At 46.0% G+C, this 288358-nt stretch overlaps 2 protein-coding genes across 3 annotated transcripts; one reads left to right on the forward strand and one right to left on the reverse strand.

The window, feature by feature from the left end:
• Positions 1-180759: 180759 nt before the first annotated feature.
• Positions 180760-181892, forward strand: LOC109744273 (uncharacterized). Its single transcript, XM_020303379.4, has one exon. The coding sequence runs from the start codon at positions 180913-180915 to the stop codon at positions 181600-181602; it is 690 nt and encodes a 229-aa protein (XP_020158968.1). The 5' UTR covers positions 180760-180912; the 3' UTR covers positions 181603-181892.
• Positions 181893-210482: 28590 nt separating this feature from the next.
• LOC109744264 (uncharacterized) lies at positions 210483-214572 on the reverse strand. 2 transcript variants are annotated; one of them, XM_073498627.1, is made up of 2 exons: positions 213495-214572; positions 210483-212149 (listed from the first exon to the last, which is right to left on the reverse strand). In XM_073498627.1, the coding sequence occupies exons 1-2, from the start codon at positions 214247-214249 to the stop codon at positions 211327-211329; spliced, it is 1578 nt and encodes a 525-aa protein (XP_073354728.1). In that variant the 5' UTR covers positions 214250-214572; the 3' UTR covers positions 210483-211326. The 2 variants fall into 2 exon arrangements, 1 of the variants encoding a protein (XP_073354728.1); XR_012183674.1 differs by having other exon boundaries at positions 212023-212149; positions 213430-214555.
• Between the last annotated feature and the right edge of the window lie 73786 nt (positions 214573-288358).

The following is a 288358-nucleotide window of genomic DNA, read 5'->3' on the forward strand; positions in this document are numbered from 1 at the left end:
GACGATGGTCATGACGAGGATGACGAATCCGACGAGCATGAATTCCAGAAGGCTACGGAGGCCATGTGCGTCAACGATGGCGCCTCGCTGCACACCTCTCACCGCCAGCTCAAGTAGTGGTGCGTGAGATCACAGCAGCGGAACCATCGGTCGGTGCTCAAAAGCCACTGAAGTGGTCCAACACGCCTATCATCTTTGACACCGAGGACCACCCTGATTGCACAACTGCGGTCGGGTGTTTGCCGTTGTTGGTTTCACTGACAATACGCAACCTCAAGGTGACAAAGATGCTAGTTGACGGCGGGGCTGGTCTGAACTTGATCTCGCCTGTTGTGATCAAAAGGCTGCAGATTCCTGATGGAGACCTCGAAGAGACGAGCACGTTTCAAGGGGTCAACCCGGGAAGGAGTCAGCCGAAGGGTAAGTCACGCTGCCCGTGACGTTTGGAGGCGAGCTGAACTATAGGACGGAGAGGATTGTTTTCGACGTAGCCGAGATCCCCTTGCCCTAAAACGGGATCCTCGACCGCCCAGCGTTAGCCAAGTTCATGGCAGCCTCACTCTACGCCTACAACACGCTGAAGATGCATGGGCCGATGACCATCATCACCGTCCCCTCCGACAAGAAGGATGCACTGATCTGCATTGACCAACTTTACCGGGAGGCAGTCGCAGCTACTGCCGCCAATGCACTTGCTCCTGCCGCTGAAGCCCCGGGAGGAAGAAGACCGGTAAGACCTCTCGCACCCACTCCAGCAAGCGCACCTCTTCGGAGTGTAGTGCTCCCGTCGAGGACATGCCAGAGAGCTCCACCGGCAAGAGCAAGAAATCCAGAGCCGCACCACCAGAGACCAAGAAGGTGTCCGTCAAGCAGGATGGCATGGGAGGGGCTTTCACCATAAGCTCCACCCTCGGTAGCAAATAGGAAGGCGCGCTCGTCACTTTCCTGCGGGCGAATGTTGATGTGTTTGCATGGCAAGCATCCGACATCCCCGGTGTTCCCATGGAGGTGATTGAGCACCATCTTGCTGTCTGTCCTCATGCGCGGCCCGTCAAGCAGAAGGTCAGGAAGCAGGCTCTAGAGCGGCAAGAGTTCATCACATAGGAAATCAGGAAGTTGGAAGTGGCAGGTTTGGTGAGAGGGGTACTCCATCCGACGTGGTTGGCCAATCCGGTGGTGGTGCGCAAGGCAAATGGGAAGTGGAGACTGTGTATTGATTACACAGATATCAATAAGGCTTGTCCAAAGGACCCTTTCCCGTTACCGCGCATCGACCAGATTGTTGACTCCACGGCCGGGTGTGACTTGTTATCGTTCCTCGACGCTTACTCGGGATACCACCAGATCTTCATGACGAAAGAAGATGAAGAGAAGACATCATTCATCACCCCATGTGGTATGTATTTTTTTTACGGATGCCTTTCGGGTTGAAGAGTGCTGGCTCAACGTTTGCAAGAGCAGTCCAAATTGGATTTGAGCCCCAGCTACATACAAATATGGAAGCTTATATGGATGACATAGTGGTCAATACCAAGGACAAGGCAACACTCATACAAGATTTAGAAGAGACATTTGTGAATCTGCGCAAGATCAACCTCAAGCTGAACCCTGAGAAGTGTGTCTTCGGCATTCCGTCTGGCAAACTTCTCGGGTTCTTTGTGTCACAACGCGGGATCGAGGCAAATCCAGACAAGATCAAGGCCATTGAGCAGATTGAGGCACCTAGGCGGATCAAGGTTGTGCGTCGGCTCACTGGCTGCGTTGCCGCCATGAGCAGATTCATCTCCAAGTCTGCTGAGCGTGCCCTCCCCTTTTTCAAAATCTTGAAGAAGGCGGGCCCAATGGAATGTACCCCAGAGGCCGAAGCGGCACTGCGGGATTTGAAGAAATACCTCTCCTCTACGCCGATACTGGTTGCGCCTAAACCACGAGAGCCATTGCTGCTGTATCTAGCGGCAACAAATCAAGTGGCCAGCGCCGCGCTAGTGGCACAGAGGGAGGTCGACGAAGAGGCAGTGGCAACGGCAGGACGGGCAGATGTGCATGAATTGTTCCTGTATGACATGCCGATGCATAGGAAGAGAGTTAGACTTCGTCATTGCTTCATATATGTTGCTTTGTGCTCACTACTAAATGCCAAATCATTGCTAATTCAAATTGGCTTTGATATACCTTGGGATCCGGGTGGATTCATTACTTGAGCACATTATGCCTAGCTTAATGGCTTTAAAGAAAGCGCTGCCAGGGAGACAACCCGGAAGTTTTAGAGAGTCATTTATTTCTTTTGAGTGCATTTATAGAGTTTAAAAACAGAAAAATAAAGAGGGGAACCCAAAAAATTTCAAAAAGGAAAGTGAAAATGAGAGAGACAGGCATTGTTGAAGTGAGGGAGCTCCTTGAACTTTCTTCATGCTCACGGAAACTTTGTGAATCTTGATTACAGAACCTTTTCAACAAAAATAATTATCCCCTTGTACAATTCCATTGTATTATAAAAATAATGTGCCAAGATTTGTCTTTAGGATGTTTACATTGCTTGTTGGTTTGTGCGGTGCAAAACAGAAACTTTGGCTGTAGTGCGCGATTTTACATTTTTTACTGGAACGTCAAACGGTTCTGAAACTTTTTCACTGTCTTTCTATACAAATTTTTTATTTTTCCTAATTTTTTTAGAATTTGTGGAGTACCAGAAGTATGGTCAATGTTCAGATTACTACAGACTGTCCTGTTTAAGACAGATTCTGTTTTTGATGCATTGTTTGCTTGTTTTGATGAAACTATTGATTTCTATCAGTGGATTAAGCCATGGAAAAAGTTATATTAAAGTAGCTACAATGCAAAAACAAAATACGAATTGGTTTGCAATAGTACTTAGAGTAGTGATTTGCTTTATTATACTAACGGATCTTACCAAACTTTCTATTGAGTTTTGTGTGGATGCAGTGATCAAGGATCGATTAGGTCTCGATATGAGGAGAAGGAGGAGAGGCAAGAGCTCAAGCTTGGGGATGCCCAAGGCACCCCAAGTAAATATTCAAGGAGACTCAAGCGTCTAAGCTTGGGGATGCCTGTCGGTGTCAAAAACGGCGGATCTTCTTGTCATCAGTCTGGCCCAAAGGATAACAGGCCGGACGCCCGAGGACCCCTTAGTCCAGGACTCCCTCAATGGCCCAGAAGGCATCCCATCTTTCTTCAACAAGTATCGATATGTTTTTTAGTTTCGTTTCGTTTACGTGATATGTGCAAATCTTGGAGCGTCTTTTTGCATTTAGTTTTCACTTTTCTTTTATGCACCATGCAGGTATGAGCTAGTCCATGGTTGATTTATATAATGCTCATTTCACTTCACTTATATCTTTTGAGTATGGTTTATAGAATGCTTCATGTGCATCACATATATCATTTGAAGTTTGGATTGCCTGTTTCCCTAAACATAGAAAACCGCTATTTGTAGAATGCTCTTTTGCTTCACTTATATCTGTTAGAGCGTGGGCATATCTTTTGTAGAAAGAATTAAACTCTCTTGCTTCACTTATATCTATTTAGAGAGATGACAGGAATTGGTCATTCACATGGTTAGTCATAAAATCCTACATAAAACTTATAGATCACTGAATATGATATGTTTGATTCCTTGCAATAGTTTTGTGATATAAACATGGTGATATTAGAGTCATGCTAGTGGGTAATTGTGGATTGTAGAAATACTTGTGTGGAAGTTTGTGATTCCCGTAGCATGCAATGGTGAACCGTTATGTAACGAAGTCAGAGCATGATTTATTTACTGATTATCTTTCTTATGAGTGGCGGTCGGGGACGAGCGATGGTCTTTTCCTACCAATCTATCCCCCTAGGAGCATGCGCGTAGTACTTTGGTTCGATGACTAATAGACTTTTGCAATAAGTATGTGAGTTCTTTATGACTAATGTTGAGTCCATGGATCATACGCACTCTCACCCTTCCATCATTGCTAGCCTCTTCGGTACCGTGCATTGCCCTTTCTCACCTCGAGAGTTGGTGCAAACTTCGTCGGTGCATCCAAACCCCGTGATATGATACGCTCTGTCACACATAAGCCTCCTTATACCTTCCTCAAAACAGCCACCATAACTACCTATCATGGCATTTCCATAGCCATTCCGAGATATATTGCCATGCAACTTCCATCATCATCATATACATGACTTGAGCATTTATTTTCATATTGCTTTGCATGATCGTAGGATAGCTAGGATGGTGTTTTCATGGCTTGTCCATTTTTTGATGTCATTGCTATGCTAGATCATTGCACATCCCGGTACACCGCCGGAGGCATTCATATAGAGTCATACTTTGTTCTAGATATCGAGTTGTAATAGTGAGTTGTATGTAAATAAAAGTGTGATGATCATCATTATTAGAACATTGTCCCATGTGAGGTTATCAAAATAAAAGTGGCCAAAGAAGCCCTAAAAAAGATAGGCCAAAGAAGCCTATATATATATAAAAAGAGAAGAAAAAAAGGGAGAGAAAAGAGAGAAGGGATAATGTTACTATCCTTTTTACCACACTTGTGCTTGAGAGTAGCACCATGTTCTTCATATAGAGAGTCTCTTGAGTTATCACTTTCATGGGAATTTTCATTATAGAACTTGGCTTGTATATTCCAATGATGGGCTTCCTCAAATGCCCTAGGTCTTCATGAGCAAGCAAGTTGGATGCACACCCACTTAGTTTCAGTTTGAGCTTTCATACACTTATAGCTCTAGTGCATCTGTTGCATGGCAATCCCTACTCCTCGCATTGACATCAATTGATGGGCATCTCCATAGCCCATTGATTAGTTGCGTCGATGTGAGACTTTCTTTCATTTTGTCTTCTCCACTCAACCTCCACCATCATATTCTATTCCACCTATAGTGTTATATCCATGGCTCACGCTCATGTATTGCGTGAAAGTTGAAAAAGTTTCAGAACATCAAAAGTATGAAACAATTGCTTGGCTTGTCATCGGGGTTGTGCATGATTTGAATATTTTGTGTGGTGAAGATGGAGCATAGCCAGACCATATGATTCTGTAGGGATAACTTTCTTTGGCCATGTTATTTTGAAAAAGACATGATTGCTTTATTAGTATGCTTGAAGTATTATTGTCTTAATGTCAAATGATAGACTATTGCTTTTAATCACTCATGTCTTAATATTCAAGCCATGATTAGATTACAAGATCAAGATTATGCTAGGTAGCATTCCACATCAAAAATTATCTTTTTTATCATTTACCTACTCGAGGCCGAGCAGGAATTAAGCTTGGGGATGCTGATACGTCTCTGTCGTATCTATAATTTTTGATGGTTCCATGCCAATATTCTACAACTTTTACATACTTTTGGCAACTTCCTATACTATTTTTGAGACAAACATATTGATCCAGTGCCCAGTGCCAGTTCCTGTTTGATGCATGCTTTTTGTTTCGCAGAAAATCCATATCAAACGGAGTCCAAATGGGATAAAAACTTACGGAGATTTTCTTGGAATATATGTGAATTTTGGGAAGTGGAATCAACACGAGACGATGCCCGAGGGGCCCACGAGGATGAGGGGCGTGCCCTAGGGGGTAGGGCGCGCCCTAGGCTCTCGTGGCCAATTCGTATGGCGGTTGGTGCCCTTCTTTCGCCGCAATAAAGCTAATATCCGGATAAAAATTGTGTCGAAATTTCAGCCCAATCGGAGTTACGGATCTCCGGGAATTTAATAAACGGTGAAAGGGCAGAACCAGGGAGCGCAGAAACAGAAGGAAACAGAGAGAGAGAGATCCAATCTCAGAGGGGCTCTCGCCCCTCTGCCGCCATGGACCAGAGGGGAAACCCTTCTCCCATCTAGGGGGAAGGTCAAGAAAGAAGAAGAAGGGGGGCTCTCTCCCCCTCTCTCTCGGTGGCGCCGGAACGCCACCGGGGCCATCATCGCGACAACGATCTACACCAACAACTTCACCACCGTCATCACCAACTCTTCCCCCCTCTATGCAGCGGTGTAACCCCTCTTTTACCCGCTGTAATCTCTACTTTAACATGGTGCTCAACACTATATATTATTTCCCAATGATGTATGGCTATCCTATGATGTTTGAGTAGATCCGTTTTGTCATATTGGTTAATTGATGATCGTGATTGGTATGAGTTGCATGTTTTATTATTGGTGCTGTCCTATGGTGCTCTCCGTGTCACGCAAGCGTGAGGATCCCCGCTGTAGGGTTTGCAATATGTTCATGATTTGCTTATGGTGGGTGGCATGAGTGACAGAAGCACAAACCCGAGTAAGTAGGTTGTTTGCGTATGGGAGTAAAGAGGACTTGATGCCTTATAATGCTATGGTTGGGTTTTACCTTAATGATCTTTAGTAGTTGCAGATGCTTTTCTAGAGTTCCAATCATAAGTGCATATAGTCCAAGAAGAGAAAGTATGTTAGCTTATGCCTCTCCCTCAAATAAAATTGCAATAAGGATTGCCGGTCTAGTTATTGATTGCCTAGGGACAAATAACTTTCTTGTTGACAAAAACTCTCTACTAAAACTAACTTAGTTGTGTCTTTATCTAAACAGCCCCTAGATTTTATTTACATGCTCTTTATTATCTTGCAAACCTATCCTATCACACCTACAAAGTACTTCTAGTTTTATACTTGTTCTAGGTAAAGCAAACGTTAAGCGTGCGTAGAGTTGTATCGGTGGTCGATAGAACTTGAGGGAATATTTGTTCTACCTTTAGCTTCTCGTTGGGTTCGACACTCTTACTTATCAAAAGAGGCTACAATTGATCCCCTATAGTTGTGGGTTATCAACAAACATATGTAGGTCATTCAAAATAAATTGTCAAGTCCTGGCTAGGAATTATTAGCACGAACACTAACCCTAGTCGGATTACTAGCAGAAATCATTTGCACAGATGAAACAACTAATCACTTATCACTTGTACCATTCCAACAATCAATACACTACACGGATCTAACGAAACTTACTCAGATTTCATGGATTGGGAGAACATAACCATAGGATTTCTATTCCAAAAAGGGGGAGGCAGGAGTAATCGGAGAAACCTTAGGATCTATTTGTCACATAAATGGGTATAAATGACTAACCAGTTGTCTGTCGTCATCGGAGTCGTCGCTGGAGTGGTCGTCGGAGTCGTCGCCCGAGTCGTCACCAAAGTCGGTGTAGAACTCCACCTCCGGCTGTGCAAGCTCGACGCCGTCGATGATGTCAGGGTGCCATGATAACTCGCAGGCGGTAAGGGCAACCTCCGTCTCCATCTCCACGCCGTGCTCTGGTGCTTCAGCAACCACGGCGTCGCCACTCCCTCCGATGGGACGCTTCGGCGGCATCCTCATACACTAACGGCTTTGAGGGCTGAGAGCAGCGTCAAGGATGCAAGCGGAGAGAGAGGATTGTGTGTGTGGCGAGGATGGGGGGTGCGGCCACTCGGGCGCACCATTAATATGGAGTAGTGGGAGAGAGGCGGGCGGCGGTCAAACCGCTGGCTCGCCGCCTGGTGAGCCTGCGCACCGGACTGCTGGCATGCCTACCGTCGTTTCACACAACTACTCATGTGCCTCCCGATGACACTGCGTAGCGAGCACGCCTCCGTCAATTAACACACCTGCAAGCAGGCCTCCCGGTCTGCCTGCGCGGCGGACTCGCATGCATCCCGTAAACTCACGCCTGCTCGCACGGCACACGGGTCGCGTGGCGTCACGTATATTATTTTTCTACTTGGATGATTAATGCTGCCGCTTTTTTGCTTAACCGAAGCGTCGCACGTATCCATGGTTGGTCTAATGCTCACGGTTCGAATAAATAATCCGTTTGGGATATTGGTTCCCAATTATTAATAATCTCCCGTTTGTAATTAGATAAAGATTACATCAAAACTGGTCTCAAATTTGACAAAAAAGTACAATGCCACTTTGAATTGGCGTCTATATGACAATACGATAAGTTTCATGAACTTCAAATAAGTTTTGGTTGTACTAGAATTTAAAAATCAAGATTCTCAATGTTTGAAATTTCTTGCACGGGGAGTAAACATGCACCGATTGAGACACATGTGTTTTTGCAATCCATTGAGGTGCACTGTCATGTGTGCATGTAGCTCAAATTTTATTTTTGCACATTATACCCGTAGAAAATCAATCTATTAATCTACTAAAACGTCTTAATGATCTCTGTTTTTTTTCAAAATTAAAACATCCCTCCTTTGGTAAAATATGTTCACTGATGTCTACTACGCAACCTTCTTCTTGTAGACGTTGTTGGGCCTCCAAGTGGAGAGGTTTGTAGGACAGTAGCAAATTTCCCTCAAGCGGATGACCTAAGGTTTATCAATCCGTGGGAGGCGTAGGATGAAAATGGTCTCTCTCAAGCAACCCTGCAACCAAATAACAAAGAGTCTCTTGTGTCCCCAACACACCCAATACAATGGTAAATTGTATAGGCACACTAGTTCGGCGAAGAGATGGTGATACAAGTGCAATATGGATGGTAGATATAGGTTTTTGTAATCCGAAAATATAAAAATAGCAAGGTAGCAAGTGGTAAAGGTGAGCGTAAACGGTATTGCAATGCTAGGAAACAAGGCCTAGGGTTCATACTTTCACTAGTGCAAGTTCTCTCAACAAGGATAACATAATTGGATCATATAACTATCCCTCAACATGCAACAAAGAGTCACTCCAAAGTCACTAATAGCGGAGAACAAACGAAGAGATTATTGTAGGGTATGAAACCACGTCAAAGTTATTCTTTCCGATCAATCCATTGGGCTATTCCTACAAGTGTCACAAACAGCCCTAGAGTTCGTAGTAAAATAACACCTTAAGACACACATCAACCAAAACCCTAATGTCACATAGATACTCAAATGTCACCTCAAGTATCCGTGGGTATGATTATACGATATGCATCACATAATCTTAGATTCATCTATTGAAACCAACACAAAGAACTTCAAAGAGTGCCCCAAAGTTTCTACCGGAGAGTCAAGACGAAAATGTGTGCCAACCCCTATGCATAGATTCCCAAGGTCACGGAACCCGCAAGTTGATCACCAAAACATACATCAAGTGGATCAATAGAATACCCCATTGTCACCACGGGTATCCCACGCAAGACATACATCAAGTGTTCTCAAATCCTTAAAGACTCAATCCGATAAGATAACTTCAAAGGGAAAACTCAATCCATTACAAGAGAATAGAGGGGGAGAAACATCATAAGATCCAACTATAATAGCAAAGCTCGCGGTACATGAAGATCATGCCAACTCAAGAACACGAGAGAGAGAGAGAGAGATCAAACACATAGCTACTGGTACATACCCTCAGCCCCGAGGGTGAACTACTCCCTCCTCGTCATGGAGAGCGCCGAGATGATGAAGATGGCCACCTGTGATGATTCCCCCACTCCGGCAAGGTGCCGGAAGATGGTCCCGATTGGTCTTTGGTGGCTACAGAGGCTTGCGGCGGCGGAACTCCCGATCTAGGTTATTTTCTGGAGGTTTGGGGATTTATAGGAGAGGTTGGCGTCGAGAACAAGTCAGGGGGCCCCACGGAGAGTCCACGAGGCACAGGGGCGCACCCCAGGGGGGTGGGCGCGCCCTCCACCCTCATGGGGTCCACGGGACTCCCCTCCGGTAACTCTTCATTCAAGTATTTTTTATATTTTCTAGAAAAAATCTCCGTTGATTTTCAGCGCATTCCAAGAACTTTTATTTCTGCACAAAAACAACACCATGGTAGTTCTGCTGAAAACTGTGTCAGTCCGGGTTAGTTCTAACTAAATCATACCAAAATCATGTAAAAATATTATAAATATGGCATGAATACATCAAAAATCATAGATACGTTGTAGACGTATCAGCATCCCCAAGCTTAATTCCTGCTCGTCCTCGAGTGGGTAAATGATAAAAACAGAATTTTTGATGTGGAATGGTACTTAACATGTTTATCAATGTAATCTTCTCTATTGTGGCAAGAATATTCAGATCCATAAGATTCAAAACAAAAGTTTAATATTGACATGAAAACAATAATACTTATAGCATACTAACAAAGCAATCATGTCTTCTCAAAATAACATGGCCAAAGCAAGCTATCCCTACAAAATCATATAGTGTGGCTATGCTCTATCTTTATCACACAAAATATTTAAATCATGCACAACCCCGATGACAAGCCAAGCGATTGTTTCATACTTTGGATGTTCTCAAACCTTTTCAATCTTCACACAATACATGAGTGTGAGCCATGGACATAGCACTATAGGTGGATAGAATGGTGGTTGTGGAGAAGGCAAAAAGAGGAAGAAGATAGTCTCACATCAACTAGGCGTATCAACGGGCTATGAAGTTGCCCATCAATAGATATCAATGTGAGTGAGTAGGGATTGCCATGCAACGAATGCACTAGAGCTATAAGTGCATGAAAGCTCAAAAAAACTAAGTGGGTGTGCATCCAACTCGCTTGCTCATGAAGACCTAGGGCATTTTGAGGAAGCCCGTCATTGGAATATACAAGCCAAGTTCTATAAAGAAAAATTCCCACTAGTATATGAAAGTGACAACATAGGAGACTCTCTATCATGAAGATCATGGTGTTACTTTGAAGCACAAGTGTGGTAAAAGGATAGTAGCATTGCCCCTTGTCTCTTTCTCTCATTTTTTATTTTTTATTTGGGCCTTTTCTCTCCTTTTTTTATGGCCTCTTTTTTTTCTCTTTTTCTTTCGTTCGGAGTCTCATCCCGACTTGTGGGGGAATCATAGTCTCCATCATACTTTCCTCACATGGGACAATGCTCTAATAATGATGACCATCACACTTTTATTTACTTACAACTCAAGAATTACAACTCGATACTTAGAACAAAATATGACTCTATGTGAATGCCACCGGCGGTATACCGGGATGTGCAATGACTCATGAGTGACATGTATGAAATAATTATGAACGGTGGCTTTGCCACAAATACGATGTCAACTACATGATCATGGAAAGCAATATGACAATGATGAAGCGTGTCATAACAAATGGAACGGTGGTAAGTTGCATGGCAATATATCTCGGAATGGCTATGGAAATGCCATAATAGGTAGGTATGGTGGCTGTTTTGAGGAAGGTATATGGTGGGTGTATGGTACCGGCAAAAGTTGCGCGGCACAAGAGAGGCTAGCAATGGTGGAAGGGTGAGAGTGCGTATAATCCATGGACTCAACATTAGTCATAAGGAACTCACATACTTATTGCAAAAATCTATTAGTTATCGAAACGAAGTACTACGCGCATGCTCCTAGGGGGATAGATTGGTAGGAAAAGACCATCGCTCGTCCCCGACCGCCACTCATAAGGAAGACAATCAAAAAATAAATCATGCTACGACTTCATCACATAACGGTTCACCATACGTGCATGCTACGGGAATCACAAACTTTAACACAAGTATCTCTCAAATTCACAACTACTCACTAGCATGACTCTAATATTGCCATCCTCATATCTCAAAACAATCACAAGGAATCAAATTTCACATAGTATTCAATGCACTTTATATGAAAGTTTTTATTATATCCCTCTTGGATGCCCATCATATTAGGACTAAATTCATAACCAAAGCAAATTACCATGCTGTTCTAAAGACTCTCAAAATAATATAAGTGAAGCATGAGAGTTCATCAATTTGTTCAAAATAGAACCACAGTCGTGCTCTAAAAGATATAAGTGAAGCACTAGAGCAAATGACAAACTACTCCAAAAGATATAAGTGAAGATCAATGAGCAGTTGAATAATTATGTAACTATGTGAAGACTCTAACATTTAAGAATTTCAGATCTTGGGATTTTATTCAAGCAGCAAGCAAATCCTAATAAAATAAAATGACGCTCCAAGCAAAACACATATCATGTGGTGAATAAAAATATAGCTCCAAGTAAAGTTACCGATGAACGAAGACGAAAGAGGGGATGCCATCCGGGGCATCCCCAAGCTTAGGCTCTTGGTTGTCCTTGAATATTACCTTGGGGTGCCTTGGGAATCCCCAAGCTTAGGATCTTGCCACTCCTTATTCCATAGTCCATCGAATCTTTTCCCAAAACTTGAAAACTTCACAACACAAAACTTAACAGAAAACTCGTAAGCTCCGTTAGTATAAGAAAATAAATCACCACTTAGGTACTGTTGTGAACTCATTCTAAATTCATATTGGTTTAATATCTACTGTATTCCAACTTCTCTATGGTTCACACCCTCCATACTACTCATGGATTCATCAAAATAAGCAAACAACACATAGAAAACAGAATCTGTCAAAAACAGAACAGTCTGTAGTAATCTGTAACTCTCGAATACTTTTGTAACTCCAAAAATTCTTAAATAAATTGGTGGACGTGAGGAATTGGTCTATTAATCTTATTCAAAAGGAATCAACTTAAAATCACTCTTCTGTAAAAAATGACAGCTAATCTTGTGAGCGCAAAGTTTCTGTTTTTTACAGCAAGATCGCATTAACTTTCACCCAAGTCTTCCCAAAGGTTCTACTTGGCACAAACACTAATTAAAACATAAACCACATCTAACCAGAGGCTAGATAGATTATTTATTACTAAACAGGAGCAAAAGGCAAAGAACAAAAATAAAATTGGGTTGCCTCCCAACAAGCGCTAACGGTTAACGCCCCTAGCTAGGCATGATGATTTCAATGATGCTCACATAAAAGATAAGAATTGAAACATAGCGGGAGCATCATGAAGAATATGACTAACACATTTAAGTCTAACCCACTTCCTATGCATAGGGATTTTGTGAGCAAACAACTTATGGGAACAAGAATAAACTAGCATAGGAAAGCAAAAGAAGCATAACTTCAAGATTTTCAACACATAGAGAGGAAACTTGATATTATTGCAATTCCTACAAGCATATATTCCTCCCTCATAATAATTTTCAGTAGCATCATGAATGAAGTCAACAGTATAACTATCACGTGAGGCATAATCCAATTGAAAGTTAAAATCAAGATGACAAGTTTCATGGTTACCATTATTCTTAATAGCATACAAGTCATCACAATAATCATTATATATAGCAACTTTGTTCTCATAATCAATTGGAACCTCTTCCGAAATAGTGGATTCATCACTAAATAAAGTCATGACCTCTCCAAATCCACTTTCATAATTATCACAATAATATTCAACATCCTCCAAAATAGTGGGATCATTACTTCCTAAAGTTGACACTCTTCCAAACCCACTTTCATCAATATAATCATCATAAATAGGAGGCATGCTATCATCATAATAAATTTGCTCATCAAAACGTGGGGGGACAAAAAATATCATCTTCGTCAAACATAGCATCCCCAAGCTTGTGGCTTTGCATACCATTAGCATCATGGATATTCAAGGAATTCATACTACCAACACTGCAATCATGCTCACCATTCAAATATTTAGTGCCAAACATTTTAATGCATTCTTCTTCTAACACTTGAGAACAATTTTCCTTTCCATCATTTTCACGAAAGATATTAAAAAGATGAAGCATATGAGGCACCCTCAATTCCATTTTTTTGTAGTTTTCTTTTATAGACTAAACTAGTGATAAAACAAGAAACAAAAAGATTCAATTGCAAGATCTAAAGATATACCTTCAAGCACTAACCTCCCCGGCAACGGCGTCAGAAAAGAGCTTAGTTGACGGGGTGTTAGTGCCGCTTACCTAGCCTGCCCGGCAATGGTGCCAGAAAAGAGCTTGATGTCTACTACGCAACCTTCTTCTTGTAGACGTTGTTTGGCCTCCAAGTACAGAGGTTTGTAGGACATTAGCAAGTTTCCCTCAAGTGGATGACCTAAGGTTTATCAATCCGTGGGAGGCGTAGGATGAAAATGGTCTCTCTCAAGCAACCCTGCAACCAAATAACAAAGAGTCTCTTGTGTCCCCAACACACCCAATACAATGGTAAATTGTATAGGCGCACTAGTTCGGCGAAGAGATGGTGATACAAGTGCAATATGGATGGTAGATGTACGTTTTTGTAATCCGAAAATATAAAAATAGCAAGGTAACAAGTGGTAAAAGTGAGCGTAAACGGTATTGCAATGCTAGGAAACAAGGCCTAGGGTTCATACTTTCACTAGTGCAAGTTCTCTCAACAAGGATAACATAATTGGATCATATAACTATCCCTCAACATGCAACAAAGAGTCACTCCAAAGTCACTAATAGCGGAGAACAAACGAAGAGATTATTGTAGGGTATGAAACCACGTCAAAGTTATTCTTTCCGATCAATCCATTGGGCTATTCCTACAAGTGTCACAAACAGCCCTAGAGTTCGTAGTAAAATAACACCTTAAGACACACATCAACCAAAACCCTAATGTCACATAGATACTCCAATGTCACCTCAAGTATCCGTGGGTATGATTATACGATATGCATCACATAATCTTAGATTCATCTATTGAAACCAACACAAAGAACTTCAAAGAGTGCCCCAAAGTTTATACCGGAGAGTCAAGACGAAAATGTGTGCCAACCCCTATGCATAGATTCCCAAGGTCACGGAACCCGCAAGTTGATCACCAAAACATACATCAAGTGGATCAATAGAATACCCCATTGTCACCACGGGTATCCCACGCAAGACATACATCAAGTGTTCTCAAATCCTTAAAGACTCAATCCGATAAGATAACTTCAAAGGGAAAACTCAATCCATTACAAGAGAATAGAGGGGGAGAAACATCATAAGATCCAACTATAATAGCAAAGCTCGCGGTACATGAAGATCGTGCCAACTCAAGAACACGAGAGAGAGAGAGAGAGATCAAACACATAGCTACTGGTACATACCCTCAGCCTCGAGGGTGAACTACTCCCTCCTCGTCATGGAGAGCATTGGGATGATAAAGATGGCCACCGATGATGATTCCCCCCTCCGGCAGGGTGCCGGAACAGGGTCCCGGTTGGTTTTTGGTGGCTACAGAGGCTTGCGGCGGCGTAACTCCCGATCTAGGTTATTTTCTGGAGGTTTGGGGATTTATAGGAGAGGTTAGCGTCGAGAACAAGTCAGGGGGCCACACGGAGAGTCCACGAGGCACAGGGGTGCGCCCTCCGCCCTCGTGGGGCCCACGGGACTCCCCTCCGGTAACTCTTCGTTCCAGTATTTTTTATATTTTCTAGAAAAAATCTCTGTTGATTTTCAGCGCATTGCGGGAAGTTTTATTTCTGCACAAAAACAACACCACGGTATTTCTGCTGAAAACAGCGTCAGTCCGGGTTAGTTCTAACCAAATCATACCAAAATCATGTAAAAATATTATAAACATGGCACGAATACATCAAAAATTATAGATACGTTGGAGATGTATCATTCACCGCGGGATAATTTAACATGCATCGTAGTTGCGGTGGATTCGTGGTGTGTGTGTGGGTGTGTGCGTCTGGGGGGTGGCGGGTGGCTCGCAGTACACTACGAGTTGTGAGCCACCATGTGGGTTGACCATTTTGTTAGGCAGGTGCCACATATGAGTCGTGAATTCGTTATTTAAAACATTACACAACCCTTTCATACATACATGTTTTGGCCACATGCATTCGATGGTTGTCCTACATGACACTCGATACTCACGTGTGATGCTTTCTGTGGGCCTGTGAGGTCGTCATCCATCACTTTGATGAACAGCCGGCAGTGAGGTTAATTTGACCAGCAAGGTAGAATCTTTTTTGTTTGTGTTATGGTGGTATATAGTACGCGTTAAAGAGGTGGGAGGGGACTAGCATATATGCTATACGTACGCGTCCGTGAACAAGTACACCTCACTCAGTGTCGGGACTTTTCGGTTTCCGAGGCACATGCCACATCATAGTTGTGAAATTGGCTATATAAACATCACACAACACCTCTTTAGTCCACATGCATGCAGGCGGTGGTTATCCTAGCTAGGACACTCACGTGTGACGCTTTCATTTGTGGGCCCACGAGGCCATCGTCGATGCATGCATCACTTTGACCTACATCGGTAGAGATTAATTAATTTCACCATCGAGGAGGATTCTTTTTGGGTTGTATTACGGTAGGAGCATATACTATGCCTCGAACAGGGGGAAGGGGACCATCATATGTAGTACGCTTCATGAACCTCGCTCTATGTGGGGGTTTACGGTTTTTGAGGCATGTGGCACATCAAAGTTGTGCATTTTGGGTATTCAACATATGTTTTGCCCACATGCAAAGCGGTGGTGGTTTTCCTCTCGCACCCACTTAAGTGGTTATCAGCGATATCAGTGCTTTCTATCTGTGGGCCCACTTGGTCCATCACTACCTTTTGCCTCACAACGAGAGAGGTTAATTTGACTTAGGAGGGGATTATTTTTTCTTGTAAAATGGTATATATATATAGGTCATGCTCTCGGATGACATGATATAGTTTGAGCACACAGACATGAATGTGTACGCATGAATCCCTCCCATCGAGTCAAAGTGGCTAGTACAACGACACGCCATGAACCGATCTCGCTCTGTGTGGGGACTGTACGATTTTCGATGCATGCGCCACAGTAATGTTGTGAAATGGTATTCAAACATGCATGCACGCATCACCTCCATACATATGCATCTGGTGGTTGTCTTCGAATGGTACACTCCCTCGCCTGGTTATCAGCGAAAAGCCTATATACTCGTGGGCCCGCATGGACATCCATGAACACCTTGACCGACAAAAAGATTGGTTACCATGGCAGATTCTTCCTTTGGTTCGTCTTAGGTTTGAGCGCATATACTATGCACGCATGCATGCATGAATCCCCGTCGTCGGCTTGAAGTGTGGTGTAACATACATATGCATCGTCAACCTAACCCTCACTTAGTGTGGGGATTTCTAGTTCGAAATCACGGTGCCACATCAAAGTTGTTCCATTGTGTATTCAAAAACACACCTCTCCATACATATGTTTGGGTCACACGCATGCAGTGGTTGTCTTCGGGGACTAGCTGCTTGTGTGCTTATTGGCGAGCTAGCCCATCTCCGGGGTCGCATGGACGGCCATCACTTTGACCAACAACAAGAGAGAGGTTGTACGACCAAGGTGGATTATTCTTGGTCCGCTTTACGATCCATCTTGGTGAGATGCCTCTCTAGCCTGCCGACTGAAAGTGTGTGTGGGGGGGAGGGGGCTGCTACTTCGAACCTTGCTAGGTGAACCTCCGTTGGGGGGCATGCATTCATAGCTTAGGATTCCCTTCATGCCCACACGAGGGGGGGCTGCTAGCTAGTTCGCACTTTGCTAGGTGAACCTCGGTTGGTGGGGGGAATGCATTCATAGCTCAGGATTCCCTTCGTGCCGACATGATGGGGGGCAAGCAATACCATGCGCTTTGCAAGATAGGTGCCACATCGAAGTTGCATTTGGTATTTGAACATCAAAGAACCCTTTTCATACATAAATTTGGTCCACATGCAAGCATGTTGGTGTTCTGACCGTCTCCCGCGTAATTTGTCGCCAAATTTATGAACATTAGACAAGTCGGATGATGCAACAGACACGGTTCACTCAAACTAACCGTGTGCCACGCTGGTACCCCTATCACGCACACATCCGCGCAGTACATTGGGCTCCACGAGGCTTCCCCTCTCAAAAATATCTACCTGCCTGCAGCTTTTTTCTGTTTGATAACACACAGTTATTGTGTTTCGACCGTGTGTGATGTTTCTTGTTCCCAATCCCGCCCGCATCCCTCTAAAATATCTGCCCGCCTCGAGGGTTTTTCTGTTTCATAACACACGGTTGTTATCTCTGGACCGTGTGCGATACACCATCATCAAATTTTCAATAGCCCCGGCACTTCACACCCGCGTCTGACTCCCGCGTAGTAAAAATTTTAGTACCCGCGTCATTTCCTCAAACACACGCCCGCCCCCTCCACACACACACACACCAAAACCTCCTCGGGCGCGCGCGCACACACACACCCTCCCTTGCTCGAAACCCTAGCAAGGTCCCCGCCGCCGCCGCAAGGCCTCCATTGTCAACATCTGCCGGTTTACCCGTGCAGCTTACCCACCGATCTCCATCCCCATCCCGATCCCCCACTCCAGAGCGTCGCAGCCTAATCCCGGCTACGTTGGAGACGTATTAGCATCCCCAAGTTTAATTCCTGCTCGTCCTCGAGTAGGTAAATGATAAAAACAGAATTTTTGATGTGGAATGCTGCCTAACATGTTCATCACATATTCTTTCTTTTATAGCATGGACAATTGGACTTTTATATGGTTCAAATCAATAGTCTAGTTTTGACATGAGGACTTTAATACTCAAGCATATCAACAAGCAACCATGTCTTTCAAAATTCAATGCTAAAGCAAGTTATCCCTAGACCATTATGCTCAATCATTGATCCATTCATGAAACACACTCGCATATTAGCTACACCCAATGCTCAAGTACGATCATAGTGCCCCTTAGTTGGTGCTTTATAAGAGAAGATGGAGACTCAAGTAAAAAAAAATTGCATAAAGTAAATAGAAAGGCCCTTCGCGGAGGGAGGTAGGGATTTGTAGAGGTGCCAGAGCTCGAAGCAAAAAAGATAGACATAAAACATTTCGGGTGGCATGCTTTTCCTGTCAACGAAAATGATCAAGTAGTTCCCAATACTTTCCATGCTAGATATATCATAGGCGGTTCCCAAACAGAAAATAAAGTTCATTCCTTTTTCCACCATACTTTCACTTTCCAAGGCTAACCGTATCCAGGGGTGCCTTCCATACCAACACTTTCCAAGGAATTTATTATTTGACAACATAAAGTAAATTCATTTTTCATTTTAGGACTAGGCATCCCTAATACCTTTGCCGTACTCTCGTGCAATGACAAGTGAATAAACATTCATCTTGAGAATAACATATCTAGCATGGAAATATATCAGCCACCCCCTACCATTTCATGAGCGGTACGAGCACACAAAAGAGAAGTTTATTTTGAAAATTAGAGATGGCACATACAAATTTGCTTTGAATGGCAAAATAATACCGCATATAGGTAGGTATAGTGGACTCATATGGCAAAACTGGTTTAAAGGATTTTGGATGCACAAGTAGTGATCATACTTAGTGCAAATGAAGGCTAGCAAAAGAATGAGAAGCATCCAGCCAGGAAACGAAAAATCTCATAAGCGAGCATTAAGCATAACTAACACCGAATAATGCACCACAAGCAGGATGTAATTTCATTGCATAACTATTGACTTTCATGCTTGCATAGGGAATCACAAACCTTAACACAAATACTCTTAATAAAGCATAATTACTCATCAATATGACTCACATAATATCAACATATCGCAAAACTATTACAAGGAATCAAGTTATTTTGTCCAATGATCTTTATGGAAGGTTTTATTATGTTCTCCTTGGATATCTATCACTTTGGGACTAGTTTCATATCTTGCTTTTAATAAGCTCAAACAAATCTAAATGAAGAACATGAGCATAAAAAATTTCTTCTCTCAAAATAATTTAAGTGAAGCAAGAGAGAATTTCTTAAAAAATTTACTAACTCTCAAATAAATCTAAGTGAAGCACGAGAGCATTTCTCCAAAAATACTAAAGCACACCATGCTCAAAAAGATATAAGTGAAGCACTAGAGCAATTCCATAGCTCAAAAAGATTTAAGTGAAGCATACAGAGCAATTCTAACAAGTCATGGCATAATTTTGGCTCTCTCAAATAGGTGTGTTCAACAAGGATTTATGACTAAAAATACAAAGCAAAACAAGCAAAGAATCATATCATACAAGACGCACCAAGCAAAACTCATAATATGTGACGAATAAAAATATAGTTTCAAGTAAAATACCGATGGTTGTTAGAACAAAGAGGGGATGCCACACGGGGGCATCCCCAAGCTTAGTTGCTTGATACTTATTGAATATTATCTTGGGGTGCCATGGGCATACCCAAGCTTAGCCTTTTGCTAATCCTTATTCCTTCATCCATCGTAATGTCACCCAAAACTTGAAAACTCCAATCACACAAAACTCAACAAAACCTTCGTGAGATCCGTTAGGATAAGAAAGCAAATCACTACTATAAGTACTGTTGCAAACCCATTCATATTTTATTTTTGCATTATATCTAATGTATTCCATCTTTTCTATGGCAAAAACCCTTCAAAGAAAACCATATAATCATCAAAACAAGCACACAACGCAAAGAAAACAGAATCTGTCAAAAACAGAATAGTCTGTAGCAATATGGAGATTTCGAATACTTCTGTAACTCCAAAATTCTAAAAAATTAGGACAAGGTAAGAAATTTTTATATTAATATTCTGCAAAAACAATCAGTATTTTATCGCGCTTCTATTAAAAATTAAAATTATTTTTCCAGGCGTAAAAGTTTCTGTTTTTCAGCAAGATCAAATCAACTATCACCCAACATGATCCCGAAGGGTTTACTTGGCATGAACACTAATTAAAACACAAAATACACAATCATAATAGTAGCATAATTGTGCATACACTCAAGAATAGAAAGAAAAAGATAAAAATAAATTTTATTCATTGGGTTGCCTCCCAACAAGCGTTATCGTTTTACGCCCCTAGCTAGGCATAAGATTTCAAGGATGCTGACACGAAAGATAAGAATTGAAACACAAAGAGAGCATCATGAAATATATGACAAACACATTTAAGTCTAATGTACTTGGAATAGGAATTTGATAAGCAAAGAAATTATCAAGACAAGAGACATCTAAGATATGTTAAGAAGAGGAATAAAACATTGACGATCTCAACATAACGAGAGGTAATTTAGTAACATGAAAATTTCTATAACCATATTTTCCTGTCTCATAATAATTACATGTAGGATCATTATCAAATTCAACAATATAACTATCACATAAAATATTCTCTTCATGATCCACATGCATGCAAAGTTGACACACTTCCGATATAGTGGGATTATCATCAAATAAAGTCATGACCACTCCAAGCCCACTTTTATAAAAAAAATTATAAGATTGAACACTCTCCAAATATGTGGGATTATTTTTAGCTAAATTTGACACTCTTCCAAACCCACTTTTAATATTATCGCAAGCATATTCATCATGAGATTTAAATAAATTTTCAAGATCATAAGAATCATTATCACCCCAATCATGATCATTGCAATAAGTAGCAGACTTAGCAATATTAGCATCCCCAAGCTTGGGACTTTGCACATTATTAACACAATTGACATTAATAGAATTTATAATAGCATCATTGCAATCATGCTTTTCATCTAAGGACCTATCATGAATCACTTTAGAAATTCCTTCTTTTAACACTTCATCACAATTTTCAGATTCATGAATCTCAAGCAAAACTTCATAAAGATAATCTAGTGAACTCAATTCACTAGCAATGGGTTCATCATAATTGGATCTCTTGAAAATATTAGCAAGTGGATGAGGATCCATATCAATTGATTTTTAGCAAGCGAAGATCCAAGCAAATAGAAGACACATGGCAACACAAGCAAACATGAGATCTGATGAGAAAACGATGAACGAAAAAGAGGGCGAATGAAAAAGAGGGCGAATAAAAACGGCAATTTTTTGTGAAGTGGGGGAGAGGAAAACGAGAGCCAAATGGTTGTAACATCCCAATTTTCAATTTGGATGTTATACATAGGTCATCATATGCATATCATATTTTCTTTGCATTTTGGTTGTGATCCTAGAAATCTTAAGCAACTCAAGGACCCAAGGAGAGAGTTGGAGATTTCAAAAAATTTCATATTTGAATTTTCTCAAATTTGAAAAAAGGATCAATTTGATTTTAATATTTTTCTCTCCAATTATTTCCAATAATAAAAATAAAAGAGAGAAGATAAAATGACTTCTTCAAAAGAGAGGAATATTGGAGAAGAAATTTTAAAATAAAATTATTATTTTATTTGTTTCAACCCTAAAACATTGCATGACTTCTCCAATTATTTTCCAATTATTTTTATATTAGTCAAGTAACACTTTGATCATATCCCTTTATTACCCAGTTTTTATGCATTAGTTTCAACCCTCAAACATTGCATGAGTAGGTTTGATAACATGTGGGCATTGGTAAGTAGTTCATGAGGTAGAACCTATTGTCTTATATCAAACCCTGGGTACTTACTACGTTATGCTTATATTGCCATGCTATGCTCGTAGACATGGTTTGGTTTGAGAGAATTCATGACAGATGTGAGTGATGATTGTTAACTAAGGTTTAACTTAAGGTGGCTACTTTAATACACATCTGGGTGGATTGGTTTGTGGGCACCTGGGGAATTCAGTGTTGTCCAAGGAGATCCCGAGGAATCCGTGTGATCATCCTATGGTTTGCCACCCAGGCTCAAAGGGATCATTATGTTATTCATGCTGGAAACTTCCGTGTGCGGCCACAAGCCATTATGGGCTCTGGCATAGTTGAGTATGTTGTGTGACCTCTTACAGTGGTAGACTAGCAGATGTAGGGGATGTAGGTGGTACTGTCTACCCGTCGTAACGAGCTAACGCTTCTGAAAGACTGTGTCTCGGTCATCCGTTTCTCAAACAACATGTAGTGCGAGAAATCCAGCGGAGGAGATCGAGTCTTGTGGGGAAAAGTGCGCAAACCTCTGCAGAGTGTTCAAACTAATCATGATTAGCCGTGTCCCCGGTTATGGACATCTTGAGTATCTGGTGCTTGAATTATTATGTTGATCTCATCACTTTACTTAATTAATTTGTTGGGTTATTGATTATTAGTTTGGGATTGAGATGGGGTTACCATTCTCAATGTTTTCAACAAACCTTGTAGTTAAATAAAATATATTCCTTTGTTGTAGGGAAAAACTAGCTTTATGCAAAAGATAACCATAGAGCCTCCACCAGCCCTATATGCATGTAATTATAGCTGTTCCTTGTTCATTGCTCTATAGTGTTATCTTGCCAGCATATTCCATGTGCTGACCTACACAGGCTGCGACGTATTATGTTGCAGAGTTTTCAGACGAAGAGTAAGGTGCGCTAGGTCGTTGTCGTGCACTCAGCTATGCCGTTGGAGTTGATGGACATATTTACCTTCGAAGCTTCCGCTGTTATCTTATTTAGATGACCTTCAGCCATATTATTGTAATAAGTTCTCTTTTGAGACATTCGCTGTAATAAGTGTGTGATTGAACTCTGTTATAAATCCACGAGCACTATGTGTGTCAGCATTACCGATCCAGGGATGACACTTATGCACGGTGATTTGACCGTCTGAGGTTGGATCGCTACAAGATGGTATCAGAGCACACGCTGACTGTAGGACACGACCACTAATATAAGCCATAGGACTTTCTCCTCTATCCATTTCTAACTCTTCTCCATTTCTACTCTATAGATGGCGGACCCAAGGAACAAGTGTGCTCAACCGGACGAAGACACACCTTTTGGACGACACTTGAAGGAAGCCACTAGGTACCTGAACATCGGAATACCAAGCTTCACCGGGACCTACACCGCCACTTTACCAGAAGAGGAGCGCTGGATGATTCGAGTTCATGTTCCAGGAAGGACGTTCACGCCAGTTACTGAGCCCATAGAGTTTTCCTTTGATGCACCAACCTGGAGTCTAGGAAAGAGCATGGCAGCCCACATCGCCATGGGACGCATCGGCGAGGTATACCACAAGGATCTTAAGGACACCATCTACCAGATATGTGGACGCCGAGATGAGCAATGGGAGATGATTTGCACCAGGAGGGATAAATCCATTGCAGCCTACATCCAGGAGTTAAACAAGCACATTCGTCGTCAGGAGAACTAGATGTGCGCCAGCATGATAGACATGAAGAAGGTGATGACCAGGAACAAAGAGCTAGAAGAGGAACTCAAGTCTACATGCGATGGATATGAAGAGGAAATTGCGATACTACTGGAGAAGAATGAAGACCTGAAGAAGAAGCTAGGAATATTCATGGGAGATCCCGCGCTAGAGGAGGACAACCACCCCGAAGACTACATCATCATCGATGACACCGACTCCGACCCCGATAGAGATGATGATTACGAAGACGAAGCTGGAGCAAATATCACGGAATCTTCCACCGATCAAAGTTTCTAGTTGACCACCAAATTATCAGTAGTATTCCCCCATGTATATAGTAATAGTCCGAGTATTTTGTGACGATAGATTAGATTGATTGTATGATCTTGTTTGGATTGAGTGGTGTGTAATGAATGTGTTTGTCTCATGTTCATATGGGTAGTGATTTTCTCCCTAGACCTCATTCTATTCTATTCTCACCCCTCTAAACCTATCAGATGCCTCCGAGACGTGACCACGGATTTTCTTCCCACCGGAGCTCACTCAGTTGATCCAACAGCAGAATGCCTTGATGCAGCTACTAGTCCAGAACCAAGGCAACAACAACAACAACAAGAACAACCCACCGCCACCACCTCCAGTTGACAACTTAGCCCGTTTTCTGAGGTTGAATCCGCCGGTGTTTTCCAGTAGCACCGAGCCGATTGTTGCTGATGACTGGCTCCGTAGGATTGGAAGGGAGCTGACCACCGCAGGTTGCACGGATGTGGAGAAGGTGCGCTTTGCTGCACATCAACTGGATGGACCCGCAGCCTCATGGTGGAAGAATTACACAGACACTTCCATGATGATACGTGTTTGTCACAGTAGGTCGCGTTTTTTGTCATGCATGTACATCCATGACAAATTTATGACAGAATCAAGATAGTCATACCTGTGCTATTGTAGAAGTGTTCCATGACATTACAAAAATTATCATCACGGAAGTGTCCACTTCCATGACGATAAATCGCGCGTCACAGAAGTGCTTTCGTCAAGGGTGACCGACACGTGGCATCCACCGTAGCGGAACGCCGTTAAGCTATCGGGTCGGGTTTTGGATCCGATAACTCGTTAACAGCCCTGACCAATGGGTATTTTCCACGTGTAAAATCATCATTAGCTGGAGGAAACACGTGTCGGCTCACCATTGGGACAGATTTCATCCGCTCATTGGACCGAAGGCGCCTATGATACGGCGACACGTGGCACGGCCCAACAGAGGCCCATTCCTGTGAAAAGGACGGCCCATTTGACTTGGTCAAAAGGTGGCGGGCCGGCCCATGGAAAGCCTGTTAACGGCATGTTCGCATATAGTCCATTTACAGCCCGCTAACCCACGGCCCGTTACGCCCTATCCGAATTAGGCCCAGTAGCGTCATCTGGGCCGTCCAATATGATTCAGCCCGTTTTAACTTCCGGCCCATGTGTGGCGCATCACTTCTTTCGGCCCATATGAGGACCTTTGTAACTCTTGGCCCATTAACGGCCCATGGTGAAATTGGCCCATAATGAACAGTGTATCACTTTATACCCATTAACGGCCCGTTATTCCATTGGGCCGTTTCCGGCCCAAGTTATCTTTCGGCCTTCTCAGGGCCCATTGATTCTTGGGCTCATTTGCAGCATTCGGTTACATACGGCCCGTTACTGTCATTTTCTGCTTGTGGGCCAAATTCAGCCCGTCGTTACAGTTGGCCCGTTTGTGGACCGTTAATATGTTGGGCCGTTTTCATGTAAAAAAAACCCGTTGGGCTGTTTTCATAGAGTTATCAAATATGGCCTATTAACGGCCCGTTATGGTCCACGAATAGTACGGCCCATGATTGGTGAAATGATGATACGCCCCGTAGAAGGCCCATGGATCCTACGGCCCGTATGAGGCCCATGTATAGTATGGCCCGTAGAAGGCCCATGGATCGTACGGCCCGTAGAAGGCCCATGGACCCTACGACCCGTAGAAGGCCCATGGACCGTGAGGCCCGTATAGAAGGCCGATGGATCCTACGGCCGGACGAAGGCCCATGGATCATACGGCCTACAGGAGGCCCATGGTTACAACAGTCCGTGTGTTGCCACGATTATTTTGGCCTAGTTACCAAAAATAGGCTATTGTGGCCACTAGAAAAAAACAGAAAAAGAACTGTAGTGACTACAAGCAAACAACTAAACAAGACAATAAGGAAATAAATAAACAAGCAATTAACGCTAGCCTATTACCGCTATTACACATATTACATCCACTGGGCATCAAAGTTCGCCACCAGTGCAAATATAGGGAACAAAGCAGCACATTACATACACTGGCCGTCAAAATTGGCCACCAGTGCAAATAAACGCGGCAGCAAAACAAGAGCATAACTGAAACAACTTCAGAAGAGCTCAAGAAACGTTATCCTGGGTATCAACCATGCTGGCAATAAGCTTAGCAAGCTGATTAGCTTTGTCCTGTTTGGCGCTAAAATCCTCCAACGCTTGCTGTTGCACCAGAAAGTATGCATCTGAATGCTCCAGGGACTTCCGCAGTCCTTCCGCTTCTTGTCGCAGCACAGCTGATCGATGTCTTTCAGCTTGTAGTTGAGACTCAAGAAACCGAGCTGATTCAGACAGTGAGTTTGAATAGCTTGTGCAAGCAGTAGTGGCCAGTAACTCGAACACTAAACCAAGACAGGACTTTGGGGTTGTCTCGCTGTCTTCAAGATAGTCTTCCTTAGCTGTTTTATCAGCTTTGTTGGAGACCAACAGGGATGTGTCACTATCCTGAACCTTATCTGCATTACTTCCTTTACCATTGCTTAATAAGGCACTCTTCCCCAATATTCCGTCAGCATTCTAAAAGAAGAAACAAGCAGACACATAACAAGTTTAGCATGTACTAGTATATGAAACTCATTTCGGTGAACCAGTTCATTAGTAAGGTGGACAGGATTAAACTACCAAGTCTTCTATTGCCAAGTACTAGTACATAATAAAAGCATCAAATAAACATATATCTATGTCCTATGGTCATTGCATTGTCTTGCGAAATCAAAATAGAGACACGGTTCAAATCATATCAGTTCAAGACAAAGCAGCAGTGAAAGAATACAAAGCGTGGGAAACTACACGGCACAACAAGATTTCAGATGGGTACCATGGGTCTACATGTACAACAACACTATTGGCTCTGTTGTGATGCTAGTAATGTGCATGATATGAAAGTCAACTGTATACACAATTGAAATTGAAATCAACAGAGCTATTGATAAGAGCAAACCTGTTAAAGAAACATGCGGAACATACCTGCTGTGCCATTGGAGTTTCGATTGGACCCTTCAATTTAAAAATAAGTTTGTATGAGTAAATACAGTGATACAAGAGCAAAGCAATCATAGTTAAAAAAAGTGCGCCTAAGCGAGCGCTTAAGCGCGCCTAGGCTCTAGGCGTTGGCAAAACGCATTGCGCATAACTATGCATAATCTGTGCATAACTGCGCATAAGCATGCGCTTTGGTCAGTAAAGCGCAAGGCGGTGGCAAAACGCACAATTAATCCCTAGCGCTTTTTTGAACTATGATAGCAATGGAATCTTAAATTAGAACAGTTGTTCTTCAGGTTTAGGCACTGGTTCTACATGAACAGAGTAAAGTAAGACGCAAGAATATAATACTAAAAAAATAGAAAATGAGCTCATAGACCTTACCACATTCTTGGTTCGGGACCAGTACAGAACAAGGCGTTCCCAGTCATCGTCCAGTAAATGTGTCTCAGGAGAACGTAAGGGAATTTGATGAGTTTCTTTGCCGGTGAAGTACGTTTTCTTCAGGTAATTCCGATACTGCCACCAAGCATTCTTGAAGATAGCAGAGGTATTAGCACAGGTTACCTCATCCTGAGTTTCCAAATCGGTCCTTCTCTATAGAGAAAAATGGGAAAATTTGATGTATTATAACCATCATGGAGGTAGGATGTATGGGACGACGCAAAGTAATTGCCATGAATAACATTACATACACATAACTCCTGGACAAACACCTGCAACTGGCATTTTCCTTCATCTTCAGTATAATATTTCCAAGATGGAAAGATACGCACATACGATTTAACAACATCAAATGCGATAGATGCTAAATTACGACTAGCTGGTTGTGCTTCCTCCACAGGAATAGGCGTACTAACTGGTGGAGTTGGGGTTCGCCGTGATAGTACTGGCCCTTTGGGCACTGGAGCTGCCTTACTAACTGCTCTTGTTTGGGAGCTCTGTGGTGGAGATGGTGCTGTGTCAACAGGAACTGGGTTACTATCGGCTGGGGTTGGGGTTAGATGGGTGAAGCTGGTTCTCTGTCCATCGCAGTAGGGGTACAATCTGCGAGAGTTTGGGTTATGTGTGGTAGGGCTGGTTCTTGTGCATGTACAACCGGGGTGCTATCTCCACCAAGAGGTAGCACTGTTTTATTTGAAGACCGCGTTTTTAGTCCGCTAGATACTGGCATCACCCGCTCCAATTCAAATGGCTGATAAATAGGAAACATAGTTGAATGTACAGACATTGTATGAGAGACAGATGCAATAGATAGTGTGGAAAAAAGAGGGCATGAAATAGTTGACATGTATATTGTTTAACTAAAACGGATAGCATGACATAATTTCACATATATGATGTCTATCTAAACTGGATAGCATAGCATAACATAATTCAAAGATATGATGAATAACTAAACAGGTCGCATGACATAATTCACCTACATGTTATCTAAGTAATCAGGATCGCATCATTTAATTCACATATGTGATTTATATGCTAAACAGAGGGCATTCGATATGATGTCTGAACTAAGAACATGGTGTTGAATATTGTGTATATGATGTCTAAACTATGCAATGCAAGACACCGTATGCATGATATGAGCAGTATAACCGTGCCAAGTTAGAGCATACACCTCAGTGGGGGAATAGGACTGGTCATCTGTCTCTGAATCCATCTCTGAGGAGCTATCGGGACCCAACAAGAGATCTGCTTTGACAGGTACACTGTCTGCTCTGAAGGCCTTGTTTTCACTCCAGATTTTTCCATCTCCCACCCAAATGGCTGATTCACAGGAAGAGTAGTTTAATGTACAAACATTGTCAACAAATGGATATGTAATGAAGAAAAGGATGGGCAAGATATCATTCAAATATATGATGCCTGGTTAAACAGGATGGCATTGCACATTTCACATACATTATGGCTGGCAAAAAGACATGAGACTGCATAATTCCCGTATATGATATAGAAACTAAACAGGTGGCATTACAGAACATGTCTAAACTAAGCAGATGACATATATGATATCAAAAGTAGGCACTGCAAGGCAACATATGCATGATATGACTAACATCATCATTCCAAGGTAGAGCAAACACCTTGGGGGGGGTGTAAATAGGAGTGGTCAGCGGCGTCTGAATCCGCCTCAGAACAGATATCTTCATCTGGATTACAATCTGGAGAGGGGTGGGGAGGGTTTGCCATTGAACCCACCATGGAGCGATGTCTGCATGATGTTGTATTGCCGCGCAAAACTCTTATCTTTTTCTCTACATGTTCAGCATGACTGTGTACAATATCTGACATGCATACGAAAAAATATGGTGAGATTATGTAAGGAGAGCATGCAGAAATTTAGAGTGATGGTAACAACCAGTGGATCGACGTTTTTTCCGTTGAACCAAAATAGCCCTAATGGATCAACGTGAATGTATAGTAATAAGTGATGCAACAAGTGTACAACCTCTTTGCCGTAGCCGTGTCGACCTCAGCATCATTGGGTTGGTCGCTGAAGCAGTTGAGGCAGAGGTGGCTGTCGGAGGTGTGCAGGGCGATCTGAGGAATCTGTAGACGGCGTCCAGGGCACTGCTCTGTTGTGATGGATCATTCTGTCGTTGGAGCAGCTCCGGTGAGCCGTAAGACGTCAAGGCTGAAGCAGCACAAGACAGACATCGTCACTCTCAAGTGGGATTCTAATAGCATCTCCAATAGATGATGTAAAATGGATGTAAAATTAACATCACAAAAAACCACCTAACTACAACAGATGAGGTAAAAACTGTTGACTCTAAACTTAACTGTCGAAACTGAAATTTACTGTGGAATCTGAATGCTACTGTCGAAATTGAACGCAATGGTAGCAGAGAGGCACTTGACATGTAGTTTAGGGAGGGCCTGCAGTTCATCTTCAACCTGCACCCCCCTGAGCCGCCAGCCACCACCGGCCGAACTGCCAGCCCCAGCGCCGCCTCGCCGCCCCGAAACAACTCGCCACCGCCGCCCCGGCCAGCCCTCTAGGCCCCCCGCCCCCACCCTGAACCCTAAGATAGATAGTGGGGTACCTCTCCGGCGAGCCCCCGTCCCCGCTGTGGGTGGTTCTTCCTTAACTCCGGCGAGCCCCCCAACCCCTGAAAATCGACTGACCCAAAAGTCGATTCAGTCGACTGAAGTGTGGCTTAATCGGAGCAGAGCAGCAGCACGAGCGAGGGGGAGAGCAGCAGCAGCAGCTGGGCGAGTGAGCGATCGAGCAAGAGCCAGAGCAGCAGCAGCAGCGCGAGCGAGCGAGCGAGAGCCGGAGCAGCAGCAGATCCGGCTGGTATGGACGCCGCCGCCGAAGGGGCCTCGCACTGGGGGAGAGCTATCGTGGAGATGTCGTCCGCAGCGCCGGCTTCAAGGTAGCCGCTCCATGGGGGTGCGGGATGGAGCACCGTCGGCGCCGGGAGGTCGAGTTAAGGAGAAGGTGCGATGCGATGAGTGTACAACCTCTTTGGTGGCACCGAGTAGGCCTCGGCTTCGTCCGAGGAGTTGGTGAGGATGCTGCGGTTTTGGTGGAGCAGGTTAAGGCGGCGCTGTGGGGATGGAGCAGCCGTGATAGACGAGGCGATCATCGGAGCAGCTCCTTGGAGGTGGAGGACGGGGCGGCTGAACCGGTGGGACGGCGAGATGGACGACGGATCCTCATCCGGGGAGGTGGACGAGGGACGTCGAGTTGTTGCGGTGGACGACGTCGTCAGGGAAAAGGCTCCGGCTGGGCAGTGGTGACGTGGCGGACGGAGGAGGGTGGGGTTTCGTGGCTGGAGCGGAGAGGTTATGGTGGCCTGGGATTTCGAATGGCGAAAAGGGGGGCGATGGGAGGGGGTGAAGCATGACTTAGGGACGCGCTTGTCCAAAATGTAGGGTGTGTTACAAAAGTACCCCCCACCGATTTGAACTAGCGGCCCTTTCGGCTCAGGGTTAGAAGGGGGATTTCGCGTGTCGGGATTTGGCAGCTGGAGGGAGTTTTCACGCGCGTTGTAATTTCGGGATAGCAAGGCGCGGGTTGTGAAGGCGCCAGTTTTGGGAGCACGATATCTGAATTTTTGGAATATAACAAGACGCGGGTTGAATTTTAGGACAAGCTTAACGTGTAGTAATATTGTACTTGTACGTACCAAATCAATTCGCACTTCCCTCAGCAAAAAAGAAAACGAAAAAAATAAAACTATTCACACCACACAAAGAGAGAGTCTTGCCCCGTTTTACTATACAAATGCTATTCAAAGCTACTCCCTCCTTCCATCTATATAGGGCCTAATGCGTTTTTCGATGCTAACTTTGACCAAATATTAGAGCAATGATATATGACATGCAACTTACACAAAGCACACCGTTAAATTCGTCTGTGAAAGGTTCTTTCAATGATATAATTTTCACATTGTGCATGTCATGTACTATTAATCTTGTCAATAGTCAAAGGCGGTCTTAAAAATCTCATTACACCCTATATAGATGGAAGGAGGGAGTATGAATCCATGTTATGTCCGATTAAATTTTTCGCTTGCTCTATAATGCATGTAACCTACTCATACCAACATTTTAGTGCATTCCAAATGTCTATACTACCGCTGCAATTCGAACTAAATTTGAATTCGTTTATCTATTTCAATAAGAATCTACAATCATGATTGTTGCCAACTTCAACCATCATAGTTTCCTTGCTATCCGCCAGATATAAATCGGACGGCCTATAATGCAGGATGGCAGGCACACCATCATCAACAACTCCGTTTTTTATAAGAGTAGAGATAAAATATATTAAATGTAGTATAACATGTTCATAACCACACCATGTGTATCACCGTTATATATATTCACACATGCGTCGGTTTGAAACACTATGATAAATTCTTCAAATATCCGAGTTCGCTTTTTATAATGAAGTATATATGATCTCTATTCGTCTTTTACACCCACACAACCCTCTTATCTTTGTAGCTAGCGCTAACTTTCTCTTGTGCATGCACACGCCCGCATCCCTCTCACCCTCCCTCAACATTCTCTAGATCCATCGCGCAAATTTGTCTTTTCACTTTAGGTCGTTCACCCACGGTGTGTGTAGGCCCCCCAGCTCCTTCTTTACGGCACACATCGATCGATATGCCTCTCTAGCCAGGTGTGCCTAGCACAAACACAAGCTTCCCCTCTTCTCTTGTCACCGTCCATGCCTCACTCCCACCACTCTTTTCATCGTTCTCGTACTCGCACACTCCTTCCCCCTCGATATAGTATGCCTCTCGTACCACCTCCTACATGCATCCCTCTCTCTCTATCCTTCTCCTCGTGCCTCATTTGCTTCTAACACACAGATGCATGTATACCGATCGATCTCCCAACATATACCTAGATCGACTTTAACTACCCCCCCATCGATCGACGTACCGCACAAGTTATGTCTCTCCTTTCTCTAACAAAGGGAGATTGATCTTCCTATGTAGTTACGTCTGCTTACCACAGCCACATCGTCCCCCCTCATCATTCGTGCATGCCTCCTGACCCGTCTCTCACACGCACGTGCACAGACAACAAGCAGCCATCTCCTCTCTTATTGATATTGCGGGCGTGCCCTCCGTTTGTCTAGCAAGCCTATCCCACCATTTGTTAGAAGCAACTCCACTACCACCCCCTCCAACACTCTAGCTCTGTCTCTCTCCCAACCTTATTCCTCTCCTGCACATATGCATGGATGCCGATCGATCTCCCTTATTACATGAGGCAGATCGATCTCCTTAATACATGAGGTAGGACTCTCTCCTCCTCCACACATATACCAGCCATTGTACCTCTATAGTTAATTGGGCCTCCCTCTTCCCCCACCACACACCGATAGTCGAGCGCTGCAGGTAGGTATCCATGCCACAGAGACAAACTGCACATGTCCCATCTCATGTTCCAGTAGGCCAGCCACTCTATATCTTTGATGTGGGCACACACAAATTCGATGGCACTCTTTATCGATCGCGCGCGCACACACACACACATCATCCCTCTCTTCGATTCTATGGACACCTCAAGCCGATGATACCTCCGCTCTCTTCTCGTGGATCACCCCCTCTATATATATATGTTATATCCAGGACTCAATTTCACACACATTGCATATGTTACATTTTTTGATTGACCCCCCCAAAAAAACTCTCAAGAACCCACACACTATATCTCTCTAGGTTTGTATCTCTCTCACACAACCCCACGTAGGTGGTGTACGTATACAAGAAGAGAATAGGTGCACCGTGCACGTACTCACGCTTCGTGCCCAGCCACACCCGCGCGGGTACACAGTGGAGCTCATTTCTTTACGAAATGGCAGCCCACGTGCTAATTTGAACGCCTGTAGCGGTTGTTTACCTAGGGAGGTCGTGTACCACGCGTGCACGAAACAAAGTTCGACTTGACGCGTTGCCGCGTTATTTTTAAATAAAGTTATAGTGCTCAATGGCACATACACAAAATATAAAACGATTTTTATGGAGAAAAAGGTAGTCCGCTCACTATATACAATGGAGCCTGCCTGCCTGGTTTGTCGCTCTTCAGAGTATCTCACACAAGGCTGCGGTGGCCTCTCTCTCTCACCGTTGGTCACTGATCCGGCCGCATCCCGTCCGCCGGGGGAAAGGGAGTGCGGTGGCCTCTCTCTCTCTCACTGTTGGTTACTGATCCGGACGCATCCCATCCGCCGAGGGAAAGGGAGTGCGGTGGCCTTTCTCTCTCTCACCGTTGGTCACTGATCCGGCCGCATCCCATCCGCCGGGGGAAAGGGAGGAAGTGCATCGTTTCTCCGTTTGACGGCGCCGAGGCAGCACGTCCCGATCTGTGGTACACGCCGTTCTCTCTGACCAAGCTCCGGCGCGGCAGGTCCTACGCCACCTGCTCGCAGATTCCGCCCGCCGCCGCTCACCTAGTTACATCCCGACGACCTCCAGGTATCCCCTCCGGCCTTGCTCCATTGCCCGTCTTCCCACGTCGCTGCATGTGGATCTTCCATAGTTCTTTGCCCAAAACGTAGCTCGTCCGGCGTACTTTCCATATTGCATTCTCGTCCTCACACCGTTTTAGACAAACACAACCGTGTTGTTATCTTCCCTTAGGACAAGGAATATGCTTCTTTTTTGTCGTTGCATGTGTCATCAACTGTTATTGGCCAGTAATTGTTTCCTTTCTACTCGTTGCTATTGCGACCTTTTGGTCAACTGCACAAATCACTTTTTTCTTAAGAGTGTTTTGTGCAGTTGTACTAAAATGTCACACGGGCAACGTCTCTACATTTCAGTGCGACTGCACAAAGGGAGATTGGTTTTGCTCTATCATCCTCATCCAACTCCGAGCCTAATCTTCTCCAACTAGTTAGTCTTAAGAGAGACTGCAAAGGTGACTGGCTTCTATTTGTGTGTTTATTGTTTCATCAACAGTCCTCTATTATCGTAATCACACTTAATATCTTTGGAACAGGGACGCTCAGCTCTATTTTAGTGGAACTGCACAAAATGATCGGAATGTTGCATGCTCCAGACAGCTAGTTTTTTTCCCAACATGCCTTGTTGATTTAGACCGAGCTGGGGGGACGTTGCTGCCAATGAAAGCATGGATCAATTTTAATTTAACACCTTCTCACAACTCTGTCTTCAGTTGTGATGTAATTATTAGCTCTGATATGCTAATAATTGACATGCATTAGCAAGGAAGTTAGTTTTTTATTGTTTCCGAAAGAGCATCGATGGCAAGACACGCGAAACAAAAGCTGAAAGCTCACACCATTGTACTATTTCATGTCGCTGGAAAATTATTTGTATAGTACGTCAATTATGTAAACAAATGATGGAAGCTTGATAGCATTGCCAGAAGCCTCTTCATCATCCGGGTCCATGTGCCATGCACAAAATTATACTCCTTCGTTCCTAAATATTTGTCTTTTTACAAATTTCAAACGGGCATATTTTAGAGTGTAGATTCACTCATTTTGCTTCGTATGTGTACTCCCTCCGTTCCTAAATATTCTATTCGTCTTTCTTGAGATTTCAACAAGTGACTACATACGGAGCAAAATGAGTGAATCTACACTCTAAAATATGTCTATATACATCCGTATGTGCCAGTCCATTTGAAATCTCTAAAAAGACAAATATTTGAGTAGTCACTCGTTGAAATCTTGTCGGGTGGTAGGTGCGACATATGCCAACGGGTGGCTTATCATTGTGGGAGCCAGTAAAACATCGCCGGTGCCTAGAAACGGGATAAGGCGAAGACATGCACGCCGGCGGATCTTACCCAGGTTCGGGGCTCTCCGTGGAGATAACACCCGTAGTCCTGCTCTGCGGGGTCTCCGCATGATCACTAGTTCAATACAAGTAGCTACAAGTGCTCCTTGAGCTGTTTGGCTAGGGGAAGAAGAAGGGCAAGGCTAGCTCTCCTTTTCTCTCCATGTGGTGTGTGAAAGTATGTGAGATCAACCCTTTGCATGGGTGTCCCAGGGGGTTTATATAGGCCTACCCCCAGGGGTACAATGGTAATCCGGCCGGGCGCGGGTCCCAGCCGTCAGTGTCTGTGCTCGCCGGCTTCTCTGCCGGCCATTGGGGCCCGCCGACTGGTGGGTCCCGCCGGCTGCCGGCATCTTGGCCGACAGGCCGGCCCCACCGCTTGGGGGCCTTGTCGGCGGCTGGTTACTGTTGCCTCGCCCCTGATGACGAGGTAAGCGTGGCTACAGTGCCGCCGCCTTGCGGGCCCTCACTGTTGCCTCACCTCGTGGTTACTGTTGCCTCGCCCCTGATGAACATGTTTCGAGGGAGGGAGGTAGCCGGCTACGCCCCCGGCCGACTGGGGGAGGCCGGGCCGCCTTCGAGCGTCTCTCTGGCTAAAGGGGCCCGCCGCCTCCGGGTCGTACTGGCGCCTGTCGTGGGTGACGTTGAGGTCAACATGGCTACAGTGCCGCGCCGGACGTGGGATGGCTGACCCGTACGGCGCCCTGCGGCCATGCCTATTCCAGGATTCAGGGGTAGTGGGCTGTACTGCGGCCACACCCCGTCTTATCACCGTTATGTGGATGCAGTCTCGGTGGGTGCAGTCTTGGCCGGCTTCTCGGAGTCGGCCATCTTCATGGACGGCTTCTGGGAGTCGGTCCTCTGGGGCCGGATTCCTGGAGTCGGCCATCTCGATGCTTTCTTCGGGAAGGTTTTTGAGGCCAGGTCGCCTTCTGGTTGTCGGCCCTGGGGATAGCCGGCCGGAGGAAGGCGGCCCCATGCTCTGGATGCTTGAAGGCTCGAATGGCCTGATAATTTTTCAAAGAGCCAGGGGAGTCGGTTAGGCTACTAGTGGCCGTTTACTCCGACAGTAGTCCCCGAAGCTGGTTGGGCTTCGAGGCTGAGAGGAGGTCGAGAAGCTCGGTCAGCTTCTTATCTTGACAAGCTAGCAGCTGGGAGCCGGCTTCGGTTGGGCGCGCCGTCTTGGCGAAATTTCTAAAGTCGGAAGGCGGGAGTCCGTTGGCGCGCGCGCCGGGCTGCGGGCCGGCCGCTCGCCGCCCGCGAACCATGTGGCATCCTCCGGCTGAAAAAAGCCTGCCAACCCACACGCGCGACCGGACGTCGCCGCAGGTCGGGGGCCCACCACTCCTACGCCTAGGCCCAGGCGCGGATTCCCTATGGCCCAAAGCTGGCCGCACGCCTTCCGGCGGCGGTTTCCGCACGCCGTTAGGGCGCAATAATCGCGGGACGTGGGGGAGTGGGTGCAGTTAATCCCACATCCCCCCCACGCCTCGCCTCCTCGGCTTCGCCGCACGAGGCTATAAGTAGGGGGAGGAGGGGAAGCGGCAGACGCTCGCACGGTCCTCCTCTCTCCGCCATCTTCTTCCTCCTCCTTTCCATCGCAGCAGCATCTCACCGCCGCGCCGTCCCGCCAATCTTCGCACCACCCCGCAGCTTTGCCGCCGCGGGGCCGTGCTTCCTCTGCCGGCGCATCCTTTCTCGCCAGCTTCTCGCCACCATGCAGTACGGCGGAGACTGGGACGGCTCGAACGTTCATACGGACCACATCGACTTCCTCCGCAAGACGCGGCGGTTGCCCGGCAAAGACCAGGTGTGGGTCCGTCTCGCGCCGGAGAAGGAGATCACGCCGGCGCCGGAGGAAGGCGAGCGGGTAATCTTTCGCTCGCACCTCCTGCGCGGCCTCGGTCTGCCCGCGAGCGCCTTCTTCCGCTCCTTCCTCGAGTTCTATCAACTACAGCCGCACCACCTCACCCCAAACACGGTGGTGCTGCTGTCCGCCTTCATCACTCTGTGCGAGGGCTTTCTTGGCGTTCTCTCCACCCTCGAGCTCTAGGGGGAATTCTTCCAAACCAAGCTCGGCACCCGCATGCAGGGCGTGCCGGCTCAGAGCGGCACCTTCATCGCGATGCAGAGGCCGGCAGCCGACAACCCCTTCCCCATCATCACGCTGATCCAGTCGGTGAAGCGCTGGCAGAAGTCGTACTTCTACGTGAAGAACGTCGCCCCGCAAGGCGACTACGTCAACTTGCCGGCTTACGTTGCCGGCCCGCCGGCTGGGAGGCGGCCCCAATGGTCCTATCGGGCCGTGACGCTGTCGCCGGCTGGAGCCGCAGCCGTCGCCCAACTCCGGGTGATGATCCAGTCGGAGGGCCTGACTGGGTCCGACCTGCTGGCCACCTTCGTCGCGCGCCGGGTGCTTCCGCTTCAAAGCCGCCCTCATCTGATCTATCAGATGAGTGGCCAACTCGATCCGAGTCGGATGTGCACCAAGGATATGCCTCACGACGAGGTGGCTCATATGGTGAATTATCTTGCGAACTGCAAGCTCTCCGCAGAGTGGCGGTTTGGCAAGGAGCCGTACTCCCGCGCTCATCCCCCGCCTACGGTATGCTTTCTTTATCCTTTCTTCTCTTAGTTTTGTCGCCAAGTTTTTCTTGGCCAACTCTGACCAGTCGGCACGTCTTGGCAGAGCCCTCTCCTTTGACCTGGGGCCGGGTCGGGGGCGGATCGCCAATTTCTCCCCGACCGGGCGGAGCATGACTTGGAGGACCACGACTTGGGGGCGGCCGCCATGGACGAGAACACCGAGGCGGGAGGCGGCGACGCAGGCGGCTCCGGGCTTGGAGCCAGCTTCGACGACTGGCCGGATGATGATGAGCCGGAAATCGTCCCACGCCGCCAACCAGCGTCCGGCCATGGTGCGGGTTCCTCCGCCGCGCCGCCCGCTCGGGGCGGCGGGCAGAAGCGCCGGGCCGCGTCGGCCTTGGTCGGCAGTCGGCCGAAGAAGCCCAAGGGCGGGGCGGCGGCGACCAGGCAGGATGAGGCGGCCGCGAAGGCGGCCCGCTTCTGCAAGGTGGTGAAGCAGCCGCAGACGGTGTCGGCATAAGTGTAGATTCTCTTGCATACTATTTCTTCTTTTCTTGTCAATTTCTGAATCCTTGTCTTGTCTCAAAAATTAGGGCTCCGCTTTCTCTTGAGCAGGTTGCTGCCGCCTCCGTGGTTGGATCGCCGGGAGGATCCGGGAGCACCCGTCGTGTGGACCCCCACGCCGAGCTTCAAGCGGTGACGAAGCGAAATGCGCAGGAGGCGCGGGAGGAGCAGGAGGCGGAGGAGCTGAGGGCGGCTGCCGCCAAGGCGGCACAGGAGGAGGAGGAGTCGGCGAAGGCGCGTGCCGACGCGGCGGCCAAGGCCCAGGCGGAGGCTACAGCCGCGGCGACAGCGTAGGGGGCCTTGCTTGTCATCGCCCTGCATGTCACGGCGCCCGAGATCCCGGAGCCCCCGCCGGAGGAAGCCGGCGGCGACCTGCCGGGGTTGGAGAGGGAGGACGACGTTGTCGTCCAGGAGAGGGAGGCGGCACCGTCCTCGCCGACCGGGGCGGCCTAAGGCAGCCGGCCTAACATGCCGCCTGCGCAATCGGCTGGGGGCGAGCCGGCCGTGAGGACGGACCTGGTGGTCTAGTCGCCCTCGCGCCAGCGCGCGGGGAAGGCAACCTTGGCTCCAGACCCGCAGAAGGCCGCGGGCTCCACCTCGTCGGCCTAGGACGTGGAGGCTGCCAGCGCCAGCTCGGGGTGGACGCCAGGTGGTGGGACGGCCGTGGTGAATGTGGCGGCGCAAGAAGTCCTCGCGACGCGGGCGGCCATTCGGCTAAGTCTTCCCGTTCTTGCTTTTTGATCTTGGTTTCTTCCGTGGGGGCGCGTCAGCGCACCCACTGGGTGTAGCTCCGAGTTCCGAGTCGGCTGCTGAGCAGGCGGCTTGGAACTTCTTAGCGGGCTTTGTTTGCTATCTTGTTCTCATTCGCTTCTCTGTCTGACTTGCAGGACTACCACAACCTCCGTGCGGCTGCCTTCAACTCGCAGGCTCGGGAGCTGACCCAGAAGAATGCTGATCTATCTGAGAGCCGGGGTAAGTGCTTCATCTTTTATCTCACGTGGGGGCGCGTCAGCGTACCCACTGGGTGTAGGGCCCGAGATTCGGGCCCACTGCTGAGCAGTCGGGTCGGATCATTCTTGACGACTTCTTTCTTATTGCTTTTTTCTTCTCTGCCATATCTGCAGCGGCCAACACCAAACTGAGGGAGCAGCTGGGTGGGACTCAGGCCGCCCTTCGCGCTAAGGAAGCCGAGTTCGACGCCTTGGCTCAGGAGCGTGACCGCCTGGTCAAGAAGCTGGCCTACCAGGAGGAGAGCCACAAGGCGGCCCTGAAGGCGGTGCAGGATAGCGAGGCCGCCCTCCAAGCCGAATATGAGACCGAGGCGGCGAGCTGGGCCGAGGCGAGGCAGTCGTTGATCAACGGCTACGGCCAGATCAAAGACTTGGTTGATGGTAGGCCGCCCTCTTCTTCGTTCCTTGCTTGCCACTTGCCTTTTGGTTCACTCTCTGACTTGGTATTTTTCTCTTCTTTCTCTTTTTTCTTGTGCAGAGTACTTCCCTGGCTACTCTACTGCCGCCAACCAGGTCGTCGAGGCCCATCGTGAGGCGCAAAGGCAGGCTGGCGCCAAGATCACGCCGAACGCTCGCCGGTCGCTTGAGGAACAGCTCCTGGCGATTCAAGCCCGCCTCCAGCTGGCTTACTGCATGCTCCGCCGGCTTCAGCGTGTTGGGGCGCAGGTGCTGGCCGCTCTCTGGCCCGGCGAGGTGATTCCTCGCACCCCCAGTCGGACTGCCGACTGGCTGGAGGTAGCGGCCGGCCGCTTGGAGGCCTGGAAGGCTTCTGCGGCTCAGTCAGGCGCCAAGCGGGCACTGGAGTTCGTCAAGGCCTGGTATCCTGAGCTGAGCTTGGACCAGCTGGCCACCTGGCGGCAGGAGGCCGGCACAGAGCTGTAGCCGGTGCGGCCGGCAATCATCCAGCGTGCCTCGGCGATCGCCGACTACACCGACACCAGCGCCTTTGCTCCTGAGGTGGACGACAACGGTGTTGCCCAGCCGGAGGAGTGGTTCGGGCTGAACTCGGCCGATGGCGAGGACTCGGCGGAGGAGATCGACTCCAGCGACGAGGGCGAGGAGGACGAGGAGGGTGAAGACGCCGCGCCAGATGGTGGAGCAGCCGGCCAGCCTCAGCTTGACCGTGCCTCTAGCAACAAGGCGCGTGCGAGCGCACCGCCTGCAGCCGGCGATGATCAAGCCGAGACTCGCCAGCCGGCCACTCCTCCAGCCGGCGCTGCCGTCTCCACCGACCGGCCCGGCTCCCCTGCTGCGCCCTTAGTCTAATCTGCTGCCTCTACTTTCCTGTTTTATTACTCTTGGAATAGTATTTTGTTAAGTTTGTACAGTTCCACCCACTAGGGGTGTATTCGAACTATATTGATTGCCGGCCTGTTGAAGGCCTTATGTGTAAATATAATCATGCATGTGTTTGGCTTTCCATTGTTCTTTGCTTTTCATCCTTCGGCTGTTTCCTTTGCCGCCCTCCCTTGGTTGCCGCCTTCCCAGCCGGACAGCTGCTCTGCAGTCTGTGGCTGGAGAAGTGCTTGGCCGGTTGGGAGGGCAAGTACTCTAGCTTTGTTGGATTGTAGCGAAGTGCCTTGGAAGCCGGTCAGCCGGCTGTTTTGACAGCCGGTAGGCGTGGTTGGAGGCCGGCTTGTGTTATATAAGTTCGTTAGTCCTTAGCCGTTTTTCGTGTGGGCATCCTTTCTGCCTTTGGCTCTTGCCAACCGTACAGTCAGTTCTTCGAGCTGCGACTTACAACAAGAGAGGGCTCGGGTGCTGGCACACTACTTGTCTGACTTCAGGTAGAACTTTTAATATAACTTAAGGCGGCCAGTCCCCGGGCCGACTAGTCGAACCCGGTGCCAGATAGAAAATCAAATGTAATAGTACATTCCTGGGTATGACACTCGTCATTAATATATAAAGGAGGGCAGTCCCCGAGTGCGCCTCGGGGGGCCCATTGTCTCGTACTTAATACAAAAAGGTAGCATGATACATACTGCTTTTAACTGTAAAATCTTTCTCAGGAGATTGGCATTCCATGGTCGTTCTGACTCCTTGCCGGAATCATCCCTCTTGCGCGCTCTTGGCTTCTGTGCGTCGATCAGGTAGTAGGAGTCATTGCCTAGGGCCTTGCTGATGACGAAAGGGCCTTCCCAAGGGGCCGAGAGCTTGTGCTGGCCGGCTATTCGCTGGATCAGCCGGAGCAGAAGATCGCCCTCTTGAAAGGATCTTGGCTTGACCTTCCGGTTGTGGTAACGGCGCAAGCCCTGCTGGTAGATGGGGGACCGGATGAGTGCTAACAGCCGGCCTTCTTCCAGCAGGTCGACGCCGTCTTCTCGCGCTTCCTTGGCCTCCGCCTCCGTGTACATGGTGACCCGAGGCGAGTCGAACTCGATGTCAGTTGGGATGACAGCCTCGGCACCATATACAAGGAAGAACAGTGTGAAGCCGGTTGACTTGTTCGGGGTAGTACGCAGACTCCAGAGGATAGCCGGCAGCTCATCGAGCCAGCAGCCGGCCGAACGCTCCAGTGGTACGACCAGTCGGGGCTTGATGCCGGAGAGGATGAGGCCGTTTGCTCGCTCAACCTGGCCGTTTGACTGCGGGTGGGAAACGGACGCTAAGTCCAGTCGGATGCCCTGTGTCGCGCAGAAACGTGCCAGTGCTCCCTTGGCAAAATTCGTGCCGTTGTCGGTGGTGATGCTGTGTGGCACACCATACCGAGTAGTGATGTCTGCGATGAATGTCATGACAGTCGGCCCGTTCAGCTTCTTGATCGGCTTCGCTTCAATCCACTTGGTAAATTTGTGCACGGCGACAAGCAGATGTGTCATGCCGCCGCGGGCTGTCTTGAATGGGCCCACCATGTCCAGCCCCCAAACGGCAAAGGGCCAGGTGAGGGGGATGGTCTTGAGTGCAGAAGCCGGAAGGTGTTGCTTGGAGCTGAAGACTTGGCATCCTTTGCAGCATTTGACTAATTCCTTGGCATCTTCCAAAGCAGTCGGCCAGAAGAAACCATGGCGGAAAGCTTTGGCGACAAGTGATCTTGAGGCTGTGTGGTGGCCGCATTCGCCTTGGTGGATGTCCTTGAGGATTGCTATGCCCTTCTCTGGCTCGACGCAGCGCTGGAAGACTCCAGTGACGCTACGCTTAACAAGTTCTCTGTTTATTATTGCATATGCTCCGGCTCGGCATTGAACTAGTCTTGCCGAGATCTCATCAGTCAGCATCTCTCTGTTGACTAGGAAGTTGAGGATGGGCTGGGCCCATGATGGAGCTGTGACTTCTTCTATTGTTAGTACGGCAACTGTGACCCGGGTGGGTGGGTTGGGTGGTGGAGAGTTGGAGTCGGCCACCACCTCTTGTGTCGCTGCAGTCCCCGGGCCGACTGCTGCAGTCCCCGGGCCGGGTTCTGAAGTCCCCGAGCCGGGTGCGACTACGGCAGTCCCCGGGCCGCTTGTCGAAGTCCCCGAGCCGCCTGCTGGGTTCCTCCAGTCGGATCCGACTGCATCAGGCGCAGGTGGTACGAAGATAGAGTCCGATTCTGGAGACGGCTTGACAGACGGTTTGAGGAGGCGCTGGAGAGAGACACCGGTCGGTATAACTTGTCGGGTGGAGCTGATCCATGCCAGGGCATCTGCTTGGTCGTTGTCGGCCCGTGGCACGTGGAGGAACTCGCACCCTTCAAAGCATCCACTGATCTGCTGGACGAGGAATCGATAGCTTGCCATGTTTGCGACCTTGGCGTCCCAGTCGCCAGATGACTGCTGGACCACGAAGTCCGAGTCGCCATAACACAGGATCCGGCATATGCTGAGCTCTTTGGCTAGCCGGAGCCCGTGTATGAGCGCCTCGTGCTCAGCCACATTGTTGGAGGCGGCAAAATGGATTTGCAATGTGTATCTGAGCTTGTCGCCTTTGGGAGCGGTGAGGACGATGCCGGCTCCCAAGTCGGTGCGCATCTTGGACCCATCAAAGTGCATCCGCCAATGAATGGAGTCGGGAGCCGGCGGTAGGTACTGGGTCTCGGCTCAGTCGACAAGGAAGTCAGCCAATGCTTGGGACTTGATGGCGGTGCGGGGCTGGTAGAAGATCGTGTAAGGAGCCAGCGGAATGGCCCACTTAGCCACCCGGCCGGATGCATCCCGACTGCCTATGATCTCGGCAAGCGGGGCGGTGCATACGACCGTGATGGGATGCTCTTGAAAGTAGGGCTTCAGCTTCTTGGCGGCGAAGTACACTCCATAGCACATCTTCTGGTAGTGCGGGTAGTTTTGCTTTGAGGTGGACAGTACTTCGCTTAAATAATATACCGGCCTCTGGACTAACTGGGCTCGGCCTTCTTCTGGGCATTGGACCACGATGACTGTACTAACCACTCGGCTAGTCACAGCAATGTAGAGGAGCATGGGCTCCTTCTCAGTCGGCGCTGCCAGGAAAGGTGGAGTGGTTAGCATCTTCTTCAACTCATGGAAAGCTTGGTCTGCTTGGTCGTTCCACTCAAAGTGGGTGGATTTCTTCATGAGTCGGTACAGGTGGAGAGCCTTCTCCCCTAGCCGGCTGATAAAACGGTTTAGGGAGGCCAGGCACCCGGTGAACTTCTGAACGTCTCGCAACTTGGTGGGAATCTCCATTATCTCAATGGCCTTGATCTTCACAGGGTTGCACTCAATGCCGCGTTCGGAGACCAAAACAGCCTAGAAGTTGGCCGGCTAGTACTCCGAACACGCATTTCTCGGGGTTGAGCTTGATCTGGAATCGGCGCAAGTTGGCAAGTGTTTCTTTGAGGTCTTCCAGCAGGGTGCCGCGCTTCTCCGTCTTCACCACAATATCGTCTACATAGACGTGGGCATTTCTGCCGAGTTGCTTGAGGAGGCATTTCTGCATGCAACGCTGAAAAGTGGCACCGGCATTCCTCAAGCCGAATGTCATAGTCAGGTAGCAGAAAGCTCCGAATGGTGTGATGAAGGCGGTCTTCAAGCGGTCGGCTGGGTCCAACTTGATCTGGTGGTATCCTGAGTAAGCATCGAGGAAACTCAACAGCTCGCATCCGGCTGTGGAGTCTATCATTTGATCAATCCGTGGTAGGGCAAACGGATCTTTGGGGCAGGCTTTGTTGAGGCTGGTGTAATCTATACACATACGCCATTTGTTGTTCTTCTTCAACACCAAGACCGGGTTGGCAAGCCACTCTGGTAAAAACACCTCCATGATGAATCCGGCGGCAAAGAGCCGGGCTATCTCTTCTCCTACGATCCTTCTTTTCTCCTCCGACAGTTGGTGGAGAGGCTGCTTGACTGGTTTCGCGTCCGCTCAGACGTGTAGCTTGTGCTCGGTGAAATCCTTTGAAACACCCGGCATGTCCTTTGGGGACCATGCAAAGATGTCTCGATTCTCATGGAGGAAGTCGACGAGCTCGCCTTCCTATTTACTGTCCAAGTTTGCACCAATGACAGCAAACCTCTCCGGGTTCTCCGGGTCCAGAGGTATCTTCTTTGTCTCCTTGGCCGGCTGGAAGGAGCCCTGAGCATCATATTCCTTGGGGTTGGGGGACAGGGCCGGCTGCTTGCCGGCCATGGGCACGACTCGATCCAGCATCTTCTTCTCTTCAGCAACTACGAGGGACTCTGCCAGTCGGCTGCTGGCTGCAGCGCACTCGATGGAATTCTTGTAGTCTCCGGCTACGGTGATGATCCCCTTCGAGCTCGGCATCTTCATCTTGAGGTAGGCGTAGTGGGGCACAACCATGAACTTGGCCAGGGCAGGTCGGCCAAGCAAGGCGTGGTAAGGGCTCTCTAGGTCCACTACTTCAAACCAGATCGCTTCTCGGCGAAAGTGATCCTTGTCTCCGAAGAGAACATCCATCTTGATCTTGCCGATTGGGGAACAGGACATGCCGGGTACGATGCCATGGAACACGGTCCGGCTTGGCATGAGCTGCTTCGCCTTGAGGTTCAACTTCTCCATGGTGTCTCGGTACAGTATGTTGATACTGCTTCCGCCATCAATCAGCACGCGGGTGAATCGGGCAGCTCGCCTCTCCGTCGCGAGGGTGACGTCCAACACCAATGCGTAGGAGCCGGGAGATGGCATCACCTCTGGGTGATCGGCCCGGCTCCAGCTGATAGGCCTTTCAGACCAATGCATGAACTCGGGGTTGTTGGAGGCGACTGCGCTTGTCTTCAATCTGGCTCGTGAAGACGACGTAGGCGGCGTGCTCATCTGGGAACTCATCCTGAATGGCTCCGACTGCTGGTCGAGCAGCCAGTTGCTGGGGGGCTGGAGGCGGCGGGCCGGGAGGCGGAGGCGGCACCAGCCCCTCGCCCTTGGAGATCCGCGTGAGCCAATGGCACTTCCGGGTCGTGTGGTTGGACGGCTTCGCGCCGCTGTGGAACTTGCAGGGGCATCGAAAGTTTGCTCGTAGGAGAAGGCCGGCTGCCAAGCCGGCCTACCACCCTTCTTCTTGGGAGCGGGCCGCTCTTCGGGCTGCTCGTCTTCGACGGTGGCTACCTGCCGACTGGTGGAAGGCGGCATAGGGGCCTTGCGCTTGTGGTCGTTCTGGTAGGGGCATCGGTTGGAGTCGCCAGCCGGCGTCTTGGGAGCCGGAGCGAGCACCTTTCCAGAGGCGTCCACTCGGAGCTCGGTCTTCATCGAGGAGTCGGCCATGGCGTACTTGTCTGTTATGACCAGCAGCTCGTCAAGGGTAGTCGGCTCGTCGCAGAGGAGTCGGTGCTTGAGGAGGGTGCCCTCTCGGTACCCGGCGGTGAAGTATTCTATGGCTTGAACCTCGTGCACCCCCTCGTAGGAGTTGCGGAGCTCGGCCCACCGCGTGAGGTATTCGCAAGTCAACTCGCTGGGCCCTTGGATGCATAAGGAGAGCTGGCGGGGCTTGGGAGGCCGCTTGTATGTGCTGGTGAAGGTGCGGACGAAGACTTCCGTGAAGTCTAGCTAGCTGTTGACGCTGTAGGGCTTGAGGATGTCCAGCCAGGTGCGCGCCGTGCCTTGAAGCATGAGAGGGACGTACTTCACGGCAACGCGCCTGTTGCCGTTCGCTATGGTGACGGCGATAGAGTAGTTGATCAGCCAATCTTCCGGCTTCACGGAGCCGTTGTACTTGGGCGTGTCTCTGGGGAGTGAGAACCCTTTGGGGAAGGGCTCATCGCGGATGCGGGGGCCAAAGCAAGGCGGGCCGACATCGTCTTCTTCTTCTAGCGCCAGGGATCGTGCTAGGCGGTCGATCCGGTGGCGGGCATCGTTCTTGCCGACTCCTTCGCCGTGGCCCAGTCGGCCACCGAGAGTCGGATGCGTGACAGGCGGCGGGGTGGGATATCTCTCCCCACGAGGCGGGAGGAGGCAGATTGCCTTGGCGTTCCACCACTCGGGGGCGGCCTTCTGCGTCGCGCTCAATGGTGATTCGAGTCCGGCTGCGGCTAGCAGCCGACTCCTTGTCTTTCCTTGCGCGGGCGCCGCTCGCAGTCAGCGACCGGGATGTCGCGGCGTGTTCTCGGCGTGGGGGAGGACTCTTAGCGTGGGCGCCAACTTCATGCCGTTCTGCGGCCGCGTCGATCAGCTGCTGGATGCGCCTTGTCATGTAGGGGAGCTCATGAGCCCCCAGCCCGTTCAGCTCTTCTGCGGCCGCCTGAGCGGCACGCAGGTTGTCGAGTGGCATGGCGTAGACTGGGCGGTCTGCCCCCAGCATGCTGGCGATGGCCGCGCCGCGCTTCTTGACGAGGCCGGCTCGGCTAGGCCCGCCATGAGGCGGCGTATGAAAGGCGGCGCGGTCGACTTCGCGATGTGAACCTCAGTGTGGCGTCTCATGGAGGCTATCTTCCGGCCCTCCACGATGAGGGCGAGGCGGCGTGCCTCCAGAGTCTCGGCGTCGGCGTCGGCCGGGATGGGGACGGACAAGTCGTGCAGCGCCGCTTGTAGGGCGTTGTGGGCGTTCTTGCCCGAGACGGTGCCGTGGCTGATGACCAGCACCTCAGTGACAGCGCTGCTGCCACTGTCGGCTCGAGGGAGAGGGTCGTTGAAGATCACCACGTCGGTGGGGAAGGCGTCAAGCGATGCCGTGTCGGAGTCGACAAGCATCGGGTCGGTGAGCCGACCGACTCCAAGTCCACAGCAAGCTCGCTGGAGAGGTGAAGCTGGTTGAGGAGGCTGATTAGGTGGCTCTCGGGGTAGTCTGTGCCTGCGTCGGACGCGGGCTCGTCGGGGATGCGAGTCTCGCCAAGAAGGTCGGCGAGGCAGCTCGCCGCGTATGCGTCGTCGACGCCTTGCTGCGCGTCAGGGCAAGCGCCATCGGGCGTAGCGGGCTGGCTACGCTCGCGTGGGAGGAAAAGGGTTCCCGTCCAGAACAGGTCTTCGGATGACGGTGCACCTGGCCCCACGGTGGGCGCCAAATGTCAGGTGGTAGGTGCGACATATGCCAACGGGTGGCTTATCATTGTGGGAGCCAGTAAAACATCGCCGGTGCCTGGAAACGGGATAAGGCAAAGACATGCACGCCGGCGGATCTTACCCAGGTTCGGGGCTCTCCGTGGAGATAACACCCCTAGTCCTGCTCTGCGGGGTCTCCGCATGATCACTAGTTCAATACAAGTAGCTACAAGTGCTCCTTGAGCTGTTTGGCTAGGGGAAGAAGAAGGGCAAGGCTAGCTCTCCTTTTCTCTCTGTGTGGTGTGTGAAACTATGTGAGATCAACCCTTTGCATGGGTGTCCCGGGGGGTTTATATAGGCCTACCCCCCAGGGGTACAATGGTAATCCGGCCGGGCGCGGGTCCCAGCCGTCAGTGTCTGTGCTCGCCGGCTTCTCCGCCGGCCATTGGGGCCCGCCGACTGGTGGGTCCCGCCGGATGCCGGCCTCTTGGCCGACAGGCCGGCCCCACCGCTTGGGGGCCTTGCCGGCGGCTGGTTACTGTTGCCTCGCCCCTGATGACGAGGGCTTTGTTGAGGTAAGCGTGGCCACAGTGCCGCCGCCTTGCGGGCACTCACTGTTGCCTCACCTCGTCTTGTATCCTTAATGATGCACATGTTTCGAGGGAGGGAGGTAGCCGGCTACGCCCCCGGCCGACTAGGGGAGGCCGGGCCGCCTTCGAGGGTCTCTCTGGCTAAAGGGGCCCGCCGCCTGCGGGTCGTACTGGCGCCTGTCGTGGGTGACGTTGAGGTCAACATGGCTACAGTGCCGCGCCGGACGGGGGATGGCTGACTCGTACGGCGCCCTGCGGCCATGCCTGTTCCGGGATTCGAGGGTAGTGGGCTGTACTACGGCCACGCCCCGTCTTATCACCGTTATGTGGATGCAGTCTCGGTGGGTGCAGTCTTGGCCGGCTTCTGGGACTCGGCCATCTTCATGGCCGGCTTCTGGGAGTCGGTCCTCTGGGGCCGGCTTCCTGGAGTCGGCCATCTCGATGCTTTCTTCGGGAAGGTTTTTGAGGCTGGGTGGCCTTCTGGTAGTCGGCCCTGGGGATAGCCGGCCGGAGGAAGGTCGTCCCATGCTCTGGATGCTTGAAGGCTCGAATGGCCTGGTAATTTTTTGAAGAGCCAGGGGGAGTCGGTTAGGCTACATGTGGCCATTTACTCCGACAAATCTCTAGAAAGACAAATACTCCGGAGTATATTTAAGAACCGAGGGGGTAGTGCACAACCGCATGGGAGAGTCAGCCCGGTCGTTGTGCCGCATTAATAGTGAGTAATGAGCAGTCAAATCATAAGCCCCACCTTTCCCACTGTAAGATGCTCTGAAGAAGCAACCATCTATACGCTCTTCTTTGAATCCGCTCATACTACTCCATCCATCACTGTTTATACAGCGCGCTTCAGAAAAAAGAAAAAAAATTCTGTGGGACCAAGGCGACTAGTGATCGGCCTGAAAAATAGCATTGGTAGTTATAGCACGGCGTCTATTACTAGACGGAATAATGCGTACACACATGCATGCAGTGCTTCCACCCCGGGTACACACATGCATGCACTTACTCCACTCCGTAGTAGTACAGTACATGGAGAGAAAATTGTGGACTTGATTGCGGTTACCACGCCCTAATTAATTGAGCATTAAACCAAACGCGTCTAAAGTCTCTCTGGTGGTGGAAATGCATTTAGAGAAATGCATCATAATGAAGCGCGCCCTGTAAACTGTGACGGAGGGAGGAGTAGTATGAAGGTGCAAAACCAAGTATGCGTATGGCTAGTCGGTCAACGCACCTCCTCTTGGCATATCACTGACATGTGGGACAGGAGTGTGAGCAAACCAATCTCAATTGATGGCAAAGATCCAACCCGCCGTTCCTTGAGAGAGACGAGGAGCGAGAACACACAGACGGGCTCGCACGGAGGCCAAGATATATTCGAGCATGGTTGGTTGATCGATATCATTCATTACATGTTGCGCTGCCGTTTTCCGCCCTTCTCCGGAATAAACGTGTACTTTATCAGAGATAAAAAAAAGAGTACAGACGCTCCACCATGCGGTTCTAGTAGTAGTACTACTCGTACTACTACGCTTGGCTCTTCGCCTCTTCGTGAAGTCGAACAATGATGGTACTCCGCATGTTGGGTACTACAGTGTATGCCTCTGACAATCTGACACCGAATGGACTGATGCATGTCCACCGAGGGTAGGTTGCATTAGTCAAAAGGCGTAAGCGAGCTTCACCTTGTCCTGCGAGTTGACGGGACACACCAAAAAGTAGTGCTAGTCCATACCCCCTCCTTTCCGGTTAATATGCCTTAATCTTTTTTCGGGTAAATGACAGAGTTTTATTCATATATAAGCATTCTTAGGACGATCAGCCAAGACACTGGTCACTAGGAAGCGAGGTACCCCGCAAAAAATAAGTAGGAAGCGAGGTGTTTCATCAAGCCAGCTCTCGGCCACATTCAAAGTGCAGCAAGCACGGTTCGCGCGAAGATGCGCCGCACGGTTCGCACGAAGATGCGCCGCAAGGTTTGCTGACCTGTTTACTTTGCGTTTGGCTGTTCGCCTATTCGGGAAGTCAAACAATAATAGCACTAGTAGTATAGTGTATGCTTCTGGCAATCTGACACCGAATTAACTGTTGCACGTCCACCGCCTGAGCGAGGGAGAGCTTGCATTAGTCAAAAGTTTCTCCTTGTCCTGCGAGCCACCGCGCGCAAGCTTCTCCCGTCCTGCAACCTTCTCCTCGTTCGGCAAGTTGACGGGACACTGCAAAGTAATGCTAGTCCATACTGCCTCCTCTCCGGTTACTATTGTCTTAATTTCAAACGAGATAAATACACTGTCTGTCACTGTAAATTTTATAAAAATACGGCCAGTGGACTTCATAATACGCTCATTGCGCTCAATATATATATAGATATTCCGGTGTTTATACGGTCACTAGCTCACCCTGACTGAGTATGTGTGTGCATGCACGTGTAGGTTGAGCACTTGAGCGTGACCGTGTGTGTTCCGTCGTGTGCTCGGACATGCATGCATTAGGGCGTCGCGCGCGTTTTTGCATCCATGTGTACGTGTGACTGTTGCATACACGTAGGGGGAGTACGTGTAGGGGCCACTAAGGAGCAGTCAAATCACACAGTAAGTTAGTCGGAAGAAGCAACCATCATTTCACTCTTGAATGACACGTACGCAATATAAAATGGTTGATATGGAGAGAAAAAGAAAACCACTATATATACACTAGCAGGAGCCTAAGCTACAAGCCTGCTTGCTTAGGTTGCTCTCTTCACAAGCATAGAACGACGGGCCTGATCCCGCAGCTGGGGGAAGGGAACAATGTTCTGCGTAGACGCGGTCGACACCGGCGAGGGAGAAAACCCACAGTCGGTGCGTCCCAATCGGGGGTCACCGCGGTATGGGCCGATGCCGCGTCGCAACCGCCCTTCTAGCTACAGCCCGATGTCCCAGGTAGTCCATCTTCCTTTTGGAGCCGGCTTGCTCCACTGCCGTAGCTCCATCTCCATGTCGATCTTTCTCTACTTCTACCGGCTTCTACTTGTGATGAGTTTATGTCTCATGAACTAGTGTCAGTACTATTATTCTAATCACACTTCTTCAATATCTTTGCCATCAGGGATGCTCAGGTCGATTTTAGTGGAACTGCACAAAAGCATCATATGATCCGAGGGTGCCAGCCATCTTCCCTTTGACAGGTTCTACCTGGACAGGAAATTAAATCATGTTTAGGGTTTAGGGTTTAAGTCGTAGTGACCCCATCAGTAGTTTTTCTTTCGTACACGCTCTCACAACTTTTTTCTTTAGTTGTGAAGTAAATATTGGCTATGATCTGTGAATCATTGAGATGCATCAGCATGCGTGTTAGTTTTCCTTTGTATTTGATGGAATGTTGTAACGGGGCAACCTTGGGATAGGAATGAAAATGGAGTGGAAAGTTTCCGTTTTTCCGGAGAAAAAAATGGAAACGGAGAGAAACCAACGTTTCGTTTCGTTGGATCGCGCCATCGAGCAAAACCAACGTTTAAATCACGTCTGTCGTGTTCGTGTCTCACCCTCCTCCACGGCTCGACCCCACACGGTCGCTCGGCATGCCACTCACCGCAAACCGAGTATACGATAACTTTCCTGCCTGCTTGTCGATGGATCGCACCATGGAGTACTAGCACTACTAGAAGAGATTGATGAGTTGGGGGAGGACAGCTAGCTGTAGCACCGACTCCCAAGAACTTTTTACATGCATGTTGTAGCCGGCTATTGCGACCTTCGAACGTGGAGCAGCCGCATGCACTCGGAAGCGGCGCGGGCGACGCTCTCTCAGCCGGCGCGCCGCTTCAATGCCGGCGCCAGTGAGAGGTCGCGTCGCTCTGGCCGGGCATGAATGCGGCACTGACCGTTTAGGGCGGGAAGCACGCGCGGGTGATGAAGAGGGTTCGGGTTGGTCAGGACCGGCCGTGGCAGCGGTCCGGACGTGCGCAAACAAGAGATGCTGTACATTAATATTGTTGCGTATATAATTAACAATGTAAATAATGTGCCAGTTGGACAAATATGATTGGAGATGGAGATGGAAATGGAATTTTACGAAAACACGGATATGCATGTCTATGTCTATGTGTGTGTGCACGACGACTCTCGCGACCTGGAAGCGGGGGCGTGTTTTTGATCGAGTTTTCTTTCTTGGTATGTTAGAAAAATTGTCTGCCAATTTTCGTTTCTTTTTTCCAAGAACGCGCGTATTCTATTTAAAACCACTGCTATGGAGAGATTTTTTTACTCCATTGTAGCCTCTTGTTTGATAGAGTTTCTCGCGTCTCGCTCTCTCACCCTCTCCATATCAAAACAAGATGACAGTGTCCACTCTATCTCTCTCCTCATCGGTGGTCACAGATCCGGCCGAATCCCGTGTGCTGTGGGAGGTGAGGAGGTGCAGCGTTGACGTTGTCGCCGTCGGCGACGGAGGAAGCCGATGCGCACCGTCCTCTCGAAGCCGGCGCTGGCGCAGACGAAGATCCTTCGTGCCCTTGTTTGCTGCCGTCGTGTGGGCAGATCCCGCCCGCCCGCCTAAACGACATCTCGCCCACCTGAGGTATAACTTCTTGTACTGGTCCAGCTCCCCAGGTCGCTGCGTGCGGGTTTTCTTCTACGCGACTACTCCCCAGCTCCCCATGCATAGTAGCTAGGGTTCGTCGGCTGGTCCAACATCACGTACTAGTACTATTATAGAGGAAATGCCACTCGAAAAGTTCTCCTGATTTATGCCTCAGTGGAGGTATACATGTTGTTTCGATAAAAAGTACATGGTGGTTGTGCGGTCATTGTCCATATGGTGGTAGTACTATCACAGGTTAAATGAAGAACTGCTTTTTTTCTCGGGTATCCTGGTTTAGTTCCCATCAAGATAATTATGATGCTTCTGTTTGTTGGTGTACTTTTCATTAATTCTTATTGACAATTGAGATGTCGTTGCTAACCCTTTTTTATATTTTTGGAAACAGCGATGCGTGTCTCCATACCCGGGCATGTCTTCCTCAATTTTAGTGGAACTGCACAAAATTGGATGGCCATTGTTGTTCCGCCTCACAGTCCTCTGCCACATGGTTCTTCCTTCCTCGAGCTTGATTACTGAGAAGAAACAGATCACAGTGAGGATTTGTCGAACTTCATAGGTGCCTCACCCAAACTTGATGCCAAATGGATGATGCATCACCACGATGACATATCGATGCTCATCGTTGCGCCTCATGGTTGCGGCTGGTGAAGCTGATCGATTTTCAATGAAAAACAACCTGTGTTCCATCAGTGCTCTTTGCTTGTTACGCACAAAGATGATATCCTTCGTCAATTCACCTAGGTTGCGCTGGAGACGCAGTCGTCTTTCACGTTGGTGCAATTTTATCACACAATTGGCTATGAACCAAATGTTTCCTCGAAGAAGGACTGACGTTGGTACTCAGAGCATAAGTTTTGTATTGATTTCTAAGCCTTCTCACAACTTTGTCTCCAGCTCCCCTGTAATTTTATTTGTCCAGCTATTAACTTTGATTTAAAAAATGGTGTGGACTAAAAACCCGGATGGACGTAGTAGCCCTCCATTTTTATTTACTCCGCATATTAGATTTGACTGAAGTCAAACTTTGTAATACTCTCAAAACTTTCCGTTAATTGAAATTAAAATTCTTTATTTGTACACACTCTCACACGTTTCCGATAATTTGGCGCATGTGTGGTTGTTCACTTAAGGGAGGGTAGTGTACCACACGTGAAGGACAGGAAGTGCGACCAGGACGCGTGGGCGTGGATCGTTAGTTCATCGGAAGTAGTACTAGTTTTCTTCACTATACATTAAATAAAGAGTTTTGTTTCGTACTTACACAATTTAAAACGATTGTTATGGAGAGAATAAGAAAACCACTCCACTATATATTAGTCGTATACACGAGAGTACTATATGGACGCAGCTTCATTGACTTAGTGCACCTGCCTTTGGATTTATGTCAGGTGGGCCCAAAATGTGGCTGGCTCACCTGTCATACAGCCAAAAGCAGTTGCAGTGAAGGCACCGGAGCTCAGTTCGTACTACAGTATTATATATATAAGCGGAAGCCTCAGCGCTTGTTCGCTAGGGTTTGCACTCTCCACACGCTCGCCGCACTACATATATGTTACACGCTGGAGGCTCAGCGTTCATTTGCTAGGGTTTGCTATATTCACAGTCTCTCACACTCTCTTCACCAGATCTAAACAAGACTGCGTTGGCCTCTTGTCTCTCTCTCCCCCCTCACAGCTGGTGAAGGAGGCGTCCGTATCCCGTCGCACCTGGAAGGGGAGGAGGTGCAGCGTTCACACTATCGCCTTCGGCGAGGGAGGCAATCCACTGCCGGCTGCGCTGTTCTCTTTCACCCAGCGCCTGTGCGGGAGGGCCACCGACCCCTTCTTCCTCGCTGCCGTACATACTATGGGCAGATCCGGCCTCCCGCCGCACGCCTTGCCACATCCCGACGACCCTAAGGTATAAGTTTCTTTGAAACCGTCGTTCCTCTAGCTGCATGTGGATCTTTTTCGATCTGTAGTCGAATCTAGGTCTTGGTTCAAAGAGGAAAGAAGGGTGCGGTGGGCTGGAGCAAGAATCTAGGACATGGTTCAATGAGGAAAGGAGGGGCGGAAAGTAGTATAGCTGGCTATCCAGCCGCTTTGTAGGTCGAGAAGGGAAAAAGGGGGTAACCTAGTACACACATCTGTAAGTAACCGATCTCGTTGTTGAAAAGGGAAAGAAACTGGGGGGTCGAGTAGTTTGTGCAGGACAAGATTTGCTGCCCTCACATAGGAAGAAGGTTCAAAGAGAACAAATATGGGACCAGCGCATATATGCTGCTTGGCTACATACTATGCATCACCCATTTATACGTGTGGACGCACATGGTGCTGGCATGTCCCATACAACTATTTTGCTATTGTTAATCTAAGAATGCCGCCGGAAAATTGAAGCAATGCCACTGTTAAAAGTAAATTACATTTTTAACGAATGTTGTTTCAAGAGAATGTCTCTGTTAATATGAATCAATGCAACCGTTTTAGAAATGCTACTGTCCTACTTTGTTTTCCATCCAAGATAAGTTAGATGCTTCTTTCTGTCACCGTTTGTTTCATCCTCCTTTATCGGCAAGTAATTGTTTCCTTTTTTGCATCTGTTAAAACAGGGCTATCGATTCAACTTGTTGCTATTGCGACATTTTGCTTTGCTACTCGAAATACTTATGTTTTAAGAGTGTTTTGTGCAGTTCAACTTGAATGTCACACCGGTGACTTTGCTTAATTTTGGTGGAACTGCACAAAAGGAGATCGAGATTCATATTTTACCTTTGTCGGTCTCATGAAAGGTCAGTACAGGCCTTCATCCACATGATTGTCCAGTGTGCTTTGAGATGTTGTGCTACTTGTATTGGTACTGTTTTAAATAAATGTTGAATTGAAGCTATTGTATTGCTGTCTTTTCCCATTAAGTAGTGAACAAAAATGGGACCAACCCAGACATGATGCTTGTTGCTTTGTTACAACAAACTCTGCATCACCCCCTTTATAAGTAGATGGAAGCACATACTGTTGTTGCGCCCACTCTCCCCTGGAACTGTTTATGCTTTTCGTTAATCTAATGTCGCTGGTAAAATTAAGCAATGCCACTCAGAATTAATTAACTACTGAATCTTAGTTCAAAACTGCAACACTTGTTAGGAATGGTACTATCCTGCTTTGTAGTTCTTTCTACATGTTTAACCAAGGTATTGTTAAGATAATGTCTCTGTTAAAATGAATCAGTTGCATTGTTTTAGGAATGGTACTTTTCTGCTTTGTCGTTCTTTATACATGTTGAAACAAGGCATTGTTAAGATAATGTCTCAGTCAATATGAATGAATCACACTGATGGAGAATTACTACTCTCCTGCTTTGTTTCCCATTAAGATAAAGTAGATCAGTAGATGCTTTTCTTCTGGGAGTACAAGTCATCAACCGTTATTTCTCAGTAATTGTTTCCCTTATACCTATTGTTGCTTACAGGGATATCAAAATTAAAGCTCGGTTTTATTCCGACTTCGATTTTAGTTGAACTGCACAAAAGGAGCCAATGTGTCCAAGGCAAACTGCTGCATTACTGGATCCAGTTGGTCGTTCCACTTTGCAGAAAGAAGCAGTCAGTGTTTGCGCTACATTACAGAAGGAATGACCGAGATGCTTTACAGAGTATTATTAGACACCGGTGACATGACTAGTCTATAGAGACCATTGGCAATTTAACAACACGTGGAGTGCCCTGGGAAAAAAGTGCCCAAACAAGTACAAGAAGCTACGACAGGACTCCACGATCATAGGCATTACATGTTTTGAATGGGAAAAGCTTGTCAAAGTTTAATCATTGATGTTAGCAAGAAGACGTTATTTTAATATATTGGAATTGGAAAACCTTGTCAAAATTTGCTCATTGATGTTAGCCAAAAGACATGCATTTGATATTTTTGAGTGGGATGCCCTTGCTGTGAGCAGCGTCGAGTGTTTTTTCCTATTCCTGTGTTCAGTTTAGAAGTAAATAGTTACTCTGCTGAGATATTCTTGTGTTAAGAGTTTGTTCTGAATATTGTCTATGTAATGCTAGGCCTTGTGTTTGATTGCAAAGTTGAGCTTGGAATGTTGTGGCATGCGGCATCACGAGCTGTTCACCGTGCCTCCTGAGAATAATGCTTCGTATTATTTAGCATGTCGATCTAATGCCAATGATTTGCTTGTTAAGAAGATCATCCTCTTCTGTTGTTTCCGTGCTTAAGAAGTTCATCGTCTGATGTTTCATTCATAGCCTATACGACAAGTCGGGTAGGTTAGACGTGAAACCATATGGTCTTCCAACCAACTCATGATATTAGGCCGTGATTGGATCGTCGTTTCACAACCAAAACCGCTTGTAAAACTGACGCTTGTAAATTAAAGCAGATGGTCTCGGGCGAAGGTGCTTGGTTGGTTGATTTCGACTAGTAAAATATCGGAAGTACTTCACACACGATAAAAAGCGCTGAACGACACTCGGACGATTGCTAATCCAGTCGTTAGCTGTTATTTCAGCCTTGCCATGGATGGCATGATACGCATGTCGTGCATGTATCGTCTGGTAATGTCGACCATATAGTAGTGCTCGTAAAATATACACTGGTCTCTCAAATTACATGCGTAACCCGCCGGTTTTACTTACAGATCTTGGGCCCTCGGTTTCATTACGCCTGTATTTTACGCGTTGTTTCCGATGACGAGTAAATTACACTTGTATGTCAATATAGGTTTGAAATAAACCAGAGCTCCCAAGGGCGGCCTTACCGTTTCATGCCGTCTCAGTTTCTCGAAGGTGCTCATAGGTGTCCGATGATCCTGGCTTCCTGAATGAGCAGCGGGCGCTATATCAGACCATCCGTAGGGCTCGCGAGGCCCTCTCTGTTGTCCTTCGAGTTGTTGCGCTCGCCGTGGTGCCGAGCATTGTTCACATCGTCAACGAACATGAGGATTCAGGAGATGACTTTATTTTGACTGGATGACACAAGGGACCCACTAGGGCCATAGCCGTACGTATGCAAATGCCTCCTTATTATGTAGAACTATATTTTTTTGCTTTCTCCTGGTTTCCTGACATCACGGTCCCACACCATTGTCAACCTATGTAGTCAATATAAACGAGAGAATTGCACAAGGTGCGGCCGACAGCTAGGACCAACCAGCTCGAGCAGTATTTGTGTTTTTGAGGCGTGAGCACTGCAGAGTTTTTCTTGGCGATGATTTCGTTGTTGTTCAGAGGAGAGCAGCGTATTAACTGGGCGGGCTGTGGCCCGTCTAGCCCAGGCCAGATATCCAGCCCAGATACTAATTTTTTCAAGATGAAAATGGCTAGCCCAGCTATACGTCTTTTTGAGGAATACCCAGGCAAGGTTAACTTCTTATTCTCCGCCCTGCTGGGCTACAAATCTTTCCTAGGAGGGATGCATTAGGCTTAACAGGAAAATGGGCTTTAAAAATAATAAATGGGATGTAATTATAAAAAATGGGCAGTAACTATAAAAAAATGCACCAAACACGAAATTAGTTTATAAAATATTATTTATGGAGTTTGAAAATCTTAAATTTTCATTGTTGCACGCGCAATGTTTCGTTGGATTTTTACGTAATACAAATTTATATTTAATCTGACTAGAAATTTCGGGATAAAAATATTTCGGATCCCATCAATATGTGGGAAATTTTATTGAATTCTGTCTTCAACGGTTGGTTGAAATTATTAATCATTGTCCTAGCAAGAAAATGGGCTGTACTTTTAACAAACCGTAAATGGGCTGTTGTAAATTCCATTAGAATTCAAAAATGGGCTGTACATTCTTACAAAACGCAAATGGGGTATAAGTTCTCTGCCACACACTTGTGGGCCTACTAAGTGACGCGTCCCCTAAAAAAATAAGTTGACGCGTAGGCAAGGCTTTGTCAACTTATTGTAGTCAACACACGGTTCTAGCAGCAGTGGCCGTTGGATGTCTATCCAACGGATGTCGTGCTTCTTCTTCAATCTCGGACATTCTTAGCTTCGGCGGCCCAAAAAATGATTCCTCCCCCTGACATCTGGGGTGCACCGTTTCGGAGGCTGGCCTGTGGGCCTACTAAGTTGGAGCGTACCAAGGGCTTTGTCAACTTAGTCAATATAAACGATTCTAGCTTCAGTGACCGTACGATGTCCATCCAACGACCGTAGTGCTTCTTCAACCTCTGGTCTTCTTGGTCCAGCCGCCCAAAGCAGCGTCGGTCGTGCCGCATGCTCCTGTCTCCCGTGGCCGGCTGTGCTGCCGCGGAGGCCTCACCGCCCCCATACTACTCCCACCGCTGGCCAGGCCATCCCTCCACTCACCCACACCCCCTGTTATTCTGCGGCGATGGCAGCCTCACACCGCAGCTGAACCAGTGAACCCTCGTATTCCTCTCCGCGCGGGCTTCCACTGCTGCGTCTTCCCCGGCTCCGCGTCGTCCCCTTCCTAGGCCTCGCCGTCGTCCACCGCCCTGGTGCTCTCGGCGCGGCGTGGTCAACATGGTCAACGACCGACTTCCATCGGAAGAGTACTGTACGTGGAGAGGCTGACAGCTGGGTCCACGGCGGCCGCAAGGAAGTGCCTCCTTATTATGCGCAAAATAATTATTCCTCCACCTGACAGCGGGGAGCCACCGGACGGGCCACCAGTATTTTGCGAAAAGAATCATTTCCCCCTGACTGCTGGGACCCACCGGACGGGCCACCGTATTTTGTGAAAAAAAACGTTCCCCCCGCTGTCAGCTCAGACCCACCAGAAGTGCCTCCTTATTACGCACAAAAAAATGAATACTCCCCCGGCAAGCTGGGACCCACCTTGGTGGGAGGCTGACTTGTGGGCCTACTAAGTTGACGGGGACGAAGGGCTTTGTCAACTTAGTCAATATGAACGATTCTAGCTCCAGTGACCGTACGATGTCCATCCAACGACCGTAGTGCTTCTTCAACCTCTCGTCTTCTTGCTCCAGCCGCCCAAAGTAGCGCCGGTCGTGCCGCATGCTCCTGCCTCCCGTGGCCGGCTGTGCTGCTGCAGAGGCCTCACCGCCCCCTACTATTCCCACCGCTGGCCAGGCCCTGCGGCGACGGCAGCCTCACACCACAGCCGAACCAGTGAACCCTCGTACTCCTCTTCGCGCGGGCTTCCGCTGCCGCGTCTTCCCCAGCTCCGCGTCGTCCCCTTCCTAGGCCTCGCCGTCGTCCAGTGCCGCGGTGCTCTCTGCGCGGCGTGGGCAACATGGTCAAGGAACAACTTCCATCGGAAGAGTACTGTATGTGGAGAGGCTGACAGGTGGGTCCACGGCCACAGCCCAGTTTTTTGTGATTTGCCAAGTAAGTCGCTTTGTCAGGCCTGTTGGGCTGCAAATATTTCAAGACGAGGAGAACTTTCATTCGGCTGTCCGAGAAAATGGCCCATCAGTAATGAAAATGGGCTGTACATTTTAAAACACATCAAACCGGCAATTAGTTTCAAATATCTTTTTTTTCATTTCAAGATTTTAAATTACATTAATTTTTATGCGTGGAGAATTTGTTGGATTTTATATTGATATACATTTATTTTTAAAATCAGTTTGAATGTGAGTCGAAATTTCGGGATTAAAAACAGTTCGGACCGCACCGAAATATGCAAAATTTCCTATAATTTTTTAACCGTGGCCACAATATGGGCTGTAATGCTAACAAAAAGAATATGGGCTCCAAAAAAAACCTTAAGAATTACCAAATGGGCTGTAAATTATTAGAAATAATGGCAGATGGGTTGTATGCTGTTTTCCACAGATTTGAGGCTTTCCTAAAAAAAGGTTGACGCACAAGCACTGACTGTTGGATGTCCATCCAACGGCCGTCGTGCTTCTTCAATCTCTAATCTTCCTGCTCCAGCCGCTCAAACAAGCGCCGGCGGGAGTGCCTGCTCCCTCCTCCCCGCGGCCGGCTGTGCTGCCGCGCAGGCCTCACCGCCCCACCGTACTCCCATCGCTAGCCTAGCCATCCTTCTACTCACCCACACCTGCTGTTATTCTCCGGCGACGGCAGACGAACCAGTAAACCCTCGTACAGTCGTACTCCCCTCCGCGTGGGAAACAACTGCCGAGTCTTCCCTGCCTCCGTGTCGTCCCCTTCCTAGGCCTCGCCGTCGTCCACCGCCGTGGTGCTCTCGGCGCGGCGTGGTCAATGTGGTCAACGACCGACTTCCATCGGAAGAGTACTGTGCGTGGAGACGCTGACAGCTGGGTCCACGGCCGCAGCAAGGAAGTGCCTCCTTATTACGCGCAAAATAATTATTCCTCCACCTGACAGCGGGGACCCACCGGACGGGCCACCGTATTTCATGAAAAAAATGTTTCCCCCCTGACTGCTGGGACCCACCAGCTACACCTTCGCACGCAAGGAAGTGCGTCCGGGCAGAAAAACAAAACGATTCGCCCCCCTGACTGCTGGGACCCACCAGCTACATCTTCGCATGCAAGGAAGTGCCTGACAGTCGGGACCCACCTGGTCGAAGGGTACGTAGCGTTGTCATTCTGGTCGCGAACGTGTACGTACATATATACTGGTGGATGTAGAGGCGCGCACGTGTCGTAGTAGAGGCGCGCACGTAGCATGTACACGTACGTACAGCGGCCAGGGTGCAAGAAAGAAAATACGGCCACGTATGTGTACATACGGGCGGGGTCTCGAATGCCTACTCGCGCATACGTACGGCGAGGGCTCGTTGACATGGCTGGGTCGGAACAGAGAAGCAACGTTGTCGTCGTGTTCATGGGGAGGCAACGGAATGCGTCGTGTTCATGGGGAGGCAACGGAATGCGTCGTGTTCATCGGGAGGCAACGGAACGCGTGGGAGCCAACCGGCTGGGTCGGAACGGAATGTGTGGTCGTGTTCATCGGGAGGGCTTGGATGGAACAGGCGATGGAAACGAGGCCTGGCGTACCGCACAATGGAGGAAACGGACCTCCTACGTTCGGAACGGGGTCCTGTTGATCGGGAGGGGTGTGGCGTACCGCAAAACGGAGGAAACAGACCTCCTACGGTCGAAACGGGGGTCTTGTTGATCGGGAGGGGTGTGGCGTACCGCAAAACGGACGAAACGAACCTCCTACGGTCGAAACGGGGGTCATGTTGATCGGGAGGGGTGTGGCGTACCGCAAAATGGACGAAACGGACCTCCTACGGTCGAAACGGGGGTCCTGTTCATCGGGAGGGGTGTGGCGTACCGCAAAACGGGACTCCACGGGATACTGTTCATCTCCACCGTCGACCTCCTCCAGCCTCCACGGGCTACCGTCGACCTCCTCCAGCCTCCACGGGCTCCTGTTCATCCAGCCTCCACCGCGCGCTACTCCACCGGCTACTGTTCAACCACCCCTCCACGGGCACCCCTCCACCGTCTACTGTTCATCCAGCCCTCCACACCACGGGGTCCAGTTCAATCACCCCTCCACGGGCACCCCTCCACTGTCTACTGTTCATCCAGCCCTCCACACCACGGGGTCCTGTTCAACCACCCCTCCACGGGCACCCCTCCACCGTCTAATGTTCATCCAGCCCTCCACCACACCACGGGGTCCTGTTCATCCAGAGGCAACGCCACCGCTCACTGTTCATCCACCCCCCCCCCCCCCCCCCGCAACGCTCACTGTTCATCCTAGAGGCAGCATCGATCGGCTTTAGTTAGCAGCAGTAGCGAAGGAATCGCTCGATCGGGTTCAGTTAACAGCCATCGATCGATCGCTCGGGTTCAGTAACGCGTAGCCTGCAGTGCAATCGCTCGGGTTCAGTTAGAGCCCAACGCCTCGCTCGGGTTCAGTTAGAGCCAACGCCTCGCACACGCGCGCATACGTGTACGAGAGAAACGCGCATCGCTCGGCCCCCGACCTCCCACCGTAACCGGGAACTTCCCAAAATTTTCCTCGCCCTCGCTTCTACCACAGTTTTTTCCGTCATGGACGGCCCAAAGAATGTCATGCAGCTGCGTCTCCGGCCCGCCCAGGACGAAAATCCCGTTTTCTGTCATGATTTTTTGTCATAGAAGTAGGAGCCCACCACATCTATGATGATACCGGGTTTTGTCACAATTATCGTCATAGAAGTGTCATATGTATGACAGGAAAAAAAATCGTTCGGCCCAAAATGTCACGGATGTGTCTTTTTTTGTAGTGTTGGGATCAGTTTCAGCAAGCTTTCCACACAGCATATGTCTCAACTAGAGCAATGAGTATGAAGAAGCGTGAGTTTCATAACTTACGCCAGGGAAATCATACTGTGGCGCAGTACGTGGATGAGTTCAGCAAATTAGCCCGCTATTCCCAGATGATGTGGCCACAGATGCCGCAAAGTAGGAGAAGTTTATGGAGGGGCTGAATGATGAGCTGAGTATGCAGTTGATGGTGGCAACATTTGCTAACTACCAGGAGTTGGTAGACAGGGCTCTTATGATAGAAGGCAAGCAGCGGCAGATAGAGAGCCGCAAAAGGAAGTATGGATAGAGGAAGTATAATTCTGGAGCTCAGCAGAAGCCTCGCTTTACCCCTAACTCGAGAGGTTACACCCATAACCATGGAGGCCACACCCACAATGGAGGAAGCTCACATAACCATAGTGGCCCTAAGAATGGGAATGGGAATGGAGCAAGCAGCAGTCAGAACTGTTCCAACCCAGCAACACCCGCTAAGAAGGACCTGAATCATGTCACCTGTTACAAGTGCGGGAAGACTGGACACTAAGCCAATGATTGTTCTGAGTTGAAGAATGGCAATGGAAATGGAAACTCTGGGAAGAAGCCCAATCCCTTCACCCGAGGTCAGGTGAACCACATCAACGTGGAGGAAGTTGAAGATCAGCCTGACACCGTGATCGGTAAGTTTTTGATTAAGTCATTTACCGCTCTCGTTCTTTTTGACACCGGTGCTTCGCATTCATACATATCAAGGGGATTTGTGGACAAGTTTAAGTTGCCAACCTTAGCCCTTAGGTCACCCATGTTAGTAAGCTCGCCAGGAGCAGAGTAGATGGCCAGCCGATGGTGTGATCGGTTACTATTAACCATTGATAGCCATGTTTACCCCTCAGACCTAATAATTTGGAGTCACAAGGATTGGACATAATACTAGGCACGGATTGGCTATCGAAGTATGGAGGAAACATCGACTGTGCTAGCAAGTCGATACTACTCACCACCCCTGAGGGAAAGAGGATCAAGTGTGTATCTAGGCATGCGCCCAGGAGGACCCAAGTGAATTCCCTCTCGGAAGTTGTTCAGGAAGAAGTGCCTATTGTGAAGGATTACCTGGATGTATTTCCAGAAGAATTGCCAGGCATGCCACCAGATCGAGACATAGTGTTTTCAATAGAGCTGTTGCCAGGCACCGGACCTATATCAAAGAGACCATATCGGATGCCCGCAAATGATCTGCAGGAAATCAAGAAGCAGATTAAGGAGTTACTGGAGAAAGGTTATATTTGACCAAGTTCATCACTGTGGGGAGCCCCAGTGCTCTTAGTTGAGAAGAAGGATGGATCTTTGAGAATGGTTGTTGATTATCGTGCATTGAATGAGGTGACGATAAAAAACAAGTACCCACTACCGATGATCAACGATTTGTTTGACCAGCTGCAAGCAGCTAAAGTATTCTCCAAGATCGATCTTCGATCAGGATACCACCAGCTGAAGATCCGAGAACAAGATATACCTAAGACAGCTTTTACCACAAGGTATAGGCTATATGAGTACACGGTCATGTCTTTTGGATTGACTAACGCCCCTGCCTATTTTATGAGTATGATGAATAAGGTGTTCATGGAGTTCTTGGATAAGTTTGTTGTGGTGTTCATTGATGATATATTGGTGTACCCGAAGAATGAAGAGGAACACAAGGAACATTTGCGCTTAGTTCTCGAGAAGCTCAGGGAACATCAGCTATATGCCAAGTTCAGCAAATATGAGTTTTGGTTGAAAGAAGTTGGATTTCTCAGACATGTTATATCCGGAGAAGGTATAGCAGTAGACCCAACCAAGGTTCAGTCTATCACAGAGTGGTTGGCACCCACCTCAGTTGGAGAGATACGCAGTTTTCTTGGACTCGCAGGATATTATGGGAGATTCATTGAGAATTTTTCCAAGATTGCGAAGCCCATGATGGAGTTATTGAAGAAGGACACTAAGTTCAAGTGGACCGAAGAATGTGAGGCCATTTTTCAGGAGTTGAAGAAATGTCTAGTATCAGCCCAGTGCTAATTCGTCCAGACATACGCAAGAATTTCCAAGTGTATTGCGACGCTTCACGCCAGGGACTTGGAGGAGTACTTATGCAAGACGGAAGAGTTGTTTCATATGCCTCATGTCAGCTTCGACCTCATGAGTTGAATTATGCAACTCATGATTTGGAGTTAGCAGCCGTAGTGCATGCGCTCAAGACCTGGAGACATTTCCTCATTGGAAACCGTTGTGATGTATACACAGATCATAAGAGGTTGAAGTACATTTTCACGCAGAAGGAGATGAATCTCAGGCAAAGAAGATGGTTGGAGCTTATAAAAGATTCTGATATGAAGCTACATTATCACCCAGGGAAGGCCAATGTTGTAGCAGATGCGTTGAGCCGCAAGAGTTGTGTTAATACTCTCTTAACATGAGGGTTACCTCAGGAGTTAGACGATGATCTCAGGGAACTTCGTTTGGAGATAGTTCCGAGAGGTTTTGTTGCATCATTAGAGGTTCAGTCCACATTGTTGGGAAAAATTTGAGAAGCTCAGAAGACTGCTAAGGAAATTGCTGAGATAAAAGAGAGGATGAGCAAAGGAAAAGCAAAGGGTTTTCATGAGGATGAGCACGAAACTTTATGGTTTGAGGATCGTGTATATGTGCCCAATAATGCGAAGGTCAGGAAGTTAATACTTTAGGAAGCTCATGACTCGCCATACTCAATTCACCCCGGAAACACCAAGGTGTATTTGGATTTGAAGGAACGTTTCTGCTGGACAGGTATGAAAAAGGATATTGCCGAGTATAGCAGTATGTGAAGTATGTCAGAGAGTGAAGGCAGAACATCAGAAGCCAGCAGGATTACTTCAGCCTATGCCGATACCCGAATGGAAATGGGACAAGCTTGGCATGGACTTTATCACAGGATTACCCAGGACACGATCAGGATATGATTCTATTTGGGTAGTAGTTGATCGTTTGACCAAAGTGGCTCACTTTATCCCTGTGAAAACCACTTATACGAGCACGAAGTTGGCCAAGATATATATGACCAGGATCGTATCAGATAGAGGAACACAGCTGCATCAGACTTTGGGTACCAGGCTAGAGTTCAGTACAGCCTTTCATCCGCAGACAGATGGACAGACAGAGAGAGTCAACCAGATTCTAGAAGACATGTTGAGAGCTTGTGCGCTAGATTATGGATCTAGTTGGGATGATAATTTGCCTTACGCAGAGTTCTCATATAACAACAGTTACCAGGCTAGTTTGAAGATGGCCCTTTCGAAGCTTTGTATGGAAGAAGGTGCAGGACACCATTGATGTGGGATGAAGCTGGAGATCGTCAGTTGTTTGGACCAGATTTAATCAAGGAGTCTGAAGAGAAGGTTAGGTTGATTCGTGATAGACTGAAGGTAGCTCAATCCAGGCAAAAGAGTTATGCCGATACTAAACGCAAGGAGGTAGTCTATGAAATTGGAGACAAAGCATATCTTCGTGTGTCACCTCTGCGAGGAATTAAACGATTTGGAGTTAAGGGAAAGTTAGCCCTGAGATTTGTAGGACCATACTAAGTTTTGGAACGTATGGGAGAAGTGGCCTACAAGTTGGAGTTACCCGAAGGATTGTCAGGAGTTCATGATGTGTTTCACGTTTCCCAGTTGAAGAAGTGCCATGCAGAGATGGCCGATATTCCTCTAAGAGATACAGTGTCCCTGGAAGCAATTCAATTGGAAAGTGACCTAACCTACAAGGAGAAACCCGTCAAGATTCTTGAGTTTGCCAGCCGAGTTACATGTAGCAAGGTTATCAAGTTTTGCAAAGTTCAGTGGAGCCACCATACCGAGGAAGAAGCCACTTGGGAGCGAGAAGAAGACCTATGGAAAGACCACCCACACCTATTTTCAAGCCAACCCGACTCTCGAGGACGAGATTCATCTTAAGGGGGGTAGGTTTGTAACATCCAAATTTTCAATTTGGATGTTATACATAGGTCATCATATGCATATCATATTTTATTTGCATTTTGGTTGTGATACTATAAATCTTAAGCAACTCAAGGACCCAAGGAGAGAGTTGGAGATTTCACAAATTTTCATATTTGAATTTTCTCAAATTTGAAAAAAAGGATCAATTTGATTTTAATATTTTTTCTCTCCAATAATAAAAATAAAAGAGAGAAGATAAAATGACTTCTTCAAAAGAGAGGAATATTGGAGAAGAAATTTTAAAATCAAATTATTATTTTATTTGTATTTTATTTGAATTAGAAAAAATATGCATTTTTAGGCCAGAAAAATGCTCATCTTGTCCTAAATATTAGGTTTGGACGGTGAAAATTATTTCTGGTATTTTTAGAATTTTTTTTATATTTTATTAGGATTTTTTATATTAGGCAAGTAACACTTTGATCATATCCCTTTATTACCCAGTTTTTATGCATTAGTTTCAACCCTCAAACATTGCATGAGTAGGTTTGATAACATGTGGGTATTGGTAAGTAGTTGATGAGGTAGAACCTATTGTCTTATATCAAACCCTGGGTACTTACTATGTTATGCTTATATTGCCATGCTATGCTCGTAGACGTGGTTTGGTTTGAGAGAATTCATGACAGATGTGAGTGATGATTGTTAACTAAGGCTTAACTTAAGGTGGCTACTTTAATAAACATCTGGGTGGATTGGTTTGTGGCCACCTGGGGAATCCAGTGTTCTCCAAGGAGATCCCGGGAATCCGTGTGATCATCCTATGGTTTGCCACCCAGGCTCAAAGGGATGATTATGTTATTCATGCTGGAAACTTCCGTGTGCAGCCACAAGCCATTATGGGCTCTGGCATAGTTGAGTATGGTGTGTGACCTCTTACAGTGGTAGACTAGCAGATGTAGGGGATGTAGGTGGTACTGTCTACCCGTCGTAAAGAGCTAACGCTTCTGAAAGACTGTGTCTCGGTCATTCGTTTCTTAAACAACATGTAATGCGAGAAATCCAACGGAGGAGATCGAGTCGTGTGGGGAAAAGTGCGCAAACCTCTGTAGAGTGTACAAACTAATCATGATTTGCCGTGTCCCCGGTTATGGACATCTTGTGTATCTGGTGCTTGAATTATTATGTTGATCTCATCACTTTACTTAATTAATTTGTTGGGTTATTGATTATTAATTTGGGATTGAGATGGGGTTACCATTCTCAATGTTTTCAACAAACCTTGTAGTTAAATAAAAATATATTCCTTTGTTATAGGGAAAAACTAGCTTTATGCAAAAGATCACCATAAAGCCTCCACCAGCCATATATGCATGTAGTTATAGCTGTTACTTGTTCATTGCTATATAGTGTTATCTTGCCAGCATATTCCATGTGCTGACCTACACAGGCTGCAATGTATTAGGTTGCAGAGTTTTCAGACGAAGATTAAGGTGCGCTAGGTCGTTGTCGTGCACTCAGCTTTGTCGTTGGAGTTGATGGACTCATTTACGTTCAAAGCTTAGGCTGTTATCTTATTTAGATGGCCTTCAGCCATATTATTGTAATAAGTTCCCTTTTGAGACATTCGATGTAATAAGTGTGTGATTGAACTCTGTTATAAATCCATGAGTACTGTGTGTGTCAGCATTATCGATCCATGGATGACACTTATGCACAGAGATTTGACCGTCTGAGGTCGGATCGCTACAATGGCAAATAATGTAAATTGCAAGGAGATGAGATTTGTGATTAGGAACCTGGTAGATGTGGATGATGTCTCCCCGGCAACGGCGCCAGAAATTTCTTTTGATGCGGCTTGAACTACGTCGGTATTTCCCCAAAGAGGAAGGGATGATGTAGCACAACTACGGTAGGTATTTTCCTCAGTGATGAGACCAAGGTTATCGAACCAGTAGGAGAACCAGACAACACCACATAAACTACTCCTGCACACAAAGAACAAACACTTGCAACCCAACGTAAGAGAGGGGTTGTCAATCCCTCACGGGTAAAAAGATAGGTAAAATTGCAGTAGATTGGATAAATAGATCTCGCGGGATCGCGAGATAAAATAAATAAATGAAAATTGCAGCAAGGTCTTTTTGTATTTTTGGATTAATAGATCTGAAAATAAAAACAAATAAAAATAGATCGCGAAGGCAAATATAATAAAGAAGAGACCCGGGGGCCGTAGATTTCACTAGTGGCTTCTTGGTGTCACTTGAAGCTACATTGGTATTTCCCCAAAGAGGAAGGGATGATGCAGCACAGCGGCGATAGGTATTTCCCTCAGATATGAAACCAAGGTTATCGAACCAGTAGGAGAACCAAGCAACACAATGTAAACAGCCCCTGCACACAGATAACAAATCCTCGCAACCCGACGTGTAAAAGGGGTTGTCAATCCCTTTCAGGTAGCGGCGCCTCAAGATAGGCAAACAAACGTGAGATAAAATTGTAGTAGATTGATAGATCGAACGCCAAATAAAATAAATAGAAATAAAATGCAGCAAGGTATTTTTGTATTTTTGGTTTAATAGATCTAAAAATAAATGCAAGGAAAAAGTAGATCGCAAAGGCAAATATATGAGAAAGAGACCCGGGGGCCGTAGGTTTCACTAGTGGCTTCTCTCGAGAAAAATAGCAAACAGTGGTGAACAAATTACTGTTGGGCAATTGATAGGACAAATAATCATGACGAAATCCATGCAATGATCATTTTATAGGCATCACGTCCAAGATTAGTAGACCGACCCTTCTTGCATCTACTACTATTACTCCACACATCGACCGCTATCCAGCATGCATCTAGTGTATTAAGTTCATGGAAAAACGGAGTAATGCAATAAGAACGATGACATGATGTAGACAAGATCTATCTATGTAGAGATAGACCCCATCGTTTTATCCTTAGTAGCAACGATACATACGTGCCGGTTCCCCTTTTGTCACTGGGATCAAGCACCGTAAGATCGAACCCACTACAAAGCACCTCTTCCCATTGCAAGATAAATAGATCAAATTGGCCAAACAAAACCCAAATATCAGAGAAGAAATATGAGGCTATAAGCAATCATGCATATAAGAGATCAAAGAAACTCAAATAACTTTCATGGGTATAAAAAGATAAATCTGATCATAAACCCAAAGTTCATCGATCCCAACAAACACACTGCAAAAGAGTTACACCATATGGATCTCCAAGAGACCATTGTATTGAGAATTCAGAGAGAGAGATGAAGCCATCTAGCTACTAACTACGGACCCGAAGGTCTACAAAGAACTACTCAAGCATCATTGGAGAGGCACCAATGGAGGTGGTGAACCCCATCCGAGATGGTGTCTAGTTTGGATCTAGTGGTTCTGGACTCTGCGGCGGCTGGATGAATATTTCGTCGACCCCCTAGGGTTTTGGGAATATTGGGGTATTTATAGAGCAAAGAGGCGGTCCGGGGGGCACCCGAGGTTGGCACAACCCACTAGGGCGCACCTGGGCCTCCTGGCGCGCCCTGGTGGGTTGTGCTCTCCTCGGGGCACCCCCCAAGCGGAGCCAGGGCCCATTATGTTCGTTCTGGTCCCAAAAAAATCCCCGTGGAGTTTCGTTGCGTTTGGACTACGTCTGATACGGATTTCCTGGGATGTAAAAAAACATGCGGCAAACAGCAACTGGCACTTGGCATTATGTCAATAGGTTAGTACCAAAAAATGATATAAAACTACTATAAAATGATTATAAAACATCCAAGATTGATAATATAATATCATGGAACAATAAAAAATTATAGATATGTTGGAGATGTATCAGCATCCCCAAGCTTAACTCCTACCCGTCCTCGAGTAGGTAAGTGATAAAAACAGAATTTTTGATGTGGAATGCTGCCTATCATGTCATATCATATTCTTTTCTTTATAGCATGGACATTTGGACTTTTATGTGATTCAAAGCAATAGTCTAGTTTTGACATGATAATTTAGATACTCAAGCATATCAACAAGCAACCATGTCTTTCAAAATATCAATGCTAAAATAAGTTATCCCTAGCCCATCATGCTTAACCATTGATCCATTCATGAAACACACTCGCATATTAGCTACACCCAATACTCAAGTACGATCATATTGCCTCTTAGTTGGTGCTTTTATAAGAGAAGATGGAGACTCAAGTTCAAAATAAAAATTGCATAAAGTAAAAGAAAGGCCCTTCGCAGAGGGAAGTAGGGATTTGTAGAGGTGCCAGAGCTCAAACTAAAAAACTTTGAGATAAAAACATTTTGGGAGGTGTATCCATCCCACCAACGAAAACGACTTAGAGTTCCCAACACTTTCCATGCTAGATATATCATAGGCGGTTCCCAAACAGAAAATAAAGTTTATTCCTTTTTCCACCATACTTTCACTTTCCATGGCTAGCCGTATCCACGGTTGCCCTCCATACCAACACTTCCCAAGGAATTTATTATTTGACAACATAAAGTAAATTCATTTTTTTCATTTCGGGACTGGGCATCCCTAAAACCTTTGCCTTACTCTCGTGTAATGACAAGTGAATAAACACTCATCGTGAGAATAACACATCCAGCATGGAAATTATTAGCCACCCCTCACCGCTCCGCGAGCGAAACGAACACACAAAAGAGAAGTTTATTTTGAAAAATAGAGATGGCACATACAAATTTGCCTAGAACGGCAAAAGAATACCGCATATAGGTAGATATAGTGGACTCATGATACGTCTCCAACGTATCTATAATTTTTTATTGTTCCATGCTATTATATTATCTGTTTTGGATGTTTAATGGGCTTTAATTTGCTATTTTATATTATTTTTTGGACTAACCTATTAACTGGAGGCCCAGTGTCAGTTTCTGTTTTTTGCCTGTTTTAGAGTTTCGCAGAAAAGAAATACCAAACGGAATCCAAACGGAATGAAACCTTTGCGATGATCTTTCTTGGAACGAAAGCAATCCAGAAAACTTGGAGTGGAAGTCTGGAACTCTGCGAGGCGGCCACAAGGCATGAGAGCGTGCCCAGGGGGGTAGGCGTGCCCCCACCCTCGTGGGCCCCTCGTAGCTCCACCGACGTACTTCTTTCGCCTATATATATACTCTTATACCCTAGATTGATCAGAGAGAGCCACGAAACAACTTTTCCACCGCCACAACCTTCTGTACCCGTGAGATCCCATCTTGGGGCCTTTTCCGGCGATCTGTCGGAGGGGGAATCGATCACGGAGGGCTTCTACATCAACACCATAGCCTCTCCGATGAAGCGTGAGTAGTTTACCATAGACCTTCGGGTCCATAGTTATTAGCAAGATGGCTTCTTCTCTCTCTTTGATTCTCAATACAAAGTTCTCCTCGATGTTCATGGAGATCTATTCGATGTAATACACTTGTGCGGTGTGTTTGCCGAGATCCGATGAATTGTGGATTTCTGAACAAAATTATCTATGAATATTATTTGGTTCTTCTGTGAATTCTTATATGCATGATTTGATATCTTTGCATGTCTCTTCGAATTACCTGTTTAGTTTGGCCTACTAGATTGATCTTTCTTGCAATGGGAGAAGTTCTTAGCTTTGGGTTAGATCTTGCGGTGTCCTTTCCCTGTGACAGTAGGGGCAGCAAGGCACGTATTGTATTGTTGCCATCGAGGATAAAAAGATGGGGTTTATATCATATTGCTTGAGTTTGTCCCTCTACATCATGTCATCTTGCTTAATGCGTTACTCTGTTCTTATGAACTTAATACTCTAAATGCATGCTGGATAGCGGTCGATGTGTGGAGTAATAGTAGTAGATGCAGAATCGTTTCGGTCTACCTATATTCATGATCATTACCTTCGATATTCTCATAACTATGTGCTTTTCTATCAATTGCTCGGCGGTAATTTGTTCACCCACCATAATACATGCTATCTTGAGAGAAGCCACTAGTGAAACCTATGGCCCTCGGGTCTATTTTACATAATATTAGTTTCCCGTCAACTTGCCAATTTATGTCACCATTCTTTTTATTTTGCAATCTTTACTTTCCAATCTATACAACAAAAATACCAAAAATACTTATTTTACTATCTTTATTAGATCTCACTTTTGCGAGTGACCGTGAAGGGATTGACAACCCCTTTATCGCGTTGGTTGCAAGGTTCTTGATTGTTTGTGTAGGTACTAGGTGACTTGGCGTTGTCTCCTACTCGATTGATACCTTGGTTCTCAAAAACTGAGGGGAATATTTACGCTACTTTGCTGCATCACCCTTTCCTCTTCAAGGGAAAACCAACGCATGCTCAAGAGGTAGCAAGAAGGATTTCTGGCGCCGTTGCCTGGGAGATCTACGCTCAAGTCAAGACATACCAAGTACCCATCATAAACTCTTCTCCCCTGCATTACATTATTTGCCATTCGCCTCTCGTTTTCCTTTCCCCCACTTCTAAAATGATTTTCGAAAAACCTTTGCCTTTTCTTCGCCCTTTTCCGTTCGTCTCTTTTCGCTTGCTTCTTTGTGCTTGTGTGTTGGATTGATTGTTTGTCATGATGGCTCAAGATAATACTAAATTGTGTGACTTTTCCAATACCAACAACAATGATTTTATTAGCACTCCAATTGCTTCTACTACCGATGCTCAATCTTGTGAAATCAATACCGCTTCGTTGAAGCTTGTTATGAAAGATCAATTTTCCGGCCTTCCTAGTGAAGATGCCGCAACCCATCTAAACAACTTCGTTGATTTGTGTGATATGCAAAAGAAGAAAGATGTGGATAATAATATTGTTAAATTAAAGCTATTTCCGTTTTCGCTTAGAGATCATGCTAAAACTTGGTTCTCTTCTTTGCCTAAAAATAGTATTGATTCATGGAATAAGTGCAAAGATGCTTTTATCTCTAAGTATTTTCCTCCCGCTAAGATCATCTCCCTTAGGAACGATATTATGAATTTTAAGCAACTTGATCATGAGCATGTTGCACAATCTTGGGAGAGGATGAAATTAATGATACGTAATTGCCCTACACATGGTTTGTGGATGATTATACAAAAAAATTATGCCAGATTGAATTTTGCTTCTAGAAATCTTTTAGATTCGGCCGTGGGAGGCACTTTTATGGAAAACACTTTATGAAAAGCTACTAAACTCGTAGATAATATTATGGTTAATTATTCTCAATGGCACACCGAAAGATCCACTAGTAAAAAAGTTCATGTGATTGAAGAGATTAATGTTTTGATTGGAAAGATGGATGAACTTATGAAATTGTTTGCTAATAAAAGTGTTTATTCTGATCCTAATGATATGCCTTTGTCCACTTTGATTGAGAATAATAATGAATCTATGGATGTGAATTTTGTTGGTAGGAACAATTTTGGTAACAACGCGTATAGTGGAAACTTTAATTCTAGGACGTTTCCTAGTAATTCCTCTAATAATTATGGTAATTCCTACAACAACTCTTATGGAAATTTTAATAAGATGCCCTCTGGTTTTGAGATTAGTGTTAAACAATTTATGAGTTCGCAAAAGAATTTCAATGCTTTGGTTGAAGAAAAAATGCTTAAGATTGATGAGTTGGCTAGGAACGTGGATAGAATTTCTCTTGATGTTGATTCTTTGAAACTTAGATCTATTCCACCTAAGCATGACATCAATGAGTCTCTCAAAGCCATGAGAATTTCCATTGATGAGTGCAAAGAAAGAACCGCTAGGATGCGTGCTAAAAAAGATTGCTTTGTGAAAGCGTGTTCTTCTAGTTTTAATAATAATAATGATGAAGATCTAAAAGTGATTGATGTGACTCCTATTAAGCCTTTGTTTTCCAATATGAATCTTGATAAAGATGGGACTGGAGATGAGTCAACTTTAGTTAAAAGGCGTCCCAATGATTCAGAGTTTTTAGATCTTGATGCAAAAATTAATAAAAGTGGGATTGAAGAGGTCAAAACTGTATATAGCAATGAACCCACTATTTTGGATTTCAAGGTATTTAATTATGATAATTGCTCTATGATAGATTGTATTTCCTTGTTGCAATCCGTGTTAAATTCTCCTCATGCTTATAATCAAAATAAAGCTTTACTAAACATATCATTGAGGCTTTAATGCAATCTTATGAAGAAAAGCTTGAACTAGAAGTTTCTATCCCTAGAAAACTTTATGATGAGTGGGAACCCACTATTAAAATTAAGATTAAAGATTACGAATGGTATGCTTTATGTGATTTGGGTGCTAGTGTTTCCACGATTCCAAAAACTTTGTGTGATGTGCTAGGTTTTCGTGAAATTCATGATTGTTCTTTAAATTTGCATCTTGCGGATAACACCATTAAGAAACCTATGGGAAGGATTAATGATGTTATTATTTTTGCAAATAGGAATTATGTGCCCGTAGATTTCATTGTTCTTGATATAGATTGCAATCCTACATGTCATATTATTCTTGGTAGACCTTTCCTTAGGACGATTGGTGCAATTATTGACATGAAAGAAGGAAATATTAGATTCCAATTTCCGTTAAGGAAAGGCACGGAACACTTTCCTAGGAATAAAATTAAATTACCTTATGAATCTATAATGGGAGCCACTTATGGATTGCATACCAAAGATGACAATACCTAGATCTACTCTTGTTTTTATGCCTAGCTAGGGTCGTTAAACGATAGCGCTTGTTGGGAGGCAACCCAATTTTATTTTTGTTTTTGATTTTTGTTCCTGTTTAGTAATAAATAATTAATCTAGCCTCTGTTTAGATGTGGTTTTATGTTTTAGTTAGTGTTTGTGCCAAGTAGACCCTTTGGGAAGACATGGTTGAAGTCTTTGCGATGTTGCTGTAATAAACAAAAAACTTTTGCGCTCACGAGATTAGCTTCCATTTTTTACTGGAGAGTGATTTTAGGTTGATTCTTTTTGCAGATGATTAATAGACAAATTCATCACGTCCACCAATTTATTTCAGAACTTTTGGAGTTACAGAAGTATTCAAACATATCAGATTGCTACAGACTGTTCTGTTTTGACAGATTCTGTTTTTGTGTGTTGTTTGCTTATTTTAATGAATCTATGAGTAGTATCGGGGGATATGAACCATAGAGAAGTTGGAATACAGTAGGTTTAACACCAATATAAATAAATAATGAGTTCATTACAGTGGTGGTTTATTTTCTTATACTAACGGAGCTCATGAGATTTTCTGTTGAAGTTTTGTGTTGTGAAGTTTTCAAGTTTTTAGGTAAAGATTTGATGGATTTTGGAATAAGGAGTGGCAAGAGCCTAAGCTTGGGGATGCCCAAGGCACCCCAAGGTAAAATTCAAGGACGACCAAAAGCGTAAGATTGGGGATGCCCCGGAAGGCATCCCCTCTTTCGTCTTCGTCTATCGGTAACTTTACTTGAGGCTATATTTTTATTCACCACATGATATGTGTTTTGCTTGGAGCGTCTTGTATAATTTGAGTATTTGATTTTTAGTTTACCACAATAATCCTTGCTTTACACACCTTTTGGGAGAGACACGCATGAATTGGAATTTATTAGAATACTCTATGTGCTTCACTTATATCTTTTGAGCTAGATAATTTTGCTCTAGTGCTTCACTTATATATTTTTAGAGCACGGTGGTGGTTTTATTTTATAGAAATTATTGATCTCTCATGCTTCACTTATATTATTTTGAGTCTTTTAGAACAGCATGGTAATTTGCTTCGGCTATAAAATTAGTCCTAATATGATGGGCATCCAAGATGGGTATAGTAAAAACTTTCATATAAAGTGCATTGAATACTATGAGAAGTTTGATGCTTGATGATTGTTTTGAGATATGAAGATGGTGATATTAGAGTCATGCTAGTTGAGTAATTGTGAATTTGATAAATACTTGTGTTGAGGTTTGCAAGTCCTGTAGCATGCACGTATGGTGACCGTTGTGTAACAAATTTGAAGCATGAGGTGTTTCTTTTATTGTCTTCCTTATGAGTGGCGGTCGGGGACGCGCGATGGTCTTTTCCTACCAATCTATCCCCCTAGGAGCATGCGCGTAGTGCTTGGTTTTTATGACTTGTAGATTTTTGCAATAAGTATGTGAGTTCTTTATGACTAATGTTGAGTCCATGGATTATACGCACTCTCACCCTTCCACCATTGCTAGCCTCTCTAGTACGGTGCAACTTTCGCCGGTACCATAAACCCACCATTTACCTTCCTCAAAACAGCCACCATACCTACCTATTATGGCATTTCCATAGCCATTCCGAGATATATTGCCATGCAACTTTCCACCGTTCCGTTTATTATGACACGCTTCATCATTGTCATATTGCCTTGCATGATCATGTAGTTGACATCGTATTTGTGGCAATGCCACCATTCATAATTTTTCATACATGTCACTCTTGATTCATATCCCGGTACACCACCGAAGGCACACATATAGAGTCATATTTTGTTCTAGTATCGAGTTGTAATCCTTGAGTTGTAAATAAATAGAAGTGTGATGATCATCATTATTAGAGAATTGTCCCGTGTGAGGAAAAAAAAGAGAAAGGACAAAAAAAAGAGAAGGCCCAAAAAATGAGAGAAAAAGAGAGAAGGGGCAATGTTACTATCCTTTTTCCACACTTGTGCTTGAAAGTAGCACCATGATCTTAATGATAGAGAGTCTCTTATTTTGTCACTTTCATATACTAGTGGGAATTTTTGTTATAGAACTTGGCTTGTATATTCCAACAATGGGCTTCCTCGAAATGCCCTAGGTCCTCGTGAGCAAGCAAGTTGGATGCACACCCACTTAGTTTATTTTGTTGAGCTTTCATACATTTATAGCTCTAGGGCATCCGTTGCATGGCAATCCCTACTCACTCACATCGATCGGCATCTCCATAGCCCATTAATATGCCTAGTTGATGTGTGACCATCTTCCTATTTTTTGTCTTCTCCACAACCACCATTCTATTCCACCTATAGTGCTATGTCCATGGCTCACGCTCATGTATTGCGTGAAAGTTGAAAAAGTTTGAGAATACTAAAGTATGAAACAATTGCTTGGCTTGTCATCGGGGTTGTGCATGATTTGAACATTTTGTGTGACGAAGATGGAGCATAGCCAAACTATATGATTTTGTAGGGATGAACTTTCTTTGGCCATGTTATTTTGAGAAGACATGATTACTTTGTTAGTACGCTTGAAGTATTATTAGTTTTATGTCAATATTAAACTTTTGTCTTGAATCTTTCGGATATGAACATTCATGCCATAATAAAGAAAATTACATTGATAATTATGTTAGGTAGCATTCCACATCAAAAATTCTGTTTTTATCATTTACCTACTCGAGGACGAGCAGGAATTAAGCTTGGGGATGCTTGATACGTCTCCAACGTATCTATAATTTTTGATTGTTCCATGCTATTATATTATCTGTTTTGGATGTTTAATGGGCTTTAATATGCCCTTCTATATTATTTTTGGGACTAACCTATTAACCGGAGGCCCAGTGCCAGTTTCTGTTTTTTGCATGTTTTAGAGTTTCGCAGAAAAGGAATACCAAATGGAGTCCAAATGGAATGAAACCTTCGCAATGATCTTTCTTGGAACGAAAGTAATCCAGAACACTTGGAGTGGAAGTCTGGAACTCCGCGAGGCGGCCACGAGGCAGGAGGGCGCGCCCAGGGGGTAGGCGCGCCCCCACCCTCATGGGCCCCTCATAGCTCCACCGACGTACTTCTTTCACCTATATATACTCTTATACCCTAGATTGATTAGAGAGAGCCACGAAACAAATATTCCACCGCCGCAACCTTCTATACCCGTGAGATCCCATCTTGGGGCCTTTTCCGGCGATCTTCCGGAGGGGGAATCGATCACGAAGGGCTTCTACATCAACACCATAGTCTCTGCGATGAAGCGTGAGTAGTGTACCACAGACCTTCGGGTCCATAGTTATTAGCTAGATGGCTTCTTCTCTCTCTTTGATTCTCAATACAAAGTTCTCCTCGATGTTCTTGGAGATCTATTCGATGTAATACTCTTTTGCGGTGTGTTTGCCGAGATCTGATGAATTGTGGATTTATGAATAAGATTATCTATGAATATTATTTGTTTCTTCTCTGAATTCTTATATGCATGATTAGATATCTTTGCAAGTCTCTTCGAATTATCGGTTTAGTTTGGCCTACTAGATTGATCTTTCTTGCAATGGGAGAAGTGCTTAGCTTTGGGTTCAATCTTGCAGTGTTCCCAGTGACAGTAGGGGCAGCAAGGCACGTATTGTATTGTTGCCATCGAGGATAAAAAATGGGGTTTATATCATATTACTTGAGTTTATCCCTCTACATCATGTCATCTTGCTTAATGCGTTACTCTGTTCTTATGAACTTAATACTCTAGATGCATGCTGGATAGCGGTCGATGTGTGGAGTAATAGTAGTAGAAGCAGAATCGTTTCAGTCTACTTGACACGGACGTGATGCCTATATTCATGATCATTGCCTTAGATATTCTCATAACTATGCGCTTTTCTATCAATTGCTCGGCAGTAATTTGTTCACCCACCGTAATACATGCTATCTTGAGAGAAGCCACTAGTGAAACCTATGGCCCCCGGGTCTATTTTACATAATATTAGTTTCCCGTCAACTTGCCAATTTCTGTCGCCGTTCTTTTTATTTTGCAATCTTTACTTTCCAATCTATACAACAAAAATACTAAAAACATTTACTTTACTATCTTTATTAGATCTCACTTTTGCGAGTGACCGTGAAGGGATTGACAACCCCTTTATCGCGTTGGTTGCAAGGTTCTTGATTGTTTGTGCAGGTACTAGGTCACTTGTGCGTTGTCTCCTACTGGATTGATACCTTGGTTCTCAAAAACTGAGGGAAATACTTATGCTACTTTGCTGAATCACCCATTCCTCTTCAAGGGAAAACCAATGCATGCTCAAGAGGTAGCAACTCATATGGCAAAACTGGTTTAAAGGTTTTTGGATGCACAAGTAGATATCATACTTAGTGCAAAATGAAGGCTAGCAAAAGATTGAGAAGCGACCAACCAAGAAACGGATAATCTCATAAGCAAGCATTAAGCATAAATAACACCGAATAATGCACCACAAGTAGGATATAATTTCATTGCATGACTATTGACTTTCGTGCTTGTATAGGGAATCACAAACCTTAACGCCAACATTCTTACTAAAGCATAATTACTCATCAACATAACTCACGTATCACATCATCATATCTCAAAACTATTACTAAGAATCAAGTTTATTTCGTCCAATGATCTTCATGAAAGTTTTTTATATCCTTCTTGGATATCTATCACTTTGGGACTAATTTTCATGTGTTGCTTTTCATAAGCTCAAACAAATATAAGTGAAGATCACGAGCATAAAAAAATTTGTTTCTCTCAAAATAATATAAGTGAAGCAAGAGAGAATTTCTTGACAACTTTACTAACACTCAAATAAATCTAAGTGAAGCAAGAGAGTATTTCTTCAAAAATACTAAGCACACCGTGCTCAAAAAGATATAAGTGAAGCACTAGAGCAAGTCCATAGCTCATAAAATTTTACGTGAAGCATAGAGAGCAATTTTAACAAGTCATGACATAATTTTGGCTCTCGCAAATAGGTGTGTCCAGCAAGGGATCAAGACTCAAAACACAAAATAAAATAATCAAAGACTCATATCATACAAGACGCTCTAAGCAAAACACATAGTATGTGACGAATAAAAATATAGCTTCGTGTAAAATACCGATGGTCGTTAGAAGAAAGAGGGGATGCCAATTAGGGGCATCCCCAAGCTTAGTTGGTTGCTCATTTTGGGATAATAGCTTGGGATGCCGGTGCATCCCCAAGCTTAGGCTCTTCTATCCTTTATTCCTTCATCCATCGTAAGATAACCCAAAACTTGAAAACTTCAATCACACAAAACTCAACAAAACCTTCATGAGATCAGTTAGTAAAAGAAAGCAAATCACTACTATAAGTACTGTACCAAACCAATTAATATTTTGTTTTTGCATTATATCTACTATATTCCAATTTTTCTATGGCAAAAACTCATCAAAGAAAACCATAGAGCCATCAAAATAAGCACACGACGCAAAGAAAATAGAATCTGTCAAAACAGAACAGTCTGTAGCAATCTGACTATTTCGAAAACTTCTGGACCTCCAAAAATTCTGAAAAACTAGGAATACCTGGGTAATTTGTATATTAATCTTCTGCAAAAAGAACCAGGGCAAAATCACTTTCTGGTAAATAATTAGAATTGTTTTCGTGAGCGCAAAAGTTTCTGTTTTTCAGCAAGATCAAACAACTATCACCCAAGAAGATCCTATCGGTTCTACTTGGCACAAACACTAATTAAAACACAAAAAACACAATCATAACAGTAACATAATTGTTCTAACACTCAAGAACAGAAAGTAAAAAGAAAAAATAAATTTTATTCATTGGGTTGCCTCCCAACGAGCGCTATTCTTTCACGCCCTTAGCTAGGCATAACAATTTTAATGATGCTCACATGGAAGACAAGAAGTGAAGCACAAAGAGAGCATCATCTAGCATATGACAAACACATTTAAGTCTAACATACTTCCTATGCATAGGAATTTTATAAGCAAACAAATTATCATGACAAGAAATATGTAACATATGAAAAGGAAAGGAATAAAACACTGACAATCTCAACATAACGATAGGAAATTTAATAACATGAAAATTTCTACAACCATATTTCCCTCTCTCATAATAATTACATGTGGGATCATATTCAAATTCAACAATATAACTATCACAGAAAATATTCTTTTCATGATCCACATGCATGCAAAGTTCACACTCTGCCAAAAGAGTGGGATTATCATCAAATAAAGTCATGACCTCTCCAAGCCCAGTTTTATCAAAAATATCATAAGATTGAACACTCTCCAAATATGTGGGATTATTTTTACTTAAAGTTGACGCTCTTCCAAACCCACTTTCAATACTATTGCAAACATATTCATCATGAGGCTTAAATAAACTTTCAAGATCATAAGAATCATTATCACCCCAATCATGATCATTGCAACAAGTAGTGGAGATAACAAAATTAGCATCCCCAAGCTTGGGGTTTTGCATATTATTAGCACAATTGACATTAATATAATTTATAGTAAAATCATTGCAATCATGCTTTTCATTCAAGGAGCTATCATGAATCACTTCATAAATTTCTTCATCACAATTTTCAGATTCACGAATCTCAAGCAAAACTCCATAAAGATAATCTAGTGCACCCAACTCACTAGCAATTGGTTCATCATGATTGGATCTTTTAAAAAGATTAGCAAGTGGATGGTGATCCATATCAAAAGATTTTTAGCAAGCGAAGATGCAAGCATATAGAAGACACATGGCAACACAAGCAAACAAAAGATCTGACGAGAAAAAGGCAAACGAAAAAGAGCGCGAATAAAACTGCAAATTTTTCTGAAGTGGGGGAGAGGAAAACGAGAGGCAAATGGCAAATAATGTAAATTTCAAGGAGATGAGATCTGTGATTAGGAACCTGGTATATATTGAAGATCCTGCCCGACAACGGCGCCAGAAATTCCTTTTAATGTCGCTTGAAGCCGCGTCGGTATTTCCCCAAAGAGGAAGGGATGATGCAGCACAGCGGCGGTAGGTATTTCCCTCATATATGAAACCAAGGTTATCGAACCAGTAGGAGAACCAAGCAACACAACATAAACAACCCCTTCACACAGATAACAAATCCTCGCAACCCGACGTGTAAAAGGGGTTGTCAATCCTTTTCGGGTAACGGCGCCTTAAGATAGGCAAACGCACATGAGATAAAATTGAAGTAGATTGATAGATCGAATGCCAAATAAAATAAATAGAAATAAAACGCAGCAACGTATTTTTGTATTTTTGGTTTAATATATCTGAAAATAAATGCAATGGAAAAGTAGATCGCAAAGGCAAATATATGAGAAAGAGACCCGGGGGGCATAGGTTTCACTAGTGGCTTCTCTCGAGAAAAATAGCAAACGGTGTGTGAACGAATTATTGTTGGGAAATTGATAGAACTTCAAATAATCATGACAATATCCAGAAAATCATCATTATATAGGCATCACGTCCAAGATTAGTAGACCGACTCCTGCCTACATCTACTACTATTACTCCACACATCGACCGCTATCCAGCATGCATCTAGTGTATTAAGTTCATGGAAAACGGAGTAATGCAATAGGAACGATGACATGATTTAGACAAGATCTATCTATGTAGAGATAGACCCCCGTTGTTTTATCCTTAGTAGCAACAATACATACGCGTCGGTTCCCCTTCTGTCACTGGGATCAAGCACCGTAAGATCGAACCCACTACAAAGCACCTCTTCCCATTGCAAGATAAATAGATCAAGTTGGCCAAACAAAACCAAAATATCGGAGAAGAAATACGAAGCTATAAGCGATCATGCATATAAGAGATCAAAGAAACTCAAAGTTCACCGATCGCAACAAACACACCGCAAAAGAGTTACATCATATGGATCTCCAAGAGACCATTGTATTGAGAATTCAGAGAGAAAGATGAAGCCATCTAGCTACTAACTATGACCCGAAGGTCTACAAAGAACTACTCACGCATCATCGGAGAGGCACCAATGGAGGTGGTGAACCCCATCCGAGATGGTGCCTAGATTGGATCTGGTGGTTCTGGTCTCTATGGCGGCTGGATGAATATTTCGTCGACTCCCCTAGGGTTTTGGGAATATTGGGGTATTTATAGAGCAAAGAGGAAGTCCGGGGGGCACCCGAGGTGGGCATAACCCACCAGGGCGCACCTAGGCCTCCTGGCGCGCCCTGGTGGGTTGTGCCCTCCTCGGGGCACCCCCAGGCGCAGCCAGGGCCCATTATGTTCCTTCTTGTCCAAAAAAAAATCTTCGTGGAGTTTCATTGCGTTTGGACTCCGTCTGATATTGATTTCCCGCGATGTAAAAAACATGCAGAAAACAACAACTGGCACTTGGCACTATGTCAATAGGTTAGTACCAAAAATGATATAAAATGATTATAAAGCATCCAAGATTGATAATTTAACAGCATGGAACAATCAAAAATTATAGATACGTTGGAGTCGTATCACTTCTCTCGAGAAAAGAAGCAACGGTGGGTAAACAAATTACTGTTGGGCAACTGATAGAACTTCAAATAATCATGACGATATCCAGGAAATGATAATTATATAGGCATCACATCCAAGATCAGTAGACCGACTCCTGCCTGCATCTACTACTATTACTCCACACATCGACCGCTATCCAGCATGCATCTAGTGTATTAAGTTCATGGAGAAACAGAGTAATGCAATAAGAACGATGACATGATGTAGACAAGATCTATTTATGTAGAAATAGACCCCATCTTGTTATCCTTAATAACAACGATACATACGTGTCGGTTCCCCTTCTGTCACTGGGATCAAGCACCGTAAGATCGAACCCTTCACAAAGCACTTCTTCCCATGGCAAGTAAAATCGATCTAGTCGGCCTAACTAAACCACAGATTCGAAGAAGAAATACGAGGCTATAAGTAATCATGCATATAAGAGTTTAAAGAACTCAAATAACTTTCATGGATAAAAAGATATATCTGATCATAAACTCAAAGTTCATCGGATCCCAACAAACACACTGCAAAAAGAGTTACATCAAATAGATCTCCAAGAGACTGTTGTGTTGAGAATCAAGAGAGAGAGAGAGAGGAAGCCATCTAGCTACTAACTACGGACCCGTAGGTCTACAAAGGACTACTCACGCATCATCGGAGAGGCACCAATGAGGATGATGAACCCCTCTGTGATGGTGTTTAGATTGGATCTGGTGGTTCTGGAACTTGCGTCGGCCAGAATTTATTTTCAACGACTCGCTTAGGGTTTCTGGAATATTGGGGTATTTATAGAGCAAAGAGGCGGTGCAGGAGGCCACCGAGGTGGGCACAACCCACCTGGGTATGCCTGGGGGCCCACGTGCACCCTGGTGGGTTGTGCCCCCCTTGCGGCACCCCCAGGTGCTTCTCCGGCCCACTGGGTGTCTTCTGGTCCATAAAAATTCCACAAAAAGTTTCGCTGCATTTGGACTTCGTTTGATATTGATTTTCTGCGATGTAAAAAACAAGCAAAAAACATCAACTGGCACTGGGCACTATGTCAATAGGTTAGTCCCAAAAAATGATATAAAATGATTGCAAAACATCCAAGAATGATAATATAACAGCATGGAACAATAAAAAATTATAGATACGTTGGAGATGTATCACTGATGCATTTTACATCTAGCAGTTTTTGGTGATGTATTTTACATCATCTATTGCAGATGATATTAGAGTCCCACTTCATATTAACGTTGTCTGTCTTGTCCTGCTTCAGCCTCGCCGTCGTACACCTCCCCGGAGCTGCTCCAACGACGGAACCGTCCATCACAGCGGAGCAGTAACCTCGGCGCCATTTCCAGAGGCCTCAGATCTTCTTCCCCGCCTCCGACAGTCAGACCAGCATCACCATCCTCCATGTCCAACCCAATGATGCTGAGGTCGACAAGGCTATGCCAAAGAGGCTGTACACTCGTCGCATCACTTTGTTTCTCTGCATTCATGTCAAAGAGGTTTAAAGCAGTTGCAAATCTAGAAATAAATGAATCATGGTCATAAAGTTAACAGGGAGAAAACTAAATGCTCTTTTGAACCATAATTTTAATCGGTTTAGCAAGATAGCCATTATATGATACTAATGTTGACCAAATCTAAGCTCAAAAAATATTTCGAGGGCAGGCTTCAGCCTATTGAAGACTGTCGTCACTGGTTCAAAGAAAAAGTGCATTTGGTTAGAAGGAATGGAGCAAAGCAAAACTAGAGGATTTTTTTTCCTTTGGTGTCTCTTTCAAAGAAAAAAAACGTAGGAATTTTAATATCCACTTGGACGTCCTTTTCAAATTAATATGCATGAAGAACAAGAATAATTGCATTACTGGCATAATAAGATTCTTATTTTTTCATTTTCACGTGGGTTGACTTTAATTTGTCCATGTTTCTCCATTCCCGTGTTCTTCCAATTCATGTGAACCAAACACCCAGGTTGACAGAAATCCTATGTTTGCAAATGCTCTGTTTTGCACGTGCATTCCTATCCTATTCCTGTGTTTTTCCTGTCCCTGCGTTTATAGAATCCTCCAATTCTAAGGAGCTCTTACAGATTTACTTCATTTTCAGATAGGTGTCAAAGAAAACTCTCTGTGTTATGTCCTGCTCCTGCTGTGCCGTCATTCACCCCACCTGAGGTGCACCATCGATGGAAGCGTTCACTGCAGCAGAGATTCCCACTACAAACTTTCTTTCGCCGCCTCGGATCATCTTCCTCGTTGCTGGCAGCCATGCCAACTGCATTACCATCATCGACTGAGCACATGATCCTGAGGACTACACAGTTCTGGAAGAGAGGTCTGATACGTCTCCAACGTATCTACTTTTCCTAACGCTTTTCCTCTTGTTTTGGACTCTAATTTGCATGATTTGGATGAAACTAACCCCGGACTGACGCTGTTTTCAGTAGAACTACCATGGTGTTGTTTTTGTGCAGAAATAAAAGTCCTCGGAATGGAATGAAACTTCGCGAGGATTTTTTATATCAATAATAAGAATTTCTGGAGCCAAGACCTGCCGGAGAGGGGCACCTGGGTGGGCACAACCCACCAAGGCGCGCCCCCTCTCCTGGTGCGCCCAGGTGGGTTGTCCCCACCTGGTGGCCCCACAGACCCTGATTCCGACGCTATAAAATCACATTATTCCAGAAAAAAATCAGGGAGAAAGAATTATCACGTTCCACGAGACGGAGCCGCCGCCAAGCCCTGTTCTTCCTCGGGAGGGCAGATCTGGAGTCTGTTTGGGGCTCCGGAGAGGGGGGTCTTCGTTCTTCGTCATCAACAACCCTTCTCCATCGCCAATTCCATGATGCTCCCCACCGAGAGTGAGTAATTCCTTCGTAGGCTTGCTGGTCGGTGAGGAGTTGGATGAGATTCATATGTAATCGAGTTAGTTTTGTTAGGGTTTGCTCCCTAGTATCCACTATGTTCCTAGGTTGATGTTATGACTTTGCTATGCTTAATGCTTGTCACTTTGGGCCCGGGTGCCATGAACTCAGATCTGAACCGTTCATGTTATCATCGCTATATCCATGTTTTAGATCCGATCTTGCAAGTTATAGTCACCTACTATGTGTTATGATTCGGGAACCCCGGAGTGACAACAATCGGGCCCACTCCCAGTGATGATCATAGTTTGAGGAGTTCATGTATTCACTATGTGTTAATGCTTTGTTCCGGTTCTCTATTAAAAGGAGGCCATAATATCCCATAGTTTCCAATAAGGACCCCGCTGCCACGGGAGGGTAGGACAAAATATGTCATGCAAGTTCTTTTAATAAAGCACGTATGACTATTTACGGAATACTGACACGTCTCCAACGTATCTATAATTTTTTATTGTTCCATGCTACTATATTATCTGTTTCGGATGTTTAATGGGCTTTATTATACACTTTTATATTATTTTTAGGACTAACCTACTAACCAAAGGCCTAGTGCAAATTGCTGTTTTTTTGCCTATTTTAGTGTTTCGCCGAAAAGGAATATCAAACGGAATCCAAACGGAATGAAACCTTTGGGAGAGTGATTTTTGGAACAAATGCAATCCAGGAGACTTGGAGTGGACGTCAAGGAAGCGACGAGGTGGCCAGGAGGCTGGGAGGCGCGCCCAGGGGGTAGGCGCGCCCCCCACCCTCATGGGCCCCTCGTGGCTCCCCCAACCGACTTCTTTCGCCTATATATATTCATATACCCCGAAAACATCCAGGAGCACCACGAAACCATATTTCCACCGCCGCAACCTTCTGTACCCATGAGATCCCATCTTGGGGCCTTTTCCGGCGATCCGCAGGAGGGGGAATCGATCACAGAGGGCTTCTAAATCAACACCATAGCCTCTGCGATGATGTGTGAGTAGTTTACCACAGACCTTCGGGTCCATTGTTATTAGCTAGATGGCTTCTTCTCTCTCTTTGGATCTCAATACAAAGTTCTCCTTGATTCTCTTGGAGATCTATTCGATGTAATTCTTTATGCGGTGTGTTTGTAGAGATCCGATGAATTGTGGGTTTATGATCAAGATTATCTATGAACAATATTTGAATCTCCTCTTAATTATTTTATGTATGATTTGATATCTTTGCAAGTCTCTTCGAATTATCAGTTTGGTTTGGCCTACTAGATTGATCTTTCTTGCAATGGGAGAAGTGCTTAGCTTTGGGTTCAATCTTGCGGTGTCCTTTCCCAGTGACAGCAGGGGCAGCAAGGCATGTATTGTATTGTTGCCATCGAGGATGAAAAGATGGGGTTTATATCATATTGCTTGATTTTATCCCTCTACATCATGTCATCTTGTCTAATGCGTTACTCTGTTCTTATGAACTTAATACTCTAGATGCATGCTGGATAGCGGTCGATGTGTAGAGTAATAGTAGTAGATGCAGAATCGTTTCGGTCTACTTGTTGCGGACGTGATGCCTATATACATGATCATGCCTAGATATTCTCATAACTATGCGCTTTTCTATCAATTGCTCGACAGTAATTTGTTCACCCACCGTAGATTATGCTATCTTGAGAGAAGCCACTAGTGAAACCTATGGCCCCGGGGTCTATTTTCCATCATATTAATCTCCCTTCAACTAGCTATTTCTGTCGCCGTTTATTTTGCAATCTTTACTTTTCAATCTATACAACAAAAATATAAAAAATATTTATCTTATTATCTCTATCAGATCTCACTTTTGCAAGTGGCCGTGAAGGGATTGACAACCCCTTTATCGCGTTGGTTGCAAGGTTCTTATTTGTTTGTGTAGGTACAAGGCGACTTGCGTGTAGTCTCCTACTGGATTGATACCTTGGTTCTCAAACTGAGGGAAATACTTACGCTACTTTGCTGCATCACCCTTTCCTCTTCAAGGGAAAACCAACGCAGTGCTCAAGAGGTAGCAAGAAGAATTTCCGGCGCCGTTGCCGGGAGTCTACGCACAACTCAAGACATACCAAGTACCCATCACAAACTATTATCCCTCGCATTACATTATTTGCCATTTGCCTCTCGTTTTCCTCTCCCCCACTTCACCTTTGCCGTTTTATTCGTCCTCCTTTCGTTCGATCTTGTGTTGCCATGTGTCTTCTTTTTGCTTGCATCTTCGGTTGCTAAAAGTTTATGGATCCTCATCCCCTTGCAAATCTTTTTAAGAGATCCAATTATGATGAACCAATTTCTAGTGATTTGAGTGCACTAGATTATCTTTATGAGGTTTTGCTTGAAATTCGTGAATCTGAAAATTGTGATGAAGAAATTTATGAAGATATTCACGATAGCTCCTTGAATAAAAAGCATGATTGCAATGATTTTACTATAAATTCTCTTGATGCCAATTGTGCTAATAATATGCAAAACCCTAAGCTTGGGGATGCTAGTTTTCCTATGTCTACTACTTGTTGCAACGATCATGATTGGGGTGATTCTTCTTATGATCTTGAAAATTTATTTAAGCCCCATGATGAATATGAGATTGATAATGTTGTTTGGAATAATATTGAAAGTGGGTTTGGAAGAGTGTCAACTCTAGATCCCACATATTTGGAGAATGTTCAATCTTATGGTATTTTTGATAAAAGTGGGTTTGGAGAGGTCATGACTTTAGTTAATGTTAATCCCACTATTTTGGAAGAGTGTCAACTCTGCATACATGTGGAACGTGTTACGAATATATTTTGTGATAGCTATATTGTTGAATTTGCTTATGATCCTGCATGTAATTATTATGACAGAGGAAAATATGGTTGTATAAATTTTCATGTTACTAAATTACCTCACATTATGTTGAGATTGCTATTGTTCCTTTCTTATTCCTTGCATATGCTAGATCTTGCTTGCCTTGCTAATTTGTTTTCCTATAAAATTCCTATGCATAGGAAGTGGGTTAGACTTAAATGTGCTAGTCATATTCTTCATGATGCTCTCTTTATGTTTCAATTCTTATCTTTTATGTGAGCATCATTGAAATCATCATGCCTAGCTAGGGGCGTTAAACGATAGCGCTTGTTGGGAGGCAACCCAATTTTATTTTTGTTTCTTGATTTTTGTTTCTTGATATTTGTTTCTGTTTAGTAATTAATAATTCATCATGCTACTGCTATGATTGTGTCTTTTGTGTTTTAATTAGTGTTTGTGCCAAGTAAAGCCTATAGGATCTTCTTGGATGATAGTTATTTGATCTTGCTGAAAAAGTCAGAAACTTTCTGGTCACGAAAACAATTGTTAAAAATACCAGAAAGTGATAAAATACTTATTCCAGGTCTTCCTATTTTGGTAGAAATTTTGGAGTTCCAGAAGTTTGCGTTTGATACAGATTACTACAGACTGTTCTGTTGTTGATAGATTCGGTTTTTCGTGTGTTGTTTGCTTATTTTGATGAATCTATGGCTAGTATCGGGGGGTATGAACCATAGATAAGTTGGAATACAGTAGGTTTAACACCAATATAAATAAATAATGAGTTCATTACACTACCTTAAAGTGGTGGTTTGTTTTCTTGCACTAACGGAGCTCATGAGATTTTCTGTTGAGTTTTGTGTTGTGAAGTTTTCATGTTTTGGGTAAAGATTTCATGGATTATGGAATAAGGAGTGGCAAGAGCCTAAGCTTGGGGATGCCCAAGGAACCCCAAGGTAAAATTCAAGGACAACCAAAAGCCTAAGCTTGGGGATGCCCCGGAATGCATCCCCTCTTTCGTCTTCGTCCATCGGTAACTTTACTCGATGCTATATTTTTATTTACCACATGATATGTGTTTTGCTTGGAGCGTCTTGTATGATTTGAGTCTTTGTTTTTAGTTTACCACAATAATCCTTGCTGTACACACCTTTTGGAGAGACACACATGAATCGTAATTTATCAGAATACTCTATGTGCTTCACTTATATCTTTTGAGCTAGAAATTTTTGCTCTAGTACTTCACTTATATCTTTTTAGAGAACGGTGGTGGTTTTATTTTATAGAAATTATTGATCTCTCATGCTTCACATATTTTATTTTGAGAGTCCTTTAGAACAGCATGGTAATTTGCTTTGGCTATAAAATTAGTCCTAATATGATAGGCATCCAAGATGGGTATAATATAAACTTTCATAAAAAGGGCATTGAATAGTATGAGAAGTTTGATACTTGATGATTGTTTTGAGATATGAAGATGGTGATATTGGAGTCATGCTAGTTAAGTAGTTGTGAATTTGAGAAATACTTGTTCTAAAGTTTGTGATTCCCGTAGCATGCAGGTATGGTGAACCGTTATGTGATGAAGTCGGAGCATGATTTATTTATTGATTGTCTTCCTTATGAGTGGCGGTCGGGGACGAGCGATGGTCTTTTCCTACCAATCTATCCCCCTAGGAGCATTCGCGTAGTACTTTGTTTCTATAACTAATAGATTTTTGCAATAAGTATGTGAGTTCATTATGACTAATGTTGAGTCCATGGATTATACGCACTATCACCCTTCCACCATTGCTAGCCTCTCTAGTACCGCGCAACTTTCGCCGGTACCATAAACCCACCATTTACCATCCTCAAAACAGCCACCATACCTACCTATTATGGCATTTCCATAGCCATTCCGAGATATATTGCCATGCAACTTACCACCGTTCCATTTGTTATGACACGCTTCATCATTGTCATATTGCTTTCCATGATCATGTAGTTGACATCGTATTTGTGGCAAAGCCACCGTTCATAATTATTTCATACATGTCACTCATGAGTCATTGCACATCCCGGTATACCGCCGGTGGCATTCACATAGAGTCATATTTTGTTCTAAGTATCGAGTTGTTATTTTTTGAGTTGTAAGTAAATAAAAGTGTGATCATCATCATTATTAGAGCATTGTCCCAAGTGAGGAAAGGATGATGGAGACTATGATTCCCCCACAAGTCGGGATGAGACTCCGGACGAAAAGAAAAAAAGAAAAAAAAGTGGCCATAAAAAAAAGAGAAAAGGCCCAAACAAAAAATTGAGCGAAAAAGAGAGAAGGGACAATGTTACTATCCTTTTACCACTCTTGTGCTTCAAAGTAGCACCATGATCTTCATGATAGAGAGTCTCCTATGTTGTCACTTTCATATACAAGTGGGAATTTTACATTATAGAACTTGGCTTGTATATTCCAATGATGGGCTTCCTCAAAATGCCCTAGGTCTTCGTGAGCAAGCGAGTTGGATGCACACCCACTAAGTTTCTTTTGTTGAGCTTTCATACACTTATAGCTCTAGTGCATCTGTTCCATGGCAATGCCTACTCACTCACATTTGACATCTATTGATGGGCATCTCCATAGCCCGTTGATACGCCTAGTTGATGTGAGACTATCTTCTACTAGTCGCGGACTCGATGCCTATATCCATGATCATGCCTAGATATTCTCATAACTATGCGCTTTTCTATCAATTGCTCGACAGTAATTTGTTCACCCACCGTAGATTATGCTATCTTGAGAGAAGCCACTAGTGAAACCTATGGCCCCTGGGTCTATTTTCCATCATATTAATCTCCCTTCAACTAGCTATTTCTGTCGCCGTTTATTTTGCAACCCTTACTTTTCAATCTATACAACAAAAATACCAAAAATATTTATCTTATTATCTCTATCAGATCTCACTTTTGCAAGTGGCCGTGAAGGGATTGACAACCCCTTTATCGCGTTGGTTGCAAGGTTCTTATTTGTTCGTGTAGGTACAAGACGACTTGCGTGTAGTCTCCTACTGGATTGATAGCTTGGTTCTCAAACTGAGGGAAATACTTACGCTACTTTGCTGCATCACCCTTTCCTCTTCAAGGGAAAACCAACGCAGTGCTCAAGAGGTAGCAAATACATGCCTACATTATATCGATGAACTGGAGCTAGTGCAGTATCACCCTAGGTTATAACTGTCACATGATGAATATCATCCAACGAGTCACAGATCCAAAGCCAACGAATTTATCTTATATTGTTTCTGCTAAGTTAGTACTGCTATCATCACTGTTACATTTGCTACAAAATTACTGCTATGACTGTTACCGTTACCATTGCTACTGTCACTACTATCAAAACTATCATATTACTGTGCTACTGATTACTTGCTGCAGATAATTAATCTCCACGTGTGGTTGAATTGGCAAGTCAGCTACTAATACCTTCAAATATTCTTTGGCTCCCCTTGCGTCGAATCTATAAATTTGGGTTGAATACTCTACCCTTGAAAACTGTTGTGAACCCGTATACTTGTGGGTTATCAAGACCTTTTTCTGGCGTCGTTGCCGGGGAACATAGCTATATTTGTTGAGTCACTTGGGATTATTATCAATTTATCACTATGAAGAATCTGAAGGATCCTAAGACTAAAATATTTCCCTCAAGGACGAGGGGAGGTAAGGAACTGCCATCCAGTTCTGCTTTAGATTCACCTTCTGTTATGAATAAATTTGCAACACCACCACATGCTATCAATTCTAATATGTCGCAAGTTATTGATGATGCTACTTCTACTATGAATGATGCTTATGATGATGGTAGTACCTTGCTTGATAATGATGATGTGTCAATTGGTGATTTTCTTGATGCACAAATTGCTAGAGTAATACAACATGATGTTGTTGAATCTGATGATGAGGTTGAAACTGAATCTCCTAAAACACCTGTTAGAACTAGCCTTCCTAGATATGAATTGCCTAAGGTACCGGAAGGTTATGTTATGAATGAGGAGACAACTACAGATATTCTTGCTTAAGGATAGAGATGATCTAGAGAAATTATTATGCAAGTATAAAGAAAAATCTCTGAATGCTAGAATGAAATATGATCCTAAGTTTGCTACTTCACCTATCTTTATTGATGATAAGGATTATGAATTCTCTGTCGACCCAGAGTTAATTACTTTGGTTGAATCTGATCCTTTCCATGGTTATGAAACTGGAACTGTTGTGGCACATCTTACTAAGTTGAATGACATAGCCACCCTTTTTACTCATGATGAGAAGACTCGCTATTACTTTATTCTCAAATTATTTCCGTTCTCATTAAAGGGTGATGCTAAAGCTTGGTACAATCACTAATGTAGGATGCTGCTAACGCGACACTATGATTAGAGACCCTTCGATGAAACTGTGTGCGATGCCATAATAGCAAACGGTGGTGTAAAAAACCCATCAAAAAAGGTGCAAAACGTTTGCGATGGAGGATGCATCAAACACGGTTCAGATTTTAGTTGCGTGTGCAATGCAGGGCATACGGTTCAGCTCAATTAACTGTTTGCGATGAGGAGGAACAAAAGAAACGGGCAGCTAGATGAAGGTGTGTGCGATGTACAGCATACGGTTCACTCGGATGAACTGTTTGTGATTAGGCAACACAAAAGAAACGGCCAGCCAGATCAAAGGTGTGTGCGATATATGGCATGCGGTTCACTCGGATGACCTGTTTGTGTTGAGACATGAGAACAGAAACGGTTCAAATGAACAAGATCTGTGTGATACGAGGCAAATAGGTCTGTAATCGGAAACGTGTGCGAAGACCGATAACAACACAGACGATTACTGCTAACAAGCCATGTGTGTTGTGAGCAAACGATTGCTGGTATACAATTGTGAGTGATTGATGAAGACATCACCAACGGGTTCCATTGTTTAGTCCGTGTGCGATGTGATTTTCTTTGTCCGCACAACATCTACGCTCTGTCTACAGAGCATCAACATATATACTTAAAAAGACAGCATTGCATAACCAAATTAAGCATACAATTACACAAGTGACTACGCACATAACATTTGCACACACCAAAGTAAGCAATTACATGCATACTAAAGTAGGAGAAATGAGGATCTAATCATCTACTTATTGTTGCGACGACGCTTGCCATTACTCTGCTTCCGGCTAGATCCCTGGCCGTTTTGGGGAAGGAGGCACTTCCTCATGTCAACGATCCGCCTGTACATGTCGTAGCTCGTGTACGCCTCCTTGGCCGCGTACACAACGTGAGATTTGTCGAGTTTCTCCGTCCAGGCCGAGTGCCAGGCACGCTTGTCCTTGTTGCACGAATCCTTCATGTCTCGGTAGTAGGGGTCGATGATGGCCTCGACGAGGTGAACTAGTGAGTCCTTCTCATGCTCCTTGCTGCCCCAGATCTTGTATTGGCCCTGGATGTTGACAAGATTCTGGCAGCCGATGCCCGAACTCTCGAGCACCTTTACATTGTTGGTGATGTCCACCGTAGCGAACATGTAGTGGGGGTTGTTGACAAACCTGGCGAAATGCTGGCAAGGCCTTGTGGCCAGGAAGTAGTGGTAGACGAGGACGTGGTGGCGCACGCACATCTGGGCGATGGCGACCTTGGGACAATACCCGACACGAGTGCGGGTGTACTCGAGGTCGAACCCGACCACCATGCACTTCTCCTCGGCAAGCAACAGCTCCATGATGTGGATGGAGTTCTCCACCCAGACCGGGTCATTGGTGTACACCACCGAGAGGTCCATGAACCTTCTGTGGGTGTCCACCACGGCACACATGGTGAACTGCTGCTCGTTGTCGGCAGCCGCTCGGAGCGCCATTGGAGCCGTGCAGGATACCCTCTAAGAATTTCTCGTGGTGGGTGTGCTTCTTGCAATGGTGGGGCGCGATCGAAAGGTTGAAGAGACACAAGGGTAGGTTAAATGGCCGTTGTAATAAATGGGGGCCGGCCGGCCTGTAATCGTCACGTCTTGTCACGGCGTTCATAGCGGATGGGAGGATTCCAGAATCCAATGCACGCTTGACAACACTGCATCGCACGCGTGGGCTCGAAGAGGCACCAAATGTATCGTCGGTGAGCCTATTCCCGTGCTACCGCGCTGTTTACCACGCAAGCTTCCCGCCCGGCTAGTTTGGCCACGCGTCGGCTAGAAGAAGGCCAAATCGTGGGCGTTTATTGGCAAAAAGCTTTGTCAAAACGAAGTGTGTGGAATGACTTCGGTCATAAGTTTACCCTTGGGTGATGAGGTCAAAGTTACACAGAAGGGTGATGATGGACGCTCGAGGGCGATAATTAATTCTGCGCTCTACAGTGCACACGGTGGAAGAAACGAACTGTGTGCAATAATGTCGAAGATCGCAGTCGAGTTAGCTATACAGATCGTGTGCTGTGAGATCGACAAGGTAAACTGATTCGAGAATGGTTAATAAAATCTAAGACCATAGCATATTAAGGTCAAAATAGTGCTAGCAATATACGAGTCTCATACGATGCCATTTCAACGACTGTACCACAAAAGCTCGAAATGTTACAAGGTTCAAATTCCAGAGTTATATGGCTCAAATTCGAAGATTACAAGGTTCAAACTGATATTAGAAATGAAATTCAGCTCATCAGCTGCAAACGCTCGTGCTGATCCGCTGAACATGGATATCAGAGAGGTTCAAACTAATATTACCACTTCTAAGTCTAGTTTCGAAACCTCGCAATTTTTGCAAAGGGGTCAGCCACTGAGATGTCATGTATGGGGTTGATACGATGACTTCCGATTACTCTGTCATCTGAAGTTCCAAAATGAAATTCAGCATTTATGGAGCCTATTCCATTCTGCCGCAGGCGCCGGCACTGATCAACAAACCATTCATTTTTTGCGAACTAAATGTAGGGAAAACCTCATTTCCTTCAGCACCCTTGCTCTGAGAACAAAGAACCTGGCGAATATAATCTTCGGTAACGTCCCTCGGTAGGAGTTCAAAGTAATTTCTGAGAAATGCAGATCTAGGCATTCGACGTGATTGTTATATTGTATCACATTATCCACCACTGGGCCTTATCTTATCTGCAAAAGAAGAAAACATGTTAGTTCCTACATGCAGTTTTGAGCATTACGACAGGCCTATTTGGTTTGCCGGATTTGTAAAATGCACTAACATGCCATCTTCGATCTGACATGATTAACATGGGCATTTGATTACATTCTAGAAAAATGTAGCCTTCTTCACAAGAGGTTGCAGTGGATGGAAAGTTCCCTAAGAAAACTAGTACAGATGAATCCAAAGGAGAAATGCTTATTGATTGTAACCATATGGATCAAGCAACCAATATGGGGGGGACATGTATGTACTGAAATCCTCCAAAAGAACCTTCAGATATTGTAGTACATTGTCATTGTAAACTTGGAAAAAGGTGTCACAAATTGAACTCCCTTATGGTTAACATTTAACAGGAAAGGAACATCACCTCGATATATAGCTTCTCCAGGCATGGAAAGCATCTCAGGAAACTGACAACTTGCTCCAAGTCAGGGCCGATAGATTCTAGTGCCAAGACCTTCACTGTGCGCAGTTTCGGGGTCAAGCTCGTCGGAATCATTTTCTGAATGACAGACGGACAAACATCTTCAAAATTATAGATAATGTTAATTTGTAGAAGGAGAGGTAGAAGGCGGCTGTTGTACCTGAACGGGTGTGGATCCAATAACAAGTTTGGAGTATTTGTCAGACGAGTAGCCCACCACTGTCAATTTCGGCGCAGAAATGACATTGATTCTTGTTGGACCTTCTTGATCAACTACAAGTAATCTCTCAAGTGCAGGTGTGTCCTCAATGACCATACTGTGGTACACATCTTGTGATGTCTTCCTGCCGCACCAGCAACACACATAAATAGTCCAAAGAGTCATGGAGGTGATGTGGAAGGTACTCAACCCATTGATCGCCTGAAGATGAAGGTACTCGAGTGGAGTATAGCCACGGAGCAGGCCCTCCATGTCACCCTTTGAGAGGCAGACGGCCACGAGCTCGAGGTGCTTCAGTCGTGATAGAATAAGAGCGGACGCATCATTAAGGGGCGGGAAATGGCAGTTCCTGAACTTGGCGACGCGCAGCGTGGGCGCGAGGCGGAGTGCGGACGTTGGCAGCGTCCGCATATGCCCATCATCAAAAGTGAGCTCCTCGAGCCGATCTAGGGCGGGCGATCGGAACCACTCGTCAAGCTTGGCTTGGTCCTTGCCGTTGGAACGGAACTTGCCCATTCTAAGGCCTTTGGTTGGGCCAAGGTGACTGCCGAGGATCTTGGAGAATGCATCCAAGCTTTTGTGATAGCCATGGCAGAGCTCGTGGGTGTCGATGAGATCGAGAGGGCTGGAGTTCCATAGGGGGCGCCACCGTCGGGAAAGGACGGTTGTCCGCGCCCCATATTTGATTGGGAGGAGGGAGATGATGACACTCAACATATCATCGGGGAGGCTGCTAATGAAGTCTAGGTCTGCTGGAGTCGCTTGCGGCTCTAGCTCGCCCCGCCTCCGCTTGTTGACAGCCCCGTTCTCCACCTCCGGAGTCTCCTTGTCAGCGGCGCTTTCTGATAGAAATGGGAGTACATGGAATATTTAGTTAAAACAGGGCAATAGAAAAGTGTATTGGTAACTAGAAGATATTAGGTAGGAATATAGTAAGAAAAGGGAATTACAATTGATTGCTTAAATACTACACAATTCATTTGACATTGCCGGGTAAGTCAACATATGCAGATAGTTGAAAAGAAAACTTACTTCGAACAAAGTCTGGATGGATGATTTTGTCGGGGAAGTTAGCATATATCTCATGACCAGGCCATTTTATGTGCGGTGCAATTTTAGTGCCAGCTTTCAGTACATAAAACTTTGCAATTTCTTTCCAAAAGCCAGTGCTAAAATAGGAATCACCACGTTCATCAAGTCTTACAGTAGCAACAATTCTAAATCCATGGTTTGTATGCAGTATGGCATGCTTGGACCCTTGATCTATGTAAAGGGAAAAATTGTGCACTACATAATTTGTTGCATACCAAGGGATGTTGTGCAGAAAATGGTAGGATTGTTAAAGAAAATATGGGCCCAAATTGAAAGAATTGTACAACAGTTGAAATCGAAGGACAAAAATCTATAATTAAACAGATAGGGTAAACATGATGTCATGGAAATATGAGAGTAATCGAAACAACAATAATACATCATTAATTTGCCTAATATAGAAAGAAGAGGGGGAAATCCCCTTTGACGTATATGGTGCATGTGGCACCTTTTATCCAAATGTAGAAATATTTAGAATATGTTCAGGAAAGTAGGCCATGCCAACCGATTTAGGGTGAGATTGAACATACCGCGCGCGTCCTCAAGTTATCTGGTACGGTGAGATGGAATCTCTGGTGGCGGTCGCAAAGTCCTGAAGTGTCGGCGAACTGTACATTCTATGAATGAAAGAAAACCCTCAAATCAGCTCGAATAAAAATGAATTCACGGCGATTTCCGCCGGGTGGTTAAAAGAGGCAGATGAACTGGGATAAGAGATGAGATAGTATCTCATTAAATTAGTTACCTTGTCGTCCATGAGAAAGAACCCTCAGTACGGCAGATTCCCCAACCGAGCGGAGCTTGGTCGACCTCGAGTAGCGTCGAGAAAGTCGATGGTGATAGGCGGCGGCAAGCGGAAGTGGCGAAATGCGGTGGGCTTTGCCAGCAGCCTGGCGGCGGCGGCAGGCGTCGAGCTAAGTGTTTACCGCCGCGATAGGCAGTGCCATGGCATAGACGCGGAGGAGCTTGTGCAGGTGTGAATGGGGAACGTACCGGAGGGGGAGAGGGGGTGGCGGGCGGGGTGAGGGTTTTTGTGACGTGGGGATGGTGAGGGTTTTCTTTTTTCTTTTTTGAATTGGGTGGTGACGGTTTTCTGTCCCACAAAGAATTTTGGGGGTGAAGGTTTGCTAGAGCGAACCGTGTGTGATTGACGCAGCAGGAAAAATGAAAGTCATTGCACACGGTTCCAATTTTGGGAACCGTGTGTGATTGACGTACTACCTCCGTCCTGGTTTATTGGTCCCCCTTTGTAACTTTTACCAAATTTTGATGAAATATTTAACATACTCAGACATAGATAATAAGCGTACACGTACATAAGCATAGTTCAACCACAAGTACATAGTTCAACCGTCATTAAGCATACTCAAGCATACATAGTTCGATCCATCCCACATCTCACCTCACATGCGGCCGGCACGATCCTGAAGCTTCTCCAGGTACTCGGCGTACGTGCCGTGCGCCACCCTGCGAGAATACTTCTGCTTGAAGGAGCCAACGACCCGTCCTCTTGCATGCGCCAGAACACTTAGATACGCGTCATGAAGCTTTTGGTTGCAAAAGGGCATCCTTAGCCGTCATTCCAGGTCCTAATATGCCTATTATGCATTCCCGCATAAAGCTCCCTTAGGATTCGCCTCTTGTACCTCCTCTGGGCATCTTCATCCTTGTTGTCCACATCGTCAGACAGCACCTATACAAATAGTAAAACAAATTTGGCATCAAATCACTGATTACATGCCGTGAAGTAGGATTAGGAATTTATGGCTATTTATTTATACATATCCAGTGATTATGGTTCAATATTTAAGCACAGTCATCTATGTACAGACCAATCGTGAAGAAAATAACGGCACAAACATATGTAGGTCATTCGAAATCAATTGTCAAGTCCTGGCTAGGAATTATTAGCAAGAACACTAACCCTAGTCGGGTTACTAGTAGAAATCATTTGCACAGATGAAACAACTAATCACTTATCACATGTACCATTCAAAAAATCAATACACTACATGGATCTAACGAAACCTACTCATATTTCATGGATCGGGAGAACATAACCACAGTATTTCTATTCCAAAATGGGGGGAGGCAGGAGTAAGCAGAGAAACCCTATGATCTATTTGACACATAAATGGGTATAGATGACTAACGAGTTGTCCGTCAGCGTTGGAGTCATCGCCGGAGTGGTCGTTGGAGTCGGTGTGGAACTCCGCCTCCGGCTGTGGAAGCTTGACGCCGTCGACGACGTCAGGGTGCAGCTGTCGTTGTCAAAACCGGCAGACCTCGGGTAGGGGGTCCCGAACTGTGCGTCTTAGGATCGATGGTAATAGGAGACAAGGGACATAATGTTTACCCAGGTTCGGGCCCTCTCGATGGAGGAAATACCCTACTTCCTGCTTGATTATCTTGGATGAATATGGGGTTACAAGAGTTGATCTACCACGAGATCGTAATGGCTAAACCCTAGAAGTCTATCCTGTATGATTATGATTCTCCTTGCCTCTACGGACCAAACCCTCCGGTTTATATAGACACCGGAGGGACCTAGGGTTATACAAAGTCGGTTTACAGAGGAAGGAATCTTCATATCCGAATGCTAAGCTTGCCTTCCACGCGAAGGAGAGTCCCATCCGGACACGGGAGGAAGTCTTGTGTCTTGTATCTTCATGGCCCATCAGTCCGGCCCACGTCACATAGCCCGGACGCCCGAGGACCCCTTAATCAAGGACTCCCTCAGTAGCCCCTGAACCAGGCTTCAATGATGGTATGTCCGGCACGCAGATTGTCTTCGGCATTGCAAGGCGGGTTCGTCCTCCGAATACACCAAAGCAGCCCTCGAACACAGAAAATGTGTCCGGCTCTGCAAAACAAGTACCACACACAACCGCAGAGAGTATAATATTTCATGAGTCCCATCTATTGACAACTTTTTGCAGCGAGACATTACGTCCCTGCCGGGTCATTATTTCAGACCGTTTTTAGCCTCCCGCTCCATGTTTCGAGATCTGGTTTTCATTGGCACGTCTTGTCGAAGCAGAGATCGTGTCCCCTTATCACGGGATTCTCATCAATACGGGCGTGGGTAATTCAACCGCGCCGTCTGCACGACCCTTGGGGAATAGGCGAGTTTTAAGGTGAATGGGGAGGCACTTGATATTCGCTGCCTTTATAAAGAGATAAGGATTCACCCTTTCACCCACGCCTTCTTTCTCTCTGCCCATCCATTCTCGAGCTCCAGTGCCTAAGCTTCCATCCTTTTCGCCTCAAAAAAGCACTCCGACCATGTCCGGCTCTGGAGCGCAGGGCAAGTGGATGGCCTCCTCCGTCACGGAGAAGGACATCACGAAGATCCGGGAGGCGGGGTACTTGGCCCAGGAAATCGCCCACCCGCTTCCGGCCAAAGGGCAGATCGTCCCCACCCCCGAGCCCCATGAGAGGGTGGTATTCATTCCCAACTTCGTCCGTGGGTTAGGGTTTCCTCTCCACCCCTCCGTCCGCGGACTCATGTTCTACTATGGGCTAGACTTCCACGATCTAGCTCCAAAATTCTTTCCTCAACATTTCGGCATTCATTGTCGTGTGCGAGGCCTTCCTCCGCATCCCACCCCACTTCGGATTGTGGATAAAGATCTTCAATGTGAAGCCGAAGGTGGTGGGTAGTCAAAACGCAGAGTGCGGAGGCGCTATGGTGAGCAAGTTGTCCAACATCTAATGGCCCAAAGGTACCTTCATGGAGACCGTCAAAGGGTGGTAACAGCAGTGGTTCTACGTCACAGAACCCTGTGACACCACCTGGGCCGCGGCTCCCGAATTCAAGTCTGGGCCCCCGATGCGGCTCACCTCCTGGCTAGAGAAGGGCCTGGAATGGGCTTCATCGGATGAGGTGACAGCGCTGCAGACGCGCATCAAGAGCATGGTGGACAAGAACATTAAGCTCGTCAGCCTGATCCAAGTGATGCTTTTTCGCCGGATCCTTCCTTGTCAAAGCCGGACTTGCCATTTGTGGGAGTTCGATCCGGCCAAGCACCAGACCGTGCAGCAGTTCTTCGACGCTACGCACGAAGGCATCTGGAAGGTGCTTTTTATGGCCAATGAGACGTGGCCGAAGACGACCGAGGACCGTGGGTACAACCTGACCCATCCAGCCAGTCCGGTAAGTTTCTCGTATTCGAAGGTGTATCCTTCACCTGTACATTCAAGGAAGATGTCTAAGCTTCCCCATTTGTCTTTTCAGGGCTGGACAAAGAAGGTGGAGCGGATCCAGTGTCCGGCTCCGCTGCCTGAAAACCCAGCTATCCCACTTCTGACGAAGATGTTGGTTCCTGCGCCCTACCAGGCACCGGAGAAGAAGGCCAAGAAGAAAGGCCAGGCGGGAAGAGGCGGCCTTCGCCGTAAAGGCAATTCGGACGTGACGTCCGAAGACGCCGAAACCCACTCCTCCCCCGCCGCCGAAGGCGACGAGGAGGAAGAGGAGAGAACTCTCCCCCTAAGGGGGGAAGGAAGAAAAGGGTGGCCCCTACGGATCTAGAAGCATAGGCGTCCAAGAAGGGGAGGGTCTCCCTTGCGGATGACTACGCGATGGACACCGATAACAGCTCTGAGTGGCGTTCCAGGGAGAAGCCCCTGGCCGAATTGTAAGTACTCTAGGGCACTTATAAACATATATACCCGGCTTCTTTAATTCATGATTTTAATATGTTAAAGCATGTGCTGCAGTCCGGCTCACGCCCGCCCCCAGCGGTCCTCATCCTCAGGGAATTCGCTGGATCCAAATGTGATGGACAGCTGGTCACTTCCGGCGGCCTCCTCTCCCAAGGCCACGGACGACGCCGAGGTGTTGTCCCGAAGGACCTTCCCAAGCCAGGGAGAGGTACAGGAGGCCGTCAGGGTGGCGCCAGAGGGTGATACCTCGGCCGCTGGACACATGGGGGAGAAAATCCCCTGGGAGACTGGCGATTGGGGCCATATCCAATTCGGCTCCCAGCCAAACAATATTCTGGAGGCCCATACGGCTCCGGAGTCAGGTAAGCAGCCTCCTTCGAAAGAAGGAGGTGGACCTATTCCGCCGGTGTCCTCTATCCATCCAGAGGCACCGGATACTCTACCGGAAGCGCTACAAAGTGCTTATTGTTGAGGAACACCGTATCCTTATGGGTACGGTGGTCGGGAGGGTTTAGTCCGCTAAGAGCGGACTGACCGAAGCCTGCACGAGCCTTCTAACAGGCTTTGAGGTATGTAAAGCAAGTATGCAAAGAGAATGCCGTAGTATAGATAGTAGCCCCTGAGACTCTGTCCGGTGTTCGAAAAGAAAGGCCGGACAGAGGATCGAATAATTTTCGCAGGAGACTTATCATATGTGTCTATGTGAATAAGCAGGCGTCGATGCTGGCTGCGACCTCCCATGCTGCCGAAGTCTCCAAACTGAAGCAGATTCTGGAGCGGGCCAATGAAGAGCTCGGCCGTGTCAAGAAACAGCTAGAGAGCAAGCAAGGTATGCAATGGCCTATGCAGATCTAAAATGATATGGATTGTTTGTGTTGATCATGTTATTATGGTGTTTCACAGGAGCTGTGGCCGAGGTGGAGTCCCTCAAGAACGCGCTGACCGAGGCCCAGAAGAAAGCGGTGATGGAACAAGCCGCCCGCGAAAAACACAAGGCAAGGGTCGGGGAGGTGCAGCAGGAGCTCCAGGATGCCGTAAAGAAATGCGAGTCCTTGGAGCGCAAGATTGCGGACCAAGAGTCCGAACTTGCTAAGGCCCAGCAAAGTGCACAAGAGGCCTGGGTTGAAGCCCAGGGCGCCATCCGGGAAATTCAGGAGGCCAAGCAGATTGCGGCGGGTAAGGCCTTTATTATGCACAGCAAATATGTGAAGAAAAGGTACCTCTTACTGACCCGGATTTGGAGTTCTCCAAGAGCGTTTGCGGATCTGCCTCCCAGTGTTGCTGATGTCGCGGATTTCTTCCAAGCCGAAGAGGGGGGCTCAATGGAGAAGCTGTTCTGGTCGCAATACCTTCTGCCAGAGCATCTAGTGCCCTTTAGCGATCAGCTGAAACAACTGACCGAACTGCATAGGGTGGTCGAATTGGCCATGAAGGATTTCATAATCCGTCTATGGCCTGCCGAAGCCATGCCCAGCAGCTACTTCGGGCTCGTGAAGCGGCTAGTCGATGCCTGCCCTCGGCTTGATGCCATAAAGCGGTTGGTCTGCATTGAAGGTGCGCGGATGGCCTTCGCCCGTGTGAAGGTACAGTAGGCGAAGATGAACGCCGTCAAGCTTGCGACCGAGAGACCGCCCGCGGGCAAGGAGCATCGCACGCCCGAGCAGTATTTTGATGATGTCCTGGAGGGATCCCGCATTGTGGAGGGCCAGTGCGCAAAGGACATTATTTTTGAATGAATACACTCATGTTATCCAGTCCTGTATTATGGAACAAAGCATATATGTAATATATTGCTTTTTTTTTAATTTCCTCCTGTGCGGCCGTTTTATTAAATCTGAGAGTTGGCCTGTCGTCAGCTTCAGCCCCCACGTAGGTAGTATGGGGGTGTTCGGGTTGGAACCTAAACACACTTGACCCAAAACTTTGGTCCTTGAAGGAGGTGTTTAGCGCAGCGAACTAGGCAATCGAACTATGTGGCTTTATCACCCTCACTTAGCCATAGGAGTTTTACAATAGGAGTGTAGGCGCAGCCCCTAGTTAGTATTTGTTTATCCGAACTAGGGTGCTGTAGACAACTGATCGGGTGAAGGCCGATCCGTCGCATAATGCGGAAAAAATCGCAAGAGATTTTTAGCCTCCAAATAGCTGACCAGCTCTCACCGCATCATGACAGTCAGTTTTCGGCTTTCTCTACTGAGGTGTTTATCCGGATAAACCAGGAACACAATCACAGTAGTTCTCCCTTTACTACCCTAGCCGATAAGGCGGAACGTAAGGTAGCAAGCACAGGAGCCGGGAAACCCAACTATTGACCAACGAAATGATTCGGAGCCGATGCATATAATGCTATATTCGGCGCGCTGAACAATACTGTAAAAGTGTTCAGACTTGTTGCCAATGTATGGAGCGTAATGGGGCCCCTGGAGAGTTAAGTCGTACCAAGGTGTACGGGTGCAATCAATGAAGATAGTGAAATATAATGAAGGAGTAAGCCAGTACCGCATAAGTTGGGCCGCAAACAGTTTCCGTTATAATTTGATTGATACGTCAAAGCGTATTTGTAAAAATAGTGCGATAAGCAACAGGGCTATTAAACATGCCGAGGCTAAGGGGGAGCTGCGTGCGGGTCCTGAAAACAGGTAAGGTTATCGTCAAGAAGACCATTTAGATATTCTATTGCACGTCTATGCAGCGTGCCGCCTTGGTACGTCCATCCTTCGAAAGGATTGATGATCAGGCCGTCATGAGGGGCCTGTGGAGAGGAAACCTAAAAAGGATGAAAAGAAAAGAGAAACTATGTGTGCCCAGGTAAGGTCGAGCCGCATTGCGGACCACGATCGAGTCATGCCTCCGTCTTTGCCCATGGTATTTTGAGTGCGTAGTTATGTACGCGCGGTATGTATGCCGCCATTCGGTCAGGACTGAGATGGAGGCCGAATTGCTAGTTGAACTCATGACGAGCTGGACTGTCATGCTGCGGAGTAGTCCAGACTCGTTTAATAGTGACCGGGAGCTTGGCCGCTGAATTGATGTTCTGCTTGATCAGGCCGCCCTGTACTTCCGCTGCGAGGGCTGTGGTGTGCTCCTCAGTATGAACGGAGCGTTCCATGCTTCCTTTGACTGTTATGACACCGCGTGGTCCGGGCATCTTGAGTTTGAGATAGGCATAATGCGGCACCGCATTGAAGCGAGCAAATGCGGTTCGTCCGAGTAGTGCGTGATAGCCACTGCGAAAGGGGACGATGTCGAAGATCAAGTCTTCGCTTTAGAAGTTGTCCGGTGACCCGAAGACGACTTCCAATGTGATTGAGCCCGTGCAACAAGCCTCTACACCTGGTATTACTCCTTTAAAGGTAGTTTTTGTGGGCTTGATCCTTGATGGATCGATGCCCATCTTGCGGACTGTGTCCCGATAGAGCAGGTTAAGGCTGCTGCCACCATCCATGATGACTCGTGTGAGGTGGAATCCATCAATGATTGGGTCGAGGACTAGTGCGGCTGAACCGCCATGACGGATACTGGTCGGATGGTCCCTGCGATCGAAGGTGATCGGGCAGGATGACCATGGGTTGAATTTTTGGGCGACTGGCTCTATCGCATAGACGTCCCTGAGCGCGAGTTTGCACTCCTTCTTGGGGAAATGAGTAACGTATATCATGTTCACTGTTTTGACTTGGGGGGGGGGGGATTTCTTCTGTCTTCCTATGTTCTGTGGACGGGGCTCCTCGTCATCCTCTTCACTTGGCGACCCCTTCTCCTTACTCTCGGTATTTAATCTACCGGCCTGTTTAAAGACCCAACAGCTTCTGTTGGTATGATTGGTGGGTTTATCGGGAGTGTCGTGGATCTGACATGGTCGATCGAGGATTCGGTCCAAGCTGGATGAGCCCGGATTGTTTCTTTTGTATGGCTTCTTCCGCTGGCCGCACTTGGAGCCACTGAATCCGGCGTTGACCGATGTGTCATCGGTATTGTTACCGTTGCTTCGACGCTTGTGCCTGTTGTGTCGGGGCATGCCGTTGCTATTTCTGGCTTCAGAGGTGCCAGGTTCACTTGCATTATTATTGTTGCGGGCTAGCCAACTATCTTCGCTCGTGCAAAAGCAGGTCATAAGTGCCACGAGGGTTGCCATATAATTCGGCTTCTCCTGGCCGAGGTGTCGGGCGAGCCATTTGTCGCGGATGCTATGCTTAAAGGCCGCTAGGGCTTCGGCATCCGGACAGTCGACGATCTGGTTCTTCTTAGTTAGGAACCTAGTCCAGAATTTCCTGGCCGACTCTCCGGGCGGTTGAACTATGTGACTTAAGTCATCGGCATCCGGAGGTCAGACGTATGTACCCTGGAAGTTGTCGCGGAAGGCATCTTCCAGGTCCTCCCAGCTGCCAATGGAGGTCTCTGGTAGGCTGTTTAACCAGTGTCGAGCTGGTCCTTTCAGTTTTAGCGGGCGGTATTTGATGGCATGAAGATCATCGCCGCGAGCCATATGAATATGGAGAAGAAAATCCTCAATCCATACTGCGGGATCTGTTGTTCCATCATATGATTCGATATTCACGGGTTTAAACCCTTCTGGGAATTCATGCTCCATTACTTTGTCAGTGAAGCAGAGGGGGTGTGCAGCGCCTCTATATCGGGCCAAGTCGCGATGCAGTTCAGATGGAGTCCGTCTGCGGTTTTCGGCCTGGATGTAGTTATGCTTGTCACGCCCGGCTAGATTGCCGTCCTCGCACATCGAGTCGCGCCCACGCGATCCGTAGATCGATCTGGTCTGACCTGCCCTATTTTCCAGGTCCTGCCGTAAGTCATAAGTATATCCCCGAGTTGTTGTGTCTCTGCCTTTACGGCAAGGTAGTGCGGGCTGGTGTTCGGCTTGAGCTGCCATCTTGTCGCGGCCACGAGTGGTCGGTCCGCCGTGTTACGCGCTGATGGTACGGGCTCCAGCGCCTCGTCGTCGAATTGACGTAGCAGCTTACGCTTTGGGTAACTCTTGGTTGGGCGCTCGAGGCTGTATTCCTCGGCTGCCAGGACATTAGTCCACCTGTCGTTGAGCAGATCTTGGTCAGCTTGAACCTGTTGCTGTTTCTTTTTCAGGCTCCTTGCAGTGGCTATAAGCCGGCGCTTAAAGCGCTCATCCTCAAGGGGTTCCTCAGGCACAATAAAGTCTTCGTCGCCGAGGCTCACCTCATCCTTGGAGGGTGGAAGGTAATTACTGCCCTCCGAGTCTTTGTTTGCAGCCTGTTCGTCAGGGCTAATTTGCCCATCCTCCCGGTCATCCTGTTCGGAGGTTGGCTTGATGGGGTTTTCTTGGTCTTCGGCGTCGTCCAGAGTATTATTGTCTCCGGTGCTGGTATTGCTATCTTTTCCACGGCGTGATTTAGAGCAGCGCCGCCGACGTCGACGCTTTGGTTGTATCTTAGGAGGTGTATCCTCAACTGGATTTTTCTCGTTATCGCCGTTGCCTTCTTTGGGTGTATCCACCATGTACACGTCATACAAAGAGGTGGCCGTCCAGTGTCCGGTAAACGGCGGGTTTTGGGCCTGCTCTTCTCCGGCATCGTCGTCCATACCGTTGATGTCTTCAGACCCGTAATCAAGCATGTTGGTTATGTCCTCGATAGTGTCTATGAAGTGGGTGGTGGGTGGGACGTAAAATTCCCCGCTCTCAGCCCTTAGTCCGGGTTGGGCGTAGTTCGGACGTCGCCCCTCTGTAATGACGAGGGATCGCATTAAGTCCAGGGCCTCGCTTAAAGGCGAGGTTTGGTCAGGGAGAAGATAGTCCGTGGAGTACGGTGGGAAGGAAACCCCTTGGCCGAGCTCACGCGGTACCGACTCCGAGGATTCGGAGCCAGTGTTCGGAGACGGGTCTGGTTTCACGGTGATTGCCGGTGATGCTATTTCCTCCGATTCTCCCGCACTAGGCTCAACAGCCACAGAGAGTCCGGCGGGATCGAGAATCCCGTCTTCGGACCTGGTATGCGCTCTAGATCTAAGGCCAAAGAGAAAGTTTGGGTCACGAACCCTTGGAGGACCAAGTCTCCTCGGATATCAGCGACATAATTCAGATTTCTGAAGCTAATCTAGTGACCTGGGGTGTAGCTATCGATCTGCTCCAGATGGCCAAGCGAGTTGGCCCGCAGAACGAAGCCGTCGAACACAAAGATCTGGCCGGGGAGGAAGACCTCCCTCGGGGCAGCATTGTTGTAGATGACAGATGGAGCCATTGAACCTTTTGACGGCGACACAGTGGAACTCTCAATGAAAGCACCAATGTCGGTGTCAAAACCGGCGGATCTCGCGTAGGGGGTCCCGAACTGTGCGTCTTAGGATCGATGGTAATAGGAGACATGGGACACAATGATTACCCATGTTCGGGCCCTCTCGATGGAGGTAATACCCTACTTCCTGCTTGATTATCTTGGATGAATATGGGGTTACAAGAGTTGATCTACCATGAGATCGTAATGGCTAAACCCTAGAAGTCTAGCCTATATGATTATGATTCTCCTTGCCTCTACGGGCCAAACCCTCCGGTTTATATAGACACCGGAGGGACCTAGGGTTATACAAAATCGGTTTACAGAGGAAGGAATCTTCATATCCGAACGCTAAGCTTGCCTTCCACGCGAAGGAGAGTCCCATTCGGACACGGGTGGAAGTATTCTGTCTTGTATCTTCATGGCCCATCAGTCCGACCCACGTCACATAGCCCGGACGCCCGAGGACCCCTTAATCCAGGACTCCCTCAGCAGCAATAACTCGCCGGCGGTGACGGCAACCTCTGTCTCCATCTCCATGTCGTGCTCCGGTGCTTTAGTAGGCCCGGTGTCGCCACTCCCTCTGATGGGGAACTTCGGCGGCATCCTCGTACACTGACGGTTTTGAGGACTGAGAGCGTGTGGCGTCGAGGATGCAAGCGGAGAGAGGATTGTGTGTGTGTGTGGCGAGGATGGGAGGTGCGGCCGCTCGGGCGCACCATTAATATGGAGTAGTGGGAGTTGTGGGAGAGAGGCGAGCGGCGGTCAAACCGATGGCTCGCCTCCCGGTGAGCCTGCGCACCGGTCTGCTGGCATGCCTACCAAAGTTTCACACAGCTACTCGCACGCCTCCCGATGACACTACGCAGCGAGCACACCTCCGTCAATTCACACACCTGCACGCATGCCTCCCCATCTGCCTGCGCGGCAGACTGCTCGTATGCGTCCCGTCAACTCACGCCTGCTCGCACGGCACACGGGTCGCGCGGCGGCACGTATGTTGTTTTTCTATTTGGATGATTAATGCTGCCGCTTTATTGCTTAACCGAAGCGTGACACGTATCCATTGTTTCTCTAACGCTCACGGTTCAAATAAATAATCCGTTTGGGATATTGGTTCCCAATTATTAATAATCTCCCGTCTGTAATTAGATAAAGATTACCTCAAAACTAGTCTCAAATTTGACAAAAAAAAGTACAATTCCACTTTGTATTGGTGTCCATATGACAACACGATAAGTTTCATGAACTTCAAATAAGTATTGGATGTACTAGAATTTAAAAATCATGATTCTCAATGTTTGAAATTTGTTGCACGGGGAGTAAACATGCACCCAGTGAGACACATGTGTTTTTGCAATCCATTTAGGTGCACTGTCACATGTGCATGTAGCTCAAATTTTATTTTTGCACATTATACCCGTAGAAAATCAATCAATTAATGTACTAAAACATCTTAATGATCTCTATGATTTTTTTGAAATTAAAACGTCCCTCCTTTGGTAACATATATGTTCACCGCGGGATAATTAATTTAACATGTATCGTAGTTGCGGTGGATTCGCGGTGTGTGTGTGGGTGTGTGCGTCTGGGGGTGGCGGATGGCTCGCAGTACACTACGAGTTGTGAGCCACCGTGTGGGTTGGCTGTTTTGTTAGGCAGGCCGGTGCCACATCAGAGTCGTCAAATCATTATTTAAAACATTGCACAACCCTTTCATACATACATGTTTTAGCCACATGCAGTCGATGGTTGTCCTACACGACACTCGATACTCGCGTGTGACGCTTTCTGTGGGCCCACAAGGTCGTCGTCCATCACTTTGACGCACAGCCGACAGTGAGGTTAATTTGTCCAGCAAGGTAGAATCTTTTTTGTTTGTGTTATGGTGGTATATAGTACGCGTCGAAGAGATGGGAGGGGACTAGCATATACCCTATACGTACGCGTCCGTGAACAAGTACACCTCACTCAGTGTCGGGACTTTTTGGTTTTCGAGGCACGTTCCACATCAAAATTGTGAAATTGGCTATTCAAACATCACACAACACCTTTTTGGGCCACATGCATATCCTAGCTAGGACACTCACGTGTGACGCTTCCATCTATGGGCCCACGAGGCCATCGTCGATGCATGCATGCATCACTTACCTACATCGGGAGAGGTTAATTAGTTTCACCATCGATGAGGATTCTTTTGGGTTGTACATATATTACGGCATGAGCATGTAGTATGCAGTGAAGAGGGGGGAAGGGGACCATCATATGTAGTACGCTTGATGAACCTCGCTCTGTGTGGGTGCATGGTTTACGATTTTTGAGGCATGTGGCACATCAAAGTTGTGCATTTTGGGTATTCAACATATATATGTTTGGCCCACATGCAAAGCGGTGGCGGTTGTCCTCTCGCACCCACTTAAGTGGTTATCAGTGATATCGATGCTTTCCATCTGTGGGCCGCCTGGTCCATCACTTCTTTTTGCCTGACAACAAGAGGTTAATTTGACTTAGGAGGGGATTATTATTTTTGCTCTGGGATGACATGCATGATACAGTTTGAGCACAAACACATGCATGTGTACGCATGAATCCCTCCCATTGAGTCGAAGTGGCTAGTACAACGACACATCATGAACCGATCTCGCTCTGTGTGGGGAGCTAGTGTATGATTTTTGACGCACGCGCCACATCAATGTTGTGTATTCAAACATGCATGCACGCATCACCTCCATACATATGCATGCAGTGGTTGCCTTCGAACGGTACACTCCCTCGCATGGTTGTCGGCGACAAGCCTATATATTCGTGGGCCCGTGTGGACATCCATGATCGCCTTGACCAACAACAAGATAGGTTACCATGGCGGATTCTTCATTTGGTTCGTGTTATCGTAGTATAGGTCATGGTGAGATTCAGACCTTAAGTTTGAGCCCATATACTGTGCACGCATGCATGCATGCATGAATCCCCGTCGTTGGCTTGAAGTGTGGTGTAACATACATGTGCATCGTCAACCTAACCCTCACTCAGTGTGGGGATTTCTAGTTTGAAATCACGATGCCACATCAAAGTTGTTCCATTGTTACTCAAAAACACACCTCTCCTACATATGTTTGGGCCACACGCATGCAGTGGTTGTCTTTGGTGACTAGCTACTTGCGTGATTATTGGCGAGCTAGCCCATCTCCAGGGTCGCATGGACGGCCATCACTTTGACCAACAACAAGAGAGAGGTTGTATGACCAAGGTGGATTATTCTTGGTCCGTTTTACGATCCATCTTGGTGAGACATTCCTCTCTGGCCCGCCGATTGAAAGTGTGTGTGTGTGTGGGGGGTTGCTACTTCGCACTTTGCTAGGTGAACCTCGGTTGGGGGGGCATGCATTCATAGCTTAGGATTCCCTTCGTGGCGACACGAGGGGGGGCTGCTAGCTACTTCGCACTTTGCTAGGTGAACCTCGGTTGGGCGGGAGGGGGCATGCATTCATAGCTTAGGATTCCCTTCGTGCCAACACAAGGGGGGGTGGGGGCTTCTAGCTACTTCGCACTTTGCTAGTTGAACCTCGGTTGGGGGGCATGCATTCATAGCTTAGGATTCCCTTCGTGCCGACACAAGGGAGGGGGGCTGCTAGCTACTTCGCACTTTGCTAGGTGAACCTTGGTTGGGGGAGCATGCATTCATATCTTAGGATTCCCTTCATGCCGACACGAGGGAGGGGGCTGCTAGCTACTTCGCACTTTGCTAGGGTGAACCTCGGTTGGGGGGGCATGCATTCATAGCTTAGGATTCCCTTCGTGCCAACACGAGGGAGGGGGGCTCCTAGCTACTTCGCACTTTGCTAGGGTGAACCTCGGTTGGGGGGCATGAATTCATAACTTAGGATTCCCTTCGTGCCGACACGAGGGAGGGGGGCTGCTAGCTACTTTGCACTTTGCTAGGTGAATGAACCTCGGTTGGGGGGCATGCATTCATAGCTTAGGATTCCCTTCGTGCCGACACGAGGGAGGATGGGGGCTGCTAGCTACTTCGCACTTTGCTAGGTGAACCTCGGTTGGGGGGAGAGGGCATGCATTCATAGCTTAGGATTCCCTTTGTGCCGACACGAGGGGGGTGTGGGGACAAGCAATAATGTGGGCTTTGCGAGAGAGGTGCCACATCGACGTTGCATTTGATATTTGAAAATCAAACCACCCTTTTGATACATAAATTTGGTCCACATGCAAGTGTGTTCGTGTTCTGACCCTCTCCCGCGCCATTTTTTGCCAAATTTATGAACATTAGACAAGTCGGATGACGCAACAGACACAATTCACTCAAACTAACCGTGTACCACGCCGGTGCCCCTGTCACGCACACATCCGCACAGTACATTGGGCTCCATGAGGCTCCCCCTCTCAAAAATATCTGCCCGCCTCGAGGGTTTCTCTGTTTCATAACACACAGTTGTTATCTTCAGACCGTGTGCGATGTTTCTTGTTCCCAATCCCAATCCCGCCTGCATGCCTAGAAAATATCTTCCCGCCTCGAGGGTTTTTCTATTTCATAACACACGGTTGTTATCTCCGGACCGTGTGCGATGTTTCTTGTTCCCAATCCCGCCTGCATCCCTAGAAAATATCTGCCCGCCTTGAGGGTTTTTCTGTTTCATAACACATGGTTGTTATCTCCAGACCGTGTGCGGTGCACTATCATCAAAATTTTCAATAGCCCAGCATTTCACTCCCGCGTTTGACTCCCACGTAGTAAAATTTTCAGTACCCGCATCATTTCCTCAAACACCCCGCCCCCCCTCCACACACACATACAACACACACACACACACACCAAAACCTCCTCGAGCGTGCGCGCGCGCGCGCACACACACACCCCTCCCTTGCTCGAAACCCTAGCAAGGTCCCCGCCACCGCAAGGCCTCCATTGTCAACATCTGTCGGTTTGCCCGTGCAGCTTACCCACCGATCTGCATACCCAGGCCGCCGTGAGTTTCTTAGATGACGCCTGCCAAATGCCCCCTTTCCCACAGATCCCCATCCCCCACTCCAGAGCGTCGCAGCCTAAGCCCGGCTATGCTTCCCATGGAGCTCGAGGAGCGACTGGCCCAAAAGAGGTGTATAGCGGTCTCTTCGTGCGACATCGCCAAGGAAGCTGATGACCATTACTGGCGGCAGGCACTCAAGCAGCGGGCTAGAGTATGCGGGCATGTCTCGGCCGCCGGCTACGACATCGAGGTCATCGACAGAGACGTCCTAAGGCGGGCTATGTCATAGGTTAAGTGGCCCACCCCCAACCCCTCGGGTTCAACCACCGTCGATCTCATACATGGCCCCGCCGCTGATCTCCTCTGGCTCACTGTCAACAATTTGCCATTCTACATCGCCATCGAGCCCCTTTTATCATTTCTGAAGGACACGTTCTGCGACGCTGGATTGGGATCCACAGCTTCCAAGTCAGACCTCATCGACGGCGACCACGAGGAGGGCACCCTCTCCAGCTCTTCGAAGGGGAAAGAGCCCATCTGCTCTTCCAAGGGGAAAGCGCCCGTCTGCGACATCAGGGAGGGCACCCTACAGCCGTGCTCTTCCAAGGGGAAGGAGCCCATGTGCGACAACATGGAGCGCATCCAGGGTCCGTGCTCTTCCCACGGGAACGAGCCCATCTGTGACAAGTGAGGAAACCCATGATTAGTTTTGCCGTGCCTCTTCACAGGGGGAAACCCATGATTTGTTTTGTCGATTCCCTTTTGTACTGTAGTGAGAATATGTCCAGTTTTAATTGCTATATCTGGTTGTTTGCAGTATGCCTTGTTTATTTCAGTTGTTCACAATGTGATGCTCTATATGTGCAATTATTTACTGTGCGGTACATTTCCTCAATCCAGTTTTAAACGTACCGATAGGAATGCATATATTTGCTTGCTGTTAAGCCTGTTATAGCTAGCATATGCCTCTTTTAAAGTTTATTGATTGTTCGGTTGTTTGTAGTTAGCATATGTCTAGTTTCAAATGCTATCTTTGGTTGTTCGTAGTATGCCTTGTTTATTCCAGTTATTCACAACATGATGTTCTATATGTGCAAGTATGAACTGTGCAGTTCAATTTCATCAGTACCAGTTTCAACAATACCACTATGAATGACTACATTTGGTTTCTGCATCTTGTAGTTAACACGCCTTTCCATTTTTATTTAACAATAACCAGTGTACTTAGACCGGCACAATACCAGTTTGAATGACTATGTTTGCTTGTTGTTAAATGTTAGGCCTGTTGCAGTTAGCACACCTTTCCACTTGTTTTGCTTTACTAGCGTGCTTAAACCTACACACTGAAGCTATCTTTTGGAGATTATTTTGTCTACCATGTATAATTTTGGTTGATGTTTAGCCTGTTGTGCTTAACGTGCTTCTCGATGTACCTACACAGGACAATTTTGGGAACGACTGCTGTTTTCCATCGAGGTTAGTTTCATCCCATGGCTTATATATCTGCTCACTGTTCAGGATATCGGTAGCTGGTACCATATAGGCCGGCGGCTGATAAGGGACTAATCGGTGAATCGGACTTTTAATTGAATATATCTGCAACCCATTTTTCGTTAGGTAAACTAGGGCCATATGTAATATATCTGAGGCTACATAGCAACATGCACTGTACTTAATGTCTAAATATGCAATCCTAGGCTACATAGCAACAAGGAAGAGTGTTACATTAATGTTCTAATGATGTCTAGATATACGTAGAAGAGCAGCAGCAGCAACAACAACAACAAAGCCCTGTTTGGATACTCAACTTAGCTAGAGGTTAGAGTTAGTTTCTAGCTCATGACTAACCCTGAACTAACTCCATCCAAAGAGTTGTTTGGATGGCAGGGTTAGATTGACAATAAATGCACTAGGAGAACTAGCTCCAATTAGCACCTCTTGGGTTGGATAGTTTTTTTGGGTGGGTTATAGATGCAACTAGCTCAAACCAACCCTCGTGTTTGGATATACTTTAGGGCTATTTGAGCCCGAACTAGCTCAAACTAACTGTAACCCATGGATACAGCCGTAGTTAATCAGCCGATAATTTGTAACATGCACTAAACTCCTTCCGGCCCATAATATAAGATGTTAATTCATCTAATATGTGAGCTATTTCGATGTTATAAGATACTCCCTCCATTCCTAAATATTTGTCTTTTTAGAGATTTCAAATGGACTACCACATATGGATGTATATAGACATATTATAAAAGAGTGTTGTACTACATCATTGTGCAATTGCTGTTTAGCTTCTAATATTAACTTGGTGCTTTTAGGTACATATGTCATTGGTAAAGATCCGCGCTTCGACCCTTTCTGCGTATGGGGCAATGAGATATCGATGAACCAGCATCAAGTGAGGAAGTGATGTCTACTACACAACCTTGTTCTTGTAGATGTTGTTGGGCCTTCAAGTGAAGAGGTTTGTAGGACAGTAGCAAATTTCCCTCAAGTGGATGACCTAAGGTTTATCAATCCGTGGGAGGCGTAGGATGAAGATGGTCTCTCTCAAACAACCCTGCAACCAAATAACAAAGAGTCTCTTGTGTCCCCAACACACCCAATACAATGGTAAATTGTATAGGTTCACTAGTTCGGCGAAGAGATGGTGATACAAGTGCAATATGGATGGTAGATATAGGTTTTTGTAATCTGAAAATATAACAACAGCAAGGTAACTAATGATAAAAGTGAGCACAAATGGTATTGCAATGCCAGGAAACAAGGCCTAGGGTTCATACTTTCACTAGTGCAAGTTCTCTCAACAATAATAACATAATTGGATCATATAACTATCCCTCAACATGCAACAAAGAGTCACTCCAAAGTCACTAATAGCGGATAACAAACGAAGAGATTATTGTAGGGTACGAAACCACCTCAAAGTTATTCTTTCGGGTCGATCTATTCAAGAGTTCGTACTAGAATAACACCTTAAGACACAAATCAACCAAAACCCTAATGTCACCTAGATACTCCAACGTCACCTCAAGTATCCATGGGTATGATTATACGATATGCGTCACACAATCTCAGATTCATCTATTCAACCAACACAAAGAACTTCAAAGAGTGCCCCAAAGTTTCTACCGGAGAGTCAAGACGAAAATGTGTGCCAACCCCTATGCATAAGTTCACAATGTTACGGAACCCGCAAGTTGATCAGCAAAACATACATCAAGTGGATCACGTGAATATCCCAATGTCACCACAGATAAGTGTTGGGGAACGTAGCAGAAATTCAAAATTTTCTACGCATCACCAAGATCAATCTATGGAGTAATCTAGCAACGAGGGGAAGGGGAGTGCATCTACATACCCTTGTAGATCGCGATGCGGAAGCATTGCAATAACGCGGATGAGGGAGTCGTACTCGTAGCGATTCAGATCACGGTTGATTCCGATCTAAGCGTCGAACCACGGCGCCTCCGCGTTCAACACACGTGCAGCCCGGTGACGTCTCCCACGCCTTGATCCAGCAAGGAGAGAGGGAGAGGCTGGGGAAGACTCTATCCAGCAGCAGCACGACGGCGTGGTGGTGGTGGAGGAGCGTGGCAATCCTGCAGGGCTTCGCCAAGCACCGCGGGAGAGGAGAAGGAGGAGAGGTAGGGCTGCGCCAAGAGAGACAGGAAAACTCATGTGTTGGACAGCCCTAGACCTCAACTATATATAGGGGGGAGGGGGCTGCGCCCCCTCTAGGGTTCCCACCCCAAGGGGTGGCGGCCAGCCCTAGATCCCATCTAGGGGGGCGGCCAAGGGGGGAAGAGAGGGGGGCGCCACTAGGGTGGGCCTTAAGGCCCATCTGGACCTAGGGTTTGCCCCCTCCCACTCTCCCTGCGCCTTGGGCTTTGGTGGGGGGGCGCACCAGCCCACCTGGGGCTGGTCCCCTCCCACACTTAGCCCACGCAGCCTTCTGGGGCTGGTGGCCCCACTTGGTGGACCCCCGAGACCCTCCCGGTGGTCCCGGTACATTACCGATATCACCCGAAACTTTTCCGGTGACCAAAACAGGACTTCCCATATATAAATCTTTACCTCCGGACCATTCCAGAACTCCTCGTGACGTCCGGGATCTCATCCGGGCCTCCGAACAACATTCGGTAACCATGTATATCTATTCCCTATAACCCTAGCATCATCGAACCTTAAGTGTGTAGACCCTACGGGTTCGGGAACCATGCAGACATGACCGAGACGTTCTCCGATCAATAACCAACAGCGGGATCTGGATACCCATGTTGGCTCCCACATGTTCCACGATGATCTCATCGGATGAACCACGATGTCGGGGATTCAATCAATCCCGTATTCAATTCCCTTTGTCTACCGGTATGTTACTTGCCCGAGATTCGATCGTCGGTATCCCGATACCTTGTTCAATCTCGTTACCGGCAAGTCTCTTTACTCGTTCCGTAACTCACATCATCCCGTGATCAACTACTTGGTCACATTGTGCACATTATGATGATGTCCTACCGAGTGGGCCCAGAGACACCTCTTCGTTTACACGAAGTGACAAATCCCAATCTCGATTCGTGCCAACCCAACAGACACTTTCGGAGATACCTGTAGTGCACCTTTATAGTCACCTAGTTACGTTGTGACGTTTGGTACACCCAAAGCATTCCTACGGTATCCGGGAGTTGCACAATCTCATGGTCTAAGGAAATGATACTTGACATTGGAAAAGCTCTTAGCAAACGAACTACACGATCTTGTGCTAGGCTTAGGATTGGGTCTTGTCCATCACATCATTCTCCTAATGATGTGATCCCGTTATCAACGACATCCAATGTCCATGATCAGGAAACCGTAACCATCTATTGATCAACGAGCTAGTCAACTAGAGGCTTACTAGGGACATGGTGTTGTCTATGTATCCACACATGTATCTGAGTTTCCTATCAATACAATTCTAGCATGGATAATAAACGATTATCATGAACAAGGAAATATAATAATAACCTATTTATTATTGCCTCTAGGGCATATTTCCAACAGTCTCCCACTTGCAGTAGAGTCAATAATCTAGTCCACATCACCATGTGATTAACACTCATAGGTCACATCACCATGTGACCAACATCCAAAGAGTTTACTAGAGTCAACAATCTAGTTCACATCACTATGTGATTAACACTCAATGAGTTATGGTTTGATCATGTTATGCTTTGTGAGAGAGGTTATTAGTCGACGGGTCTGAACCTTTCAGATCCGTGTGTGCTTTACGAATATCTATGTCATCTTGTGGATGCTACCACGCGCTATTTGGAGCCATTTCAAATAATTGCTCTACTATACGAATCCGGTTTGCTACTCAGAGTCATCCGAATTAGTGTCAAAGTTCGCATCGACGTAACCCTTTACGACGAACTCCTTTTCACCTCCATAATCGAGAAAACTCCTTAGTCCACTAGATACTAAGGACAAGTTCGACCGCTGTCATGTGATCCTTTCCCGGATCACTATTGTACCCCTTGACCAACTCATGGCAAGGCACACTTCATGTGCGGTACGCAGCATAGCATACTGTAGAGCCTACGTCTAAAGCATAGGGGACGACCTTCGTCCTTTCTCTCTCTTCTGCTGTGGTCAGGTCTTGAGTCTTACTCAATACTCACACCTTGTAACACAGCCTAGAACTCCTTCTTTGCTGATCTATTTTGAACTCTTTCAAAATCATGTCAAGGTGTGCGTTCTTTGAAAGTATCATCGGGCGTCTTGATCTATCTCTATAGATCTTGATGCCCAATATGTAAGCAGCTTTATCCAGGTCTTCCTTTGAAAAACTCCTTTCAAACAACCCTTTATGCTTTCCAGAAATTTTACATCATTTCGGATCAACAATATGTCATTCACATATACTTATCAGAAATGTTGTAGCGCTCCCACTCACTTTATTGTAAATACAAGTTTCTAACAAACTTTGTATAAACCCAAAAACTTTGATCACTCCATCAAAGCATATATTCTGACTCTGAGATGCTTGCTCTAATCCATGGAAGGATCGCTGGAGCTAGCATACCTTTTAGCATCCTTAGGATCGACAAAACCTTTCTGATTGTATCACATACAATCTTTCCTTACGAAAACTGGTAAGGAAACTTGTTTTGACATCCATCTGCCAGATTTCATAAATGCAGCTAATGCTAACTTGATTCCGACGGACTTAAGCATCGCTACGGATGAGAAAATCTCATCGTAGTCAACTCCTTGAACTTGTGGAAATACTCTTTCCCACAAGTCGAGCTTCATAGACGGTAACATTACCGTCCACGTCCGTCTTCTTCTCAAAGATCCATTTATCTCGGATTTCATGGCTTCTAACCATTTGTCAGAATATGGGCCCACCATCGCTTCTCCATAGCTCGTAGGTTCATTGTTGTCTAGCAACATGACTTCCAAGACAGGATCACGCATTACTCTGAAGTAGTACGCATCCTCGTCGTCCTACGAGGTTTGGTAGTGACTTGATCCGAAGTTTCATGATCACCATCATAAGCTTCCACTTCAATTGGTGTAAGTGCCACAGGAACAACTTCCTGTGCCCTGCTACACACTAGTTGAAGTGACGGTTCAATAACCTTATCAAGTCTCCACCATCCTCCCACTCAATTCTTTTGAGAGAAACTTTTCCTCGAGAAAGGACTCGTTTCTAGAGGCAATTACTTTTGCTTCCAGATCTGAAATAGGAGGTATACCCAACTATTTTGGGTATTCTATGAAGATGCATTTATCCGCTTTGGGTTCGAGCTTATCAGCCTGAAACCTTTTCACATAAGCATCGCAGCCCCAAACTTTTAAGAAACGACAACTTAGGTTTCTCTAAACGGTGTCGTCTCAACGGAATTGCGTGGTGCCCCTATTTAAAGTGAATGTGATTGTCTCTAATGCCTAACCCATAAACGATAGTGGTAATTCGATAAGAAACATCATGGTATGCACCATATCCAATAGGGTGCAGCTATGATGTCCGGACACACCATCACACTATGGTGTTCCAGGCGGTATTAATTGTGAAATACTTTCCACAATGTCTTAATTGTGTGCCAAACTCGTAACTCAGATACTCATCTCTATGATAATATCACAGACATTTTATCCTCTTGTCACGACGACCTTCAACTTCACTCTGAAATTACTTGAACCTTTCAATAATTCAGACTTGTGTTTCATCAAGTAAATACACTCAGCATCTACTCAAATCATCTGTGAAGTAAGAACATAACGATATACACTGCATGCCTCAGCACTCATTGGACTGCATACATCAAAATGTATTACTTCCAATAAGTTGCTCTCTTGTTCCATCTTACTGAAAACGAGGCCTTTCGGTCATCTTGCCCATGTGGTATGATTTGCATGTCTCACGTGATTCAAAATCAAGTGAGTCCAAACGATCCATCTACATGGAGTTTCTTCATGCATATATAACAATAGACATGGTTCGCATGTCTCAATCTTTTCAAAAACGACTGAGTCCAAAGATCCATCTACATGGAGCTTCTTCATGCGTTCTATACCAATATGACTCAAATGGCAGTGCCACAAGTATGTGGAACTATCATTACTATTTTATATCCTTTGGTACGAACATGTGTATCACTACGATCGAGATTCATTTTAGGTGCAAGACCATTGAAGGTATTATTCAAATAAACAGAGTAACCATTATTCTCCTTAAATGAATAATCGTATTGCGATAAACATAATCCAATCATGCTCAACGCAAACACCAAATCTCGATGGTAGAGGGAGCATGCGATGCTTGATCACATCAACCTTGGAAACACTTCCAACACACATCGTCATCTCACCTTTAGCTAGTCTCCATTTATTCCGCAGCTTCTATTTCAAGTTACTAACACTTAGCAACCGAACCGGTATCTAATACCCTAGTGCTGCTAGGAGTACTAGTAAAGTACTCATTCATATAACGTATATCCAATATACTTCTGTCGACCTTGCCCGCCTTCTCATCTACCAAGTATCTAGGGTAGTACTGCTTCAGTGACCGTTCCCCTCATTACAGAAGCACTTAGTCTCGGGTTTGGGTTCAACCTTGGGATTCTTCACTAGAGCAGCAAACGATTTGCTGTTTTCATGAAGTATCCCTTTTTCCCTTGCCCTTCTAGAAACTAGTGGTTTTACTAACCATCAACAATTGATGCTCCTTCTTGATTTCTACTTTCACGGTGTCAAACATCGCGGATAGCTCAAGGATCATCATGTCTATCCCTGATATGTTATAGTTCATCACGAAGCTCTAATAGCTTGGTGGCAGTGACTATGGAGAACCATCACTATCTCATCTGGAAGATTAACTCCCACTCGATTCAAGCGATTGTAGTACTCAGACAATCTGAGCACATGCTCAACGATTGAGCTTTTCTCCCTTAGTTTGCAGGCTTAAGAAACTTGTCAGAGGTCTCATACCTCTTGACGTGGGCACTAGTCTGAAATCCCAATTTCAGTCTTCGGAACATCTCATATGTTCTGCGACGTTTCAAAACCGTCTTTGGTGCCACAATTCTAAACTGTTAGCATTACGCACTGAACTATTACGTAGTTATCAAAACGTGTATGTCAGATGTTCCGCAACATCTACAGACGACGCTGAGGTTCAGCACACCGAGCGGTGCATTAAGGACATAAGCCTTCTGTGCAGCAATGAGGACAATCCTCAGTTTACGGACCCAGTCCGCATAATTGCTACTATCAACTTTCAACTAAATTTTCTCTAGGAACATATCTTAAACAGTAGAACTAAAGCGCAAGCTATGACATAATTTGCAAAGACCTTTTGACTATGTTCATGATAATGAAGTTCATCTGATTATTGAACTCCCACTCAGATAGACATCCCTCTAGTCATCTAAGTGATACATGATCCGAGTCAAACTAGGCCGTGTCCGATCATCACGTGAGACGGACTAGTCATCATCGGTGAACATCTCCATGTTGATCGCATCTACTATACGACTCATGTTCGACCTTTCGGTCTCTTGTGTTCCGAGGCCATGTCTGTACATGCTAGGCTCGTCAAGTCAACCTAAGTGTTTCGCATGTGTTCCGAGGCCATGTCTGTACATGCTAGGCTCGTCAACACCCGTTGTATTCGAACGTTAGAATCTATCACACCCGACCATCACGTGGTGCTTCGAAACAACAAACCTTCGCAACGGTGCACAGTTAGGGGGAACACGTCTCTTGAAATTTTAGTGAGGGATCATCTTACTTACTACCGTCGTTCTAAGCAAATAAGATGCAAAACATGATAAACATCACATGCAATCAAAAAGTGACGTGATATGGCCAATATCATCTTGCGCCTTTTGATCTCCATCTTCGAGGCGCGGCATGATCACCTTCGTCACCGGCATGACACCATGATCCCCATCATCGTGTCTTCATGAAGTTGTCTCGCCAACTATTACTTCTACTACTATGGCTAACGGTTAGCAATAAAGTAAAGTAATTACATGGCATTTTCATTGACACGCAGGTCATACAATAAATTAAGACAACTCCTATGGCTCCTGCCGGTTGTCATACTCATCGACATGCAAGTCGTGATTCCTATTACAAGAACATGATCAATCTCATACATCACATATATCATTCATCACATCCTTTTGGCCATATCACATCACATAGCATACCCTGCAAAAACAAGTTAGACGTCCTCTAATTGTTGTTGCATGTTTTACGTGGCTGCTATGGGTTTCTAGCAAGAACGTTTCTTACCTACGCAAAAACCACAACGTGATATGCCAATTTCTATTTACCCTTCATAGGACCCTTTTCATCGAATCCGATCCGACTAAAGTGGGAGAGACAGACACCCACTAGCCACCTTATGCAACTAGTGCATGTCAGTCGTTGGAACCTGTCTCACGTAAGAGTACGTGTAAGGTCGGTCCGGGCCGCTTCATCCCACGATGCCGCCGAATCAAGATAAGACTAGTAACGGCAAGTAAATTGACAACATCAACGCCCACAACTAGTTTGTGTTCTACTCGTGCATAGAAACTACGCATAGACCTAGCTCATGATGCCACTGTTGGGGAACGTAGCAGAAATTCAAAATTTTCTACGCATCACCAAGATCAATCTATGGAGTAATCTAGCAACGAGGGGAAGGGGAGTGCATCTACATACCCTTGTAGATCGCGATGCGGAAGCGTTGCAAGAACGCGGATGAGGGAGTCGTACTCATAGCGATTCAGATCGCGGTTGATTCCGATCTAAGCGCCGAACCACGGCGCCTCCGCGTTCAACACACGTGCAGCCCGATGACGTCTCCCACGCCTTGATCCAGCAAGGAGAGAGGGAGAGGTTGGGGAAGACTCCTTCCAGCAGCAGCACGACGGCGTGGTGGTGGTGGAGGAGCGTGGCAATCCTGCAGGGCTTCGCCAAGCACCGCGGGAGAGGAGAAGGAGGAGAGGTAGGGCTGCGCCAAGAGAGACAGGAAAACTCATGTGTTGGACAGCTCTAGACCTCAACTATATATAGGGGGGAGGGGGCTGCGCCCCCTCTAGGGTTCCCACCCCAAGGGGTGGCGGCCAGCCCTAGATCCCATCTAGGGGGGCGGCCAAGGGGGGAAGAGAGGGGGGCGCCACTAGGGTGGGCCTTAAGGCCCATCTGGACCTAGGGTTTGCCCCCTCCCACTCTCCCTGCGCCTTGGGCTTTGGTGGGGGGGCGCACCAGCCCACCTGGGGCTGGTCCCCTCCCACACTTAGCCCACGCAGCCTTCTGGGGCTGGTGGCCCCACTTGGTGGACCCCCGGGACCCTCCCGGTGGTCCCGGTACATTACCGATATCACCCGAAAGTTTGCGGTGACCAAAACAGGACTTCCCATATATAAATCTTTACCTCCGGACCATTCCGGAACTCCTCGTGACGTCCGGGATCTCATCCGGGACTCCGAACAACATTCGGTAACCACGTATATCTATTCCCTATAACCCTAGCGTCATCGAACCTTAAGTGTGTAGACCCTACGGGTTCGGGAACCATGCAGACATGACCGAGACGTTCTCCGGTCAATAACCAACAGCGGGATCTGGATACCCATGTTGGCTCCCACATGTTCCACGATGATCTCATCGGATGAACCACGATGTCGGGGATTCAATCAATCCCGTATTCAATTCCCTTTGTCTACCGGTATGTTACTTGCCCGAGATTCGATCGTCGGTATCCCGATACCTTGTTCAATCTCGTTACCGGCAAGTCTCTTTAGTCGTTCCGTAACTCACATCATCCCGTGATCAACTCCTTGGTCACATTGTGCACATTATGATGATGTCCTACCGAGTGGGCCCAGAGATACCTCTCCGTTTACACCTTTAGTGCACCTTTATAGTCACCCAGTTACGTTGTGACGTTTGGTACACCCAAAGCATTCCTACGGTATTCGGGAGTTGCACAATCTCATGGTCTAAGGAAACGATACTTGACATTAGAAAAGCTCTTAGCAAACGAACTACACGATCTTGTGCTAGGCTTAGGATTGGGTCTTGTCCATCACATCATTCTCCTAATGATGTGATCCCGTTATCAACGACATCCAATGTCCATGGTCAGGAAACCGTAACCATCTATTGATCAACGAGCTAGGCAACTAGAGGCTTACTAGGGACATGGTGTTGTCTATGTATCCACACATGTATATGAGTTTCCTATCAATACAATTCTAGCATGCATAATAAACGATTATCATGAACAAGGAAATATAATAATAACCTATTTATTATTGCCTCTAGGGCATATTTCCAACAATAAGCACATGCAAGACATACATCAAGTGTTCTCAAATCCTTAAAGACACAATCCGATAAGATAACTTCAAAGGGAAAACTCAATCCATTACAAGATAGTAGAGGGGGAGAAACATCATAAGATCCAACTATAATAGCAAACCTCGCGATACATCAAGATCGTGCCAAATCAAGAACACGAGAGAGAGAGAGAGAGAGAGATCAAACACATAGCTACTGGTACATACCCTCAGCCCCGAGGGTGAACTACTCCCTCCTCGTCATGGAGAGCACCGGGATGATGAAGATGGCCGCCGGTGAGGGTTCCCCCCTCCGGCAGGGTGCCGGAACGGGTCTAGATTGGTTTTCGGTGGCTACAGAGGCTTGCGGCGGCGGAACTCCCGATCTAGGTTTCTTTCTGGAAGTTTCTGTATATATAAGAGGTTTTGGCATCGAGAACAAGTCAGGGGGGTCTTCGGGCTGTCCACGAGGCAGGGGGCGCGCCCATGGGGTGGGCGCGCCCCCTACCCTCGTGGGCAGCCCGGGACTCTTCTGGTCCATCTCCGATGCTCCGTGGGCTTCTTCTGGTCCAAAAATAAGTTCCATGAAGTTTCAGGTCAATTGGACTCTGTTTGGTTTTCCTTTTCTACGATACTCAAAAACAAGGAAAAAACAGAAACTGGCACTGGGCTCTGGGTTAGTAGGTTAGTCCCAAAAATCATATAAAATAGCATATAAATGCATATAAAACATCCTAGATGGATAATATAATAGCATGGAACAATCAAAATTTATAGATACGCTGGAGACGTATCAGCATCCCCAAGCTTAATTCCTGCTCGTCCTCGAGTAGGTAAATGATAAAAACAGAATTTTTGATGTGGAATGCTATCTAACATATTTATCAATGTAATCTTATTTATTGTGGCAAGAATATTCAGATCCATAAGATTCAAGACAAAAGTTTAATATTGACATGAAAACAATAATACTTCAAGCATACTAACAAAGCAATCATGTCTTCTCAAAATAACATGGCCAAAGAAAGCTATCCCTACAAAATCATATAGTCTGGCAATGCTCTATCTTCATCACACAAAATATTTAAATCATGCACAACCCCGATGACAAGCCAAGCAATTGTTTCATACTTTTGATGTTCTCAAACTTTTTCAATCTTCACGCAATACATGAGCGTGAGCCATGGACATAGCACTATAGGTGGAATAGAATGGTGGTCGTGGAGAATACAAAAAGGAGAAGATAGTCTCACATCAACTAGGCGTATCAACGGGCTATGGAGATGCCCATCAATAGATATCAATGTGAGTGAGTAGGGATTGACATGCAACGGATGCACTAGAGCTATAAGTGTATGAAAGCTCAACAAAAGAAACTAAGTGGGTGTGCATCCAACTCGCTTGCTCACGAAGACCTAGGGCATTTTGAGGAAGCCCATCATTGGAATATACAAGCCAAGTTCTACAATGAAATATTCCCACTAGTATATGAAAGTGACAACATAGGAGACTCTCTATCATGAAGATCATGGTGCTACTTTGAAGCACAAGTGTGGTAAAAGTATAGTAGCATTGCCCCTTCTCTCTTTTTCTCTCCCCTTTTATTTATTTATTTATTTTTGTTTGGGCCTTCTTCTCTTTTTTTTATGGCCTCTTTCTTCTTCTTCTTTTTTATTTTTCGTCCGGAGTCTCATCCCGACTTGTGGGGGAATCATAGTCTCCATCATCCTTTCCTCACTGGGACAATGCTCTAATAATGATGATCATCACACTTTTATTTACTTACAACTCATGAATTATACTCGATACTTAGAACAAAATATAACTCTATGTGAATGCCTCCGGCGGTGTACTGGGATGTGCAATGAATCAAGGGTGACATGTATGAAAGAATTATGAACGGTGGCTTTGCCACAAATACGATGTCAACTACATGATCATGCAAAGCAATATGACAATGATGAAGCGTGTCATAATAAACGGAACGGTGGTAAGTTGCATGGCAATATATCTCGGAATGGCTATGATGCCATAATAGGTAGGTATGGTGGCTGTTTTGAGGAAGGTATATGGTGGGTGTATGATACCGGCGAAAGGTGCGCGGTACAAGAGAGGCTAGCAATGGAGGAAGGGTGAGAGTGCATATAATCCATGGACTCAACATTAGTCATAAAGAACTCACATACTTATTGCAAAAATCTATTAGTTGTCGAAACGAAGTATTACGTGCATGCTCCTAGGGGGATAGATTGGTAGGAAAAGACCTTCGCTCGTCCCCGGCCGCCACTCATAAGGAAGACAATCAATAAATAAATCATGCTCCGACTTCATCACATAACGGTTCACCATACGTGCATGCTACGGGAATCACAAACTTTAACACAAGTATCTCTCAAATTCACAACTACTCACTAGCATGACTCTAATATTACCATCCTCATATCTCAAAACAATCATAAGGAATCAAACTTCACATAGTATTCAATGCACTTTATATGAAAGTTTTTATTATACCCCTCTTGGATGCCTATCATATTAGGACTAAATTTATAACCAAAGCAAATTACCATGCTGTTCTAAAGACTCTCAAAATAATATAGTGAAGCATGAGAGTTCATCTATTTCTTCAAAATAAAACCACCGCCGTGCTCTAAAAGATATAACTGAAGCACTAGAGCAAATGACAAACTACTCTGAAAGATATAAGTGAAGATCAATGAGTAGTTGAATAATTATGTAACTATGTGAAGACTCTCTAACATTTAAGAATTTCAGATCTTGGTATATTATTCAAACAGAAAGAAAAACAAAATAAAACGACATTTCAAGGATAGCACACATCATGTGAAGAAGCAATAACTTAGGTTCAACCGATACTAACCGATAAAGAAGAAAGGTGGGATGCCTACCGGGGCATCCCCAAGCTTAGATGCTTGAGACTTCTTGAAATATTATCTTAGGGTGCCTTGGGCAACCCCAAGCTTGAGCTTTTGTGTCTCCTTAATTCCTCTCATATCACGGTTTCCTAAATCTCGAAAGCTCCATCCACACCAAACTCAACAAGAACTCATGAGATAAGTTAGTATAAACCAATGCAAAAACCTTATCATTCTCTACTGTAGAAAATCACAAAAATTATTATTCAACATTGCATACTAAATGTCTCTGCATATTTAATACTCCTATCCTCAAATAGAATCATTAAACAAGAAAACATATGCAAACAATGCAAACATAACAGCAATCTGCCAAAACAGTACAGTCTATAAAGAATGCAAGAGGATTAATACTTCCCTAACTCCAAACATTATGAAATTCAACCACACTGTAGAAAATTTATCAGAGCTCAATATGCAAAAAGTTTCAACATTTTATAATATTCTGGCTTTTCTAGGGAATTTTTGCAACAGCGATAAACTTTCTGTTTTGAAACAGCAACATGTATACTTGCAAAATAAGCATGGTAAAAGCTATCCTTGACATTTTTATTGAAACTAGAGATTCAAAACATTATTCTAAATAAAAGCAAGCAAATACTAACAAAAATAAAATGACGCTCCAAGCAAAACACATATCATGTGGTGAATAAAAATATAGCTCCAAGTAAAGTTACCGATGAACAAAGACGAAAGAGGGGATGCCATCCGGGGCATCCCCAAGCTTAGGCTCTTGGTTGTCCTTGAATATTACCTTGGGGTGCCTTGGGAATCCCCAAGCTTAGGCTCTTCCCACTCCTTATTCCACATTCCATCGAATCTTTACCCAAAACTTGAGAACTTCACAACACAAAACTTAACAGAAAACTCGTAAGCTCCGTTAGTATAAGAAAATAAAACCACCACTTAGGTACTGTTGTGAACTCATTCTAAATTCATATTGGTGTAATATCTACTGTATTCCAACTTATCTATGGTTCATACCCTCCGATACTACTCATAGATTCATCAAAATAAGCAAACAACACATAGAAAACAGAATCTGTCAAAAACAGAACAGTCTGTAGTAATCTGTATCAAACGTATACTTCTGGAACTCAAAAAATTCTGAAATAAATTGGTGGACCTGAGGAATTTGTCTATTAATCATCTGCGAAAATACTCAACCTAAAATCGCTCTCCAGTAAAAAATGGCATCTAATCTCGTGAGCGCAAAAGTTTCTGTTTTTTACAGCAAGATCGCATAGACTTCACCCAAGTCTTCCCAAAGGTTCTACTTGGTACAAACACTAACTAAAACATAAAACCACATCTAAACAGAGGCTAGATGAATTATTTATTACTAAACAGGAGCAACAGGCAAAGAACAAAAATAAAATTGGGTTGCCTCCCAACAAGCGCTAACGTTTAATGCCCCTAGCTAGGCATGATGATTTCAATGATGCTCGCATAAAAGATAAGAATTGAAACATAAAGAGAGTATCATGAAGAATATGACTAGCACATTTAAGTCTAACCCACTTCCTATGCATAGGCAATTTGTGAGCAAAGAACTTATCTCATAATAATTTCCACTAGCATCATGAATGAATTCAACCATAGAACCAGCACATAAAGCATTCTTTTCATGATCTACTTGCATAGAAATTTTACTACTCTCCACATAAGCAAATGTATTATCATCAATAGTAGTGGGAGCAAACTCAACAAAATAACTATCATGTGAAGCATAATCCAATTGAAAATTAAAATCATGATGACAAGTTTCATGGTTATCTTTATTCTTTAGAGCATACGTGTCATCACAATAATCATCATAAATAGGAGGCATGCTTTCATCATAATAAATTTTCTCATCAAAACTTGGGGGACTAAACATATCATCTTCATCAAACATAGCATCCCCAAGCTTGTGGCTTTGCATATCATTAGCATCATGGGTATTCAAAGAATTCATATTAACAACATTGCAATCATGCTCATCATTCATATATATTATTCCAAACATTCTAATGCATTCTTCTTCTATCATTTTGGCACAATTATCGGAATCCCTATTTTCACGAAAGACATTAAAAAGATGAAGCATATAAGGCAACCTTAATTCCATTTTTTGTAGTTTTCTTTTATAAACTAAACTAGTGATAAAACAAGAAACTAAAAGATTCGATTGCAAGATCTAAAGATATACCTTCAAGCACTCACCTCCCCGGCAACGGCGCCAGAAAAGATCTTGATGTCTACTACACAACCTTCTTCTTGTAGACGTTGTTGGGCCTCCAAGTGCAGAGGTTTGTAGGACAGTAGCAAATTTCCCTCAAGTGGATGACCTAAGGTTTATCAATCCGTGGGAGGCATAGAATGAAGATGGTCTCTCTCAAACAACCCTGCAACCAAATAACAAAGAGTCTCTTGTGTCCCCAACACACCCAATACAATGGTAAATTGTATAGGTGCACTAGTTCGGCGAAGAGATGGTGATACAAGTGCAATATGGATGGTAGATATAAGTTTTTGTAATTTGAAAATATAAAAACAGCAAGGTAACTAATGATAAAAGTGAGCACAAACGGTATTGCAATGCTAGGAAACAAGGCCTAGGGTTCATACTTTCACTAGTGCAAGTTCTCTCAACAATAATAACATAATTGGATCATATAACTATCCCTCAACATGCAACAAAGAGTCACTCCAAAGTCACTAATAGCGGAGAACAAACGAAGAGATTATTGTAGGGTATGAAACCACCTCAAAGTTATTCTTTCGGATCGATCTATTCAAGAGTTAGTACTAGAATAACACCTTAAGACACAAATCAACCAAAACCCTAATGTCACCTAGATACTCCAATGTCACCTCAAGTATCCATGGGTATGATTATACGATATGCATCACACAATCTCAGATTCATCTATTCAACCAACACAAAGAACTTCAAAGAGTGCCCCAAAGTTTCTACCGGAGAGTCAAGACGAAAACGTGTGCCTACCCCTATGCATAAGTTCACAATGTTACGGAACCCGCAAGTTGATCACCAAAACATACATCAAGTGGATCACGTGAATATCCCAATGTCACCACAGATAAGCACATGCAAGACATACATCAAGTGTTCTCAAATCCTTAAAGACTCAATCCGATAAGATAACTTCAAAGGGAAAACTCAATCCATTACAAGAGAGTAGAGGGGGAGAAACATCATAAGATCCAACTATAATAGCAAAGCTCGCGATACATCAAGATTGTGCCAAATCAAGAACACGAGAGAGAGAGAGAGATCAAACACATAGCTACTAGTACATCCCCTCAGCCGCGAGGGTGAACTACTCCCTCCTCGTCATGGAGAGCGCCGGGATGATGAAGATGGCCACCGGTGAGGGTTCCCCCCTCCGGCAGGGTACCGGAACGGGTCTAGATTGGTTTTCGGTGGCTACAGAGGCTTGCGGCGGCGGAACTCCCGATCTAGATTTCTTTCTGGAAGTTTCTGTATATATAAGAGGTTTTGGCGTCGAGAACAAGTCAGGGGGTCTCCGGGCTGTCCACGAGGCAGGGGGCGCGCCCAGGGGGGTGGGCGTGCCCCCTACCCTCGTGGGCAGCCCGGGACTCTTTTGGTCCTTCTCCGATGCTCCGTGGGCTTCTTCTGGTCCAAAAATAAGTTCCATGAAGTTTCAGGTCAATTGGACTCTGTTTGGTTTTCCTTTTCTGCGGTACTCAAAAACAAGGAAAAAACAGAAACTGGCTCTGGGCTGTGGGTTAGTAGGTTAGTCCCAAAAATCATGTAAAATAGCATATAAATGCATATAAAACATCCTAGATGGATAATATAATAGCATGGAACAATCAAAAATTATAGATACGTTGGAGACGTATCAGGAAGCTGATAAAGATTGTTAGTAAAATGGGTCCAAAGATGGCAATTAAACTATTGTTTTACACTTTATCCAAGACAACAGTGAACTGCAAGATGGTAAGTAAGAACTCTGCAACCTTCTTTTTACTGCCCATAATGAGTTGTGTTAGATGACAATGTCTGAATCTTTTCCTTTGCAGTGGTTGCCAAAGCAGTTTAGTCGAGATTAACTCTCAAACTACATGATTGGTGGGCATGTAAAGGTTAAAGTATTTCTACCAGAACACGATGATTATCTAGATGTTTTCATGAAGACCGTGAAGGATGGGTGGTCGGCCATCACAAGGGGTTGGACTAGAGTCGTGCGTGTCTTCTGCATGGAGGAGGGCACAATATGGGCATTGCGCTTCACCTTGTTCAGCAACCAGAATATATTTCACCTCTTTCTTTACCGTCTTTAATAGTACAAGTATACAACTGTGGTTCATCATTCTTTATTTGGTTCTTATGTAATTCTTGAACATATGTACATATGAATCAAATAATGCATTGGTTGTTTGAACCTGATGGATATGAATAAAGCTGTAGCATACATTCAAATTCAAATTCAAATGCGGTACAATTTGAAAAGGCAGCAATTAAATTACGGTGAAATTACGCTCTCCAGGTTATTACGGCACACACGGTTGGTAAAACACAAACGTTTGCGATATGCACCATAATCTGAGACGGTTCACAGAGAGGAAACGTGTGCAAGCATGCACACAGTGCCGTTTGCAAAGCGTGTGCGATGTCAGAAAATATCACAAACGGTGCGGGCAAACTAAACGTTTGTGTTAGTTGCCTTATCGTACACGATTCGCAACCATGAACTGTTTCTGATGAAGTATGCATCGTAAACGTTGCACCACAGAATAGCGTGTGCGATAGTTGTCGTGTACGATGATGTTACGATGGTTCGACATTTCGTAATCCTGTCCGACACTCGTACGACGATTAGCTAATCTTCTTAACAGTGAACCGTTTGTGATGGGCTGCGCATCATACACGTTCTATAATAGTGAACCGTTTTTGATGGGCCACGCATCGTAAACGTAGCACCACAGGATACCGACTGCGATGGCAATGCGAGTAGAAACGAGTAGGAGTACTGTAGGGGCCCTATCCCAGACGGTTTCTGGGTCGTGTGGGAAGGACCCCCCTATCGCCCACACTCACTTCGTGACGGTTCCAAATGTCGTCGCGGAAAGGGGTTAAAAACCATTTGTTTAGGACCGACGCGTACCAGTGAATACTCTTGCTCCTGGTTGTGTGCGTAGTCCCCAGGATATGATTTAAAACATCTCTGAAAAATATTTTCCTGCTCATAAGAAACAAGCTGCCTTACAGGAAATATTTAACTTTGTGCAAACTAAAGAAGAGAGTCTCCCACAAGCTTGGGGGAGGCTTTGCCAGTTACTTAATGCTTTGCCTGATCATCCTCTTAAGAAAATGAAATACTTGATATCTTCTATAATGGACTAACCGATGCTTCTAGGGACTTCCTAGATAGTTGTGTTGGTTGTGTTTTCAGGGAACAAACTGTTGGTCAAGCTGAGGAATTATTGAATAATATATTGAAAAATTATGATGATTGGACTCTTCCTGAACCACCGCCTAAACCCACTCCAAAGAAGAGGGGTATATTATATCTCAGTCCTGAAGATATGCAACAGGCAAAGAAATCTATGAAGGAAAAAGGTATTAAAGCCGAGGATGTTAGAAATTTACCTCCTATTGAAGAAATACATGGGCTTAATACACCACCAGTGCTTAAAGTGGTAGAGGTAAATTCCCTTATGAAGTTCAATGATAATGACAATCCTCACAATATGCATCCTAGCCAATGCCTTTATGAGTTTGAAAACTATATTAGAAAACAAGATCACTTCAATGCAAATGTTATGAAACAATTGAAATATAATTCTGATGTGATTGCTCGCTAGAGTGACTTGTTATTTAGAATTTCAAATGATGTTAGAGGTGTTGGAAAGCATGCTTCTATGGTTCAAACCCAGTTAGAACAAGTTGCTAAATCACAAAGAGAATTACTTGATGAAATGAATCATAATATGCATGACTTTGTTGTTAGAGTTGCAACTAGAGGAGGTAAAATGACTCAGGAACCACTTTATCCTGAGGGACACCCAAAAAGAATTGAACAAGATTCACAAAGAAATAACACTAGTGCACCTAGTCCTTCTAAAAAGAAAAGGAAGAACAAAAATGATAGGACTTTGCACACTTCTAGTGAACCCGAAGTAGAAAAACCTCCTGATAATGATAATGAAACTTCTATCTTAGATGCTGAAACTCAGTCTGGTAATGAACACTCACCTAGTGATAATGAAAAAGATAACGATGAGGTTCATGAAGACACTCAACCAAACAATGAAAAAGAACTAGACAATGATGTTGAGATAGAACCACCTGTTGCTCTTGATAACCCACAACCTAAGAATAAAATGTATGATAAAAGAGACTTCATTGCTAGAAAACACGGTAAAGAAAGAGAACCGTGGGTTCAAAAACCTATGCCTTTTCCACCCAAGTCAACTAAAAAGAATGATGATGAAGAATTTGTATGCTTTGCTGAAATGCTGAGGCCAGTCTTTTTGTGTACTCGCTTGACTGACATCCTTAAAATGCCTCCTTATGCAAACTATATGAAAGAAATCATTACTAATAAGAGAAAAATACCGGAAGCTGAAATCTCCACTATGCTTGCTAATTACACTTTCAAAGATGGAGTACCTAAAAAAACTTGGAGATCCGGGAATACCAACTATACCTTGCTCTATCAAAAAGAATTATGTGAAAACTGCTTTGAGTGATTTAGGAGCTGGTGTTAGTGTTATGCCTTTCTCTTTATATAAAAGACTTGACTTGAATAAACTCACACCTACTGAAATATCTTTGCAAATGGCTGACAAATCAACTGCCATACCTATCGGTATCTGTGAGGATGTGCCCGTTGTTGTTGCCAATATTACTATTTTGACTGACTTTGTTATACTTGAGATGCCCGAGGATGACAACATGTCGATTATCCTTGGTAGACCCTTCTTGAACACTGCAGGGGTTGTTATTGATTGCAATAAAAGCAAGGTCACTTTTCATATTAATGGTAATGAGCATCTGGTGCACTTTCCGAAGAAACAATTCCAAGTGAATGGTATTAATGTTATTGAAAATCTCCGACGATCACTATTGGGAGTTTTCAAATACCTCTACTTACTGTCAAAAAGAAATATGAAATGCTTATTGTTGGGGAAATGCATATCCCCATTGAGGCAACTTAGTGATTTACGAAAGTTCTTCGGTTTCATGCTAATCGAAAGTGGTTGTTAATAACACCTGATCAACCTTATTAATGAATCATTTTTGAGAGGTATGATGTTGATGAATTTAGTAAGCACTACCTTCTGTCCCTACCTTTTGTTTTCTGTTTTTACTAGTTAAATTAAGTAAGATGCCATGCTTTGTCTATTTTCTGAATTTCCAGTGCAATAAAAAAATAACCCAAAAATAAAAGTTCTCAGAATGCTCTGAAAATTTTATATGATTTTTTTCTGAATATTTCTGAATTTCTGGTGCAAATAATATCAAAGGGAGGTGCACTAGGTGGGCACAACCCACCTGGGCACGCCAGGACCCCTAGGCGCGCCCTGGTGGGTTGTGGTCCCCACATGGGCCCCCTCACTTACCTCTTCATCCCACATCATCACTTACCTCCAGAAAAAAAATCTCCATTGCTCTCTCTCCCGTGTTCTTGCTCTCAAACCTACGGATTTCTATCTCTTTGCTCGAAGCTCCATTTCCGAAAATGTTTCGGGGGATTGTTGCTTGGTATGTGACTCCACCGTTTGTCCAATTAGTTTTTGTTTTAGTGGTTTATATTTGGAATAATTAGCTACTCTTGGTGCTGCTGTAGATGAGCTTGCATGTTAAATTCTTAGTGTTCTAAGTAGTTTGAATGCTTGTTATGGCCTCTATGTATCCCTATGAGTAGTTGCTATCAATTTTATAAATTTTTGTTAACAATTTTTTGTCGCCCCAAAATTTGCATTTTCAGAAAATTGTACGCGGACATGATGAACCTATTTGGAAGGAGCTCTTCGAGAAGACAATCCTCGGGGGCATCCTCTAGTGACAGTTCTGCTCGCCGATCTTATGTTGAACCAAGTGAAAGTTCCACACGAGATGCCACCACCAAAACATGCTTATGGCCTTGCGATGAATATATGATGCGTGTGGGCATTAAGGAGGAATTTGAGCAATATGTTCACAATGGCGGTCTCGGTCCCTACCCCTCAGATAAGTGTGAACAACGCCAACTTCTCACTGAATCATTTGTCAAAGAGTTTAAATTCTTTCCCCATGAGTCTAGGGTGTCATTTATGCTTTATGATAGGCCATTTACCATCTCACTAGAGAATTTTGCTCATCACTGCAAGCTTCCATTTTGGGGTTCGCTTGACGAACCACCAAAGGCTGAGTTCGAAACATTTTTGACTATAGTATCTGTTATGCTGAAAGGAGGGGAGTGACACAAGGTAGAATAAAGAGCATTCATTTTCCCGTGATTCAGTACTTTGCATTATTCAACGAAAAATGTGTAGTAGGCAAGCAGGACTGTAGTACGCTTTGTGCTCCAGACTTGAGCCTCATACCCACCGCTCTCACTAGTGAAGGAGACTATAACCTTGGAGCTATTCTTGCACGTGGACTTCAGCATAACGCTAACAGTGGCTGGTTCTATGATGGAACTTAGGCCACACGTTTGGCACGAGGGCTGGGTGTTTCACCTTTGCCCTTTGACCCTATCCTACCCACGCAGTATTTAGATTTTGATACTTTAAAAGAACATAAAATTTGTAACATCCCAAATTTTCAAATTGGAATGTTATACATTAGATCATCATGCATATCATATTTTATTGCATTTTGATTTGCGATCCTAGAAATTTCACGCAACTCAAGGACCCACGGAGAGAGTTGGGGATTTCGTTATTTTCATATTTGGGTTTTCTCAAATTTTGAAAATAGGATTATTTGTTTTAATTATTTTTCTCTCCGAAAATATTTCATATCAAAATATATGAGAGGGGATAAAATGACTTCTCCACAAATAATGAAATATTGGAGGGAAAAATTAAAAACAAATATTTGATTTTATTTGGATTTTATTTGATTTTATTCGAATTAGGAAAAATACGCGTTTTTCAAAATTGCATTTTAGGCCCAAATAAATGTTCATCTTGTCCGTCTTATTTTTAGAGGACGGGGAAAATTTATTTTGGGATTTTTGGAGTCCATTTAGTATTTCTTTTCTTACTTTTTCTGCACGTCCGAATTATTTTTTTTTAAGTCAACCGCCTTACGGGCCGTGTCTGACCCGGACACCTCAGCCCGGCCAGCCTTTAAAGTCGCGGCCCAAGCCCCGAAACCCTAGTCGCCGCCACCCCGAAACCCTAGCCGCCGCCGCCGCACCACGCCGCCCGCGTCGCCCCGCCGCCCGACCCGCCACCCGCCGGAGCCCCGCCGCCACCCGCCGGAGCCGCTCGCCGCCGCCGCCGTCACGCGAACCGAGGTAGCCGCCGGTTTTTCTCAAAAAACCGTTCGGTTTTATTTCGAAACCGAGATGCATTTTTTTATATATTAGATCGGTTTATTTTTTTTCCGGTTTAGTTAGATAGCGAACGCCCGTTCGTTCGTTCGTTTTAACGAACGGTTTTCGGTTTTCTTACAAACAGCGAACGTTCGATCGTTAGCCTGTTCGTCAGTTTTTCTTTTTCTCGGATTTTCCGCGATTATTCCTGATCGCGATTTCCGATCTGTTTTTCGTTTTAGTATAACTTTTCGCTCGTTTATCAGAATCAGGCGATTCAAGTGCCTAGAGTTTCGTCTCGAAATTCTCTTTCCGTTTAACAAACTCAAACAAGTTTTTGCTACTGTAAAATTTGACCTTCGTTGCTTCGTTTGAATTGATTCTTTTTGCAAACCGGAGTTCATAAGTTGAACTTTCTGGTTAGATCTCTTATTTTGAGTTTTATTTCATGCACCCTTGCTTGATTGCTTATGTATGTATTGTTCGTTTGTGATAGAGTACCCGGAGTGCGAAGCGTGCTACTACGAGTCTCTAGGTTTCACGGATCATCAGCAAGGCAAGTAACACATTGATCATACTTTTCATCACCCAGTTTTATTGCATTAGATCAATCCTCAAATAGTTGCATGATTAGGATCTGATTAATATGTGGGTTTTGGGAAGTAGATAAGGTAGTACCTATTGTCCTGTTTACTATCAAACCTTTGGGAGTTACTTCTACGTTTGCTTATATTGCTATGCTATGCTCGTAGACGTGGATTGGGTTTGAGTGAATTCTTCATGACAGATGTGAGATTAATAATTTATGGTTCTACTTAAGGTGGCTACTTTAATTTACATCTGGGTGGATTGAGGCACCTGGAGAAACCAGTGTTGCCTGTATTTTTGGATATCCCGGAGTACCCGTGTGATCATCCTATGGACCGCCACCCAGACTCAAAGGGATCGTGAGATTATTCATGCTAGAAACTGCCGTGTGCAGCCACAAGCTATTATGGGCTCTAGCATAGTTGAGTAGGTTACATGACCTCTTGAAGAGGTGGGCCAGCAGATGTAGGGGAAAGTAGGTGTAACTGTCCACTCGGAGTAAAGAGTAGTGTTTCTGAAAGACTGTGTCTCGGTCATCCGTTTCTCAAACACCTTGTAGTGCAAGAAATCAAGCGGAGGCGATCGAGTCTTGTGGGGAAAAGTGCACAAACCTCTGCAGAGTGTACAAACTAATCATGATTAGCCGTGTCCCCGGTTATGGACATCTTGAGTATCTAGTTCTTGGATTATCATGTGAATCTCATTATCATGTTACTTAATTTAATTTGATTGGGTTAATCACGTTCTTAATTGGGATTGAGTTGGAGGTACCTTCTCAATGTTTAACAACCACCATGATAGTTAAATAAAATTTATTCCTTTGTGGTAGGGCAAAATTGGCTTTTCGCAAAACTGTAACCATAGAGCTTTCCACCAGCCAAATATGCATGTACTGATAGCATTATTCTGTTCATTACTCTCTATGTGTTACTTTGCCAGCATATTCCATGTGCTGACCTGTTTTCGGGCTGCAACGTATCATGTTGCAGACTTTTCAGGCGACGAGTAAGGAGCCTTAGGTCGTGATCTTATACTCAGTGATGCCGTTGGAGTTGATGGACTCACTTTATCTTCCAAGCCTTCCGCTGTTATCGTATTTTAGATGGCCTTAAGCCATATTTATTGTATTGAGTTCTCTTGAACCATTCGATGTAATAAGTGTGTGATTGCTACTCTGTTATAAATCCTTCAAAGTACTGTGTGTCTCAGCATTACCGATCCAGGGATGACACTGATGCACAGAGACTAGACTGTTTGAGGTCTGGTCGCTACAAAATTCTCAAGGGAAAGGTTGATAACTTCACTTATAATCTATTGTTTAACCAAAAATCTGTTGTGCACACATATTTTCCCGTGCCTGCTCTTTTTGACTATCACAGCAAAGGAAGATATTTTGTTCTTAAGAGCGAGGCCCGAGCTCACAACGCAGTAGTAGAGGCAGCACGGCAGGCGGAGGCATCCGCACCAAGAGCCTCCGTGAGCTACCACGCCGACTACTACCCTCCAGGCTACTGATTGATTACCAACTTAGGCCAAAAGCCTAAGCTTGGGGGAGTACGTGTTTCTCACCGACATTACATTCATGTCTACATATCATTTCATCCGTCGGTGTTCACACTTTTTTCATTGTATCATCCATGCTTAGATTTATTTTCTTGCTTTCTTCTTGTGTGTTTGAAAAACTTTAGAAAAACCAAAAAAATAGTTGTAGTAATTTACTTCATTTGCATGCTTAGTAGTAGCACTAAAAAGAAAATCCCAAAAAGATTTCCTTGTTCTTCTTTTGCTTGTTGGGAGCTTTCCCGTCTAAATAGCTTTTCTCGTTTTTACTTTTGTCTTTTATTTGCCTGTTCAAGAAAACTGAAAACTCCAAAAATATTTCAGTGTGTTTTTCTAAATTTCTTTTCCTTTTATTCGAGTTGTACCAAGGAGAAAACCACGATGAAAATGTTGAGTGGCTCTCATATGAATAATTGCTAAACTAATAAAGAGCACATTTTACCTTGTCTTCTCCTGTTGAATAAAATGTTTGCAGATTCCAGCTTAGTCCACTGCACTCTTGCACTATTATTATTTTCATATCGTTCGGTCGTGCAAGTGAAAGGCAATAACGACGATACTCGATGAACTGGCCGTGGCAGAGAGAAACTGGTATGAACTCGACTTGTTCGGTTTGTGTAAATATGTTTAACCTAGTATCCATGATTCAGCCCATTATGATTAAACATGTTTGCAATGACAATTAGAGCTTATAGTTTCTCATGCCATGCATAAGTAGCTGGGAGTTGATAATCATTTATCTTAGATATCAACATAGCGTTAAAATGATTGTGATGTAGTATGATGATATGGTATCCTCCTCTGAATGTTCGAGTGGCTTGACTTGGCACATGTTCATGCATGTAGTTGAATCAAAACCAACATACCCTCTATGATATTTATGTTCATGGTGTTCATATCCTACTCATGCTAGTGTCCAATATTACTTATGCATAATGCATGGTTATGATCGTTGTTGCTCTCTAGCTGGCCGCTTCTCAATCTAATTGCTAGCCTTCGCCTGTACTAAGTGGGAACTCTGCTTGTACATCAAAAACCTTGAACCCAAAGTTATTCTAGATGAGTCCACCATACCCACCTATATGCGGTATTACCCTGCCGTCCTAAGTAAATTTGCATGTGCCACCTCTAAAAACTTCTAAAAATTATCCTTTTATGTGCCTGGATCGTTCATGGAACGACAGGAGGTGGTCGGTATCTTCCATGCTAAGCGGGTTATTCTCAGGTCGAGTGTTTATTCACTCGCCATCGCACGAGAAAAGGGTGGTAATAGGGATGCCCAGTCCCAAACTGCAAACATGAAAAAGATTTAATCTCTTGAATAATCAAACAAAAACTCCCAATGGAGTCAAAACCTTTACTTTTATCGCTTGGGAACTACCACTAGCGTGCTTAGCATGGAAGATGTTGATAACTGATGGTCGTGAAGTAAATGAAAAGGGTGCATGTCTCAAAATATCATTTATCTCTGATTTAAAACTTGAGCTCTGGCACCTCTGCAAATCACTGCTTCCCTCTGCGAAGGGACTATCTATTTACTTTTATGTTGTGTCATCACCTTCTAAAACAAGCACCAGAAACTGAGAGAGCACAGTTGTCATGATTTATGCATTGTGTGTAGCTAATGTAGGGTGCATCATGACTGGATCTTTTCTACCATGAATTACAATGTTTAGTCGCAGCTTGAACTTTGGAGGTGCTCTGCATTTATGTTTTGCGGTCTCAGAAGGGCTAGCGAGATACCACTATTGCCATATTATATCATGATTGTTTTGACAACGTGTTGCTGTTTGAGATATCTTATTATTGCTCGCTAGCTGATTATGTCATTTATATGAGTCATTATAATCTTCAAGAGTTATTGTCGACATGGTTAGTTATATTGTTGGCTGAAAACCTGGGTGCTGTTTAAGCTTATTTATGCAAACAAGAGCAAAAGAGTTCGTGAAACTTTTTCTTTTTCACTTTCAGTTTATCAACTGAATTGCTTCAGGACAAGCAAAGGTTTAAGCTTGGGGGAGTTGATACGTCTCCAATGTATCTACTTTTCCAAACGCTTTTCCTCTTGTTTTGGGCTCTAATTTGCATGATTTGAATGAAACTAACCCCGGACTGACGCCGTTTTCAGCAGAACTACCATGGTGTTGTTTTGTGCAGAAATAAAAGTTCTCGGAATGGAACGGAACTTAGCGAGGATTTTTTATATCAATAATAAGAATTTCTGCAGCCAAGACCTGCCGGAGAGGGGCACCTGGGGGCACAACCCACCAGGGCGCGCCCCCCTCTCCTGGCACGCCCAGGTGGGTTGTCCCTACCTGGTGGCCCCGCAGACCCTGATTCCGACGCTATAAAATCACATTATTCTAGAAAAAACAGGGAGAAAGAATTATCGCGTTCCACGAGACGGAGCCGCCACCAAGACCTATTCTTCCTCGGGAGGGCAGATCTGGAATCCGTTTGGGGCTCCGGAGAGGGGGATCTTCGTTCTTCATCATCACCAACCCTTCTCCATCGCCAATTCCATGATGCTCCCCACCAGGAGTGAGTAATTCCTTCGTAGGCTCGCTAGTTGGTGAGGAGTTGGATGAGATTCATCATGTAATCGAGTTATTTTTGTTAGGGCTTGATCCCTAGTATCCACTATGTTCCTAGATTGATGTTATGACTTTGCTATGCTTAATGCTTGTCACTTTGGGCCCGGGTGCCATGAACTCAGATCTGAACCGTTTATGTTATCATCATTATATCCATGTGTTTAGATCCGATCTTGCAAGTTATAGTTACCTACTACGTGTTATGATCCGGCAACCCCGGAGTGACAACAACCGGGCCCACTCCCGGTGATGACCGTAGTTTGAGGAGTTCATGTATTCACTATGTGTTAATGCTTTGTTCCGGTTCTCTATTAAAAGGAGGTCTTAATATCCCTTAGTTTCCAATAAGGACCCCGCTGCCACGGGAGGGTAGGACAAAACATAGCATGCAAGTTCTTTTAATAAAGCACGTATGACTATTTACAGAATACATGCCTACATTATATCGATGAGCTGGAGCTAGTGCCGTATCGCCCTAGGTTATAACTGTCACATGATGAATATCATCCAATAAGTCACCGATCCAATGCCTACGAATTTATCTTATATTGTTTATGCTAAGTTACTACTGCTATCATCATTGTTACATTTGCTACAAAATTACTGCTATCACTGCTACCGTTACCATTGCTACTGTCACTACTATCAAAACTATGATATTATTGGGCTACTGATTACTTGCTGCAGATAATTAATCTCCAGGTGTGGTTGAATTGACAACTCAGCTGCTAATACCTTCAAATATTCTTTGGCTCCCCTTGTGTCGAATCTATAAATTTGGGTTGAATACTCTACCCTCGAAAACTATTGCAATCCCCTATACTTGTGGGTTATCAAGGTCGCACTCTTTCATGTCTGCTTATGTTATACATCGGTTTTTATTACCTCCTACTTTATCATCCTGTTCACCTCTTAGACTCCAAGTCAGGTCCAAACTAATGTTCAAACTTGAGTTTTAAAATGCATGTGGGGCACATATCGAGGCAGCAACAAATAGTATCTGTCTACTATCTGGTTCATCTGGGGTCTTCTATGTGGTTCATGTTGGGTGGGTAACAAGCAGTAGATGATCCATCATCTCTCTTTTTGAACTGAAGCTATAATCTACCTGCTATCATTAGTTTAGGATCTATCCACTCGTTTGCTACCATCAGTCTCGGTTTCTGCATGCACCCCTTAGGCCTTACATAATCTAACTATGTTTTTTATTATGCATGTCAGTTATAGTACACAATCGTACTGAACATGTAGAGAAAAAGAGAAGACCGTTGCGTGGGAATATAATGTCATACATACGCCACTCCATGGTGGGCAAAGTGGGCCCCCTCCCACCATTCCAGATTGTATTCCAGAGGAAGATAACTGTTCAGAGGGGAATTCAGACGGAGCCGACCACTCCTATTTACCCCCTGAGGTGTTTGCTCTAACTTGGCATGCTGATGTTGGTCATATCATGCATATGGCGCCTCGCATTGCTTACATTATCATCTCATATGTCATTAGCTTAGTTTAGATTTGCTTCATGTGAATGCCACCTGTTTGGTTTCTATATCATACTCCCACCGTTCCTAAACATTTGTCTTGTTTAGAGATTTCAACAAGTGACTACATACGGAGCAAAATGAGTGAATCTACACTCTAAAATATGTCTATATATATCCGTATGTGGTAGTCTATTTAAAATCTCTAAAAAGACAAATATTTAGGAACGGAGGGAGTATATGGGAATTATGCAATGCCATCTTGTTTAGCCAGGCATCATATACGTGAATCATGCAATGCCATCCTATTTAGCCAGTCATCGTATATGTGAATTGTATCATGCCATATTTTTTTCATAATGTATTCCATTTGTCAACAATGTTTATACATTCATCTACTCTTCCTGCGCATCAGCCATTTGAGTTGGTCATGGGAAAATCTGGAGTGAAAACAAGGTCTTCGGAGCAGTCAGTGCTACCTGTCGATGCAGATTTCTTGCTGGTTATAGGTAGCTCCTCAGAGGAGAATCCAGAGACAGATGACCAGTCGTATCCCCCCCCCCCCGAGGTGCATGCTCTAACTTGGCAGGATTATATTGCTCATATCATGCATATGGTGTCTTGCATTGCCATGCCATCTGCTTAGATTAGACATGCTTTATGTGAATGCCTCCTGTTTGCTTTCTATATCGGATATGTGAATTATGCAATGCCATGTTTTTCAGCCAGTTATCATATATGTGAATTATGCACCGCCAAGTAACCATGCATCATATATGTGAATTATCTCATGCCATCCTTTTTTTCATTACGTATTCCATCTGTCGACAATCTGTGTATATTGAACTACTGTGTATCAGCCATTTGAGCCGGTTATGGAAAAATCAGGAGTGAAAACAAGGTCTTTAGAGCAGGCAATGGTACCTGTTGAAGCATATATCTCGATGGTTACAGGTAGCTCCTCAGAGGAGGATTCAGAGACAGATGACCAGTCCTATATCCCACCTGAGGTGTATGCTCTAATTTGCAATGTTTATATTTCTCATATCATGCATATGGTGTCTTGCATTGCTTAGTTTAGACATCATATGCACAATATTCAATTCCATCTGCTTAGTTTAGAGATCATACATGCGAGTGCCAGCTGCTTAGTATATGAATCAATTATGTCAATTATATCATGCCATCCTGTATACTTAGACAACATGTATGTGAATTATTTCATCCCAACCTATTTTAGAAAGACATCATATAGTTTTGTCAACCTATACTCGTCATATGTTGAATTATGCCATTATATCCTGTTAAGTTATCCATCATATATCTGAAACTGTGTCATGCTATCATGTTTAGTTAGCCATCATATATGTGAAATTGTGTCATGCTGTCCTGTTTGGTTAGACAACATATATGTGAATTACCACATCTGTCTATCATACAATGTCTGTACGTTCAATTTCTTTTCTTGTTTATCAGCCATTTCAATTGGAGGGGGTGATGGCAGTATCTAAGGGAGCAAAAACCTATTCCTCACAAAAGACGGTGTGATACATCTCCAACGTATCTATAATTTATGAAGTATTCATGCTATTATATTATCCATCTTGGATGTTTAATGGGCTTTACTATGCACTTTTATATTATTTTTGGGACTAACCTATTAACCCAGACCCAATGCCAGTTTCTGTTTTTTCCCTTGTTTCAGTGTTTCGCAGAAAAAAAATATCAAACGGAGGCCAAACAGAATGAAACCTTCGAGAAAGTTATTTTTGGAATAGAAGCAATCCAGAAGACTTGGAGTATACATAAGGGAAGCAACGAGGAAGGCACGAGGAAGGGGGGCGCGCCCTCCACCCTCGTGGGCCCCTCGTGGCTTCCCTGATCGACTTCTTTCGCTTATATATATCCATATACCCTAAATCCATCGGGGAACATGATAGATCGGGAGTTCCGCCGCCGCAAGCCTCTGTAGCCACCAAAAACCAATCGGGACCCTGTTTCGGCACCCTGCCGGAGGGGGGGTCCCTCACCGGTGGCCATCTTCATCATCCCGGCGCTCTCCATGATGAGGAGGGAGTAGTTCACCCTCGGAGCTGAGGGTATGTACCAGTAGCAATGTATTTGATCTCTCTCTCTCTCGTATTCTTGATTTGGCACGATCTTGATGTATCGCGAGCTTTGCTATTATAGTTGGATCTTATGATGTTTCTCCCCCTCTACTTTCTTGTAATGGATTGAGTTTTCCCTTTGAAGTTATCTTATCGGATTGAGTCTTTAAGGATTTGAGAACACTTGATGTATGTCTTGCGTGGGATACCCGTGGTGACAATGGGGTATTCTATTGATTCACTTGATGTATGTTTTGGTGATCAACTCGCGGGTTCCGCCCATGAACCTATGCATAGGGGTTGGCACACGTTTTCATCTTGACTCTCCGGTAGAAACTTTGGGGCACTCTTTGAGGTACTTTGTGTTGGTTGAATAGATGAATCTGAGATTGTGTGATGCATATCGTATAATCATACCCACGGATACTTGAGGTGACATTGGAGTATCTAGGTGATATTAGGGTTTTGGTTGATTTGTGTCTTAAGGTGTTATTCTAGTATGAACTCTATGATAGATTGAACGGAAAGAATAGCTTCATTTTATTTTACTATGGACTCTTGAATAGATCGATCCGAAAGAGTAACTTTGAGGTGGTTTCGTACCCTACCATAATCTCTTCGTTTGTTCTCCGCTATTAGTGTCTTTGGAGTGACTCTTTGTTGCATGTTGAGGGATAGTTATATGATCCAGTTATGTTATTATTGTTGAGAGAACTTGCACTAGTGAAAGTATGAACCCTAGGCCTTGTTTCAACGCATTGCAATACCGTTTGTGCTCACTTTTATCATTAGTTACCTTGCTGTTTTTATATTTTCATATTACAAAAACCTATATCTACCATCCATATTGCACTTGTATCACCATCTCTTCGCCGAACTAGTGCACCTATACAATTTGCCATTATATTGGGTGTGTTGGGGACACAAGATACTCTTTGTTATTTGGTTGCAGGGTTGTTTGAGAGAGACCATCTTCATCCTTCGCCTCCCACGGATTGATAAACCTTAGGTCATCCACTTGAGGGAAATTTGCTACTGTCCTACAAACCTCTGCACTTGGAGGCCCAACAACGTCTACAAGAAGAAGGTTATGTAGTAGACATCAAGCTCTTTTCTGGCGCTGTTGCCGGGAAGGCTAGGTAAGCGGCACTCACACCCCGTCAACTAAGTTCTTTTCTGGCGCCGTTGCCGGGGAGGCTAGGTAAGCGGCACTCACACCCCGTCAACTAAGCTCTTTTCTGGCACCGTTGCCGGGGAGGTGAGTGCTTGAAGGTATATCTTTAGATCTTGCCATCGAGTCTTTTTGTTTCTTGTTTTATCACTAGTTTAGTTTATAAAAAGAAAACTACAAAAAAATGGAATTGAGTTCGCCTCATACGCTTCATCTTTTTAATATCTTTCGTGAGTATGATGGAAAGGAAAATTGTGCCAAAGTGTTAGAAGAAGAATGCATTAAAATGTTTGGCACTAAATCTTGGAATGATGAGCATGATTGCAATGTTGTTAGTATGAACTCTTTGAATATCCATAGTACTAATGATGATTGCACTAGTCATGATGAAAATATCTCTTATAAGCATGTCAATTTTTGTGGAGTGCATAGAGTTTGCAAATACATACCAAAAAGGGAAGATAGATTTTGTAAGAGGCATAAGCATTTAGAAACTAAATGGTTGCAAGAAAGGCTAAATGTTGGTGCTAAAAATTTATAATTTCTTAGCCATACTTCTGAACTTTGCAATGAACATGGTCATTTAAATATCAAATGCAAATTGTTTCATGATTAAATCGTGTCCAAAAATTGTGATGACTTGATTTCCCTTGCACATCATAATGAACTTAGTCTGCTTTTGGGTTATGAAGAATTGAAACGTCAAAATAAGTTTATTCTAGAATATAACCTTGAGAAATTCCTCGATATTGATCTAGAAGAAATTTATATGTATTGTGCGGTGAATTGCATTGAAAATCCTTATATTGCCAATTACATAAAGAAAAGAAAACAAATAGAAGATGAAGAGAATACTAACGAAAGGGAAGATACTTCCCAATATTCTCCTATTATTTCTTATGATGAATCAGGTAACGAGGAGGAGCTTTCTATTCAACCAATATCATCAATAAGGAGCTCAAAAAAGAGGGATAAACCCGCACATGATGTGAAGAAAAAAAATAGAAAAATGAAGAAGCAAAGGTAAAAAGGTATCCCTCCCAAATGATGTTGCTCCTACTACTCATCGTGATGATGATAATTGCTATACTATTGGTGCTATCCATACTATTAATGATGAGAGTGATTATGCTTATGATATGAAAAGGCCCAAGCTTGGGGAAGCTATGTTTGATGAGAATGACACATTTGAGAATATATTTGCTTAAATTAATGTTTATCCCAAGCTTGGGGATGCTACGTTTAATGAAGATGATATTTTTAGCCTCCCAAGTATTGATATGCAAAGTTGTTATGATGATAGCATGCCTTCTACCTATGATGATTATATTGATGAAAGTGGGTTTGGAAGAGTGTCAACTTTAGGAAGTAGTGATCCCACTATTTTGGAACATGTTGAATCTTATAATATTTATGAAAGTGGATTTGGAGAGGTCATGACTTTATTTAGTGATGAATCCACTATTTCGGAAGAGGTTTCAATTGATTATGATGAGAACAAAGTTGCTACTTATGATGATTATTGTGATGAAACTTATGCTATAAAAAGTAGTGATGATTATATTTATAAAACTTTTCATGATTATGATTACCCTTTTCTTAACATTACTCTTTTAATGTGGAAACAATTTATAGTATTCAAGTCTCTTATGATACTCCCACTATTCCGAATGAGAAGAATTTGCTTATGTGGAGAGTAGTAAATTTTCTACGCAAGTAGATCATGAAAAGAATGATTTAGGTGCTGGTTATATTGTTGAATTCATTCATGATGCTACTGAAAATTATTATGAGGGAGTAACATATGCTTGTAGGAATTGCAATAATATCAAGTTTCCTCTCTATGTGCTTAAAGTTTTGAAGTTATGCTTGTTTTGCCTTCCTATGCTAGTTGATTATTGTTCCCATAAGTTGTTTGCTCACAAAATCCCTATGCATAGGAAGTGGGTTAGAGTTAAATGTGCTAGTCATATTCTTCATGATGCTCTCTTTATGTTTCAATTCTTATCTTTTATGCGGCATCATTGAAATCATCATGCCTAGCTAGGGGCGTTAAACGTTAGCGCTTGTTGGGAGGCAACCCAATTTTATTTTTAGTTTCTTGCTTTTTGGTTCTGTTTAGTAATAAATAACCCATCTAGCTTCTGTTAAGATGTGGTTTTATGTTTTAATTAGTGCTTGTGCCAAGTAGAACCTACAGGATCTTCTTGGATGAGAGTTATTTGATCTTGCTGAAAAAGTCAGAAACTTTCTGCTCACAAAAACAATTGTTAAAAATCACCAGAACGTGATAAAATACTGATTCCAATTGCACCAGATCAATAATAAAATTACCTAGGTCTTCCTATTTTGGTAGAAGTTTTTGAGTTCCAGAAGTTTGCGTTTGATACAGATTACTACAGACTGTTCTGTTTTTTGACAGATTCTGTTTTCTATGTGTTGTTTGCTTATTTTAATGAATCTATGAGTAGTATCGGAGGGTATGAACCATAGATAAGTTGGAATACAGTAGATATTACACCAATATTAATTTAGAATGAGTTCATAACAGTACCTAAGTGGTGATTTACTTTCTTATACTAACGGAGCTTACGAGTTTTCTGTTGAGTTTTGTGTTGTGAAGTTTTCAAGTTTTGGGTAAAGATTCGATGGACTATGGAATAAGGAGTGGCAAGAGCCTAAGCTTGGGAATGCCCAAGTCACCCCAAGGTAATATTCAAGGATAACCAAGAGCCTAAGCTTGGGGATGCCCCGGAAGGCATCCCCTCTTTCGTCTTCATTCATCGGTAACTTTACTTGGAGCTATATTTTTATTCACCACATGATATGTGTTTTGCTTGGAGCGTCAATTTATTTTTATTTTTTTGCTTGCTGTTTGAATAAAATATCAAGATATGAAATTATTGGATGAGAGAGAGTCCTCACATAGCTAAATAATTATTTAACTACTCATTGATCTTCACTTATATCTTTTTGGAGTAGTTTGTCATTTACTCGTGTGCTTCACTTATATCCGATGAGTAAATGGTTGAATGATTTGAATGTCATAAATCTGAAATTATATATGTTTCATATGCTTATCCCATGGGGAGTAATGCCTTCACATATAAGAAGTAGAGGTGGTAAATTTATTGAAGGTTAGCAAACATTGTATTGGTCACTTGAACAATTCATGAAAGAATATTGAAGGAAGAGAGATTTCACATATAAATATACTATCTTGGACATCTTCTATGATTGTGAGCCCATTAATTATTTTCAAACCTGAGCAAATTAGTTGAAGTTGGACAAGGAAGACAACATAATGAGTTATGCTTGGGTATATTTGTATAGAAGTTATATTGTTATGGATCCTCTAACATGTGGTGCTTGCTATTTAGAATCCTTTGCTAGCCAAAATATCTGTACTAAGCGGGAATACTGCTTGTGCATCCAAATTCCTTGAACCAAGTTTCTTCCATGAGTGTCCACCATATCTACCTATATGCGGTATTTACCTGCCGTTCCAAGTAAATTTGCATGTGCCAAACTCTAAACCTTCAAATAATAATCTGTTTTGTATGCCCGAATTGCTCATGTAGTGACTAGGGGCTGTCAGTATCTTCCATGCTAGGTGGGTTATTCTCACGATGAGTGGACTCCGCTCATCATTCACGAGAAAATGGCTGGTAACTGGGATGCCCAGTCCTATGATCAAAAGATCAAAAACAAAATCGCAAATAATTTAAACAAAACTCCCCCAGGATTGTTGATAGTTGGACGACACCCGTTGTTTCGGACAAGCCATGGAGTGTGAATGTTGGTGGAGGGGGAGTAAAAACTTTACCTTTCTGCGTGGGAACCGCCTATAATGTATCTAGTATGGAAGATATTGGGAACTCTTGGTCGTTATGTTGACAATGTAAGCATACCTCTAAAAATTATTTTCATCTCTGTTTTAGCTTCGAGCTCTGGCACCTCTGCAAATCCCTGCTTCCCTCTGCGAAGGGCCTATCTTTTACTTTTATGCAAGAGTCAGTAGTATTCCTTCTCATTCCAACCTACTCTTTAGTTGGCAAGCATCATGTGACGGAAAGATCTGAGCATATATGGCCATTCAAATATATTTGAGCATGAATTATTACTGTTGACATTACCCTTGAGGTATTAAGCCCCTATCTTTCTCTATGTTCGATGAATACTATTTGTTCTAAAAATATGTTTTGAGTGGTAGCAATCATGGAAGACTAAATGATAGTTGAGTATGTGAAGTTTGCTGAATCAAAGCTCTGACATAGACTCTTCCTGAAAATAAGATGAATTGTAATTGTTTGATGACTAATAACACGGTTTGTTAGTTTTCAAGAAGGTTTATGATCTATACTTTAACATGTGAATAGCTTGTTACTTGATCATGAGAAGTTTTATATATGAGCTACTGTTATGACATATAATGATGCTAGAAAAGGTGATTGAAATTATCATTGATCAAACTTGCGCACCTGCTAGCATTCACACTTCATAAATTCTTTCTTTTATCATTTACCTACTCGAGGACGAGCAGGAATTAAGCTTGGGGATACTGATACGTCTCCAACGTATCTATAATTTATGAAGTATTCATGCTATTATATTATCCATCTTGGATGTTTAATGGGCTTTACTATGCAATTTTATATTATTTTTGGGACTAACCTATTAACCCAGAGCCGAGTGCCAGTTTCTGTTTTTCCCTTGTTTCAGTGTTTCGCAGAAAAGGAATATCAAACGGAGTCCAAACGGAACGAAACCTTCGGGAAAGTTATTTTTGGAACGGAAGCAATCCAGAAGACTTGGAGTGTACGTAAGGGAAGCAACGAGGAAGGCACGAGGCAGGGGGGCGCGCCCACCCCCCTGGGCGCGCCCTCCACCCTCGTGGGCCCCTCGTGGCTTCCCTGACCGACTTCTTTCGCCTATATATATCCATATACCCTAAAACCATCAGGGAACGGGATAGATCAGGAGTTCCGCCGCCGCAAGCCTCTGTAGCCACCAAAAACCAATCGGGACCCTGTTCCTGCACCCTGCCGGAGGGGGGATTCCTCACCGGTGGCCATCTTCATCATCCCGGCGCTCTCCATGACGAGGAGGGAGTAGTTCACCATCGGGGCTGAGGGTATGTACCAGTAGCTATGTGTTTGATCTCTCTCTCTCTCTCTCGTGTTCTTGATTTGGCACGATCTTGATGTATCGCGAGCTTTGCTATTATAGTTGGATCTTATGATGTTTCTCCCCCTCTACTCTCTTGTAATGGATTGAGTTTTCCCTTTGAAGTTATCTTATCAGATTGAGTCTTTAAGGATTTGAGAACACTTGATGTATGTCTTGCATGGGATACCCGTGGTGACAATGGGGTATTCTATTGATTCACTTGATGTATGTTTTGGTGATCAACTTGCGGGTTCCGCCCATGAACCTATGCATAGGGGTTGCCACACGTTTTCGTCTTGACTCTCCGGTAGAAACTTTGGGGCACTCTTTGAGGTACTTTGTGTTGGTTGAATAGATGAATCTGAGATTGTGTGATGCATATCGTATAATAATACCCACGGATACTTGAGGTGACATTGGAGTATCTAGGTGACATTAGGGTTTTGGTTGATTTGTGTCTTAAGGTGTTATTCTAGTACGAACTCTATGATAGATTGAACGGAAAGAATAGCTTCATGTTATTTTACTACGGACTCTTGAATAGATCGATCCGAAAGAGTATCTTTGAGGTGGTTTCGTACCCTACCATAATCTCTTCGTTTGTTCTCCGCTATTAGTGTCTTTGGAGTGACTCTTTGTTGCATGTTGAGGGATAGTTATATGATCCAATTATGTTATTATTGTTGAGAGAACTTGCACTAGTGAAAGTATGAACCCTAGGCCTTGTTTCCACGCATTGCAATACCGTTTGTGCTCACTTTTATCATTAGTTACCTTGCTGTTTTTATATTTTCAGATTACAAAAACCTATATCTACCATCCATATTGCACTTGTATCACCATCTCTTCGCCGAACTAGTGCACCTATGCAATTTACCATTGTATTGGGTGTGTTGGGGACACAAGAGACTCTTTGTTATTTGGTTGCAGGGTTGTTTGAGAGAGACCATCTTCATCATATGCCTCCCACGGATTGATAAACCTTAGGTCATCCACTTGAGGGAAATTTGCTACTGTCCTACAAACCTCTGTACTTGGAGGCCCAACAACGCCTACAAGAAGAAGGTTGTGTAGTAGACATCACGGTGCTACCCATCAATGTAGATAGAACCATGGTTGTACTGGCCCACAAACTAGCCCCACCACACATAATCGAGACTCTTCCAAATTGCACACTTACACCGTTGGACAAAGAACCAGCTACAACCCATCTAACCCCAAACCCACGGATAGTAACGCACTTCTAGTTGACACAGCACCATGTCCACCACAGAGTACCCACACATGAGCAGTTTGTAAAGCAACTGCAGTGCCCAAAGCACGAAGACTGCCACAGCGAACCCAAACTTTACGTTTAAAGCAGAAGAGCAACTGTTCTCAGGTCAGATTTCGTAGCTATGATCCATACTCCTTTGCTATTGCATCACTATATTTACTCATACCAACTACTTTCGAATTTGAAGGATCCAACTGAAGCTTCAATGACGCAACATGTATGTTTTAACTTATTTCTTTAACTGGGTTGTTGTTCTAACTTCTTGCTCTATGTTGGTTCAGTTTCAGTTGTATAAACAGTTATGTTCTCATGTGATGCACATTACAAGTGTTGCCAGTGTTGTGTAGTTTCTCACACTTATATTCTGTCTATGCTGCTGTGTCTTAAAAATATATGATTAGAACTGTGTCTCTATCTTGATTTGGCAACATAAACTAGAATGATATGGACAATACAGTGACCATAGTACATAGATATATGTTTGTTTCATGTTGTTATCCTGTCCACCTTACTACTGAACCGGTTTACCAAAATGAGTTTCGTATACTACATGCTAAACCTGTGATGTGTCTGCCTGTTTCTCTTGTAGAATGCGAACAGAATATTGGAGAACAGCACCCCACTATGCAATGGTAGAGAAAGTAATGCAGATAAGGTTCAAGATAGTGAGACAACCTTGTTGGTCTCCAAGAAAGGTGATAAAAAGGATCTTGTGGACAGTGAGACAACCCCACAGTCCCGCGTTGATGTAGTGTTCGAGTTACTGGCCAGTACCACTGGCACAAGCTCTTCGAAATCGCTGCCTGAATCACTTCGGCTCTTCAGTCTCAGCTACAAGATGAAAGGCAGCAGTCAGATGTGCTGCAGCAAGAAGCCGAAGGACTGAGGAAGTCCCTGCAAAATTGAGATGCATACTTTCTGGTGCAACAGCAAGCGCTGGAGGATTTAAGCGCCAAACAAGAGAAAGTTAATAAGCTTGCTAAGCATCTTGCCAGCATTATGGGTACCCAAGATATTGTTTCTTGAGCTCTACTGAAGTGGTTTCAGTTCTGGACTTGTTTTGCTACGGCATTTATTTGCACTGGTCGCCAACTTTGATAACCAGTGTATGTGATATGCTGCTTTGTTCCCTATATTTGCACTGGTGGCGAACTTTCATGCCCAGTGGATGTAATATGTGTAATAGTCGTGATAGCCTAGAGTAAGTTGCTTGCTTATTTATTTCCTTGTTGTCTTGTTTATTTGTTTGCTTGTAGTCAATGCAGTTCTTTTTCCGCGGTTTGCTAGTGGCCGCAATAACCTATTTTTTAAAACTAGGCCACATGGGCTACATATTTACTATAGTGACCCTGGGCCTCCTATGGGTCGTAGAAACGACGGGCCTTCTATGGGCCATAGAAACAATGGGCCTTCTACGGGGCGTAGCATCAATGGGCCTTCTACGGGCCGTATGATCGACTGGCCAAACATGGGCCAATAACGGACCACATTATGGGCCGTAAACGGGCTAGAGTTGGAATCGTCCGTTCATGGGCCGACCATAATGGGTCGTCGTTAATCGGCCGTATTTGATGACGCTATGAAAACGGCCCAACGGATTAACGGGCCACAAACGGGCCGACTGTAACCACGGGCTGAATTTGGCCCATAAGCAGAAAAGGCCAGTAACGGGCCATAAGTAACCGAATGCTGGAAATGAGCCCAATAATAAATGGGCCCTGAGAAGGCCGAAATATAACACGGGCTGGAAATCGCCCAATGGAATAATGGGCCATTAATGGGGATAAAGCGATACACTGTTCATTACGGGCCAGTTTCACCACGGGCCATTAATGGGCCAAGAGTTACAAAGGGCCTCATATGGGCCGAAAGACATCATGGGCCATACATGGGCCCGAAGTTATAACAGGCTAGAGTCATATTGGACGGCCCAGATGATGCTACTGGGCCTAATTCGGATAGGCCGTAATGGGTCGTGAGTTAGCGGGCCGTAAATGGGCTATATGCGAACAGGACATTAACAAGCTTTCCGTGGGCCGGGTCGCTACCTTTTGACCAAGTCAAGCGGGCCGGCCTTTTCACAGGAATGGTCTCTGTTGGGCCGTGCCACGTGTTGACGTATCATAGGTGCCTTCGGTCCAATGAGTGGATGACATATGTCCCAACGGTGAGCCGACGCGTGGTTCCTCTGGCCATTGAGAATTTTACACGTGGAAAATCCCCATTGGTCCAGGCTGTTAACGGGTTATCGGATCCAAACCGGAACCCAGTAGCTTAACGGCGACCCGTTACGGTGGATGCCACGTGTCGGTTACCCTTGACGAAAGAAATTCTATGACGCGCGATTTATCGTCATGGAAGTGGACACTTCCGTGATGATAATTTTGGTAATGTCATGGAACACTTCTACGACAGCACAGGTATGACTATCTTGATTTTGTCATAAAATTGTCGTGGATGTACATGCATGACAGAAAATGTGACCTACTGTGACAAACACGTATCCCCACAGAAGTGTATTTTTTCTGTAGTGATATGATCCAACTATATTAACAAAGCCCGTGATACATCAAGATCATGACATCTCAAGAACACGAGAGAGAGAGAGAAAGAGATTAAACACATAGCTACTGGTACAAACCCTCAGCCCGGAGGGTGGACTACTCCCTCCTCATCATGGTGGCCGCCGGGATGATGAAGATGGCCACCGGTGATGATTTCCCCCTCCGACAGGGTGCCGGAACGGGGTCTAGATTGGTTTTTCGTGGATACAGAGGTCTGCGGCGGTGGAACTTCTCATCTATCGACTCCCCTAGGGTTTCTTATTTGGCAATTTATAGGGTGAAGAGGCGGTGCGGGAGGTCACCGAGGGGGGCACAACCCCCCTGGGCGCGCCCTGGTGGGTTGTGCCCACCTCGGGCCTCCCCTCTGGTATTTCTTTGGCCCATCCTGGGTCTTCTGGTCCATAAAAATTCTCCAAAAAGTTTTGCTGCATTTGGACTCCGTTTGATATTGATTTCCTACAAAGTAAAAAACAAGCAAAAAATAGCAACTAGTACTGGGCACTATGTCAATAGGTTAGTCCCAAAAAAATTATATAAAGTTGCTATAAAATGATTGTAAAACATCCAAGAATGATAATATAACAACATGGAACAAGCAAAAATTTCCAACGTATCACACACCCACTGCCGCTGGGAGCACGCAGTGTCTTGGAGGGGAGCGGAAGTGGAGCGGTAGTGCATGGGCGGTACTACCGCTTACAAGCGGTACTATCACTCATACTACCGTTCCACTGCCGCGCAACCCGACACGAAAAATCGCATCCCCAGAAGCAGCGGTACTACGCGCGGCACAGGGTCGCGGTAGTGTGGCTTACAAGCGGTACTACCACTTGAGAGAGCGGTACTGCCGCTTGAGGCCTTCAGGAACACAACAGAGAAACCAGAGGGACAATAAAGCCTGAACTACCACAACTTCTGCAAAAGAGCTCTGAATTGAGCAAACTCAAGTTTGTTGGATAGATGACGACGAGCAGCATGCAACAGATAAGAACCAGCATAACCTCCAACATCAAAAACATCATAGAAGATGCATGAGTGACCTCTGTTTTCGATGAACTTGAGCTTGTCATGAAGATGACAAAAAGCTCTAAAACTCACAAATAGAAACACCAAAAAAAAGAACCAAGAGATGATGCAAGTATGCACTGGTTTGAGCTCTCTACAAACGATACGATCAAGCTACCAACTTGAGAGCCCCCCTTGATAGTACGACAATCGATCCTATAACCCAGTCTCCCAACTACCACCATGATACCGGTAAAATAGAAAACCTATCAAGGGCAAGCCTTTGCCTTGCACATAGTCCACTTGAGCTAGATGATGATGATCTTGACTCTCTCAAGTTGGACCACCTTTCTTGATTGCATTGGCTCGATGAAGACTAGTAGATTGCTCCCCCATAGTCCACTATGGGTGAGCCACTCTTCGGAACATCTTCACAAGTCCATTATCACCACAATGGATGGCAAGCTTCAAGCGATCTCTTCGTGATACTCCACTTGAACTTGCACACCACAATCTTGATGACGATCACCACTTGATGTCATTCTCTCCATGGGTTGTATGATATCTTCCTCCTGACGCAAGCCCATGGAAACATACCTAACCCCACATAGAACTCTCACGTAGACCATGGGTTAGTACACAAAGCGTAATGGACAATTCTTACCAAACCATGGGATCACTTGATCCCTCTCGCTACATCTTCTATGCTTTGTGAGTTGATCAACTTGGTTCACTCTTGACTTAGTCTTGATCAACCATGTATCATGACCAATCTTTATATAATTCCTTGAATAGCACCTTGTTCAACGCATAAACTCCTTGAAACCAACACATGGACTTCAAGAAATTCCTATGGACAAAACCTTCAAATAAAACTCAAGACAACCATTAGTCCATAGAGAATGTCATCAATTACCAAAACCAAACATGGGGGCACCGCATGTTCTTTCACCAAGTTGTAACAACATGTGCACGTTTTTGCAGTAAGGTAATCACTCCAAAGTTAATCCCACTCATGTCCAGTTTATGTTCATACAAGTTTTAGAAAACTAACATTATATATGATGCTAATTGAATCAACATGCACACTTTTGTACAAAATGCTGCATTATGCGTCATGCCTTCCAACTACGCACTTGTGGCCAACCACGCCTCACACAACAATTCATCCTCCTTCATCGAGTATGCAACTATCATGTTTCCTTCAAAGTCAACAACGACAACGTCAAAATATTTCTCTATGCCATTTGGCCAAACACTTGTTCGGTGCAGCATTTTCCATGGACAGTGGCAGCAGGGGTGGATGGTACTTGGGCGCCGGCGGGATCCGGGGTGGAACAGCGGTGTGTGTCGGTGTCAAAACCGACTGATCTTGGGTAGGGGGTCCCGAACTATGCGTCTGAGGACTGAAGGTAACAGGAGACGGGGGGACACGATGTTTACCCAGGTTCAGGCCCTCTTGATGGAGGTAATACCCTACTTCCTGCTTGATTGACTTTGATGATTATAGGGGTTACAAGAGTTGATCTACCTCGAGATCATAGTGGCTAAACCCTAGATGTCTAACCTGTATGATTTGCGATAGCCTCTATGGACTAACCCCTCCGGTTTATATAGACACCGGAGGGGGCTAGAGTTGTACAAAGTCGGTTTACAGAGAAAGGAATCTACACATCTGGCCGCCAAGCTTGCTATCCACGCAAAGGAGAGTCCCATCCGGACACAGGGGAAGGCCTTCTATCTTGTATCTTCACGGCCCATCAGTCCAGCCCATGTCACATAGCCCGGCCATCCGAGGACCCCTTAATCCAGGACTCCCTTAGTAGCCAGCGAACTTGCCTTCAATGACGATGTAGTATCCGGCTTTATGTCTTCGGCTTTGCAAGGCGTGTTCTCCATTATACTTCGGATTGACGATAGTTCGGCTCCACATTAAATATCATATTCTATTGATTCCTTGCTGCCGTCGCCTTGGCTTCCACGTGTCAAACAAATGCGAATGGTCTAGGTGTTTTTTACAAATAACCCCTTGACCATGCAGGGAAGGAGTCTATTTAAGGAGATTAGATCTCAGATGCCATTCCACACCACGTGGAAATCCTTAGAACTCGCCATAGGAAATCGTCCAAACATGGCTGGTGCTCCTAACTCTTCCTCATGCCCCCACGGCCCTCAAAAAGGCGACTGGGAAAGCTGCTCGGTGTCCCGCGCCCATCTGAATAAACTTCAGAGGCAGGGATATCTTCCTCCCGTGGATCTAGTCTCCGTTCGGGCTGGATTAACTTCCCTCAATGGCGAAGCCCTGGCGGAGAATTTCCCCAATCCTTCTAAAGAGGAGCGGGTGTGCTTCTTTTCCTTCCTTTTGAGAGGCGTAGGATTTCCTATCCACCCTTTCCTCAGAGGTCTCCTGGAGTATTATGGCCTCCAACTGCACAATCTGACGCCAGGCTCCATCCTGCATATCGCAGGCTTCGTTGCTCTTTGCGAGTTGTTTTTAGGCTGCGAGGCCCATTTTGAGCTATGGCGGAAATTTTTCTGCCTTGTCCCCCACTCCCAAAAGGGATCTATATTCGAGGTGGGAGGCGCTGAAGTATGGCGTATAGCGGGACAGGATACCTGTCCGGCACTCCGAAGAAGGCATCCGAAGAGTGGCCCTCAGAATGGTTTTATATTGAAGACGTCGTTCTTCCGGACCCAATCCGGCGCGGTCTTCCCGAATTCTCTAGTGCTCCTTTAAAGAAGCGCACCAGCTGGCGCCCCCGAAGCCTCAAGGAAGAACACAATGCGAAGGTTAAGAGGCTAGCAAGCAAGATCAGAGTACTTGCAAACTCCGGGCTGTTTGTAATCGAGGTAATGGCGATTTCAATAACGCGATAAGTTCAGACGCTCCAGTCTAGAGGTTTTCCTATGTGGAATTACAATGGGGAGGACGATCCATCCCATTGTCTACGCAAGGTTCCAGACAATTTTGCCACCCTGGCCACCATCTTAGCTGATCTTTACAAAGGGGAGAAGGAAGACTTCACTCGCTTGAAGTGTCGGGAAGGTTTTTCCATGTATAACCCCATCGACTGTGTGAGTTTTTTGATTATTGGCCTCACTCAATCTCTTTCCTGAGTTATGCTAGTCGAATTTAATCCGGCTGCTTTTAATAGGAGTGGAGAAAGGTCGTCGAGGGGGTCTACAGCTCCGCTCCACAGCCAGAGGACCACGTTCGAGACCTGGATCCCGGATATGAAGAAGATCCGGATATATTTATAGAACTTAAGGAGGGGGTCTTTTATCAGGCGAGCTACGACGGCACGGAAGTGCCCATTATAGCCGATTACCCCGACCTTCTCCCCTCCTCCCATGTAAGTATCCAGGAGACGTCTCCTCCAAAAGAGTTTTCCCATTGCGCCTCACCCACCGCACTGTCTCATGCTCCGAAGGGGCGGCCCTTGTCTCGCAGAGCTGTATCAGAGGCATCCTCTAAGAAGGCGATGCCCGCGCAGGGTGAGTCTTTGAAAAAAAGGGCAAACAGTGATACTACCAGGCCCCCGCCTTCACCAAAGAGGTATAGTTTTTAACATGCATTCAACGGATAGATCGGATTGTGACGTTTCCCACTGTACCATATTTTAGGAAGAGCATACGCTGGACTATATCCGGGGACCTCGCCGGCCATGCATCGACCAATCCGGCCTCGGACCCTGACACAAGGACTAGGGTTGACATGGGCGCAACACCGGATTGTCATCTCCAAGAGGATTCAGATAATGTATCCGTCACCAATTCTGAAGTGGAGAGCGCGATGAATCATCGGCGGCGGAAAGAGGCCATGCGTGACCCAAGTTTCACTGAAGAGGCGTTCAACGCCCTCAACTCGGCGGATGCATATATCCGAGCTGCTCGGGATGGACTTGCCGGAGCCACTCACCTTCTTTCAAAGGATATGCGGCTAAATACTTTGTGCAGATTCAATAATCATGTGCCAGTAGCCCCCGAGGCTTGAAGCAGTTGGCCCAACTGATTTAAGGGTCGTTATATCATCAAGTACTTACGGTGAAAATAACACACTGTCCAAGGAGCTTGAAGAATGTCGGACCAAGCTAACTGGTGTCACCGCCGAACTAGAAAATTTGAAGAAATCCAAGAAGGCATCAGATGGTAAGCACAATAGTGTCCGAAAAATACGATTTTGCGCCAATGATGATATTTAAATATGCATTGTTTTGTTTACAGCAGCAGGATCGGCAGATCAGTTGGAGGAGAGGCTAAAGGCTGCTCAGGCGGACAAACAACATGCCGAAGGGCAAGAAGCCGCTGGTCAACGTGTATTAACACGGACTATTAACGAGAAGAACAAACTACAGGATGCAAACATCAAGCAAGCCGAAGAGCTAAAGGATGTAAGAGCCCAACTGTCGGATGCCTTGAAGGAGAACAGAAAGCTGAAAGGCGGCATATTTAGTATGTCCTTGAACCTAACTTTCATATGGTCCCTTGATGGAAAGTTTTACGAGATTACTCCTGTAGGTTTGTTAACTGGGCGGCCCGAGGGAGAAGTGTCCGGATTTCACGGCGACTTGCTGCAAGAGCTATCCAAAGTGCACGAGCGAGCTCGGAAAGCAATGAGGAACATGGCTAAGGATTTATGGCCATCCGATTCTCCTCCAGAAAGTATGGAGGAGCTCGTGAATTTATTCAAGGGAGCTCGTCTTCATTTTGAGCTATGGAAGACATTAGCATGTCGAGAAGGTGCACGAGAAGCCTGGGCCATGGTGAAAACGCGGTATACCGGACTTTATCCGAATCATATGGCCCGGGTCGGACCTCGGGGACCTGACGGACAAGAAATTCCGGTTAGCTTGGTGTACGACCAATTAAAGACAGACGCCAAATTTTCACAACAGGACTGTAAACTAGACAACTTGATAGATGATATAGATAAAGAGTAGGCGTTTAATTCCATGTAACAATATACTTTATCATCAAACTTATCTCCGGCCGAAATTTAAAAGATTGTCATGGCAGACTTTCCGCTTCACCCTCCGAAACCCAAGGGTTGGAGTGTTTTCGAATACTATACCTGTGGTAAACACTAAGTATGTTCGGAAACCAGGCAATCCGGTCATAGTGCTTGAACAGACAAACTGTATTTGGGGAGTTATGTTATATTACTTTTTAACATAAGAAACATCTTCCAGAGAGAATAGTTCCGTTAAGGGTCCCTCTCCCTAGGTCAGATGCATTATTTATGCATGCCAATGTTGTGATGCTAAAAATCACAAGAGGCTTTATATTTTGAGACTTTATATATCGCCGCGAAGGCAGTTCGTCGTTTGTCCGCCGACCAATTATTCTCTTAAGAACGCTAGCTTTTGGCTTCACCCGTCTGAGGTACATGTCCGGATGACCCGGTTGTAACAATCGCAGAGGTGCTCCCTTTATGCCCTAGCCAAACAAGCGGGAACGTAGGGCATAAGCACAGGAGCCAGGCAACCCAACTTGGCAAAAACTTAAGTCATAGAGGTGCATATAATGGCGACGAAAGGATGTATATGAGCAAACGACACATACATATGGTGAGCTCTATGCTCAAAATAATAATAAGCTTATGTTGAGAGAAGCCCCTAGTTATGGTGGAGTGTGTACACTTAAGGATGTATACCCCTCAGTGTGCGGCTTACCCGGACACATGCTAGAAATCGTATAAAAACGAAAGAAAAAAGAAAAAATTGAAAAGGGAGAAAAAGGAACGCACAAAGTTGTATGTCCGGACTTAGGTGTAGAATCTTCGGAGCTGAATAGTGTTCCATGGGTTCGGCTCTAAGCGATTATCCATGCATTGCGAAGGCGATAGGCTCCTCCAGTGAGAACTTCATCTATAATGAAGGGACCCTCCCATTTGGGCTTGAGCTTGTCCTTTTTCTTCTCTGGTAGGCGTAGAACGAGTTCGCCGACATTATATGTCTTCGCCCGCACTTCTCTGCTTTGGTATCTTGTTGTTGGTAAAATGCGGAACGGGCTTTTGCGACATCGCGCTCCTCCTCCAGGCCATCTAAGTCGTCCTGCCGATCGAGCTCAGCCTCTCTCTCCTCATACATGCGCACTCGAGGTGAGTCATGAATAATATCACAGGGCAAGACAGCCTCGGCGCCGTACACCATAAAGAATGATGTGTATCCGGTCGTGCGGTTGGGCGTGGTCCGCAGCCCCCAGAGTACGGAGTCGAGCTCCTCGACCCAGTGTTTATCCAACTCCTTTAGGGATCGCACTAGTCTGGGTTTGATGCCACTCATTATCAGGCCATTGGCCCGTTCAACCTGACCGTTTGTTTGAGGGTGATATACGGAGGTGTAATCGAGTTTGATACTAGATTCGCACACCAATGTTTCACCTCATCGGCTGTGAAGTTAGATCTGTTGTCAGTAATAATGCCATGTGGGACACCATAACAGTGTACAACGCCGGAGATAAAATCTATGACCGGTCCGGCTTCAGCCGTTTTTACTGGTTTGGCCTCTATCCACTTAGTGAATTTATCCACCATAACCAGTAAATATTTCTTCTTCTGGCTTCCCATTTAAGGGGTCCGACCACGTCTAGGCCCCAGACCGTGAAAGGCCAGGTAATGGGGATTGTTCTTAGGGCTGTGGGTGGCATATGGCTTTGATTGGCGAAGAGCTGGCACCCAACACAGTGTTGTACAAGGGCCTGTGCATCTACTCGGGCCGTGGGCCAGAAAAAACTTGTACGAAAGGCCTTGCTTATGAGGGCCCGAGCTGCGGCGTGATGGCCGCCGAGGCTAGCATGTATTCAGCCAAGAGCTGTTGCCCCTCCTTTTTGGAGATACATCTTTGAAGAACTCTAGTAGTACTTTCCTTGTAGAGTTCTCCTTCATGAACTTTGTAGGCTTTCGAACGTCGAACTATACGACGGGCCTCGTTCTGTCATCAGGGAGCTCCCTCCTATTAAGGTAGGCCAGGAAGGGTTCGGTCCATGGGGAAATGACAGCCATAATTACATGGGCGGAAGGTGTAGCTCCAATTTCCGAGCCCCCGATGTCCTTAGAAATGTGTTCGGTATCTGAGGGTATGATTGGCGCCAGACTAGTATTGCCGCTCTCGTCCTGCCATACCACGGATGGCTTGAAAATCCTTTCAACAAAAGTGTTGGGTGGGACGGGGTCGCGCTTAGCACCCATACGAGCAAGGATGTCCGCTGCCTAATTGTTGTGCCGAGCTACGTGCTGGAATTCGAGCCCCTCAAACCAAGCTGATATTTTGAGTACGGCGTTACGGTAGGCCGCCATCTTTGGATCTTTCGCATCAAATTCTCCATTTATTTGGGATATTGCGAGGTTTGAGTCCCCGCGCACCTCGAGGCGTTGTATGCCCATAGAAATGGCCAGCCGGAGACCATCAGTAGTGCCTCATATTCGAATGTGTTGTTGGAGTCCGTGTACATGATTTGCAATACATATCGGACTGTGTCCCCTGTAGGGGATGTTAGGATGACACTAGCCCCCAGTCCGGCTAACAGTTTGGAGCCATTGAAGTACATCACGCAATTGGAGTATGTGTTGTACTCTTTAGGGAGTTCGGCTTCTGTCCATTCGGCGACAAAGTCGGCCAACACCTGAGATTTAATAGCTCAGCGTGGCTTGTAAGTTATTTCAAATGGTAGGAGCTTGATAGCCCATTTGGCAATGCGGCCAGTGGCGTCTCGATTGTTTATGATGTCATTGAGTGGTACCTCGGAGGCCACCGTGATCAAGCACTCTTGAAAGTAGTGTCGTAGCTTCCGTGATGCCATGAAGACCGCATATGCTATCTTTTGATAGTGCGGGTATCGGGATTTGCATGGTGTGAGGAAAGCCGATACATAGTATACTGGTTTTTGGAGCGGGAATTTGTGTCCCTCTTCCTCTCGTTCGACAACGAGCACAGCGCTCACCACCTGGTGAGTTGCAGATATGTACAGTAGCATAGGTTCTCCAATGTTTGGCGCGGCCAGGATTGGGTTGTTTGCTAACAAAGTTTTTATTTCTTCCAACCCGGCTGTTGCCGCGTCTGTCCACTCAAAGTGGTTGGTACGTCGGAGCAGGCGATAGAGCGGCAGTGCCTTCTCTCCCAATCTAGAGATAAAGCGGCTCAAGGCTGCCACGCACCCAGCTAGTTTTTGGACTTGCTTTAGGTCTATTGGTATTGCCAATTGTGACAGGGCTCGGATTTTGGCCGGATTTGCTTCGATTCCTCTATTGGAAACAATGAATCCGAGCAGCTTTCTGGTCGGAACGCCGAAAACGCATTTTTCCAGATTGAGCCATATGTCATATGTTCAGAGGTTGTCGAATGTAAGGCGTAATCATCCACCAATGATTCGGCATGTTTGGTTTTGATGACTACATCATCTACTTATGCCTCCACCGTCTTGCCAATTTATTTTTCCAGGCATGTTTGAATCATGCATTGGTAAGTGGCGCTGGCGTTTTTGAGTCCAAAAGGCATAGTGTTGAAGCAGAAAGGCCCATACGGAGTGATGAATGCCGTAGCGGCCTGATCGGATTCCTTCATCTTAATTTGATGGTATCCGGAGTATGCGTCGAGGAAGCACAGTGAATCGTGTCCTGCAGTTGCATCAATGATTTGGTCAATGCGGGGTAGTGGGAAGGGGTCCTTAGGGCAGGCCTTGTTGAGGTATTTGAAATCGACACAAAGGCGCCAGGATTTGTCCTTCTTTGGCACCATGACCAGGTTTGCTAGCCAGTCCAGGTGTTTGATCTCTCTGATGAACCCGGCCTTAAGTAGTTTGGCTAGCTCGTCCCCCATAGCTTGTCGCTTGGGTTCGGAAAATCGTCGCAGCGTTTGCTTGACTGGCTTGAACCCCTTTATTATGTTGAGGCTGTGTTCTGCTACCTCTTGAGCACTGCGTTGGTTTTTCCCTTGAAGAGGAAAGGGTGATGCAGTAAAGTAGCGTAAGTATTTCCCTCAGTTTTTGAGAACCAAGATATCAATCCAGTAGGAGGCTACACTCGAGTCCCATGCACCTACACAAAACAAATAAGAACCTCGCAACCAACGTGATAAAGGGGTTGTCAATCCCTTCACGGTCACTTACGAGAGTGAGATCTGATAGATATGATAAGATAATATTTTTGGTATTTTTATGATAAACACTAAAAGTAAAGAAAGCAAAATAAACGGCGCCAGAAATAGTTTGTTGACGGGATATTAATATGATGGAAAATAGACCCGGGGGCCATAGGTTTCACTAGTGGCTTCTCTCAAGAGCATAAGTATTATGGTGGATGAACAAATTACTGTCGAGCAATTGATAGAACTGAGCATAGTTATGAGAATATCTAGGTATGATCATGTATATAGGCATCACGTCCGCGACAAGTAGACCGACTCCTGCCTGCATCTACTACTATTACTCCACACATCGACCGCTATCCAGCATGCATCTAGAGTATTAAGTTCATAAGAACGGAGTAACGCTTTAAGCAAGATGACATGATGTAGAGGGATAAACTCATGCAATATGATATAAACCCCACCTTGTTATCCTCGATGGCAACAATACAATATGTGCCTTGCTGCCCCTGCTGCCACTGGGAAAGGACACCGCATGATTGAACCAAAAGCTAAGCACTTCTCCCATTGCAAGAAAGATCAATCTAGTAGGCCAAACAAAACTGATAATTCAAAGAGACTTGCAAAGATAACCAATCATACATAAAAGAATTCAGAGAAGATTCAAATATTGTTCGTAGATAAACTTGATCATAAACCCACAATTCATCGGTCCCGACAAACACACCGCAAAAGAAGATTACATCGAATAGATCTCCACAAGAATCGTGCAGAACTTTGTATTGAGATCCAAAGAGAGAGAAGAAGCCATCTAGCTAATAACTATGGACCCCAAGGTCTTAGGTAAACTACTCACACATCATCGGAGAGGCTATGGTGTTGATGTAGAATCCCTCCGTGATCAATGCCCCCTCCGGCAGGATGCCGGAAGAGGCCCCAAGATGGGATCTCACGGGTACAGAAGGTTGCGGCGGTGGAATTAGGTTTTCGTGGATGCCTCTGATGGTTTGGGGGTACGTAGGTATATATAGGAGGAAGAAGTATGTCGGTGGAGCAACGTGGGCCCCATGAGGGTTGAGGGCGCGCCTGGGGGGTAGGCGCGCCCCCTGCCTCGTGCTCTCCTTGTTGATTTCTTGACGTGGACTCCAAGTCCTCTGGATCACGTTTGTTCCGAAAATCACGTTCCCGAAGGTTTCATTCCGTTTGGACTCCGTTTGATATTCTTTTTCTGCGAAACACTGAAATAGGCAAAAAACAGCAATTTGGGCTGGGCCTTCCGGTTAATAGGTTAGTCCCAAAATAATATAGAAGTGTATAATAAAGCCCATTAAACATCCAAAAAAGAATATAATATAGCATGGAACAATCAAAAATTATAGATACGTTGGAGACGTATCAAGCATCCGCAAGCTTAATTCCTGCTCGTCCTCGAGTAGGTAAATGATAAAAACAGAATTTTTGATGTGGAATGCTACTTGGCATAATTTTCAATGTAATTCTCTTAATTGTGGTATGAATGTTTAGATCTGAAAGATTCAACACAAAAGTTTAATACTGACATAAAAATAATAATACTTCGAGCATACTAACGAAGCAATTATGTCTTCTCAAAATAACATGGCCAAAGAAAGTTATCCCTACAAAATCATATAGTCTGGCTATGCTCTATCTTCATCACACAAAGTATTTAATCATGCACAACCCCGATGACAAGCCAAGCAATTGTTTCATAATTTTGGTGTTCTCAAACTTTTTCAATCTTCACGCAATACATGAGCGTGAGCCATGGACATAGCACTATATGTGGAATAGAATGGTGGTTGTGGAGAAGACAAAAAGGGAGAAGATATTCTCACATCAACTAGGCATATCAACGGTCTATGGAGATGCCCATCAATAGATATCAAAGTGAGTGAGTAGGGATTGCCATGCAACGGATGCACTAGAGCTATAAGTATATGAAAGCTCAACGAAAGAAACTAAGTGGGTGTGCATCCAACTCGCTTGCTCACAAAGACCTAAGGCATTTTGAGGAAGCCCATCATTGGAATATACAAGCCAAGTTCTATAATGAAAATTTCCCACTAGTATATGAAAGGGACAACATAGGAGACTCTCTATCATGAAGATCATGGTGCTACTTTGAAGCACAAGTGTGGTAAAAGGATAGTAGCATTGTCCCTTCTCTCTTTTTCTCTCATTTTTTCCTTTTTTTTTATTTGGCCTTTCTCCTTTTTTATGGCCTTTCTCTTTTTTTAGTCCGGAGTCTCATCCCGACTTATGGGGGAATCATAGTCTCCATCATCCTTTCCTCACTTGGGACAATGCTCTAATAATGATGATCATCACACTTTTATTTTCTTACAACTCAATACTTAGAACAACAATATGACTCTATGTGAATGCCTCCGGTGGAGTACCAGGATATGCAATGAATCAAGAGTGACATGTATGGAAGAATTATGAACGGTGGCTTTGCCACAAATACAATGTCAACTACATGATCATGCAAAGCAATATGACAATGATGGAGCGTGTCATAGCAAACGGAATGGTGGTAAGTTGCATGGCAATATATCTCGGAATGGCTATGAAAGTGCCATGATAGGTAGGTATGGTGGCTGTTTTGAGGAAGGTATATGGTGGGTTTATGATACCGGCGAAAAGTGCGCGGTATTAGAGAGGCTAGCAATGGTGGAAGGATAAGAGTGTGTATATTCCATGGACTCAACATTAGTCATAAAGAACTCATATACTAGTTGCAAAAATCTATTAGTTATCAAAAAAAAGTATTACGTGCATGCTCCTAGGGGGATAGATTGGTAGGAAAAGACCATCGCCCGTCCCCGACCGCCACTCATAAGGAAGACAATCAATAAATAAATCATGCTCCGACTTCATCAAATAACGGTTCACCATACGTGCATGCTACGGGAATCACAAACTTTAACACAAGTATTTCTCAAATTCAAAACTACTCAACTAGCATGACTCTAATATTACCATCTTCATATCTCAAAACAATTATCAAGCATCAAACTTCATATAGTATTCAACACACTCATAAGAATTTTTTTACTAATCTTGAATGCCTATCATAATTAAAGCAAATTACCACACTGTTTTGTGGGACTCTCAAAGTAATATAAGTGAAGCATGAGAGAACAATAGTTTCTATAAAACAAATCAACCACCGTGCTCTAAAAGATATAAGTGAAGCACTAGAGCAAAAACTATATAGCTCAAAAGATATAAGTGAAGCACATAGAGTATTCTAACAAATTCCGAATCAAGTGTGTCTCTCTCAAAAGGTGTGTACAGCAAGGATGATTGTGGCAACTAACAAATAAAGACTCAAATCATACAAGACGCTCCAAGCAAAACACATATCATGTGGTGAATAAAAATATAGCTCCAAGTAAATTTACCGATGGATGAGGACGAAAGAGGGGATGCCTTCCGGGGCATCCCCAAGCTTTGGCTTTTTGGTGTCCTTATATTATCTTGGGGTTCCATGGGCATCCCCAAGCTTAGGCTCTTGCCACTCCTTGTTCCATACTCCATCAAATCTTTATCCAAAACTTGAAAACTTCACAACACAAAACTTAACAGAAAATCTCGTGAGCTCCGTTAGCGAAAGAAAACAAAACACCACTTCAAGGTACTGTAATGAACTCATTATTTATTTATATTGGTGTTAAACCTACTGTATTCCAACTTCTCTATGGTTTATAAACTATTTTACTAGCCATAGATTCATCAAAATAAGCAAACAACACACGAAAAACAGAATGTCTCAAAAACAGAACAGTCTGTAGTAATCTGTAACTAACGCAAACTTCTGGAACTCAAAAAATTCTACCAAAATAGGAAGACCTGAACAATTTGTTTATTGATCTTCTGCAATTGGAATCAATATTTTATCACGTTCTGGTGAATTTTAACAATTGTTTTCGTGAACAGAAAGTTTCTGGAATTTTCAGCAAGATCAAATAACTATCATCCAAGAAGATCCTATAGGTTTAACTTGGCACAAACACTAATTAAAACACAAAAACAAATCTAACCAGAGGCTAGACCAAAGATTTATTCCTAAACAGAAGCAAAAAGCAAAAAAAACTAAAAATAAAATTGGGTTGCCTCCCAACAAGCGCTATCGTTTAACGCCCCTAGCTAGGCATAAAAGCAAGGATAGATCTAGGTATTGCCATCTTTGGTAGGCAATCCATAAGTGTCTCTCATAATAGATTCATAAGGTAATTTTATTTTCTTTCTAGGGAAGTGTTCCATGCCTTTCCTTAACGGAAATTGGAATCTAATATTCCCTTCCTTCATATCAATGATTGCACCAATCGTTCTAAGGAAAGGTCTACCAAGAATAATAGGACATGAAGGATTGCAATCTATATCAAGAACAATAAAATCTACGGGCACATAATCCCTATTTGCAACAATAAAAACATCATTAATTCTTCCCATAGGTTTTTTAATAGTGGAATCCGCAAGGTGTAAGTTTAAAGAGCAATCATCAAATTCGCGGAAACCTAACAAATCACACAAAGTTTTTGGAATCATGGAAATACTAGCACCCAAATCACACAAAGCATAGCATTCATAATCTTTAATTTTAATTTTAATAGTAGGTTCCCACTCATCATAAAGTTTTCTAGGGATAGAAACTTCCAACTCAAGTTTTTCTTCATAAGATTGCATCAAAGCATCAACGATATGTTTGGTAAAAGCTTTATTTTGACTATAAGCATGAGGAGAATTTAGCACGAATTGCAACAAGGAAATACAATCTATCAAAGAGCAATTATCATAATTAAATTCCTTGAAATCCAAAATAGTGGGTTCATTGATATCTAAAGTTTTGACTTCTTCAATCGCACTTTTACAAAATTTTGAGTCAAGATCTAAAAACTCCGAATTTTTTGAACGCCTTCTAGGTAAAGGTGGATCATCTCCAGTGCCATCATTATCAAGATTCATATTGCAAAACAAAGATTTAATAGGGGACACATCAATAACTTTTAGATCTTCATCTCTATTCTCAAAATTTTCCGGCTTAGCGGCCATCTTATTAACTAAGGTGGCCTACTTATCCGAAACTTCAGCTATTAATTTTTCAAGATGAGCAATCTGAGAATTCAAACCATAAAATTCTTTAGACATATCATCGAGCTCTTTATTCATATAACCCATAAAGCTTTTTTGTTCCTTAAGCTCGTTCCTAAAGAAATTGTTATGCTCAAATTGTAAATTAATAAAACTCCTGACGTTGCTTTCGATCTCTTCTAACCTTTTAAGGTGAAGATCACCAAATCTAGGTAGAGCCATCATGACAAGCAAGCAATCCAACACACAAGCAAACAAGAAGCCAGCGAAAAAGAGGCGAACGGAAAAGAGAGGGCGAATAAAACGGCAAGGGTGAAGTGGGGGAGAGGAAAACGAGAGGCAAATGGCAAATAATGTAATGCGAGGGATAGGGGTTTGTGATGGCTACTTGGTATGTTGACTTTTGCGTAGACTCCCCGGCAACGGCGCCAGAAATCCTTCTTGCTACCTCTTGAGCACTGCGTTGGTTTTTCCCTTGAAGAGGAAAGGGTGATGCAGTAAAGTAGCGCAAGTATTTCCCTCAGTTTTTTAGAACCAAGGTATCAATCCAGTAGGAGGCTACACTCGAGTCCCACGCACCTACACAAAACAAATAAGAACCTCGCAACCAACGCGATAAAGGGGTTGTCAATCCCTTCACGGTCACTTACAAGAGTGAGACTGATAGATATGATAAGATAATATTTTTGGTATTTTTATGATAAAGACTAAAAGTAAAGAAAGCAAAATAAACGGCGCCAGAAATAGTTTGTTGACGGGAGATTAATATGATGGAAAATAGACCCGGGGAACATAGGTTTCACTAGTGGCTTCTCTCAAGAGCATAAGTATTACGGTGGGTGAACAAATTACTGTCGAGCAATTGATAGAACTGAGCATAGTTATGAGAATATCTAGGTATGATCATGTATATAGGCAGCACGTCCGCGACAAGTAGACCGACTCCTGCCTGCATCTACTACTATTACTCCACACATCGACCGCTATCCAGCATGCATCTAGAGTATTAAGTTCATAAGAACGGAGTAACGCTTTAAGCAAGATGACATGATGTAGAGGGATAAACTCATGCAATATGATATAAACCTCATCTTGTTATCCTCGATGGCAACAATACAATACGTGCCTTGATATTGCAAGAAAGATCAATCTAGTAGGCCAAACCAAACTGATAATTCGGAGAGACTTGCAAAGATAAACAATCATACATAAAATAATTCAGAGAAGATTCAAATATTGTTCATAGATAAACTTGATCATAAACCCACAATTCATCGGTCCCGACAAACACACCACAAAAGAAGATTACATCGAGTAGATCTCCACGAGAATCGTGGAGAACTTTGTATTGAGATCCAAAGAGAGAGAAGAAGCCATCTAGCTAATAACTATGGACCCGAAGGTCTGAGGTAAACTACTCACACATCATCGGAGAGGCTATAGTGTTGATGTAGAAGCCCTCCGTGATCAATGCCCCCTCTGGCAGGACGCCGGAAAAGTCCCCAAGATGGGATCTCACGGGTACAGAAGGTTGCTGCGGTGGAATTAGGTTTTCGTGGGTGCCTCTGATGGTTTGGGGGTACGTAGGTATATATAGGAGGAAGAAGTACGTCGGTGGAGCAACGTGGGCCCCATGAGGGTGGAGGGCGCGCCTGGGGGGTAGGCGCGCCCCCTGCCTCGTGCTCTCCTCGTTGATTTCTTGACGTGGACTCCAAGTCCTCTGGATCATGTTTGTTCCGAAAATCATGTTCCCGAAGGTTTCATTCCGTTTGGACTCCGTTTGATATTCTTTTTCTGCGAAACACTGAAATAGGCAAAAAAACAGCAATTTGGGCTGGGCCTTCCGGTTAATAGGTTAGTCCCAAAATAATATAAAAGTGTATAATAAAGCCCATTAAACATCCAAAACAGAATATAATATAGCATGGAACAATAAAAAATTATAGATACGTTGGAGACGTATCATGTTCGGCCAGTCTGCGTGGGATTCCTGGCATATCCGAAGGATGCCAAGCGAAGATGTCCCAATTCTCGCGCAGGAATGCTCTTAGAGCGGCGTTGACCGTCGGATCCAGCGGTGCTACAATGGCTGTTGTTTTATTAGGATCAGTCGGGTGAACTTGAAATTTGACTATTTCATCTGCTGGCTTGAACGAAGTGGACTTAGGCCTCTTATCGAGGATTACATCATCTCTGTCCACTGTGGAGCGCAGAGCGGTGAGCTCCTCGGCCGCGAGGGCCTCAGATAATGCCTCGAGGGCCAGGGATGCGGTTTTGTTTTCGGCGCGGAGTGCTATGTCCGGATCACTGGTGATAGTGATAACTCCGTTGGGCCCGGGCATTTTGAGTTTCATGTACCCATAATGGGGTATGGCTTGAAAGCGTGTGAGTGCGTCCCGCCCAACAGGGCGTGATATCCGTTGTTGAAAGGTGCCACGTGGAAGATTAGCTCTTCAGACCTGTAGTTCTCCAGCGTGCCGAATACCACATCGAGTTTAATTTTCCCCAAACATCGCGCTTCTCGATTGGGGATAATGCCTCGAAAGGTTATACTGCTTTGCTCGATGCGGCTCTTGTCCATTTGCATTTTATCGAGCGTGTCCTCATAGATGAGTTTCGGTCCGCTGCCGCCGTCCATGAGTACTTTAGTGAGCCGAAAGCCGTCCACAATTGGGTTTAGGACCAAAGCAGCTGGTGCTCGGACTGATCGGGCCCTTGGTTCATCATTAGCGTTGAAAGTTATCGCCATATTGTTCCAAGGATTTATTGCGGCTACTTAGTTGACTTCGGCGAGGTCGCGGAGCGCCCTTTTGCACCGATTGTTTGAAGAAAAGGTCTCGAAGACCGTAAATACATTGAGATCGTCATCCTCCGAAGAGTACTTCTCTAGGGTAGTGTTGGTGAGGATGGCCTCACCGCTCTTAGCCACGTGCCGGAGTACCCAACATGCTCGAAGGCTATGTGTTGGCTCGGAATTCGGCATCATGTGTAGCCGACAGGGCTTGTTGAGCCATTCATCAAGGACAGTTCTGTGTCCTGTTAAGGGCTTATTTTTCTTGTTCGTGGGATGATGATTAGGTGCCCCGTGAGGGTGCATCCTTTTTGCCCATCCGGTGGGTGGCTTAAAGGCAGGCGGTTCCCACCGAGCTGTCTTGGCTTTCCAAGTGCTTTCCATTGCGCAATACTTTTGTACTATGTGTGCCAAATCTGCAAAGTGTTGTATGCGGCGGCGGTTGAGGGCATTGAGGATCCCCTCGTCTGTACAATAGTGGCAAAATACTGACACCGCGTCGTCGTCGCAGCAATCTTTGATCTTGTTTTTAACAAGGAGGAATCTGGCCCAGAAGTGATGGACTGTTTCCTGAGGTTGCTGCCGCACATACATTAGGTCGCATATGTCCGGAGGACCGGAGTTGCTTGGGGAGTATTGCTTGTGGTGGGTGGGCGGCCTTAAATCTGAACCTTGACCCGTTGTGGGATCCGTAGCTTGAAGAATTTCTTAGGTCACCGGCCCAGGATCCGGAGTGTCCTGGGAGTTTTCAGGCTCATCGCCTGGTTCTATGTTCGGTGGACAGATGGTCTCTTCTCGAAGATGGGTGTCCGGCTCGCAAGGCTCGGAGATCCGAACATAGCTTGTTCTCAGCATAGGAGGAGAGGTATCCTCGGCTTGCTCCTCCACAACCGTTACCAGATGGGTGACAGGCGGGGACCTGATTTCCCTCTGATCTGGTTTAAGCCCAATCAGATCATAATCTGTTGCGACCCCTAGGGCGGCGATGCGATCTAGCAGTTCGTTCAAAGATGAGACATCTGCCGGATCCATCTTATCGAAGTTTTCGGGGCCGATGCGGAGATGATTTTTGGCAATCTGGGGGACCGCCTTTCGCTTAACGGCCGAGCGGGCACCCATGGTAAAACTGCCGAGCTGGAGGATCTGCCCAGGAACTAGGGCCCTTCCAGAGGTGATTTTGTCGTTGACGACAAGGCGAGCCATCGATCCTTCTATTGACGACACAGAGGAACTCTCAATGAAAGCACCAATGTCGGTGTCAAAACCGGCTGATCTCGGGTAGGGGGTCCCGAACTATGTGTCTGAGGATCAAAGGTAATAGGAGACGGGGGACACGATGTTTACCCAGGTTCGGGCCCTCTTGATGGAGGTAATACCCTACTTCCTGCTTGATTGACTTTGGTGATTATAGGGGTTACAAGAGTTGATCTACCTCAAGATTGTAGCGGATAAACCCTAGATGTCTAACCTGTATGATTTGTGATAGCCTCTACGGACTAACCCCTCCGGTTTATATAGACACTGGAGGGGGCTAGAGTTGTACAAAGTCAGTTTACAGAGAAAGGAAACTACACATCTGGCCGCCAAGCTTGCTATCCACGCAAAGGAGAGTCCCATCCGGACACGGGGGAAGGCCTTCTATCTTGTATCTTTACAGCCCATCAGTCCGGCCCATGTCACATAGCCCGACCATCCGGGAACCCCTTAATCCAGGACTCCATCAGTGTGCGCCAATGCATTTAGACGTCTGGCTAGAGTAGTGGAAGTACGGCAAGGCCTAGGCAGTGGCATGGGTGGTACAACAGTGATGACGGTCTCTGAGGGCGTGGATGCAGAGCATAAGGGGAGGGACGAAGTAGGGAAAAGGGGTTTCGGGTGGGGTATTTTGGTGGGCCGACAGCGTCAGAGTCTGATGTGTCAGACGCCCGAACTCCACGAAACCTCTCCAGGTTTGCTTACGGTTTGTGGGAGCGGGTTCGGACAATTTTCGTGACTGTTGTTGGATGGCCAAAATTGTCCGAACCGTCAGGCTATTTGGTGTTTTGCGTTGGAGTTGCCATTAGAGCATCTAGAACCGGACCATCCTCCCCCCTAAACGTCCAGACGGACAACCCGGATAGGGCCCAGACAAAAAAAATACCACCCAACCACACCCCCCCCCCCAAACCCAGCCCAAATGTTCAGGTTGTGCGACACCCCTCATATCCAGTCCATATGTGGAGTGAATATGCGGATTCCCGGACGTGTCTGCTATGTTGGATCCAACAGGTCGGACCCATCCCAAATCTCTACAAATTGCCTCCAACCTAGCCCGACATGCCCTCTTCCCCTCCTTTCTTCTGCCTCGTTCGCGCTAGCCCTTCCCTAGCTTAGTCGTCCCAAGACACAACGCCGCCACCACCGACCCCAACCCACAACGTTGCCACCCATGCGCCATCGGATACAGTTGCCGCCATCGGACAGCGCCCCGATACGTCCAACTCATCCGAAAATACATCTCACCCCATATGTGTTAGACCAAATGTCCGAGTTGTTTCTTAAGTTCTTTTTTGTAGACAAACAATGGATTCGTCAGATGATGATTATGAGAACAAGGACCTTGGCAAATTCATGTACAAAGCGTTCATCGATTCGTCGGATTTGGATGATGAAAATGCTGAAATGATGTTGGTGATGAGAATCCAGGAAGAAATGAAGAAGCAAGTGGAGCGTGTCCTGAGATTCAAGGGTTCGATAAAGGGCAGGAGAGTTGTTCTTCAGGATATGATCGCTCACGCACAACTTCTCTGTAGCGATTACTTCAAACTAGATCCAACATACCACGAGGTTTTTTTCCGACATCGCTTTCGGATGAGCAAACATTTGTTCTTACACATAGTGAATGCCATGGTGGAATATGATCCATACTTCAAGCCGAGGAAGGATTGTTGTGAACAACTGTCCTTCGCTTTTGCTCATTTGTAGAAATGCATGACTGCTCTCAGGATGCTTGCACATGGTAAACCCGCAGATGCTGAAATTGGGATGAGGTAGAGGACATGCCATCAGGCCACCACGAAGTTTGCCCTCACCGTGGTGAAGGTGTTTGGACCGGAGTATCTGAGAGAACCAATTGTCGAGGATACAAAAAAGTTATTGGCAATTGAAGCATCAAGAGGTGTTCCAAGTATGCTCAGATCAGTTGATTGCATGCATTGCCAATGGAAGAACCACCCCAAAGCTTTGCACGGGTAGTATATATCAAGGTCACACCCAAGAGGCCATCATATTTGAAACAGTGACATCGAAAGGCCTTATAGATTTGTCATGCTTTCTTTGGCATGCTTGGTTCTCACAACGACGTCAATGTGCTCCAGTATTCTCTGTTGTTCAAGAGACTTTGTGATGGGGATGCTTGAGCGTGCAACTACACCGTCAACGGACATAAGTATAAAAAATGGTATTTCCTTGCCGATGATACATGTCCTCAATGAACGTCGTTTGTGAACACTATATCTGAACCCGAGGTAACAAACAATCTCTCTTTGCACAATTGCAAGAAGGTGCTTGGAAGGATTTGGAGAGAGCACTCGAGTGATACTAGCTCGTTGAAGTATTGTTCGTGGAGTTGCAATGATGTGGGAACCGAAGACATTTGTCTCGCAGCTGATACCATGTTGTGTAATCTTGCACAACATTGATTGTGCGGGATGGGGGCGAAGGGGCAGCCCATACACATGATTTTGAGAAGTCTGTAGTAAAGGTCCTCCTCCCGCAATAGAATGCATGCTAACTTTCTGGAGATACACCGACAACTTTGAGATCAACATATGCACGTGCAACTACTCAATGATATTGTGAAGCATGTGTGGATCCACACTGCAAATAATTGAATTTTATGTTTGAATTGTGCACTCCGAGTGAATTTTATGTTTTTAAAGTAATGTCTTTTCTCTACGAATAAATATTTGCCAATTATTGTTCTAGATGCGAAATCATCCCCAATTAGAGAGGCGCTCATGATGGCTTCAAATATTGGGCCGTACCGCCCAATTGCGATACACACGCAAATCTTTGAACGATGCATCCTTTTGACCACCTCTGAAACCGTCCAGTTTGCCACCCGGCCGACTCCATCGATCATGTCTGAATGAGCAGGGCTAACCTATTTTTGTCATAGTACTATAATCTAACTATGTCACGTTAACAGTAGAGTACTCGAGTGCGTAGTACCATCTCCCGTCTCACAGCAGCCGCAGCACTGTACTGCTGACCAGTCGCCGCATTGCGCAATGATCAGCTCATGGTGCGCGTGTGAATCGTATCCGGCTCTCTCCATCTTTGACTGTACCGAGACAGATACGGAAAGGGGAATAGCTACACCAGAGATCCTTGGTGAAAGTTAGGGGGCAATCTTACTTCGAGAAAGAACCAAAGTTAACGAGCAACCCGATGTTGCTGCTGCCTGCTGCTGCTGCATTGGATCATCATTGTTCATAAAAAGTCGGACAATCTCAGCCTTTGATCATGAGTTGCACGTCCTGGTCTCACGGTACACTATGCATGCGCACGCAGTAACGTTCCACACTCTTTTGGGTTCCTTGCGAACAGCGCGTAGTAAGATCTCGCCGAGAAAAACAAATGTTTTCTTGAATGCATTCTCTTTTTTGAGAGGCTTGAATGCACGATTGGAGGTACTGTGCCAGTGAATAGCTCAGCTAGCGTCGTGTCCTCACTTGCGTGCCGAGAGAGTCAACTCAGAGCAGGCTTTTATATTCGTACACGTACTATTCCCCCCTCGTCTGCTCGTCACATCTGCCCGGCCAGAATTTATTTACCGCTGTAATAAGAGGTGGTACCTCGTCGTGTCAAATCACAGCAACCATCGATGGATGGGTGCATGCATGCATGCACGCACACGTACCGCCCGAAGGACCGATTCGCTTGCTTTACTGCACCGCCATGATTCGAACTTATGCACGCTACCAAGCTATAGCTAGCTAGCCTATGATCTTACTACCCCCATTTACCTCTTCTTTTCATGTCACTAGCTGCTCGCGGTGATCATGGCGTGCACGCCCCCTTTACTACCCCCTATTTAAGCCGCTCCGTCTCTTGCGAGGAGCTCCGGTGACATATACTACCCCGTGTCCGTCCACTTCTCCAAGAACTCACTCGTGTAGTGTAGCCGAGCCACGATCGACATGCCCTCGCCTGGTAGCTTCAGTCGGCGTAGCGGCGACAGTTTCCTTCTGCCCCGGCCGCCGCCGGTGACGGACGTGGGCTGCGGGTGCCGCACGCCGAGGCTTCTCAGCTCCATCTACTCGTCGCTCATGTCCCGTGCGCGTGGAGGAGGAGGCCGTAGCACCAAGCCCAAGTCGCCGCACGCGTCGTCCACGTCCACCGCCACCGCCTTCAGCTGCAGCACCGCGGGCGCCACCACCGCCACCACGGTCTCGTCCCTGGACGACTCGTGGGGCCTCGCGACCTACGCCACCAACACGCTCTACGAGGACGACCCCGAGGCGAGGCGCCAGAGGCAGAGGACGACGACGAGGACGAGGAGGCGCAGGAGGCAGAGGAACCACGGTAGCAGCAGAAGGCCGGAGCGGGGCGTCGCGATGATGGCACGCGGGGAGAAGGAGGAGGAGGAGGAGGCTGCGGTGGCGGTGGAGGTGGAGTCGGCGACGCCGTACGAGGACTTCCGGGAGTCCATGGTGGCCATGGTGGTGGAGAAGGAGATGTACGCGTGGGAGGACCTCAACGCGCTGCTCCACGGGTTCCTCTCGCTCAACTCGCCGCGCAACCACCCGCTCATCCTCCACGCCTTCGCCGACCTCTGGGCGCCGCGCGGCGGCCTCTTCTGCCCTCCGTCCCCGTGCCTAGGCCTCTAGAGTCGAAGCTGCACCTGCACGCCGACATGCGCCACCTAGCTAGCTCTACCCCATTAGCGCTGGCATATATAGCCGTAAATCTAGCTTAGGCTGGGTCATACTACTGTGTACGTACGTATCTTGTACTGTAGTTGTCGTCGTCGTTCTCGTCGTTGTTGTATTACGTGCTACTCTGCTACTCCGTAGTCCTCTAGAGCTAATGCTCAACGGACTGCGTACTAATCTTTGTCCGTGTCCGTGTGTCGGTGCGTGCGTGCGCAAGACAAAATAAAGTATGCGATACGATGGCACGTCCGTGGTTCGTATGAGCTCTGTTCGTTTCTATAGATTGTTCGTTCTGAGGTGGATTCGAACCACTCCCTCCGTTTGTATTTCGAGTCCAAAAGGCCGGCTGAAAGAGGATTTTCAGTCCTATGTCCGCTGCCAGCAATGGAAAATGGAAGTTTCTAGGATTGCTGCTCTTTTCTGTTCAAGAAGTCTTTCTCCAGGTGTCGGCGTTCTGAAAACGGGGTCCTCAGACTTGCCTGCTTGCAGTTCACGGCGTGGCTCCACAAGCGGGCCCGTACGGCCCATCTTCACCAGCAAGCACTCAAGACCCTCGCGAGAGCCAAGCCTCGCGAGGCGGACGACACAAGACCTCCTCAGAAACGGCCTCACCAGGCTGACTCGCGAGGGGCGGAGAGATCAAGGCAAGGCAAACCTCGCGAGGTTCTCATGGCGTGAGCCATGACGATCAAGGCCAGGCGGGCGCCAACGCGCACAGTGTCCTTGCTTCCTCTTTGGTGCTAAGGAGGCAAGCGCAGGTGAGGAATTCCGAGGCATCAGGCAAAGGTTTGCATATTGGTGCAACAAGACCAGCAGGACGGCAAGACGGAGGTCACCGTGGAGCCCAAGACGGCGTCACCGCCAGAGCCTTTGGCAGGCGAAGACTACTTTTGTCACGATAAGTTGTACTAGCTGTCCCCTTTCAAATTGGCCGTTGTTGGCTCCCTTCCCGCTCAATATTTGGGAAGAGGACCAGGGCCTCTATAAATAGGGTTAGCCACCACGGTAGACGGCATCGGATCCTCACCTACCAGAACTCGCTCGAGCGATCCTCACACCCACCAAGCACAAGAACACCTCGCCTCAGGAGGCTGTTCATCCCCTTGTACTGTTCATCCTCAGCCCAAGAGGCAATCCACCACCACCACACTGGAGTAGGGTATTACACCACAACGGTGGCCCGAACCAGTATAAATCTTGTGTCTCGTGTGTTGAGAGTTTGTCGTGCTTAGCCTAGAGATCGTGAAGCGTGTGAGGGCATGATCGGTGAGGGGGAGATCTTCGCGCGCACCCCACTGTTCGAACCTCAAGGGTTTTGCCGGAGCCTCCCTCTCGCCAGTTGATCCACCGACGTCCCACGGTTCAGATGTCCGGCGACCCAAGAACCAACGCCGACCACTGGGCAGCTTGGCCAGCCCGGGCGGCGTCGTCCACCCAGGAAGATCTCGACCCCGCGCTCCAGGCGGCTCGAACACCACCTAACGTTGCGGGGCGCGGGCAGCGCGGCCAAGCGCCGTCCACCCTTAGCCCACGACAGGTGCGAGCTGCTACAAGGGCCGCAAGCCACGCCGCGACAACGACGCCGCACACCCGACGGGAGCAAGCGAACATGAGGGCCGCGCTCACAGTGGCACGGGAGCTGCTGCGGTGCCGACTGATGTAGAGCGGCCGGGACGCATTGTTGGAACGCGTCGCCGAGCTACTGGACGCAGCGGCCACGGGAGCGCCGCCCTTCTGCCACCAGCTCACGCCCCAGGCAACGGCCGGATCCCACGGCAGGCTTCGCTGCGCCCGGGGGTATCATCGACGTCAGCACGACCCACGGCGCCGACCGCACCATCGCACCCGCACCATCCCCGATGGGCACGGGCACGAGCGTTGCCGCACACGGCCCCAGCGGGGCACCACCCTACCACCCTCAGGACAGCGTGATGAGCCGGGCAACGTGGAGCGTGGGGCACTTCGGCGAGGTCTTCAGGGCAACGGCCTCGGAGGCCTACGTGCCCCGCATGATGAACCAGGAGTACACACCGGGAGATGACCCCGGCTCGTTCCTCGAGCTAGGCTGGGAAGAGGAGGTGCTAGGAGCTGAGGCCTTCCAGGAGACGCCCGAGAGCCCCACCAACCACGCCGTCGACAACAGCTACCGGGTACCACTAATCTCCCAGGAGCGGGCTTACGCTAACCATGAATCGCAAGTGAATCAGGTCACAGCACCGGGCGACAGTTCTGGCAGGTCGGTACCCGTCCCGTCAGGAGAGGCTCGCTGGGGGTTGCGCGGGGGGGAGCCAGGAGCAAGGCCCCATCCCGCATCGCACGGAGCAAGGCGTTACCCGGAGGTAGGCCCTCTGCCGGGGAGGCGCCGGTGAGCCCTCCCCCGGCAGAGGACCCGTGGTCGCCGAGGGCGCCGCTGGCATCCCCTTTGCCCCCTTTGGTGCCGTCCTGGTTTCCGGTCGTCCCAACGGTGGTAGAGGGCGGCGCAAGGCGGGGCCCTCGTTTGGCGATATGAAGTAAGGCTCACGCCTGTGAAGGTCTCCGCTCGTGACACTCTCACGTAATAATGAGTGGGGTTGTACACGCCCCAGAGCCTCAGGAGTGCCGCCCTTGGGCCTCGGGGGCTCCCTCCCATGTCCTAGTGGCAGCACCTAGCTCCGCGCTAGTGAGAAGACTCGAAGACAAGAAGACTAGACTAGGCGCCGGACGCGGCCATTTGCTTTGGATCTCTTTTCTCTAGCCCTGCCTTCTGGATTTGGATTTAAGTTGAAGTTGAATTTTCATTGATGCGTACGGGGGGTGCCTTTTCTCGTTTGAGCGATTTTTTGCTATCTGGTTCTTGCCTTATTTCGGAGTTCGCACCTGTTGCTTCCCCCTCGCGGGCCCCTCGTGAGCAGGGCTAGGCATGGAGCACATGCGCCACGCGCATGCCGCGCCACGGCTGGCGCTTGCTCATCACGTGGCCCCCTCGGGCGTGTCAACAAGCTCCTTAGGAGCTTCCCAGAAGCCCGCAACCTCACGAGCCAGTTCGGGGCTCGTCCAGGCTAAGGTAAGCCGCAACAACAAACTTGCCCCAGGATACGTGAGTTCATGAAGGCACATATTCAACTCGACCTAAAAAGATAGAGGCAGTAGTATATTTACATGAGGGGCCTCCCCTCCAAAAATGCTCTTGCAACCTCTAGGGCCGCACCTGAGCTTCTGCGTACAGGACAAACACCTGGGAAACACAGGATCAATCGGACATGTCGCTCGCCGCGTCCCCCAGGTCACCCTCAGACGCTTCGCTGGCATCGCTGCCACCATCGCTGGCATCACCGTCGCCTTCACCAGCGCCGCCATCACCGTCGTCGACCACGTCGCCTTCGTCCGCCGCGACCACCACCGCATCGTCATGATAAGCGAAGGCCCTGACCAGCGCGTCCACGTTATCTTCCACCCACCGCGCCAGGTCGCCCCGGATGGCCTCGGGTACTGGGGCAATGGCGGCGTCAAAATCAAAGTTGGGGTAGGTGTTCTGGAGATGGCTGAAGACGCGGGAGAACACGCGCCCGAGCAGGCCACGGCTCCTCTCTTCGACAAGCTGGCGAGCTCTCTCGGAACGGTTCTCCAGGCGCATCACCACGTCGGCGAAGAAGCGAAGGTGGCTGGCGTAGTCGTTCGCATGGGGGTGAGGGGCATTTTCATCACAGATGTGGCCTAGGCATTGGCCCTGATCCTGAGGCCTTGGAGCATGGGGGCATGCTCACGCTCCAGCGTCAGCCGGCGGAGTGCTTCCTCCCTGCTCTCCCGTGCAAGGGACTCGGCCGTGGTAACCCGCTGCTGGAGGAGGAGCAATTCAGCACGAGTAGAGGCCAGCTCGGCCTGCACAGAAACCAGGGCGGCGGCAGCAGCTTTCTCGCGCTGCTCCGCCTCCACCAACCTCGACCTCAAGACAGAGCTCCGGGCGTCGGCTCCAGCTCCCACAAGCTCGCGAGCCTCTGCCACCTTGCTGTCGACTTCCTCTTGACTCCTCGCCTCGCGCGCGTTAGCGGCATCTTCCGCTTGGGCATCTGGCGCTCCCTCGTCTCCAACCTCTCAAGCTCAAGGCTTTGCTCCGTAGCTTCCAACACCATCGCCTCCTCACGCTTCCGGATCTCTTCTTCCTCAGCAGGCGCTCCCTTCATCGACGCCGGGGCGGCCCAGCGCGCCTCCACCTGCTACTCCAAGGAGGCATTCAAGGCCAGGAGCTCCCGCCTGCGCTCCTCTGCGATCGCGCGGCGACGATCGGCCTCCCTGGCCTCCTCCAAGGCTCGGGCACTGGCTTCTCGCGAGGTTGCCGGGGACGCCTCGGCCTCCGCATTGGCGTGCTCATGCTGGAGGCGCCCGAAGTTGATGGCTACCTTCAGGTGACGCCACTCCTCCTTGAGCCGAAGGCCCTCGGCCTCAAGACGCGCGTCGACATCCGCGAGTTCTCCGCCAAGCCGCCTCATCGCGCCCATCGCCTCTTGGAAGAGTTCGTGGCGGACGACACTTCGCTCGCGCTCAAGCTCGAATGCGCGGCCAGGCCCGTCTCCCGCGGCAGGGGGTGCTGAAGAGGCCTGAAGCGGCGCATGCCCTCCCAGCAGGGGGTTGGGGGCTGGCGCTTCCCCGACCACCATCCGGGGCCTAGCGGAGGCCTGGATGGGTGGAGGCCCGCTGCCCGAAGAAGAGGCCAAGATCGAAGTCATCCAACCACCATCCACAACCAGAGGGGGAGCCCTTGGCACATCGGCCGCAAACCGAGCAAGGCCGTGAAGGAAAGATGGCAAAGGCGCGGGCTCGAGGCGCACTGCAGGAGGGCTTGCTTCTCCAGTCGCCCCCATGCCGGGGGCGTCGCGCAGGCTTGTGGCGCTCAAGGCTAGCGAAGGAGTTGAGGCAAGAGGAGGGTGCTCCTCAGGAGATTTCACGGCCTTGGCAGAAGGGATCCTGAAAAGCCACCGTCAGGAAGGGAAGCGGCATTTGAAGAATCACGGAGATAAGGTACTTACTCATCTATGGCGATGTATTTCCTGTGCTTCAACGGCCGGACGGTGCCGCTACTGCAGCTTGGAGACCCTTCCTCTTGCAGAGCTCTGCGAAGTCCACGCGGAACCGGCCCAGGCGTTGCACGTGGGGACCAGCGCGGCGCGCGGCTGGTGAAGCACTCAAGGAGGAGACTTCAGGAGCGTCAGGCTGGAGAGAACCACCGGGCTCCGCCTCACGACAACCAGCCTCGGCCTCAGGGGCAGCGGACTGCGTCGCCTCCTCAACTACCACCCCAGAGCAAGGATCACGGGTTCCAGAGGATGACGCCTCGGGAGTCTCAGGCAGCGTCGACACCTCGGCACCCGCGCCCCAGGCCTCCAGCGATACTCGCTCCCCCGCGTCCGCTCTTGGGGCGAGATCGGCGCTGGACGCAAGGAGAGGAACCACGAGGATGGGATTCTCGCGGGGCCCTTCAAGGCCGGCAGGACGCAGCCCCCACTCGTCGAAAGGGGGCATGCGCTCCACAAATTCCACCTTGTTCGAGCAGCGGTACAGCAGGCAAATCTTCCCCGGCATGTCATCTGGCAACGGGACACCCATCAAGACCTCGAGCACCATTCGTCGCGCCTCCAGGGGGAGCCCAGACTCCTGAAGTCTCATGTGGTCCTGGCTGCTGAGCAAGGCCCACATTGGCCGGGAATGGCACTGAAGCGGAGCAACCCGGCGCCGGACGAACTCCCTCACCACCATAGGCGCAGTCACGCCATGGTCTTTCAGCCTCTTCAGCCTGAGCCAGACGGGGACAAGGCACGGATCGGCGAGCCTTTGGTGGCACCAACCGGAGTTGGGAATGGCGGGCGCCGACGAAGAATAGAGCAGGGGGCTGAACACTCCGACATCAACAAATACCCACCGTGCCTGAAACTCGCTCGTGGATGGCGGAAGCTCAAAGTCAATCCCTGTGCCGGCCGTCGCCACCACGGCCTGGAAGCTCAGGCATCCCGAGCTCTGTCGGGGGTCAATCAGGTGCAGCGAGAAGAAGTGGCGGAGAAGGGCCACAGAAGGAGCAATGCCCACCATGGCCTCGCAAACAAAGGCGAAGACGGCGAGAAGGGTCAAGGATTGGGGATCAAGGTGCAGCATGTGGATCTGATAATGGGCAAGGACCGCGTTGAAGAAGGCGGAAAAAGGAGGAACCAGGCCAGCCCAGAGGGCGTCGATGAAGAACGGGACCTCGGTGGCCGTCCTGTCGACAAGAGCTCAAGATGCAGGCCAGGCCACCGTTCTTCCCCACTCATTGAAGCTGGAGGCGAGCATGGGGCGCACCTTGTCCATGGCTTCTTGGTTGAGCACCAGTGACCTGACAACGGCCGGCTCAATGGCCGAGCGTGGCTCGGCGGAGGACAGGGGACTCTTCCCTTTCCCCGACTGGTCCAGCGCCATGGCAATGGGAGGATTGAGCTCATATCGGATCGGGAGAAGAGGCTGAGCTTCGAGGAAGCGGAAGGATGGGGGAGTGCGCCGCAACAACGGGAGGAAAATCGTGTAGACCGCGGTGGCCACCTAGCCCGGCGGGTATCAAGGCAGCGTGGGGGAGCGGAGACGCCCACGTCCAATCAGCCGCCACGCGTCGACCAAGGCGGTAGGCTATTGGGGCCCGTGGCGCTCCGCACTTGCCCTTTGGCTTCGCCTCGAAGCCAAGCCCGAGCGCGCCTTGGGCCCGGGGGCTACTGTCGGTGTTCTGGGAATGGGGGTCCCCAGACTTGCTTGCCTGCGGCCCACGGCGTGGCTCCACAAGCGGGCCCGTACGGCCCATCTTCACCAGCAAGCACTCAAGACCCTCGCGGGGGGCCAAGCCTCACGAGGCGGACGACACAAGACCTCCTCAGGAGCGGCCTCAGCAGGCTGGCTCGCGAGGGGCGGAGAGATCAAGGCAAGGCAAACCTCGCGAGGTTCTCATGACGTGAGCCATGACAACCAAGGCCAGGCGGGCGCTAGCGCGCACAGTATCCTTGCTTGCTCTTTGGTGCTAAGGAGGCAAGCGCAGGTGAGGAGTTCCGAGGCATCAGGCAAAGGTTTCCATATCGGTGCAACAAGACCAAGACCAGCAGGACGGCAAGACGGAGGTCACCGTGGAGCCCAAGACGGCGTCACCACCAGAGCCTTTGGCAGGCGAAGACTACTTTTTTTAGGATAAGCTGTACTAGCTGTCCCCTTTCAAATTGGCCGTTGTTGGCTCCCTCACCGCTCAGAGGACCAGGGCCTCTATAAATAGGGTTAGCCACCACGGTAGAGGGCATCGGATCCTCACCTACCAGAACTCACTCGAGCGATCCTCACACCCACCAAGCACAAGAACACCTCGCCTCGGGAGGCTGTTCATCCCCTTGTACTGTTTATCCTCAGCCCAAGAGGCAATCCACCACCACCACACTGGAGTAGGGTATTACACCACAACGGTGGCCCGAACCAGTATAAATCTTGTGTCTCGTGTGTTGAGAGTTCGTCGTGCTTAGCCTAGAGATCGTGAAGCGTGTGAGGGCGTGATCGGTGAGGGGGAGATCTTCGCGCGCACCCCAGTGTTCGAACCTTAAGTGTTTTGCCGGAACCCGAAATCCAACACCAGGGTTCGGTTCAGAAGGCGGGATGGAAGAGAGAGAATGGGCTCAATGACACAGCACATTTTCTCAAATGTTCCACGTTTCTCACCATATCCTCATAGGTTTTAGTTTGAAAAATATTCTGTAAAAAAAATGAAAGGATAATAAGAAAATTCCAAAAAATAGAACTAATTAAAAAATTATTTTGATTCTTTTCTGGGAGGGCGAGAACTTGAAAGACTGGCAGAGAAAAGGAAGAAAAGCGGCTAATGCTATCTAAACGATTATTTCAAAGTTTACCAAGTTCGATCGTTCACGAGACGGGCCTTTTGTAGAGAACTTTCCTCTCAAAGAGAGAGAGAGGTCGTCCCTCCCAATCAAAAGAAGGAGGGTTCTATTCTGCTTCCGCTGCCACTCCAGGCATTCGAGCGGGATTCGGATGCTGCTCTTGACTGACCACAGCTTCCGGGGGAGCGGTCTGCTCCCGGATGCAGAGGCGTCCTCACAGTCAGCCAGAAAAGCTCTCTGAGGTGTTTGGGTTTTGCAAAACTTCATCGACATGCAGAAGAGAAATGCTATCCCCACTCTGACCAAGATAGAACTTTTACCAAAAGTTTATTGTGATCTTTTTGTTCAAATAACTATTAAGGTGAAGCAGGGTCAGGAACAATGGATCTCTTTATGATAAGCAGATCCATTTTGCCACGCCGCATCCCTTCAGTAGCCAATCCTTTTTCTCAACGATGCAGTTCGCTTGGAACATGGCCCAAGGTGTGACGTTCCGAGCGGTGGAGGACAACCTGTTTGTCGCGTGAGTGAAGAAGGGCAATGCTGCTTATAAAGCTCTTTCGTCGAGTGGGCGATCATGACAAGACTCGAGGAAGAAGCCCCGGCTAACTCCGTGCCAGCAGCCGCGAACGAAATGGAGAAAGTGTCCTCCGGGAACTCAATCTACTACATTAGTTGGTGTAGCCAAAGAAGAGGATAATAATCCGCTATGATGACAATGCTGCGGTTATAATTGATAAAAAAAGGCAATCCAAAAGGAACTCGAGTTTTTGGCGCGATTGTCGAGGAACTGAGAGAATTGAATTTTACCAAAATAGTTTCATTAGCTCCTGAAGTTTTATAAATACTATAAATACTAGCAGGCGAAATTGAGATCAAAGAATTAATTTAGTAGAAATGATCACTGGTCCAATTTGACTACCTCTACGGGATATACCTCAACAGAAAACTGTTGAGTGACGACAGCAAGTGATTGAGTTCAGTAGTTCCACATAGAAAATTGTTGGCTCTAGAGATATGGTAATATGGAGAAGACAAAATTGTTTGAAGCACGCACGGAACCGGAAGCGCCCCTTGTTTCAAACAGAGGACGGGTTATTCACATTTAATTTGATGGTCAGAGGCAAATTGAAAGCTAAGTAGTGGTAATTAAGACCCCAATTAATTTACTTAAGAATAAACTCTCATTTTAAATCCATTGCAATTTTTCTTCTTCTTTTTTTGAGTTAGAATAAAAAGAAAACAAGCTCTGTTCGTTTCTGTAGAGCTCTTTTTTCAGAGAGAGTTTGGTGATTTCATTTTTTTAGGCAATGGTGAGTTTTTTTTATTTCGCAAAAAAAACATATGAGTTGTTTTTGCCCCCCTATGTCTCGCATTCAGCCGGAAACCCCTTTGCTCCAGTTGGGCTGGCACAGGCACGTGGGAAACAATTGCCCCCTTTTTCATTTTGTTTTTTTTTTCACATTTTTTGTTTTTGTTTTTGTCGGGGATATATCCCGCGGTATGACCCGGCCGGAATTGGCGACTCACTGGTGACCCGCCCGAAGCTTGGCGATTCACAGATAACCTGCCCGATCTTGGTGACTCATTAGTAACCCGGCGGGCGGGTCAGATGGACAACAAGGCTCAAAGCCCAGAAGGCCGGTTCATGTTATGATGGGCCGGATTAAGAGGAAAGGGATGACGAATATTTCCTTTACAAGGAAACAAGACCCGGACTTGTAATTAACTTGTAAGAGAAGATAGACTAGTCCTAGTCCTATTAGGACTCCACATGTAACCCGCCCCTCTAACTTATATAAGGAGGGGCAGGGCACCCCAAAAGAGGGACAGGCAACAAGAAATAATCTCTAGGGCTAAACACCGAGAGCCGGCTTATGCGGCGACTCTCCCGTGGTCATAATGAGACATAGCCTCAAACAACATGTAGGGTTGTTACCGGATGATGTTTCCCGGGGCCCGAAGCTATCTAAACCCTTGTCTTGTGCGTCGATCTGCCCTGCGTCTCTCATCCCAATCAACCCCTCTCAAGCTACTACATAGATGCGCTGGCCTCACGACTAAGTCCTTACACCTAGGACATCTGCCGTGACAAATCCATGACAGTTGGCGCCCACCGTGGGGAGAGTGCACGGTGGTGTTGAGTTCTTGGAGGGATTTCTTCAGGGATCAAAAAGCTCGCGATGTGCCGGATGAAAAAGAACCGGTGCAGAAGATAACATTATGGACGAACAGTCAAAGCGAGAGATACAAGATTTAAGATCAAGCGGAAATTAGGATTGTGTTTATACGCCAGTGTACATGACCAGATAATCCGTCGAGGCCGGGTTAACTTCCGTTGCCGCTGTAAGGTCGAAGTTTTTGCCTCCAAAATCAATTGATACAAGGTACAAGTCGCCGAGACCAACAGGCTTTGATGATTCCGTTGTCTGTGTCCAAATACAAATCGGAGCGTCAGATTCCATCCCTATTGCACGTAGTGCCAGAGACAGCTGGGGAAAGTTACTATTACTGATAGTATTAATCCAGTCAAATCTGTGTATAAGTTTCAAAAGCAAGGTCAAATCTGTGGGGCCTCACGTGGAGTCAACGATGGAAGGGGATAAGGTCACGGATTCTGCGCAACAGTGGCTCGTCTCACCTCCGCCTCAAGCGGAGCTGCTCAGTTGGTCTTCATGGCGGCTGCTCTTCTCTGCTGTGGCCATCTTCGTATCAGGCCAGCTTGCCTACGCTGCATCGCGTGCGCTCTCGAGCCGTCACCATCCACACCGCGGACCGCCTCCGGGCTCCTCCGCCGCCTCGAGCTGCCTTGCTCCTCCGCCGTAGTGACTCCGAACTGCCCTCTCTGCCACGGCTTGAGCTGTCTCGCCGGTCTGCCTCTACCACAGGCCACTTCCTCCGTATCCGACCCACCGGGTCGCCGCCTCCTACCATGTTCTCGGCCCGCCTCAACCCCAGCAGCGCCGACGGCCACTCACCTCCACTGCCGCAGAGGCAAGCCGCCCCCGCCGAAGCAAGACAAGTTGGTTTACTTCCGGATCAGCCGCTAGCTCCGCCACTTCCGCGAGCCATGCGGCGGGTCGCCGGTCTCCGCCTCCGTTGCTTCGCTTCGTCAGCCGCCGCCATCCGAGGATCCGGCTCTGTCGTATCGCCTTCACCGGCTCGCCTCTGCCGGGTTGCCGCGTCGCTCGCTTTAAGCCGCTGTTTCTGTGGCCTCTCGGCGCCCTGAGCCGCCGCACCTCGGGTCGCAACCCACCTCCGCGTTGCCCACCTCTGCTCACGAACCGCCGCCGCCGACGCGTCACTTTTGCCCGCTGACTGCGGAGCAAAAATCCATTGGCCAAGTCGTCGCTACTGCTCACGAACCGCCACTGCCGGCGCGTCACTTCGCCCACCGCCGATCCTCAAACAACCAAGCCGGTCCAGCTTCACCGCGCCCAGAGCCGCCGTCGCGGACGCATGCCAAGTTGCCACTGTCATGACTCGCCCGGAGCCAGCCAGTTTCCATGGAGTCAGCTGGCGCTCAACTCTGCCTCCTGCCGTGCTGCCGGTTGCTGTCGTGTCTCCTGCCGGTTCGTCGCACGGCCGGTTGCTGATGCGCCCTCTGCCGGTTCGCCCACTACGCGCCCCGTCCGAGCAACTCGCCCCACTCCACAACCAAGTCACTGCCTCTGCTATGGTTAACCACCTCTGTCAAGCCGCTGGATCCGCTCGCACCTTCCTCCGTGGCGGTTCATTTTTCCTACAAGTTTCTGTGCGCCCAAGTCCTCCGGTTTTCTGCGGCCTTCGAGCACTTCGGCTCTGCCAAGACGCCGACGCCTCCAAGTTCGCGATTGCTGGCCTGCTGTTAAACGCCGCTTTAAGCCGGTCTTACCAAGTCGTCTGAATCCACTGGTGCTACAACAAACAGAGCAGCAAGGGAGTTGCAGGGGCAATAGCCACGCCACGATATTGCGCCACGTCAAGTCACCAGAGGAACAAGCATAAAAAGGGGGGGCAGCTGCCTTGTCCATCCTTGGAAAACAAGAGGAAAAGAGAGAGATAGAATAACAGCCATGTATTCGCACGCAGGAGACATCCACTAGCTGCGCGGCCCCCAACAACCATTGACTTTCCAAAGCATATCACATGAAAAGTGCTACCACAGGTTGCCATTTCAAATGAAGTGAGGCTATACTAGTCCATTCGTACTCCTCCGGACCTTTTCAGTCTGCGTATGGATCATCTGTCGAATGGACACGACGCACAGATCATCTACTGTCCAGATCACCAGGTGACATCCATCCATATTTTATTAAACATATTGTTTTCATCAAGGAACAATTACTTTGCCTTGTAATATTTTTACACAGGATAAATTTTTTATGCCATTATATCACGGATACTTTGTCCATAATATGTTTAATGAACATCCGCCTGCCTTGCTGAGTCGCCCATCACCACAATCTCCTCTGGCTATTGAGCCGCCGCGCTGCGTTGAGCCGCCGGAGCCATGTTGAACCGCCCCTGCCGTGTTGAGCCGCAGGGGCCATATTGAGTCGATGGGATGAGTAACCAATCAGCATTTGCGAGGGCAGGAGAGAGTAGCTAAAAGCCTATTACAAGTACTGGAAGTTGATTCGTGGAACGGATCATCCGTCGTCCGGACAATCAGGTGATATCTATCTGTTTAAAGTTTATTAACGTACATTGTTTTCTGTCAAAGAACAAGTTTATCTTTGCCTTGGTCTGCAATATTGTTTATGCAGGGCAATTATTTATGACAAAAAGTGATATTATACCACGGGGATGGAGGCACGCCAATATCTTTTGGCACAGGTGGTCGTCGTTATTTAACGGACTCCCGCACCGGCTTACAACGCCGTGGCCGTCTCTCGCGACCGCACCGGCTTACCACGCCGTGGCCGTCTCTCGCGACCGCGCCGGCTTACCACGCCGTGGCCGTCTCTCGCGATCGCGCCGGCTTACCACGCCGTGGCCGTCTCTCGCGACCGCGCCGGCTTACAACGTCGTGGCCGTCTCTCGCGACCGCGCCGGCTTACCACGCCGTGGCCGTCTCTCGTGACCACGCCAGCTTACAACAAGGAGGACAACTCACCCGTCCGCACCGGTTTACAACGCCACGGCCGACTCATCTGTCTGTGCCGCCTCTGATGTTACGATCGTCTTTACCGTCCGTCTCTCGCGGCCTGATCTACATCAACACACCAGGCCGCACTTGGCTGGATGAGTTATTTATTGATTATGAGCAAGTCACTACTTGAGAAGCCCGGTTTTTTTCCAACAAACTGGAGGCAAATTATCATATATTATCAGCCGTCATCTGCACTGGATGGTTCAATGGGCAGGTGCACGAGTCGCCGTCACTACAGTTTGGTTAAACTTCAAACAGCCAGTTGGAAGGAACCATTGGCCGAGTTGCTGACACGGCTCATACGGGATCATTTATAACCCGCCGCAGTCACCTTAACCTTCTGTGGATACACATCGTGTTATCAACACCAATGATATACAAGTTATGCCGGTTTATATCACGGTTAAATATGGAGAATCTCAAGCCAACTCCTCGAGTCATCTTGAGACTCGGGGGCTACAGTGACATGACTCGGGAACCCCGGGTCGTTGGAGGGAATGATAACCCGGTTCCGGAGGCTGCTACCATATTGATGAAACTTTAAAAGCCGTCAGAAAATTGCCGGTTCAAATAAAGATTCCGGTTTAAAATCCGGTTCAAGAGATATCTTTCTCCCGCAAAGTTTTGAAGCTCTCAAATCCGGTTCAATCGTCCGGCTCAAGGTAAATTTGTATCTTATAAAGCTTTGAAGCTCTTAATATCCGGTTTACAAATTTCCGGTTCAAAAAGAGGTTATCTCTCGCAAAATTCGAGTTCTCAGTAAAAATTAAAGGGACCACAGAGAGTCTGTTACAAAGCACAACTCAAATATAGGTACCCTGCTTTAATGACCATTCGGAGCTGATCGTATTTGAATTTAGCTTAACCCTTTTGGTGTGACCCTGATCGTATTCGAATCAGAGTCGTTAAATATTCTCATGATCACCAGGGGGCTTCCTGTTCAAACATAGGTCGTATTCGAACCAAAGAGAACATAGCTGTCGATACCCTTTTGATCGGCACACTGCCGAGCTCATTGGGGAGTTTCTTGGTCATATTTGAACCATAGCTCAACCCCCTTTGGGAACCGACGTGGATCGTATTCGAATCAGCGTCGTTAAACAACTCTCAAGGTCATTTGGGGGCTTCCTGTTCAAACATAGGTCGTATTCGAACCAAAGAGAACATAGCTGTCGGTACCCTCTTGATCGGCAACGCCAAAGCCACTGGGGGCTATATGATCGTATTCGAATCTTAGCTTAACCCCTTTGGGATGGTTTTCTGATCGTATTCGAATCAGAAGCCTCAAAATTTTTCGAAGTCTCTTTTTGCAAACAATTTTTGGATTTTATTTGAAAGCTCTTTTTTCATATCTGAAGTGTATATGAGTGGTTGCTATTTAACCCGGCTTGATTTTCGATGATAAATCGCCAGCTTATGACAATCATCATCTATGTGGAAGCATTGACTTCTAAGGATCGGGTTATCACTCTTACTGCACAGGTCATGTAAACCGGCAGTACAAATTCAATATCACGGTGGTTATATGTGAGATATTATGACCCGCCCTGCGGTAAACCGCCAAGGGATCTTGTGATCTACTTGTGTGCAGGATAAGACTACATTTGGGTGGTTACCCGCCCTGGCTTTTGACGTTAAGTCGCCAGGGCATATGTTGTTTTAACTCTGTGCAGGGTTTGCAGAACTATGACTTATATAAATGCTTCAGTCCAAGCTCATCACTGAAATTGGTGTCTCAAAAGGGTTATCAATTATTGGTTTTCTCAAGCGCATTAAGTCGTCATTGGCCAAGAGCCGCCAGGTATTTAAACTCCGGGTTTACTTGTCAACTGATGAGGTATTCAAATCTTTAATAGCCAAAACTGGCTGAATTTTCATGATGATATTGAACGATTGAGGTTTTCATACCGGATTATATTATTCAAATCTTGAATAGCCAACATGGCTGGATTTCTATTGTGATTATCAATAACTAGTGTTATGATTGAGGTTTTCAAAGTCGCTTTAGCGCAACAGCTATTATTTTTATCAATGGGCATGATTTATTTTACAATGGAGGAAATAGTCCCGAGTCGCTGCAGGCTTACGACCCGGCACTTGGGGGCTACATTGTTCAAATCGAGATTACATCGAATATACAAGTCCCATGTCACTGCCAGCATGCACCATGGCACTTGGGGGCTAATGCAAAGTCATTTTTTGCTCAACTTATTGAAGACCCGACTCATCACATTTTAAATGAGCCGGCCCTTGGGGGCTACCAATTGCTCCTGTCAACAATTCAAGGTACATAAGTCTTAATCCATTATATTGAAGGATCCACTGTTTAGTTGGTAAAGCACAAAGCTCTTAACCTTGTGGACGTGGGTTCAAGCCCCATGGTGAGGGTTACATCATATGATTATTTTCAATGAAAAGTCCCAGCTCAGTATTATCTTACTAAACCGGCCCTTGGGGGCTACACATTGTTGTTCAAATTTACATGATCATATTTATAAAGTCCCAGCTCAGTATTATCTTACTAAGCCGGCCCTTGGGGGTTACACATCGCTGTTCAAATTTACATGATCATATTTATAAAGTCCCTGCTCATTATTGCATAATGACCCGGCCCTTGGGGGCTACACTGGTTGAAGTTTTTGAGAATCAGGCAATTACAAGTCCCAGGTTGCTGCAAGCATGACAACCCGGCACTTGGGGGCTACATAATACGGAATATTCAGTTTTTACTAGTGATTGGGATGAGCAACATGGATTTCTTCAAAGTAGCAGTATTCATATTGAAGCAAGTCTTAAGCCATCGCTTTGTTCTGCTCAAGACTTGGGGGCTACAGGTATTATATTATTATCAAAGAAATATCTTCAATTTCTCTGTTTTGAGCAAAACCAGATTGATCCGGTGTCACCAATCATTATGACCCTGTGTCTGTAAACCGGCGTCATTAACAATCATAAACTGGCGTCGGCGACAATTATGACTTGGCATCATCTATTTATAACCCGGCAATTTTGGTACTCATAAACCGGCAAGTTTTATATATTTAAGCCGGATGAATATAAGTTGAATATTTGAAGGCCAATATTTTTGTCAAGTTAGAGCATTGAAAGCCGATTCAAGCGGATTGTTTCTTACAATATTTCTCTACAAGAGACCAATGTCGGCAAATTGACTCTGAAGCTGGCCTATTGACCCGGATTTCTCAAAAGAAGTATCTGGATTTTTTGCATTCACAAAGTTTGAACATATCTACTAAAGGAGATTTTCTATGAGTTCATGGGCATGTATCAAGAAAGAAATGACAAGGATTTAAAGATGATCAGGTGCCGGCTTACAAAATTTAACCCGGAGCACAACCTATCAAGTTTGTTCTTGTGTTTATTTTACAGGATCAGTTTAACATGGATAAATCCAAATTAAACTGGGGGCTAATGTCGGGGATATATCCCGCGGTATGACCCGGCCGGAATTGGCGACTCACTGGTGACCCGCCCGAAGCTTGGCGATTCACAGATAACCTGCCCGATCTTGGCGACTCATTAGTAACCCGGCGGGCGGGTCAGATGGACAACAAGGCTCAAAGCCCAGAAGGCCGGTTCATGTTATGATGGGTCGGATTAAGAGGAAAGGGATGACGAATATTTCCTTTACAAGGAAACAAGACCCGGACTTGTAATTAACTTGTAAGAGAAGATAGACTAGACTCCACATGTCCCGCCCCTCTAACTTATATAAGGAGGGGCAGGGCACCCCAAAAGAGGGACAGGCAACAAGAAATAATCTCTAGGGCTAAACATCGAGAGCCGGCTTATGCGGCGACTCTCCCGTGGTCATAATGAGACCTAGCCTCAAACAGCATGTAGGGTTGTTACCGGATGATGTTTCCCGGGGCCCGGAGCTGTCTAAACCCTTGTCTTGTGCGTCGATCTGCCCTGCGTCTCTCATCCCAATCAACCCCTCTCAAGCTACTACATAGATGCGCTGGCCTCACGACTAAGTCCTTACACCTAGGACATCTGCCGTGACAAATCCACGACAGTTTTTGATTTATTTTTTGTTTTGTATACTTCCATATATTTTAAATAAATATATTATAAAATAACTTTACATAAAACAATTGAAAAATGTTGACCAAACATTTGAAAAATGTTAAATGTGTATAGGAAAAATGTTTATCACATATACGAAAAATATACATAAAAAAATTGTGTATGAAACAGTTAGATCATGTATTTTAAAAAAAGTTAACCAAGCATTTGAATTTTTTTTGAACAAGTGTTTGAAAAATGTTAAGCAAGCATTTGAAATATGTCAAATGTGTGTAGAAATATGTTGACCATGTATTAATAAAATGATGAAAAGAACTTGATCATGTATATAAAAATGTGACTCAAGCATTTGAAAAAAATATTGAACAAGCTTTTGAAAAATGTTAATCAAACATTAGAAAAATGTTAAATGTGTTTAGAAAAGTGTTGACCATGTACTAAAAAATTTATGAATTTTTTGACCATGTTTTATAAATGATGAGCAAGTGGTTAAAAATATTAATTAATGATTTCTTAAATGTGTTAAGAAATTTTTTTGACCATGTGTTTAAAAAATGTTAAAATTGCATTAAAAATGTTAATCAAGAATTTTCAAAATGTTGAAATGTTCATAAAAATGTTGATCATGTATTATAAAAATGTTAATCTTGTATTTGAAAAAAGTTAATCAAGCATTTGATTTTATTTTTAAAGTGTGTATAGAAAAATGTTCATCATGTAGTAAAAAATGTTAATCAAGCATTTGAAAAATCTGTATGTAAAAAAACATGTATTGAAAATATTAAATTTGTATTGGAAAATGTTAAGCATGTATTAGAAAAATATCGTTGACATATAAAAAATGTAGAATAAAAATTAAAAGAAAACAAAATAAATGAAAACCAAAAAATAAACAAAATAAACCAAAGAAAATATAAAATGAAAAATAAAACCGAAGAAACAAATGAGTAAGAAAAGTCGAAAATCGATAAAGAAACGAAGAATAATAAAAAAAGTTGAAAACCAAGAAAGTAAGAAAGAATGAAAATGAGTAAGAAAATAAAAACGAGAAAAACTATGAAAGAAAAAAACTGAAAAACTAAAATAAAAACACAAAATAAAAAATAAGAAACCCGAGAAGAAAAAGAAAACCAAACACATAACAAAAGGAAATGAAAAAAAGGAGAAAACTGAATAAAAAGGAGGAAAAAAGGAAAAAAAGAGGAAACAAAAAAAAGTACCGTGGAAACCGGGGCCATATTATGTCAAGTAGAGCGCGCCCTATGTCTTCATTAGCATCCCAAAGCTTCCCTCGTGGCTAGAACCGTTGCAAATCGTCCAGGATACCATGCTTCGAATTACCCCCGCGCTCCTTTTTCTACGTTGTTTTCTTTAAGCGTGCGGGAGTGGGCCGGCCCGTTACTGTAGAGTCTTCCAGCGAGAGTTGTTTCAGTCTAGCTTGATGCGAGATATAGCACTTGCGGTTTTTTAGGGGTTGGGGAACATCTGGGCTATGCTCTTCATGTGTGATATGGGCTAGCCTTCTTTTTGGGCCGATATATGTGGCTCGGATTCACCAATGTCACTAACTGGGCTTGAAGATTGTTGTTTCTATGCACTTGGGATATTTCAGCGGCCCAACTTGACTCTATTTCATTCGTACGCAATTAAGGCCATCTTTCATAAAACAAAGGACTCCACTACAAATGTGATGTCAGATTTTTACCATGTCAAATCAAAGTCTTTTCATGGGAAATTATGTTCTCTGAGGATGGTAAGTTTAATTGGCAAGAATAGCAAATCCTTCCCAGCTTTGTATTTTCCACAAAATTATCGTGCTTGCAAAGTAAGTTTGCCATCGTCACGCCAATATAAATTGCCATGAACAACCTCCGCAAATGGCATTGGAATAATTGGTGGTCTCTTGTTTTAATGAAAAAGCTTCCACAAAGCACACATGTGTATTCAGGCTAGTTTAAGTTCTTTCTCTACATAATCTCTCTTGTGTTTAGTCGATCATGCAACTAAAGTCAGAAGAGATTTTGTGTTTTTTGGGATAGTAAGTTTGCCAATCCACCTTAATGCAAGGATATCATCATGGGTTGCTAACACATTTTTCTACATATAAGAGACATAATAACCGTATGATATTTGGTACCATATCCAAATGTCAGGCTCAGTGGCATAAACACGATCCATGATTAACTCGTCCAGAAGTGTCAATCTGTAGAAAGTGAAAGGTGGAACAAATATGGAGAGTGATCCTACCAGACAATGTGCAATACAATACAGGATACAAGTACTGCCAACAAGCAATGGCAAAAGGGCATTGGAAGAATTGGTGGTCTCTTGTTTTAACGAAAGTTCTTCCACAAAGCACACATGTGTGTTCAGGCTAGTGGAAGTTCTTTCTCTACATCATCTCTCTTGTGTTTAGTCGACCATGCAACTAAAGTTGGAAGAGATTTTGTGTTTTTTGGGATAGTAAGTTTGTCAATCCAGCTTAATGCAAGGATATAATCATGGATTGCTAACATGTTTTTGTACATATAAGAGGCATAATAACCAGATGATATTTGTTGCCATATCCAAATGTCAGGCTCAGTGGCAGAAACACGATCCATGATTAACTAGTCCAGAAGTGACAATTCTGTAGAAAGAGGAAGGTGGAACAAATATGGAGAGTGATCCTACCAGATAATGTGCAATACAATAGATCTTGCAATAGAAAATAAAATAGGCGATGCCATGTTACATGAAGAGGGGTGTTTTCCATTTATCTCTTTAGAATAAAGCAGAGCTATCATTCTTCAATTGACACAAGACAATGTCTGTGAACTTAGGCATTATGTTAGGCAATCTCTCCACCGGAAAGACCGATCAACATTTTGACCACGTGGTAGTCGATGTTGATAATAAGATCCACAAATCAAGTTGACCCATGGGATGTCCTTTTTTTAATGAACTCGAAAATGTTTTATCATCAACAAGGCATCATTTTGAGTCTCATAATTGATTATGCCAAGGCCCTCCTAATCCCTTTGTCTGCAAACTACTCTAATTCCCAAGCAACAAGAGGTGTTTTCCCCTCTGGATTCTTGCCTCCCTAGAAGCAATACCTACAACGCTTGTCAAATTCCTGAGGGGTCATGTACAATTGCAGATAACTCATTATCAAGGTAGGTAGAGATGAAAGGACAACATTAATCATTTGTGATTTAACACCATGCCCAAGGAAATCAGAGCAAACACTCAATCTACGTTGACCACTCTAGATCAAAGGCAATAAATGTTCCATTCTAGGTTTTGTTAAACAAAGGGGCATACCAAGATATTATAAAAGGGAAAGATCCTTTCCGACACTGTATAATAGTGGTGAATGGACAAACATCATCTTACGTGATGTTAATGGGCATAAGGATGTATATTGGAAGTTCACTTTCAGGCCAGGTACATGGTTTAGATGGTTAGATGTAGAAGCAACTTAGTTGCAAGTGGTGGTGTGGTTTAGTGAGATATTCGGGGCACGGGTCTGCAGCCAAAATCTAGGTCGTTAACACTGAATCAATTAGTTGATGCTAGTTTTGTGGCAAGGTAAACATATATTTTATCAAACTCAAATTGTAGTCCTCATCTTATGTAAGTTTCATCTATGAAACTTAGGTGTAGCTCAGGTGAAGTGGATTGTCGGTCAAGTTTGATAAGTACAAGGTTTCGTTTGCACCTATTGCTACGACCACATGCAGAGATCTTGATGTATTATGTATGCTTGTGGCTAGGATTGTTTGCCACATTTTTACCCGAGTTTAGATTCAACTTGTCATGTGTGATTCATATTTTACGGTCTATATGGAAAGCCAAAAATGCAGTATGCTTTCGAGATATAAACCCTTTTATGATTATGCCAGTGTAATATCTCAGCTTGCATACTAGTTGTCTCCCTCGGCCACATTTATTTCGTATGTAAGGATTGAATCTATGCAATAAGATATGAAGTCACCAAGGATATTTCCTTAGAAAGCATTTCTTGGGAAGTTGGATTATAAACGATAGCACTTACCGAATTTAAGGATCACCCGTGCAAATTACTTACGATTTCGCTAAACATTAACTAGGTAGCTAAAATTTCCTTTTGGTTCAGACGATTTTATAGGGAGGAGACAACCAAGCGAGAGAGTAGCACAACCCCAAGCTTGAACCAGGTATGCGGTTGGCCGCGTCGTGTCCTGAGAGGGCTCGTCGGGATCTTGCTGGAGACTAGGACGACATGGCTCACTGTGGCGTCACTGGCATAGGAGAGCATGCAGATTCACATATTGGGGAGCAGGCCCTTTTTGTTTTGACCGCCGCTCGGATTGCACAATTGCCGAGTAGAGCAAGGCATTACCGCTGGAGGGAAGAAATCGATTAGGGAAGGAGATGGAGGAAGTGCGAGCAAGAAGAAGAACAAAGCCTACCGATAGGAGTAAGAAGATGGCCGGCAATACAATGGCAGGGGTGGAATTGACTTGTCGCTCAGAAAGCTTCAGGCTGATGTGCCCCAGGCACTCCCATTTACGGCTCCTTTGATTCAAAGGATTTTTCATAGGAATTTTAAGGACCGTATGTTGGTTATTTGACTCATAGGATTGAATCCTATATGTTTCCAAAGAATTTTTTTGTACTACTTCCATATGATTTCTAGCATCCACGCAAAATCTTTTTAAAAAAATCCTTTGTTTTTCCTGTGATGCAATCAAACAATCCAAAATTTTGTAGGATTGAGATGAGCACGACATTACAATCATATGTTTTCCCCATCCCCATATTTTTAGAATTCTGCGAGTCAGGGAGGCCCTTAGAGCATCTACAAGCGGACTTTGCAAATCCCCTCCCCTAAACATCCGCGGACGTGCCTGGGCGCGACCGCTAACAGCGCCGGGCGGCCCCTCATATGGCCTGTCGGGCAGCCACACTCCTCAAATCCATGCAATCCATGCACGATGGATCATATGGCACAAATTCATTATAATTCAACACTTCAACAAATGCAAAAAAGTAAAATAAATCATTGTCCAACAATCAAGACATGCCAAAAAAAAATCAAGTCCGAGCCACGACTGCCCAACATGATGGATCACTCGCCAAATGCCATCTGTGTCGCCTGCTCTGTCGCGGCCATCTGTGCCGCCTACTCTGCCGCCATCCGTTTCTCGTCCGATGCCTCTACTCCCTACGTTTGTTGCTCTGTTTCTTCTTACCCACAAACTTCTTTGCTTGCTCATCCAAGAGGCTTGCATCCGCCAACATTATCTCGAATCCTCCGTGTCTCGAGCAAATTGCAACGTCTCCTTCTCAATCTCTATTGACCCAATAGTCCGGGCCTTCTCGGGCTCTCATTTGAGACACACCTCTCTCTTCTCCAACTCCTCTTCTCCCTCTAGAGCGGCGGATGGGACCGGCGGCGCCGATGGGGGAGAAGGGTGGACGACGGACATGACTCGGACGCGGGAACAAGACGGTGGATTTGGTGGACTTGATTATTTTGGTGCAATTTGAGGTGGTTTCCGCCTGTTTGGTCCGACGTGGCGGGGACGTGTCCGGGCCTCCTCATATCCGTTTTAGATATGGGCTGAATACGAGGGATGTCAGCCAGTCTGGACGTATATAGGGCCAGTACTAGAAGTCTGTCTGGGTTAAATTTTTTTTGACCGGTCTTTGAGGAGACCGGTTGTAGATGCTCTTGTACTTACCGAACAAACGACTTTTCATTGTCTTCCGGACAGAACATATATAGTGGCCGAGGGACAGGAATTCAAGCGACATGACTAACGTTCATCTCAATCTACGTCGCGCGGTACGTCGAAAACTGGTAGGGGCGTCGGGCTGGCCCAGGAGAGGCATGCATGGATGAGTTGGAAAAGCTGGGAACACGGTAGTACGAGCAAACTATTCGGGGGTGAAAGCTGAATAAAACTGTTTCTTATTGATGATTTGGTGCGGCATACAAGAGTATATAAGAGGGTACAAACCGACTTGGGGTAGGGGTACAAAACTGACTTGGACTAGAAGTCGTATACCATAATGACTACTCTAACATCCCCCCGCAGTATCAACGGCAGGCTCGACTACGTTGAGACTGAAACAGATATCTTGAAACGGCTTAGTAGGCAGTGCCTTGGTGAAAATGTCAGCAAACTGAGCCGTAGAGGGAACATGAAGCACCCAAACCTGACCAAGAGCAACCTTTTCACGAACAAAATGAATATCAATCTCAATATGCTTTGTGCGTCGGTGTTGAACTGGATTGCTGGTCATGTAGACTGCTGATATGTTGTCACAGTAGACAATAGTGGCCTGCTCAATAGGCCTGTGTAGCTCGGAGAGTAACTGCCGAATCCAGATTGTATCTGCAACGGCATGTGCCACAGCGCGATACTCAGCCTCGGCCGACGAACGTGAGACTATAACCTGTCTTTTCGAAGACCAAGAAATCAAATTGTTACCAAGAAAAACACAAAAACCGGAAGTGGACCTTCGAGTGTCAGGACAACCAGCCCAGTCTTCATCAGAGTATGCGGTAAGCGAGTTTGGAGAAGAATTATTGAGGTGGAGACCATGATTGAGAGTTCCTTTTAAATACCGAAGAATGCGTTTAACATGATTATAGTGAGGAACCCGGGGATCATGCATATAGAGACATGCTTGTTGAACAGCAAAAGAGATTTCAGGACGAGTAATGGTGAGATATTGGAGAGCACCTGTTAGGCTACGATAGAGAGTAGGATCGGAAAAGGGTTCACCGGTAGCCGAAAGTTTAAAACTAGTATCGACAGGAGTGCGAGATGATTGACAGTCAAGCATACCAGCACGATTAAGAAGATCAAGAATATACTGGCGTTGGGAAAGAAAAAGGCTGGAGGAATCTCGAACAACAGCAATGCCTAAGAAATGATGAAGGAGTCCTAGGTCAGTCATAGAAAATTCAGATCTAAGAAGAGAGACAATATGATCTAAGAACTTTTGAGAAGAGGCGGTAAGAATGATATCATCTACATAGAGAAGTAAATAGGCAGTGCCAGAAGTTTGATGATACACAAAAAGAGAGGTGTCGGAGAGAGATGGAGTGAAGCCTATTGTTTGAATGAAGGAGGAGAAGCGTTGAAACCAAGCTTGTGGGGCCTGTTTAAGACCGTAGAGAGATTTCTGAAGAAGACATTCATGAGTTGGAAAGGATGGATTTTCAAAACCCAGAGGTTGCTGGCAGTAGACAGTTTCTTGAAGGGAACCATGGAGGAAAGCATTTTTAACATCAAGTTGGTGAATGGGCCATGAAGAGGAGACAACAACACTAAGAACGGTGCGAATGGTGCTAGGTTTAACAACAGGAGAGAAGGTTTCTTTGTAATCAATTCCTTGTTGCTGAGAAAAGCCACGACAAACCCACCTGGCTTTATATCGTGAGAGGCTCCCATCGGAGTGGAACTTTTGGCGAAAAATCCATTTGCCAGAAACAATATTTGTATTGGGAGGACGAGGAACAAGTTGCCAGGTGTTGTTTTGAAGTAAAACATTATATTCTTCTTGCATGGCAGCGGCCCAATTGGGATCAAGTAGAGCAGTTTTGTAATTCTTTGGAAGAGAAGTGAGAGATACGGAGGTATGAAGGTTTAGGCGGTCTTGGGGTTGATGAAATCCTGATTTGGCCCTAGTACGCATGCGATGATCATTAATCGGGGCTGCTGTAGGAATAGCACGAGGGGGTAAGGTGGGTACTGGTGAGTCCGGCGCAGCGGAAGAGTCGGACGAAGGAGTAGGGCTGGGTAGTGGAGTGGGAGCAGGGCTGGGTGGTGGAGTGGGAGTAGGGGCCGGGGCTGTTGGGGAGGGAGCAGGGGTCGGGGGTGTTGGGGACGTCTCGGGTGGGGTGAGTGTATGGTTGGGATTGGCTATGGTGGGTGTTAATGGTGGTGGTGATAAGTTGTGTTCGGCAGGTAGGGGAGTATATAGTTGGAAAGGACGGGGAGAGGGGGTGTTTGCGAAGCTAGGGGTGTTGGATGGTGTAGTAGTGCATTGTGAGAAAGGAAAAATGTGCTCAGCAAACGTGACATGACGAGAGACATGAACGTGTCCGGTGTGAAGGTCGAGACAGCGATAGCCTTTGTGCTCGTCAGAGAAGCCGAGAAAAGCACATGGGATAGAGCGTGGTGACAATTTATTTGCAGAAGTGGCGTAGGCATTGGGAAAATAGAGACAGCCGAAAACACGAACCGCGGAGTAGTCAGGGTGGGAAAGAAAGAGGGAATAATAGGGAGTATGTGTTGGGTTTAGTTTTGGAAGGTCGAATATTTAGAAGGAAGGTGGCCATGTGTAGGGCTTCAGCCCAAAACTTGGGAGGCATAGATGATTGAATGAGGAGAGTGCGAACTATATCATTGAGGGTGCGAAGAGAGCGTTCTGCTTTACCATTTTAAGGGGAGGTGTAGGGACATGAGAACCTAAGCAGGATGCCATGTTGTAAGAAAAAAGTACGATTTTTAATGTTATCAAACTCGCGACCATTGTCACATTGGATAAAGCGAATTGGGAGGAAGAAGTGAACAGACACATAGCGTTGAAAATTAAGGAAAATAGAATGGACCTCGGATTTGTTGCGTAGAGGAAAAGTCCTGACAAAGTGGGTGAAATCATCCAGGATAACAAGGTAGTATTTAAAACCCGAAACACTTGCAATGGGAGAGGTCCATAAATCACAATGTATTAATTCAAAGGGATAAGTGCTACAAGAACTAGAGGAACTAAAGGGAAGACGCACATGTTTGCCTAATTGACAAGACTCGCAAAACACAGAATTATGAGAGTCCCTATTACATGGTATGGTAAATTCACTAAGCATAGAAGCTAAGACGGCGGGGTTGGGATGGCCCAAGCGACGATGCCAGAGATCGACGAAGGCCAGCATGGATGTTGGAGGGGTGGCGGCAGGAACTCCATTAAGAGAATAAAGATCACCGGAGCTATTGAAGCGAGCGATCTCGGCCTTGGTCAGGTAATCCTTCACAGATAAACCAAAAGGGTCAAATTCAGCCGAAACTAGATTGTCGCAAGTAAATTGGCGAACAGAGATAAGATTTTTAATGAGGGCGGGTGCAACTAGAACATCGCGAAGTAAAAGAGGTTTGGTGAAAGAGGGAAGTTGAGCCTGACCAACACAATATATAGGAATAGATGATCCATCTCCAAGGATAATGGAAGGGAAAGGAGATTTAGTGCAAGAAGATAACCAATTACTAGATGCAGACATATGACTAGAGGCCCCTGAATCAAAGATCCAATCCGTACCTGAGTTTCCTTGTGCAACAAAGTTATTCTTGGCCTGGAGAAAGGCAGCTTGATCCCAGCTCGGCGTCGCAGGTGAGGGTGGCGTCGGAAGCAGTGCCGGCGGATACGATGGTGAAGGCAGTAGGCCCGGCTGGGGAGTGTAGTAGGCATTGGCCGGCTGTGGTGGGAGTGGCGTCGGGAGCACGGTCGGCAGAGGTGTGTAGTAGGCGCCACCGTCGGTGCTGTAATGACCATAAGGAGCATACGTCGGGGCGGCGTGATAGGCATTGGCCGGCTGTCGGGGGTTGAGAACCCCGGGAGCACCAGTAGGCGGCCGAAGGCCGGGTTGCCAGGCACCTGAGTATGCCGGCGGAGCACCGAGGGTGGATGGAGCGGACCAGGGCATGGGCCATGCTTGAACAAGCCCCGTCCAAGGATCATGAGGAGGCCGCCATGCAACCGCAGATGGAGCACTGGTGGGTGGTGCAGGACTCGGTGCTGGTGATGTCGTAGGCGGAACCGAACGAGTCGACGGCGGCCTGTAGATAGGGTTTTTGCCGCGGTAGTTCGGACTAGGACGCCAGCCTGGGGGCGGTTGAACAGATGACGATGCGGACGGCCCGGCGGCAGGAGCCGGCCTGGAAGGCGGCGCTGGTGTAGACGGCAGAGGAGGATGAGCCGCAGCATGAAAGACCTTGAGGCGAGAGTCCTTGCGAGCTTGTGTTTCCGCCGCGAGTTATAGCAAGGAACGAACTTCAGCGAAGGTAGGAGGGGGCCGTATCATCGGTATGAACGAGGCTTGCTTGTCAAAGTCTTCGCTGAGGCCGCCGCCGACGATATTGATTAGCTGTGAGTCGCTAACTATATCGCCGAGTTCGCGGAGCTCATCACCAATGGTCTTAACGAGCTGGCAGAACAGGTTCACCGGGGCGTCTCCTTGCACCATATTGCGAAGCTCGGTGTGGCGAGCGTTTTTCCGAGCGTCGGTGTTGCTTTGGAAGAGCTGACGGAGGGAGTGCCAGATGTTGGCAGCGGTGGCGCCGTCGTGATCGAGCATGTTGAAGATTTCGGTGGTGATGCGGGTGTAGAACCACTGGACGATCGCGAGATCGTCTTTCAACCATTGCGGATTGTCGGGGCAGGGAAGACAGTTGGCGGCGACATGCGAGCGCAGGTTGCAGCGGCCGAGGTGGAGATCGAAGAGATGTCTCCAATGGTAGTAGTTGTGGGCGGCGAGATCAAGAACTATGGGGATGTAGGGGCTGACGTCGGAGATTGTGTCAGCAAGAGATATTGGTGCGGCGAGGATGGGTGCAGGGTAGTTTTGTGGAGCTATGGTAAGGGTCGAGAGAGAAGCGGCCGCGGCGTTGGCAGCCTTGGCGATGAGTGCGGCCCGGCGCTCGAAGTAGCCGGGCGGCGGCGGCGGTGGCGTTGGCGGAGCCATACCCTAAACCCTGGGACCGGTATCTGATACCATGAAAACTGAATAAAACTGTTTCTTATTGATGATTTGGTGCGGCATACAAGAGTATATAAGAGGGTACAAACCGACTTAGGGTAGGGGTACAAAACTGACTTGGACTGGAAGTCGTATACCATAATGACTACTCTAATAGGGGGCACACACGCTGGCCTGGCTGATGTGAAGCGGTCTCGCTCCTTTCCAGCTCCGGTCACGGATCGGCCGCAAAAGGGCAAATGATCCGGTGGCCCGCCCACGCTCCTCACTCCTCGCTCGGTCTTGAGCAAGTTTTACCATGCATGGTGGCCGCACGCAGCATGCAGGCCGGGTGTGCCGTCAGCCATTAGTGGCTCTGCTACATAAGATGGGGGTCGTGATTACTCTGCGGGCACATGCGGACATAATCAACTCGCCCACACGCTCGAAGCAAAACAACAAACGTCGTGTACTCTGCGTGAGAGCGCGAGCCCTAGCTAGTGCAACAAATCAATGCAAGGCTCTGCGTAAAGCTGCGCATGCACTGATGCACCAAGCGAGCATAGCTAGCGGCAGTGACAGAGGCGGAGCCTGGACCACACCCCTGGTGCCGGAGCGGCGGGCGAGCGAGGCGTCGGGCGCGTCTGGCTCGTTCGCTCGCCCGCCGCTCCGGCACCCAGCGGCCGGGCGGCCGGTGCTCGACCGAATGGCGGGGGCGGCGGCGCGCGCGTTCGTCGTCCGAGTGCTACTACGGCCGAGGGCCGTCCCGTTGCCCCGCGCGCGCATCGCATGCGTTGGTCGCTCGTGTCCGTGCGCAACCGCATGTACGGGAAGGCGTGGTGGGCAACGTGCCGCCCGCCCGTACGCCGGCCGGTGGCCTTTGCATGCGGATGGCAGCGCCGTACCTTGGACGTGCGGGACGTATAGGTTGATTCATTTGCTCATGGGTATGGGTTTGTCACCCAGTTAATTTGCCACTTGTTTAGGAACTATTCTTCTAGCCGCGCAAGGACTTTGACCGAACTTGGACAGATTTCCGACGGGCAGTAATGTGGTACCCCGGGTGGTTTTTTGTTTTGAGAAATTTCATATACCATCAAACAGATGTCAAATTACAACACGGAATCGTCAAAACCACAATAGAAAAAGAGAGGACACATGCCCAGAAACATTTGCAAGATCCATTGAAGCAGATTTCTGCAAACTGCCATCCTTGCCACATGCCGTCTTCGAGGACGAAGAAACACCATCGCCCATAAAGGCTTTGTGAGCTGAAGAAAAGGCCAGTCGCTGGCAAAGCCATTGTCGCTGTGGCACGTCGATCGGGGATCATCCCCATGCTCCTCGAAACCTAGATCCTCTACATGCCGTCGACGTCATCGAGGCAAAACACCGGAACTGCCACCCACAAGCCTCCAACCTTGTTCTTGGACCTTTATCTTCACCCAAACAAAGACGGCACCACACGAGATGAGATCCACCATAGACACAACAAAAACCACCAATTTTCCTTTGCTAGCTGAGTGTAATTGATATTCGGTAAAAAAAACTGTTTTTCCTTAGTGGAAGATGTAGTAGAGCATCGTACCATTGCGTGAGAAACATTCCCAGTACCGCGTGGATGACATATTTTCTCCCTCTATACCCTAGGATATAGACATATCTCTATACATCACTGCTTGCTTGAGGAGCTAAAGACACAGTGACCCTCTCAGCCAGTGACTCGTGGGTTCCGCGGGTGGGGTACGCACGAGTAAATTGCATAAAACCACCACTTTGAAGGCTCGGTTTGCGAAAAACACTAGGATACAGTTTCTCTGCAGAAAACATCACATCTTGCGTAATGGTTTTGCAAAAACCACTGATCGGCGGATCTGACCATGTTAAGTGAGTTTATGACAGGTAGGGCCCGCCAGTCAGGCTGACGTGGCACCGCTTAACATCTCACATGTAACGGCGACGTTTGGTACTATTATATCATCATGTGTGGCCCTATGGGGTCCACATGTCATTGGAAGAGAAAAAGGGTTCATCTTATCTTCACTACACCGCCGCCCGTCCCGAGCCGTGGCAGAGCCGCGCCGTCGTCCGTCCCGACCACAGCCACCGGCCGGCCCGACCTCGACCGCCGCCCGTCCCGACCCCGGCTGAGGCAGAGGCCCGTCATCGCCGTTGCCGCACCAAGGGCGAGGCAGGGGACGCCGCCTGTCCCGCCCCTGCGCCCGGCCGAGGAGCGGCCTGCTGCCATGCGGCGGTGGGTCTCGATCTTCTCGGAGCTGGCGCTGCCCCCCACCCCACCCGCGCGCGCGCACGCGGACCAGCCGCAACTCACCAACCGGCCGCCGCGCACCTTCTCGCTTGGAACCACCTCGCCGCCGCCAAGTTCGTCCAGATCCAGTCGGATAGAGGCATCCCCGCTCGTCGCATACCCGAAGCCCGGACTCCGCCCCTGCCCATAGCTGGCGAAGGTGCGGCTCGCAAGCGAGCGTCCGCTGGAAGGAGCTCACCTGCGTCTCCAGCGCCGGGTGGAGCCGCACCTTGAACTCCGGCGAGCAGCCAAGGTGCATGGCCGCTGTAGCGGCACGCGGAAGATGCCCTCGTCCCCGCTCGCGCCGACGAACTCCGGCAGCGTACCCCTGCCACCCGCGCCCCTGTACTTCGACGTCGTCACGGCCTGCTCCAGCGTCACTGGAGACCGCCTCCACGAACCTCCCGCGCCCCACAACACCTGCACGCCACCTGCTCGACAAAATGATGCAAAGAGCAAGTGGTTTGAGAGAGAGAGAGGGAGGAGTGTTTCGCTGACAAGCGGGTCCCGCGTCCAGCAAAACGTTTTGATGTAACGGTGTGAGAAATTGATGCCACGTCAGCCTGACTGGCGGGCCCTACCTGTCATAAACTCACTTAACATGGTCAGATCCGCCGATCAGTGGTTTTTGCAAAACCATTACGCAAGATGTGATGTTTTCTGCAGAGAAACTGTATCCTAGTGTTTTTCGCAAACCGAGCCTTCAAAGTGGTGGTTTTATGCAATTTACTCGGTACGCACTGTACAGCAGCGAGTGTTTTTTTTTTTAGAAAAACAGCGAGGGTAAAAAGGCGCGAAGCGCCATGGACGCAGGCCGGGACCATGGGCCAAAGATTCTTTTTATGGAAGCAGGGCCGCCCATCTAATTGAACGAGAAGGTCTCAAACTATTTAATGGCGTCCGACGAAACGGCACAGCTGCCACACGGTGGGCGCGGCATCGATCAGATCTGCGGAGCAGGCAAAGCAGTCGCCCCCATCCACATGAGACTCACTGGACCTCAGAAAGGGGCCGGCGTGGAGCAGCCGCCAGCACCGTTCCTTTCACCTGAGAGGCTGAGACGACGCAGCGGGGCAACGGGGTGTATGGCAGCTTGCCATTTGATCCCGGCCCTCACGAACGTGACATAGCTACGCCACAACTGGATCAACAATGACCTTCCGGTGTCGCATCAACGTCGACGCCAACCCGCGCGCGGAACCGATCGATCTCGATCGACGGCACGTGCATGGCGCCGGGGACCATGCATGTCCGTCCGGCCGTGCGGCCGGCCGGCCAAGCCGCTGACGATAAGACGTTCGCTGTACGTAGCTCGTCTCACATCACATGTATGGCGACTGGCGAGCGCGCGTACGTACGACCAGATCTGTTACGTCGAGTTCACAGCGACCTCCGGAAATCGGTCCAAACTTGTTCCTTGTCCGGCTGTGACGACGCGTCTCTCTCGCTGGCTGCCACAATTACTGGGAAGCGCACGTAGTACCGTGTTACGTTGCTCGCGCCGCTCTCGTCGTCAGCTCTTACGCCGGCGTCGGCGTGCATGTTTTACCGGCGCTCGGTCGCCGGCAGCTAGCGGGTTACAGCTTAGTTTCAGTTCGCAGGAGCAGTAACGCAGCGTGGATTACGAACAACCAGAGGCTAGTACAGATTAATTAATCTGGAGCTGCTACAGTTTACTACTACATGGCAAAATGAATCGAGGCACACTCACGTAGCACACGCAGTCGGGCGGACACGTAGCTGAGCGGCTGAAAGCCTGAGATTGATTTGGTTCACCTCAGGCGGAAAGATCCATTGCGGCCGGCGCTGCTGCTCTCCAGGTCGCTCCCGGCGAGCGTGAAGGAGGAGTGGCCGGAGGAGCAGCTGGCCGTCGTGGTGACGACCAGGTCGACGAACGCGCTGACGATGGCGGCGTGGGTGCCTTTGCCGTTGGCGCGGAGGTACCACCCCAGCATCTTCTCCAGCCAGTCCCAGTCGCCCGCGCCGTGCGCCGTCATCATCTCCTCCATCGACGACCGGAAGTCCCGGTACGGGTCCGCGGACTCGAACGCCACCGCGACGCCGCCGCCGAACGACATCGCCCCCGCAGCCTCATGACCGCGCGCGGGTGCTGGAGGTGGCTTCCTCTCCAGGATGGAGCTAGAGGGCGCGCGGGGCTCGAAGCGGAGGCGGTCGGACCGGAGACCGCGGACTATGGCGTCAGCCATGTCCTCGGCCGCGGCGCCGGAGGCTTCGGACTCCGTGGAGAGGCTGTCGGAGGCGGCACAGTCGTGGTGCATGCGCGCGGAGGAGTTGGTGAAGGAGGAGGACTCGGCGGAGTCAACGAAAAGGGATGCGGTGTTCTTGGCTGCCACCGCTGCCGCCGCAGAAGCGGACGGGGACCGGAAGGAATGAGCGGTTGGGTTCTTGCACGACGGCCACATCCATGCTTGTGGGGTGGCCGTCGGAGTGGGAGGCGACGACGGCGGAGTGTCGTTGTTGGCCGAGTTGGCGGGGTAGAAGAGCGAGCTCAATGGTTGCTTCTTCACCATCGGTGTGACAGTTGATGGGAAGTGTAGAAGAGCGGAGAACCGGCAGCAGCAACAGGAGTAGTTGGATGAAGATATGGAGCCGAACTGGTGAAGAGAGTAGAAGAAGCTCGCGCATGTGTGCTTGTCAGTGCCTCTGTGTATTTCAAACTGGGGGTTTATTTGGTTCGGTACAAGCTATAAGTGTTAGCTTGGTTCTTTTGAAGGGGCCGGTGGGAGGGAAGGAAGAAGGTGAGATTGAAGGGGAAGATCTTTTGTGGCTAGGGTTTAGAGCATCTCCAACAGGAGTACAACACTGTACAAATTTGACCACCTATAGGTCCACGATGCGTCCCAATATATCCGTCTGCGCAACCTCCAATTCCAAAATCTCAAATACATGCATGTGGTTCGATCGTTGGACAATATGAATAAGCAAAACAATAATGAATATAACACGCAAATAAAATTTATTTGGAGAGAAACATACAAAGTTCAAACATAAAATGTATTCCGGGAGAAAGTTACATAGTTCAAACATAAAATTTATTCATGGTGCATTGTTCAAACATAAAATGTATTCATGGTGCATTGTTCAAATATAAAATTCAATTATTTCTAGTGTGCATCCACACATGCTCCACATTATCACTGAGTGGTTGCATTTGTGCATGGGTATCTTGAAGTTGTCGATGCATCTCTAGGAAGTTCACAATATGCTCTCCATCTTGTGCTAGGAGACGGACAAATACACCAGCAACCATTTAATTCACCCCTCTGGAAGGGTTTGATGAAAACTAAGGTTGCTTTTTTCAATAGGGGAAGAATTCATATTGGCGATGGTCGGTCAACTAGGTTCTGGGAGGATACTTGGCTTGGGGACACGCCCCTTGCTTCACGGTATCCTTCTTTGTAAACTATTGTTCAGTGCAAGAAATACTATGTGAGCATTGTATTAGGGTCAAATACACTGAATATCTAGTTTAGGAGAGCTTTGATCGGGGATAAGTGGACTGTGTGGGTGCATTTAGTTCAATGGTTGATATGTATTAACCTCACTAATGTACCAGACACATTGCGTTGAAAGTTGGCGCCTTATGGGTTTTCACAATCTAATCTATGTACATAGATTTAAGCCTTGGGTTTTCACGTTCTAATCTATGTACATAGATTTAATCAACTCTGGACTTCGTTCAAAGCACATCTGGAAAACAAAAGTATCACTCAAAATTAAAATTTCCATGTGGTTTGTTCATACTGGAGTTATTCTTGCTAAAGGTAATCTAGCAAAACGTAAATGGAAAGGCAATAAACAGTGTTGCTTCTGTGATCTAGAGGAAACAGTGCACCGTCTACTTTTTGCATGTCCATTTGCCACTCTATTATGGCGCATGATTCATGCGATGTTTAATTTACTTCCACCGACCAGTATTGTTGATATATTTGGTAACTAGTTGAGAGGGCTTGAGGCCAAACTAAGGCACAAATATGTGTGGGTGTTTGTGCTTTGCTTTGGGCTATTTGGAATTGTTGTAATGACTGTATTTTGAATAGAGTGAAAGTTCACAATTTTAGCACGTTATTTTCCGCACTATAGAATGGATCCGTATGTGGTCATTACTGCGACATGCAGAAGTGCGGGGGCGTATTGTCTTTGGGTGTAACCAATGAAAGATGGTAGCACGGGATACGTACAACCGGTTTGGACGACGGTCCAATAATAGACTATGTGCGTAGGCATATATTCCTATTTGTGTCGGTTGTGGCTTGTAATAATTTTTTAGTACTATGTCGATGTTGGAGATTGATACTCCTAAACATTAATAAAATATGGTTGTGTGCATCGTAATCAGTGCAGGCCGGGGGTGATCGTCCTTTTCTGAAACAAAATATGATGGTGGTGTTTCATTGATGCTGGCCGCACAAGCCTATCGGGCGGTGCTTCCATAGCCAGCACATGCAATCGACTAAACCAAACATATTTGAAAAACCTCTTGCTTCTCCAATTGCCAATAAATTTTATGTGTCCTCCTCCATAACTAGTTCTCTCATGTACTCTGGTCCAAACACACTTACCACGGCCTAGGAAAATTTCACCATTGCCTCAATGCATGTCCTCTCCCCCATCCAGATGACCTCATCAATGAAATCTCCGGTTGTACCAGAGCAATCGTGCATTTCTGCATAGGAGAGAAAATAGTTGCCTGTGATAATCCTTCCTCCGCGTGAAGTAAGGATGACCTGCCTTCACAACATCCAAAAGTGGCGCTGAAAAAACACTCATGAAATACCGAGTCGAGTTTGAACTTGTTATCGTAGAGATCCCGTTGCCTCTTTATCCTATCACGGCCAATAACTATGTTTCCCGAGATCGAACCCTTGAAGTTCAGAACATGTTCCTATTTCCTCTCTACTTGATTCTCATCATCACTATTAAGTCATCATCTTCGCCATCATCGATGTCCGGATCATCCACGAATCTTGAAAATGAACTCATTAAGATCCTTGTAATAAAACGCATCATCGTACGAATCTATCACTTTGCGTACAAATGAGCAAAATATTCTAACAAAACAACTCCAACATTTGGTCAAACATATGCCAGACAAGGTGTATGCCCAACGAAGTAGGATGTCCCGGGTGGCGTCTAGGGAAGCACCGCGGGTTGGGGATGGCGGCGAAGCTAGGGTGAAGATGGTGGCAAATGTAGGTGACGGACAACATGGACGAGGAAAAAAGTGTGAGGGGAAGTGGGCATGTTGGGCGAGGATTGGGGACTATTTGGAGGGATTTGCTATGGGTCCGGTCTGTTGGATCCAATGTGGCGGGCGCGTTTGGGAGCGTCCGAGCAGCTGTAAATGCATGTCACATATGGATTGGATTTGAGGGGCACCGGACAACCCATACATATGGAATGGGTTTGGGGGGTTCAGTTGGATGGCGTTGTTTTGTCTAGGCGATGTCTGAACTGCCGCCCGAACATATGGGGGGAGTGGGGGGGGGGGGTACTGTTGGAGATTCTCTTAGTATGGAGCGAAGAAGAATGATTTTTTTTAATCAGAGTCCTTAGAAACCGATCCATTAATTAAGAAGGAGAGAGTTGTCTGGTTAATTAGCAAAAAACTACCAAAACCCAGTGATTATGCACACACAAGATACATCACACACCATCGCAAGCAAAACCAAACCGAGGTTCTACATTGATGCCATCATCATCACTTTTCCCACCAAGCTATTTCGAGTTATCCGCCGGCGACCGCCGACCAAGTCCGCAACACAGAGGCCACGAGAAGTCACATGCCAAGCAACCATCCAACGCATCGACAACTGCAAAGCTCTGACTGTGAAGACTATTAGTGGAGGAGAACTATGGAAAGATGGCACCACAGAAGATCACAAAATAGGACACCCACTTTCCGTCATCATCACAACCCCAGACCACACCTTTGTATCTCTGACTTCACTGCAAAAATGAACCAGAGACAACCCCGCCAATATGGTGAAGTGTCGACTGCCGCAACCATTATTGCGAACCCGACATCGCTCACCCTGACATCACTAGCCCTTTTTAAAACCATTGTTGCAACCATTGTGGTGGGACATGGTTGCCACACAAGTTATAACACTACCGCCGCCATCTTCCAGAAGACTCCCTTGCCGACAACCCATTTAATAATGATGCCCCAGGAGATGATGCACATATGCCACCATCATGTGATCATGGTTCCGAGGGGATGAGGCAGGATACCAGTGACACGTCCAACATGGTCAACAGCGCCCACAAGCATTGCCATCGGTGGTCCCAGCCCAAAGCCGAGACATGTCTTCATCCCATCTTCCCACACAGCCGTACCCACAGAACATCCACATGGACCTAGGCCTGCAAGACTACCAGTTTCCCCACACACGAACACGCCCTATAGACGTAGTAGGTAGAGTAGTCACATTCACTAGCCACACAACACTATGGCCATAGCCGGCCAACACCAAACCCTAACCGGTAATCCTGATCTAACCATGCTCGATCGGATCCAAGGCCAACGACTACCATGCCAACATTTGCTCCCACCCGAGCACCTCCCGCCACTTAGCCGAGCACCGAATAGGGGAAAAAGAATCCGCTTGCAGTCGAGATCTAATGGCTCAAGAATTTGTGTCAACTTGGTTTTCATCGGGTTTCCATTATTCCTCGGCTACTTCTAACGCTAATCCTATGAGAGAGAAGAAAACTTGTTTTGGCAGGAAAAAAATCATTTTTGGAAGGAACCCAATGAGGATTACTCCAAATCAAGTCAAATGGAGCAACTTCCATGTTGGGAGATTCACCACCAAGCGCACCAGAATGCAAGACGGCCAACCATACGAGCGTAAGCGCTCGTATGAGCAGTCATACCAGGCGCCAGGTGCTTCACCTCATCTATAGGAGAAACTGTCGTGAAGGCACACAACGCATCAGAGAGACCCAGCCACTGCCACATCATCCAAAATAGAGAGAGTAGAGACCTAGAGAAGAAGAACCACCGGAGATCCTTCTTGTTTTGTTCTTCCACCTTCATACTCATTTCATTTCATCATCACCGTTGTAAGAGGAATTCCAAGTTGTAAGATCAGGGTTATAACTCTATTCATACTCATATGGAGATTGCGACCTCTTGAATCACTCATCTTATTATGGATTACTACTTCCTGAGCTTGCTTTGGTTTTTCCCTTGAAGAGGAAAGGGTGATGCAACAAAGTAGAGATAAGTATTTCCCTCGGTTCAGAACCAAGGTATCAATCCAGTAGGAGGAACACACAAGTCTCCAATAATTGCACCTATACAAATAAACAAATACTTACACCCAACGCGATAAAGGGGTTGTCAATCCCTTCACGGTTACTGGCAAGGATGAGATCTGATAGTGATAGATATAAAAGATAAGTAAAAGTGCGAAATAAAATAAAAGCAAATAAATTGCAGCAAGGTATTTTTTGTGTTTTCGATTTTATACATCTGAAAATAATATGATAAAAGATAGACCTGGGGGGCCATAGTTTTCACTAGAGGCTTCTCTCTTGAAAGAAAGCATACGGTGGGTAAAAAAATACTATTGAGCAATTGATAGAAAGCGCATAGTTATGACGATATCTAAGGAAATGACCATGTATATAGGCATCACGTCCGTGACAAGTAGAACGACTCCTGCTTGCATCTACTACTATTACTCCACACATCGACCGCTATCCAGCATGCATCTAGTGTATTAAGTTAACAAGAACGGAGTGATGCCTTAAGCAAGATGACATGATGTATAGGGATAGATCCAATCAATATGAACAAACCCCATCTTTTTATCCTTAATGGCAACGATACAAATATGTGTCATGTCCCTTTCTGTTACTGGGAATAAGCACCGCCTGATTGAACCCATCATAAAGCACCTCTCCCATTGCCAGAAATCAATCTAGTTGGCCAAACCAAATCAATAGATTGGAGAGAAATACAAAGCTATATAAATCATGCATAAAATAGTTCAGAGAAGACTCAAATAATATATTCATAGATAATCTGATCATAAACCCACAATTCATCGGATATCAACAAACGCACCGCAAAAGAAGATTACATCAAATAGATCTCCAAGAACATCGAGGAGAACATTGTATTGAAGATCAATGAGAGAGAAGAAGCCATCTAGCTACTAGCTATGGACCCTTAGGTCTGTGGTAAACTACTCACACATCATTGAAAGGGCAGAAAGGTTGATGTAGAAGCTCTCCGTGGGGGAATCCCCCTCCGGCAGAGTACCGGAAAAGGTCCCTAGATGGGATCTTACGAAGACAGAAACTTGCGGCGACGGAAAAGTATTTTTGGTGTGTCCTCTAGTCTACTGGGAATATTTGGGTATTTATGAAAGAAAAATTAGGGTTGGAAGCGCCACAGGGGCCCCACAAGCTTGGAGGGTGTGCCCCCCTAGGGCGCGCCCTGTGAGCTTGTGGCCACCCCGTGGCTCTTCTGGCCTCCTCCCAAAGCTTTTAGGGTGTCTTGTGGTCCAATAAAAATCGTCAAAAAGTTTTGTTCTGTTTGGTATTGATTTTCTGTAAAGGCAAAAACAAAGAAAAAATAGCAGCTGGCACTGGGCACTAGGGTAATAGGTTAGTCCAAAAAATGATATAAAATAGCATAATAATGCATATAAAACATCCAAGATTGATAATATAATAGCATGGAACAATTAAAAACTAGAGATATGTGGGAGACATATCAAGCATCCCCAAGCTTAATTCCTGATCATCCTCGAGTAGGTAAATTATAAAAACAGAATTTTGGATGTGGAATGCTACCTAACATGTTTATCATGTAATCTTTCTTTATGTGGCGTGATATTCAGAATTTCAGATCCATCAGATTCAAAACAAAAGTTTAATATCGAGATAAAAACAATAATATTTCAATCATACTAAAAAGCAATCATGTCTTTCCAAAATATCATGGCTAAAGAAAGTTATACCTACAAAATCATATAGTCTTGTCATGCTCCATCTTCTTAACACAAAGTATTTATCATGCACAACCCCAATGACAAGCCAGGCAATTGGTTCATACTTTTTAACGCGTTTTAGCTTTTACAACTCTCACACAATATATGAGCATGAGCCATGCATGGATATAGAACTATGGGTGGAATAGAATATGATGTTGGAGGTTGTGCGGAGAAGACAAAAAAGGAGAAAGTCTCACATTCGCTAATCAACGGGCTATGGAGATGCCCATCAATTGATGTCAATGCAAGGAGTAGGGATTTCCATTCAATGGATGCACTAGAGCTATACGTGTATGAAAGCTCAAAAGAAAACTAAGTGGGTGTGCATCCAACTTGCTTGCTCATGAAGACCTAGGGCGTTTGAGGAAGCCCATCATTGAAATATACAAGCCAAGTTCTATAATGAAAATTTCCCACTAGTAATATATGAAAGTGACAAAATAGGAGACTCTCTATCAAGAAGAACATGTTACTACTTTGAAGCACAAGTGTGGAAAAGAATAGTAACATTGTCCCTTCTCTCTTTTTCTCTCATTTTTCTCTCTTTTTGTTCGACACTTCGGCTTCTTTTTTCTTGGGCTCTTTTTGCTCACTCTTTTTTATTTTTATTTATGTTTTCATCCGGAGTCTCATCCCGACTTGTGGGGGAATCATAGTCTCCACCATCCTTTCCTCACATGGGACAATGCTCTAATAATGATGATCATCACATTTTTCTTTACTTACAACTCAAGAATTACAGCTCGGTACTAGAACAAAAATATGACTCTATATGAATGTCTCCGGCGGTGTACCGGGATGTGCAATGATCTAGCATGACATGCATAAAAAATATGAATGGTAGCCAAGCCACAAATACTATGTCAACTATATGATCATGCAAAGCAATATGACAAATTATGATATGTGTCATAATAAAACGGAACGGTGGAAGTTGCATGGCAATATATCTCGGAATGACTATGCAAATGTCATAATAGGTAGGTATGGTGGTTGTTTTGAGGAAGATATAAGGAGGCTTATGTGTGAAAGACTGTATCATATCACGGGGTTTGGATGCACCGGCGAAGTTTGTAACACAACTCTAGGTGAGTAAGAGCAATGCATGGTACTGAAGAGGATAGCAAAATGCGGAAAGGTGAGAGTGTGTATGTAGCGATCCGACCTCAGACGATCAAATCTCTGTGCATAAGTATCATCCCTGGATCGGTAATGCTGACACACATAGTACTCGAAGGATTTATAACAGAGTGCAATCACACACTTATTACATCGAATGTCTCAAAAGAGAACTTATTACAATAATATGGCTTAAGGCCATCTAAAAATAATAATAACAGAAGGCTTGGAAGATAAAGTGAGTCCATCAACTCCAACGGCATAGCTGAGTGCACGACAACGACCTAGCGCACCTTACTCTTCGTCTGAAAAGTCTGCAACATGATATGTTGCAGCCCGAAATGGGTCAGCACATGGAATATGCTGGCAATATAACACAGTAGAGCAATGAACAAGTAAAGGCTATCACTACATGCATATATGGCTGGTGGAGGCTCTATGGTTATAATGTTCTGCGAAAATCCAATTTTTCCCTACAACAAAGGAATATATTTTATTTAACTATCATGGTAGTTGATAAACATTGAGAATGGTAAAACCCCATCTCAATCCCAATTAAGAAGTAATTAACAACGCAACAAATTAATTTAGAGTGATGAGATCAACATGATAATCCAAGAACCATATACTCAAGATGTCCATAACCGGGGACACGGCTAACCATGATTAGTTTGTACACTCTGCAGAGGTTTGCACACTTTTCCCCACAAGACTCGCTCTCCTCCGTTGAATTTCTCGCACTACATGGTGTTTGAGAAACGGATGACCGAGACACAGTCTTTCAGAAACATTAACTCTTTACTCTGGGTGGACAATTACACCTACTTTCCCCTACATCTGCTAGCCCACCACTGAAAGAGGTCATGCAACCTACTCAACTATGCTAGAGCCCATAATAGCTTGTGGCTGCACACGGAAGTTTCTAGCATGAATAATCTTATGATCCCTTTGAGCCTGGGTGGTGAACCAAAAGGACAACATTGGTATATCCCCAGGTGCCCGCAACCAATCCACCCAGATGTGTGTTTAAGTAGCCAACTTAAGTTAACCATTAATTAACAATCTCACATCTATCATGGATACACTCAAACCCAATCCATGTCTACGAGCATAGCATAGCAACATAAGCATAACGTAGAAGTAACTCCCGAGGGTTTGATAATAAAAGGGCAATAGGTTCTACCTCATCATCTACTTCCCAATACCCACAAGTTAATCACATCCTAATCATGCAGTGTTTGAGGGTTGTAACTAATGCATAAAAACTGGATATGAAAAGAGTATGATCAATGTGTTACTTGCCTTGCTGACGATCCTCAAACCCTAGAGTCTCGTGGTAGCACGCTTCGCACTCTGGGAACTCTATCGCAAACAAACAATAGCATACATAAGCACTCAAGAATAGATGCACGGGTAAAACTCAAATAAGAAGATCCAAACTGAAGGTTCAACTGAAGAGCTTCGATTTGCAAAAAGAATCGATCGAATCGGAGCTACAGAACTGGAACTACGGTCAAAAGAACTTCGAATTCAAATATGCTTGAAACCAAATTTTAAATTGTCAAAACCTTGTTCAAGTTGATTAAACAGAAAGAGGGGCTCGAGACGAAGATTTTGGCGTTGGTTTCACTGGATTTGGACGAACGGTTGAAAAGTTTCAAGGGTTTGAAGATTAGGGGCTAATCTGCGATAAAAATAATCGTGGATAGGTCCCTGGCCGAAAAATAAACTGAAAGAAAAATCTATTGGACGAACGTCCGCTAATAGAGATGAACGGGTGAATTCGTTCGTTAAAACGAACGAACGAGCGGACGCTCGCTAAATAACTAAACCAAAGAAAAAAACGAACCGAACCGATCTAAAAAAACCGAAACTAGGGTTTCTTAAAAAAAAACCAAAACGGACCGAAAAAACCGGCGGCGGCTCGGGGTCAACGGCGACGGCGGCGGTGGCGGCTCCGGTGGGCGAGCGGCTCGTCTAGGCGGCGGGGCGCGGGGCGGCGGCGGCGGCAGCGGCAGCAGCAGCACGCGGGGCGGCGCGGCTGCGGCGGCGGGCGGCGCAGGCGGCGGGGTGCGGGCGGCGAGCGGGACGAGGGGAGAAGGCGGCGGGGCGCGGCATTATATAGGAGGTCGGGGGGTGCTGCTTGCGGGAGGGGGCACCGGAGCGGGTGTCCCGCTCGGACACAACGGCGGCGGCGCGACGGCTCGGGACTCCGGTCCCGAGTCGGTGCGGGAGGGCGACGGCGCGCTGGGCCGGCTGGGCCTTTGGCCCAGTGTGGTCCAGGAACTTTTTTTAAATAAAATTCCGAAAAGGAAAAATCCTAAATAAATATAAAAATATTTCTAAAAATGCCAAAAATAATTTTCGCCGTCTAAATAAAATATTTAGAACATAGTGAACATTTTCTTGGCCTAAAAATGCAATTTTGAAAAATGCATATTTTTGTAATTTAAAATAAATAGCAATAAAATCCAAATAAAATTATTTATTTGATTTTAATATTTTTCCTCCAATATTGCTTTTATTTTTGAGAAGTCATTTTATCTCCTCTCATTTATTTTTATATTGAAATATTTCGGATAGAATTAAAACCAAAATGATCCTCTTTTCAATATTTGAGAGAATACAAATATGAAAATAATAAAATCCCCAACTCTTTCCGTGGGTCCTTGAGTTGCTTAGGATTTTTAGGATCCAAAACCAAAATGCAAATAAAATATGATATGCATATGATGACCTATGTGTAACATTCCAAATTGAAAATTTGGGATGTTACAAACCTACCCCCCTTAAGGTGAACCTCGCCCTCGAGATTCGGGTTGGCTAGAAAATAGGTGTGGGTGGTCTTTCCGTAGATCATCCTCTCGTTCCCAGGTGGCTTCATCCTCGGTATCGTGACTCCACTGAACTTTGCAAAACTTGATAACCATGCGGCGGGTAACTCGGTTGGCAAACTCGAGAATCTTGACTGGTTTCTCCTCGTAGGTCAGATCACTACCCAACTGAATTGCTTCTAGGGGCACTGTATCTCTCAGAGGAATATCGGCCATCTCAGCATGGTACTTCTTCAACTGGGAAACGTGAAACACATCATGAACTCCTGACAGTCCTTCGGGTAATTCCAACTTGTAGGTCACTTCTCCCATACGTTCCAAAACTCGGTATGGTCCTACAAATCTCGGGGCTAACTTTCCCTTAACTCCAAAACGTTTAACTCCTTACAGAGGTGACACCCGAAGATATGCTCTGTCTCCAATTTCGTAGACTACCTCCTTGCGTTTTGAGTCTGCATAACTCTTCTGTCTGGACTGAGCTACCTTTAGTCTATCTTGAATCAACTTAACCTTCTCTTCTGACTCTTTGATCAAATCCGGTCCAAACAACTGACGGTCTCCAACTTCATCCCACATTAATGGTGTCCTGCACCTCCTTCCATACAAAGCTTCGAAAGGTGCCATCTTCAGACTAGCTTGGTAGCTGTTGTTGTATGAGAACTCGGCGTAGGGCAAGTTATCATCCCAACTAGATCCATAATGTAGCGCACAAGCTCTCAACATGTCCTCCAGAATCTGATTGACTCTCTCGGTCTGTCCATCTGTCTACGGATGAAAGGTTGTACTGAACTCTAACCTGGTGCCCAAAGTCTGGTGCAACTGATGCCAAAACTTTGAAGTGAACTGTGTTCCTCTATCTAATACGATGGTCCTCGGAACTCCGTGCAGACATACGATCCTGGTCATATATATCTTGGCCAACTTCGCACTCGTATAGGTGGTTTTCACTGGGATAAAGTGAGCCACTTTGGTCAAGCGATGCACTACTACCCAGATAGAATCATATCCCGATCGGGTCCTGGGTAATCCGGTGATAAAATCCATGCCAAGCTTATCCCACTTCCATTTGGGTATCGGTATAGGCTGCAGTAATCCTGCTGGCTTCTAATGTTCTACCTTCACTCTCTGACATACATCACATACGGCTACATACTCGGCAATATCCTTCCTCATACCAGTCCACCAGAAACGTTCCTTCAAATCCAAATACATCTTGGTGTTTCTGGGGTGTATCGAGTATGGCGAGTCATGAGGTTCCTGAAGTATCAACTTCTTGATCTCTGCATTATTGGGTACATAAACACGGTCCTCAAACCACAAGGTGTCGTGCTCATCCTCATGAAAACCTTTGGCTTTTCCTTTGCTCATCCTCTCCTTTATCTCGGCAATTTCTTTGTCCTCCATCCGAGCTTCTCGAATTTTTCCCAATAATGTTGACTGAACTTCCAATGTTGCAACAAAACCTCTAGGGACTATCTCCAAACGAAGCTCCCTGAGATCTTCGGCTAACTCCTTTGGAAATCCTCCGCTTATGAGGGTATTGACATAACTCTTCCGGCTCAAAGCGTCTGCTACGACATTGGCCTTTCCTGGGTGATAATGCAACTTCATATCATAATCCTTTATAAGTTCTAACCATCTCCTTTGCCTGAGATTCAGCTCCTTCTGAGTGAAAATGTACTTCAAACTCTTATGATCCATGTACACATCACAACGATTTCCAATAAGAAAATGTCTCCAGGTCTTGAGCGCATGCACAACAGCCGCTAACTCCAAATCATGCGTGGCATAATTCAACTCATGCGGTCAAAGCTGACGTGAGGCATATGAAACAACTCTTCTGTCCTGCATAAGTAAACCTCCAAGTCCTAAGCGAGATGCATCGCAATACACTTGGAAATCCTTGCGTATATCCGGCAGAATTAGCACTGGGGCTGTAACCAAACGTTTCTTCAGCTCCTGAAAACTTGCCTCACATTCATCTGTGTAACATCCCAAATTACATAGGTCATCGTATGCATATCATATTTTGTTGCATTTTGGGTGTGATCCTAAAAATCCTAAGCAACTCAAGGACCCACGGAGAGAGTTGGGGATTTTATTATTTTCATATTTGAGAAAACTCAAATATAGGAGAGGAGATAATATGACTTCAAAAATATTTCAAATTAAAATATATGAGAGGAGATAATATGACTTCTACAAAATAAAAGAAATATTGGGGGAAATATTAAAATCAAATAAATAAATTATATTTGGATTTTATTGCTATTTTATTTGAATTAGAAAAATATGCATTTTCCAAAATTTGCATTTTTAGGCCAAGAAAATATTCACTTTGTTCTAAATATTTTATTTAGACGGCGAAAATTGTTTTTGGCATTTTTAGATTTTTATTTTTATTTATTTAGAATTTTTCTCGATGGAATCTTATTTAAAAAAAATTGTTTTGGACCGAGCCGGGCCGAAGCCCAGCTGGCCCATCGCCCCGCACCGCCTCCTGTTGTCGTGCTTGCGACGGACTCGGGGAGTCCGGCCCCGAGCCGCCGACGCCGCTCCTCCCGCACGCCACCCCCCCCTCGGGCCTTTAAAAGGCCGAGCCGCCGCCGCCTCGACCCCCACACCACCCCGCCACCCACCGCCGCCGAGCACTGCACCCCCCGCCCGAGCCGCCCGCCGCTGCCGCTGCTGCTGCGCTGCACCCCGCGCCGCGCCGCCTCGACCCCCACGCCACCCCGCCGCCTCGCTGGAACCACCGCACGCCACCGGAACCGCCACCGATCCGATCGGATCTCACCATCCCGGTTTTTTGGTTTTTAGGTAAAAGCCGCCGGTTTTCTTAAAAATCCTAGGTTCGGTTTTTTTTATTTAGATCAGTGCGGTTTTTCTTGGTTTAGTTCGTTTGCGAACGTTCGTCCATTCATTCGTTTTAACGAACGAATTCGCCCGTTCGTCTCTGTTAGCGGACGTTCGTCCGATAGATTTTTCTTTTTCTGTTTATTTTCGGCCAGGGACCTATCCACGATTATTTTTATCGCAGATTAACCCCTGATCTTCAAACCCTCGCTGTTTATTAACCTTTTGTCCAAATCCAGTGAAACTAACGCCAAAATCTTCGTCTCGAGCCCCTCTTTATGTTTAATCAACTTAAACAAGGTTTTGACAATTTAAAATTTGGTTTCAAGCAGATTTGATTTCGAAGTTCTTTTGACCGTAGTTTCAGTTCCGTAGCTCCGATTCGATTGATTCTTTTTGCAGATCGAATCTCTTCAGTTGAACTTTCAGATTTGATCTTCTTATTTGAGTTTTACCCGTGCATATTTGCTTGAGTGCTTATGTATGCTATTGTTTGTTTGCGATAGAATTCCCGGAGTGCGAAGCGTGCTACTACGAGTCTCTAGGGTTTGCGGATCGTCAGCAAGGCAAGTAACACATTGATCATACCCCTTTATTACCCAGTTTTTATGCATTAGCTACAATCCTCAAACACTGCATGATTAGGATGTGATTAACATGTGGGTACTGGGAAGTAGTTGATGAGATAGAATCTATTGCCTTCTATTATCAAACCCTTGGGAGTTACTTCTACGTTATGCTTATATTGCCATGCTATGCTCGTAGACGTGGATTGGGTTTGAGTGTATCCATGACAGATGTGAGGTTATTAATTAATGGTTAGCTTAAGGTGGCTACTTAAATACACATCTAGGTGGATTGGTTGCGGGCACCTGGAGAATCCAGTGTTGTCCTAGGATATCCGGGAGTACCCGTGTGATCATCCTATGGTTCGCCACCCAGGCTCAAAGGGATCATAAGATTATTCATTCTAGAAACTTCCGTGTGCAGCCACAAGCTATTATGGGCTCTAGCATAGTTGAGTATGTTGCATGACCTCTTTTAGTGGTGGGCTAGCTGATGTAGGGGAAAGTAGGTGTAACTGTCCACCTAGAGTAAAGAGTTAATGTTTCTGAAAGGCTGTGTCTCGGTCATCCGTTTCTCAAACATCGTGTAGTGTGAGAAATCCAACGGAGGAGATCGAGTCTTATGGGGAAAAGTGTGCAAACCTCTGCAGAGTGTACAAACTAATCATGGTTAGCCGTGTCCCCGGTTATGGACATCTTGAGTATCTGGTTCTTGGATTATCGTGTTGATCTCATCACTCTAAATTAAAATTGTTGGGTTATTAATACTGCTTAATTGGGATTGAGTTGGAGGAACCTTCTCAATGTTTAACAACTACCATGATAGTTAAACCAAATATATTCCTTTGTTGTAGGAAAAAATTGGCTTTTCGCAAAACATTATAACCATAGAGCCTCCACCAGCCATATATGCATGTAGTGATAGCATTTACTCTGTTCATTGCTCTACTGTGTTACATTGCCAGCATATTCCATGTGCTGACCCGTTTTGGGCTGCAACATGTCATGTTGCAGACTTTTCAGATGAAGAGTAAGGTGTGCTAGGTCATTGTCGTGCACTCAGCTATGCCGTTGGAGTGATGGACTCAGTTTATCTACCAAGCCTTCCGCTGTTATCTTATTTAGATGGCCTTAAGCCATATTTATTCTAATAAGCTCTCTCTTGAGACTATCGATGTAATAAGTGTGTGATTGCTACACTGTTATAAATCCATTCGAGTATTGTGTTTGTCAGCATTACCGATCCAGGGATGACACTTATGCATAGAGATTTGACCGTCTGAGGTCGGATCGCTACAAGATGGTATCAGAGCACACGCTGAATGTAGGACACGACCACTAAGATGAGCCATAGGTCACTCTTCTCTACTCATTTCTAACTCCTCTCCATTTTCTACTCTATAGGATGGCGGACTCAAGGAACAAGTTTGCACAACCTGATGAAGACACACCTTTTGGACGACACTTGAAGGAAGTCACTAGGTACCTGAACATAGGAATACCAAGCTTCACCGGAACCTACACCCCCACTTTACCTGAAGAGGAGCGTTGGATGATTCGAGTTCAAGTTCCAGGAAGGACATTCCTGCCAGTCATTGAACCCATAGAGTTTTCCTTTGATGCACCGACCTAGAGTCTAGGTAAGAGCATGGCAGCCCACATCGCCATGGGACGCATCGGCGAAGTTTACCACAAGGATCTTAAGGACACCATCTACCAGATATGCGGGCGCCGAGAAGAGCAATGGGAGATGATCAGCACCAGGAGGGACAGGTCCATTGCCGCCTTCATCCAGGAGTTAAACAAGCACGTTCGTCGACAAGAGAACGAGATGTGCGCAAGCATGATAGATTTGAAGAAGGTAATGACCAGGAACATGGATCTAGAGGAGGAACTCAAGTCTACACGCGATGGATATGAGGAAGAAATTGCAATACTAGTGGAGAAGAATGACGACCTGACAAGGAAGCTATGAGTATTCATGGGAGACCCCGCGCTAGGAGGAGATGATGACCATCCCGAGGACTACATCATCGACGACACCAACTCCGACCCCGACGATAGTGATGATAATTATGAAGACGAAGCTGGAGCAGATATCATGGAGTCTTCCACCGATCAAAATTTCTAGATGACCACCATATGATTAGTAGTATTCCCCCATGTATATAGAAATAGTCCGAGCACTTTTGTAACGATAGTTCTAGACCGATTGTATGCCCTTGCTTGAATTGATTTGGTGTCATATGAATGTGTTTGTCTCATGTGGATATGGGTAGTGCTTTCTCACTAGACCTCATTCTATTCTAATCTCTCCCCTCTAAACCCATCAGATGCCTCTGAGACGTGACACCGGATTTGTCTTCCCACCGGAGATCACTCAGTTGATTCAACAGTAGAATACCTTGATACAACAACTAGTCCAGAACCAAGGCAACAACAACAACAACCCACCGCCACCACCTCCAGTTGACAACTTAGCCCGTTTTCTGAGGTTACAACCACCGGTGTATTCCAGTAGCACCGAGCCAATAGTTGCTGATGACTGTGTTGGCGTTCTGGGAACAGGGGTCCCCAGACTTGCCTGCCTGCGGCCCATGGTGTGGCTGTGCTAGCAGGCCTGTACGGCCCATCTTCATCAACGAGGCATTCAAGACTCTCGTGAGGGGCCAAGCCTCGCGAGGCGGATGACACAAGACCTCCTCGGGAGCGGCCTCACTAGGTTGCCTCCCGAGGAGCGGAGAAATCAAGGCAGAGCAAACCTCGCGAGGCTCTCGTGACGTGAGCCATGACGATCAAGATCAGGCGGGCGCCAGCGCGTGCAGCGTCCTTGTTTCCTCTTTGGTGCTAAGGAGGCAAGCGCAGGCGCGGAGTACCGAGGCATCAAGCAAAGGTTTCCATATCAGTGCAACAAGACCAAGGCCAGCAGGACGGCAGGATGGAGGTCACCATGGAGCCCAAGACGGCGTCATCACCAGAGCTTTTCGCAGGCGAAGACCGCTTTTGTCAGGATAAGCTGTACTAGCTGTCCCCTTTCAAATTGGCCGTTGTTGGCTCCCTTCCCGCTCAATATTTGGGAAGAGGACCAGGTCCTATATAAGTAGAACTAGCCAACACAGTAGAGGCATCGGATAACCCATTGCGAGGCATCTCACGCACACAAGTTTGCCAAGCACAAGAACACCTCCACCTCAGGAGGCTGTTCTTCCCCTTGTACTGTTCATCATCAGCCCAAGAGGCAATCCACCACTATCACACTGGAGTAGGGTATTACACCACAACGGTGGCCGGAACCAGTATAAATCTTGTGTCTCTGTGTTGTGAGTTCGTCGAGTTCATCCGCGAGATCTTAGCGAGCTAGGGAGTAGATCGGTAGGAAGGAAATCTCCGCGCGCACCCCAGTGTTCGAACCTTGAGGGTTTTGCCTGAACCCGTGATCCGACATTTGGCGCACCAGGTAGGGGTGCGCCGAAGCTATGGGCGCCCTGGCGCCAAGACGGCTATGGGCGACGTAGCTCACGGAGCACCTCCACCACCTCTGCCCCAAGACGGTGCCCTGGCGCCAAGGCGCGCGGCCCCACGACGCGACCCGCCGCGTCCCGCGCCCGCACGCGAAGAAATAAGCTGTCAAACAGTCCCTCCGCCGCAAGAGAACGCTCCGCCGCTCCTCGCACCGCCGCGCCAGGACCGTCCGCCGCGGCAGGACCCCGCGCCGCTTGCTGTGGCGCCACGTGGGCGTCAAGACCAAGCTCCACCTCCAAGACGGGCCCCGGCGACCATGGCCGGCTGCCGCGCCTTCACCCCTGAGCTACGTAGCGTCGCCTGGTCGGGCTAGTTCAAGCCGGATCCGCCTCCTCGCTACGACGGCACCCCCGACCCCGCGGATTTCTTGCAGCCCTACGAGCTGAGCATCGAGGCGACAAACGGCGACGAGAAAGTCACGGCGAACTGGTTCCCTATGGCACTCAAAGACGGCGCCCGTTCGTGGATCCTGAACCTGCCTCCAGGCTCGATCTCCTCCTGGGACGAGATGCGCGACCATTTTGTCGCCAACTTCCAGGGCACTCACGACCGCCCGCCGGCCGCGGGTGACCTGCGCCGCGTCAAGCTACAACCAGGGGAGACCCTCCAGAAGTTCATCCAGCGCTTCAACAACATTTGTCTCAAGATCCCCAAGGTGACGGACGAAGCCATCATCTCCGCATTCTCTGATGGCGTCCGCGACGTCAAGATGAAGGAAGAGCTCGCTATCCACGAGGAGTTGAGCACATCTCAGGAGCTGTTCAACCTGGCAACCAAGTTCGCAAGAGCTGAGGAAGGGCGCCTCTCCCTCCTCGAGCTGCCGGCTGCGGACCCGGAGGAGAAGAAAGACAAGGCCAAGGACGTGAAACGCAAGGGAGCAGCCGTGCTTGCAGCGGAGCCGGACACCAAGCGAGGCAGAGACCAGCCCGAGTCATCCAAGAGAACCCGACTGTTCTGCGCCTTCCACAACCTGAATACCCACAACACCAGCGACTGTCAAGAGCCCAGAGCCATTCGCGAAGGACGCTTCGGTCGATGCCTCGAGCGCAGCGACCGGGGCTACGGCCGGGGAGGAGGACATGGAGGCGGGCGCTGGGACGACCATGGCCCGCGCCAGGAGTGGCGCGACCGGGCTCGTGAGGACCGCTGGCAGGATCATCCTCACGAGGGTGCCTGGAGGGACCAGCCTCGTGAGGATTGTCCTCAGGGCAACGTCGGTCTTCCCCCGCTGCCGCCACCACCAAGAAGGAATTACGACCACCATCAGGATGAGGGGGCCAGGGGCTTCCTGGAGCCACGCGCTATCGTCTGCATCTTGGGCGGAGCCCAAGCCCCAGCCTCGCAGCGCATCTTCAAACAATTTGCTCATGAAGTGAATGCAGTCCTCCCCAAGCTGGAGGCCACGCGCCTGCTCAGGTGGTCCCAGTGCGCCATCACCTTCAACTCGGCAGATCAGCTCAAGTGCGCAGCCACCACTGGCGCCCTCCCAATGCTTTGTTCACCAGTCATCAGCAACGTGCAAGTTACCAAGACCCTCATCGACAGCGGCGTAGGGCTCAGCGTCCTGTCCGTCGACACGTTCGACAACGTCCAAGTGCCATATGACCAGCTTCAGCCTACTAAGCCTTTCTCAGGAGTGACCGATGGTTCCACCACACCGATAGGGCAGGTCCGCCTCCTTGTCACCTTCGGAGAATGCAAGAATTACCGCACCGACCTCATCGACTTCGACGTCGTGCACATCCGTCTGCCATACAACGCCATCCTAGGGTATCCTGCCCTGGCCAAGTTCATGGCGGTAACACACCACGGCTACAACGTCCTCAAGATGCCGGGAAGCGGCGGAATCATCACGGTCCCATGCGAAGAAAGAGACGCGGTGTGCTCCCTCGAGCGTGCCTTTCAAGCTGCAGCAATCGACGACCCCGACAGCCAGGGTGATGGCCCTCCGGAGGCCATCCCCAAGAAGAAGAAGAAGCAGCTGCGCCGTGCCGGACCTCAAGAGGGTGGCGTCGCGGCTGGAACCTCGTCAGGATCAGCGCCCGCTCCAGGGGCGCCTCCCTTCGTCGCATAGGAAGGCGCGCCCAGCGCCCTCCTTGGGCAGGGCTTGGGGGCTCTCTTCTGGAGGGCCTCAGACCTTGCCAACCTCACGAGGGAGGCGCTCAGGCACCACTTGGACGCGTGCTTCAAGGCAAGTTTCCCTCAGGAGGACACAGGGCAAGGAGCGCCCACCGCTCAGGAGTTCATCACCAAGGCCACTTAGGAACTGCAGGATGCAAGGGCCATGCGCGGCGACCGCCACTCACGAGGCGCAGCTCCCCATCCAGGCGAGGATGTCGGGTTGTGTTTCTGCATCGACGTCCCAGGGCTCAACAGGGCCGCTTCTCAGGAGATTTTATGGCCTTCGCGCGTGGGCCGTTGCGAGGGTCCGCCACACAGCTACATTCACATGCCTTTTGGCCTATCGAGCGTGTCGTCAGCCTATCAGCGCAACCTGCGGCGTGTCCTGGCGGCTTAGGAGGCCAGGCACCACGCCGTCCTGGCAGAGATGGAGACAGTCCTCAGGGAACTACCTGAGCCCCGAGAGCCTCCCGAGGCTCGAGGCCCCGGTGGGTCGTGAGGAGCAATCCCTTCACCGCGTACCTTCAGCTGCCCCGACAACCCTTCATCAACAGAACCAGGTGACATTTTCCAAGTTCATTCAGCTGGGAGCGACCCTCGGGCTGCATCATTCCCAGGCCGCATGGGTCCGTCCCTGTGGCATGTATCCCTTTTTATGTCTTTAGCTTACCTTGCTGGGGGCGCCCCTCGGGCTGCATCATCCCCAAGCCGCTCGGGCCTGACCTAGTGGCATGTATCTTGCTGCATTTACCTACGCCTTCTGCCTTCATGTTTAACCTGCCTATGATTACTACCTGCTCGATCGTCGCCTCCCACGGGGCCTCCCTACGCCGGCACGACGCTGGAGCATGGGTCCGTCCCTGCCACGTCGATAAACCTGAGCGGTCGAGCTCTGGCTCGCGACACGCCCCGCACACGTCACCTCACCGGACCCTCAGTGCCTTCACCCCCCCTCGCGGGGCAACCAGCGGCAGGCTGGCAACCATAACGGCAAACCATGTTTCTCCGTATGCTGGTTCGCAAGGATCTCATGAGGAGGATAGCAGGTGGCACCGCGAGCTTCCTCTTCTCCCGTGCCATCCGCTTGTGCGTTCAAAGGGGGGTCCTGAGCATCGCGACTCAGGAGCTCTTACTGGCTCTCCAGCCCTCACCCCCTGGCCTTGACCACGGCATCGCGACCTGTCATACCAGGGGCGACTGAGCTCGCTCGAGGGCCGGGACCTGAGGACGTAGAGCACTAAGGAGAACATGGGAGAAGGGAGACTCGTATGGGCCCGACCTAGCTACGCTGCGGAATCTTGCGCATCAGCCTGGCGCATCACAAGGAACCGACCCCAAACCACCAAGATAAGTCTTGTGCTCAGATTGGCTAATCGTTGGAGCCTAAGGGTCACGCTCGCTGCAGCCCTATTGCGGCCACGTCGTCTTCCTTTCTTGCCTTACCATAGCTGCTTGAGCGCTAAAGGGGGCCTTCTGAGCATCGCCCCTCAGGCGCTCTTACTGGACCTCGGGCCGCTCACCTCCTAGCCTTGACCACGACACGCGACCTGGCATTCCAGCGACGGCTGCAGCCTGCCTGGGGACCGGGACCTGTCAGCGTAGAGCAACAAGCAATCGCGAGGTTGGAAAGGGGAGACCGAGCCTTAACAGGACATGCGTCCGCAGATTTTTATAATAAGGAGGATATACACAAAAGACATCACAGACCCTTACACGCCCCCACGGGGCACTTCTTGGTTCCTCGCAGGGAACAGGAGGTGAGAACCTAGGGGAATCCTATCTACACCCTCCCGCAGCGGACGCCATCATCAACAGCAGGCCGCGGGAGGCCGGCGCCAACCCCATCTAGATCAGCGATGGCGGCGGCTGGACGCCGCAACCCTGCTCCGAGCCCGGCGAGAGCTCGGGGGCACATAGCTGTCATTGCTCGTCTCCGGAGTCTCGTAGAGCTTAGGAGAACTGGTGGACTCCCATGGGTCGCTGCTGCTAGAGCAGCCACGAGCGGAGCGCGCGTCACCCCGGTGCTCCCCTCCAGGGCAACACTCCAAGCGGCGGCCCTCCCCGTCGAAGACCTTGAAGAAAAGCGTGGAGGCGCCATCATACTCGAAGTGGATCGCAAGGGCGCCCTTCGCATGGCAGACCCATGCGACCTCGCTCCAGCCACGGGTCATGAAGATCTTGCGGGTGGGGACCGCTTCGACCTCTGCTCCGGTCGCCGGCGCATCGCAGTCAGCATGCTGCAACCAGAGCTCGAGGGGCCCCCGCGGCGGCATCACGTCGGAGAAGAAACGCGGGAAGCGGATCCAAGAGCTTGGGGGCATCGGCGCCCATAGCACTAGCTCGCGCGAAGAATCCGCGGCGTGGATTCCAGGAGCAACAGCGCGTGCCGCCCTCGCACGGCGACCGCGGACGCGGCGAGGGCGGCGCCACTCGTCGCTCCTTCCTCTTGAGCCCTCGGCTCGGGAGTACAAGGGTGGCGGATACCCTGGAGGAGGCCGCTCGTACCAAGGCCTCATCACCACCTGCATCGCCGCTTCATCACGACGATGAACCGGCCTCTTCTTCGGCGAGAGCGGCTATCGGTGTCAAAACCGACGGATCTCGGGTAGGGGTTCCCGAACTGTGCGTCTAAGGTGGATGGTAACAGGAGGCGGGGGACACAATGTTTACCCAGGTTTGGGCCCTATTGATGGAGGTAATACCCTACTTCCTGCTTGATTGATCTTGATGATATGAGTATTAAAAGAGTTGATCTACCACGAGATCGTAGAGGCTAAACCCTAGAAGCTAGCCTATGATTATGATTGTTGTTGTCCTATGGACTAAACCCTCCGGGTTATATAGACACCGGAGGGGGCTAGGGTTACACAGAGTCGGTTACAAGGGAGGAGATCTACATATCCGAACTGCCAAGCTTGCCTTCCACGCAAAGGAGAGTCCCACCCGGACACGGGACGAAGTCTTCAATCTTGTATCTTCATAGTCCAACAGTCCGGCCAAAGGATATAGTCCGGCTGTCCGAGGACCCCCTAATCCTGGACTCCCTCAGTAGCCCCTAAACCAGGCTTCAATGACGATGAGTCCGGCGCGCAGATTGTCTTCGGCATTGCAAGGCGGGTTCTTCCTCCGAATACTCCATAGAAGATTTTGAACACAAGGATAGTGTCCGGCTCTGCAAAACAAATTCCACATACCACCGTAGAGAGTATAATATTTCCACAAATCTAATCTGCTGACAACTTTTCATAACGTGACATCACGCCATGGCCCGGTCATTATTCGAACCGTTTTTCTCAACCAGCTACTGCACATATTGCGAGGCGGTTTTCTTGGCACGTCTTGTCGAAGCAGAGATCGTGTCCCCTTATCAGGGGATTCTAATCAATACGGGTGTGGGTATCCCAACCGCGCCATCAATTACGATGCTTGGGGAATAAGCGAGTTTACCAGGCAGGTGAGGAGGCGCACAGTTTGCTTCGCCCTTATAAAGGGACAAGGACTCCTCCTTTTTACCCACGCCTTCTTCCGTGCCCATCCATTCTCGCGCACTCGAGCTCCAGCGCCCAAGTTCGCATCTTCTCCGCAAAATCACTCCAAACATGTCCGGAGCGGGAGGCAAGTGGATGGCCTCCTCCGTTATGGAGGAGAACATTACGAAGCTCCGGGAAGCCGGATACCTAGCCGCAGATATCGTGCACCGGCTCCCCGATGCGGGGCAGATCGTCCCCACCCCCGAGCCTCACGAAAGGGTCGTGGGCCTTACCCATTTCATCCGCGGACTGGGGTTTCCCCTCCACCCATTTATCCGCGGGCTCATGTTCTACTACGGGCTGGACTTCCATGATCTGGCCCCCAATTTCGTCCTCAACATCTTGGCGTTTATCGTCGTGTGCGAGGCCTTCCTCCGCATCAAGCCCCACTTCGGCCTGTGGCTGAAAACCTTCAATGTTAAACCGAAGGTGGTGGTCGGCCAGCAAGCAGAGTGCGAAGGCGCCATGGTGGGAAAATGCCCAACATCACCTGGCTTGAAGGCTCCTATGTGGAGACCGTAAAGGGGTGGCAATCGGGGTGGTTCTACATCAGCGAGCCGCGCGACACCAACTGGGTGGCGGCCCCTGAATTTTGATCCGGAATCCCCATGCGGCTCACCTCCTAGAAAGAGAAGGGCCTATCCTGGGGTTCATCGGTGGAGTTGACCGGACTCCAGACCTGCGTCAGAAACATGGTAAGCAAGAAAATCAAGCTTGTCAACGTGGTCCAAGTCATGCTCTTCCGCCGGATCCTCCCGTGTTAAAGACGGGCATTCAATTTGTATGGAAGGAGGTGCAGGACACCGTTAATGTGGGATGAAGTTGGAGACCGTCAGTTGTTTGGACCAGATCTAATCAAAGAGTCAGAAGAGAAGGTTAAATTGATTCGAGATAGACTGAAGGTAGCTCAGTCCAGGCAGAAGAGTTATGCAGACTCAAAACACAAGGAGGTAGTCTATGAAATCATAGACAGAGCATATCTTTGTGTGTCACCTCTGTGAGGACTTAAACGTTTTGGACTTAAAGGAAAGTTAGCCCCGAGATTTGTGGGACCATACCAAGTTTTGGAACGTATGGGAGAAGTGGCTTACAAGTTAGAGTTACCCGAAGGACTGCCAGGAGTTCATGATGTGTTTCATGTTTCCCAGTTGAAGAAGTGCCATGCTGAGATGGCCGATATTCCTCTGAGAGATACAGTGCCCCTGGAAGCAATTCAGTTGGGTAGTGATCTGACCTACGAGGAGAAACCAGTCAAGATTCTCGAGTTTGCCAGCCGAGTCACACGTAGCAAGGTTATCAAGTTTTGCAAAGTTCAGTGGAGCCACCATACCGAGGATGAAGCCACCTGGGAACGAGAGGATGATATACGCAAAGACCACCCACACCTATTTTCTAGCCAACCCGAATCTTGACGGCGAGATTCATCTTAACGAGGGTAGGTTTGTAACATCCCAAATTTTCAATTTGGAATGTTATACATACGTCATCATATGCATATCATATTTTGTTGCATCTTGGGTGTGATCCTAAAAATCCTAAGCAACTCAAGGACCCACAGAGAGTTGGGGATTTTATTATTTTAATATTTGAGTTTTCTCAAATATTGAAAAGAGGATCATTTTGGTTTTAATTATTTTTCTCCCCAAAAATATTTCAAATTAAAATATATGAGAGGAGATAATATGACTTCTCCCAAATAAAAGAAATATTGGGCGAAAAATATTAAAATCCAATAAATAAATTTTATTTGGATTTTATTGCTATTTTATTTGAATTAGAAAAATATGCATTTTTCAAAACTGCATTTTTAGGCCAAGAAAATGTTCACTTTGTTTTAAATATTTTATTTAGATGGTGTAAATTGTTTTTGGCATTTCTAGATTTTTATTTTTATTTATTTCAGATTTTTCTCGGCAGAATCTTATTTTTCTTTAAAAAAATTTGTTTTGGACCGAGCCGGGCCGAAGCCCAGCTGGCCCATCGCCCCGCACCGCCCCCCGTCGTCGTGCTCGCGACGGACTCGGGGAGTCCGACCCCGAGCCGCCGGCACCGCCCCTCCCGCACGCCACCACCCCCTCGGGCCTTTAAAAGGCCGAGCCGCCGCCGCCTCGACCCCCACACCACCCCGCCACCCACCGCCGCCGAGCATCGCACCCGCCGCTGGAGCCGCCGCCGCTGCTGCTGCGCTGCGCCCCGTGCCGCGCCGCCTCGACCCCCACGCCACCCCGCCGCCTCGCCGGAACCACCGCACGCCGCCGGAACCACCGCCGATCCGATCGGATCTCGCCGTCCTGGTTTTTTTGGTTTTTAGGTAAAAGCCGCCGGTTTTCTTAAAAACCCCAGGTTCGGTTTTTTATTTAGATCGGTTCGGTTTTTCTCGGTTTAGTTCGTTTGCGAACGTTCGTCCGTTTTAAGGAATGAATTCTCCCGTTCGTCTCTGTTAGCGGACTTTCGTCCGATAGATTTTTCTTTTCTATTTATTTTCAGCCAGGGACCTGTCCGCGATTATTTTTATCGCAGATTAGCCCCTAATCTTCAAACCCTCGCCGTTTCTTAACCGTTTGTCCAAATCCAGTGAAACCAATGCCAAAATCTTCTTCTCGGGCCCCTCTTTCTGTTTAATCAACTTGAACAAGTTTTGACAATTTAAAATTTGGTTTCAAGCAGATTTGATTTTGAAGTTATTTTGACCGTAGTTTTAGTTCCGTAGCTCCGATTTGATTGTTTCTTTTGCAGATCGAATCTCTTCAGTTGAACTTTCAGATTTGATCTTCTTATTTGAGTTTTACCCATGCATCTTTTCTTGAGTTCTTATGTATGCTATTGTTTGTTTGCGGTAGAATTCCTGGAGTGCGAAGCGTGCTACTACGAGTCTCTAGGGTTTGCGGATGGTCAGCAAGGCAAGTAACACACTGATCATACCCCTTTATTACCCAGTTTTTATGCATTAGGTACAATCCTCAAACACTGCATGATTAGGATGTGATTAACATGTGGGTACTGGGAAGTGGTTGATGAGATAGAACCTATTACCTTCTATTATCAAACCCTTGGGAGTTACTTCTACGTTATGCTTATATTGCCATGCTATGCTCGTAGACGTGGATTGGGTTTGAGTGTATCCATGACAGATGTGAGGTTATTAATTAATGGTTAACTTAAGGTGGCTACTTAAATACACATCTGGGTGGATTGGTTGCGGGCACCTGGAGAATCCAGTGTTGTCCTAGGATATCCCGGAGTACCCGTGTGATCATCCTATGGTTCGCCACCCAGGCTCAAAGGGATCATAAGATTATTCATGCTAGAAACTTCCATGTGCAACCACAAGCTATTATGGGCTCTAGCATAGTTGAGTATGTTGCATGACCTCTTTCAGTGGTGGGCTAGCTGATGTAGGGGAAAGTAGGTGTAACTATCCACCCGGAGTAAAGAGTTAATGCTTCTGAAAGGCTGTGTCTCAGTCATCCATTTCTCAAACATCGTCTAGTGCGAGAAATCCAATGGAGGAGATCGAGTCTTGTGGGGAAAAGTGCGCAAACCTCTACAGAGTGTACAAACTAATCATGGTTAGCCGTGTCCCCGGTTATGGACATCTTGAGTATCTGGTTCTTGGATTAACGTGTTGATCTCATCACTCTAAATTAAAATTGTTGGGTTATTAATACTGCATAATGGGGATTGAGTTGGAGGAACCTTCTCAATGTTTAACAACTACCATGATAGTTAAACCAAATTTATTCCTTTGTTGTAGGGAAAAATTGGCTTTTCGCAAAACATTATAACCATAGAGCCTCCACCAACCATATATGCATGTAGTGATAGCATTTACTCTGTTCATTGCTCTACTGTGTTACATTGCCATCATATTCCATGTGCTGACCCGTTTCGGGCTGCAACATATCATGTTGCAGACTTTTCAGACGAAGAGTAAGGTGCGCTAGGTCGTTGTCATGCACTCAGCTATGCCGTTGGAGTGATGGACTCACTTTATCTACCAAGCCTTCCGCTGTTATCTTATTTAGATGGCCTAAAGACATATTTATTGTAATAAGCTCTCTCTTGAGACTATCGATGTAATAAGTGTGTGCTTGCTACTCTGTTATAAATCCATTCGAGTACTGTGTGTGTCAGCATTACCGATCTAGGGATGACACTTATGCACAGAGATTTGACCGTCTGAGGTCGGATCGCTACAATCTGTCCATTTGAACTTGGTGTCCTTCTTCAACAACTCCGTCATGGGCTTCGCAATCTTATAGAAATTCTCAATGAATCTCTGGTAATATCCCGCGAGTCCAAGAAAACTGCGGATCTCTCCTACTGAGGTGGGTGCTAGCCAATTAGTGACAGACTGAACTTTGGTAGGGTCTACTTCTATACCTTCTCCTGATATAACATGTCCAAGAAATCCAACTTCCTTCAACAAAAACTCACACTTACTGAACTTGGCGTATAATTGATGTTCCCTCAGCTTCTCTAGAACTAAACGCAAATGCTCCTTGTGCTCCTCTTCATTCTTCGAGTACACCAACATATCATCAATGAACACCACAACAAACTTATCCAAGAACTCCATGAATACCTTATTCATCATACTCATGAAATAGGCAGGGGCATCAGTCAATCCAAATGACATAACCGTGTACTCATATAGCCCGTACCTTGTGGTGAAGGCTGTCTTAGGTATATCCTGTTCTCGAATCTTCAGCTGGTGGTATCCTGATCGCAGGTCGATCTTAGACAATACTTTAGCTCCTTGCAGCTGGTCAAACAAATCATTGATCGTTGGCAGTGGGTACTTGTTCTTGATCGCCACTTCATTCAGTGCTCGGTAATCAACAACCATTCTCAAGGATCCATCCTTCTTCTCAACCAAGAGCACTGGGCTCCCCATGGTGACGAACTTTGTCGAATGTAACCTTTCTCCAGTAACTCCTTAATTTGCTTCTTAATCTCCTCCAGATCATTTGCGGGCATCCGGTATGGTCTCTTCAATATTGGTCCGGTGTCTGGCAAAAGCTCTATCAAAAACTCAATGTCTCGATTCGGCGGCATGCCTGGTAGTTCCTCTGGAAATACATCTGGGTAATCCTTCACTACAGGCACTTCCTCCTGAACAACTCCTGAGAGGGAATTTATTTGGGTTCTCCTTGGCGCATGCCTGGATACATACTTGATCCTTTTTCCATCCGGTGTGGTGAGCAGAATTGACCTACTAGCACAGTCAATGTTTCTTCCATACTTCGACAGCCAATCTATGCCTAGTATCACATCCAATCCTTGTGACTCCAAAATTATCAAGTCTGAGGGGAAAACATGCCTACCTATGGTTAATGGCATCTGAAAACATCCTTGGCTTGCCATATACTCCACTCCTGGCGAGCTTACTAACATAGGGGTCCTAAGAACTTTGGTGGGCAACTTATACTTATCCACAAATCCCCTTGAAATGTATGAATGCGATGCACCAGTATCGAAAAGAACGAGAGTGGTAAATGACTTAACCAAAAACTTACCGATAACTGCATCTGGCTGCTCTTCAACCTCGTCCACGTTCACGTGGTTCACTTGTCCCCTGTTGAAAGGGTCAGGCTTCTTCCTAGAGCTTCCATTGCCATTACCATTCTTTGCTTCAGAACACTCTGTGGCATAGTGTCCAGTCTTCCCGCACTTGAAACTAGTAATATGACTTAGATCCTTCTTGGCGGATGTGGCTGGGTTAGAGCGGTTTTGATTGCTGCCTGCTCCATTCCCGTTTCCATTCTTGGGGCCACTGTGGTTATGCGAGCTTCCTCCATTGTGGGTATGGCCTCCATGGTTATGGGTATATCCTCCCGAGTTCAGTGTAAAATGAGGCTTCTCCTGAGCTCCTGAATTGTACTTCCCTTGTCCATACCTCCTTTTGCGGCTCTCAATATGTTGTTGCTTCCCTTCAATCATAAGAGCCTTGTCTACCAACTCCTGGTAGTTGTTAAATGTTGCCACCATTAACTGCATACCCATCTCACCATTTAGTCCTTCCATAAACTTCTCCTGCTTCGCGACATCTGTGGCCACATCATCTGGGGCGTAGCGAGCTAACTTGCTGAACTCATCCACGTACTGCCCTGCAGTACGGTTTCCTTGACGTAAGTTGCGAAACTCACGCTTCTTCATGCTCATAGATCTAGTTGAGACATGAGCGGTGCGGAAGGCCTGCTGAAACTGCTCCCAGGTGACATTGGCTATAGGAAAAGTGGCTGTGTAATTCTCCCACCATGAGGCTGCGGGTCCATCCAATTGATGTGCGGCAAAACGCACCTTCTTAGCATCTGTGCAACCTGCGGTGGTCAACTCCCTTCCAATCCTGCGTAGCCAGTCATCAGCAACTATTGGCTCGGTGCTACTGGAAAACACCGGCGGCTGCAACCTCAGGAAATGGGCTAAGTTGTCAACTGGAGGTGGTGGCGGTGGGTTGTTGTTGTTGTTGCCTTGGTTCTAGACTAGTAGCTGCATCAAGGGGATCAACTGGGTGAGCTCCGGTGGGAAGGCAAATCCGGGGTCACGTCTCGGAGGTATCTGATGGGTTTAGAGGGGAGAGATTAGAATAGAATGAGCTTTGATGAGAAAACACTACCCATATGCACATGATACAAACACAATCATATCACACTAAAATCAAAACAAGCAAGGGCATACAATTGATCTAACTATCGTTACAGTGCTCGGACTACTACTATATACATGGGGAACATACTACTAATAATATGGTGGTCTACTAGAAATTTTGATCGGTGGTAGACTCCATGATATCCGCTCCAGCTTCGTCTTCATTGTCATCATCACTTCTGTCAGGGTCGGAGTCGGTGTCGTCGATGATGATGTAGTCTTCAGAACGAATGTCGCTGGGATGGTCGTCATCTCCTCCAAGCGCGGGGTCTCCCATGATTACTCCTAGCTTCCTCGTTAGGTCGTCATTCTTCTCCACTAGTATTGCGATTTTCTCCTCGTATCCGTCGCGTGTAGACTTGAGTTCCTCTTCTAGCTCCATGTTCCTGGTCATCACCTTCTTCAGGTCTATCATGCTTACGCACATCTCGTTCTCCTGTCGACGGATGTGCTGGTTTAACTCCCGGATGAAAGTTGCAATGGACCTGTCCCTCCTGGTGCTGATCATCTCCCATTGCTCATCTCGGCGCCCACAACAAAGGAATATATTTGGTTTAACTATCATGGTAGTTGTTAAACATTGAGAAGGTTCCTCCAACTCAATCCCAATTAAGCATTATTAATAACCCAACAATTTTAATTTAGAGTGATGAGATCAACACGATAATCCAAGAACCAGATACTCAAGATGTCCATAACCGGGGACACGGCTAACCATGATTAGTTTGTACACTCTGCAGAGGTTTGCACACTTTTCCCCACAAGACTCGATCTCCTCCGTTGAATTTCTCGCACTACATGGTGTTTGAGAAACGGATGACCGAGACACAGTCTTTCAGAAACATTAACTCTTTACTCTGGGTGGACAGTTACACCTACTTTCCCCTACATCTGCTAGCCCACCACTGAAAGAGGTCATGCAACCTACTCAACTATGCTAGAGCCCATAATAGCTTGTGGTTGCACACGGAAGTTTCTAGCATGAATAATCTTATGATCCCTTTGAGCCTGGGTGGCGAACCAAAAGGACAGCACTGGTATATCCCCAGGTGCCCGCAACCAATCCACCCAGATGTGTGTTTAAGTAGCCACCTTAAGTTAACCATTAATTAAAAATCTCACATCTGTCATGGATACACTCAAACCCAATCCACGTCTACGAGCATAGCATAGCAACATAAGCATAACGTAGAAGTAACTCCTGAGGGTATGATAATAAAAGGGCAATAGGTTCTACCTCATCATCTACTTCCCAATACCCACAAGTTAATCACATCCTAATCATGCTGTGTTTGAGGGTTGTAACTAATGCACAAAAACTGGGTATGAAAAGAGTATGATCAATATGTTACTTGCCTTGTTGACGATCCGCAAACCCTAGAGACTCGTAGTAGCACGCTTCGCACTCCGGGAACTCTATCGCAAACAAACAATAGCATACATAATCACTCAAGTATAGATGCATGGGTAAAACTCAAATAAGAAGATCCAAACTGAAGGTTCAATTGAAGAGCCTCGATTTGCAAAAAGAATCGATCGAATCGGAGCTACGGAACTGAAACTATGGTCAAGAGAACCTCGAATTCAAATCTGCTTGAAACCAAATTTTAAATTGTCAAAACCTTGTGCAAGTTGATTAAACAGAAAGAGGCACTTGAGACGAAGATTTTGGCGTTGGTTTCACTGGATTTGGATGAACGGTTGAAAAGTTGCGAGGGTTTGAAGATCAGGGGCTAATCTGCGATAAAAATAATCACGGATAGGTCCCTGGCCGAAAAATAAACGGAAAGAAAAATCTGTCGGACGAACGTCCGCTAATAGAGACGAACTGGCGAATTCGTTCGTTAAAACAAACGAACGAGCGGACGCTCGCTAAATAACTAAACCGAAGAAAAAAAAACGAACCGAACCGATATAAAAAACCGAAACTAGGGTTTCTTAAAAAACTGAAACGGACCGAAAAACTGGCGACGGCTCGGGGTCAACGGCGACCGCGGCGGCGGCGGCTCTGGCGGGCGAGCGGCTCGGCGAGGCGGCGGCGTTGGCGCGGGGCGGCGGGCTTGCAGCGGCGGGGCGCGGCGCAGGTGGCGGGGTGCGGGCGGCGAGCTGGACAAGGGGAGAAGGCGGCGGGGCGGGGCATTATAGGAGGTCGGGGGGTGCTGCTTGCGGGAGGGGGCACCGGAGCGGGTGTCCCGCTCGGACACGGCGGCGGCGGCGCGGCGGCTCGGGACTCCGGTCCCGAGTCGGTGCGGGAGGGTGAAGGCGCGCTGGGCCGGCTGGGCCTTTGGCCCAGTGCGGTCCAGGAACTTTTTTAATATAAAATCCCGCCGAAAAAGAAAAATCCTAAATAAATATAAATAAAATTCTAAAAATACCAAAAACATTTTTCGCCGTCTAAATAAAATATTTAGAACATAGTGAACATTTTCTTGTCCTAAAAATGCAATTTTGAAAAATGCATATTTTTCTAATTCAAAATAAATAGGAATAAAATCCAAATAAAATTATTTATTTGATTTTAATTTTTTCCTCCAATATTTCTTTTATTTTCGAGAAGTCATTTTATCTCCTCTTATTTATTTTTATATTGAAATATTTCGGAGAGAAAAATAATTAAAACCAAAATGATCCTCTTTTCAATATTTGAGGAAATACAAATATGAAAGTAATAAAATCCCCAACTCTCTCCGTGGGTCCTTGAGTTGCTTTGGATTTTTAGGATCCAAAACCAAAATGCAAATAAAATATGATATGCATATGATGACATATGTATAACATTCCAAATTGAAAATTTGGAATGTTATAGTGTATAATCCATGGAGTCACATTGGTCATAAAGAATTCACATACTTATTGCAAAAGTTTATAAGGCTCAAAGCAAAGTACTACTACGCATGCTCCTAGGGGATAGATTGGTAGGAAAAGACCATCGCTCGTCCCCGACCGCTACTCATAAGGAAGACAATCAATAATAAATCATGCTCCAATTTCATAGCATAATGAGAGACCATACGTGCATGCTTCGAGAATCAGAAACCTTAACACAAATATTCTTACTAAACCACAATTACTCAATAGCATGACTCTAATATCACCATCATTATATCTCAAAACAAATTCTAGGAATCAAACTTCTCATATATTCAGCGATCCTCATGAAAGTTTTTATTATATCCCTCTTGAATACCCATCATATTAGGACTAAATTCATAACCTAAGCAAATTGCCATACTATTTATAACACTCTCAAAATAATATAAGTGCATAATGAGAGTCCATCAATTTCTTTAACATATAACCACCATTGTGCTCTAAATGATATAAGTGAAGCACTAGAGCAACTACCTAGCTGAAAAGATATAAGTGAAGCACATAGAGTATTCTAATAAATTCATGATTAATGTGTGTCCCTCTCAAAAGGTGTGTCCAACAAGGATGATTGTGGCAAACTAAAAAGCAAATAAAGCAAAGACTCATATAATACAAGACGCTCCAAGCAAAACACATATCATGTGGTGAATAAAAATATAGCCTCAAGTAATTTTACCGATGGATTGTAGACGAAAGAGGGGATGCCATCCGGGGAATTCCCAAGCTTAGTCGCTTGGTTGTTCTTGAATATTACATTGGGGTGCCATGGGCATCCCGTCGAAACTTCACCCAAAACTTGAAAACTCGCAACACAAAACTCAATAGAAAACTCGTGCCCGTGCATTGCAACGGGAGAAAAGAATATCACACGCTATTAATTTACAAAAAATGTCTATAATCTAAGTATTTGTAGCTACGGCCCCAAACAAAGATGGTCTTTGCCTACAAAAGCGCAAGTTCAAGATTCCACATGTCTTCTATTTAAACACGGCTTGCATGTAGATTTAATACGTACAAAGAAATGGGCAAGTGATCTTCAATTTCGTCTCCAATCCTGATTTTGCTGAGATATTCATCCACAATCCGGATCAGTATCGATATGAAAGAAAGATGGATAATGCACTGTTGATTAAGATTGCACCCTAGATAGTATTTTTTTTAAACTGTTAACAGGTACATAACATCATATTCAGATTCTACATATTTTTCTAATCAAATTCCATATATAACATGTTAAATTTGGAGCTACGGTTTAGCAGATATGTGTATTTTTTAAAACATTTGATATGTACTGTGGGTTTATTGTCACAAACATTAGGGGGTTTTATATAAATTAGCATGACAGACTAAGAATACCTATTTCTTTTATTAGTAGGTATAGATAAAGCAAATCACCACCTTTAGGTTTTTGTAAACTCATCCCAATTTTATATTTGCATTATATCTACTGTATTCTAACTTAACCATGGTTCGTACCCCCCGATACAACCCATAGATTCATGAAAACAAGCAAATAACACAATGAAAAAGAATATGTCAAAGCGAGAAAGCGAGAATAGTCTGTAGTTATCTGGACATTAGCCAAACTTTTGTAACTCCAAAAATTCTGAAAAATTAGGAAAACGTGGGAAACCTGTATATCACTCTTGTGAAAAAATTCAGAATTTTATCACACTCCAGAATTTTTTAACAATTATGATGGTGGTTGCAAAAGTTTCTGTTTATTCACAGACTCAAATCAACAACCTTCAAATCATCCCAAAGGTCTTACTTGGCACAAACACAAATTTAAACACAAGAACACCATCATAAGAGAAGTATGATGGTATATTTATTGGAAAACAGAAAAGAAAAATAATGGGTTGTCTCCCAATAAGCGTTTTTCTTTATAGCCATTAAGCTAGGCTTTGAGATTTCGATGATGCTCACATGAAATATAATAATTGAAACACAAAGAGAGCACCATAAAACATGTGACAAACAAATTTATGTCTAACATGCTTCCTATGCATAGGCATTTTGTGAGCAAACAAATTATCAAGGCAAGCAAAAACTAGCATATGCAAGGACGAAGAAAGAAACAATAGCAATATCAACATAATGAGAGGTAATTTAGTAACATGAAGATTTCTACAACCATATTTTCCTCTCTCATATTAATTACATGTAGCATCATAATCAAATTCAATAGTATAAATGTCACATAAAATATTATCTTCATGATCCACATTCATGCAAAGTTGACAGTCTTCCAAAATAGTGGGATTATCAAACCCACTTACAATATTTTTTGCAAACATTATTATCAATAACATATTCATCATGAGGCTTAAATAAATTTTCAAGATCATAAGAAGCATTATCACCCCAATCATGATCATTGCAATAAGTAGTGGACATAACAAAATCATCATCCCGAAGCTTGTAGATTTGCATATCATTAGCACAATCGACATTCATATAATTTACAATAACATCATTGCAATCATGCTTTTAATTCAAGAAACTATCAAGTGTTGGTGCAATAGCAATAATTTCATGTTTAACATAAGGAACTATAGCAAGTTCGTCTCCATAGGCATTATTAATGTTGGAATCATGGCCATAAGAATAGCTAGCATCTTGTTCATCCAGAGGGGACAATTCAATCAAATCAATGGAATCACAATTATCTATAGATTCATGCATATCATTATTTTCTTCCAAAGCAGTGGACATTCTCTCAATAAATTCTTTAACATAGGCATTATGAGCATAGTTTTCATAGCAATATTTAAGTATGTCAAAATTTTCAGATTTGTAGAGAGTAATATCATACTTTTCAATCAAAGAAACAACTTCATAATCACCCTTAAAAGCAAAAAATTCTTCAATTTGTTCGATATCATAGTAACTATAAACACCCTTTTCATAAGAAGATAAGATTTCATTATCATTAAACTCGCATAGGTAGGGAAGGTGTTTTTGAGGGTTCTTAGAGCAACAAGTAAAATCCTAAAGTTCACAAACATTCCAAGTATAGTATAGCAAACAATTTATTTGAATCCATAAGAGTCTCCCTTTTTGAGACAAATGGTGACGCACAAAATGAGCATGCTCATCTAATGATTTTCCCTCAACTAAACTAGTTGGGGTTTTAGCATGAGCACATATGGATCGAACATGATCCAACTAGAAATCTTTAAGTGGATCCATAGTTATCTTTATTTTTCTTGTTTCTTTTATGTTTTTGAGTCACGACATGAAGACAAAAAGCAAGCAATCTAGCACACAAGCAAACAAAAAGGCGAACGAAAAGAAGGCAAATACTTTTGTATTTTTCTAAAAACATTTTAGAAGTGGGGGAGAGGAAAACTAGAGGCAAATGGCAAATAATGTAAATGCAAGAGATGAGAATTTATGATAGGTACTTGTTAGGCTTGATGTAGATCCTCCCAGGCAACAGTGCGAGAAATTCTTCCTGCTACTTCTTGAGCTTGCATTGGTTTTTCCCTTGAAGAGCAAAGGGTGATGCAGCAAAGTAGAGATAAATATTTCCCTCAGTTGAGAACCAAGGTATATCAATCCAGTAGGAGGAACACACAAGTCTCCAAAAATGGCACCTACACAAACAAACAAATACTTGGACCCAACGCGATAAAGGGGTTGTCAATCCCTTCACTGTTAATTGCAAGGATGAGATCTGATAGTGATAGATATAAAAGATAAGTAAAAGTGCAAAATAAAATAAAAGTAAATAAATTGCAGCAAGGTACTTTTGTGTTTTTGATTTTCTAGATTTGAAAATAATATGATAAAAGATAGACCTGGGGGCCATAGTTTTCACTAGAAGCTTCTCCCTTGAAAGAAAGCATACGATGGGTAAACAAATTACTGTTGAGCAATTGATAGAAAAGTGCATAGTTATGACGATATCTAAGGAAATAATCATGTATATAGGCATCACGTCCCTGACAAGTAGACCAACTCCTGCCTGCATCTACTACTATTACTCCACACATCAACCGCTATCCAGCATGCATCTAGTGTATTAAGTTAACAAGAATGGAGTAACGCCATAAGCAATATGACATGATGTAGAGGGATGGATCCAATCAATATGAACAAAACCCTTCCTTTTATCCTTAATGGCAACGATACAAATACATGTCATGTCCCTTTTTGTCACTGGGAATAAGCACCGCAAGATTGAACCCATTACAAAGCACCTCTCCCATTGCAAGAAAAATCAATCCAGTTGGCCAAACCAAATCAATAGATCGGAGAGAAATACAAAGGTATATAAATCATGCATAAAATAGTTCAGAGAAGACTCAAATAATATTCATAGATAATCTGATCATAAACCCACAATTCATCGGATCTCCACAAACGCACCGCAAAAGAAGATGACATCGAATAGATCTCCAAGAACATCGAGGAGAACGTTGTATAGAAGATCAAAGAGAGAGAAGAAACCATCTAGATACTAGCTATGGACGCGTAGGTCTGTGGTAAACTGCTCACACATCATCGAAAGGCAACAAGGTTGATGTAGAATCTCTCCGTGGTCGAATCCCCCTCTGATAGAGTACCAAAAAAGGTCCCCCGATCGGATCTCATGAAGGCAGAAACTTGCGGCTGCGAAAAAGTATTTTTGGTATGTCCTCTGGTCTACGAGGAAATTTTGGTATTTATAGAAGAAAAATTAGGGTTGGAAGTGCCACGGGGGTGGTGGGGCACAAGCTTGGAGGGCGCCCCCTTCTGAAAGCTTGTGTCCACCTCGCGGCTCTTTTGGCCTCCTCCCGAAGCTTCCAGAGTGTCTTGTGGTCAAAGAAAAATTGTCAAAAGGTTCCGTTCTGTTTGGTATTAATTTTCTGTGAAGATAAAAACAAGGGGAAAACAGCAACTGACACTGGGCACTAGGTTAATAGGTTATTCCCAAAAAATGATATAAATAGCGTAATAATGCATATAAAACATCCAATATTGATAATATAATAGCATGGAAAAATAAAAAAATTATAGATACGTTGGAGACGTATCATGGATCTTCACGGTATTATCGATATGGTTTTCACGGATTTATTCTCTATGATGATCAGTTATTCGCTTCCGATGTGTGAGTAATTCCCCTTAGGCGTGGGAGATGTAGGTGAGTGATAAGATTCATTTGTGCCTATTCTATATGTTGTCATTCGTGTTTGTAGTCTGATGATTTGTCTAGTAAGTTGTTATACTACGTTGAGCACTATGCATGTTTCCCAATTTAAGGGCCTTGGCAACATGACCCCAGACCTACACAGGTAAGACTATCGTATAGGAAATCTGCGACCTCTGACGTGACAGGCGGAGACATCTATGAGGACCGAAAATAATATGAGATAACATGATCCGCCGAACTTAACGCATGGTTCCAGTTTAACTACTTTAATTGTGTAGACGATCACGTTGTGGCAACGTCGAAGCAGGACCATAGTGTGGAATGTATTCTGTGAGGAGGAGTTCCATTACTCTAGGCTGATATCCATACTAAATAAGCAAATCAAATACTAAACTCATGATACAAGGTAACTGAAATTACCGTCGAACTGACACACTTGAGGTATACCATGATCGGAAGTTTCTCCCTGCCTAATATCTCTATTGTAGGAAAATAGTTCCACTTTCCGTCTTTTGATTTATGTTCTTTACTTCCAAGTCGTTATCATTCTCGCTGCAACCACCTCATCATATTTACTACTCTGGTTTATTTGACTCAAGGAACACTAGTAGCTTCTACAGAATCACAAGCAGTTACTTTACATAAGAGCTGTCTCAACTTCGATGTGATAGAAATGTTACTCATAAATATTGTCCCACACTCTTCGTTGGGACAATAACTATTTGGAATACTTACACGAAGGTTCTACACTACCCAGTGTCTTGCAGGCCATCAAGATCTATGACGCACGTGCGCTGCAGAGAGCTCCACCTTGAGTGCCCCCGAGTAGCTGGGGCACCACTCCAAGCGCAACCGCCATGCTACCCGAGAGTTGCATGAGTCTCGACAACCACATCGAGGTCCAGGGCTGCCGCCCATGGCGCATGTAGCCCGTCGTGCAGTCACACCGATCGAGATCACCCTCTCCTTAGGAAAATGGGGTCCACAACGGCACCAGTGACACGGAAGCAGCAGAGGAGGGCTCCGGTAGCGCTAGGGTTTGTTAGCCCCCAAGTCATATGGGGGGGCAACACAGGGGCAAGGACAGAGCGTGGTTTATTCCACTACTCACTCCTCTTCACCACAAGAAAAATGAAACTAGATGGTGTATTGTATTTTTTTGGTAAAAGCGAAAAAAATGAATTGAAAAATCTTGGAATTGATCAGCAAAATAGATAGGGTGAAAACAAAAATATGAACATAACTAGGGGAGATAATTTTTGGAATGCATGTGCCATGACACGGACTTCCCCGGTAGCATTGTGGACTGCATGATTGCTTTCCGATTCACAAACTTGTTTGGTCCATGCCTGTGTTTAGCGCTTAAGTATTTTAGATAGGGTCCATGCCTCTAGGTTTTGGGAGGCATTGCATGGTCTACCAAACCTATCTTCTACGCTTTTTCATTTCACTTTCAAATTCGAATATGTTATCTCTTTTGAACTGAAAGTCTAATTCATGTTTCATTTGCATATTCGTGTTTCTTGTTATGAGGGCTTTGAATTAAGAACGCTCTTGAAGACGTTTTGACAACTTCTAAAAACTTCACCAAGATTCAACAATCAAAACTTGATAAAACAAAGAATAAATACACTAATTTCAAAAACTAAAACTAAAACCCTAAACCCTAAACAAAAAACTTCATATTACAATTTGAGCCTATTCATGTGAAACTTGGTAAAACTTGGAAAACTGAATGTTATGATTCTCAAGTTTCAATATTTGAAACTTGGCATAGACATTTAAAATTGTCAAAAGTATTGAAGTTTAGTCTTGTTTTAAAGTCATCCCCGAGAGGAACATGAATATGCAAACAGAACATAAATTGAACTTTCGATTCAAAGGATATATAAGATTCAAATTTGAATTCAAAAGAAAAATAATAGAACATGGTGTGTGTGTGGAACATTTTTTCAAAAATTTCATGCATAGTCCCGACATAAAGCTGATTAAGGACTAAACACATGTAGGAAATCAAAGGAGATCGTAGATTGCGAAACAATCGTATTGCCCCCGCACCTAGGTGCCCTGCGAATCTTCGACCAAACTAGGAGTGATGTGGATATATGGACCACAATGCCCTTGAACTTTGAAAAGAGAAAACATAGGAAAATAATATATATATATATATATATTCTTTGTGCATTAGTTCAAAGACTGGTTGATTGTTGTGATCGAGAATGAGCGTGTGTGCACCTCCAAAATTGAAAAGGACGATACAGTGATTTACTTCAAAGACAAAATAACTAGGAACGATGCAGATGTACCCCCGCTTAATATACACATTAGTGCAAAATAGACACATTCCCCTCAAATCTTGGTACAACATAAACCCCTCTTCGATAGAAAATGCAGGTCGTTTGAACATTTATGCAATGTTGATATAATGTAAATTCAACCATCTCTTTCTATTAAATATATTGATTGAAACAAAAATAGCTATACATTATTTTTTATTATAGTAGTATATTCCATAATAAATCTATCTACGTGAATTTATGTTATAAATGTTGGTGAACTTTCCCATAGTTCCTTAAACTTGTGGGTGCGTATGACATGGTGGATTGCTTGTATCTGCGTTGGTAATTCCCCGAAGAGGAGAGGATGATACAACATAGCAATGACAAGTATTTCCCTCAGTTATGAAACCAATGTTATCAATCCAGTAGGAGAACCAAGAAACACTATGTAAACTTGCAAACCACAAAAACTTGCAACCCAACGCGTAAGAGGGGTTGTCAATCCCTCCTCGATATTGAGATATATTAAATTGTATGAGATTGGATAAATAAATCTAGCAAAAACCACAAAATAAAATAAATAAAGAAAAAGTGCAGCAAGGTTTTTTTGGATTTTTGGGTTAATAGATCTGAAAATAATATGATAGGAATTAGACCCGGGGCCGTAGATTTCACTAAAGGCTTCTCTCGAGAAAATAGCATACGGTGGGTAAACAAATTACTATTGGGCAACTGATAGAAGATCAAATAATTATGACGATATCCAAGCCAATGATCATGTATATAGGCATCACGTCCAAGATTAGTAGACCGACTCCTGCCTGCATCTACTACTATTACTCCACACATCGACCGCTATCCAGCATGCATCTAGTGTATTAACTTCATGGAAAACGGAGTAATGCAATAAGAATGATAACATGATGTAGACAAGATCTATTCATTTAGGAACAGAACCCATCTTTTTAACCTTAATGGCAATGATACATGCATGTCATGTCTCCTTCTGTCACTAATATTGAGCACCGCAAGATCGAACCCATCACAAAGCACCTCTTCCCATGACAAGAAAAATCAATCTAGTTGGCCAAACCAAACCAAAGTTTCGGAGAAGAAAAATGAGGCTATAATAATCACGCATAAGAGAGTTCATCAAAGACTCAAATAATATTCATGGATAGAACTGGTCATAAACTCACAATTCATCCTATCCCAACAAACACACCGACATTACATCAAATAGATCTCCAAGAACAACGAGGAGAACATTGTATTGAAGATCAAAAAGAGAGAACAAGCCATCTAGATACTGCCTACGGACCCGTAGGTCTGCGGTAAACTACTCACGCATCATCGGAGGGGCAAGGGTGATGATGAAGAACCCCTCTGTGATCGTTGACCCCTCCGGCAGAGTGCCGGAAAAGTCCTGTAGATTGGATCTCGTGGTTCTGGAACTTGCGGCGGCTGGAATTGTGTTTCATCGACTCCCCTAGGGTTTTTGGGATTTTAGAGTATTTATAGAGCCAGTGGTCAGTGTAGGGGGGGTGCCTGTGGGCCCCACTACCCACCAGGGCGTGCCTCAGGGCCCTGGCACGCCCTAGTGCCTAGTGGACCCAAGAGGCCCCCTCTGGTGCACTTCTTGGGCCTCCTGGGTGTCTTCTGTGCAAAAAAATTCTCCAAAGAGTTTCGTGGCAATTGGACTCCGTTTGGTTTTGATATTCTGCGAAGTAAAAAACAAGCAAAAACAGCAACTGGCACTGGGCACTATGTCAATAGGTTTGTCCCAAAAAATGATATAAAGTTGCTAGTAAATGAATATAAAACATCCAAGAATGATACTTTAATAGCATGGAACAATCAAAAATTATAGATACGTTGGAGACCGATCAATGGTCCATTTTTGTAAACATATTACAAATGTAGACACTCGTGTACATCAGCGAAAAATCTGAAATGAATCCAAAATATGCGAGCACCTATGGTCAGGTTCTAATACTTGAACTCGGATAAATTATTTCTACCACAAGGAATATATCCATCTGAAGTACACTCAATTGACATGTAGGTCATGTTCCATGGTTGTATATATTCAAATAATCATCTACTACTTAACTGCGGTGAAAGTTGGCATATCGAGATTGATAAGTAAATACAACTATCTCACATCTCCTGTATGCTAAGACCTCTCATCATGGGTAGTATGATAAGTTAGTATCATACATATAATACTAGTCCATGATATTAGCTCCACAATGCATAATATCATAGTGGACTTCATTTATTACTTTGTAGACTCATACTAATACCTCATTTATTATAATACGGTATCATGATATGATACCAATTCTTCTCTTTCTTGATTTACTGATCTACCATGTCATCCACATGGTTAGTTGGCATTGCATGAGGATGCATGATTGATGACCCACAAGTATAGATGACTGCAACAGTCTTCGAGCATAGTATTCATGCAAATTTACTGGTTTGATATAAGGGGAGCCAAAAAATATTTATAAGCATTAACAGTTGAGTTGTCAATTCAACCACACCTGAGAGATAAATTTCTCATAGGAATTAATTAGTAGCACAATAATATGATAGTAGTGATAACAGAGTAATAATAACAGTAGTAGTAGTAATAAGTAATAATAAGTTTGTAACAAGTAGACCAATAGTAATTGGAATAGTGGAAATAACATAAAATCGTAGGAATGGAGTAACGATGGGGTGTTCAGATGAGATTCAATATGGAACTATCATAACCTGGAGCGATACATACTAGCTCCAATTCATCAATCGTATGTAGGCACATATTACGTATATAGTCATATGTGCTTGCGATGAGAACTTGCATAACATCTTTTGTCCTACACTCCGGTGGCAGCGGGGTCATAATGGAAACTAAGGGTAATTAAGGTGCTCCTTTTAATATAAAACTAGAACAAAGCATTACCACATAATGAATACATGAACTCCTCAAGTAACAGTCATCCCCATAGAGTATCCCAATTATTGTCACCTTGGGGTCTAGGGTTGAAAACAATAACACGTGCATACAATTTGCAAATATCATCAAGAACACAAATATATTCATTAAAACATAATAGGTTTGGATCTGAAATCAAGGCACTCGGGCCTTAGTCACACGCATTAAGCATAGCAAAGTCATAGCAAAATCAATCTCAGAACATAATGGATACTGGGAATCAAGCTCTAACAAATTGACATGATTACATATGAAATATCATCCAAATCCTATCCACCTCTAGTATGCCTGCAAGGAGATTACTCACACATGATTGTGAGCATCATGAAATTGTTGATGGAGAAGGGTTGGTGATGACGACGATGATGAATCCCTCACTCCGGAGCCACAAACAAACTCCAGATCAGGGCTCCCGACAAAGAACAGGAGGTAACGGTGGCTCCATATTGTAAAACGCGATAAAACTTCTTCTTTGATTTTTTTGGAGAGATGTGAATTTATAACATTGAAATTAGGTCGAAACAATGTCCAGGGGCCCCACAAACATGGGTGGCGCGGTAAGGGAGTGGCCGCGCCCCTGCTCTTGCGGGACCCTATGGCTCTTGTACGATATTTTTTCGTTCTAGTATTTTTATTTCTTCCAAAATAATTCTCCAAAAATCCCCGTCCAATTTCGAGAACTTTTATTTCTGCACAAAAAAACCATGGTAGTTCTGCTAAAACCAACATTAGCAGGTTAGTTTCACTCAGATCATGCAAATTAGAGGCCAAAACAAGGGAAAAAGTGTTTGGAAAAATAGATATGTTGGAGACGTATCAATGATACTACCATACCCCTCTATGGGAGGTCTAAGTGAAGAACATAGCTCGCTTTCATGTCTGGCATAACAAGACTAGTTAGGGCCACACAGTTCATGACTAAGAAGCTCAATCTCTCTGCAACCAAAATAGTGGAGGAGCCAGGAATTTGCTCCTTGATATTCTTGTACATTTTTTTGCAAAGCTATATAATTGGACGACAAGTGTGCAGTAAGATAGCAACATGAATGAGTCAATGAGAATACATTATAATGGTAGCAAAATATCATTGTGGTGGGTATCTCTCACACTTAAGAAATATTACAAAACAAAGGAAAGTACAATATAAGTCTATGATCCTATTTTTGGAAGAGATTGATGACATCCTCATCTATAACTTCCATGAAGAAATTCTCTTTTAATAAATGTAACCAAGCAATTGTTTAAATATTCATCACCCATTTTGTTCCTTAGTTAATTCTCCACATAGTTCACTGAGGAAAATACCCTTTCAACACTAGCAGTGGCTACCGGAATAGTGAGCACCAAATTAAAAAGTTTGTAAACAATATAATATGGTTCATGCTTTCCTGACTCAACCATCACAACCAAAGCTCACATAGATTCTTCAAACTTCTAAACCTTTTTAGCCACACACACATGAGAATGTGTGATGTAGGGTGGATACCCTAAGGTCGATCTTTCACGAAATGGAGGGGATCCTACGAAGAACACGAAGAACACGAGGGGAAACACGTAGGAAAACACGAGGGTAAACACTCAAATCAACAGGAACAATCACACATGTGCTAGATCCACGAACATAAAGAGTGATACAAGATCCAAACGCAACAAAGGACGATACAAGAGGCAGTAGTTCTTCTTCGTGAGGAGGTCTTGAGGGGTCTTCCCGTGAGGGGTCTTGAATCCACTTGGGAGATCTTCTCCGTAGAGGCCTAATACGTCTCCAATGTATCTGTAATTTTTTATTGTTCCATGTTGTTATATTATCATTCCAATGAACTTTGAGTTTATGATGAGATCTATGTTTTTATCCATGAAAGTTATTTGAGTCTTTTGATCTCTTATATGCATGATTACTTATAGCCTCATATTTCTTTGAATCTTTGCTTTACTTAGGCCAACTAGATCGATTTTTCTTGCCATGGGAAGAGGTGCTTTGCAATGGGTTCGATCTTACGGTGCTTGATCCCAGTGACAGAAGGGGAACCGACACTTATGTATCATTGCCATTAAGGATACCAAGATGGGTCTATTTCTACATAAATAGATCTTGTATACATCATGCCATCGTTCTTATTGCATTACTCCGTTTTTCCATGAACTTAATACACTAGATGCATGCTGGATAGCGGTCGATGTGTGAAGTAATAGTAGTAGATGCAGGCAGGAGTCGGTCTACTAATCTTGGATGTGATGCCTATACAATGATCATTGCCTGGATATCGTCATGATTATTTGAAGTTCTATCAATTGCCCAACAGTAATTTGTTTACCCACCGTATGCTATTTTTCTAGAGAGAAGCCACTAGTGAAACCTATGGCCCCCGGGTCTCTTCTTTATTATATTTGGCTTTGAGATCTATTTTTATTCGCGTTTATTTTCAGATCTTTTAATCCAAAAACACAAAAAATACCTTGCTGCAATTTTTATTTATTTATTTTATCTCGAGTTCCCGCGAGATCTATTTATCCAATCTACTACAATTTTATCTATCCTTTACCCGTGAGGGATTGACAACCCCTCTCTTACGTCGGGTTGCAAGTATTTGTTCTTTGTGTGCAGGAGCTGTTTACGTGGTGTTGCGTGGTTCTCCTACTGGTTCGATAACCTTGGTCTCATTACTGAGGGAAATACCTACCATAGCTGTGCTGCATCATCCCTTCTTCTTTGGGGAAATAGGGACGTAGTTCAAGCCGCATCAAGGCCGTGGTCCCCGATGGAGAAAGTATCAAGTGCATGAGAAATCTCTATCTCTAAAATGAGCTATCAAATTGCAAACCCTAAAACGTTGGGGAAAGAAGGGTATGTATAGTCTAGGGGGGACGAAGGGGTACATGGGCCTCGGCCCTTTACACTGTACGCAGACAGCAGGAGCTGGACGTCCGGGTGTCGGGCCAGATGTCCGGGCCTTCACGAGGAGCCGGATGTCCGCGTCTGGCACCGGATGTCCGGCCTGTCAGGACCGTTCTTTTGCTCTCTGGATAGGGCTTGTCCGGATGTCTGGGCCCGTCGGGCCGAATGTCGGGGCCAGGCCGGATGTCCGGGCCCTGTAGCTTCGGCTGTTGGGCTGTTGCTAAAGTGGTGGTCTCCAGGGGCCGGATGTCCGGGGTCATGGCAGGATATCCGGGTCTTAGGAGCTGTTCTCGACTCCTTCCGTTGGTTCTCTTCATCCGTGAACTTGGGGACTTGTCCGTCTTCATGTGCATCTTCGAGAGGGTCCTGTTGGTACCTGATCATGCATAACATTCCAGACTTAGGTAGTAGCCATGTCTCGAGAGGATCATACGGAATATCACTAAGGATAGACGTCACCTCGGTCTCGAGAGCTCTAGCTCGTGCTCGTGTCATTGGTCCTCTTGGCACTTGGTGAGGCGATGGCAGGTTCTTGGGGATGACCATAGGATGCTCCGCATCATCTCCCCCCCTTGGGAAAGATATGACCTCAGATCAAAAGACTCATCACCATGGTAGGGAGAGAGATCTTTGACGTTAAAGATGTCGCTAACAGAGTACTTGTCACGTGGGATGTCGATCTTGTAAGCGTTGTTGTTGTACCGTTCAAGCACCTTGAATGATCCATCGGCTCGTGGTAGAAGCTTGGACTTGCGTTCATTGGGGAAACGGTCCTTGCGAAGGTATAGCCACACAAGATCTCCAACGTTGAATATCATGGGGTGCTTGTTGAAGTTGAGCTTGGTCGCGAGGCGTTGTACTTGGCGCTTGATAGTGTGCCTTATCTTCATGCATCTTCTTGAGGTAGCTGACTCGTGCACTTGCGTCCATGTTGATGCACTCTTGTAGTGGTAGAGGGAGAATGTAGACGACCTCGAAGGGGGACTTGTCGGTAGTCGAATGTCATGCATGGTTGTAGGCGTACTCGGTGATGGGTAGACACTCCTCACACTCCTTGATGTTCTCTTGATCAACACACGTAGGAGAGTAGAGAGTGTCTGGTTCGTGACCTCCGTTTGGCCGTCGGTTTGTGGTGGTATGCCCAAGAGAACAAGAGCTTGATTCCGAGCTTGGCGCATAGTGTCTTCCAAAAGAAGCTAAGGAACTTGACGTCGTGTGATACGTCTCCAACGTATCTATAAATTTTTATTGTTCCGTGTTGTTATATTATCAATCTTGGATGTTTTATAATCATTTTATAGTCATTTTATATCATTTTTTGGTACTAACCTATTGACATAGTGCCAAGTGCCCGGATATCATCATGATTATTTGAAGTTCTATCAATTGCACAACGGTAATTTGTTCACCCACCGTTTGCTATTTTCTCGAGAGAAGCCACTGGTGAAACCTATGGCCCCTGGGTCTCTTTCTCATATTATTTGCCTTTGCGATCTACTTTTCTTTTGCATTTATTTTCAGATCTATTAAACCAAAAATACAAAATTACCTTGCTGCAATTTATTCTTATTTATTTTATTTGTCGTTCGATCTATCAATCTACTACAATTTATCTCACGTTCGTTTGCCTATCTTGAGGCGCCTTACCCGGAAGGGATTGACAACCCCTTTAATACATCGGGTTGCGAGGATTTGTTATCTGTGTGTAGGGGCTGTTTTCGTCGTGTTGCTTGGTTCTCCTACTGGTTCGATAACCTTGGTTTCACATCTGAGGGAAATACCTACCACTTCTGTGCTACATCATCCCTTCCTCTTTGGGGAAATACCGACGTAGCTTCAAGCCGCATCATCGTGGTCTGATATGATAGTCTTGGGCACTCCATGTAGGCGCAAGATTTCCCTACAAAAGAGATTTGCAACATGTGAAGCATCGTCTATCATGTTGCATGGGATAAAATGTGCCATCTTAGGAAATCGGTCCACAACAACAAACACGGAATCTTTGCCATTTCGAGTTCGAGGCAAACCAAGCACAAAGTCCATACTAATGTCTTCCCATGGGTGATATGGAATAGAAAGTGGCATATAGAGATCATGGGATTGAGCTTTAGACTTAGCTTTGCGACACATAGAGCATCGGTTGGTGAAGCGTGAGATGTCGAGTAACATATTGGTCCAAAAGTAGTTCTTGGAGAGTGTAGCAAATGTCTTTGTTGGAGATATGCCCTAGTATGATTACTGTCCTAAAAGGTCCCTAGTTGAAAGGGTTGTGTGGACGCGCAGTCGACTAGACTAGCATATGACACGGTCGATGGCTCGGTCTCACTAGCCATGGAGCATTGGATGCTAACCGGATAATATGGACTCGGAAGGATCTGATCGGATTTGACTTAGTCGGATCCGAGTCGAGATAAGGTCCAAGTCGGACATACCCAATTATGAGACGCAGCGATATGTCATCTGTGAGTCCCTAGTACAACATATGTTCTATGTCCTAAGACCTGAGATGGCTCATGTACTCAGGATGGTGACATACTTGCTTTGGGCCGACCAAACGCTACTCTGTGACTGGGTAGTTACAAAGGTAGGTTTCAGGCTTGTCCAGACCCATGCAGCGAGACATGGTCGAGCAAGATGGGATTTGCCCCTCCAATCAGGAGAGATATACTCCGGGCCCCTCATGTGATCCAGCCAGTATAAGCATGGCCACGCGACAAGGATTATGAGATAATCCAGTTTTTGGTCGGCATCACTGGAACGAGAAAGAGGTCGGGCTAACACAAGGATGACAGACTCGCCTTGAGCCCGACAACATATATCGTGTGGCAAAAGGAATGGAAGTGTGATGTACAGGTTTGCCAACCGGCTTCATTGTCTGCTTGGTGGTCGGCACAACTTGCTAGAGGCCGCTACCAGCCAAGCTGGTCGGAGGTGATCCGACCTGCGAACAAGCCGACTTGAACCTAAGGGGTCGCGCACTTAAGGGAAGGAACATGTGAGGCTAGATCAGACTCCACGAGTCAGATGTGATCCTACTCGGACTCGGATCCCGGCCGAACAGATTTTGGGCTTTAAGTTTCATGCGAGGCCGAAGTGTTGAGCCCGCGACGGACGCCTATATAAAGTGTAGGTGCGGCACACTCATGGAGTTGATCGCTTCGGTGCAGTCACTGGGGTTTGCATGTGTTGCGAATAGCCACCTCCACTCGCCGCCGACTGTGTGATCGGACCTAGCAGTCCGCCGCACGGTGTTCCTCCTACACGCGCGGATACCGTTAGAGGCGGCGCACTTGCGCCGCTCTAGCGAACCTGTATGTGGGAACTGACGACAGGATGTTCGAGGGAGGGGACGAGGAGGAGACGATCCACGCGGACGCGTTCCCCCAACTCTTTTTCCGCTGCACGGCACAATGCGTCTAGTGGTAACGAACTGTGATCCATCTCCCGTAGCATGTTCCTAGTTGTTCTGCGTGTAGGAATTTTTAATTTGCAGTCGATGCACCCTACTGTAGAACTCAACAGTCTTGTCTTGTCCAAAGTGTCCCATGAGTCCTCCTCCATGAGATTCTTGTAAAAGTAACAAACGAAGAGAAGACTCGGGAATACATAGTTTGTTAGATCTCATAAGATAATCATCTTTGATGTAATAGCATTCCCAAGATGTATGCGTCAAACATTTAGCATAAGGAATAGCAAAAGTAGGATCATGCGCATACAAGTCTTTTATGTGCTCAAAGCCAATGACATTCAATTCAAGTTGGGTAACAAGCATGCATCAACGGGAAAGCACATCCGCCACAACATTCTCTTTGCCTTTGATATACTTGATGATATGAGGAAAAGACTTGATGAATTCACTGCACTTAGCATGACGCTTGTTCAACTTAGTTTGGCCCTTAAGGTACTTAAGTGTTTCATGATCCGTATGAAGAATGAATTCATGTGGGCGGAGATAATGCTCACAAACATGCAAGACTCGCACTAAAGCATATAGCTCTTTGTCATAGATGGGGTAGTTAAGTTGCGCTCCGGAAAGTTTTTCACTAAAATATGCTATGGGGCGCCTCTCTTGCATTAACACGCCTCCTATGCCAATACCGCTAGCATCACAGTGTACTTCAAAAGGTTTATCAAAGTTTGGTAAAGCAAGCAAAGGGGCATGTGTAAGAAAAATTTTAAGCTCATTAAACGCGGTATCTTGTAATGGTCCCCAAATGAAAGGTGCGTTCTTCTTACTCAAGGCATGCAAAGGTAAAGCGATGGTGCTAAATTCCTTCACAAAGCAACGATAAAATCCGGCTAGGCCAAGAAAACCACACACTTGTTGAAAGTTTGTGGGTTGGGGCCAAGTTTTAATAGCTTCGATTTTTGCTTCGTCTACAAGCACGCCCTTGGAAGACACAACAAATCCTTGGAAGGCAAGCTTGTCAACACCAAATTTGCATTTCTCCATGTTAACATAGAGTTTCGCTTTGCAAAGAGTTTGCAAGACGGTTCTAAGGTGAGTCACATGATCTTGTAACGACTTGCTAAACACGAGTATGTCCTCAAAGTAGACCACAATGAATATGCTAATATATAGTCTAAGGACAAAATGCATGATGCACATGAAAGTACCGGGTGCTCCGGATAAGCCCATTGGCATAACAAGCCATTCGTATAAGCCAAATTTGGTCTTCAATGCTGTTTTCCATTCATCACCCTCATGTATGCAGAATTGGTAATAGCCACTCTTAAGATCATTCTTAGAGAAGATTGTGGCTCCGCTAAGCTCATCTAACATATCATCTAAGCTTGGAATGGGGTGACGATATCTAACGGTGATAGCATTGATGGGACGACAATCAGAACACATGCGATATGTACCATCTTTCTTGGGAACAAGGATTACCGGAATAGCGCATGGGCTCAAGCTTTCACGTACATGGCCATTGTCGATGAGTTGTTGTACTTGCCATTGGATCTCCTTGGTTTCCTCGGGGTTGACGTGGTAAGGTGCCTTGTTAGGAAGAGGTGCTCCGGGGATGAGGTCGATGCAGTGTTCGATGCCTTGAAGAGGAGGTCGACCCGGAGGTAGCTCGTCGGGGAATACATCTTGGAATTCCTGCAATAGAGAAGACAACACTAAAGGTAGATTGTGAGAGTTGTTAGTTCTTGTCACTTCTGTTGGGGAACGTAGTAATAATTCAAAAAAATCCTACGTGTCACCAAGATCAATCTAGGAGATGCTAGTGATGAGAGAGAGGGAGTGCATCTTCATACCCTTGAAAATCGCTAAGCGGAAGCGTTACAAGAACGCAGTTGATGGAGTCATACTCGCGCCGATTCAAATCACGGAAGATCCGATCCAAACGCCGAACGGACGGCGCCTCCGCGCTCAACACATGTACATCCCGGGGACGTATCCTCCTTCTTGATCCAGCAAGGGGAGAGGAGAAGTTGAGGGAGAACTCCAGCAGCATGACGGCGTGGTGGTGGAGCTCGTGGTTCTCCGGCAGAGCTTCGCTATGCTCAACGGAGGAGGAGGAGGAGTTGGAGGGGGAGGGCTGCGCCAGGGGCAAGGGGTGCAGCTCCCATGCACCTCTCCCACTATATATAGGGGTGGAGGGGGCTAGTTTCTTGCCCTCCAAGTCCATTGGGGCGTTGGCAAAGGTGGGACGAAAGAAATCCCATCCTTTCCCTTCCCCACCGATTGTTATCCCCCATTTTTAGAGATCTTGATCTTATCCCTTCGAGATACGATCTTATTCCTTCTAAGGGGGGATCTTGGTGTGCCTTGACCAGGGGTGGTGGGGCCATTCCCCCACGACCCATGTTCATGTGGGTCCCCCCATTCAGGTGGGCCCAAGTCCGGAACCTTCTAGAACCTTCCCGGTACAATACCGAAAAATCCCAAACATTTTCCGGTGGCCAAAATAGGACTTCCCATATTTAAATATTTACCTGCGGAACATTCCGAAACTCATCGTGACATCTAGGATCTCATCCGAGACTCCGAACAACTTTCGGTAACCACATACAATTCCCATTACAACTCTAGCGTCACCGAACCTTAAGTATGTAGACCCTAAGGGTTCGGGAACCATGCAGACATGACCGAGACATCTCTTCGGCCATTAACCAATAGCGGGATTTGGATACCCATGTTGGCTCCCACATATTCCACGATGATCTCATCGGATGGACCACGATGTCGGGGATTAAGTCAATCCCGTATGCAATTCCCTTTGTCCATCGGTATGTTACTTGCCCGAGATTCGATCGTTGGTATCCCCATACCTTGTTCAATCTCGTTACCAGCAAGTCTCTTTACTCTTTCCATAACACATGATCCCGTGGATAACTCCTTAGTCACATTGAGCTCAGTATGATGATGCATTACTGAGTGGGGCCAGAGATACCTCTCCGTCATATGGAGTGACAAATCCCAGTCTCGATTCGTGCCAACCCAACAGACACTTTCGGAGATACCTGTAGTGCACCTTTATAGTCACCCAGTTACGTTGTGACGTTTGATACACCCAAAGCATTCCTACGGTATCCGAGAGTTGCACAATCTCATGGTCTAAGGAAATGATACTTGACATTAGAAAAGCTCTAGCAAACGAACTACATGATCTTGTGCTATGCTTAGGATTGGGTCTTGTCCATCACATCATTCTCCTAATGATGTGATTCCGTTAACAATAAAATCCAATGTCCATGATTAGGAAACCATAACCATCTATTGATCAACGAGCTAGTCAACTAGAGGCTCACTAGGAACATGTTGTGGTCTATGTATTCACACATGTATTATGGTTTCCGGTTAGTACAATTATAGCATGAACAATAGACAATTATCATGAACAAGGAAATATAATAATTACCATTTTATTAATGCCTCTAGGGCATATTTCCAACAGTCTCCCACTTGCTCTAGAGTCAATAATCTAGTTACATTGTGATGAATCGAACACCCATAGAGTTCTGGTGCTAATCATGTTTTGCTCATGGAAGAGGTTTAGTCAACGGATCTGCGACATTCATATCCGTATGTACTTTACAAATATCACATGTAGACGCTGCCACGACGCTTTGCTTGCAACTGCACCAGCTGACTGCCCCACCATTCAAAATATACATGTATCCGGTTTGTGACTTGGAGTCCTCCGGATATGTGTCGAAGCTAGCATCGGCGTAACCCTTAATGACGAGCTCTTCAGCACCTCCATAAACGAGAAACATATCCTTAGTCCTTTTCAGGTACTTCAGGATATTCTTGACCGCTGTCCAGTGTTCCATACCTTGATCACTTTGGTACCTCCCTACCAAACTTATGGCAATGTTCACATCAGGTGTGGTACACAGCATGGCATAATAGAGCCTATGGCTGAGGCATACACTACTGGAATTAGCTTATTTGCCGTCCGCTGGCGGACGGCAAAGAAGGTCTTTGCCGTCAGCCACACGAAAACGGACGGCAAAGAAGTGGCTGATGGCAAAGAAGGTGTTTGCCATCAGCCAACTCTTTGCCGTCCGCTGGCTGACGGCAAAGAAACTATGCCGTCCGCTACTGGACGGCAAAGAGGTTGGTGGGTCCAGTTATTGTGTAACCAACCCAAGCCCACCAGCCCCACCTCTTTGCCGTCCGTTGGCGGACGGCAAAGAATGTTTGCCGACCGTTGGCGGACGGCAAAGAGGCGGGTACGTTAACGGCCGTTCCGCCCCCGTCCTCTGTCTCTTCTCTCCACTCTCTCTCGCTCTCGTTCCCTCCCCACCCACAACCACGCCGCTGCCGCCGACCCCGTCTGCCGTAGCCGGCCGCCCCGCCGCCCCGCACCCCTCCCCAACCTCCATCGCGGCCCCGACCTCCACCGCACCCTCGCCGCCTCTTCCACATCGCCCCGCCCACACCAGCCCGTGCCGCCGCCGCTGACCCCGTCTGGCGTAGCCGGCCTCCCCGCCGCCCCGCACCCCTCCCCAACCTCCATCGCGGCCCCGCCGCTCCTTCCACGCCGGCCAGCCGCGCCGCGGCCGTCCAGGCCCCGTACCGCCGCGCCCGTCCCCGCCCCCGACCCCCGACCAACCGCCGGTGCCGCTGCAGCCGCGGGTCGACCGCCCCCCGAGGAGCGCCGCCCATCGCTGCCCCTCCCCTCCCCATCGCTGCGCCGCCTCGCTGCCGCCCCGTCGCCGCCCCCTCGCCGACCCGTCGCCGCCCCCCACGGTGAGCCCCTGCCGCCCCCCTGTGTCCTATTTTCTTTTCTGTTTTTTGTTTTTCTTTTCTGTTTAGATAAGGTTTTTTAGTTTAAGTTTTTTTCAGTTTAGAATTAATTAGTTTAGGTTATTTAGTTTAATTAGTTTAGGTTTAATTAGTTTAAATAGTTTAGTTTTAATTAGTTTAGGTTTAGGTTATATAGTTAGCTAGATTAGATTAATTAGATTGGATTATATTAGATTAGTGTTAGGTTTTAGTTAAATAGTCATAATTAAAGGAAGTGAAAAAAGATGAAAAAAGAAGACGAAAAGTAGAATAAGTAGAAGGGGGAAGAAGAAGAAGAAGAAGAAGAGGAGGAGGAGGAGGAGGAGGAGGAGGAGGAGAAAGAAGAAGAAGAAGAAGAAGAAGAAGAAGAAGAAAAAGAAGAAGAAGAAGAAAAGAAGTAGAAGACGGGGGGATGAGAAGAAGTAGAAGTAGTAGAAGAATGACGTGTAGATGACATCATATGGCAGACGGCAAAGGCGCTAGAAAGTTTGCCGTCCGCAGCGGACGGCAAAGGCCTGCCGTTAGCCACTTAACGGACTGAAGGCACATTTATTGCCGTCCGCGGCAGACGGCAAAGGGCCTTTGCCGTCAGCCGCCAGGAAGCAGACGGCAAAGTAGCTGTTTACCGTAGCCTACTTTGCCGGAGCCTATTGCCGTCCGCCGTTCGTGCCTTTGCCGTCCGCCGTGGCAGACGGCAAAATAGCTGATTCCAGTAGTGATAGGGGATGACACTCATCTTTTCTCTATCTTCTGCCGAGGTCGAGCATTGAGCTGCGCTCAATCTCACACCTTGCAGTACATGCAAGAACCCCTTCTTGGACTGATCCACATTGAACTTCTTCAATATCTTTTCAAGGTATGTGCTTTGTGAAAGACCAATGAGGCGTCTCAATCTATCTCTATAGATCTTGATGCCTAATATGTAAGCAGCTTCTCCAAGGTCCTTCATTGAAAAACACTTATTCAAGTAGACCTTTATGCTTTCCAAAAGTTCTATATCATTTCCCATCAACAGCTTGTCATCCACATATAATATGAGAAATGCTAGAGAGCTCCCACTCACTTTCTTGTAAATACAGGCTTCTCCATAAATCTGTATAAACCCAAACGCTTTGATCATTTCATCAAAGCGAATGTTCCAACTCCGAGATGGTTGCACCAGCCCATAGATGTTGCGCTGGAGCTTGCATACCTTGTTAGCATTCTTAGGATCGACAAAACCTTCCGGCTGCATCATATACAATTCTTCCTTAAGGAAACCGTTAAGGAAACCGTTAAGGAATGTCGTTTTGACATCCATTTGCCATATCTCATAATCATAGAATGCGACAATTGCAAACATGATTCGAATGGACTTCAGCTTCGCTGCGGGTGAGAAGGTCTCATCGTAGTCAACTCCTTGAACTTGTCGATAACCCTTAGCGACGAGCCGAGCCTTATAGACGGTCACATTACCATCCGCGCCAGTCTTCTTCTTAAAGATCCACTTATTCTCCATGGCTCCCCGATCATCGGGCAAGTCCACCAAAGTCCATACTTTGTTCTCATAGATGGATCCTATCTCGGATTTCATGGCTTCAAGCCATTTGTTGGAATCCGGGCCCGCCATCGCTTCTTCATAGTTCGAAGGTTCATTGTTGTCTAACAACATGATTTCCAGGACAGGGTTGCCGTACCACTCTGGTGCAGAACGTGTCCTCGTGGACCTACGATGTTCAGTAGCAACTTCACCCAAACTTTCATGATCATCATCATTAACTTCCTCTCTAGTCGGTGCAGGCACCACAGAAACATCTTCCTGAGCTGCGCTACTCTCCGGTTCAAGAGGGGGTACCTCATCAAGTTCTACTTTCCTCCCACTTACTTCTTTCGAGAGAAACTCTTTCTCCAGAAAGGATCCATTCTTGGCAACAAATATCTTGCCTCGGATCTGAGGTAGAAGGTATACCCGATAGTTTCCTTAGGGTATCCTATGAAGACGCATTTTTCCGATTTGGGTTCGAGCTTTTCAGGTTGAAGTTTCTTGACATAAGCATTGTCGCATCCCCAAACTTTCAGAAACGACAGCTTAGGTTTCTTCCCAAACCATAATTCATACGGTGTCGTCTCAATGGATTTAGACGGTGCCCTATTTAAAGTGAATGCAGCAGTCTCTAAAGCATAACCCCAAAATGATAGCGGTAGATCGGTAAGAGACATTATATATCGCACCAATAGAGTGCGATCACGACGTTTGGACACACCATTACGCTGAGGTGTTCCAAGCGGCGTGAATTGTGAAACAATTCCACATTTCCTTAAGTGTGTGCCAAACTCGTGACTCAAATATTCTCCTCCACAATCTGATCGTAAGAATTATATTTTAGTGTCACGTTGATTCTCTACCTCGCTCTGAAATTCCTTGAACCTTTCAAAGGTCTCAGACTTGTGTTTAATTAAGTAGACATACCCATATCTACTTAAGTCATCAGTGAGGGTGAGAACATAACAATAGCCACCGGGAGCCTCAACGCTCATTGGACCGCATACATCAGTATGTATTATTTCCAATAAGTTGGTTGCTCGCTCCATTGTTCCGGAGAACGGAGTCTTGGTCATTTTGCCCATGAGGCATGGTTCGCACGTGTCAAATGATTCATAATCAAGAGACTCCAATAGTCCATCTACATGGAGTTTCTTCATGTGTTTGACACCAATGTGACCAAGGCGGCAGGGCCACAAGTATGTGGGACTATCATTATCAACCTTACATCTTTTGGCATTCACACTATGAATATGTGTAACATCACGTTCGAGATTCAGTGAAAATAAACCATTGACCAGCGGGGCATGACCATAAAACATACCTCTCATATAAATAGAACAACCATTATTCTCATATTTAAATGAGTAGCCATCTCGCATTAAACGAGATCTAGATACAATGTTCATGCTCAAACTGGCACTAAATAACAATTATTGAGGTTTAAAACTAATCCCGAAGGTAAATGTAGAGGTAGCGTGCCGACGGTGATCACATCGACCTTGGAACCATTCCCAATGCGCATCGTCACCTCGTCCTTCGCTAGTCTCCGCTTATTCCGCAGCTCCTATTTTGAGTTACAAATGTGAGCAACCGCACCGGTATCAAATACCCAGGAGCTACTACGAGCGCTGGTAAGGTACACATCAATAACATGTATATCATATATACCTTTGGCGTTGCCGGCCTTCTTATCCGCTAAATACTTGGAGGAGTTTCGCTTCCAGTGACCATTTCCCTTGCAATAAAAGCACTCAGTCTCAGGCTTGGGTCCATTCTTTGGCTTCTTCTTCCCGGCAACTGACTTACCGGGCGCGGCAACTCCCTTGCCGTCCTTCTTGAAGTTCTTCTTACACTTGCCTTTCTTGAAACTAGTGGTCTTATTCACCATCAACACTTGATGTTCCTTTTTGATTTCTGCCTCCGCTGATTTCAGCATTGAATATAACTCAGGAATGGACTGCTCCATCCCTTGCATATTGTAGTTCATCACAAAGCTCTTGTAGCTAGGTGGAAGCGACTGGAGGATTCTGTCGATGACCGAGTCATCTGGAAGATTAACTCCCGGCTGAGACAAGCGGTTGTGCAACCCATACATTTTGAGTATATGCTCGCTGACAGAACTATTTTCCTCCATCTTACAACTGTAGAACTTGTCGGAGACTTCATATCTCTTGACCCGGGCATGATCTTGGAAAACCATTTTCAGCTCTTGGAACATCTCATATGCTCCATGTTGCTCAAAACGCTTTTGAAGCCCCGATTCTAAGCTGTAAAGCATGCCGCACTGAACCAGGGAGTAATCATCACTACGCGACTGTCAGGCGTTCATAACGTCTTGAGTTCCTGGGAAAATGGGTGCGTCGCCTAGCAGTGCTTCAAGGACATATGCTTTCTTGGAAGCTATGAGGATGATCCTCAAGTTACGGACCCAGTCCATATAGTTGCTTCCATCGTCTTTCAGCTTGGTTTTCTCTAGGAACGCGTTGAAGTTGAGGGCAACATTAGCGTGGGCCATTGGATCTACATGATATATTGTAAAGAAAATTTCATACAAAGTTCATGATAATTAAGTTCATCTAATCAAATTAGTTAATGAACTCCCACTCAGATAGACATCCCTCTAGCTAGTCATCTAAGTGATACATGATCCATATTGACTAGGCCGTGTCCGATCATCACGTGAGATGGACTAGTCATCAACGGTGAACATCTCCATGTTGATCGCATCTACTATATGACTCATGTTCGACCTTTCGGTCTCTCGTGTTCCGAGGCCATGTCTATACATGCTAGGCTCGTCAAGTCAACCTAAGTGTTCCGCATGTGTAAATCTGGCTTACACCCATTGTATTCGAACATTAGAATCTATCACACCCGATCATCACGTGGTGCTTCGAAAAAACGAACCTTCGCAACGGTGCACACTTAGGGGGAACACATTTCTTGAAATTTTAGTGAGGGATCATCTTACTTATGCTACCGTCGTTCTAAGCAAATAAGATGTAAATAGGATAAACATCACATGCAAATCATAAAGTGACATGATATGGCCAATATCATCTTGCGCCTTTGATCTCCATCTTCGAGGCGCGACATGATCACCATCGTCACCGGCATGACACCATGATCTCCATCATCATTATGTCCATCATCGTGTCTTCGTGAAGTTGTCTCGCCAACTATTACTTCTACTACTATGGCTAACGGTTAGCATAAAGTAAAGTAATTATATGGCGTTTATATTGACTCGCAGGTCATACAATAAATTAAGACAACTCCTATGGCCCCTGCCGGTTGTCATACTCATTGACATGCAAGTCGTGATTCCTATTACAAGAACATGATCAATCTCATACATCACATATATAATTCATCACATCCTTTTGGCCATATCATATCACATAGCATACCCTGCAAAAACAAGTTAGACGCCCTCTAATTGTTGTTGCATGTTTTACGTGGCTGCTATGGGTTTCTAGCAAGAACGTTTCTTACCTACGCAAAAGCCACAACGGTGATATGCCAATTGCTATTTACCCTTCATAAGGACCCTCTTCATCGAATCCGATCCGACTAAAGTGGGAGAGACAGACACCCGCTAGCCACCTTATGCAACAAGTGCATGTCAGTCGGTGGAACCCGTCTCACGTAAGCATACGTGTAAGGTTAGTTCGAGCTGCTTCATCCCACAATGCCGCCGAATCATGATATGACTAGTAACGGTAAGCAAATTGAACAAATCATCACCCACAACTACTTGTGTTCTACTCGTGCATATAATCTACGCATAGACCTGGCTCTGATACCACTGTTGGGGAACGTAGTACTAATTTAAAAAGTTTCCTACATGTCACCAAGATCAATCTGGGAGATGCTAGCAACAAGAGAGAGGGACTGCATCTTCATACCCTTGAAGATCACTAAGCGGAAGCATTACAAGAACGGACGGCGCCTCCGCGTTCAACACACGTACAGCCCGGGGACGTCTCCTCCTTGATCCAGCAAGGGGAGAGCAGAAGTTGAGGGAGAACTCTGGCAGCATGATGGCGTGGTGGTGGAGCTCGTGGTTCTCCGGCAGAGCTTCGCTACGCTCAACGGAGGAGGAGGAGTTGGAGGGGGAGGGCTGCGCCAGGGGCAAGGGTGCAGCTCCCATGCACCTCCCCACCATATATAGGGGTGGAGAGGGCTGGTTTCTTTCCCTCCAAGTCCATTGGGGCATTGGCAAAGTTGGGAGGAAAGAAATCCCATCCTTTCCCTTCCCCACCGATTGTTATCCCCCCTTTTTAGGGATCTTGATCTTATCCCTTCGGGATATGATCTTATTCCTTCTAAGGGGGGATCTTGGTGCAGCTTGACCAGGGGTGTGGGGCCTTGCCCACACAACCCACCTTCATGTGAGTCCCCCCATGCAGGTGGGCCCCACTCCAGAACCTTCTAGAACCTTCCCGGTACAATACCGAAAAATCCCGAACATTTTCCGGTGGCCAAAATAGGACTTCCCATATATAAATCTTTACCTCCGGACCATTCCGGATCTCGTCATGACATCCGGGATTTCGTCCGAGACTCCAAACAACTTTCGGCAACCACATACAATTCCCATTACAACTCTAGTGTCACCGAACCTTAAGTGTGTAGACCCTACGGGTTCGGGATCCATGCAGACATGACCGAGACATCTCTCCGGCCAATAACCAATAGCGGGATCTGGATACCCATATTGTCTCCCACATGTTCCACGAGGATCTCATCGGATGAACCACGATGTCGGGGATTCAATCAATTCCGTATACAATTCCCTTTGTCCATCTGTAAGTTACTTGCCCGAGATTCGATCGTCGGTATCCCCATACCTCGTTCAATCTCATTACCAGGAAGTCTCTTTACTCGTTCTGTAACACATGATCCCATGGCTAACTCCTTGGTCACATTGAGCTCATTATGATGATGCATTACCGAGTGGGCCCAGAGATACCTCTCCGTCATACGGAGTGACAAATCCCAGTCTTGATTCATGCCAACCCAACACACACTTTCGGAGATACCTGTAGTCCACATTTATAGTCACCTAGTTACGTTGTGATGTTTGATACACCCAAAGCATTCCTACGATATTCGGGAGTTGCACAATCTCATGGTCTAATTAAGGAAATGATACTTGACATTAGAAAAGCTCTAGAAAACGAACTACACGATCTTATGCTATGCTTAGGATTGGTTCTTGTCCATCACATCATTCTCCTAATGATGTGATCCCGTTATCAATGACATCCAATGTCCATGGTCAGGAAACCATAACCATCTATTGATCAACGAGCTAGTCAACTAGAGGCTCACTTTTGACATGTTGTGGTCTATGTATTCACACATGTATTACGGTTTTCGGTTAATACAATTATAGCATGAACACTAGACAATTATCATGAACAAGGAAATATAATACTAACCATTTTATTATTGCCTCTAGGGCATATTTCCAACAACTTCATCCTTGTACAAAAGGACATAGTGCATAACACCTGATGGGTTCTCACACACTTCTCGCATCTCACTTTTGGTGGCAAATAGCATTAAGTTTTCCTTGTCACTCATCGTGGAGGAGCTTATTTTGGGCTTGTGGCTCTCACTCCCTTTTAGGTGGTCCACTCTCTCACTATTCTCTCCATGATGGGTGGTTGCTTGCTTGTCGGCGATCACTTGACTTGGCAACATAGTTCGTAGCACGTACTCCTTTCCCTTCATCTTCAAGCTATAGTGATTGGTTCGTCCGTTGTGGATGACACCACGGTCGAATTGCCATGGTCGTCCAAGTAGGAAATGGCAAACGGACATAGGAACCACATCACACTCCAAAGTGTCTTCATATGCTCCAATCTTGAAGGAGACTTGAACGGTGTGCTCCACCTGGATGGTGTCGGAGTCGCTGAGCCATTGGACCTTGTAGGGGTGAGGATGCTTCATCTTGACCAATTGTAGCTTGGAGCATAGTTCTTCACTAGCCAAGTTGTGGCAACTTCCTTCGTCGATGATGACCTTTACAGACTGTCCATTGATGCCCGCCTTGGTGTGGAAGATATGGCATATTGGTCTTCATCTTGTTGGTGTTGAAGTGTCAAGACCTTGGAGACAACAAGAGCGGGGCTCGACTCTTCGTCACAAAAAACTTGATCGTCTTCTTCTTCGTTCACGCGCCGGTGCATGGCCACATGCTCAAGGGCTTCCATTTCTTCATCACTCATAGAGTCATATGTGCCATCATCGTTGGCGATCATGGTTTGCTTATTGGTACACTCGAAGGACTTGTGGCCTCGGCCGCCGCATGTGAAGCATTTGAAGGAACTCGTCTTGACGTTCTCATCGGTTGGAGTAGATGATGATGAAGCTCTCACTTGAAGTTGCTTGTAGTAGGAGGGAGACTTGTGGTTGTCGATGTTTTCTTGTAATTTGACTTGTCGCCATTGCTTGGAGAATGTTTGGTTGATGGAGAAGTCGGTGGAGTCGTTGAAGCTTGATTGTTGAAGTTGTAGCTCTTGGAAGAGTACTTGGCATACTTGAAGTCATCTTGCACTTGTCGTTCCGCCTTGGTGGCTTGATGCACTAGCTCGATGAGGTTGGAGTAAGGTTGGAAGTCGGCGATCTTCTTGATAGGGTGATTGAGTCCATTCAAGAAACGTGCCATAGTTTGCACATCATCTTCCATGACATTTGCTCGAATCATGGCAATCTCCATTTCCTTGTAGTACTCTTCAACGCTCTTTGTTCCTTGCTTGAGGAGTTGTAGTCACTTGAATAGGTCGCGGTTATAGTATGTTGGCACAAAGCATACTCTCATGACTTCCTTCATTTGATCCCACGTTGTGATGGGTGGTTCACCTCTTGTCGCTCGACGCTTGATGATTTGCTCCCACCAAATGAGGACATAGTCTTGGAACTCAAGGTATGCCATGGCGATCTTCTTCTATTCATCATAGTTGTGCAAATGAAAGATCTTGTCGACCTTAAATGCCCATGAGAGATAATCTTCAGGATCGTTGCTTCCGTAGAACTTGGACACGGTGAACTTGAGCTTGCCATGGCGTTACTCTTCATTGTGTTGGGGTCGAGGGTGATGACGCCCTTGACGTGGAGGGTTGTCAACCTCAAGTTGTTCTTGGCGTGGAGGATTCCCATTGTCTTGTTGCTCTTCGCAAATTGGTGGTTCTTGTCGAGCTTGTTGGTCTTGTCTAGCTTGTGGAGGAGCTTGTGGAACTTGTCAGTGCAAGCGTGCTTGATGTCATCGTTCTTTTACTTCCTCGCGAAGTGCTTCTTCTTCTTCTCGAACATGTCGGTACGGGCGGCGACGGCATGATGGGTGTCGAGGAGGGCACGTTGCGCCTCAAGGTCTTGTGCTTCACGGCATTGTTGTTGTTGACGGAGAGCTTTGGCGTCTTGCTCGTCTTGGTGTTGGCGTGCTCGCTCTTCCTCTTGTTGGTGTTGGCGTTGCCTTTCTTGTGTTTGTGCAAGGGTAGCTTGATTTTGGCGATGTCGACTTTGTTGCTCTTCGAGTTGCTCTTGTCATCGATCATTGGTGTGTAGTGGATTGCGGTTTGCTTGATGGCCTTGGCGCGCGGCTCGATGAAGAGTGTTTGATGTTGGTGTACTTGAGCCGGAGATGGTGTCGGACGAGTGTCGGGGGACGAAGAGGTAGACCAAAAAGGCAGAGATTTCGTCCATCCTTGTGTCGGTTTCCATGTTTTGCACATCAAGTTTGTTGTCAAAGTAGTCTCTTTTACGTTTCTTGGAGTGTCGCAAGTCGGTGGCGAGGGTTGTCGATGTGGTCGCTCAATGCGTGTTGTTCTTGATGCAAAGCTCTTTGTGCACCGAAGAGGTGGTTCTTGGTGACGTAGGTGTTCGAGTCCTCATCTTGCTCGATGAAGAGTGGGTTGGTAGAAGTAGTTGGCCTATCCATCATTCCAAGTAAATGTGTGAGTGGAAGAAAGAGAAGGACAATACCAAATATACCTTGACCGATGTTGAGAATGGAGCAAAGATCACTCAATGATGTAACAAGGAAATAACACAATTGGTACCATATCTCGTCAATTTCTCACACCTACACAAATAAAGCCTTTAGTGGATCTTGGTTAGGATGGTGGCACAAAATTTATGTGATTGTTAGTGAGACTCAATAATGTTAGAAAAGATTCGCAAATTTGCAATGCAACAAGTAGACCAATAGAAAAAGGAGGTACACGGAAACACACACACGGGAAGATAAATGGGGTCGTGCAACCAAAAATGAGCTCAAAATGTGGAATCCACAGAAAATGCTCTTGTTGCACAAGTCTAGAGAGATGCTAGCACAATTGCACAATAGGTGGATACGACACTTGTGCACAACCTATAGAGCAAAAATGCAACGACTTCTATCCCAAGTATACTATATGTATGGTGTTCCGGTGATATGATCCAAGATGATCTAGTATGACAATCTTAATGTAGTATGATGCTATGGTTCTTGCTTAAAAGCTCTTGCTTATCTTTCTCTTTGCTTAAAAGCTTGTTGGCTCTTTCTATTTTGAGCTCTTTCTTTGGCCACTTATGCAAAACTTTACGAACCAAGATAGCAATTGTGTATATGCGATGACAACCTTGTGACACAAGAGGTGATACCGAGATATGTATACCAATGATGATGATATATGCAATGACCACTAATGTGCACAAGTAACATTGCCGGCAATACTCAAAGGCTAGTCTCGATGGGTAAGCGACGCAAAAAGGAAGGCTATGGGGTTATCAATGCAATGGCAAGGAGAGTGTACGAGAGTGTCGTCGAGGTTACCGTCCTTGCTTACGGTGGATGGTGTCAAAATGTTGAAATGGTTGAGGACGATGACGAAGATGAGCAGCGGTGATGTCGATGTCAAACCGCCCTAAGTAGCCGAAACACGTTAGGGAACGGAAACCGCAACTCAAATTCTCAAAGACCAAATGCGGCAAAAATTGTCGGAGGTGGTAGCGGTTAAGCGGTGGTGCTTGCAGAAAGCGTTGATGGTATGCGGAAGATAATGGTGGTATGCAGAAGTAATGGTGTAGGCCCAGTCAAAATTGGCGAGAGTTAGGCGGGAAACGGAGCGGTGGATGGAGCGGTGCTGCGGGAGGCCGGATGTCCGGGCTGTCGGGTTGGATGTCCGGGCCTCCAATTCCGAGATGAACTTGATGAACTCGTGGGGAAAAAGAAAATTTCGGGGTAAAATTTGAGAGATTTCGGGGATGGAAAATGGGGAAATGATGGGGGAAAGCTAGATCTACCCGTTACACACAAAATCCACGGATCAAATCCAAAAAAACTTCATCACACTAACAAATCACAACAAACTTTGGGAGGCTTTTTTTGTGGGGAATTTTCGAAATTGGGACAAAATCAACAAAAGTAGGCTAGAAAACAAAGGGTAGGGGCTCCAAATTCGTGATCAACCTTGGCTCATGATACCAAGATGATGTAGGGTGGATACCCTAAGGCCGATCTTTCATGAAATGGAGGGGATCCTATGAAGAACAAGAGGGGAAACACGAGGGGAAACACGAGGGAAAACACGAGGGGAAACACTCAAATAAACGGGAATGATCACACATGTGCTAGATCCACGAACATAAAGAGTGATACAAGATCTAAATTCAACAAAGCATGATACAAGAGGCTTAACCATGAGGAGGTCTTGAGGGACCTTCCCTTGAGGGGTCTTGAATCCACCTGAGGGGTCTTCTCCGTAGAGGCCGTGGTCTCTGATGGAGAAACTATCAAGTGGACAAGCAAAGCTCTATCTCTAAAATGAGCTATCACATTGCTAACCCTAAAACGTTGGGGAAGAAGGGTATATATAGTCTAGGGGGGACGAAGGGGTACATGGGCCTCGGCCCTTTACACTATGCGCAGACAGGGGGAGCCGGACGTCCGGGTGTCAGGACGGATGTCCGGGCCTTCATGCGGAGCCGGATGTGCAGGTCTGGCGCCGGATATCCGGCTTGTCGGGACCGTTCCTGTGCTCTCTGGATAGGGCTTGTCCAGATGTCCGGGTCCGTCGGGCTAGATGTCCGGGGTCAGGCCGGATGTCCGGGCCCTGTAGCTTTGGATGTTGGGTCGTTGTTGTACTGGTGGTCTCCAGGGGCCGGATGTCTAGGGTCATGGCCGGATGTCCGGGTCCTGGGAGCTGTTCTCGACTCCTTCCATTGGTTCTCCTCATCCCTGAACTTGGGGACTTGTCCATCTTCATGTGCATCTTTGAGAGGGTCCTCTTGGTACCTGACCATGCATAACATTCGGGACTTAGGTAGTAGCCATGTCTCGAGAGGATCATACGGAATATTACTAAGCAGAGATGTCACCTTGGTCTCGAGAGCTCTAGCTCGTGCTCGTGTCATTGGTCCGCTTGGCACTTGGTGAGGCGATGGTGGGTCCGTAGGGATGACCATAGGATGCTCCGCATCAATTTGCATGCTCAATTTCCATGGAACTCTTGGACATTCATCACTTGTGAAATCCTCAACATAAAACTTTCTAGCATGCCTAACTAATTTATGTTGATCATAAGCAACAAATAGATCAATGGGACTACATTCTACCACGCAAGTAATTAAGTAGTTTAGTGTTTACCTCATCAAATCTGGTATTTAGCTCTGAAAATTGCCTATCAGTGACACTCACAAGCAATTCAACCTTGAAGTCATATCAATTCATTGCAATATTAAAGAACCGTCTTTTAGGTTCCCCAAAAGGATAGTTGGGACCCTCCATCTCAACAACTTTGATTTTGTGCTTTACACAAAAAGAAGTGACCTTCTCAAGAAAATCATTTCACCCTTCATCTTCTCGCAAGCATTGCAAGTGAAACTTTGGAGATTAACTACTCCATAGAATTAACAATATCTTGATCTTTCTTTAACAAATCTCTACTCAAGTCATAACTGTGTTCAAATATTTCCTGCATCAAGTGTGCCATGAAAACAAACTCAATTGTCTGAAATGATGTCAACATAGTCATTCCTGCTAGTGCCTCTGCGCCATTGTAATCTTTTGCAATCTTCATGTGAACATACCTTATTGCAGGATACATAGATATAACATGGTCGATAGTCATGTAGTGAGATCCCCAATGAGTAGCACATGGCCTTCCAAGACCCATTTCTTGATTCAAACATCTCTTGGTTTCTACTTCCTTCAAGTCTAATGCAGCAATAAGTTCCTCAGCTTGAGATATTTGAAGAATTCTCATCTTTTTACAAGAATAGCCTAGAAAATTTAGTAAACATGCATGCAATTGAAAGAACCAAGTACAATCAACACTCTAACAATAACATACTTGTAGTTGTTGGGCAAAGCAATCTACATAATAGGCATAAGGGGCCTCATCCATAATTACTTTCTTCAGGCCATTAACATTACCTTTCATGTTACTAGCCCCATCATATCCTTGCCCGCGGACCATTGCAAAACTAAAATTGTACATCATAAGCATACTGTCAATTACAACTTTAAATGTCACAGAGGAAGTGTCTTCAACATGGGAAAGAACAAGAAATCTCACAGTTGTCATTCCTTTCTTTTCAATATAAGCAAGCAAGCAACTACTTGTTCATTCTGTTACACATCACTAGACTCATCGGCAAGTATTGCAAAATCTTCACCATCAAGATCTCCAATGACTAGTTTAGTAGTCGGCTAGATACAACACTTGATCAACTAATATTGTATTTCATGACATGTCATCTTACAGTTTTGTGGAGCATTCTTTACAGCCACCCTATCAACCTCTTCAAAATTCCATGCTAGCCAATTTTAAAGCTCAAGGAAATTTCCTTTATTTATTGAGTCTTCACTTTCATCATGCCCTCCAAATGTCAAGCCTAGGCGTAATAGGAACCTCAAAAACTTGAGTGTCCATATCAGATGGACCTTATATAGAGCCTTGTACTATGTGGCATTTGATGCAATAGACTCCCGAATTGATGTTTTAGGTGTAGTGAACATATCATAGTTTTCCTGAGGTTCAGCACGAGCACTAGTGACAACAGCAATATGCCTCTTCAGTCTTGCTTTCATGTTCCAGTTCTTAAACCCACCATTCACAATGTATCTCCACCAGGACTTTTTGTTTTATCCTTGAACAAATACTCAAAAAAAATAAGCAACCTTTTCTTGCATACTATACTCAAACCAAAATGTGTTGGCACCGCCTGCCTGCAAGCCGTATTGAAATCTTTATAACTCTATCCCCACGTGACGTCTCAATGGCAAATCATGGTAAATGCGCTGACCTAAGGGCAACACCAATGCGGATCACCAAAATGATCGGATGGTTCAGTCATTTTTTGTCATCCAACGGGAGTAACAAAATGTTCGTGAACTGGTTAGGACATCTTAAATTCCAAAAACTGTCCCCAAACTGGAGGAAGATCTTGGGGAGTTTGGACATCCGCCAGCGCTGCCAACTCAGCCTCACACTCCACCACAAACCTACTTTTTCTGCTCTCTTTTTTGTCTCATCTCTCCATTGGACAAGGGGTAAACATTTGGTGAATATGGTTAGATGATTGCCTCTCACTCTGTTGTCCGCATACATTTGAGGACGTATGTTTTGGTGACTCCCACTAGAGTTGTCCTAAGCTCATAAGGAAGTGTGAGCTAGGACATGGAAATATCTTAGGGAATCTCCAGCACGGCTCACCAAATGAACCTCATCCAATATCCGCGGACACATACAGACGTGTCTGCGGACATACAGTCCGACGACGTCCATCCAATGTGGCTCACCAAATGAAGTGGAGATCGATTTTTTAACAGAATTTTAGAGTAGATTTACAATGCAAATGAATCTTAAAAAAAACCCTACAAAATCCCACACTACTCCTCCCAATCGAAGGTGAGGTCGAAATCCCCTCGTCGGAGCCACCGGCCGGCACAATGTGACACCCAAGTTTTTATTTGGATTTTTCAAAAAGATTTTTATTTGACTTGAAGGGAGTGATTTAAAAATTTTTCTTCAAGAGAACTCTCACTCTCAAATATTTTTCTTTATGGAAAAATTTTTATTTGAATTCACCCAAGATCTGCCTTTGACCTGGGGAGTTCTTGCTCTTCATTTGGGCTCAAGACAAAATGTTTTTCATTTGAGAAAATAACCTTTGAAATATTTTTGAGAATGCACTTTGGCTTTTGGAAAGTCCTTTGCCACTTTCAACTATTCCTTCTTGCCATGGCATTAGTGCAAATCCTCTCTCCTAACCCTTCCCTCACCTTTGGATCATGATTTGCATCAAATCCAGCAAGTTGAACCTCCTCATGTGATCATTTCCATTCAAATTCTATTCAAATAAATTTCTGTCTTCTCTTATAGCACTTGGAGATTTACAAAGGAACTCCATTTTCTGTTTGGACTTTTACCACCAAACTTCTTTCCCCTCCTAGTCCTTTGAACCCTCAACCTAGAACCATGAAGATCCACTGGTCTCCAGTTCAAAATTTTCAAACTACATCAGCTGCAAGTTTGGACCAGATTTGGCAAATTTGGTGAAATTCATTCAAAACTTTCTCCAAAAATTCCAAGTAAATTCATGCAGCCCCTGGGTGCTTTGAGTGATCATCTCACCAAGTTACAGCTCCAGAAAAATTTATCTCTTTACCAAAACCTACTGTCGAACACCTGCAATGCTTGGTCACTGTCAAGATTCAGTAAGTTCAGAGTTCAGTCAAGTGGCTGCTGTCGTTTTCTTCAGAAACGGGCGTCGATCTCGCCAGTACCCTCGCGTCGCCTTGCTCCTCGTCCTCGCCCTCTCATTCCTGCACCGCACGAGTGCCTGGCATCTTGCGGGCGTCGGCGACGAGCAGCAGAAGGTGCGCCGCCCCGTGACCGACGCCGGCGGCGGCTTTGCGGACGCCAGCGGGAGACACGGCGCCGCCGTCTCCACCCAGCGCCGCCCAAACCACCGGAGCCCGCCGCGTGGCCGTCCACTCCCCCGAATGCGCTGCCGCTCTCGTCGTGAACCCCAGGGCGCGGAGCGCGCTCTCTGCCGCCGTTGAGCCCGTGCGGTCACCTCACCGTGGGCAAACGCCATTACGCCAGGGCCAGCTCCGTTTAGCTGCAAAACGAGTCCCGTAACATCCACTGATGCTGCTCGACCGCTCAAACCCCCTGCCAACCCACTGCTCCGCCGTAATCGCTCGCCGGAGATTCTCCGTTCACGGCCACCCCGTCGATCTGCCTATAAATAGGGGCCCCGAGCTTCAACTCGAGCACCCACCAGCCCTACACTTCCCCTAGAGCACGCCCAGCCACTGGAAGAGCCGCGAGGGGGTCTCCTTCCTCGACTCCGGCCGCCGCGATCCGCCACGGGATCCAGCCCGATTCGCCCCCGTGTGTGCTCCGCAGCCTCCATTCTCTTGCCAGTAGCTTCTCCTTGCATCACCCGTTCTGACCCGCGCCTCAATTCGTACTTTGCAGCCCTCCACCGGAGTTCCCCAACCTCACCCGAACCGCCGTCCGCCGGAGATAGTGTCGCCGTCGACGTGGTGCTCCCCGTTGGACGAGTCCACCACCCACCGACGCGGAAGAAGACACTGAAGCTCTTGGTACCCTCCGTTTCTCCTAACTCGCCGTGGTTCGACGCCGGCGTCCATCGCCGTCTTCGGGCGCCGGCGAGCTTTCAAACCTGACATGCGGGCCCCGCGTGTCAGCCTCTGTTTTATTTCCCCGAACCGTTTTCTGTTGGCGCCTTCGGGCAAAATACGTTTTCTCCTTGCGCTGGCGCATTCCCAGCCGAAGCGTTTTCTGTTAAAACCCTGGAACTTTTCTGTTTCATTACAGATAAGTCCCTGGACAGAAACCTTTATAACTTTTTAATGAAAAGGTATTTTTGAGTGATTCTTTTTCTGTCAATCTCCAAATTTTGTCTAGTTTTTTATGGGATTTATTTGAAAAATATTTGGCAAAGTTTCTGTGCATGTGTTGGTTTTCACGTTAGTACCCCGTTTCATGATTGCCGTAGGTTCCGGGAGAGGGGACGGAGCCGCGAACTTCGCCGAGCTAGATTCCGACTTCTCCGAACCAGGCAAGCATGTTTGAACATTTGATATGGCAGATGTTTTGCATGTTCATGTGAAAGTTTGTGCGTGGCATATGAGTGTCGGTAAATATCTCGTTGCTCGTAAGGCAACGACCCAGTTGTTCCGAAGTTGCGATGACCTCTGATGAGAGGTGGCCTAATCATGTGGTGACATGAAGGGCAGCAAGGTGGTACTGTTGTAGCATGCCAGCCTTGCGTCATCCGACTTTCTTCGACGTTAACGTGGTTGGAGCCCCATTATCGATCTTTTCCCGCATGTTCCAAAGTTGCGATGACCTCTGATGAGAGGTGGCCTAATCATGTGGTGACATGAAGGGCAGCAAGGTGGTACTGTTGTAGCATGCCAGCCTTGTGTCATCCGACTTTTCCGACGTTAACATGGTTGGAGCCGTGTTATCGTCCCTTCCCCTTTCCGTGCTACCACATGTCTCATTGCCAGGATACGGTTTAGTAAGTTGGTAACCTCTTTCCGTGTACACACCAAACAGAGAGGCCGGGATGATGGTACCTTGGCCCAGGATTAAAGCCAGTCATTCGGTCAGGGGGCATGGGTGTTTCCGGTTGGGACCGAGAGGGGGGGCACCCCCTTATAGCGCGCGTATAGAAATTTGATCCCATGCTACGCGAGGTTGTAGCCTCCCCGACTCAGGGTTTTTCCTGAATGTTGCCGAGGGTGATCCCTGGCTTCGGATGGTTAAATTGGGTGTGTACTGGTTAGACGTGTTCCTTCCAGAACACCGTAGATGGAACTAGTCCCCGTGACTACTGAAATCCGTTGGCTGTGGTTAAGTACAAACTCTGCAGAGTCAATTCTTTCCAAATCATCGTATCCATGATCAGTAATGTAGACTTTATATCCAAATCTATCCGTGTGAAAACTTGCCCCCGGTGAACAAGCTCAAGTGGTAAATTCAATTTCATTGTTATCCCTGTGGATGGACTAACATTATATTTGTCTCGTGCTTGTGATAAATTATATTCCCGAACTATTGTATTGTTGTGTTACAATATAAGCCCTTTATGTGATGTCGCTCAGACGTCCGACTGCGGCATGCACTGTCTTTACTTTCTGTTATAAGCCCTTTATGTGGTGTCGCCCCGACGCCCGACTGTGGCATTATTGTTCTGCATTTTCCGCTCGAGGAGTCTTTCAGACACTCGTTTGGCACCTGTATTATTATTCCGCATTTTCCGCTTGAGGAGTCTTTCAGACACTCGTTTGGCACCTGTATTATTATTCCGCATTTTCCTCTCGAGGAGTCTTTCAGACACTCGTTTGGCACCAGTATTACTATTCTGCAGTTTCCGCTCGAGGCGTCATTCAGACCCTCGCTTGGCACCCAGTATTTATTATCTCTGTGTCTGATCGCACTGGTTAACTTATTCATGTGCTCCATGTTTGCATTTGTTATACCTTATGTCCGAACTGTCTTGCGAGTACTTTCATAGTACTCACCTGGCTTGTTGATTTGGCCAGATGTTGACGAAGGCGATCTCTTGGATGAAGAGTTTGATAGCGCGTCCGACGCCTAGAGGAGTCCCAGTCAGTCCTGCGCGATCCCGGATATTGGTCACTTGTATCGTTTGCGCTTCCGCCACCCGCAATAAGTATTCTCGAGCCTCACTCCGACGCTCGATGAGTTGTAGTTTTCTGGAATCATGTCACTCGCTTCGCGATGATATTTCCACCACCGTTATTATCGTGAGTTAGAAGTTTGCCACCCTATCCGCCGTATTGTTTTATCGGCGTGCATGTAATAAATTGTTGGGCAGTCTCTGCTCAACTTTGTATTATATTTAGTACTCCTGGTATTTTTCTTCTGTGACCAATGTATTGTCTATCAGTGAGAAGGAGTTCTTCCTCGCTGGTCCGTAGCAGGGATTGGTTTCTCAATAATCATTTTATTGAAAAACCGGTCGTGACAAGCTTGGTATCAGAACCAGGCTGACTGTAGGAAGCCACTAGGTGCGATCGCTAATCGGTTATTAGCGTCTTTAGTGCTTCTTCAGCATTTTGCAATTGTAGCTATTTTCTGTTGGTCATCATAAAATTTATGACATGACTACTCAGAATTTTGCCTACTTTTGTAGATGGCTGGCAGCGGCTGTGAGAATCGAGTGTTCACCAACGTGCCCGAGGGGTTTGTCAAGCTCCTCGTCTCCATCTCCAAGCTCGCGATCGGGCCGGCAGCTCGCCCGGAGTTCACACTCTATCAGCACAAGCTCAGTGACGACGTGTCTATGCACCAGGCTATGGTGCAATTCAGGGGAGGACGATCTGCTGCTCGCCATTTCCGTTTTACGGGAAGGGCCATGCCTACGGAGAGGCATGCCATGCAGATGGCTGCCCGTGAGGCGATAGGTCGCCTTCGGGACATCCTTCCTACGATGAAGACTCGTCGCTACTGCTACCTCCCATGCCATGTGCCTTACACCAGCCACTATGCGTTCGCCTGTCATCGGGGAGAGCGAGATGAAGCCATCGAGATGGTTGTGGAGTATCTCAAGGCTCTGGAGGAGTCTTTCGACAACCTCGTAGATGATCTTGTGGCTGCCCGCATGGACTTAGTCCGGGGCGGTCCTGCCAGTAGGAAAGAGCTTCTCCACACGGCGCCGCCTCTGACATTCGTCTCGTCTTCAGCCTCGTATGCACCGGCCGTTTTGGCCACTGATCGCCGTCTGCCTACCACTGAGGAGTTCGACCGAGTCATCGCTCCTACTCCAGTCAGAGCCGCACCGCCTGCCGCACGCGCTCTACCGCCAGTCGCCCCCGCACCATCACCGCAGCACAGCGTCGCACGCCAGGAACCAGCTAGAGAGGAGGAGGTTGATTCTCCTGGACCGCTGAGCCTTGCCATCGGCAAGGGGAAGGAGATCTTCACCATCTCCGACTGAGAGCACCGAGTAGCCGCGTGTTATGCCTGCTTGTATGATGTGTTGTTTTTATCTGTACGCTAGTTTGTATTGGTGTGTTTGCTGCCTTCCGGAGTAGTACGCTAGTTTTTAATAACATGTCAGGATTGTGTACGCACAACCTGAGTGCTGTATCTTGTGTTTGCTTTCGCATGTAAGATTTGTGTTAAGCACTTCTCCTCCGTGAAAATTATTTGTGTTTCATTGAAAACCTTGAAGCCTTTTTGATTATTGCCTTTGCAAGGGTTTTCCTGCGCTACACGGTTTTTCTCATGGGTTTTGCAAATGATACCCCAGACTGGAAAAATGTCTCGCCCTTGGACTCGCTCTATTCCCAATCAGCCAGAAGAGGTTTACGGAACACAGACCAGCAACAATTTCACTCAGGGTCAGTCCAGCCAACAGGACAGCGAAGCGGCACTATCTCAAGTATGCCGTCTCTTCGAGCAAAG

The sequence above is a fragment of the Aegilops tauschii genome, chromosome 1, assembly GCF_002575655.3.
Source record: "Aegilops tauschii subsp. strangulata cultivar AL8/78 chromosome 1, Aet v6.0, whole genome shotgun sequence".
Lineage (NCBI taxonomy): Eukaryota > Viridiplantae > Streptophyta > Magnoliopsida > Poales > Poaceae > Aegilops > Aegilops tauschii.

What these genes read in the sequence shown, in the direction of transcription:
- LOC109744273 (XM_020303379.4), top strand. Translation starts at nt 180,913, where the DNA reads ATGCCCTCGCCTGGTAGCTTCAGTCGGCGTAGCGGCGACAGTTTCCTT.
- LOC109744264 (XM_073498627.1), bottom strand. Translation starts at nt 214,249, where the DNA reads ATGGTGAAGAAGCAACCATTGAGCTCGCTCTTCTACCCCGCCAACTCG. An exon ending in AATGGATCTTTCCGCCTGAG is followed by an intron (nt 212,150 to 213,494) that starts GTGAACCAAATC and finishes TTTGTCGAGCAG; the next exon opens with GTGGCGTGCAGGTGTTGTGG.